The sequence below is a fragment of the Streptopelia decaocto genome (genome assembly GCF_964273445.1).
Source record: "Streptopelia decaocto genome assembly, chromosome: 5".
NCBI lineage: Eukaryota > Metazoa > Chordata > Aves > Columbiformes > Columbidae > Streptopelia > Streptopelia decaocto.
Genome location: NC_138659.1, coordinates 16,426,808 through 16,715,165, shown reverse-complemented (window position 1 = coordinate 16,715,165; position 288,358 = coordinate 16,426,808). Strand labels below are relative to the sequence as shown.

General features: G+C 46.2%; 6 protein-coding genes across 14 annotated transcripts; 1 reads left to right on the top strand and 5 right to left on the bottom strand.

Moving 5' to 3' along the window:
* Positions 1-4,428: 4,428 nt before the first annotated feature.
* On the bottom strand, positions 4,429-71,991 carry TEDC1 (tubulin epsilon and delta complex 1). 2 transcript variants are annotated; one of them, XM_082052315.1, is made up of 8 exons: positions 71,834-71,991; positions 70,950-71,028; positions 65,663-65,865; positions 53,307-53,477; positions 47,487-47,585; positions 27,538-27,624; positions 24,235-24,447; positions 4,429-5,680 (listed from the first exon to the last, which is right to left on the bottom strand). In XM_082052315.1, exons 1-8 carry the CDS (start codon positions 71,972-71,974, stop codon positions 5,321-5,323), a joined length of 1,353 nt encoding a protein of 450 aa, XP_081908441.1. In that variant the 5' UTR covers positions 71,975-71,991; the 3' UTR covers positions 4,429-5,320. The 2 variants fall into 2 exon arrangements, with proteins under 2 accessions (XP_081908441.1, XP_081908442.1); XM_082052316.1 differs by lacking the exon at positions 27,538-27,624.
* Positions 71,992-80,137: 8,146 nt separating this feature from the next.
* Positions 80,138-84,105, bottom strand: CRIP1 (cysteine rich protein 1). Its single transcript, XM_082054155.1, has 5 exons — positions 83,973-84,105; positions 81,176-81,270; positions 81,000-81,057; positions 80,837-80,884; positions 80,138-80,482 (listed from the first exon to the last, which is right to left on the bottom strand). Exons 1-4 carry the CDS (start codon positions 84,010-84,012, stop codon positions 80,844-80,846), a joined length of 234 nt encoding a protein of 77 aa, XP_081910281.1. The 5' UTR covers positions 84,013-84,105; the 3' UTR covers positions 80,138-80,482; positions 80,837-80,843.
* Positions 84,106-93,131: 9,026 nt separating this feature from the next.
* Positions 93,132-108,221, bottom strand: CRIP2 (cysteine rich protein 2). Its single transcript, XM_082054154.1, has 8 exons — positions 108,109-108,221; positions 98,054-98,148; positions 96,114-96,171; positions 95,530-95,670; positions 95,296-95,364; positions 94,751-94,845; positions 94,435-94,492; positions 93,132-94,315 (listed from the first exon to the last, which is right to left on the bottom strand). The coding sequence occupies exons 1-8, from the start codon at positions 108,149-108,151 to the stop codon at positions 94,248-94,250; spliced, it is 627 nt and encodes a 208-aa protein (XP_081910280.1). The 5' UTR covers positions 108,152-108,221; the 3' UTR covers positions 93,132-94,247.
* A 9,622-nt stretch (positions 108,222-117,843) lies between these two features.
* MTA1 (metastasis associated 1) lies at positions 117,844-200,481 on the bottom strand. Of its 3 annotated transcripts, XM_082054092.1 has the most exons (20): positions 200,239-200,481; positions 182,028-182,095; positions 179,527-179,620; positions 171,671-171,797; positions 171,435-171,498; positions 165,605-165,722; positions 163,857-163,959; positions 160,718-160,817; positions 159,218-159,406; positions 158,068-158,142; positions 150,367-150,425; positions 143,524-143,639; positions 142,543-142,694; positions 140,705-140,894; positions 140,238-140,327; positions 138,284-138,436; positions 137,266-137,301; positions 126,335-126,366; positions 123,355-123,506; positions 117,844-119,577 (listed from the first exon to the last, which is right to left on the bottom strand). In XM_082054092.1, exons 1-20 carry the CDS (start codon positions 200,264-200,266, stop codon positions 119,439-119,441), a joined length of 2,085 nt encoding a protein of 694 aa, XP_081910218.1. In that variant the 5' UTR covers positions 200,267-200,481; the 3' UTR covers positions 117,844-119,438. The 3 variants fall into 3 exon arrangements, with proteins under 3 accessions (XP_081910218.1, XP_081910219.1, XP_081910220.1); XM_082054093.1 differs by lacking the exon at positions 126,335-126,366 and having other exon boundaries at positions 119,441-119,577; XM_082054094.1 differs by lacking the exons at positions 117,844-119,577; positions 123,355-123,506; positions 126,335-126,366; ... (1 more) ...; positions 138,284-138,436; positions 140,238-140,327 and having other exon boundaries at positions 140,755-140,894; positions 142,543-142,647.
* A 3,764-nt stretch (positions 200,482-204,245) lies between these two features.
* PACS2 (phosphofurin acidic cluster sorting protein 2) lies at positions 204,246-279,710 on the bottom strand. 6 transcript variants are annotated; one of them, XM_082054846.1, is made up of 24 exons: positions 279,520-279,710; positions 254,464-254,551; positions 251,089-251,178; positions 246,925-247,050; positions 244,736-244,898; positions 243,607-243,680; positions 242,769-242,849; positions 240,499-240,558; positions 239,090-239,247; positions 236,890-236,980; positions 236,305-236,382; positions 235,424-235,545; positions 234,533-234,668; positions 233,719-233,823; positions 232,099-232,205; positions 231,238-231,392; positions 229,068-229,178; positions 226,969-227,077; positions 219,688-219,730; positions 216,014-216,056; positions 215,012-215,147; positions 211,818-212,044; positions 209,828-209,941; positions 204,246-208,912 (listed from the first exon to the last, which is right to left on the bottom strand). In XM_082054846.1, exons 1-24 carry the CDS (start codon positions 279,645-279,647, stop codon positions 208,794-208,796), a joined length of 2,664 nt encoding a protein of 887 aa, XP_081910972.1. In that variant the 5' UTR covers positions 279,648-279,710; the 3' UTR covers positions 204,246-208,793. The 6 variants fall into 6 exon arrangements, with proteins under 6 accessions (XP_081910972.1, XP_081910973.1, XP_081910974.1 ...); XM_082054847.1 differs by having other exon boundaries at positions 234,533-234,665; XM_082054848.1 differs by having other exon boundaries at positions 236,305-236,379.
* A 340-nt stretch (positions 279,711-280,050) lies between these two features.
* SEC22B (SEC22 homolog B, vesicle trafficking protein) lies at positions 280,051-288,057 on the top strand. Its single transcript, XM_082054674.1, has 5 exons — positions 280,051-280,226; positions 280,559-280,668; positions 285,023-285,183; positions 285,521-285,667; positions 286,046-288,057. Exons 1-5 carry the CDS (start codon positions 280,152-280,154, stop codon positions 286,198-286,200), a joined length of 648 nt encoding a protein of 215 aa, XP_081910800.1. The 5' UTR covers positions 280,051-280,151; the 3' UTR covers positions 286,201-288,057.
* The last annotated feature ends 301 nt before the right edge of the window (positions 288,058-288,358 follow it).

Below are 288,358 nucleotides of genomic sequence, written 5' to 3'. Positions count from 1 at the left end.
CCCAGGGAAGCTGCAAACCCCTCGTGAAAAACCAAAAGCAAGCGTGATTAAGCAAATCAGTTCCCTTGCCCTCCAAATGCTGGGGAAGATTTTGCCAGCTGAGCAGTTGGAATAGCAGCAAATACCAGTTTTTAACCTTGGATCTGCATTTGTAACATAAAGGGCATATGGTGGCTCCTGCAAGACGAGCACCAGCTCACCCCCTGCATCCCGCTGCCTCCCAGGGCTCCGGTCGTGCTTCACTGAGCCCTTCGATCCTTCCAGAGGTTTCACAGCTCCGCTCCCTCCGGAGCGGCCGTGGGCTGCTGCGAGGCAAAGGAGGCGTCTTGCAAAACAACCAGGCTGCGTTAATAAGGTCAGATGGGAGGAGAGCGTTAGTGGGGGCTGAGAGCCTGCTTTGACAGCTACCCGAGTGAATTCCTCGTTTGCGTGTCTTTGAGGCAGTCAGCCAGGCTGGAAAGCTAACACTCAAACATTTCTCAGCTGTACTTAGTGTTAAATCAAAGCATGAGCCTCCAAGAGAGCCCGGCTCCCTCCCAGCCCGGCTGTCCCCCCTGGACCAGTCTGGCTGCTGGGGCCATGCATCTCCCCCATCCCTGCTGCCCGTTCCAGCCCCGGGAGCCGCGGGGACTGAGGAGAGGTCAGCCCTCTGCCTCCCGCTTTAATAGGGTGAAACAAACGGGAGCCAAGAGGCAAGGAAAGGTCAGACTCAGGGTAACCTGCCTTACAGGCTTGCAAAGGGCTTGCACTCCCTTTATTCATGTCTAGTGTCTAGATGGACCTGCACGGAGAGTATTTCTTAGTGAGCAAAGGGCTTTCCAGCCCTGCAGAAGAAAGCAAACCAGACGGACAGGATGCAGTCCCTAAGATGCATGCTCAGAAATAAGGGGGCAAAGGGTGAGGGTGAACAACGCGAGGATCTCACTGCAAGTGGCTGAGGAGCAGAGGAGAAGGAGCTGATCATGGGGGACGTGCTAACCCAGCGAGCGAGCACCGCGCTGCCCATGCTGACCCCAGCTGCTGCCAGCTCACCTCCCGCAGGAGCTGCTGGGGGAATCCCGCAGGGAACCCACAACCCTCTGCGCTGGAAATCACTACTCCCAGCAGCTCTTATTTTTAAACAGAGGTTGCAGCCCGTATTTACCAGCAGGCGCGATGTTGTCAGGAGTGGCGGCTGCAGATGCCTCGTTTGCCTTTTGCAAAGTAAACCTCCTGTTTTGACTGCAAGCTAATCGATGCTCAGTTATTTGGGGAGGCAGATTTTCAGCTACACAGTGTGAGCTAGTGTTATCAGCCAAGTAAGTATTTATGGCCAATTCCATTTTCTTAGCAAGATGTTTGGAATACAAGCACCAGTTACATCAGAGAAATGAGTTAAACTGTGCTCTTCTATGAACACATCCATGCTGGCCTACCAGAAACCACACACACGGAACTCCTATGAAAGCTTCTCTTAAGGCTACACTTGGAATCAATCCATTGCCAGAGAACGTGTGTTTTAAATGCCGCAGCAGTAACTCAGCCTGTCTTCAGGGAGTGCCACCAAAGCATGAAGCAAAGGCCATGGGGATTCCTACAGGCAAGCTTTGCTGTCAGCCACCACCAGGTGGACATCTGGGACAGATCTTGCCTGCCTGACCCTTGTCAGGTGCACCCCACCACCATGTGCAGCATCTCTGGAGGGTGCTGAGTTAACCCCCCTTTTCCAGCATGGGCCACCAACTCTAATATGCTCCTGTCTTCCTGAGATCACCTGGAAATGCTGGATCCAAACCCAAACAAAACTAACTCCCTTCAGGATGCACCAACAGGGAGAACTTCTGGTGTAGTTTCTTAAAAAAACAAACAAAACAAGCCTCAAACAAAACAAACAGATGTTTGGGCAGCATCACCACCAGCCTTCCCCCACCACTTGAGTTAAACAACCAGTTGCACACAACTCCCTCCCTCTCTCCCAGCTTCTCTGGCCCATACCCACCCTTCTCTGTTCAACTCCACCAACACTTTTAGAGCAGATTCCTGCTTTCACAAGGAAACGTACAACCATCATGGTGATATGGCAAAGGACAAACTGTTTAACAGCCTGTATCTTTGCTTCGCAGCCTGGAGTGGGTTGTTTACAACACTCTGCAATTTCTGTGAAGTAATACTTAACATTTACCAAGCGTGCTTGAGCCCATGGATGCGATGTGCCGCCTGAGTCATCTCCTGCCTGTCGCAGCAGCTGCCAGACACCAACCATTCATTTGGTTGCTGGTTGCCACACGTCTCCCAGCGCAGCCATTCCCCTCCTGCGGCACCTCCAACGGCTGACGCACAGCCAAGCCTGGGTGACCGAGGTCATTGCAGCCTTTAAAACCAGTGGGCTGTGATGGTGGGTGAGAGAAATTGACCTGAACAAGGAAAGGAAAACACTTCAAATGCCATGGTAATGGTATGAGGTGACAGACACCGATTTGTTCCCAGGTTATATCCCATTAAGTGTGACTGTGGTCACCCCCAGTTCACTTTCCAGCCCTCATTGCAGCTGGTGTTAATCCAGGGCTGATTTTCTTAAGCTTTTCAGTGGTGTTTATCACACAGCATCTCCCAGCAGTACTGGAGAGACAGATGATGCCTCGCCAAGCTCACGAGGACCAGCAAGCAGCTGTATTTCAGATGCATCGCTGTACCTCAAAAGCAATCAAAAGCTGTGACCGGTCACCAAGGCATGACCACAGCTCAGTCCCTTTGTGCCCAGCTCCCAAGGAGGTGCTGTGCTATTTTAAAAGCTTTCTTCACAGGAAAACCACCCTTCAAAACCTGGTGTATGAGAGCACCAAGCCTTCAAAGTACCTCCTGCTTTGTGCTCTCCATGCTGGTGCTGATGGGCAAAGGAAAGAAGAGGCTGCAGGTATCGGTTTTAGAACCAGTGCCAGCTCAAAACACCCTGCTGACCTTCAACAGGGACCACAGAATATCTGCTCTGGTTTAAACTGCTAATTGGTACCTGAAACAAAAGGTAATAGGGAATTGGTGCCAGACAATTAAAGCTGTACTTGCCTGTGCTCCTTGCAGGAGGGGTCTGAAGCGCAGAAGGCCAGTGCAGCATCACAGGGAACGGTGATCTGCTTGGGGGCCACTTTCGGTTGCAGCCCCTTTCCAGGGACACACCGTGACAAGCAGCTCCAGCTCCAGCCCACTGGCTCCCCTGACAGCTTCCCGTACGGCCACCTCGGCACCACGGTTTGTGCAGCAAACACAGCTGCCTGCCATTCACTGACAGCACTTTTATACATCACACACACGCGTATATACAGACATTCTGAGCACCGTCATTTTTACATTCCACCAAAGAGAAAAATAATTCTTCAGGGCCAAGCAGGGGAAAGGTGCTGCCAGTTTGCTCCCATTCTCTGCTGGAATGGGATCCTTGGATGAACACTGAAGCATGTGGTACTACATACTGCACAGTGACAAATATTTGATTCCAGGAAATAAGTCACCCCATGAATGACTGCTGTCAGTTTAAGTGGACAGCAGCATAATACATCATGGTATACAGCATTAAGCCAGCCCTTATAATCCACAGCAAGGCATGAGCTGGACCCACACTTGAATCTGAGTGCTCTTGCCATGCCCAAGAACATTCGTCCACCCTGCTGAAAATCCCAGGAGAACAAAGGATCTTTTGAGGGCAATATTTTAAACCTAAATGCAATGTAGTATGAAAACTGCCTTGTATAAAAGCTGAAGGAGGATATAAAATGCTCAGACAGACAGGCTGGTGCTGCCACTCTTGTTAGCTCTAGGATATACTGTTTCTTTCCCATTCATGATTAATTTTCTGTGATACCTGTGTCTGAATAAATCCTCTCGGGTGTTGAATTTCAGCAACAGAGCCAACACCCTCCCCAAGTTGTACCAGCTTGAAGCAGCACAGTGCTTGGCACCCTATACCTACCTTGGACAAGCCACCAGGTCCACGCAGAGGAAAGGCTGCCTGAAACTTGGTCCACGTTAAACTGAGTTTCTATACTTCTGGCCTATGAGCAACATTGCGTTCAACTGGGTGAAACCAGGGCAATCAGCCCTCTCCGTGGGGCTCTGCACCGATGTCTGCATTGCCATTCTCTTCCGCAAAAAATGCAGGAGAACCAACATGAGTGGTGCAGATGAGCAGGGGCTGGAAGCAACTGAAGTTTTCTTGGTGCAGCAGAAACCAGGAGACCTGAGCCTCATCCACCCACTCCCACATGCACAGGGTGTTCCTGCAGAGCAGCGATGGCTCCGATGCCCAGACAGAGGTCCCAAAATGTTCCCCGCATTTGGTGCCCAGTGAGCGAAGAGCAGCTGGTAACCGGCACCACCACCGAGCTGGGGTAGCAGGCAGAAATCCAGACAGAGGAAAACCCACTGCTCATTGCAATTCACAAACGAAAAGCAAACTGTTTTTTTCAAATTTATTTATTCCTGAAAGTGTACAACTAGAATATAAAAATATTTCTTGGTGAAAGTAAAACAGAAAAGGGTAGGAAATGAATGCCAAGTGAAAAATATTTGCATGTTCCCGGGGAAGAAGTCTCCAGAGACAGAGCTTGGAGACTCCTCAAGATTGGAAGTAAAGGTCATATTTCTATTTTACAGAAATGTCCTATAGCAGATCCATAAGTTATCTCATTGTGACTCATAACTCGGTAGAATGGGTTTCTAGTTTGTTCTCTTTGAGAACCCAATTACTTCAAGTGCATCACACCAGTAAATGAAATCAGTGTGCTGCTTTATTTATTATTAGGCATTTGTTTTTCCTTATAGTGACTGCATTATAGCTGCCACAAATATGCAAACCAGCTGAATTAAAACAGCACACTTTCTTGAACATTTCCAGTCTCTCTAAGCCTCAGTACTTTGCATGTTCTCCAATACCTGGATTTTTCTGACTAATGAACTCTTCCATTTTCTGGCGAATATTGAATGCAATTAGTACTTCAACGTGTGGCCTCAATGTATGCCATGCCTAGCAGCTGAGCATTGTAAAAGAGCCCAGTGCTTGGCAGAACAACTAGAAATCCAGAAGATAAAAGGGAGATGTATGAGCACTGCCACGAAGGCCTGCTGCGGAATTTAATTGGCAGGGTTAGCAGTAAAGGGGCTGCAGAGAGAACCGCTAAGGTTATGGCCCCAGCGCAAGTCGCAAAGCAGTAACAAGTTATGATTCCCAGGCTTAAAAATTAGACATTACATTTGGTTCCTCACCTTGCAGTCCCCCACACTGAGCTGCACAGTGTCTTCCGATCAAGTCAGTCTACCCTTTTGCTCTTGTCAGTCCAGCTTTATCCCTTCAAGGGCTGACGCAAATCACTCCATCCAGCCCTTCTGCAATTTGATGCAGCCTCTGCCTGCACTCCTCCCGCAGCTGCTTCAGCTCTCTCCCCAGGCTGGCCTCTCTCATCTGCAGCTCTCTGATCACCTCGGCAGTGCTGGCAGCAGGAACAGGCTCCTGGGACGCAGACCTACCCCAGCCACTTTTGCTGACGGGATGTTCGCTTCTCAACACCAGCCTGCACGAACCGTGCGCTCTATTTTTTCTTGGAGCACAAAGGTATGTAAGATCTTGCAGTTTGAGTTCAACACTTTCCTGTATCTTTTTAGCAGTAGCAGGGAATCCCTCCTTCTGTAGTTCTTCCTTTCTTGTTTTCACCTATAGAGAGAACATAATAGGGGAAAAAAACGTCACATTTGGACTAGGATGTACCAAACAAACGAGCCCACTGTGAGCGTCGGCTAAGTGCGCGGCGGTGAAAACTGAATTAAGCTAACACGTGCTTTCTCTCAGGTAGCAGCCTCAGTGACCACGAAGCTGCCCGTAGTGGTTGGTTTGCAGATTCAGGGTGTGCCAGCCCCTCCCCTGCTGACAGAGACGCAGGCTCTGCGCGCTCCCCTCTCATGAGGAGCGGCTGCCTTGACTTCAGAGCAAAACAAAGTCTGTGTCACTCAGCGGAGTGACCTTCATCACCATTGTGCTTTAAGCCACCACGTTATCGTAACAGATTAATTGTCTCACAACTAACAGGATTATTTCAGTTTGCAAATGCTTTCTGTGCTTGGCAATGCTAAAAAGTAGAGATGCCAACTGTAAGCTAGAAATTCCTTAATTCTCAGTTCTCATTATGGGGTAACAAATAGAAAAAGGAAAATACTGGAGCGAAGATGAAGAAGTAGAGGCTAAGACCACTTCCACTGAAGTCAGGCCCAATAAAAAAAAAGCTTTTCTTGTGACAGAACCACTGCCTGGATGATAAAAGCAATTGTATATACTGGGATTTCTCCAAAGCATTTGATTTAATGTTCTCTAACCATTTAATCTGAAGAACTTGCAAGATGGTAATTGCCATGGCAATTTTACTAGTGGATTAAATGTGAATTCAGTGACTCATCTCAAAACGTGGCTGCCAGTGGGGACTCTTCCATAGGAAGAGGTGCCCTGCTAAGGCCTTCGGGGAAATGGTTTTTGGTCCAATGGCATTTTCTGTTTCTGCTACGGCAACAAGCTGCCAAATCAGCTCAGCCAAAAAGCAGCAAAGCTTCAGAAAAGTGATGCTGCCTCTGCAACCTGCACAAATCCCAGAGCTCTCCTCGAACTTGTGCACAGTTCTGGAGTTCACATTCCAAAAGAACACAGGGAAACAGAGAGTGGGATTCAAAGACAGGTCATCCAGTGACTCACAGCCCGGAAAACAAACCTTATAGTATGAAACTTCGAGAGCTCAAACTATTTCATTCATGGAGACAGATATGTAATTCATTTTAGATCCTAAAAGAACATGGAAAAGGAAGTGGTGAGAGACCAGACTTTGCTGACAAAGCCATAAGAAGATCAAATGGATGAAAATTTGAGTTAGATATTCAGCTTCAGAGTAAGACATCGTTTCCTACTGTGAGGATAATGAACCATGAAATGCTTCATTGCAGCTCCAGGGATGAATCCTTTGGCCAAAGCTCAGCTCAGGTCAAGCTCAGTGCTAATGATACCCCCTTCCAGCCTTGAAACCGCTCAGCAGCCCCTCCCTTCCCTGGCCACGGGTGAAGCTGAACAACTCCTTGGGGCTTTAAATCTGTGGATCCACATTAAGATACTGGTATCTCACACATTAGGGCTTTGACAAGCTCCCTGTAAAGTCAGGGATATTTCAGCATCTCTCTGAAGCACCAGAGATCAGTCAGAGCTCAAAGCAGCACCAGCTGCGAGGACAAGAGTCCTACCGTCCGTAGCAAAGCTCCCCCCGCCTTTGCCACTGTCGAGCTACAAATGCTCAGGGTCAAACCAGCTGCCAGATCTGCAGGCAAATGATTTTTTCCACAGATCTGTAGGGAGGTTTCCCTACTGAAACAAATTTGGATGCTTATGACATACAAGGGATCAGAATTCGTTACCTTACAGCGCCAAACACTGCAGGCACGGGGGCTGTGGCCGCAGTTACACTTCCCCACTGACACCAACTTCACCAGGGCTTCACTCACTCATCCCAAGGCTTTCATCAGAATATCTTCATGAGTTGTCAGCCAAGTAATTAATCCTCTCCACAGTCTTCTGATATGTCACTCTCCCACTCCCCTACTCAAACGTTTCTAAAAAAAGTCAAATCAGAAAAGAAGTAAATTTCTCCAAATTCTTCCTAACATCTTAAAGGCTTTATCGATGCAGAAGCATCTGTTAAAGGTGACCTGTGTTGATTAAGGCATTTGAATAGAGAGTTGAAGCCAAGAATTCTATCATTGCCCTTGTGCAAGAATCAAGGGTTCATTTTTTATCATAATCCCCAAGGACACCTCTTGCTGTTGGCTAAAATAATATCTAAGGTCTAATTCTCTAACACCACTTTAGAAGAAACAAAACTGAAAAAATAAATTCAATGTTATGTAGTCTCCCCACTGCCAATGAATAAATGGAAAATGATGTTTGTGTAAAGTGGATTTAACACTGGAATCCAGGATGGGAAAAATTTCCTGTTACTTACAAAGAACAAAATCACTCAGCAAACAGAGCCCACAAAATGCTATTCATTTCTTGCATTAAACTCAGGCAGAATACTAGAAATGCTATATAAAAGGGCTCCTAATGAAACACAGGTTTTTGTATATCCACCGGCCAAAACTGGAGAATTTTATTATCCAGTGTGCGAGGCACACGGTGGATGAGCACATTACCCTCAGTACTAAGTGCACTGAGTTCTAACTCACAGCAGCAGCAGGAACAGGAATTACTGTACAGGAGCAGGTGTAAGGACAAGGACAACAGCCTTACAGTGAGGCAGTCAGGGGAGCAAAAGTATAACAAATGCTGACATCCCAGTATCAGAGGGCATTGCACACATTACACTCTGTAAAGAGGACCAATATTTCCTGGGACAGCATTAGATAAATTTACCAGGGGAAATTTTCAAAATAACGAACATGAAATAAGAGAACAAGTTTAGGAAAGCACTATTTATTTTGTATCAGCTCAATCTGGAGTTGGAAAGCTACCTCCAGTTCTTTTTTGCACTGTTCTTCCTTGTAATGTATATGTTTATGTCCACAAATACTCTCGATGCGGTTTGTAGGTTTCAATAGCTAAAAATCTCTGAGGGTTCCCTTCAAGTAATATTATTTACTCTTCACATCCTGAACGCTTGTGAAAATACTCAATATCTCCTCCTGTATGGTTAATTGATGCTCTTTAACAGCTTGCTGTCTCCCATTAGTCAGCACACAATGATTATTCTACACTGCAAAACAATCTCCGCAGACCACTTTGTATTAAACAAACATATTGTAAAAGATTAGAAGCCTCAGCATTTTGTGCCTGCCTGTCTCTTTCCCACAGCTCTGCCTTTCAGCCTCAATCTACCAGCTGGAATTTGAATTCCCAGTTAGGTACACAGTGCTGGCTGACAATCGCTGCACACCCGCTCCAAATAAATACAACATGATAAAAATTGTTTCCATTTCTGCAGAACCAACCTCATCCCAAGGGGACCTGGCGCATTTTGAGGAAAGCATCTTCAAACCGACACAGATCCCGCTCTGGGGTGAGCATGGGCCCCGCAGCTGTTCACAACAGCGCAGTCACTCAGAGCCACCGCTCTTCCAAAAGGTATTAAAAACTAAAAGCTAAAGGGACAACTACAATAATTGTCATGTTCTAAGGAGAAGCCAAGGAGCTAGTGTAGTTGCAGACAGCAGTATTGAATCTCACGTCACAGACTGAAAAGGGACTGAAGTGACAGACATTAAGTCAGCACAGGAATTAAGTCAGGCAGGACATCCATCAAGCATAAAAAGGAATTCCCATCTCCCCAGAGACAGTGCCATGAGTGATGCTGCATTTCCAAAATCCTTCAGGCTGAGGCCCGATTGAGAATGGCCAAGCTAAAACAGAGAAGTGTGTGCCCAGTGCAGAGCTGGAAAGGGGCCTGAGGTGAGGCATGTCCCAAAACCAGGCTGAGCAGTTACCTAGGCTCCGTCCCCACCACAGAGGATTAACTTGTGCACTGGAGAGACCTCAAGCCTGCAAACACAAGTGATTAATTCCGCGGCGCTTCCTCACCCCTACCTTCTCTGAAATTTCTTCTGTCCTAATGTGCCACTGGCTGTCCTTTTCATCCAGACAGTTATCTCAGCTGCTTTCAGTCCCAGGAATTTTCTGGCTTTGACTAAATTTTATAGCAATGAGTTCAGCGGGCAAATCATGGAAGAGGTAATGTGCCGCACAGTTTAAATAAGCTGCCTTCCAGTTTCTCTGCATGTTCCACTGTTTTGAGGCCAGAGCAGTAATACCCAGATTCACCTCCTCTGGACCTGTGCTAATTTGCCATGTGGACAGTCCCAGTCTCTCAGCCGCCCATCCTGTGGAGGTCTGCTTCTACCAGCTGCTTAGATGACCTACACATGTAGCTTGTTTGATGTCTCCTCAAACAGGAGAGCTTCCAGCCCTTCACAATTACCGCTGTGGGTTGCTCAGCTCCCTTTCATTTGCCTGCACCTTGCTGGTAATGAGCTTCCCAGAGCTTTGTGTCTCAGAAACATCCCCAAGAAGCTGATCTGTCTCCTATTTTTAACAGCTCGCTAATGAGAAGTGCAGTAAAAATGATGCACAAAATGGTTCTTTTTCTGCTAGGCAGCAAACTGGATGTGAACTTATTTGGAGAGAATTTTACCAACATGCAAGACATCCCAAAGAGATGCTAAGGGATCTAGATAACCACGTCCCATTATTTAAATAACTTCCAGTAACGACCTAATGAAAGTGACAATCTTCCAAATGCTGGAAGTCAGCACTTCAGCTTGTTAAAACTTCACGTGGCAACCCGAGAGCCTCGGAAAGCAAAGGAACACTCTGCCTCTAAGTTACACACTTGAAGGAAGACACTAACTGGATAGAGATGAGCTTTAAAACGCAGCAGCAATTAAAGCTCCAAACACCTGTTTTGAGGACAGGAGTGGGGAGAGGCACAGGAACATTTCCATTTTGTGATCATGTAGTTGCCAGCTTTGAGGAGGGAGCAGCAAAGCAAATTGTTGGTGCTCCTTTTGAAGTGGATGATAAAGACCAGAATCATGTCACTATTTTTAAATCGCAATCTCTTCAAATTATTCAAGGAGTTTTGCCAAAATGGCTATAATAACAGTGTTGTTCAGAAAAACAAACTGCACAAGCCTAGAAGTTGTACATTTTCTGCCTCTAGTCCTACCTGTCCACTCATTCTCTCTTGTATTTCTCTTATGAATAGGGAGAATGGCCCATATGCATACGGCATGAAATATTAATTATTCTTGCCATTCTGTTCAGGTACTACAAACCGCAATGGAAAACACAGTGCAGCCTGCTCCTTTGTGCTCCGAGTCAAAAGGAGTAAACAGAAAAATCTCAGATCTTGTCTTTTTGCATTGAGGAGTGAAAGGAAATGAGGAAATATGAATGGATGCAATATTCAAGCCACCAAGTCATACCGCCTTTGCTATCGGGGCATAATCACCAAACACTTTTCATAAACTCATCTAGTTTCTCTGAAAACACCAAACACCATTTGACTTGCAGAATTTTTTATTCCTAAAGGAAGCTCACTTCCAAGCTTTGTTTTGAAGCTATCATGTCTAAGACGGTCCCCTGTACCTGGGGAGTTGAAAAGTGAAATATTACATGCTTGGAAATATATGATTAATGATGGGTTAGACTACAGAAACAGAAAAGACGTGCCAGGCCAGCTGGTGCACAGCCCTGCCCGGCCCCAAACAGTCCCAGCACGTCACAATATCCCAAACACGGGCACCGAGAGGCTTCCTCAGGTTGAGGAGCTGCCCAGAGCCCTCAGTTTCCCATCTACACTGAGCAGACCCTCATTCAACAGACAAGCACCAATTACAAAGATCTATAAGTAAAATATGAAAGTGCGATAAGCACAGAGGTACTGGAATTGCTCCAAGACTGCCGGCAAGGATGCCGCACAGAAATCCTGACAGCTGAGCGCTGGAAACCAGGCATTGCAAATTAAGGCTAGTTTAGGAGATTTCAGTTTCCAGACTGGACTCCAGATCAGTCCAAGGACTGAACCTTGCCAACACCTGCCTTTAATTAGCACAAGCCTGAATAACACTTTACAAATTATCAGTATTTATACTTTTTGCTGTCTTACAGCTTATATTTAGTGTTTCTTCTACCACCACCCCCTTCCGCCCCCTGAGAAAAACCTTGCAGAACTGCAATCCCAGCTGACAGTCTATCTGGGATACAGAAAACAGGATAGAGAAGGATTTTCAGACTTCTTTTCAGAAAGCCCTCCTTGTCAGCACTGAAAAAAACCAGCACCCAGTACAAAAGGAAAGAGAGCAAAAGGAAATAATAAGCAAAAGTGTTGATAACATAGAAGAGGGAAGAGCAGAGTCCACTATAAGCATAGTAGAAAGATCTTTAAGTATTAAATAGAAGCGGAATGCAATAAAAATAGTCACAGGGATCCGACAATTACCACCCAAAACCTCTTTGTGTTTCTATACAAGAATCCCCTGGCTGTACAATCCGCTTTCTGCACCTTGCTGCACACAGAGCTGCGCTGAAAAACATGCACCAAGGTCTGCCTGTGAAAGAAGATGCCCAAGCAGTTTGCCTCGAGCATCATTAGGGACAGCAAGAACTGTCCAAAGGCATAAAAATAAAGCCATTTTCATGCATAAGTAGAGTAGGGACTTTACACTGCTTTAACAATAAACCAACAATAATTTGGCTAGGGGGTCAGTTTCCTTTAACAAAAATGTTTGTCCCTTTTTTTTTTGAACAATCACTGTTAAGTGTACAACAAATGCTTTCCTTCCCCAGCTATAAACAATGACCCATTCAGCCTCAGAGAAGCAGAGAAAGGCACCATTTCAAGAGATGCCAAGAATGCGTAAGTGATGGAAAATCAAATCCTGCAGCTCCTGCTTCGGTGAAAAAATACAGAGCAGGGGGGACAGGACCGTGCAATGAAGTTCAAACATTTGCTGAATTTGACTTCCAAGAAAATCAGACCCCCCCAACCTTCAGAGAAACATCTAAAGACATTTTCTGCTTATACAAAAAAACCCAAGTTAAAGCAAAAGCAATATCTGCAATCACCTGTTCTGGAAACACTACAACACTGAGTAAGCAGGTGTTTTACTATTAAAAAAAAACCTTACTCTAATTTCAAATTCATGTCTTACAGTAACTTGCCCAAATATAATTTCAAACCTCTAAGAAACTTACAGAGTTAGTACTGAAGCTTTATAACACTTGTCTCATTGAATCAAGCTTCTTTGCTGTAAGCTTTCAAGGTTTTTAATTTTCTGTAGCAATTTCTACACACTGAAGAGTAACCAGTTAAAAACGCTGGAAACCATCATTTTCTATTTTAATAGCTGAACATTTCCCACACTGTCCTTTGAAAATGAGGTTTCTTTCTTCTTGTGAGATCCTTGACTGTACACAAAGAGACTTGAAGTTCTTCTGAAATAGCCCATTTAATACCAATGCTTATGCACTTACGGATTTAAAGTCATAATAAACTGTTTGATTAGTCTAACCTACTGCAAAGCACAGGGTACAGTACCTCATCTAGTAATTTCTGCAATGTTCTACTACATTTTGGTAAGCTACAGGGTCTCTTCTAGAAACATATATTTTTGGTTTTTGAAACACAGTCTCCAGCATGTCAAGAAACTCCCCTATCACTGTGTTATCTCAGCAGTGAAATGCATTTATGGTTAAATATATGCCCCTTTTTCAGTGAGTTCCACCTCAGCTACCAGGTTGTCTTATACCGTATTTCATCTGAAGTCTTATGCCCTCAAAACTCCACTTCTGTCTAAGGACTAGCAAAACATGATCTAGCTATAACTTTGCCTTGGTTACATTACACTTTTCTCACCTCTTAAAAAGACAGACCAAATAATTTCTTTATTACTCCTCCTGTAATGCTTTCCAGCCTTTCAACCATTTCCCAATTGTGATGGTGGTTATAGGTGGGGCCAACACATTTCATTAAGCTCTGAATTGTGATCTGTATCTTAGTCTTATCTGTCATTTAATGACCAATAGCAGATAGCAAAACTTAGTTGCCAATAACCAAACAACTTTTCCATAACCTAATACCTTGTATTTCATAAGGACATGAAAGGGAAAGGCTTGCACATATCCAAAACCTGATGCTGTAGGCAGATCAAACTCATTTGAGGTCCATGCACGGCTATTTCTTACTAAAAAAATAATTTATTTGGGCTTAACAATAATTTTAACTGATAAAGCAAAATTTCACCTAATTACTAATTTCTAACACTCACCTTTGGTTCAGCACAAGGAAAAAATCTTAGAACTCTGGAACTGGTGGCAAATAAATGAAAGGGGTGATCCCAAAGTAATATTAATGGGGGCATTATGTGTGCCATAAACTATGAAGACATTTTAGAAGGGTGGTAAAGCTGAGCTACAGCAACTGACAGAAGATGTAATTATACAAGCAGCTGCATTCCAAATTTTGCCCAAATTTGCAATTTCCTGCAATTAGAGAGGAATGTATGCATCTCCATCTTATGCATTTTAAGTAAGACATTCGCTATTCAAATGCTAGCTACCAGGCCCACCTATTGTCAGTCCAAAATCAATTCACAGGGAAGCCACACAGAGGACACGTACCTATTTTATCCAGGAATAGAAGGCCATCTTTTAACTGGGGGAGGAGTCCTCTGAGGAGAAACTAAAAATACAGTTATTAATATCAGGAACACGTGCAGCTGCATCCACCCAGAACAACTACCAGGGTCTGGCAGGGCACTGCTGCTTTGTGCTTCCTTTTATTATACATTGAATACTGCAGAGCACTTCATCAGCCTTGAGAAGGGCATCCACACTGCTCTTCAATGGAAAGCTTTAAGATGGTGAGGGAGCACAGTAACAGGAGGTTAAAAGTTAATGAAAGCATTTGAATGAGAGAACTTCATACACAGGAGTGATCTGATCTTGTCTGAATGGGTACCATATTTTTGTTGGTTTGGTTTGCTTTGTTTGAGGGTTTTCTGCTATTTTTTTTAAGGTAATCAAATGGATCTGTATTTAGACTCATGTATCTAAGTACGACATTGATAGGAGTCTGAAAAGTCAGTTTAGCTTAAGATAAAGGATACAGGATTAAGGAAACAGGAGAAGAACAACATTAAGATTTTTCAGGGTCTTTACCAGAAAAATGCAAAATGTACCTCCAAAAACCAATACGAAACACAAAAACAACAACTGATAAGAGCACTGCCTGTTTGCTGAGCCTACAAATACCCATCACACAGGCAAAGCAAAAGAGAAATTAATCCTCTTAGGCCCAAAAGCAACTGAACCCCGCGAGTGCTGCGCAGTGAGCCCGAGGATGGGCGGGCAGAGCTGCCACAAGCAGGGGCTTCAGCCGGGTCCCCTCCTGCCACCCGCTGCGCTGGACCCTGCCCGGCCAGAGATGCACAGGGAGGCAGCTGCTCCGAGGGCAGCCTCGGGTTGGATCGCCAAAGGAGATCTTGCAGCAACTCAGAACCAGCCAGGGAGAAATCTTAGAATAATAAATGGTCTTCAAACAAATCAACAATTTTGCATCACCTCTGTTCAGGTCAAGAGGATGCCAGCACAAGAAAAGCAGAGGTGAAGCATCAGCAGAGACACACAACAAGACAGCCAGAATCACTGTGCTCTGGAGCCAGGAGCTCATCTAAACCTCCTCAGCTACTTCCCGAGAAGATTCGCAAGCCCACCACCTGTTACAGTCCTGCTGCTCTCAGGAAGGTGGGACAGGTCCAGGCAGGAGCATAAAACTGGAAGATTCTTTACAATCCATCACAAGTTCGACGTGTGGAAGTTCCATACGCCACACAATTCTGAATGCACACCATGGGGAATAAGAGATAAACACCTATTTCTTTCTCCAAATTATAAATCTTCATCATTTTACAGTAATAACAAAAACTCAATTCTAACAGCCTGGCCTTTTATAACGCACTTCTTTTAAACTACAGTTTTATCTCTAGACTTTTCAAAATCCTTGATTCAATTAGAAGACACAGAAACTAATGTAGTAATAGGCAAATATATGAAATGAAAACTAAAGTATGTCGCTGTAAGTAATTTAGACACTTGCAAAAAGGCTGCAGTGCTGCTTTGAAAAAGACCCTGACAACTACAAATTACAAAAGAAGGCAACAGACAAGAATTGCTTCGTATAATAAATCGCTCAGTTATTTTTCAATTTGTTCTTCCAAACTTTTATCTTGGGCAGCAGAGACAAACACTGATGACAGAAGATATCTCAGATCTAAGTGACTTGGAGAGGCTTGGAGGGACCCACTTTGTTTTAAGCAGAGCTTTGTCACTGCACAACATGAAAGTGGCCACTTCAGAAACAGAGTGCTGCTTGTGACTTGTACCTCTCTATATTATCCTGCTTTGGGAGAAAAGGATGTGAAACAAAATACAGCAATGTAGTCCCAGTATATGCAGCCAAAGAAAGGAATGTTTATATAAACTACATTCAGGAGTTTCTCACATTAGCTCACAGTTCGGGTGGGGGGTATCAGCTGCAGGTGAACACGAAGCTGCATGAACGGCCACACTGACTTGTGCAGCAAAGGCCGGATCCTACAGCTAACCTGCAAAGGGAAAAACCAAACAGCTCTCTTACGGTTCTGAGAGAGCTGATAAGATGAAGAGTTAAACATTCTGAGCTCAGAAGTGTACCAAAGCTTTATTTAGATGCATTTCTGGCTGGGAAGAAGACATGTGACAATATTAAATGACAGATTCACTTTTATGACAGCTCTTCTACAAGCACACGGGACAAAGACACAGAAATGAGTTAGATACTTTTTTCTCTTATGATCAAGTACCCTTGATTTCAGGATAGACAGGTGAGAGAACAAGGCCAAGGTTTTAAGAAAAAAAAGGAAACTTAAGCTCTGAATGCAGGAATGCAACAGGTTTCTTCCCCAAAGCACCTCTGTAAACTCACCTAAAAACCAAGCAGCGCCGCAAAATACACAACACTTGTAACTCCTGCTGACAGAGGAGGAATGATCCTGACATCTGCCCGGAGCTAAAACGCAAGCCAGATAACCTCCCAGAAGTTACTGTCCCCAAAACCCACTCTGAAAGGTTCAGTAAAACACACTAATAGTGTTTCAGGTAGAGCTGCTCTAATATACAGCCACTGGCTGTGGTGTTTAATACAGCCCTGTCAGCCAGAATTCACAATGTCCCCAGGACACTACCCTTGTGGAGGATGACGTTTGGTGCAGCGGCTCAGCCTCGACTCCAGAAATGCAGCAACCTGGTGGTCACAAGTACCTCAAATCCCCATCAGCCCCAAGCTTTTCACATTCAAAAGACAAAGGCAGTGCTGGGACCTGCGATCTGATACACCTTGCGCATCCGAGCCCTGCAGGCACCCCCAGTCTTCATCTATGTTTTATGGTGTGTTTCAACTCTGAGAACGTAAAGTACTACACTTATTTCTTAAAAATGCACTAAAACATTTACAGTGGCTACAAAACACGTTCATTGGAATGAGTTTTTTTACAGTTTATTGTTAAATAAAGCTCATCTAAAATTTATTGGAATATAATTCTTGAGCTGCATTTACTACATGTTTCATTGCCTTGGTCGGTATCCAACATCTTGGCAAATAATGCAAGTAAAATATTAACAGTGGTTATTGATTATACTTTAACTGATCCTGTCACCTGAGCAAACATTCTGCATTTTGTCAAGGATGGGAAAACAGCATCTTTCGGGAAGCAAGAACAACTTTCACCCATGCTTACTTCAAACCTCAGAGTTCTGCATAAAAAACAGGAGACAGCACTTAAGTTTTTAATGTTTCCCTCTTCCCTAAGGAGCTGGAGTCTTTTGGAATATATAAGCTCCATGAAAAATGTCAGGCTGGGTAATTTATTTTCAGTTACAGTTTTTGTGTGTGTCTGAAATCGGTTTGCTGATTTAGCAACTGGCACATACAGTCTCTCTGTCTCTCTCACAGTTCAGCACTCATTCAGCAATCTGCACAGCAAGTTACATCTGCAAACCAAGAATAAATACTTATCTTTTTCATCTCTTTGTATGCTGCAAGCTTAACATTGACTATTCAAGTCTGACCAACTTGCCTGAGTTCTCAGAAGCCAGCAAGATTCTTTCAAAAATCTCCCAGCCCTGCTTATCCGCAGTAACTTTCCACGTGCATGCCAGCCTTAAACCAGGCTACCAAGGGGCTTCAGGTCTAATGCAAATGTTAGATCGTGCTGTTAAGAGGAGAAACCATGCATGTGGAGACGGCTTCTCTCCTCCTCCAAGAACAGAGAAGACACACTGTGCCGCAGGAACAGTCACCTGGATCTCCACTGCAGCCTCCGCAGGCACATACAGGGAGCAGGCAGCCTCAGATCTGCTGCGAGGAGTATTGATAAATGAGTGACAAATAAACAAGTACAGTAAAACACATGAGCAAAAAGAGAATACAAACATTAGGATGTTACTTCCTATTGTTTACAGCAGATCCCTGCTTTCTAATAACCTAAAACTACCTGCTAATACCACGGCAATTCCATCAGCAGCAAATTTAATACAAAATTTAACCAAATAAGAACTACACATAAAAGCCATTAGCCTTGTCCCTCCTTGCCATCCTCCCATCCATGTCCTCCTTTGCTCCCTTTGATGGATGTTCCTACTGATCTCCCAGGGTTTCCTCCCCCTACCCAGGCATCTGGGCCCAGCCAACCATGCACTACCAAAAGCTGCTCTTGTGGTCTTGCTAGTTCTTCAATTTCTTTTTGCATGAAAAGCTCCACTGACAGCTGCTTGGTACTCCAGATGGAGGTTTGCAAATACTAAGTGGAACACAGAAACGCTCTGGGACTGAGGAAGGGAATGTGCTGACTGAGGAAATCCATCGGCAGTGAACCATTCCCTACCGCTCCTCCCCTTCCTGCGCCCCAGACAGCCCGGATAATTAACTGCTCGCTACGCTAACGTCTCATATTAGCAGAAAGCCCAGAGAAATAGAATAAACAGCAGAAATAGCAAAGATGAAAAAAAAAAAAAAAGAGCTTTGGACAAGCCTTCAGAGAGCTCTCCAGCCAGAGCCCAGCTGTCCCTTTGCCCCAAGTCCCGGGTTTACGGTAGCAGAAACACAAGCTGGTCCTGCGCTGGTGGAGGAATGCGGCACACCGGGAGCCAGCCCAAACCCCTGTGTTGCCCCTCGCATTCGCAAAGTGGAGGAAATAATGAGACTTTGTTTTCCCTCAATCACATACATACACTGCCTTTATTTTCACATGGGTTCATCACATACACAGCAGAGCCACCCAACACTGGTGGGGGCTACCAGAGTACCCACAGCTCCTCATCCCCTCCTCCACTGCATTACAAGGCTTACAGAAAAAGCTTTGGAAGTGCACTTGTTTGAGTAGATAAAATGCAACTCAATCTCAGTAAGAAAAAACAAAAAAAACCCCAAGCAAAACTAGAAGGATGTAGGGCTGTGTTTCAGCATCAGTCTCTGGAGTTGCTTCCCTACTTCAAATGGCAAAGTCTTAAATCCAAGTGCGTCAAAAACTGTTCAGTCTTCTATAGATGTAAGATCCTTGAGAAAAAAAACACAACTCCTTTTATTAGACCCTACAAGGTCTCCCCCAGTGTACTGTGATGAGCTGGCAGTGGCAAAAAGTTTGAGTAAATCACAGGACTCTTGGGATGGAGTGAAAGCCTCTCTGCATTTCAAACCATGCCACCCCCACTTGATGGAGTGTCCCAAGGTCACTGCTGCCACCACCACTGACCAGCCCCGCACCTCTCCCCAGCGAGAGAAAACAAAACATCCCCCTCCCACACAGCCCCTCCCCAATGCACTATGAATCCAAATCCATCTCTTCCAAAAAGGACTCTAATGTGGAGGGAGCATGTTCGAGCTCGGATCAATGGCTCAAAGTCTTGCCAGTTTGCTTTTAAATGCTAGTGAACACATGGATCCTAAGAGACAATATCCCAAATTTCAACAAAAGCTCAGTATGGTGTAAGCATTTATGTGGTTAAAACTGAAATGATCATCGTTTGGAGTCAAAATGCTCTGCATTCCAGCCAAATGTTTAAAACAGGCTGAAATAAAATCCCCTCGCAAACAGAGGAGTAGATAACATGAAATATTCAGAAATGAAAAAGCAAGCAAACAAACAAGTTCTCTTCTGGAATTAGCAGTTTTCATGTTTTACAGTTAAGTTTATTTCCAAGAGGAGAAACATTTTTAAAGCTTAACCATTTCACTCAACTTTTTCATCATTTACAAATCCTCAAAATGTCACCAAAAGTGACTATTATTTGCCCAGCACTGCATGGAAAAGAACAAAGCTAACAGTAAGAAAGCCCCGTATTCAGGTCACACCTCTGCCATATGCATCTTCTCCTCCAAGATACTGAACGCGGTGCTGCCTAGAGATGGATATCAGTTAAAATGTCATATTAATCTGGGTTTCACAAATCACCCAAATCCCATAGCAACATTCAGATGCCTTCTAGTGAATGTCCCTGAAAGGGAAAATGGTTTCAGGGTCATTCCAAGCACATAACCAAAGAAAAAGCTGGGGGCAGGCAGAAACAAACAAAAGAAAAGAAGGAAAATAAGTGATTTAATTTTGAAAGATTTAAGATTGATAAATTTTAACTACCAGGATCACAGTGCACAAATGATCAAACTTGCAACAACTGAGATCACATCCTGAATAATAAGCAGTTGTGTTTAGTGGTACAAACCAGACATCGTGACATGCAATGACTTTAACACACCAGAAATACCTTAACATCATTTTAGATAAATAAACAATCACAGATTTTCACATATAAGTGAAACAGACTTAAACAGGTTTTCAAGCCCAATCCACAACCTTAGAGCAGGTCCAGCTCCCCTGCAGTCATCTCTGGCTGACATTGGTGTTACCTGGCTTGTGCGGGGTCCAAGGATGGAGACTTCACAGCTCACCAGGAAACCTGCTCCACTGTTTCTCTGCCCTGGGCATTAGGAATTTTTTTTCCTTGGTATCTAATTAGAAACTCTGTGTTAATGACTTACACCCATTCTTGTCCCATTCACTGCATACACAGGGAAAAAAATAAAAATCTTTCCTCCACAGAAAACTTCTTAATGTTGAAAGACTCACGTACCCCACCTTAGTCTTCCCGTTTTTAACATAAAGACCTTGCATTCCAAACTTAGGATGATTTTACTTTTCCTCTTCTGGCTCTCCCCAGTTTCCCTCCTGAAATGTAATGCTTAAAACTGGATGTAAAGAAAGAGCAACTGTACCTTATATCAAAGCTCCATCTAACCCAGCACTGTTTCCAATAGTTGTCAACAGCAAATAGATACAAGTTCCTAAACTCCAGCAGTTTGCAGCTGAAGGACTTTCCTGACCAGAGCATATTTTTTGTATTTCTTCCTTCACAATTTTTTTCCTTCATTAATTTGTCCAGTAATTCCCTCTAGGTTTACCCACTGTGACAATGAAGGAGCATCAGAAGAACAGTAAAAAAATGTTTCTTCCTCCTCCAGTGCCCATCTTCATTCTCCCCCCTCCTAGTGCAAGGAGCCCTAACCTAGACAAATTTCCCTTGCAGTGAAACATCTTCACAACTTAAGTCATCATCGCTTCTCCTCCCTATGCTTTCCAGCTCAATCAACTTTTTTTTTTAATTAGGAGTGAGACCAGAACTGCACACAGCATTCCAGGAATATTTTAACTTTTGCTTTCTTCTGCTTTCATAACAATTCTGAAGACTCAGTTTGCTATTTTTGACCACTGACACAGAACTATTGTTATAACCCTAAGAGCTCATTGACGTGACGGAAAAAACACACATAAAATTATGATCCTCCCCTTCAGATGCATTTTGTTAGATCCATCCAGTTTTAGCTGACGTTTTACCACTTCCCCTGATGTTGCCTCAGCTTGGCCTGGGTTATCCCCGTCCCTTCCCAGAGCGGTCCACGCCGGCGGAGCAGCACGGGCCCCGCGGCTCCGTGGGTGATCTCCTCTGCAAACTCATCCCAGCCGCCTCCGCTCCGTGTCCTGCTCCGCTGTGCGCTCAACAGGGAAAGGCAGCCAGGTGGGCAGGTTACTTGTGCTGAGAATCTTCTCAGGGACTCTATCAAATGCCACTTCTAAATGCAATTAAGAGACGCCAATCCAACCTCCCCTGCCCACATGCTCGCTGGTCCCCTTCAAAGAGCTCCCACAGATTTTACATTCACGATTCCCCTCTGCGAAATCTCAGCTCTCTCTTCCCAGTGTATCATGTTTAACCATGTGCCCTCGATTCTGTTCTTCAGAACAGTTTCTGCTCAGTTGCTTGGCACAGACATCAGGCCTACTGCTAACAACAGACATAATTACTCTGTGGATTACCATGTTTTTCACGAAGTACAAGGTAGAGGGCACAAGAGCTACGATAAACTGTACTGTCCCTCAGCTGGGCACGCTTGTGAGAACCAAGATAATTTCCAGATGTCTCAGTATTGCAAGATACAAAGTTAGAGATAATGACCACTTTAGCTACCACTATATCTTCTTCTTTGTTAGACTAAAAAAATAACATAGAAGGGAAGATTTGATAAGCTTATTTCTCCAGGGAAAAAACTGAAGGGGGCAGAACCAAGCAACTGATAGCAGAGTCTGAATTCAGCAAGCAGCCCGGCGGTGGGGGAGAGAGACAGGCTACAGGCAGAAAGCATCACATAAGCAGAGAACAAAGGAAGGGTTGATATAAAGAGGATTGATGGAGAGTCCCCTGACCCCCAGCATTCAAAAAAATGCTGTTGCGTAGCATTACAAAACAATTCTGTTGCAGGGCACATAGAAGAGGAGGCACTTGCAATAAACCATCCTTTTAACAACACTCTTAAGATGCACTCTGTTTGTTACCCACAGTCATAAACTCATACAGCATTCACCGTATCACAGAAACACTGGAACTTGACCGGCCATCATTCAAATCCAATTAGTGCATCTATTTCAAAGTACAAGGAAGAACTCATCATTCAGTCTTTGTGGACTTCATTTCCAAATTCAAGCATAAAAAAATTCAGTGTGATTATTATATAATATTTATAGAGCATATATATTGTTATAGATGAATCAAAGCATATCTTGCTTTGGAAAGCATGCATTGGAAATTTTATTTTTAGAATTCAAGGTCAGAGTTGTTCTGCAAGAGTCATGTCCGTTTTGCCATAAAAGCAATGAAATCTGATGACAGTACAGACCTGCCTAGTCCAGTACCCATCACTGGCAGTGATCGACAGCAAGTGCCTAGAGAAGACTATAAGAAAAAGACAAATACATGGAGACACTTCCTTAGAATATTCCTCCAGCCTGCAATGATTTGTACTCCTGCAACTTCCTAAGTGTGTAATTCATGTCTGTATATTTGATAGTCTTTGATGGATTACATCTTCCAAGAATGTGTCCAACAGATTTCGAATCCATATACACTGCTTATATCCACAGTGCCCTGTGGGAAGAAGTTCTGCTCTCTGTGGGAAGCAGCAGCTCCTGGTGCTTGTCCCTATCCAACTGATCCTAATTAGTTCCTTATCCTTATAGTAGCAGAGAGCGATTAGCCCTCCACAGACTTTTTCCATGCCAGACCCTTTTGAACTCTTGGGCAAATATCTCTTGATCCGACAACCTGACACTTTTCATTTTGTCAGCTGATCTATAATCCTGTCTACCAACTTTTCTATCAAAAAAAAAAAAAAAGAAAAAAGGCAGAAAAACCCTTCTCCTGTATTAACAGACACAAAATAGTGACAGCATTTTTGTTACTGCTCTATCTGCCGCAACTATTTCTTTCACATTTTTTCTATCCACAGGTTCCACAGATTCTCTGTATCCTTCTTTCCTCTTGATGCCTGAACAAAATTACTAGTTTTTACACTTGCATCCTCATCATATCTTCTCCTTGTGCCAGCATGTTAATATTCAGATTTACCTTCTACACCTACATTAACAGCTCTTTTATTTAGGTCCCACCACCCCCTCTGGGTGCTTCCTAGTGTCTCCCCATTCTTATGTCAGGAATACCATGTACGTTTCCCTTCATTCCACCTGCTTTTCTCCGCACCCAGCCTCCCACAGCCAGTCTGTTCTTCCACCCAGTCTTGTGCTTAGTCCCTTCTCTCACTTCACAGGTTTCAAACCTTTCATATTCCTTCCCCCATCAGACATTTCAAAGACTACTAACTCAGTGAAAGATGACAAGCTCTATTCTCTCCCACCCTCCTTTCCCTACAAATACCCATCTTTATTTTTCTAACTAAAATGAGAACAAATCATTACTGATGCTTTCAACCTGCTGCCTCTGTCCCCTCCAGGGGCTGCCATGATTTTCTCCTCTTCTCTTCTGTCCTCTGCAACCCCTACCCTTTGATGCCTTCCCTTCCAAAACAACGCTTATTTTGTTTAAGCATGCTGCCTCTCTGGGACAGATGCCTTCTTTGTGTTTGAAAGAGCACCTGGCATGCTGTGGGCATAAACAGACAAGTAACTGTAGATCTGACATCAAGATTGCAGCAAGGGTGACACAGAGCAGCAACGGGGAAGCCGCCCTAGGATGGAAGGTAGCAAGACAGCTAAAAACATAGGATCTTAAAAGTCGCTAATGATCAAGAATGCCACCCAAAGCCTTACCTTCTCACACCACGCAGCCTTTCGGTGCATCACAAGCTTCTGCAGTTGGTCACGGAGAGTCATGAGATCTCTGGATAACCTGCCAATGTGTTCAGTCAGACTGTCAGCCCAGGGGCAGCATGAGGTCACCTCTGGCAGCCCATTTCTCTCCACATGAGCATCCTGGGACTCGCATGGATTTCCCTCTTCAGCCATATTATCTAACACAGTTTCCTAAAGGAAAACAATAAAAATTACTTTTCAGCAGTACCTAAGTGGTTTTTCACACACACATCTAGCTGGTAATTTGTAACTAGGAATTCATTGCTGCCACCTCAGTACAAAGTTGCTCCACAATTTCAGAGTTATTTTAAGAGATAACCTCCTCAGTTCACAATAACATATTTCTAGGTTAACAGAAAACTTACATTGCTAACCTAGCTTATTTTAGAAAGCATTATATACTGTGAACTACTCTCAACTGCTCTAAAGCATAAAGTAACACTCATGGGACAGCGATCACCAGTACTGCAGAAGCTCTAGATATGCCACTTCCCCTCAAACTCTGAGGCTGGATGCACTTCTATAGCTTTTTGTAACCAAGCGATGACCAGGATGGAGAACATGCTTACATGGTTCAGGAGAGCCCCATCCGCTATGTGTAAGTTGTAACACCCAAGGGACCACTTGTGCCCAGGTAAAACTCCCAGGAACCCCAAGAGATCCCTGCTCTAGACTGGTCAGAAGCTCTGTCAGCTCTGCTTGACTGCAATGACCTCGCTGGTTTTACAACTAATTCTGCAACTGCCTTCTGAGATAGTAACCATTATTTGAAATACTCAAAAAAATACCAAACAATTTCAGAACCCTTGAAATGTATGTACCTATGCACTGGGGTGCATAGATTGTGTAAAAACACACAGTTTTCAAGCCAAGGCAGCAGAGCATAACTAAAGGACCTAGGCCTCCTCACTCAGAGCATTAAGTATTTATTGCCATATTGTTATCAAGAAGACAATAGTTAATAATAGGATTAATTACAGGCAAGGTCATAATCTCTCATAAGGACATAACTTGAATTTAAAATTATCTTTAGAAATTGGAGAAGTGTCAGCAGTTGAACAGCACAGCCTGCACACAGGCAAGGAAAAACCAAATGCATAATTGCTGGTGCAGCAGCAACACTGCGGGAAGAGATGTCAGAAAACCAGAAGTCACCAATGTCATACTATTAAAGTCAACTACCATTTCAGAAAGTACAAACACAAGTCTCTGTGATAGTGTAACACTGATATATGGGTGAGGCACCTGAAGTTAAACAAAGACAAATGAGAAGGAAAATCCCATATGAGAGCAGCAACAACCATTAGAAGTTTGAAGGAATGGCCTACAAGGAGACATTAAGACAACCAATTTTGTTTAGCCTAGAAACAGGGACTGGGAATGCAGTGACATGCTGGCAGCCTTTGCTTGTATGAAACATTGCTATAAAGAGGATAAGAGTATTCTCTCCCCCCGCCTTCTCTGCAGGCAGGTTAAAACTCTGCCTTAATTCACATCAAGAGGTTTTTAGGCTTATACAAGGAAAAACTTCGTAAGATAGCTAAGAATGGCACAAGCACCCTACAAAACCTCCTTTCCCATCAAGCATCAGCATTGCTCACCGGGACAAAGCAACGCTGGGACCAGCAACTCATGCTGACCAAAGGCCCAGCTCATGGCACCTCAGACACCATCTGGGCACCATCAGCCTAACTAAGTGCATGGAAATGAGACAAAGCTGGTTTGGGTTTGTTTTGGTGGGGTTTTTTGTTTGCTTATTTCTGGGGGGTTTTTGGTTTTACTTGGGTTTTTTTGATTTTTGGATTTAGGTTTCTGTTTGTTTTGGTTTGGGGGTTTATTTGTTTTCGGTTTTGTTTGTTTTGGTTTGCACTTCTGGTTTGGGCTTTTGTTTTTGTTTCGGTTTTTGTTTGTTTCAGTTTGGGGGTTTTGACTGTTTTGGTTTGGGTTCTTTGGTTTGGGTGTTTTCCTTGAAATTCACTAAATGACAGAATTTTAAAGTAACACGACTGCAGTCACTCCAGATGCTGTAGTTTTGCCATGGTCTGTCATGAAGACCTGGCAGTAGCTATGCAAGAATCACCCCGTCCATCAGATCAATACAAAACACAGGTTAAGTGGAAAGAGAAAGCTTCTGTATCCCCCGAACATATCTCATTCCCATACATCCTACAGATCTAGGAACAACCACCATCATCAGCAAAACAAAAGAAAAAGGTAAAATTGACATCCAGCCTGTTGAACAATTTAAAAAGATGTGCTGGTCAGGGTTTTTTGCAAGTATTTATTTGGAACTTCAGGAAACACACACACAAACACTCACAATGTTCCCCACGTTGTTGAACACGTCAGAGACATATGTCTGGGTGGATATAACTGGAAGCATTACAGCATTTCAGTGTATTTTGCCTGTTTGAAGCCAGACTTTTGCTAGTGTTGATACTTTTCAAATAACCAGAAGGTAGGCATGCAAAGCAAAGCCCATTATATAGTAATGGCGATGGGAATGGCTCTGCATTAGAAGTACTCTTCAAGACAGGTGAGGTAATTCTACACTTCTGTGCCTTGCTTTTAGTGTAGAACAAGGTATACGGGCAATTAACAGTCAGCTCACCGATTCTCAAAATTTTGTAAACTCATACAGCTGATGTGGTGCTCTAAAGAATTATTTTCAGCAACTGTGAGTGGGCAAAAGTTGTAGAGAGAAGTGAGATGGATGGCACCATTTATGCTCACTTGAGAAGTCATAAGATGCATAGAGAAAGGCTTATTGATTTTCTCATGATCATTCAACACAGTTCAAGGGGAAATTGGCAGTTTCAACATATTATTTGGCTGAGAAAAATGAAGTTGTTTTCAATATTGGCTCCTTGCAAGTGTAGTTGTTCTCAAGTCTGTAATAAAGCTTAGAGGCCCTCTTCTGAAAAACCATTTAATTTTAACAAAATGTATGATTGCTATGCTTAAAAAACATTAAAGAAGTTAAGATCAGACATTTTAATTTGTGTTAACTGTATGAAATTCTGCCACTCTGCCCTGCAATTCCTCAGCTTAGCTAGGCCAGTCTTACTCAAGAAAACAGAGGGATGAAGAAGAACTAAGGAAACAGCCCTTATTTTACCAAAGGCGTTTTCCCTTCTTCTCAAGTGCTGTTGAACAGTTGGTTTGCAGCATTTATTTCTGTGGGAAGGGACCTTTGGAAGTGGTCAGCTATTTGTTAGAGTCAAGAAAACCGCACACTTTGAAATTAGTTTGATTTGTTACCATCCACTGCCAATAAACTGGTTCCCGTTGCTTCCACTCCAAAAAGGCTTCTAGTTGCATGGTCTCAGACTCCAGAAGCTGTAACAGCTAGAATGAAGGAGACAAAAGAAAATCAGGTAACATTGATCACTTGTGCACTAAATGAGATGTGTGTTTGTTCTCAGTTAGAAAGAGAGTGGTGGTGGTACATGGGACAGCGCTGAGAAAATTGTAAAATCAGCTGCAGAAACATGATGTGATTTATTCCTCACCCCAAATGTACAAATACTCCCAGCTTTTACATAAATAAATGTGAGTTTGCATTATGTTTTGAGGGATCAAAGACCAACTATACTGATATATTAAGGCCTAGATGCATGACCATCTTCAAATCTGCTACACTTCTTGACTACCACATTAAGCCATGTTTCTCCAAGAGTTGGTTGTTTTTTTTTTAATCTATCCATCCACTCACATTTATCAAGGCTGTAAGGTCTAAACACCTTCTCCTCCAAGCCATGTACAGTCTTCTCTTAGCTAAAACTTACAGGGCTATCTTTGACTGGGTTTCCTCATGTTCAATAGCAATGACCCCAACTGTGATATACAGGTACCTCCACTAATCCAATGCATCTCCTTCCCATGCTGCTCCCACACCTGGAAAAAGCTCAGAACTCCAGTATCTCTATTCCTCTCTGCTTCCTCCCTCCAAACCTTTCATTCCTTATTCAGATCACTCACACTGAGATGATCTCTGATGCTCTGAAATAGCATGGAAGAAATCCCTTCAAAAATGTTATGTATTTTATAAATTGTCTGATCTGCTGCATGAGGAATCCTCCCTTTACCTGAGCACACTTGAAGGAGAGAGGTTATGTTCTATCTATATGAATTATAAATTTTTTATAAATATATATGTAACACACATTTGTGCACACACATATATGGAGAGACAGTAAAAAAAAAAAGTTCTTGGAAGGAATTATAGATTAACAAATTAGGTATAAATCAGGGCTTACCAGCTTTAACCATTTCAGTACTGGCCATATATTTGAAATGAACGATTTTAACACAAATCTGACACCAAAGGCAACTTTTTAAGATGACACAGAAGCAGTATATGGTCTCAAGGAGAAGGATAAGGACCAGATCAGTACCAGTTAAACCCACCCAATACAGACAACCATCTTCTGCTAGCTTTATTTGATTTAGTTACTTACTACATAACATATAATTTAAGTAACTGCAAAGCATGAGTTGACTTTGCAATTTTATTCTACAGATATAACTTGAAGATAAAGAAATCAAAGAAAGGAAGGCATTTTGTGAGAGTAACTGCTGGAAATTATAAGCAGTTTGCTCTAAACCACTGCCGGATCCAAAATACAATTATTACACATTTATTCGCACAACTGACACTTGGCATTATGCTCAATGACTCCGCTAGTTCCAAGCTCAGCCAGCATATGAAAGGTGGAAGAATGAGTTTGTCTCCTTTCTTCTTTTCTCCTTTTTTTATAGGTATATCTACAGCACAAATGGGCTACATTATGGGATCTGAGGCTGACAACAAAGCCCAGGCAAAAAGTTGATTAAATATCCAGGCAAGAGCTAAGTTACTGTATTTTAAAGTAGCTTTATAATGTGGTCATGAGCTGCATGTGATTGCAGTATGAATATGCCTTGTGACAGCTAAAGAGGGCTGAAGGTTGGAATGCGGAGCTTTTAATTTTAGGCCTTCAAAAAGAATCCTAGTAAAAACACAGTCATAATTTTTACTTTTAGTCTCACTAGAAAAGCTCCGGAATGTCAAAAAAAGCCACGTGTCACTTAATTTCACACCACAACTGAAAGGAAATGGTTCTGAAACATCACCAAACCCGTAAATGATCTATTGGAGTTAACCGACCTTAACATCAAAACTTTCTGAGCAGTCTCTTAAGCTCAAGCCTTGGATTTGGGGTTTTTTGTGTTGCCTTTTTTTTTTTTCTTTTAAACTGCTCCATTAGTGATGCAAAACTTGAACAGCTCATTTGAAAGCATTCATCTGATTTGCCTACTTAGGGCATCCTCACCTTCCACTAAGGTATTATCACCCTTGGAAATATCAGGCCAGCAACCGCACACATGATCACTTCAGCCATAAGTCAGTAATGGGATGACGACACCGCTCATCCTAGGAGGACAGTTTTCAGCCTGGCTGGAACGCACCGTGACAGCATTGGGCAGCCTGTAATACCCAACATTACAGTTTCTGCCCTGGGGGAGTGCTGGTCCTGTTTGCTCCTGGATCCTCTGCCATCCTTTGTATGGGCCTTGCAAGACTCTGATGGTATTGCAGCACAGAGAATAAAGCAGAACACAATAAAAACTAATGTACTACAAATATCCTTGAGATACCTTAGCAAAAACCATAAAAACAAATAAATGTTCAAGGCAGGGATGAGGACAACAGATTTTATGTCTGCATGCCATGAATTTGGTGACAAGGACAGTATCTACATGACCCAGGGCTGACAGGCTTTCAAACATACCTGCACTTGGCAAACGAACAGCTATCTACACCAGTCAGCTTCTTTCACCCAACCTCATCCTTTACTCCAGCTTCCCAGAGAGGTGGTGGATGTCCAATCCCTGGAGACATCCCAGGCCAGGCTGGATGGGGCTCTGAGCAACCTGAGCTGCGTGAAGATGTCCCTGCTCATGGCAGGGGGTTGGAACAGATGACCTTTGATGGTCCCTTCCAACCTAAACTATTCTGTGATTCTCTGATTTAACTAACAACACATTCCGTGACTTTGAGGTCAACAGCATATTTTTTCTTAGGTCACTCACTGCAGTCACACCACAGCTGCTATTTCAGCTCTATTTGCAATTGAGGAAACCAAACCCCAAATTGTACCTCTGCATTCTCCCCAAATACACTACTTTTTCATTTAGTACCACCAACAAAGAGATGTTTTTACATGTGATGAGCAGCTCCACTTCTGCTGCTACATAAACCTCTCAAAATGTAAGACAAATTCACAAGCTACAACTAAAGCTGCCTGCTCATTTTCATTGACCCAGGGACCCAGATGCTGTCATGCCTCCTAATGAAATTTTAAGACTAGTATCTGCAGAATAGCATTAATCTTGTCCCATGAACAAAGCAAAGCAGCAAGTAAAAAATGTGCCTCACATGGACATGTAAGGGATGCTTAGGGATAATGTATGACAACTGGTTTTGCCTCGACACAAAATTAAGACTATGAAATCCATTTCTTTCATTCTTCTGGAGGAAGTTATTGCTCTAAAATACTTACACTGAGAGAAAAAGTAATGACAAATTCAAATTGCTAATCTCTGTGGAGAAGTAATTCCATAATGAATGCTGAGAGCAAACACTTTGCAATAACAGCTTCTCTAAACCATTGCACCAATGATGGTTTCTTTACAAACGACTCGCAAGCAACAGCTTTGCTATAGATGCTAAACTGTGCTTAACAGAGCTGCCTTGGAGCGGGCTGCCAGGAAACCTCGGAACAATGCACAAGAATGCAAACCCCGTAAAGAACAAGCCTCGTGCCCTCTGATGTGTGGCTGTGATCTCCGAAGCCAAACATCCAGCATCCAGCACAGCTCACAGACCTCAGGAAACTTCGGGAACATCAGCTACAGAAGTCCTAAGTGACCGCATCTTCTAGGTGGTTTTGGATACACAACAAGAGGCCAAAGTCGAGTCTTCTCTGGTATCCACAAATCTAACTTGCACCAAAATCATTATTTAGACATATTTGCAATTACCTTTTCTGTTGAGATATTAATCTTTTTCATGTTATTTACCAGCATATTGCTAAAATCATTGATGCCTGTAGACTTACAGAAATCGATATTTAATAATTTGCAGCATAATGCACTCTTTTCATAGGCTCAGTTCCAGAGGGCTCCCTGCAACAAGTATTTAATCTCTGATGCCCACAGACCATAATTCAACTACCATATCACTGGCACAAGTATTTTTCATCAAAAATTGGTCTATCTAAATATTCGGAAAATCATCCTATTGCTAGACAGACCAAAAAAACTCAGTCTTTCAGCAATAAATTATGTTTCTTGGCTCAGAGTCAAAATGCTGCTGATTTATCACCTATTCACGTATGGCTGTAGACAGAAAAATGCACTGGACTCCAGATCGCTGCAAACCTCACTTCAAGCACCAACATCTCTGAAGTACGACTCAAGGCTCGAGGCAGGGTTGGCTTAGCATGAAAGCTTATATGGAGAAAGTATCAAGAAACTATTTAGTACTTTTATTTGTTTAATAGGAAATCGCTTTATTCAACTTGAAGTTTGGTCATCTGAATACCGGTTCTGAATATCTAACAACTGCAGGAGAAAAGGTTAAGTGGAGAAGTTCCTTCCAAAAAATGCAAAGAAAGGGGTAAACACTCATGAAAAAGATACACAATTTACATTACCAGCAGTAAACCATAACTAGGATTAAACCTTTACAGACCTAAACAAGCATCAGCCAAAATAAACAAATGACAATACAGCTTCAGCTCTGCTACCAATACAAAACTCTCTTAGCAAAAAAAACCAAGCAAACCTAGACAAAGGAGAGCCTCAGCAGGCAGGCTGTTAGGTGGATGAAATATGGTTTAAAATGGCACATATTGCCCAGATTGCACTTTAGTGGGGCTAAGTTTTGAGACTCCTTCACAAAAAGAAACTGGCCACAGAGAAAATCTTGATTTCATAAACACCTCAGGCTGAAACAAAAAAAACACTGTAGGTGGACACACTCAGTGCTCCAAGATTGAGTTCCACACTGTGATTCCTTCAGAAGCAAAGCTGGTTTAAGCCATTCCCATATACCCCTTGAAGGCTAAAGCAAAAATAGGCCTGAAAACTAGATAGTCATACTGGAGTAGTGTGAAGTACAAGCAGCTGAAGAGCAAAAACCACCAGAGCCACAAGGCAAATAAAGATCTACTCGAGCCACTTCTCTGCCTGTGAAATACCGCTGAGGGTTGCGAGAGAGCAGTAGAAACACCACAGCTCGACTGTCACAGGGTGGAGAAGCTTTGGGTGGACGACTGCAACTCCAGATGCTTGGAAACATGCGTTAACTCCTACACCTAGAACAAGGAATAGGATTTTTCCACTCGCCAACACCAGTTTTATACCACTGCAACCGGAACTTCAGTTGAGCTGTCTCAGTTTCACATTGCTGAGAGCAGGGAATCAAACCACTAGTTAAAAACTTAAGTGACAAAGATCATCATTATAAAACATAATTGCTATTTGTGGAGGGATTTAGAAAACAGCTGTTTAAAATGAAACTGAAAGAAAATGGAATTTAAAGCAAACAAAATGAGGCATTTGGCACATAAAAATCGTACTACGGCTTTCCCATTGATGAGCAATGAACTGGGATGTAATAGCGATGACATTCACTTGCAGACGAACAGGTCAATGAATGGACCACTTGACATTCTTCTCTGTGGAAATGGCACATATTAAAACAGGAAAAAGAGATCAGGAAAAAGAAGACTGAAGTGCAAATTTTATACTTGAAGAGCCAAGATGAAGATGAATGAGAATAGAAAAGGTACATTTTCTTGCCCAAGGGTACCACTAATTTAGGGTGCCTAACTTGACACACCTCAAGAGCCAAATTTTCAGGCAGCACTAAGTACTTTCACCTGAATATATGCTCAGTTAAAGCACATCCAGTAGGTACCAAAAAATCACAGTTTACTTTAGAGAAATCTCATCCAAATGATTTCAAAGGAAAGCACCGAATTGTACACAGTACTGCCTGACAGCTGTTCATACTGTACTGCCAACCAGAACCCCCATGTAGCTGATGTCAAAAAAAGACCATTATTCATCTGTTTTATTCAGACTGTTTCTGTACACAGAACAAAGCACTATCCATAGTCAGTTTTTTTTCTTACTCCCTACATACTCACTTATTTTTGTATATTTTCAGCAGACTACAAAAATGCATATATAAATCAACAGGAACAAGCAATTTCTAATTTGCTTTTTAAACTCATCTGAATTCAGAACTGATGCCACACTTCTGAACAGTTCCAACATCCTGGTTTCTGTGTTTCCACACTGGACGTTACTACACCATGAAAAAGTGTTAGGCATAGAAGGAGTGTTTCCTTTGCGTGTGTGTGTGTGATGAGTGCTAACTTCAGCAGGGGAACTAACTCTTTAGGCTTTACCCTCCCTCTTTAATTATCACATCCATTCTTGCCACCAGCTTATTATATCCACCTACTGTGTCCTTCCCTGACATCCTTATCCTGCATTTGGCAGTGAACAGACAAAAACAGTATCCTTGTACAAAGCCAAAGAAATGCTTTTTTTTTAAAAAAAAAAAAAAACAGCCTGTATTGCAAACACCTACGAAGTCAAGAGGTTGGCTTTTTTCCTTCCTTTGAGCTTTAATATTTTCTCTTCAAAATACAGGGCTATGTAGCACAGCTGTGCACAAGCGATGTCTTGCCCTCCTGTGGGGGCTTTTCTGTACAGGTTCATCTCTTCTCAGCCGAGCACACCATGGGCTGCCAGCCCCAGAGGCCACAAAAGGCTCCCAACGCCTCCTATTCCCTCCCCATCTGCTCTGTGCGAGAAGAGGGGCTGCGAGGTTCAAGTTCATGACGTTTCTTGTGCAGACCATCCCACAGGTGCCTGCCACCTCCCTGTCACCTGTTTCACCTACCGGGCTGCAGGGACCAGGCTGGATGAGCAGTGACATCCAGTTCTGCTTCAAGGGACAGCTCGTCAGGGACAGAGCTGCGGAGCTTCACCTGCACCCCCAGGGCACCATCAGATGTTCACCATTACTAAGGCTGGCTTGTACAGCATCCACCGCAACAGAAACACAGCCTCTAAGCACTACAAAAAATGTTAAGTGTTAAACAAAATCTAGCTCTCACCCAAAGACATAAAAAGAAACACAAAGAACAGCTTCCACCATTGGAGATCCAGCAGCACATAGAATTATCACAGATGTTAACGTTAAACAATGAATTTAAGAAGTTATTCAATACGCAGATTAGTCAAAGCGTGCCAACTTGATATGAATACAGTTTCTCCCAGCCTAGCTCTTCTTTGACAAGCCATCATAGCCTATCACTGCACACAGGTATTTTCACACATTTAAAAATACACATTATTGACTAGAGAAACTACTAATTTAAAGGCTGCTACAGTCTCCCCTATGTGAATTAATTTCCCCTGCTAGTCTCTTAACACACTCCTTTAAATTAAGCGACAAACATATTTAAAAACCACCACAAATCTGAGACCACTTGCAAAGCATGAGTAACAGCTGATTTTATACATCTATTTTCTTCACTATTAAAACAAAACAAAAATACCTGCCAGTAGAGCTGAGTTAACATTATGGGCCAATTGCACACAGAGTTTAATTTTACAAGGCTATTAAAAAAAAAAAAAAAACAAACCTTTACCAGTCTCCTCCCAATCTGAGCTGCATTCTCACCTTTAAAAGCAGATTTCAGTTCAGCTTTCCAGAAACAGTTCAATTGTGACCAAAGCCATTACAACATATGAATTTAACCAGAGTTTGTTTCCTTAACTAGCATGAGGCTGGAGAATGCAGTGATCCTGTTTTGCTTGACTTTCTGGATGGCTTTAAGTGTCTTTTTGATGCAGCAGTAAATGCGGGACTAAAGAGGTCCCAGTGAGGGATCACAAGAACATAACAGCTCTGGGGCACTTCAGGATCAGCCTTCATCAACAGCCAGATTTTGGCACAAGCCTGAAGCCCCTTTTCTGTTAGAAGCTGATAACTGGTTTCTCTTTTGGATGAAAACAACAGTAATGACTCCACAAGCAAAGATGCTGTGCACTCTCTAGTGGCTACTGTTAGCTTCAAGGCACGATTCCAAAGACAGGTTATGAGTTTTAAAGCTCCGCACCTTCAGATTGTTTCATGAGATACAATTTGTTCCTTCAGGGCCCAACATGCCAATTAAGATCCACCAGGCTGGACCAGTGAGACCCTTTCAGACTCCATCACCAAAGAACGGCAGCAAGTAACAACTCTCACTCTGAAGGTGAAGAGGCAGCATGACCAGAGTATTTTGATATGAACGTGGAGACAAGACATATCTCGCACCACACATGGTGCTGCATATCAGCCTCAGCTGACCCAGCTGATAAATGAAAATGTCATCATTCAGCTTACAGACACCAGATGTGACGCTGGTACAAAGTTTTCTGTAGCAAGAGACAGAGCCTGCCTGACCTCTCTGCACGAGCCCAAAGCACCACCCGAGCTGGGGCCGCCTGCTCCCATCACTGGGTTTGTTACAGCACTTCCACTAAAAAAAATGATCCAGTGCCAAATGATGACAAAGCACCTCAGCTTTCTCTCTCCGGCTTATTAATTCCAGCTGCATCATCTCAGGTGGAATTATATTATAGTATGTCACTGTCATTGTCACTGTCACAGCATTCAAATTATGTTAAGCGCGGCATAAAACAAGCAAAAGCAGCAGTGAAACTCAGTATCAGCCTAGCAGTTTTTCTGTCACTGGCAATCACAACTAAGTGTTCGTATCAGTCAAGCCACATAGCGCAGTTCCCACTTCAGTGCAGTACCTATCTACTGTGTTTCAGAGATACCTTCCTTGCTTGTGGTGTGGGAGATGAAGATATTGCCGCTACACACTCCAACAATTTATGGAGTCTGTGATGAACCACTGCATCGTTTTTCAAGGACCAAGAACTCCACGTGCTTGGTCAATAAAATGTACTAAGTAATAACTCATCCCCAAAAAATGGTGATGGCAACTCCAGAACTGCAGCTCTATTAACTCCTTTTTTTTTTTGTATGGATAAGTTTAGCTGAAAGCAATATTAGTGACAAATTGCAGCCTGGGGAAATTTTCAGATCAAGGTAATAATGCCATGAGGTAGAATGATTTGCTTTAGTGTTGCTATATAATGCTGCCAGTTCTTCCAATGGGACACTAATTGCAGCCAGAGGCCACCTTGCTTAAAAAATATCTAAAGAAATATTTTAGCACTAAAACTGTCTGGAGTAATAAAAAAATAAAGCATCCTTCCCAAGAAGGGGCACTGGTAAAGTGAAATCGGGTACAGTACAGGGTTCAACAACTATATGATTCACGACGAGCTAGTGCTTGTCAGCTGAAGAAGCTGGTCTCATGCCAACACCATGAGCCACCCAGCAGAACCACGTAAGTGGGAAGTGGCCTCCGGAAGTCTCTAGTCCAATCTCCTGCTGAAAGAAAGGTGCTCAGGGCTCTGTCCAGCAAGTCCTGAACATCAACAACTGAGATATCACTCCTCCAGGATCTGGTTCCAGAGTTTGACCACCCTCATGGCAATTTTTTCCCCTTATATCGGGCTAGAATTTCTCATGCTCCATCTCGCATCTGTTGTCTGTTGTCCCAGTGTACCCCTAAGAAGAGCCTGGCCCACGTTCTAGCCGCAGCCACCTCAGTGGCCTTACTGGACGTGCTCCTGTGTGCCACTGTCCTTGTGCTGGGGACCCCAAACCAGACGACACCTACCACTCAGCCTCACAAGCGTGGGGCAGAAGGACAGGATCCCCCTTTGCCCCGCCAGCTGCGTTCCTGCTAACACAGCCCAGGATGCAGTCAGCTTTGCTGCCTGGGCGCACAGCTGGCTCCACCTGGACCCCCAGGCATTGGGTTTGGTTTGTGGGGTTTTTTTGCAAAGCTGCTTATTAAGCAGTCAGCTCCCAGCCTGTTCCATTGCAAGGGGTTACTCCATCCCAGACACAAGTCTTTGCACCAGCCCTCACTGAGCTTCCAGAGGCTCCTCTCAGCTCATTTCTCCAGCCTGGCTCAGTCCCCCTGCATGGCAGCACTGCCCTCCAGCGCCTTCGCTGAGATGCCCAGGTTGGTACTGCCCACACGCTGGCTGGTGCTGTGCTCCATCCCAGCATTCACACCAGGGATAAGACATTAAACAGTACTGGCCAAAAAGCTGAGCCCAGAGCGATGCCACTAACAATCAGACACCAACTTGAGTTCAGTGTTCCAAACCATTTTCCACTCACATTATCACTCACCCACCCTATCTCTAACCAACTCAGCTACAAGGATGTAGGGATTTTCCTTGAGTGATACACAAGCACCGGCACATGCTCTGTCCCTCTGCCTTTCTCAAAGCTCTTTAAGTCCTTGTACCTGTCTCCTTCTGGGAAGGGATATTCCACACCGCTTTGAATGGGAACTACCAGCAGGATCTGAGGGGGCTGTGGGGTGGAAAGTGCCTGTCCCAGAGCAGACAGAACCGAATCAGCTGGTAACAGCAGGCAGCAGATGAGCATAAAACCATCTGATAACGCCAACAGTTGCAGGGAAGGAGAAACAAGAGAAGATTGTTTTGATCATATTCATTCTTTGAGATTTAAAGCAGGTTAGCTCCCGCAGAGGCTTCTTTCTTTCTTCCTACAGCATGAGGAACAGTCACTCCATACATTTCTAGCCTCTCCAACCTCCCCAAATTAACTCTCCCATGTGTACCCATTGATCCCTTCTCCTGTCACCAACCCCAAACTTCCACCCTGACCTCCAGCTGCTTCCTGGCTCTGGATAATCCTTGTCCATCTTCCAGACAGGATCTGGAATCAAGCCCCACTGCTTCTGGAGCGCGGTAAAACCTCCAGAAACAGCACAACAGGGACAACCAGGGAAGTCAGGAGAGGAATTCCTCACCCAAGGTAACTGGTCTGCTGTCTGCCACAACAGGAGACCATACAAAGCATCCAGAGGCAAGTTGTTTATATTTAACTTTTTTTTCCAGAGTCATCCCTTCTAAAATTGACTTGAATCTGCCTTATCAATGTACATTATCTTGCACAAATTGATTGCTCTTGCCTCTACCATGCCCAGCTGGCCAGAGCCTTTCACTTTCTTAAGAAGGATCAGGAACCCAACTACAAGTAGACACTGTCTAAAAGCAGCTTTGAAGTCATTTGACCTCTTTAACTCTTTCTGATTTTACACGGCTGGCAAGGGTTGCAGCTGCTCTGTCTCATTTTTGCAAATGAGTACCTGACCCACCGTTGTCAACAGGTTTTAATAACTACTACAGCAAATCATGTTTTATGTGATAAATGTCAGCAAATGAACTGAAAACCAATTGCCTACAGTATTTTGGAAGGAAAATGGCATGCCAGCCACCCCCTCCTTCTGTAGAGTGAATCATTAAAAAGAGGCAGAAATAAAATTCTTTGTTTCTGCCACGCAGCACAGGGAGGGCAGCACATGCTGTCGCTGACAGTTCCTTTGCTTTCTTAGTGCTTATTCTTTCCTTGCAATGAAACATGAGAAGGAAAAAAGATATCTGAACCACTGCGAGGTTTTTTGATTTCATTTTTAAATTGTTTTCACAGTAGCCACTCTCCTACTCTACACAGAACACATAACAACAACCAAATCACCCCATTTGTAAGAGAGTATTCACTACTGCTGCAGTAATTTTAAGGAGGGGTTCCCATGTACACAGACAGAGGAAACAAAATACAACAGCTTTTTCAGGTTTCAGTAACCTTCAATGTACCCAGCTTCAAACCAACTGAGCCTTCTCCCAGAAAAACAACAATAAGTAGTAAGTATTCAGGATTTTAAAGGTGATCTAGGCAGTCCTACTAAAAGGACCAAAATGCTTTAATGTATTGTGCGAACACCCTCACGCACAAGGAAAATGCGGCTTTCGTGGTACAGCTCATCCTCCCTGCAGGCTCAAACTCTGGCCATCCCAGGGTAGCAAATTTCACTGTGCACGGCCCCGCAGAACACACTCTACTCCTGACACTGCACCACCAAAACACCAAACTAGAGATACCTAGAGAGAAAAAAATAAAGCTTTCAACCAACAAAACCCATGAGGGTTTAACGCCAGCTCTTGCTCCATCGTTCAGCTTACATATATCAGAGGAAAGGTGCGGTCTAGGGCAGGGCTCTCGGCCAGGGTCCCAAACCCAGCTCAGAGCAGGCGCTGCTGTGCTCCTGACCTTGCTCATCGCACATCTGTACAGCACAGAGGCTGCGTTTCCTTTGAGCCCACAGGTGACCTTCAGACCAAATCCATCTGTACGGCTTCCACTCTTTCTTATTTGAACAACCACCGTCAAAAAAAATCAAGTGCTCTGGATCATCCAGCTCCCTCGAGCTTTCTTGCGTGAGCCTCCAGGCCTCCTGCATTTAGGTGCTGGAGGTCCATATATAATTCAGTATGTTATCAGATCTGCTCTCCTTTGCAATATTAATATGTTAGCTCCCATGTTAGTTCTCACCAATCTGACTACCATGCATGTAAAATGTCTAAAGTAACTGTGGCTGAAACAAAAACATGAAACATTAAGTAATTTAACAGGGGAAAAAAAGCACTGGCTTTGACTGGCAGTGTTGTTCAGAGCACATGGCAGTAAGTATGTTTTACACTTTTAGTGCACAATCCAGCAAGATAACTACTAAGGCTGGAAACTGAAGCATTCCAAGTTTTAAAGGGCCAGAATTCGAGCTGCCTAAACAACACCAGATTTGACCATCCCATGTGCATAAGGTCTAGAATTATGTGACAAAAATATTTCTCTTCATAATCTGTCTCACCAAGGGCCCAGAATGGCTGATGCTCACTCCACAAGCTATTCCTTTTATTTTTAAATTGCATATTATTCTGCCTGTTCTTCAGAGGGAAGCCATGGACTTATTTGCCATACATCATTCAAATCCCATTCCGAAGACAGAATTTTTATCTTCCACATAAACAAGTTATCTTTCCTAATGACCCATGTGAGATGAGATGATAGTATTATTGTCATTTTACAAATGGGAAATGAAAGCAAAGAGATGAAAGTAAAACACTTCCATTTTTCATTTTTGATGCCTTAACTGAGACTTCTGAGATGTGATTTTCAGAGAATTTAAAAATTACTTCATGGATCTATCTACTCAGCACAACTCAACAACTTGTAGAGATGCTTTAGGTCAGCTCCAGTGGAAGAAACCAGGTAGGTGATGCAGGTTGCATTAACACACCATTCTAGCAGCTCTGGGACCCAGGCTAACCCTTCAGCAGAGCAGCATGCTGCGAGGACCTGCTGCACCATCGGGGTTACGTCTGACATTCCCAGATGATGCTGCCTGCACCACTGAAACCCTTGAGGGGCTCCAAGCAAATGTCCCGCCAAGTGCAGTAGCAGCCAGGAACACTCAGCAGTTCCACAGATCAGAATCCTGAGCATCACATTGGATGCAGAACTCATCAGCAGCCCAGCATGGAAAGTCTAGTTTAAGTAATTTGCTGCAGGGGACTTAAGAACGCAAAGGCGGAGGAGCATTGTAGCTCTCCAGGATAAAGCTCCAGCTCCTGACTTCACTGAAGAAGAGCCAGAGCACAAAGGCTCCTCGCTGTCCATTCTGCCCCTCTGCTCTGCTCCCGGCCTGCAGCTCCATTCCCTGTGCTCTTCAACCTTGGAATGGTTCAGTAAAAGCATGTTAAAGACAAGAAGAGAGAAAAATCTGAATACTTTAAAAGGGCAAAGCATTTGGTATTTTTATTCAAAGTGCTGTTGCGAGCATAATTATGCAAATTCAAAAAACTTGTCATAATTGACCTTTTCAAAACATGTGTGTCCATGAGTATAACATACAATTAATTCATTGGCAAACTCGGAAATTTATTAAAGGTCAGCAGTTCTAGAACTTCTGACATCATCATTAAAAAACTTTCTTAAGATGCCCTTAGCAGCAATCATCAATGAAAGACAAACTTGCTTCAAAACAGGTAAAATTTTTGACGCATTGAGTTAGAAAAACTTGTACCTTTACAGAAGTTCTGTAAAGGGAAAATAAAACAACTGTTCTTGCCACAGAATCTATCAGCTTACTTGTTGTTCTGAAAATTCAACAATGCCAGAATCCAAAGATTCTGGTCACCTGAAGCCCTGTAACTACATTTAGAAAACCATCAGGAGTCACTACTAATTCAAATCTAAGTTTACTCTGGCACTATGTAGAGTAAGTCTAAAATCTCATTAAGTTTAGATCCTTTGGAGCTTGGACTGTCTCTTCTGTCCTATTGCTCCAAGATCTGTGTGGCAGACCTTCATAATCCTTTGGGGAAGATTGATCTCCACCTTTCCAATCTCATTGACAGCAACACGGTCCCTCCCCACCTGGAAAACTGGTCCACACTACAATCTTCCTACAATAAGGTCACACAAACCTGGTGTAACACCTAGTAAAGTTAATCTCCATGAAGAGTTCTGTGGAGTCAAGGCTGGCCAAGGAGGAATTTCAGACAAAACATGCACAGGAAAACCAAAAAACACCACCAAAACAAAAAATCCCACGTTTTCACAAATACTCACAAGCCCCGATGCAATTAGTCTTTAATTTTACGTTGTATTGGTTTTCATGCAGGGTCCACTTGAGAAATGTGAAGCATTTTTTCCTTTAAATAAACTGAATCATGATGACAAATAGGCAAAGCAGTCCTTAATTAGAATGGTAGTTACCACATGAAATAATGATCCTGTTCCATGATAGAAATGACAGCACCATGGCTTTTACCAAGGGAATGAAGCAACGAGCATAAAAAAAGCTGAGGGCCAGATCAAACAGAATTATTTGCCAGAGCATCACAGAAAATAATGAATCTACAACAATTTATACCAATGAAGGCAGCTTGCCCTTGAAGCTCAAGGTTATTTTTTCAGAAAAGAACGAACCTTTTTTTGTGGAATTTGCATGCAGTACAAGCCTTTGCTTCCTGAATTAATCTTCTCCACAGCAGCATCATGGACTATAGCAGGAATGTGATTTCATTTTCCATTGGTACCTACACTCTGAGGAATGTGCTGGTTCAACTGCTTCTTGTACAACAGATGGAAGGGCATCATAAAATCTCAGATGGTCCCCTAGCAGACTCTTTGAAATTCAAATAAGGCTACATACCCTTCACCCTGCCATACAAGACCATAACAGGGTTGATTACGGAAATACTACATACTGACACAGGTCTGCATCGAATCAGTAAGGTGACACAGTGTCAAGCGTAGCAGCAGAGTTTTAACTGTTTATTTTCATTTAGCGCCTGCCTGCAGTGTCTGTCACCACCCAGAGCGTTATATGAAGTCCCAAACAACCAGCACAAGGACACCAAATATAGCCCAGCACACAGCAGCTGGAACTATCCTGCCATAGTTATTTCATTTTCATCCAAGATGGTCAGCAACTTCAGATCCATTTCTGGAGATAATGCAATACCATGGCAATTATTCAGTAACCAGCTGAGTAAAATGTTAGATAACAGACTCTGGTTTTGCTGCTCTGCCTCCACGTATGTTCCAGGAGGTGGTATGGACCAAAACAGACCAAAAACTCTCACGTGGTCTTTGTGCACTGGATATACGGGTCAATCTTACCATTTAACACGCCTGTGCAGGTAAAATACTTCAGCAGATCAGGACTTTATGCAAGAAGTGCATAAGCCCACATGTGCATGCACACGATACAAACTGAAGACTCAAATTACTAGGTAACTAGTAAATGCATGTTTGTCGTTTTTAAAATTCAAAGCCTATCAGTTCCAAATGCTCCCAATCTGAGTGTACTTGGTCTGAAAATAACACGAGCTCTCTAGTGCTTTGCATGAATTCAAACCTTGGGCTATTACTCACAGAGAATAAACCTGTTGTGTCACCCATCTGTAAGAGCCATCTGGGACAGATGTTTTAAATGGAAAGTGCCACAAGATTTAGGGTCCAAAAAATCAACTTATCTTACAGCTTGATAATTTCCCCTTTAAATGTCCCAATAACAAATTATGAAGTCCCATCTGACTGAAGGAAGCAATACACACACTATACATTGGCTTCTTTCCCCGAGACATGAACAGTCCAGAGAGCAGATCCATGCTATGCCCATACCATCCCACCCAATCCCTGCTGCTCGGAGAGCTAAACCTCCCCCTAAACTTTTATGGGCATGGAACTGCCCATACATTTTTTATGTAATGTCAGATCATTTGCTTGCTCCTGTTTACTTGCTACCAAGGACCTTAGCTCCTTAAACCAAATAAATATTTTTCACTAAATTCTGAAATAAAATTATTAGCTATTCACACCGAAGTTTTATGAATTTCTCTGCATGTCCATCTGGCAGACAGCTGCATTATTTATTTGCTGTCACAGTCAGGAAATCGATCTACTAGCATTTAAAGGTGTCATCTTCACTCATCACAATTTCAATGATCACTCCAGCACTGTCAGAATTGTACCAATAACCCGAGTTCCAACTACAACTTTTAATCTCTGCTAATCACAAAAGCAGCAAGATTAAATTCCATATATAAAGCAGTATACGAAGACACACAAGAAGCTAAAGGATTAGACTGCTTTGCTTCAAAGTTCATTGATCTCTATATGGTAACAATTTGATGAGAATGTTAATTTAATGACTCTGAAGTGCAACATAGATTTTTTCAGGCTCAAGGTAAAACATCAGAACTGTTGACCCTGCAACGTAGAATTAAGGTAAATGGGCTTCACAGACAAGAATAGGATTATATTATGCTCACAACGATGAAAAGCTACCCAATTGTCACAACCACCGTCCTCACAGTCGCAAGAGGAATGTGACTTCATCCTCAGAGATAGACCGTAGTGCCCTGGAAAGTTTGGGGCAGGTGTTGCTTACCCTCAGCCACATCTTTGCATCCTTTTGCAACACTCTGCAAGCCAGGGAGTGCTCAAAAGACATGAGGCAACCTTGGGAAAGGAAGGACATACACGTAGAGGTCAAGAGCTGATATCAGCGCATGTACTTCAGCTGGAAGTGGAACACCAGCTGAAATAACATCCCCTCCCATCACTGACACCCCTGGGCGGCACAGGACCAAACACAGCTGTGACTGCATCTCACAGCCACACACACATAACCACAGCCAAGCCAAACTGCAGGAAAAGCTGGAATTTAAATCATGGCTCACCAGAGAAAAACATAATTAAAACTATTACACTTGGAAAACTTCCAATGCTATGAATCTGACAAAGATATTTATGATGATAAAAAAATAATAATGTCCAGTAAAATCCCTGTACATAAAAGCAGTAAAAGAGTTTTATAGTCAGAAATCCAAGATAAGAACATTTTAAACAAATTAACGTGCAACTTTTCCATTTCATAAACTGAAGTTTAACTTCACAGCTCTCTGTATCCTATCACACTCTTCCTGTCAGACTAAACATCTCTTATATTATTAGAGGTCAGAGCAACTTATCTCATGGGATATTTTTGATGAAAATGAACTCTCAGCTTCAATAAAACCATGTAATTTCTGTGATAGCTAATTTTTTGACACTTCGATCCACCTTGCATTTCCATCCTTTGAAGGGTGCCTAACATGAGGAGAAATTCATAGCAGCATTCACCAACAGGGGTGCATTACAGTAAGACATAATATTGACATGCTTGCTCTTTTTATTGATCCATGCAGCAGGTTGTTATTTGAGGTAATGTTAACAGAAATGTCACATTACTTAAAGAGAAAAAATTATTTCACAGTTTTTGGAAAAAACATTTGGCAGAGTGCTGCCATCTGCACCAATATTTGAAAACCAAGCTATTCAAATATGCATAATTTACTTAAATTTTATCAAGATATTTGAAAATTAGAGGCTTTTTATTGTATTTTGCAAAAAAGCCTCACTTTGCATATTGAATATTATATCCATCTGGAAAACTGACACTGAAACAGCCTTGCCTTTTCAAGCCCATACCACCTTGTTACATTGGGCTCTTCATATATCCTGAGCATATGACTTCTGGAAGCTGCTTTTGGAAAATAAGGGTAAGGGGAGACAAAAGCTATGAAGATTGCTCAAATTATGGCAATCAGAATTTTAAGTTTCTCAAAAATACATATACTGAAGTGTTGTGATGATTTTCTGCATTCTTCCCTGTTTATTTTAGGCATAAGAGAGCAGCTCAGAGGAACTCCTTTTCTTGAATAGGTTTGAGAGCTTCCAGAGATTAAGAATTTCACAGCTGATTAGGCTGACAAACAATTCCAATTTTGGACCAGTCCAAGCAGCAAGTGACAAAAGAAAGTCCAACACACATGCACTGGAGCTTATTTGTGATTGCACCTGTTAAAGCCCAGAAACTGGACATGGAACCTCTGGCCACCCACAGTTTATTTGAAGAAAAGATCTGCCCCCTGCCTCTGTCCCTCCCAGTGATCACCCTTGTTTTGAAGGGGTGTCCCTTGCTATTTGTATTTGCTGTTTAAGCTGGGGAAAGGTGCAATGAAGACCCCACAGATTTTAAGTAAGGAACACAGCTGCCCACTAAGCCTCCTTAACTACAGCACTTGACCCAACCACAGTGTTTAAAACAAAAAGATTCCTTCCATTTTATCCTGAGCCTCCACTGAACAGCACACCTGAAGCAGACATCCAGAAAACGGGATCTCCATGCAAGGAAGAAAGCTCCTGGAATGATTCATTAACAGCACAATCAAAGCCAAATAGGCTTTACTAGAGTATCGTTATGCTTTACTGTAACAGATCAGTGACCTATCCAGGGTAAGGCTTTAGAAAAAGGTAGTTGTAAAGTCCTTCTACACAGCTTGGAAGTTTCTAGTACCAGCCCACGAGACCTTTCTGGACATTTGCTAAGCTCTGGAAGACTACAAAGCGTAGGCTTCAGAGGACTGTGCTGCTGTGTGCTCTGAGCTGCTAAGCAAACCATAGGAGGGGGACTGTGAAGCCAAAATGAAAAAGAAATCTCAAGCTGACTCAGCCCTTTGCTCTAGAAAAACAGTAATTTTCTACGAAAATGTTCAAAACAGCTGAACCTTACCAAGAGGCTGGATGTGAACCATTCATCCAAGGAATGCTCGCTAACAAAAGACTAACTAACGTGGACTTTACTTTAGGGTCTTTGAACATAAGACTATCTCTAATCCTCAAATCTACTTATCTGAATTTCTTTATGTGCGGTATTTACAATGCCCACTTCTGTTTTTAAGGCAGAAGCAGAAATATTTTGAGTAAACAGACATGGGCAGTCTGCAGAAATTTGCCAAATAATGATTTTGTTAGGTCTGAGCTTAGGGAAGTGGAAGTCACCATCCTTGGAGGTGTTTAAAAGACGTGTTGATGAGGTTCTTAGGGACATGGTTTAGTGCCAGAGTTAGGTTATGGTTGGACTCAATCTTGAGGGTCTCTTCCAACCAAAATGATTCTATGATTTCATGATGACACATATGAAAACACTGTTTTACTGTGACGATGACTGAGCATGGAGCAGGTGACCCAGAGAAGCTGTGGAGTCCTGGAGCACAGGAGTGGACTAGGTAACCTCCAGAGGTCCCTTCCAACCTCAGTCACTCTGCGCTTCTAAAATATTTCTCAAAATAAAGCCCCTTACTGCCATCCAAAAAGGGAACCAACTTGTATCATCTCTGGAACTAACGAATGCTAGCATCAGGTTTGCTTTGGCTTTCCTGGAGAGATAAATCGGGTCTCTCCATGTTCTCACTGACAAGCTGCTCAGGCAAGGCCAGAGACAGAAGCTCTGCCTGCCTGCCCCAGGTGTGGTTACTGGTAGCATACAACAACAGTCAGTCAACTGATCAAGCATATTTTATTCTACAAGCCCTTTCTTCAGTGGCACTTTCATTCAAGTCTCTCTCCACTCCCTGTCTACCAGTTTGTACAAAACTTAGCCTAACACCTTTATGTCTATGTTCTATCAAACTGGAAGAAACCATTTGGTGAATACAAGTGAAGAAACTGACAATTCGATATATAAGCCCTTATTTCTGTTGGAAACAAAATTTAAAAAAATGTTAGGAGTATAGTCTTCTGCTGAACAATGTGTGTGTAAAGCCTACTAAGCATTCAAGAATTACAGGAGAAGTATTACCTGTTTGTAGTTCTCCGGTTGTCTAATGAGATCTGTTTCTGTGACAGAAAAATGTCCAAGAGTCTGGTCCATATGAGAGCCACTAGTGAATAAATGGATCTGAAATAGATTAAATTAAAAGGTATTTGTCAGTACAAGGACAAGATCATTAACAACATCATTAGCTACCATCTAATTGCTGCACGGATTAGAATGGTGATGAGAACCAGTGGTTACAAGTGGTTTTTAGTTTCTTCCTTAGTTTCAGGAAAACACTACGTAGTTACAGTAAGTTTCTTTTTTACTGCTATATATTGTTGGCTTTCACTTACTGGGACCTTGTCCCAGCTGCACTGGTGATGGTATCATCAATTACTTAATGAAGAAGCCTTCCAAGTTAGTCAAGGGAACTATAAAAAGCAATTCCTCCTATTCAGAGCTGATCCCTTTGTTACTGTAATAACCGCAGCTGCCAAACAAGATAGCAGTGCACATTTGTCAGACAATCGCTCATATTTCATTAATATTTCTGCCAGAAGACAGAGAATGTTTCCTGCGTTTCTTCCTTTATTCTAATATGAACTTTATCATACACTTGGGTATTGACAGCTATTTTAAAGTTGACAGGCACTAGGTAATTATCAACCCTTCCGTGAAACTTCAGAATATTTTAGCGTTCTTTTCCCAAAACTCACTTCTGGTGACAACCATCTGTCACATGTACGGAGCTATGAGGGTTTAAAAATAAAAGAGCACCTCCCCGCACAATGTTCTTCCTTTCTACTTGCCACTCCTCTCCCTGCTGCATTCTTGCATAACTCTGGCTGCCAAACCTTTGGGCCTCCAGCACCAGGGATGGATTTCAGCCTCTCTTCTGAAGAGTGTTGCTGCAGCAGCATCACTGGCTAAAGCCCAAGATAAATACTCTAAAGGTGTTCACAACAGAGGAATAAGGTGTCCCTCTGAAACCAGACAACATTGGAATAATTCAGTATTTGTAACAGAGAAGTAGACTGTAGACTGAAACAGAGAAGATGAGAAGGAGGCTTATTCATAGCTCACACACACTCGCACAACAGGAAGAACTTCTGCTGCATTAAATAATGAGCTGTTGAGATCTAATGGCAAATTAGCTTTAGGGAAAAAAAAAAGGTTTTCAAACCAAATCTCTCAAGACAAAGATATAATTAACCAATGTAGTAATTTACAGAGTAACGTGGTAGATTCTTCATGCCGAGAAGCAGATGTATCCAACAAGTGCAGTTTAACTCACTTAGAAATTACTGAAAATGAGGTAATCACCAAGCACCGGTCTCTGCCCTCTGTTATTCAGAGATCAAGACTTTTCTTCCTTGTCCTTTTCTTTTTTACTACAACAGATATATAGATATGACCAATCCACTGTAACACATATTATTTTCTACTGTTTATCTTAGAGGAGGCGTAAGAAACCGCTCCATTCATAGGAGATTTTGCAGTGCTGCTTCGCATTCTTACTGACAGAATATAACTCTTGCTCTTACAGATTCCAAGCATATTACTACCATTATAGTAATTTTACCATGATCTGATAATGCCAGTTATGTTGCACTCTTCTTCTATCATCAAGAATACCTGTTAATGTAATTTTATTCCTACTAACCTATACACACAGACCACAATCAGATGTTCACCTTCTTAACTAAATTCATTTCTGAATCCAATCTAACTCTACTCTATTTCAGGTGTAATTTCTGTCCCAGCCTTTTAGTGGATGGAGGACAGCTGAAAACACCCACATGAAATCCATCAGCTTTGCAGAAACTCCCTTGTCCCTCTATTTCTTTTCACATGCTGATTGTGGCAAAGTGCACATAACATACCCAAAAAGCAATGCCAGTTTCAAAATATACAGGTTCCTAACTTCTTTTTCTGAAACTATGCAAGGCTTCTCATTCACATTTTTTAAGGCAAAATGGTAATTCAAAGCCTAACTAAAAACAGCTGCTCTCCCCTATGAATTCAAGAGAGATCAAAACCCAGACAGACAGATATTCCTCTGGCACTTGACAGAAAGAGGAAGAAACAGAACAGAAGAAACCAAGAGGCGTGCCTTAAAACAGTTATTCATCCTTCACACTTCCATACATTTGAAGGTATATCAGGTAAATATGTACCACCAGGAATTCCAAGGGAATTATAATGGTATTACTGTATCACACTTTCAAAGCAGGCCAACCTGTCTATGTTGAGAAGCCATTATAATGTTATTCAACAGCTCGTAGCCTCAGGCTGCAAAATTCCTCTGCAACAGAGAGGTTAAGATTTCCCCGAGGAAGCTTTCCTCCTACAGCAGGACACGTGTGTGACTGTAAGCTTCAACATGCCTTCTGGGAGCTGGAGGCACTGCAAAGCAGCTCTTCAGAAGAACCAGCAAAGAGGAACAGCCACTCAGACCACCTAACAAGCAATTCCCTACACACAAACAGCTCCAGGGAGGTTTCGCTCTCCAGTAACCTGCACTGGTTACTGCAGAACTTCACACCATTGACCTGAAGTGGCTGTGGGCAAGACAGAGTAGATAGGAGCCCCAGCAATCAGTTTCCTTTATAATTTGTGTACTTTAGAGAAAGAACAGCCATTTATTTTTGCGTGTTTCTCCCTCATATTTCCTTCCCACTGCTCCCTTACCCTTTCTTCAGGCAATACAGTAGTATTTTATTAAGACAGGAGTCATTAGTTCTAACCTGAAAGTACATGGCCCTGATCACTCAAGCAATTCAGAATTTGTTCACAAAAATCGTCGAAACAGAAAAGAGCTTTGGAGGTCTTTATTCCTACCTCCTGCTCTAACAAGTACTATCGCCAGCATCAGTTTGTGGTTTTGTCTATGTGAGCCTTGGAAACCTCCAAGGACAGAGACCATTCAGCATCTCTGGTGACCTGCTCCAATGCTGCCCATCATCCCAGAGACACCTTTACTAATACACCTGAACCTGCCAAGCTATAATCAGTGGCCCCTTTCCCTTTGTCTTCTGGCACTGTGGAGAAGACCATGGATACATCTTTGTAACTACCATCCTTGTAACTACCCATTAAATAGCTGAAGGCAGCCACCAGGTGACCTCTCCTTCAGCCTCCTCTCCAGCAGAGCAAACAAGCCCAACTCCTTCAACCTCTTACTGGAGGTCATGCCCACCTTAGCTAGTCCTTGACTATCTTGGGAGCCTCTCACTGGATCCCCTGTGTACAATTCTTACTTCCAGTAGCAATAACCATGCTAAAAAAATACAGAGTAGAAAAGCAGTCATCTCCTGAATAAGAACATATTTTCCAAGTGTGATGTGTTTTTCTCAGAAAGGCCCAAATAGAGAATAGGGTATTTTAGAGCCTGTGCGAGTCACAGAATGAAATCTGTGGAAGTGCCGCCACTACTCGGCAAAAATTATAGCTCATGATTAGCAGTAAATAAGACTGTTCCACGGTTGAGATACATAACCTGTGAAGTTATTAAACAGAGCGAGTAAAAGCCATAATTATCATTTTGTAGAGAAAGTCCTCTGCAAATCTGTCAGCATAATTAAAAAACATAACACTCATTAGCCTTTTGCATACTGTGTTTGTGGTTTATAAGAGAAAAGGAGCAGCTCATATAGAGGTCATATTGGATCAGCTCAGTCTTCTAACACAGACTAGTTTAAGAGTCTTAAAATTAATGCAGTAGCACAGACAATTTCTCTATGAAGAGTCAGGAAATATCAATTATTGTTTATGCAGCTCTTATATTGTATAAGTATGTTATATTTTGTGTTACTATAAGTGTTAACATTCATGTGGCACTGTAATGAAGTCCCTTCCAAAGTCAATTTTACCTTTCAATTTTCTTGCTTTTAATTTGGACTAAAATATAAATCAGAGCACTGCACTTTATTACAGCTTTGAACAGAACTCCCACAGTTGCATGTATGGATTTGAGTATGTGTAATATCAGTGTGTGATCACATACAGAGGAGCTGGGCTCCATTATATCCTCCTATGTATACATCCGTGATGGCAGCCCTCTACATATGCTGCAGAACATAGTCTGATTGTAAGAATCATCACCAGCACCGCTTATTGCTGGTAATTTAGTCCAGTGATGACTGCTGGAGAAGGCAGTAATGGCAGCTTTGGGAAACTGGAGCAGAGAAACATTCTCCCTTCTGATTATTCTTCCAGACTCTGGAAATCATGGTCCAGGGAACTGTAACATAACTAACTTGCCTCTTATAATTGTCTGACTGTAACAGTCCTAACTTTAGCAAACATTTTTCCTCAGAGAGCCACAGAGGAAAAGAAGTCCAAGTTTATTTCAAGGCACAATCCCCACAGGAGGTCATCATCTCTCTGTCAACAAGTTTAGCACATTGTCCAAGCAGCACATCTCTTCATCATTTCAGTGCCTGATCTGGGCCACTGAGAGTATCTGTTTATACTCAGGGCTCCAGGTTCAACCTGCTCTTAATTCTTCCTTGGTCTCATTAACTGCAGATTGAGGTATTGAAGATGCCTAATGATTTGTTACTGCCAAGTACTACATAAATCAGAGCACTGATGATGAGTTATGGAGGTATTTGCCGCACCTACTATAAAAATCAGCATATCTTAAATAGAGGTAGCTTATCAAGGTGGAGAAGATGCCAATCATTTCATTTGAGTTTTACATCAATAAGCCACCTCTCCCAATAGCATCCCTGTCTGTAATTTCGGTGCAAAAGCCGATGACCACACCTGCACGTAAGGTGAATTGCTATGTTCATTTCCAGATCAGTGGGCAACGAGAAGCAAAAGGTTATTTTGGATGCTGCACACACAGCACCTGATCTTTCCCTAGGGCTGTCAATCAAACATCTTTCCTAGCAATCAATTCACGTAAAGAACAAAATGTAACCTCATTATAGTTTTCAGCATTGCTCTGTCAGTCACAGGATTAAAACCAAGAAGGCATCTTCATTCAAAACCCCCTTGTTCTGATTCTGACAATTTTCTGACAAATGTTGTTCTTTGAGAAGAAACGTCTCAAAACTGTTCTTAGTCTCAAAAAGGTTTTCTGTGAAGGTTCTAGGTACAATACCAACTGGCTCCGTATGTTACCTGAAGAGATATGAATGGAGAAAGGGGGCCTAAGGAAAACATTACTGAATAACTTTTAGGACTATCTTTAGAACCACTCTTTTTAAATTTGTCTCTGCAGTCACCACCACTGTCACCTTCAGGACTGCAGGCTGTTTCTATCCTAAGCAGACATAATGCTTCCAGATGTCTGTTATTTTCAGACAGTCATATAAATATCATTCATAAATTGGAATAGAACTGGAATCTCAGCACTGTAGAGACCACCATTGATTCCCGATTTAAAAGCAGGTAGATTTTGTGTTCTGCTCAGATGTTCCCTGGTTCTTCAGAAAGGGAAACTGCATTTTATTTTGCTGCTATTGCTTTCAACATCCAACTGCTCAATATTTTGAATCCACATTTCTGAAGAACTTACAGTTCTGAATCACTACTTCCTGTCTGTGAGACCAGAATGCTCTATCTTGCCCTTAACAGGCATTTTCTGAGAAAAATTGAGACAGCCTATGTTTGCAGAAGTGACTAATGTGCCAGCCTGCAAGAGAGACTTTTATACAACAATTAAAACCTTACAAACACTCACGGTTCTGCCCCACTAGGGAAAGGTGGGGACATTTATATTTAAAGTAACCCAATCTAATCCACAGAAAACGCAGAAGCAGCAAACAAGAATAATTTGTACATTTAGCACTGGCTGACAAGGCTTTTAAATAATAAACAATGCCATAGTGAGTCAGAAGAATCATTTACCTTGTACAAAAGTTTGCATTGCTCTTGGTGCTGAGCATGCAAACTCCGCCACTGGAACCTCAGCCTGCCATTTAACCACTGAAGGTAGCGAACATCTACTCTGTCTTCTGGCCCGTACTCAGGTGCTATTTCAGTCGGACCTTTCTGGCTGTTAGGCAGATCATCTTCACACTAAAAGCAGAAGAGAAGACCAAAATGTTTTATGTTAGCTTCAACCCCTCCAAATCATTCAGTAGTGAAGAAGACACAAGACAAATAAACCAAAGATGCAAAAAATCCCCAAAAAAGGAAGTGAGTTCCAGCTGTAGAGAGAAATTGTAATCTTTTAGGATACAGAACTGGGAACAGCCTAAACAAGTACCAAAGTCTGGAATAAATATCAACTCCTCAGCTATGACGTGATGAGCTGTCTCCTCTCCCATATTTCATTTTCTGTACCCAGGAAGACACAGTGTTCCTGAGACAGCAAGCATGTTACCCAGATGGGAAAAATCACATTTTTACTATATTCTAATAAGTCAAAGAACATAAAAAACAGATTTAGCTCCTCCAGTGTCATCCCCAAAGTGCTGCAGGCTCTATGTGGTGACTCTATTTTGTAAATTAATACCTTATATAGGGACAAAGCTGTGGGCCCCTGCTTATCCAGCTATTTTCTTTTCTCCATCCAGCATCTCCCTTCTTGCAGGACAGAGGAAAAGAAAGAGTCATGCGGCTGACACTGGCCAGGAGTCCACAGAGGCACTCCCAGCTAAAGTTGCATCTCCTGTCTTGCCTTGTTTTGTCTTTCTCAGGGTTAATTTGGAAGGAAGAAGGGAGAAGCAAAGAGTTTCCTTTTGTTCATCTTGTCCCACTTCCCTTCTGCTGCAGGAAAAAAAAAAAAAAACACCACACACACAAAAAAAAAACAAACCCCAAACAAACAAACAAACACACACAACCAAACAAACAAAAAAAACCTCACACTCACCAAAAACCACACAACAATGACCTTCATCTTCTGGATGAAATTTCTGCTTGGCCAGTGGCAAAAAGCAAGCACATTTCTGTCCTATTTCTGCCCCAAGGAACACGAAGGGAATTCTGCTTCCCCCAGCCTCTTGCACAAAGAGATCATTCACATTTACAACCAGATTTCTCTCTCTGTTTTCAGCTAAGACTCCTGCAGATTGCAAATTAAAAGGGGAGGAAGACATGGGTTGTTTTACTTCTGATGCCAGTAACACCACTTAACGTAATGCTGAGCTGCTGACTTCATCCAGTCTATAGAAAGTACATAAAATAAACACAATCCATAGTTCCAAATTTTTTACTACAGCATATTATAAGAAGTAGAAATAACAAAGAACTGTGAAGGCCTGGTTATTTAGAATGGGGGTTCACCAGCTAATAAAGTATCTTCCAGTTGTTGGACTCTCAAGACATATCTTTCAAGTAGGCTTTTTAAATTTCCACTTTAAACATAACTGTTTTCAAGAAAACACTTAAGCAGATATTTGGACCCATAGCCCATGATGGTATTTAAACATATGTGCATCCCTGCTTCACAGACTTCCATGTCCAATAAAACCTTATAAAGATTCAGTTGGCAGGCAAAGCTTGAAAGTAATTTCAATTTGGATCCTGAACTAAAAATGCAGACTGTAAACGAAGAGAGTTTAGTCTTCCCTTAAGCTCAGATTTCAGCAGAAGTATATCTATAACCGTGACCAAACAACCCCCTAATGCTTGTTTTAACCTTAGTATCACCTCAGTTGACAGGGCCTCTAATACAATGAGTGCTCATATTATTTATAAGCACAAAAATACTGTTCTGGTCACATAACAAAATGTATCAAGATTACAGGTTTTTTCCCTTTGCTCTGTGGTTCAGATAAATGCATGCTATAAATCACAGGGGCACAGGGTTGGTAAAGGGCTTTTCCTTTTAAAGGCACAAATTCATCTTTTAAAAAAAAAAAAAAAAGGACGGTCTCTCCTTTGTGCCAATTTCACTGTCACTCTTTTCTCTTTTTCCTCAGATGCCTTCAGCTCCTTGACCCGAAGTCAAAAGGCACTGCATCCCAGGGCACTGCAGTCCTAACCTGCATGGTTCAGATGGTCTTGCCCCTACCAGGAGAGGTTTCTGGACTATGAAACCATACAGATATGATTACCAAGTCATCCCTAAACATGATGAGCCAAGCAATTGGATATTAGCAACTACAGCAGAGAAAACACATGTATAAACAACATTAAAACACTTCAAATAAGCAGCCAGAGAGTCACAAGGCCAAAGAAAGATTTGGGATTCCCAGACTGAAATCTGCATTTTCTATCATTTACAGTGCAACTTCCCTGGTTAGAGGTTTCAGAACGGCACAAATACCGCTCTCCTGGGGATTCATTTCAGGAAGGAATGGCATTAGACTCGACTGCTTTAGCAGTACAGTGACAAACACCACGCAGAGTTAATCTTATTGTAGCAACCTGTCTTATTAATATTAAAATAAGGAAGCCAGCCAGTGCATTTTTAACAGGATCTCTCCATTATTTATTTCACAGACTGCACAAAAAATTTACTTTTGCTACGAAATACTTAGCCTGGCATAAAGTAAACAAGGTAAAAAAAGAGGTCTTGCATATTATACCATGACCTCAATTTCTAGTCCCATCTTTACAGTCTAAGACTATTTACTGCTCTCCGATTGGGAGAAAAAAAAAAAAATCACTAAAATACCAACCCAAGTGAGAGCCTTTGCTTCAAATACCACCGTGAATTTATCTAATCTATGGAGCAGTACAGCTACACACCTACATTCACTTCTGAGATACACAAGTGCATGTTATTTAGTGAAAGTCATAAAGAGAGCAGCCAAGGCAACTACTTGGTGCTCCCAACGTCCTCCCCGCACTTGGAATGCTCCCACCAGCTCTGGAAGAGAACATTTCAGAGCCACTTACCAGAAAAGCTTTTTGCTTGTAAACTGTTTGCTGAAATTAATGTTTCTCTTTGATTTCATTTCAGAGAAGGACTCCAGCTACAGGATGGTGGCACAGGCTTGCAGATCAAAAGCCACATCAACATGTATCAATACCCTCACTGCAGTGACAGCTCCTTTTCCCATTACACAGGCGATACCAGAGCTGGTCTTGTCAAACTGGACTATGTGGACTCGCCAGAGCAGCTGTTCTTAGCGTACCTCAGGCAGAAGCCATAACAGAATGAAGCCCCTCTATTCCACTTCCACTGTCACTCACCCCAAACAAGCTCTTTTGTCCTAAAAGCTCAAGGGACTGCTGTTGGGACATCTCGATATCCATTAATTGGCAAGATCCAGAAAAGCAAGCACAAGCCTGATGAAGGTGACATCTGTATATTTACATAACCTCTCTTCAAGTTAATTCCTGAACTATCACCCTGTCCACTCTTAAAACTTAAACCCAGCTCTCCTGTGGTAAAAACCACAGGCAAATAACCAGTGAAGCCCTATAATAAATACACAACATCATGCATCACTATCCCAACTAAGGTAGCTCAAGCTACAAAACCTACCCCAAGCTCATAAATACATCTCTGCTTAGTCAGAGCTAAACACCGTTTATGTCCTAAGAGCATATATTTAAAATTTTTGCAAGGCTGCCTAGAATTCAGTCTCTAACAAACACCACAGAGTTTTGCCCTAAACATTCAACACCAGGCTATTTCAAGTCCAATTGTTACGAAAAAAAATATGTTAGACCACTCTCAAAATGTGTGAATGGACTTGCAGTTAGACAGTGCAGCAAGTGCAAAAAAGCCAACACAGTGCTCTGAACAAACAACTCAGATTTACTAAACAATGAATTCAAAAAAGCCATCAACTATAAAACTACTTAGAGGAAAAGAATAAGGGGTAGAAGAAACAGAGGGTGTGAAAAAAAGACAGGGTGATGTATCGATTTTAATTCCTATCCCATACATCTGAGCAAACAACTTGCATGCAATGTGCTTAGAGAGAAATTAAAGATTAATAAGTTTCAACTTTTATAGCAGAAATGAAGCTTTTATTTTTGTTTTAAATACAAAGCAATCCCATGTTATTGGAAATTGGAGAGCAGTTCTGCCAACAGTGGATGGAGATAAATTAAACAAGAACTTCATTATATAAATAGTTTGTCAAAGAACAACACAAGCATCAATGTGTTTGTAGACATGTGAGAAGGGAGTGTTTTTCCACTACTTGCTCCATTTGAGGATTTCAGTGACCTAGGATGGGGTCGATTTGCTCTGTTCATATACTTTCAGCTAAACAAACTCCAAAAATTGTTTTAAAACCAAATTCCTTGCAGTTTCAGTGGAGATCTTACAATATACCAGAAGCAGTACTGCAAAGAAAACCCTTTGTTGGGCAACTTCACCACACTTGTACACTTTCTGTACTTTCCCAATTCATATAGCTATCTTAACGCTTATAAATCCACTGTGCCCTGTACACACAGTGGAAATGAAGAAGAGACCCTTGCTGCCTGCACTGCTGTACAAGAAAGGCAATGGCAGGGCTAGTTCCCTGAGAGATACACTTTTGTGACTACGAGCTGCCACCTTTTGGTAAAGGACAGGCCCCGGCCACCACCGGCTCATCCCCAGCAAGCTGGGGCTTTTCCTGGACACCTACCAGACCTCTGCAAGGATCAGCTCTCTGCTTCTGTATCTGGACAGGCAGCAAACAGCCTGTGGATCTGCCCATGGAGAAGCAGCCTCATGGGGACATAGATAACACATTTAACCCATGGATATATGCATTAAGTCAACTCCGCGACATCAATCCTTCAGCAGAGCAAAATAAAGCCGCTGCCGATTGAAACCTCCAGTGCACCCTCCCAGACCACTCCTCACTTTCACTTGAGTTAATCTGGGTCCAGATAAACGATTTTCTCTCAGATACTACTCAAATCTTAAAAACACTAAGCATGAAGCCTGTTTCTACAAAGGTGGGAAGAAGCATCCCTAGATTGCTCACTGCAGGACTCGGGAAAGGTAAAGGCAATCACATGAATCAAGCCAATAAAGTGCTTCTGCAGCTTTTGCTGAGCACCCGTTCTGAACTGCTCATAATTCAGACAACAGTTTTGATGTGACATAACATATGTTAACCTGTGTAATTACAGCTCTTTAAATGGAGCATCATTTTTTTTAAAGTTAAACACCATAGCCAGAAATAATAGTACCAGACATGCTTTCCTAATTAATACAGCCATGCAGGAGGGGAAAATGTGAAAAGGAACACTTCAAACAGATGAATGCAAAAGGGACAGCGCTATTTTCATTAACAACATGATCAATAACACTAATTGGATTTCCTCCTAGACGAGGTACAATCCAGATTAGACATCTGCATGGAAAGATAGGTGGTGCAAGACCCCACACCCACACAATGCACATACCCATTAATTGTCCAGATATTTGCAGAGAATATGCTTTCCACAAATGTAAGTGCTCACAATGTAGAAGTTATGCTCATAGCATATTCAGCAATCAAAAAAAGTAAAATCCTATGTTTCTGCAAGGCCTTTTAGCTTTTCAATTTGAATGCCTTTTGTAGAAATTACTACTCACAACAGCACTCCCCAGAGCTCTGCTAGTATCTGATTGGCAAAGAGTGAAAAAGAGAAGGTGCTGAGGGAAGACAGAAAATGCAAACATAGCTCCTACCCATTCCTGTCTTCTTCAAACAAGCCTGTCTGGCAAAGGCTACAGGCCTGAGGCACTAGAGCAAGTCAGTCCCTCAACCCATCCCTCCTCACTCCTGCAGGAGGTTACTTAAGAGCTCTGCAACAGAGCGAAAGCACTCTGCCTGGAACAGAGCGCAGCAGCAGCATTGCCTGCTCTTTGGAGCTGCGAGGCTGAGGATACCACTTTTAAAATAACACTCAAATCCCAAAGCTCACTGTATCATGTATTCAGACAAAACATGGAAACCAAATATACTACAACAAATGTATGGCAGAGTAGATCTTAACTCACAGAGCACTGCATTTTTCAGAGCAATATAAATGCAATATAAATGCAATATAAATAATGCCTTGATGGCATTTGCTCTGCCTGCAGCCGCCAGCTCTGCTTGCCCACGTTTCTTTTGCTCCACTGTGGCAAGCTGCTGGATGGGGGAATCACTGAAGAGAGAGCAATGCAGCATGCTACATCAGCAGCACATCTGGAGCTAGAGGCCACAAGAGAAGAAACAATAACTGTCTTCCTTTCAGGAGAGGAGAGGCAGAACCCTGCCACATAGAATCACAGAATTGTTTTGGTTGGAAAAGACCTTTAAGATCATCGAATCCAACCATGCCCTCCTTTGCAGGCTCCTTTTATCCTTCTGAGGAAAAAGGGCTTTATTTCAAGAGACCCTCCAATGAGAGTTAAACCCTGATCACTTAAATGGGGACACCAAAAGCAGAGGATGTGCTTATTTAAATCAAAAGGCCACAGAGCAAAGACAACCAGAAGGTACCAAAGGTAGTGGCTGGTCCCTGCCACTGGAGGGCAGGAGAGGCACTAAAACATCTCACATCAGCTGGTTTCCCCAACAGACAAGGAATGAGCTCCCCACATATTTCAGCAAAGCACAAAATAACAGCATGGCCATGCTAAGCCTTACTATGAGCATGACAGTCCTTATCTTCTTCTCCTCACATGAATGCTCAGGTGACTCCAGTGCCTGTTGGCAACACCCCACCCCTAACACATCAGCTGCAACCTCAGGTTCAATAAATTTTGCGTTTGCTTGAAATTCAGACATTACCCAGAGAAAGCAGATTAAATAAATTATAAGCCTTTCTCATCATTTCAGACACCTCTTTCAGAGCATTTTACCTTGATATGCTGTCTAAAAAAAACCACCACCTTCTTAAAACTGTGTCAGACAATAAAAAACGTTTAATACAAAAGAAAAAAGTGCATTTCAAGAGTCCAAACTGAAATATGCTCCAGTTCTTGTATGGCAAAAACATATTCCTAATTTAATCACCTCTGACCACAAAACATGTTTCAGCCTCCAAGCAATATCAGTAACTTAGGAGATAAAAATTAACACTTCGGGTTCAATACTTATCTGTTCAGGAAATGGCTTTAAAAAGTACAAAAGGCAGAAAACCAACATGCAAGCATTTTTCTCCCTTAGTTTCTGGTACAAGCCTTTACAGGGTGGGTAGCAGTGCAAACAGAGGGCTGCAATAGACTTGTGAGCCATGCTGGGGCCCAGCGAGCTGCCAGCGTCCGGCCCTGGAGCTGCCCTGGCAGAGGCGGCGTGGAGGGGGGTGCAGGACACCCCAAACCCAGCAGGCTGCCCCAGCAAAAATGGGGTGAGGCAAATTCTGCAGGAGAAACTTTAGGCATCCTGTGCCCTACGCTTCACGGACAGCTCTTTTAAAAAATGTTCCTTAGCAGCTACTGGATACAGCAACAACAGCAGCCAAAAAAGGGCAAAAAGATAAATGGTGGGAGTTACTAGGAAGACAGGAGGACAAAGAGAACAGGAGTATAAGCAGGAGTGTAAGGGAATAAGGGAGGGAAATCAAAAAATGAAAGCTGACAGATTAATACAGCCCATAAAGATCTGGAAAGTAATTATGCTTCTGAGTCAGTATCGATAGGTTAATAAAATTCCCTTCTGTGGCCCCACTGGAATTGGTAAAGAAGGGAGGAAAAAAAATTATATTTACTGACAGTAGTGCCAAAGGTTTCCTGGTTTTCTGCTGAGGGGAACATTAAGCTTTGCTGCTACGTTGACACTTTCCTCTAATAACATGGTTTATGGAACAGCAGTGGTGGTCAAGATTTCTATAAGAGAAAGGCATTTCAACAAGATTAGACCAAGCATAAGCCTTACACTATATTGGAAATAGCCAGTGAGCCAAACTAGACTGTGACAAACAAAAGATAATCAAATTGCAAACCTAAGAGTCAGAAGGTGTGTTTAATTTCATTTTTCCCCACCAGAAGTAACTGGTTCTGAGTTCACTTTGGCATGCTAGAGAGACATGCATGAATTCCAACTGTAATAGCCATAATAGCTCTATTTGTTGATTACTACAAATTCACAAAAGGGGAAGGGAATCCAATTTCCCTCAGAGGGTGAAAAGCAGTCAAGGGAACTAGTAGAACCGAGAACTAGTGTTTGCATAACACATCCTGGTGATAATGAAGGATATCACATCACTGCCCCCACCTAAAAAACTTAACAGCCTCCACACATAATTAAATTATGGGGAACACATAGATTAATTTCAGCTGTAGAAATAATACCAGTATGGGCAGTATTCCTCCCTGGAAACAGAAGGAATACGTGCTCACAGAGTACTGCTATTATCCGCACAAACCATCGTAGATTTGGAGAAAGCTGTGATGATATCACTAAAATTTAAAAAGCAAGACAAAAAGAAAAAAATTTATCAAATACTGAATGTGATAAAAAGGTGGGTTTATATCAAACAATTATTTGCTTCTCAGAGGGAGAGAAGATGAGAAGTCCCCAGGTCTGCCTTACAGGTTCAGTGAAAGACAGTGTTTCACCTGCCGGTGCTCAGATGTGTTTCGTACTCCAGAATTTTCATGTGTAAGTAGGAATCAATGAACAGCACTTGAGAATAATCTGCCTGTACATGATCACCAAAGCAACAATTCACAGCAGGGCATATTTGAGATAGAAATCCACAAGGGATGTAAAAAGCCTTTGAAGACAATGTCCATCAATTAATCAGCCAGCGCTTTAAGGCAATAACAACAGGCAAGAATTCCCAAGTAGACACTTCCATAAATCGATGTGAACCTTCAACTCAGACTGTACTTAAGTGTTTATAGATCTAATAGAGTTAGTGCTTACTTTTTTTAAAGAGTTGACTAGTACAAGGTTTGAACTTTCATTTACTGCCTCTGGAGTCACCAACCTGCTGACAGATGAGCACAGTAAATTCAGAGAAGGGACTTACACTACAGCAGACGGGTACTAAAGTTTGTCATGCACCATCGATCCCCTCGTGCCTCTCCGGTTTCTCCTGCACAGCAACACACGTTCTAGTCTCTTCTTTTAACCGCCTTCCGCCTCAGTTTATAAACTTCACACACTAGAAGAGAGCCATGGGTGGAAGGCTGAAGAAGGCAGCGGCTCCTGCAGTCCTGCTCGCTGGGACACCCTGCAGCAGACACGCAGCAGCCTGGCTCAGGAGACACACTGCAGCACTGCCCTTCCCCAAAAAAATAAAAAATGAGCTGGAGTCCACACAAGCCAAAGTGCCTTGAAGGATTTTCTTACCTAACACACAAAAGCAGTCAACCCATACAATCATCCTAGGCTACTATAGGCCATATGTGTCCTTACCAACAACTACCTCAAGATTATTTTTTTTAATTACATGAGCCACATTAGACACTACCTCCTACCACCTTAACTTGTTCATCATGCTTCCACCACTCTTTAGTTTATAATTTTAGGAACCGCTTAACTTTTGACTCTGAAGGTGTAGGTGCATGTAAAACTAAGCTTGCAGAAGCCTTCTCTGGCTCAGGACCGTCAGATTATGAATTCCCTGCAGCAGCTCAGCTCCATGTCCATCATGTGTCATGAATACCCTTGTCCCTCTATAAATAACCAGCCTGAAATCCTTTACAGCTGATGGAAGTGTTCAATTTGCAGGGGAAGAAAACTGTGTTGCTAAGGAACTGCAAAGAAACAAAGGCCAGAGAGTGGTAATCTGAAATGAAATGAAAGGAATTAATTTAATTGGCCCTTGATATGTTTGGTATTTGGCATATTATCAGCAATGTAGAAGGCTGTAGGCTTTGTTTCAAACTTAGGCTGAAAGAATAATCAGAACATGATTGCACCCTTAATTTAGGGATTAGCTGCATTCTCTCTTCTTCATCCAAACCCTGTCCACTTTTGTGAATTTCAGATAAAATTTTAAAAGCAAACCACACGCATATCAGTTTGAACTACAGCTATGCCTACAGTTCTTGAGAGCCCAGGTTTTTTTAGATGAAGACAAAGGGTAAGAATTTTCTTCACATTTATTCTCACTAGTAGACCAAGAGATGTGCTTTGCCAGAAAGCGCTGGCTTTCATGCTATGCTGATTTTGGCAGAGATCTCAGCAACGCCCAGAACCAAATACTGTTTCATGGATTTTTGTTTTGCAACACTTTCATTTCAGGAAAATATTTTCAATTGTTTCTATAATTTTTTTTAAAGACTCCATGTGATGGAAGACCTTTCAAGCTCTTTCTCAGCTGAGAATTTCAGTTGTTTTAAAGAGTATTTCCTTTTCTTCTTTTTTTCGCATAGATCTTTCTCTAGTGAAGCTTTTTTCTTCTTCCTTTTTCTTTCAGTTTACTTAAATAGAAGACAGTTACAACTGCAGAGACTAGATATCTCTCATGTTTAGCAAAGACTTTACAATTTGTTACACATCTTCCAACACTCAGCTTAAGTATCACAAATACCTGGTATTTACTATTCCTGGAGTCAAAATTCTAGTACTTCAATTGTTCAAGCTGTATCTTAACTCACAAGATATCAGGTATCAAACTAACAACCTCACCTTCTTTCTTGCTTGCTTGCTTTGATTTTAGGGGCTGTATTGTTGAACGCTGTCTGACTCATGAGTAGACTTTGCCACATTAAAGTATCCCATAAAATAACTATCAAATAACAATAACAAAACTATCATGCTTTCATGCAACAAACAACAGGCTTTCATGAGCGGTTTACAAGGAACTGACTTACTAACCAAAATGAGCTGTGTGTCCCACCTATCTTCTCCTTCTCACCGACCACTACCTCCTTATGCCCTTAACTGCACATTTCTGGATCTTAACTTGGTTAGGTCTTACTAGTTGAATTAATTTGTTTTGTAATGCCTAGCTGATAAAGATAAGACCTCTCTCTCAAAACTCTGTTCGTTTTAACTTTCTTGTGATGTAGAATCACAAACCACACTAGTTATGCTGTAATTACATTTTTCCCACACATGAACATCTATTTTTATTATCATAGAATCATAAAGTAGTTTGGGTTGGAAGAGACTTTCAGAGCTCATCTATAGTCCAACCCCCCTGCAATAAGCAGGGACATCTTCTCCTAGATCGCATTGATGAACAGCATACAAGAAATGTTGCCATTAATACAACGAGCTTTCCCTACACATGCTAACTTCCACTCCCAGCTTATAAAATTTTTGTCTAGCCAATTGAAAAAAAAATTTCCAGACTTGTAAACCTTTCCAAACATTGTTTCAGACAGTTATTGGATAAAAACATTAAATATGTATTCCACACTTTTTGAGAAACACAGGTAGAGCAGGTTAGAATTGCAGTGAAAGGCACAGCAACAAATTTCTCAGTGTGCCTCTGTGTGGACATCGGAGATAACATTGTATTACCATAGTTCTTTAATGTCTTTTTGGAAAATGCAAAACTTAAGACTTTCATAGAAAATAGCATAGGTGCTGCCCTGTTTCCTGAATTCATGTAACTGCTACAATTCCCTCATCACTCTTTTGTAATAGGAATGAAGGACACACACACAAAAAATCTGCTGCCACACAAGAAAAGCAACAAAAAGGTAGGAGAAGTTTAGAGTACAAAGTTGTCCGAAAGTGTGTTTTTCCTGAAGTCTCCAGGCACCCTTCACATCACAGGAGGGCACAACCACTCACACCCAGAGTGCCACACACAGCCTCTTGTGCTCCCTCTCCTGTGCAGCAAACAACTATAGTGTAGCATGAGTGGTCTGTTTCCTTAAAATACTGTTAATAATGTTACAAAGGTGACTCTTCTCTGTGAACTGTTTTCCATTTGTACAAGTGTTTTCCTTTCAAAGGCACTATCATAGCTTTCCAGACTCTCGCTTTCCTGCTCTGCTGTCCCCTGGATTCTAGAGTCTACAGTCTAGAGGAGCACATATGCATGGCCATAAAGACCACATGGTCCTAGACATCATGAGATATCAGCAGGCATGTTTCTGACCTACGATGTCCTCTGCCAAAACATGAGACGATTCTGTGAGCATGTCACTTTGAACCAAACTGACCAGTAATTAATGTCTGACCAGATGAACATCACTTGGAACAAACTTAGAACCATCTAGAGAGGCCTTGGCCACACTAACCCATTACACTGATCAGTTTAAATTCAGCTTATGTTATCTGATGGTTTATTTGCAACAGACAGGATATAAACACAGAAAACACATCATCATCTCTCCTGAGATTGTCACTCCACACTCCAGAGCAATTGTCTATACAGTAACATGTGCATGTGATCTTAAATGCAAGGAATTGATTTGAAAAGCAGTATTACCAATCATGACTAGATTGGAGGGGCTGGGGGGGTTTGCTCACCGTGCACACAGAGGTTTCATCCCCAGTCTTTACTCTGTTCCGAGCCAAAAGCTGCTCCAAGAGGCTGAGTCTGTGCAGCAGCCAGGAAAATGCCAGCAGCAGCTCCCGACTACCTGCTGAGCCATCGGAGGGGAGCCGATAGAGTTCTGGCCTACCATAGCCATGGTACCACAGCGTTGACTTCACAAACCTAATCTGGTTATCTGAAAAGAAGAAAATAATTAGGAATAACGCACTGCACTACTCAATACATTTACCCATTCAGTTCCAGAAACTCCTGCCTCCTCTGAGAGCAAGATTTTTCATCAAGCCTAAGATTAGTGAAAGACAGTGAAGACTAGAGTCCTCATCAATAACCGATAAAAGACAGGAGGAAGGGGTAAAAGCCTTCCTTATGCTGCCCCATTCTGATCTACAGGAACTATTGCCAAGGGAAATTAAGAAATCCAAAACTGAGAGGCCAGTAATGGCCTCTTGGAGATTAACAAAGGCAAAAAAGGTAAATAGACAACCCCACTATAACAGGACTCCAACTCACCAATTCATTTTTTATGAGCCACCAAGCATGCTATGAATTAGTAAACACTCAGAGTCACTTTACTCCTGAATGAAACTGGAATGTAGAGATAGGAGTTTCACAGCCTGCTGCAAATCTCTGGGCGCCAGTGAGCAGGCAGAGATAATTCAGCCCACACTGCACACAGACTGCATGGACTATTTAATTCTCAGGAATGCTCTGATCCTTATTGCTTCACCCCAGCAAATGTTACCTAACAGCTACAAGACCGATACCACAGAACTGTAAAATACTGAGGAAAAGAGTTCTGACCGGTAATCCTCAGCTCTGTGCTAAGTCAAAACTGGCCTATGCTACCAACCCCATAGGAGCAGCACATTGCTACAGCTCTGCTGAGGCTGGAAGGAGCTGGCAGGCATAAAGAGCCATCAAACCCTTTGCACTTTGACAAACCAGAGGATGGTATATTGTTTGCACTGTTCAACCAGCTTTAGGATTTCAGGAAACATGAGTGCATATCCTGAGGGACACACCTACTTTCAGAGTGCTTCTCAGTCCAAATACACGTATAACAAACTGTTATACACATGACTACACATCCTCAGCAGTAGGGAATACATGATTTGCCACGTGAAAGCTACAGATGGATTCCTGACAAAGACATTAACCATGAGTGAAGAGCAAAAAACAATATCAAGAGTGTGATTAAGCCGATGACACAATGGTGCAGAGCTACTAATTTTTTGCAGGACTAGTGTTTTGCGTAGCAGCGCTTCTGCAGACACATATGACAGTTGGACAATTGCTTTTAAGTCTAGCTTGTTTCTGCATTATAGACACAAAAAGAAAACCCAAACACCTAAATCACCTTGGGCATTTTGCAGAACCTGTGAATGTAAAAACAAGCAGCTTCCCTTCATGATGCTAGGGTGGCAGAAATGCCTATGGTTTGCTGAAAATCTTGCTGCAGAGATGCACTCCAATCACTCATGCACAGAGGGAACACTCAGATATTAGAGATTTTATTTTAATCACTCTTGAACATTCTCACATGAGCTAGGTTTTCGTGTTGCCCTTTCATTTTCTTTGTGCATTTGTCAAGAAAGGAACTGCCCTAGCAGGTAAAGGTAGAAACACTCCAAAAGGAACGAAGATCCTTTTTCAAAGCAAACAAGCATCACATGCTGCCATCTGCAGTTCAGCAAGCTCCCCCAAAAAAATCACATATCAAAGAGAAGGAACAGAGAGCAAGCCAGTGGTTTTCTCCTTTATCATCAGTTCCCTGTTCTGTTCTGTCACTGGGGACCAGATCCACCAAGGCAATTCACCACCTGAGTTTCTGTTTTGCTCTGGTCCTTTATCTTATTTCCTCTCTCCCTCTACATCACATTGCCCTCACATGAGAGGGTACGACTGGTTTATCAGGTAGGAATTGTGGGTGAACAGTCAAAATACAGATCTTGAACTGGGGCTCAAAGAGCCTTTCCATGACCTTAGAGATGTCACTTAGTTTTCCTTATCTCTCTATAGAGATGCTAACAAGGAAATAGTGCTCAGACAAATGGCAGTGGAGGTTATGAGTCCCCAAAACCAAGATGGATTCCTCCAAAATGTGCAGCCAAGACAGAGAAAAACCATCACTCCAATAGCAGGTAACACGAGTCACTCAAACACCTTCTCTTTTGACAGCATCTTCTTATGGCATTTCATTAGGCTTAGGCAATTTATAGAGAAAGACCCACACAGTCCTTCCAACTAATCCCCTTTTCTGCATGCACATTATTTTTGAAAGTACATTCAGGAGGTTAGATCAAGCATCACGTGAACCTCGGGGTTCAGCTCTCTTAAAACTATACTCAAGCTGTGCTCTTCTGCTTTATGAATCCTGCAGAATATTTTCAGTGAATTACAGCATGATGTTCAAATAAGGGTTATGCATTAGCCTGGCAGGCTAGGATGGAAAGGAACTAAATCTAATACAAGAACAGACACAGATACATTACTTCATGCACTCAGGCAAGAAACACCTGCATAGGTAGTGGTATTATGGGAAACTACTGCTGCAGAAGAACATTTTCTGCTTCATTTGTCAAACAAACAAAAATATATTGCAGCTCCAGCCCCCTTTCCCATGCAATAAAAAATGAATTGAGGCTCCAGAAAAGAAACATTTCCCCCAGCTCTCTAAATACATATTGCACTGCTATATGGTGGGGCTGTTAGGGTGCTGAATCAAGTCCATCAGCTCTCAGTCTCTGTGAGGGAAGAGCAGCATAAAACCACTGATCATGACTTCATCAGCAAGGTTATGCCCGAAGTACCATTGCACAGCTTGCTTTGCCTCGCACTCCACTGATGAGAGACACGTTGTTCTGACACATCTAAAGGGCTGGAGTGTATTAACAGCTTTGCACCAAAGTTTACAGTAAGTGGTTTTTACTGTGTGAAGAAAAAATTCTTCTGAAATGAGAAACCAAAAGAGCCATTTGCAGAATTTTATAACCACTGACCGGTAGGCTTCAGAGAGGTTTCTGGTTTCTTTTTGCAATAATGCAATAGTTCCTACATTTTCAAACTTCAAACTCTGTGGATTTTTTTTTATATGTGATTTTTCAAATATTTTGTTTTCTGCTAGCTAGGCAATAACAGATATCAACCATTTAAAAACATGATACATAAAGTTTTTCTAAACAAAAATCACATCACAGTCATAACAAGGGAATGACTAGTAGCTGTTCTAGTCAAATTAAAGTTTAATCTCCTCTAAAATTCAATTATATAACAAAAGCAGATAAAAAATTGACTAATGAAAACTAGTAACTTGAAACAGAAATACACACTGAGGTGAAACTTTGAAAGTCACTTGACAAAAGGATTTCCCAGATTAAGGAAAAGTTTTCTGGAAAAATCTGTCCTTTTCCATGGGCAAAATCTGTAAAAGTATTCTGTCCTTGTAACACACTGGTTTCTCCTAAGCACCTCACAACTGCAAATGGTCCAACATCTGGCAGGTCTCACTCTACAGAGTAGTGAGAAGAATCACTGCGACCCCAACAACACAGGCAGACTACAGGCCAAAGCCCAGCATTTCCTTTGGAAAAGCTTTTAGCCTATAAAAAAAGAAAGGTTGCATGGCCATTCGAGTATGACATCTCTTTTCCAGAAAGCTGTTCCTGTACACACAGTAACCCTCAGGAGTCTTCACAGCCTTCCTCTGGGATCTGGCAACTGCTGCTCTCCTTGTTTTAGCTACAATAATTAAGAGGCTGTACAAAAACAGCAAAGAAGGGAAAGCCTGGTCCATGGACTAAAGCACTAGACATGGATTGAAGGAATCCATTTCAATTCCTTGTGGTGCTACAGGATCCTGTACAAACCTGAGAAAGTTATTTAGTCCCTATGCCCAAGGTTTCCACTTAATTTCCATGAAGTAAATAACTGAAAGACCATAAGTGCTCCAGAGCAGGAACAGAAGAGAGGCAGTAAAATATTGACTGTGCTCACAGCAGACAACTCACTGACTTGGCCAAGCAAAGGTAATTAGTGTAATTTGAAAAACTGTAGAGCTATCTGACCAGAGTTTCAGCTTTAATCACTGAGGACAAACAAGTTTCTTGAAAATCAGCTCAGCAGCTCTGGGCAGAACCACACATTCCTACCTCACAATCTACCAGCAGGGGCTGAGCGTGCTCTCTCTAGAGCCACCAACCTGCCACATGCACAGGGAAACCTCCAAACTCTACAAGTAATTAATAAGGGAGCAGCCAGGATTCAATGAGGCTGCACTCGTGCAGGACCACCTCCACAAAGCTGTAGGAGACAGCCAATAAATCAGCTTACCATATACAGCAGATTGTGGATAAGCAAAAACAGCCAAATGAAAAACAGTCCTGTGAGTAACACAGACCCATGCTGATTTCCTGCTGAGCTCCCAGCAAAACTATGCTAGTTGTGTTCCATGTTCCTTGAGAGATACTGTCCACAATGCTTAGCCTTTTTTAACTCCATTTACAGAGCCATTAGATTTCCAGCCCTTCAGAGGATAAAGTGTTTAGGTTTTTTTTGCCTTCAAGGGCAAAAGTGGATTTTAAGTGGTTTTGGTCTGAGGAGACCTCTATCCACTTCCTCTGACACAGAATGGGCTCTAGACAGACATATTTTAAGAGAAAAGTCTGGGGGGTACTACTGTTCTTGAAATAACATATATTTAAGAAGTGACTAGTGCTCTGCCACTGTGAGAAGTCAACATGAATCCAGCTTCTCCCCGGAACAGTGGCTCTGTCTAAAATATTCACACACATTTTACTTTTTATTTTGTCTAGAACTTCAATCCAAAACAATGCCTTTATGGTTCATATGCTAGAATTCACAGCCCTGACATAAGACTTGATAGAAAATTAACCACAAAATCATACATCATAAGTGGAATGGAGAAAGAATCAAGGGAAAAACAAATCTATTTCTGTAACTATCTTTGCAGATGCTGACAATGCACAAGATCATTGTAGAGATTTACCTGCAGTAAAATGTCAAGGGGAAGCAAGAGCCCCTAGCAGACAAAAACATCCCAGTTTCCTGGACAAACCAAGACAAAGAGGAGTAAACCTGCCTGCACATCTGTGATGTAACAGTAAGTCAGTGGCACAGGTACTCAAAATGGAGCATTCCTGACAGGGAGCAAGAAGCCAAATAAAAAGTGCTACAAAACCAGTCCCAGTACTTCCCTGGGACAGACAGAACTTGCGCAGTCAGACAGACTGACTAGGTTACCTATGGCATCAGACTCCGCCCACTTGCCTCCATGGATTTGCTTCAGAAGAGCATAAAGCAACCTCCAGAAATCCAGGCTCTGCAAAAGAAAGGGATAGTGGGAGCTCAGCAAGAAAAATATCTGCCATGTAATTAGTGCTAATTAGCCAATTAGACCCATACCTGAGCATCAGCTGTTACATGCAAGAGCAAACCTGCATCCTGCCAACACCATCAAATCAGGTAGGTTCACATATCAGCTGCCATATGAACGCCACCTACAGCAAGGTGCACTTAGAGAGGGCTAATAATGCTGGCTGTACAGCAAAACCCAGCATTTCTTCTTTGGGGAACACACACACAGGAGCGTGGCTTTCGAAATATCTGCTCTGATACAAGCACATATGGCACAACTTGCCCATAGTCCAACAAGCACTTGAAGTATCAAAAACTCAATAAACAAGAAGAGGCAGCACACAGTGGGTTGGGCCACACTGACAAACTGAAACACTGATTCTTACAGTTGGAATTTTAGTCAGCTTTCATACCATGCTTAAAATAAGTGAGCAAGTGGAGCACCCTGTGCGTGAGCTGGAAGCCTCACCACCCTGTAAAGCCCCAGGCTGGTGTACAGGGCGGTAAACCTCAGGTGACACTACAAAGGTGTTCAATGACTTACGGAGCTTTTAGTTAAAACCACGATAAGACAAATCCCTTCCAAGAGCAGCGAGCGTGCTGAGTCCAGAGCGCGGGGCCCACGCAGAAGCCCCACCCGGCCCCACGCCGCTGCCCCTGTCACAGTGTCCCCCCACGGGGATCCCTGCCGCCCACAGAGACATCCCCCGACCGGCTGTCCCGTCCCTGTGCTCCCGGGGGTGCGGAGGAACAGCGGGGGCCGCGCTCACCGCCTGCGGCCGGTCGAACCTGGCGCGGCGGAGAGTGTCTGGGGCGGGCCGGGCACGGGACGGCAAGGCCCGGCACAGCGCTCCGACGGCGCCCGGCAGCACCCGGCCCGACTGCTGCTGCTCCCGGGGCTGCCTCCGCATCGCTCTCCGCCGCTTCCCGCCTCTGCCGGCGTGCACCGGGCGCATGCGCGGAGCGGCCCCGCGCTTCCGCTGAGCTCGGCCACTGCAGCGCCCCCTGGCCACTGGGAGGAAGCACTGCAGCGGCGGCTCCTGCGCCGCGTGGGGGCGACACGCGTGTGACACCACCCGGAGCTGTGACCACTTCTCGGAGCTGTGACACCGCCCCGAGCCGTGACACCGCCCGGGGGGGTGTCCCCGGGGCTTCCTCTCTGGCTTCTCACAGCCGACTGATCTTCCCCTGATTTATCCTGCCTGCGCTCATGCCTTAAGGCAGGGAACCCACTGCTTGCCTGCCCTGGGCAGTGACCCACAGCCCAGGGGACAACAAGCGTGCAGGTTACCTCTTGCTGCCCACGTGAGGCAAGGCAGGCTCACCCTGAGCCACGGCCACATCTCCTACCCAGCCAAAAACCCCCAGCAAGCCCTACAAGCTTCCCCCACCCTCCCTGCCTGAAAGAGTCATCATAAAACCCATTTTGGCCTTTCTACAAATACAGCTCTGATGCTGTCAGGACAAGAAATCATTTCTCTGGCGATGGGAGAGCACAGGGTTTTGGCAGCAGGGGATCAGCTCCAATCGTGCTTCCTGCCTTCCTCTCTGTTCAGCAGTGTGTGATGGAGGCAGCTCAGGTCTCCAGGCGTATAAGCTCTTAATTGAAGCAATCCCAGGGATTAATCCTCGGGGAGGCAAGCAGGAAGAAACAGTTCTGCCATTTGGGAGACAGCTTGAGTCACTGAGAGAAAAAGTCCACCTCTTGGCTGGGGTTTGCATGGCTGAAACCTGGCCTTGAGACACATTCCCGCTGCAGGCAGCACAGGGGACCACAACCAGTAGATACCAGGGAGACTGGGCCCTTCCATCATCACAGCAGCGACCCTGCTGAACCAGGGATGCCTCTGCCCATGTTCAAAACCTCCACTGATGGCTTATTGGCCAACTAACCAGATCATAACCCATTTAATGTGTTATCTATGGATCTAGCATGATGCTTTTCTCTTTTATTTCCAGCATCTGAACACCATGAAACAACATGTGAAATTCCTTCCAGCTATGGAATGGCCTCGTCCAGCCAAATGGCTGCTCACAATGAGGAGAGAAATAGTGTTGGTCCGATGAGACCTTCAGCAAAGTCCGCTTGCTAGCGTGAACTGTATTTGCCCCCTTCCCCTCTAGTTGCTACCTCTCCTGCCTCCCACCCTCATGCCGAGAAGCGCAGCCCTTCCCAACACCGAACGCTGCGTTAGTGTTCTATGGATCTCGCACAATGCTCTCCCAGTCCCACAGATCCTGGCTGCTGCTCCAGCCAGCCCTGAAAGGACCCCTGGGTGTGAGTTATCCAGGCTTAAGGATTTTTAAAATATCTCCTCGAGCAGCTGTTGTCTCACATCCTCCTTCTTTCCTAATGGCCTGGAAATCATTTTCATCATGCCTTGTCCAGCTCCAACTCAGCAATCTCTATCCACTTCTTTGCTCTCCTTCCTAACAGGTTTGGCACCTCCATACGGTTCCTTGCCTTTGGTTCCCAATGGCCCATAAAGTCCTTTTTCATTGCCCAAAGTCTTATCGGACCTGGATAATCCTCTGCTGTCTTTGGCATCCTTCTCAACGTTCCATACCTTGCTGCTATCAGGCGCTGTCTGGTCCCTCCATGACACATCGCTTGTCTATTTTCCGGTCCATGCTGCAGTCTCCGGGCAGAAGGACCTTCAGCTGGAGCCAATTTCCTGTGTTTTCCTGACCACTCCATAAACTCTGCTCAGAGACACCCCTGTCGCCACACACATTCCTCTGTCTAGGCCTTTTCTCCCCAGGGCAGCTGCCGAGACAAGGGATCTCCTACAGCACCCAGTGCATGCACCAGTAGGTGGTTCTGCCCATCACGCCCCTCTCTGGGCTCCTATCCCCCGGCCAACACACCAGCCCCCAGACAGCAAGCATCATCCCCCAGCACAGGGGCAGCAGCTGGGATGCAAACCATTCCAGCACACCAAGAGCCCCTGTGCCGTGTCTCCATCCCGCCAGCCAGACCAGCCCTACGGCGTCCCAGAGCCGGGCTGGCGGCCCTCCTGGCTGGCGGCCCTGGTCCCCAACCCCCCAGCACACAGCCCATGGGTGCAGCTGACACAAGCCGCCTGGCGCTATGGAGGGCTGGCACCCGGCCACGGGTGAGTCAGACACCAGGCAGCATGTCATGGTGCAACAGGGGCTCTGTCCTGGCACACGACACCCCACTTATCTCCTCTGCTGGCTGTCTGGGTGATTTTCCCAGGGTGGGAGAAGCTGAAGGGAAGGCGATGGTTTCCTGCTGCTGGGCCTTATGCTGTGCACAGACAAAGGAGCTGACAGTGTGACAGACCTGGCATGCTGTCCCAGCAGGGATGGCAGAGCCCCTGCCCTGCTGCATCCCCACCACTCTCACCTTCCTCATTCCAAACCCCAGGCCGTGGACACTGACAGATGCAAACAAGCGATGACTGTCTGACATCAGCACACCATTCTGATGTCACTGTGTGTATGTGTGAAGTCCCAGGAGACGAGTGGAAGCCTCCAAAAACTCAGCTTGTCCTGCCCGGCTGTTCCTCTAGGCCCCAGCTCTGTCCCAGCACCCAGGCATTTTTGAGAGGAGCTGAGCTGTGGATTGATTCCGCAATGGTAGCAGCCATGGGGACCACCATGGGAAGGGAAAGTCCAGGTGGGCTCTGAGAGGCCAGTGATGCTCCTGGGGACAGGTCACCAGGCTTCACCCTGTCTTGGTTCCCCGGGTTCACATGACACTGTGCAGCCGGCCATTTTTCGGAGGATGTGTCAGCTGGGGTGATTTCCTCCCCGGGTGACTCAGCCGGGGCCAAGGGCGCCTGTTTGCACCCGCTCCATGGCAACCCACGGCCACAGACAGCCCCACTGTTTGCAGCCGTTGCCAGCAATGACAACCGCGTCCCATTGCCTCATACAGATTGTATGTGATAACGGCCATCTCTGCTCGCCCCAGCAGCAGCACGGCTTCCTGATGTCACCTCGGCCCAGCCCTGCCAAGGGGAAGACGTGAGCTCTCCTCCTGGGAAAACAACCCCTTTGGTCTTTTATTTTTATTTTTTTTTTTAATGCTTTTATCCCCATGAAGGCGCAGGCAGGAGCCAGCCTGTCTCCTAGCCAGGCCCCCAGGCTGTGCATCGGTGCTTCCCACGCTCCACCAGGCAGCCGGAGCTCCTCTCCTCTCTCCTCACAGCAGCAGCAGCTGAGCAGCCATCGGAGCAGAGACCAGCTGCTCTCCTTGCCCATGCAAGAGAGGCTTTGGGTGGCCATAGCATTTCACACCCCAAGCAGATCAGTCAGGCTGCATGGTTTCTCATTGCAAAGGTTTCCAGCTCCTTCCCAACACCCTCCTAGCTCGGTTATACATGCACTCTCTCCCCTCGCCATGACACCAGGTTAAATGAAGCGGGAAAAGTCACACTCTTGCAACAGGGCAAACATCATGATGGCAGGAAGGAGCGTCGCCTTGCCAGAGAGCAATGAGCTGCCTCCTGACACCATCCTCACCAGTGGGTGCCAGGGGGGCTGACATTGCTGGGATGGCCAGCACACATTTAATATGCCAGGTCGCATCACACAACGCTTACAGATCATGGGATCCCTGAGAGGGACCATAATGGTTACACAAATACTCTAGTGCAGGTTTTCCTCAACACAGTAAATTAATTAGTCTGCAGCAGGCCCGTGTGTGGGCTGTAGCTCCAAAGTTCAAGGTCAGCTCCCAGCAGTTGAATGCTTACTGTGGGCGTTGGCGTTTCAGGTCCTGTGATACACGGTCTGCACTTTCAGCACAATAACTGACTTGGGAAGGATTAGAAAAAAAGACCTGAGATATCGCAATTCTCTGTTCTCTGGAGTTTCACCCCTTCCTTTTCACTTACACAGCCAAGCTGACGTTCCTCTGCACTGAGGGAAACTCCCTCTGCCCTCTTCCTCCATGAGCCTTTAACCCAAGGCTCACAGAAGACAGACACTTCAGTGGGAAGATCTTGTACCTTCCCCCTTGGAAACTCTCCCAGTTTCCTGGAAAATAACACAGGAGAAGTAAAAGTAAAATGCAGCTCTAGCACTGGATGCCAACTTTTCTTCTCAGTCTCCTTGCTGGGGAAAGCCAACCAGGATCTGGCAAATGTCCCCAATTCTCTTCACACCCCACTCCACTCCAACACTGGATCGTCAGCACTGGGAACAAGGTGATGGTGGAACAGCCCATCCCCTCCTCTTCTTGCTCACTGATTAGACCTCAGTCTCCAGTACCATGATTCCTGGTCTCAGCTGCTTCTCGTTACACTCCTGGTCATCTCCCTTACCCAGAGCTCCTCTGCCTTCAGTATCTTCAGCTGCTGCAGTATTTGCTGGGGATAATGTTCCCCACCAGGAATGAGGTTTGACCTCCTCTTGGCCACCTCTGCAAAGCTGTTTCCGCTGGTGGGACAGGGGTTTCCCAACCCGCAGCGGTTGCAGAGCTGGGCTGGGAAGTCCCAGCTTGATGCATGATCTTGCAGGGCTCCTGCTGCCCAACAACAGCTGCACAGTCCCTCTTGCCATTGTCCAGATAAAAAGACAGGTTTCTGAGGTGTTTGGAGATGTGCAAACATTTTCTTGACCTAAAAGATACCTGAGCTCTTTGAGCTTAACACAAATCAGCCTTAAAAATACCAAAGCAGTGTTGAGACACAAAATCACCACACTGGAGGTGTCACGTCAGTGTCCCTATCAGAGCTGGCTGGGGAGTGTCAGTGGCCCTGCCGGCATGTCAGCGAAGCAGCGTTGAACCTGTCCCCCCTCCAGCTCCAGATGTGAGCTGCAACTGGCAGCCACGGCCATGCTGGCAGGACATGGCCCTGTCCCCACGTTGTGGCTGCTGCTTTCACTAAGGATGGCCCTGGGGAGCGATGGTGAGGGCAGAACTCTGCTGTGAGGCTTCCAGCCTAAGCCCTCCCCCTTGCCAGCTGTGAGCTCAGGGACACATCTGTCCCCTGCTTCGGATTAATGTCTGTCCCATCTGTGCTGGGAGGACGATGCAGGGCCAGGCAACCCATACCTGCCCCTCCTGCCTGCATTTTGCCTCCACTGGGGGTTCAAGTAACACCCCCACCTCTTATAGATCAGCTGAAGGACCCCTTTTTGTGTCCCCCTCTCCTTTGTTCCTCTGTACAGAAAGCCGCAGAGACAGGGTGGGGAACAGTAACAGTTTAGTTTCTGAATCTATCCTGTTTCCTGTCCTTTGCCAAAGCCTCTTCTGCTTCGCTACCCAGGGCGTTGGGCCTCACCCGCACCCAGCCCTCAGAGGAACGGGTGATGTTTGTTTTTTTTGTCACAGTGATTAAGTGTTTATAGCAACCAAGGCTCAGCAAGCCACAAACTTCAGTGATCTCAGACCAAGCTTCCGGAATAATGGCAGAGGAAGCACAGCCTCTCCCTCCGGGGTCAGCAACGATGGTTTCAGTTCACCAAAGCAGGGCACCTTCAGGCTGGGCATCAGCAGTCTGGAGATCACCCAACATGTTTTGCTGTCCCAGATGGGCACCTGGGGGCTGGGCTGTGCCCTGACCCCACGTGTGATGGCAGCGACATGCCTGTGACTGCTGACTGGTGACCAGGTGGGACATGGGGGCTGCCAGCCACCTCCCCAGGGTCTGTGCTCTGCCTCGAGCGGTGGGAGCAGTAGGGCACACCAAGCCAGCATCCCTTGGCTGCTCCCCTCACAAAGCCGGGATTTGCCCTGAGCATCCTGCTTTCACTGTCAACCCTGTTGTAGGAGCAGCACAGCCAGGACATCACCACACTGCGAGGGAAGGGATGGTCCCTGCCTGTCCCCAGCTCCCACCGGGGCTCAGAGCCGAGAGCATTGCAGATGAGTGGCACTGGAAGCCATGCTGCTGCCTGTCTGCATGGCTTATGCTCCAGGCCACAGAGATTTACTGTTGAATGGAGAAAAGATGATGTCTGCTGACAGCCCACCTCCCTGCTGCCGAGCCACGCTGCGCATCGGAGAAGAGTGCTGGGCTGAGGCGCAGATTTCCTATCTAAATGCAATACAGCTGTTTCTGCTTCCTCTCCAAAGACTGAAGCAAGTTCTAAAAAATCAGTTTATCATGTATTTTCTTTGACCAAGGCTCCTTATGGATGTGACCCACTCCTGAACTGCCCAACCTCATAGCATCACGGCTGGAGCAGGCAGGGAGCATGACTTGTACAAGCATAGAGCTCAGAGGGGAGGATCCTGACAGCAAGTCCTGGGGCTCAACGCTCTCTCCGTGAGAGTGCATGTTGCAGGGCAGCCAGAGAAACAGAACAGCCTGAAGGAGCTTTTTGCACGGAATTGCACAGACCTTGCACAGTTCCTACATCCCTCCATGCACCCAGGGCAGGCACAGCCATCTGCAACCACCAATGTACACTGCAAATCTGTGACAGGGATGGAAGCAAACGGCAGACACGAGCAGCACACTGCTAACAGCAACACACTGCCTCCTGCCCCAGCTGTGGCCACCACCCACAAAAAGGACCAGAGGATGCCCAGAGGATGACAAGGCTTGTGTTTGCTATTATTTTAATGCTGAGGGCAAATGCTATCTCACTGGCATGCTCAAGGCTGCTGAGATTTTATCACTAGTTTGCTTTGAAGCCAGGTTTGCAGAGGAAAGCCATGTCCCAGTGCCCCCAGGGGCCGGCTGGGTGCCAGTAGCAGTGCAGAGCAGGACCAAGGCACGGGTACTGGCACCCCTGGGAGGGTGCTGGCAAGGGCAGTGTGGGGAGCGGGAGGACAAGAGATCCTACAAGACCTGGCTTGCTGTGAAGTGTGGTGGTGGCCAAATGGCAATAGCCTTTGACACAAACACCACATTTGTTGTATTAACCAGGTGGGAGGTGAGGCAGCACTGCCTGGTCAAGTTTGTCCCACTGAAGCGTGCTTAGTGGGTGCAGAGCCTTTTGGCATCAAGCATGTGGGAAGTTTTAAGATGCTTATCAGGTCAAGCTGCTTTTGGCACCAAAGATTTTTACATTAGTCATGTACCTGACCCCTGAGGGTTTTGGCCAAGCCCCAAGAAGGCTGGTGTGACAGTAAGATGTGGAGAAGTCTCTAAGGAAATGCATGCAGAAACCACAGACAAAAATATCTGAGAGCGTTGTAAAGTATATCTGAATATGTAAATGGGGTGCTTCAGGTTAGGGAAAGATATGATTAGGAAACCATTTTAGAAACATCCTACAAGTCAACATCTTCTACATCTGTCAGTGCTGTTCTTCCAGTGGGACAAAGAGGCTGAAACACAAAAGAGCAAAGCTCTTGTGAGCCAGCTCTTGCTTTGTAATACATTTGCTTTCCCTACCGCGGGAGGCTGGCTCTGCCTCACCCATAACCTCCACCTTATTTGGCCTTTTCATACAGCTGCTCAGAGCGAAAGTTACAAACACCAGGTTTTCCTGATGTGACAGTCAGCTGTCTCCCAGCAAGAGACCTCCCTGTCCCAACTGAGGGCTGCAAAACGCCATCTCAGATCCAGGAGCAAAGACCTCAGTGCTGCCCATGGTCATGGCTTTCCAGCAGGCACTGCCAGGGGCTGAGACACAGCCAGGAGGCTGTTTGGTGCTGGGGAGGCTGTGGGTCAGCAGTCTCAGACCCATGTCCAGCAGCACTGCATGCCTCTGCTTTAACCCCATTACAGCTGCAGACAACAAGAGGAGGCTCGTGGTGAGAGCCACCGTGCTCTCGGCTTCTGCAAACGCCATGACACAGACCCAGTGAGCCTGTGGGTGGGGTAGGGCCCTCCCCCTGAGCCCAGGAAGACCACGTCCCCAGGTAGGCACCAGCACGACACCCACCACCCCTTTCCCAGGGGGATCCCCCAGCCCTGGTGCCTGCAGTGCCTGGGGGCTGCTCCTGCCCCACATGGCTCAGGCAGCCTCTGGGCTGGGCAGCCACGGGCCGGACCTGTGCACACCAAGAGCAGAAACACATGGAGCCATCAGACAGTGTGTGGCTCAATCCTGAGGCCATCTGGGGTTCTTAAGCAAGTGGACAGCACTTCATGAACAAGTCCCACAGCACCCCTCTTACAGAGCACACAGCCACGACATGGGCAAAGCTTCTCTCAGTCTGGGTTTATTAAAGACTGAGAATACAACTGTGGGCCCAGCCACAAGAACCGGGTGCCAAAAGCAGGGCTGGGTTTTGGCTGGAAGGGTGCGGTCTTTTCTCCAGGCGGTCTCCAGCGATACTGGCCAAATTTCCTATCCGGCAGGGCGTCTCAGCGCCCCCACCCCGGCAGCGCTCCATCTGGAGCAGAGCCCCTCTCCGCACCAGCCCCAGCCTTGGTTACTTATTGCTTTGAATGTGCTAGTCTAGTACACAGTGAATTAAAAACAAAAATGCATGTCTGTTGCCGTGCGTTGGTGCTGTCTTCAGGCTGTGCTGGGAACCGCCAGACCTGGAGAGGGATGGAAGAGAGGAATGGATGAAATGAGGCTGGTCTGGGAGCAGAGATATCCCAGGGACAACGGTGCTCCAGGACAGACCCTGTCTTTGCTGACAGGCCACAAAGCAAAAGGCTTCGGCGTCTGTTGCTGGAGCTAAGCGGGTGCTGACGGTCACTGAGGGCTGGTGGAGAGGAGGAGCTGGCACCCAGCAGGTCGCTCCCGAGCGCTGGCGTGAGGGCTGGGTGTCACAGCCAGCCTGGGGAGATGCCGCGGCTTGTCTGCCTTCCCCACTTGCTGGGGGGGTACAGTCCCAGCCAGCCTGGCCAAATGGAGGAAGGAGGGGAACACCGAGGGAAGGCACCAACCTGAGGTTTATTTGAACGTGTGGCTCTCAGCTCCTCCCCGGCCAAACCCTGGAAGAGAGACAGAGCACGGTCAGCATTGTTGCAGGACGGTGGACGCACCAAGAAATGGGAGCTCTGAGCCGCTTTCTCCTCCCTCCCACAGCCCCGGCCACAGTGACCCTACCTTTGGGCCCGAACAAGGCAGCATAGCAGGGGTGGTTGCAGTATGGTTTGCCGTCATGCTGCAGGGAAAGAGAAAGCATCAGCCTTGGCTGCCCTTCAGCCCCATCCCTGTCCATCCCACCCCTCCTGCAGTCCCTGGCTGAAGGGGACAGGGACCTCCTGGGCAGAAAACCTCACCTCTGCATGGCCACCAGACGTCAGGGTCTTGTTACACTTCTCGCATCTCAAGCAGGGCCGGTGCCAGTCCTTCCCCAGAGAAGTCACCTTCTCGGCTGCCATGGAAAGGAGACAGGTTAGTTCAGGCACTGAACAGGCACAACAAGTAAGTTTTGGTAGGTTGATCTCCTTACCATCAACCCTAGGGAGGATGTTTTGGGGCATTCTCTCAAGTCTATTTGTCCAGGACAGAGGGCAACATGTTTCAAAACCAAGTGCTCGCTGTGCACACACTTGGCTGAGCACATCCAGACACCGAGATCTGAAACAGCAGTGTCGTGCCCAGGGTGAACATCGCTGCATCCTTGCAGACGAACTGACTTCTATCTGTCTTCCAAAGATCTTGGGACCTTCCTCCTTCCAACATCAGCCTGCAAAGGGATTAATTTCTCCCCAGCCAGCTGGAGCCCAAGCAATCACTAGAGTTGGCAGGAGCAAATGGGGGATGCTGGCTAGGACTGGGGAGGCAAAGCCATCACCGTGCCCTACCAGCACAAACCAGTCTCCTCCAGCCACCAGCACTCTGGCCACCACTCTGATTCTGCATGCACCATGGCAAACCAGAGTGGGGCTGGAGCTTGGCTGGGGTTCAGGCAGCGGCAGGGGGGACAACGTGCTGTTTGCCGTAGCCAGGATGTGTTTACGGAGAGAGGAGGGAACACAGGGTGGCTTTTAATTGCAGCACGGCAGGGGAGGAGGGTATTTTCTGCAGATATAAAGCAGAGTTTTCCACAGGAACTCCATCAGAGCGAGGCCCAAGCATTCTCCCCATGCCTGCAAAAGGAGGTCCAGCAATGGGACCGAGCTGTTGCTGGCAGCCTGTGCCCCAGGGGGCCCTCAGCAGTCCAAAGCACCTCTTCTTCGGAGTCCAAATATGCTCACAACAGCTTACACAAGGAGCCAAGCCGGCGGCTGCAGAGGTGGGAGTGTGGGCAGTGCCCAAATGTCACGAGGCAGCCCTGCTGCCGTCCCCCGGTGGCACAAAGAGCCTGCTGTGCCTGCAGCCTGGCAGGAGCCAGTGTCCTCCCCGTTAGGAGTCCCAGGAGCCCATGCCTGGCCCACGGCGTGGTCCTCCCATCATCAGGCTCTGGAAGGAGCTCAGCCTCCCCACCTCTTGCACAAGCGTTTGCACTAACACTCGGGCAGGAGCTCTGCCAAGGCTCACTGCAGCAGGGCCCCCCGGCTCTTGGCCATGCAGCTGAGATTGCCCTGGAAATCTGGTGGTGGCCCTGCAGACCCCATCCCCAGTCTCTTGGCATCATCTCCTCCTCATCCCTGCTCTCTACAGACATGATTTGGCCAATAGCAGCCCAAGGCACACCTGAGCAGGACTGCTAAGCTTTGAGAACCCTGGGGTGTGTTGGATCTGGGCTTGCTCTGCCTCCATAGCCAGTACTCCTTATCTCCAGGGACACAAATCACAAAGCAAGCTTGGTCCTCCAGCAGCTTTTGAACCTTCCTCAGCATCAACAGAGACGGTTTTGTAAGAGCAGCCTGATAAGCTCAGGGCCAAACAACACTATTCCACTCCCTTCACAGCTGCACCTGCAGGCACAGCAAACCCAGCTCACCCTGACTGCGATCGAAGCAGATCCACAGGGAAAGACAATCACTGACACCAGCACCTTGGTAGCTTCTTCTATCAAGACATGGGTAAAAGAGGTACCCCAGAACCCTCAGTCACAGGAGGGAGCCCCAAACTGTATTGTGCCAAAATGCCACCTCAAAGCCTGGCTGCAAGTGTCGAGTTCAAGTTTAGGCAAAGTGATGTTCCCCAAGCGCAGGAGCCATGTCCACAACACCCCTCCGGGCAGCCCCCACGCCAGCTCCAGCACATCTCCCCAGGGTGGGCATCACTAACGGGCATGGTTGTTTCACAGGGAGACCAGCCCCCGTGTTTGAGCTTCCCAGTTCTCTGGCAAAGCACAGGTAGAAGTTGGGGCACACACACAAGCAGAGCAGAAGACAGAGAGAGCAGAAGTCAGTGTTGGCACTCAGGTCCCAGATCCCTCAGCTCTAGCAAATTAAAAAGTAAGGAGTGAGTATAAGCTACTACAGCAAACCCCCTCACGTTCAGCTAAACCAGGAAAGTGGGGACGTCTGACAGCCACTACCAGCAGGGTAAAAGTCTCAAACACCCCCAAATATCTATGGGCAGGACAGCGGGACCACAGCACCAGAAGGGGCAAGAACCTGGAACACCAGTGTCCCAGTTTGGGGTAAGGACACCTACCTGAAGCCCAGCAGCAGACAGGAGCCAGACAAGGCTTGCAGCTAGTCTGCAACAGTGGCTTAAAAATAACACCCAAGGGCTGCCATCTCACTTTGCTAAACCACACAGGACATGTGGGCAACACACTCGCCTAGGAACATGAGTGTGGGTGCAGCAGGCTGCACCAGCCAGGCCTTTGGGCTCCAAACTGGCACAGGGCTGAGCTCCCTTGCTGTGCCGTGGTCCTGGCTGTAGGGTGGGGGTACCCACTGCAGCCCACACCCTGCAGCGAGACACCTCCTTGGGTGCATTTACAGGGTCACCCACCCAGGCAGCCCTGGGGACCCACAGCACAGGAGTGCACAACTTTGAGGCACCCCAAGAATTTGCATTGCTGGGGTGCACAGGGACCTGTAAACACTGGTCCCAGGAACCCAAACCCCAGCGGGGTGCAGCATCGGGGCACCCCAGCATGAGCAGCCCGACAGCCCTGCAGTCCCCGCAGAGTGGGGGCGTCTGGCGGGGGGGGAAGCAGGAAGTCCTTACCGAAGTAGACCTCCTTCTGGCAGCGGGGGCACTTGGGCATGGTCCCGGCTCGGCTCGGGCGCCGCTCGCACCGGCTCTGGGATGCTCCGCGCCGGCCCCGCCGGAGTCACTGCCCGGCCGCCCCGCCCCGCCCCGCCCAGATGTGCGGCCCCGCCCGCAGCTGGAGTCACCCACTCGGGGCACAGCCCGGCTGGGGCTCTGCACCCCTTGGCCCTTGCAACCCCTCCACCTGCTCTTCCTCACTCTCGGCACCCCTTTCACCCTTTGCGCCCCTGTGCCCTTTGCATCCTGCAACCCTACACCACTTGCCCCCCTGCACCTTTTACACCCCTATACCCTACACCCTTTACACCCCTATACCCCTTGCACCCCACACCCCCTGCACATCCCACGATCTGCAGCCCACCCCACTCTGCACCCCGAGTCGACGCACCCTGGGTTCCTGCCTACACTTGTGCTGTGCGGGTGGCTGAGAACCCCCTTCTGAATGGGCTGGAGGCATGATTGGCATTTGTCAATTAACCACATTCCCAGATAAAGATTCATGGGGCACTGACCATCAGGGCTCGCCACCTCCTAGTACAAATCTGTTTCTCCCAAGGAGTGTAAAAGTTGACCCTCAGACAGCATCTCCTGCCCATGGGGAGGTTTGGGGTACGAGATGAAGCAGGAGGAAGCTATAGGGCAGTAACCCCCCCTGTCTTGCAGGGCCTCGGGAATGCCGTGGGTGTGGGATGTAGCTCCAGTCACTGTGGAGAGACAGCCCAGCTGCATCACTGACTGTTGTCATTTTATTAGGAGGGAGGACTTGCTGTTCCTTTGTGCTTGGCTTTGAAGGAAATGAAAACCCTGTCCAAAGATCTGTTTTGTATGAAACAATCCTCCCCAGGGCATGTTGCTGTGCTGCAAAGGTCATGAGGGCTTGTGAAACCCAGCGCCAGGACGCCTAGTGTCTCCCTCGTGAAATGCAGGGCACCCCTTGCCTGCACAAACAGGGCCCTGTTGACACTGGAGCCCACCCATGGGTGCAGGAGGAGAGGCGGCAAGCTGTGCCTGGAGGCAAAGTTCATGGTTCAGCTGGAATTATTTTATAACGCAGCCTGGCTCCAGCCTCCCTTCCCAGCAGGAGCCCTCATCTCATGGTCCCAGGCTCACCCCACTTGCCAGCAGCCCCGCTGTAGGCTGGGGAGCCCCTCTGGCATGCTGCTGCCAGGACACGGCCGGGCTCAGCAGCCCGTGCTCACAGGGACATCACTGGGAAGCCTGCACCCAGCTAAGGTGTGAGTCATGCTGAGACAGTGCCTTACAGCATGAGTGGAAAGAGGTGTCCTGCAAAAGCTGCTGCCTCCACTCTGCATCCTCCCCATCCTTCCCACCCCAAATCACCACAAATATATGAGCACCATATTTCAGCCATGACATGTCCTGCACTGAACCGCAGCAGTTGCATTGCCCTGGCCAGAACCTCCTCCTTATGCCATGCTGGGTGCAGCTGGCACCCTGATGAAATACAGAGGACAGGGCATGCCGTATGCCCTCTCTGGTAGCCCTGCTTCCCCTCACACATGGTGCTAGGCTGCTTTGAGGCCGCTGCCCAGCTTAGGACAGCCATCTCCAGCTGTGCTCCCTTTTAAGGCAGATTTTGTGCCAGCAGGCAGCTGAAAACTGGTTCCTCACAGGTCTCCTCTGACTGGTCTAGCCCCAGCGGCTGGTCCCCATGGACCACTTCGCCTGGCTCCTACTGCAGCAGGAACACTCCTGTCCCAGCCAGCGCAGCCCATGCCCCTGCATGGCACTGCACGCTGGCTGACCCGGAGCCCAGCCACCCCGGCCCCTTGGTTTCCCCCCATGCACTTACTGGAAACTGTTCACACAACAGAGTGGGCACAAAACTGGCGGCAGCTCTCACAAAGCAGGCGCCGCTGAGCCGCACACTGCTCTCTGCCAGCCCTGCCCACACGGGGCTTTATGCCTGACAGCCGCCCCCCCCAGCCCCTGGTTTGGCCCAGCCAGCCCTGCTGTGGGCATGCACCCACCTCAGGCCACCCCAGCCTGCTTCGTGAAGGGGTGAGCTCAAGCATGGTGTCCTCACATGGTGCAATTGTACAGGAACTACAGTGAGCCAGTATCAGGGATAAGGACACTGAGAGTCAGCACCCCCAGTTTCTACACCTCGCCAAGGCTGTGCACGCATCCTGCTCATTGCCGCAACGCTGCACTCATCCCTTCAATCAGTGGGCACACACCGCAGCAGGGCAGTAGAGCAAAGCTGTGTATCAGAGGGACCCTGGCAGGGAGGAAGAAGGGCTGCAGGTGTTCCCGAAGCACAGCAGCGCCTTGGGAGCCTGCGGGATGTGACCTCTTACTTGCTTTACAGTGAGAGAGACCATAAACACTCCTAATACTGGTGTGTGAAACCCATCAGCACGCTGCAGCAGGGCAACAAACTGAGCCTCCACCAACCTGCACTCAGGGAAGGTGGTCTGGGAACACTGCGGCAGCACGACATTTGCGGTCACCACTCCTTCTGCTATTCAGGGTCCCCCCAGAAGCCAAAGCCGTGCCGCAATCATTGTGAGCCATTTCAGAGCAGCAGTGAGCAGCAGCCAGCTTGTCCCTCTTCAGTGGGATGCTACCCATGGTGCCGTGCCTGGGGACACGGGCAAGGGCAGGTAGCGGGCAAGCTCTGGTGGTGGGCAGAGATGCCTCCAAGGAGCAGCAGAAGAGGAGCAGGGGTGGTGCCTTCAGCAAAGCCATGTCCCAATCTGAGCACTGCTTCGAAGCCAGGTTCATAGCCTGCCAGGGAAACCACCCAGCCAACACCAACAGAGAACAGCCTCCTCAGCAAACCCACAGCGTTATCTTATCTAGAGACCTTGTTCCAGCTAATTTAACGATCAGAGCAGAGCATGGCTCAGCTGTCTGTGCCCTCTGATAGGAATCTGTGGGTGAGGCTCCATCTCAGAGCATCTGGCGCCAGCCCTCCCCGATGGCATAGCAACAACCCTCAGAAAAACCTGGGCTGTCCTGTTTGTTTGTTTGGGTGGCGTTGTTGTGGTCAGGATCCCCTTGCCAGTCCCTGAGCAAGAGTCAGCAGCAGCTCCCCAGGTCCATCTGCGCGATATTTTGTGCAAAGCCCTTGCAGCCCCCACGGGTTTTCTGTGAGTTTCCTGAGCTCTTTGGGCAGGGTTGTATGGCAAGAGCTCCCAGGCATGCTGGAGCTGTGGGCACATGCTGCCTGCCCAAATACCTCCTCGAGCAACTTGGTCCCCGGTAATTACCACAGTAATGACTGGAAAAGTCATGGGCATTTTAGCAGGCGGGGCGGGTAACATAAGCTGATTTGGGTTTGTTTTGCTAACACAGCAAGAAAAAACAGTTATTTCCGCATAGCAAACCAGCACATCTGCCAGGGTGGCAGCTCCCACCTCGCCTCCTGCCCCCCTTGCTGGAGCAGGCAAGGGCTCCCACGCTTCCCACTTCATGGCTCCCCAAGTGCTCTTGCACAGAGAGGAGCTGAGGCATTGCTGAAGGGACAACCCAGGGGCTGGTGTCACCCTGTTTCAAGGGTCAGGACACATCATGGAATTGTTTCTCCAGCCTCAGATCCTCCCGAGCTGGGTTCTTGCTGAAAACGCGACTGAGCAAAGCCCCGGGGCGGCAGCAGGATGCTGGGCTGGGGGTGCATGGGGCAGCGGGGGGCTGGGGGCACAGCCGGTGTTTCCCCAGTGCTCGCACAATGGCAAGTCCTACAAAATCTCCTTCCCTGGTCATATTTCAGCCCACACTTGTGCAAGTCAAGAGCCCACTCAGCCAAAATGATTTGTTGCAAAATACACCCTACCCCTGCTCAGCACGGGATTCTAATTTGACAAGAAAATTATAGGGTGGCTTAAAAAAAAGCCCAGCAGAGGCTGGGGGGAGCTACCAGACACATGATCTCATCAAAAGGCCCGCGAGATGCCGGCACTGTGGCTCTGCCAACCAGCACAAGGTACCCCATGGCGGGGGGCCGGCGTCCCCCCACACCCACTCGCCTTCCATCACCTCCGGATTTGCACATGGCTAATCCCATTACCGGCCGACCGGGAAAACAACAACACGAAGGCAGCTGTCAGGACAAATTACACCCTAAGGAAAAACTCTGGGGTACGTCTTCATAAAGTTGACAGGCAGCCAACAGCCGGGAGTAATTGGGAACAGGACGGCAGCGGCAAAGGCAGTGCAGGAGCAGGGGCTTGGTGAAGGGGCTCAGGAAGGGCCCCCTGGGAGGGTGCTGGCAGGTGATCCCAGCACCCCCACCAGCACACTGCCACTGGTGCTGTAAAGCCCCTAGCGGTTTGATCCCGCAAAACACACTCGCTGCCGTGCCCAGATCTGCACTTGCTGCCCTCCCGGACACGGTGCAGAGTCCGTCCTGCCATGGGCACGGACAATCACACGGCTGTTTCTAACAGAAACGGTAAAAACATTTCCAGCCGGGGCAAGGCTGCCCGCAGCAGTCACTCCTCAGGTCAGCTCTCAGCCTCAAGAGCCAGGGCGTGAACGATTATCATGTGGTTAATATTACGCTGTGTGAGCAATAACAAACACAGTAGCCCCAGGGCAGCTCCCGGCTGGTGAGGCACTGCCGCACGGCACAGGGACATGGTGGGGACAGGGTGAACCCTGCTGCTGGGAGGGGATTGGGCTGCTTGTGCATGGCCACGCTGGGGATGTGTCTGGGATTTCCATCCATGGGACAGAAGGGTGCGGTTGCCCTCACCCACCTCTCCAAGTCCCAGCTACATGGAAAATCTCCTCTGATTTCATCCAGGCACTGTTCCCTCAGTCTCCCCGCATACGGTCTGGCCAAAGCCTCCACTGCCATCTGCTCTTTTCTGCAAGCTTTCCATGAGTGGCAGCCCAAGGAAACCTCCTGGCTAAATCCTGGCGGGGGAGGGTTTGGTGCATTTTCCTGGCACGGCCCCAGATGTTTCTGTTGTGGCTATCGAATCCAGCCAGGATTGTCGAGGAAGCAACGCCCGCTGCTTTGGGAAGCCACCCAGCACCCATGAGGCATCTCCTCTGCCTGCCAGGGAGATGCACATCCCTGCCAGGGGCTGGTGGGGACTGTGGGCAGCACTCAAGGGATGCTGGCAGGGGACCAGTGCCAGGGGCCACCTTCCCAGCCCTGCCCTGGTGTGGGACACTTGCCTGGTGGCACCGTTTGCCCTGGGCTGGGTACAGGCTGTTGGCACAACACCTTTTATTCCTGGTTAAAAATTCACTGGGGGCGAGGCAAAGGGGTGCAGGGGTATTTGCTTTCTCTGCCAGCACACTGCTCAGTGTGGTCATGCCGTGGTGGTGATGCAGGGCAGGGAGCTGCTCCGCTTCACCTTGCCCAAACAAGACAGAGGGTCAGGAAAGATCGAGAGGAGAAGCCACAGGTTTGCATGCCCATTAGCAGCGCACACCTCTGTCCCACCAGCACAGGTATTCACCGACCAGCAAGCAGTGCAGGGGCACTCCAGGTGCCCCCAGTTTGGTTCTCTGGCTCCTCACCCCACCTGGAAACCAGCTGGTGATATAAAATCTGCTGCAGAGCCCAGCCTGCATCCGGTGGGGGAAATTCCTCACAGACACCCCTAGACAGCAACAAGCTGGGGAGGTGCTGAGGGGTGGAGCCAACACCTTCCTGGCCAGTGCCATGGCCAGAGCCTGCACCAGCAGCTCTCCTTCCACCACACCCTAGACATTGCACTGGCAGGGGGATTCACAGCCCAAATCCTCCTCTGCTTGGTTTCATGCCTTTCCTTCTCTTTCATCCCTGCCTGCTCTACACCCACTCCAGGATTTACATCCTGTACTTCAACCTGCCTCTGGGGTCCAGCCAAATCCTGGCCAAGCCCGGGAGAGCCACACCACTGACTTCAGGGAGTATCAGAGACGGTTCTTGACCCTCATAGAAGCAAGTTGTGCTTACTGGGTCGCTTTTAATATCCCATCTTAAATCACATCTTCTAGCACTTCATCCCTTTTGGCTCCTATTTATTGACTTCCCAGAAAATGCTTTAAATTCATCTTGCTTGGCTGCCCAGCTGTGCTGCTCCATCCCCCAGCGCATCAGAGCTGTGTTGTCAGCCACAGCCCTGCTCCCTGCATTTCAGGAGCCCCTCCACACCATGGTGGTTGAACCTCCCTTCCCTACATGGACTACCTCAGATTTTATAGCACAGGGCTGCCCTCGTTGCTCTTATCCCACCAAAGCCCCTCCCTGGGGTTTTCCATGTGTACAGCCTGGTGTGCCCCCCTGGGATCAGTCTGTACACTCACCTGTCCCTATTCTGGGTCACTCATGACAGCGTGAGCGATGCAGCCCTATTTCTGGTGTCACGGGCGCCCTCAGCCTTCCATTGAGAAATACCACAGGGTGACAATCCTGCTCTTCCCGCAGCTCAGGGATACCCAGGCTGGCACCCATCACCCAGACTGCCCTCAGAACAGGTTGACCACCGGTGCATTGTGGCAGCTGGTGGGGTCCCTGCCCTGTGCCCAGTGAGGAGCTGCAAGGCACAGCTCCCTGCTGAGCTACACTGGCTCCCAGGAAAGCTGGGAGCTGCCAAGGGTAATTGCCTGGGACAAGTTCACAAGGCTTGGGGGATTTCCAAGCAAAGCTGCATCCACTTTGTTCTCCATTTTTCTCCATACCCTAGAGAGCATGTCTGTAATCATAATCACTAGAGCCCTCCAACTTTTTTATCCCACTAGCAAGTCCAAGCTAAAAAAAAATAAAATACTTGACATCCCTGAGGGAAAGGATGTTTTCCAAGTAAAGGGGCATTTTCGGCTCATGTAGGTCTCCAAAAAATAAATACAAAAGTTCACCAAGAATTGGAGGCCAGAGCTACCTTCCTGAGCAAAGTGCTGCTCTGCTGCAGCAGTGCCTGTGGTGGCCCGGTCCCCACACCAACCCAAGGGTGCCAGGACAGCCCCAGCCTCTCAGCACACACACGGATAACCCCACATGGGATCCCGATGCTCTGCTCCATCCTCTAGCTTCCTGCCCTTAACACCCACCTGCTGTACCTGGGGGTCACCTTCTGCCATGACAGGTACCCAGCTCACCCCTGCACTGGGGAGTGGGGACAGTGAAGAGACGTCACTCACCTGGAGCCCAAGCAGCTGGGTGGTTGCCTTTGGGTTAGCAGGGAGCTGTGATGAATGCAGGCTTCCTGGCACTGCCTCACACAGCAGAGAGAATTTTGTCTATTTTTAATTTCATTGCATTCCCCCAGTAAATCTCCCATGGGGAAAAGAAAATGTAAGCAAAAGAGAAAGGAGGAAAAAAAAAAAAAGCCAGCCCCAAACTAAAATAAAATCCTCTGTTTGATGGCTGCCTTTTGGGAGCAGGCAGCAACCAAGATGCTGTACCTGCCCTGGCCTATATCACTTCACAGCCAGAACTACCCCAGGTACCAGCCATCCAGACATCCCCTCCCATCCCTTCCACCCCAAACTGCCTCCCTCCTCATCTCAAGACCCCTGGCTTAACTATCCCCAGCAGTCCTGCATCAGTGCTTCCCAGCCCACCCTGGCCATGCTCTGGGTCTCAGCTGAGGCCCTGGGTGCACCCAGGTCCCCCCTGCAGCAAGCATCCCTCCGGGGGGGCCAGGGCCAGTGCCCATGGTGAGGATGCTGTCAGGGCTGCAGGGCCAGGTGGGCGCTGGGGAGGGTGAACCCCTCCTTCAGCTGCAGGCAGGGCGGTGGGGAGGAAAATCAGCCATGCAGTCCATCAGGGAAACTCCCTGCTGTAGGGATTGCTGCAGGCTAGCAAAAAGGTTGGCATATTAAGCTTGTTAATTAATTACAGTAAATAAATGTCGCAATGATAGCTGGATTCATGCCAAGGCCCTCACCAGCAGCTGCGCCAGGCCCTGAACAGGTGATGGGGACACCCCATTCAGTACTATTCCTGCAGCATGGGGGAAACTTGGCAAAATTTGGCTCTGACGGCTTGGCTCTGCTGCAGGTCAGAGAAGAAGTCAGCAGAGCGACACTGCTCTGATTTATGTAGCAGCCTTGGCCCCTAAAGCATCAGAAGGGTCAAGTCTCTATAGAAACCCCACCAAAACACGAACACATACACAGAGCCTGTTCTCCAGCCCAGGAACCATGCTGCCTTAGAAAAGTCTGCGTGTCGCAAGGATCACTGCTGGGAGAGGGAAAACCAGCAGGTCCCACACCTGCTGCCTGAGCCCAGGGGATGCCATTGTGGCTGGACACTCCCCACAGGCAGAACCAGTGCTCCTGTTCTGCAGTGCCTGCTGCATGGTGGTGGAGCAGCTCCAGGTCCCAGGCTGCTATAAGGATGCAAGACATTACAGGGGCATCAAGTCCCTGTTTTCGCCAGCAGGGTGCCCATGTCCCCAGAAGGGCACACCCAGCACACAGGTCAACAGGGCTCTTGCAAGAACCTGCTGGAGGGGACAAGCCAGAGCAGTGCTTCCCAGAGCCGGTGTTTGCCTTGGCAGCCCCAGGCTCCATGCCTTGTTTTCCAGACACTGAGCTCCTAGGGGGAACAGCTGAATGTCTAAAACCAGGCCTGGCAGCGGGGCTGGTATCTGGCCAGGGACATGGTAGTTCCCAGGGGCTCGGGGGGATGGTCTGTCTCCCTGCACTGCATTCCTGTCTCACTGCTTGGACTGGGCTTTCCCACCAGCAGCCCTGCTCAGGCGCTGCAGCTGCTGAGCAAGCCCAGGCTGGGGGGAACAGTGTCACCTGCTACGTAACATCCCTCTGTTAGTTTACCAGGCTGCAAAGCCAGGGAGCATCCCGTCCTGCCCCATCCCATCCCATCCCATCCCATCCCATCCCATCCCATCCCATCCCATCCCATCCCATCCCATCCCATCCCATCCCATCCATAGAGCCAGCACAGCCTCCTACAAGCTTGTCCTGTTCACAGCCCAGGGAGCAGCCATGGCTTGTGCTGCACGAAGAGCAGCTCTGGCTTGGGCATCTTGGGCTTGGCTGGGGTTGAGGCTGCACTGTCTTGCCTGAGGAGGAGCCAGCTGGAGCAGGACCATCATGTCAGGGTCCCCATGCTGTCCTGGGACCATAGGGATGCTGTGCAGTGCACACAGCTTCTCCTACCTCCACCCAGAGCTGAGCTGCACATCACATTTCTGAAAACCTTTATTGTCAGCAAATAACAAAAGTCAGTCCTGCAGTGGCGCAGGGAGCCCGGAGAGAGTGGGGGTGCTGGCACCCCAGGGCTCACTGCCCTGGCAGGTCCCCTGCACCAACCCCTCCCCAGCCTTCTGGGTAGCAGTGGGGCTGGGTGTGCACAGGGGGGATGGGTGAAACTGGGGGCACGTGTCATTCTCCAAAGCAAGGGGCACATTTACAACTGCTTATAAATAAACAACAACAATGAGAAACCTCCAGCTCTGGGAAGCGGGCAGGCATCCCGCTGCAGAGCCACCAGCCCAATGTGCTCTGCCCTCCACAGGTGGGAAGCAGCCCACTCCCCCGGGGCTGCAGATGCTGGGTGCCCCCCAGCACAGACTCTGCCGCCATGGGGGACCAGGCTGTTGGGGACCACCAACCCAAACCAGCCAGCAGAGCAGGTTGGGCACCTGCCCGGGTGCATGTAGAGGAATGTCCTGGGGATGCAAGGATGGGGATGCGGAGAGGTGCCAGAGCCTGCAACCCCAGCATCAGCTGGGATCAACCATGAGCCCTGGGGAGAGTGAGAGCCAGGACATGGAGCCTGGGAAGGGCCAGGAGAAGGGCAGCACTGTCAGATGTGCCAGAGCCCTCAGGGGACCCACACGTCCCCAGTGGGTGGTAAGGAACAGGGCTGGGTGCCCGTTGGGCTCAGCAGCCTGTGCCCTCCGTGTGAGGGGCAGCAGAGAGCACCCTCCCACAGTGGGATTCCTGCCACCACCTTCCCCCTGCTCTCAGCCCCTCGGGTGCCACCCGCTGTCCCCTGCACACAGTGACATCCCCAGACTCGCCCCTTTGCCTCCTGTGCTTGAGGGGGTTGGTGAGAGGGCTGTTGAGGGCAGAGCACATTGGGAACCACCAGAGACACCTTTTACCTTTGCCTTTAAACACTGAAGCTTATAGTAGAGACTATGATATATAACCCGGGGGGCAGGGCTGTCCTGCCGCGAGTAGGGACAGCAGAGAGAGCACAGCTCCGTGGCCAGCCTGGCGAGGGTCTGCTCCGGCTGTGAGCAGGAGGTTAGTACGGGGGCACAGAGCAGGCGCTGGGCAGGGGGTCACCGTCTAGGGCTGATTCTTCGCCTCAGGGTCTTTGTCATAGATGTAGCTTCCCACAGCTCCGGTGTTGACGCCTGCACACGGGGAGATGAAGGAGGGTGAGCACCCAGGTGGGAAGGTGGCACGGTCCAGGGAGAGGTCCCCTCTGGGCAGTGGCATCAGCACGGATGGGGCTTGTGTCCCGGGCACTCACCTTTTGGCCCGAAGAGGATCCCATAGCAGGGCTTGTGACAGTACGGCTGTCCATCGTGCTGCGTGGGAGAGGGAGAGAAGCATGTCACCAGGGAGGGCTGGGGAAAGGCCAGTACCCAGGACACATCCCTCCAGCTGGGCACCTCTCCCACCCTTCTCAGCCCCTGCAGACACCCCTGAGCTGTGGGAGCTGCTCCTGACAGCCCTGTCCTGCTCCCTTGCAAACCACTGCGGCGTGACACAGCTCAGCCAGGAGACGCCACGCCAGCATCCCCGACGCGTGCTGCCCATGGCTCTCGGGTCTGGGACATCCTTACCTCGGCATGGCCCCCCGGGGTCAGCGTCTTGCTGCAGCGCTCGCAGCGTAGGCAGGGACGGTGCCAGTCCTTCCCCAGAGAAGTCACCTTCTCAGCTGGAGTGGGGACAAGGAAAGAAGATCACACTGGCCTCTCTGCCCACATATCAAAGGGAGCAAGCCCCTGGCTGAAGGAGGAAGCCTGCAGGCCACCAAAACAGCTGGAGCACCCCCTGGGGACATCACCTCAGCCCCTGTGCACCCACCCACCCCTCTGCTGCCTCACAGAAGTTGGCCAAGGACAGCTATTAAGCCAACACCACCCCCTCAGGAGGTGACAGTAGGGGACACAACACAGATGAAGCCTGAGGCTGCCCAGCCCCAACCCAGGAGCTCCTCCAGGAGGACCCATCCCTGCAGGCTGCTCGAGCACATTCCCCTGTGCCTCTAGTCCCACCTTCAAGCTGAACATCCCCTCAGCCTGCCCCAGGGGTCCTGCACAGAGGCCAAATGCCACGGGGACGTGCCACCCTGGGACATGCACCCACTGCCCACTTGCCACCTTACCAAAGTAGACTCTCTTGCCACAGCGTGGGCACATGTTGGGCTCCCCGGTGAAGGTGGTGACACTGGAGGCTGGAAGAAGAGAGGGCAGAGGAAGCAGAGGGACATCTCAGCCAGGACACACAGATGCAGAGGAACCCCCGCACACGCCCTGCACCCCACACCATCACCAAATGCTCTGGACCAGCTGAACAGCACGGCCGAGGTCCAGGCTGCCCATCCCACCCTGTCCCGCACCTTTGCTGGGTCCCTTGGGAGGCGCAGCGTTCGCCTTCCTCTCCTCCACCTTCACTGGGTGCTCGATGGGTCCCGGAGCGGTTTGCCCCTCGATCTGCGGCTGCTCATAGATGTAGGATCCAGCGCCACCAATGTTCACCCCTGCAGTGGGGCATAGAGAGGATGTGGTGGCCTGGGAGCGCTCAGGGTCTCCATCCTCCCCCAGCCCCGCTGAGCCATGGGTCACTGCAGACACCGCTGCACCTCAGCCCTTGTTTGCTTTCTCCTGACCCAGGCTCTCTCCAGCCACATCTGGGATAGGAGAGTGACTCCACCTTCTGTCTGAATGTGAATTTGTTTTTTAAATATTAAAAAAAAAAAAAGACAACTGTCAGGACAGATCCCTCCCTCCAGCAGCTCTCCTCTCCCTTGGCACAAGTCGGGTGGGAGGGCTGGGACTGCAAAGCGCTGGCTTTGGTGTTCGGCACACACTAACCTGGCTCCTGGGCTGCTTTTGGGGCCATAGCTCCCCACCAGCAGGGATGGGGGGACCTGGCCCCTCCTGCAGCCCTGGGCATGGCTGCACAGGCGGAGCACGGACGTACCTTTGGGGCCGAAGAGCGTGGCATAGCAGGGCTTGTGGCAGAAGGGCTTCCCATCGTGCTGGGGAGAGAGGGGAGTGTTAGGATGCTGAGCAGCGACCATGGTTCCCTGGTGATCGCTTCCATCTCACAGGTGTTCAGAGACCACCATGGCAATGCCTACACCCCAAAATGCACCAGCTTGTGGGTCCAGCGGCAGCAGCCCAATCCAACCTCAGCACTCGAGGATTTCATCTGCATCAAATGCTCCAGCTGTTGTGCCCATGCCACACCATGGGGCTGGAGACCCAGCACCCTGTGGCACTCCAGCTGAGAGGCATCTCCAAGCCCCAGCTCAGCAATGTGCCACTGGGACCCCGTGCACCACCTCTTTGCCCATTAAACATCCTGCGCACAGTCAGGCTGTTATTAGGCACACAGAGCACCATATCTTCCACCCAGCTTCACCTCCCCCTCGTCTTGGCCCAAGATCAGAGGCCCCACACAGGCACTGGTCCCAGCCCAGCTGCTATCGGCCTGGGGCAATTATCGCAGGAAGGCATAAAGCAGGTGATAAGCCCCCGAGCTCCCCACAGCCATTTCTCATGGGCCAGTGGAACCAAGTCCAAGAGGAAAGAAAGAGCATCTGTGGCTGGGGCGGGACGCCAGCGGGTCTGCCATGCATGCCGTCCAGCATGGAAAACCCACTGGGACCGTGTCCTCAGGCATGATCCCACCCCATTGTTCAGCACTTCAGCCTCACTTTTGGCCCGTGCTACTGCCCTCTGCTGTGAGGCGAGGATGTCTTGCCCAAGGCGAGCAGGGCGGTAGCTGAGCAGGAGCAATGTCCCCTCTCTCGCCCCCCGAGCCATGCCGAAGGTGAGGGCTGGGGGAGCAAGCAGGCAGCGGGCTGGCAGCAGCCAGCTGCAAAATATCGCTGGGCATAAATATCAGTGTGCTCGCAGCATTACCATGCCAGAGGGGAGGGTAAACATTTAGCTGGTCTCCCCGCGACACCTTTCCAACCCAACCGGACACGTTGGCTTGAAAGGAGAGAGAAAAAGCAGGGAAGGGCCAAATCCTGCTGTTGGTGCAATCCGTGGGGGCTTGGCTGCCACCCTCCATGAGGGCAGAATCTGGCCTTATATGGAGAAGCAGCAAATCCCCAGGACTTAACCCGGCCCAAAGCACGGAACAACCCGCACAGCCCCATCCTCGTCGGCAGGACCAGCCCCACTCCCCCACGGGCTGGTGGCAGCCGGTATGGCTGTCCCTGCCACCGCCACCCTCTCCCCAGCTGTGCCGCCTGCTAAGACTGTGTTAAAGAGCTGGTGACACTCTGGCATGACAGGCGCTGCGCAAAGCCCAGGGCACCAGGTGGGACATCACACAAGAAAAACACAGTTGCTCCCAGGCCCCAGCACCGCGGCAGAGCCTGAGTGCCGAGCAGCTGCAGTGGCATGGCACTCCCAGGCACCAAAAGCACCAGTGCCAAGCTAGCATCGCCATAGCAACCCACGCATCCCAAATTTTTAGTGTTTTTAACCACACTCTGGTGCATGTTCTTGGCACACACACATCTTCAAAGCCAGCGTGATGCCCAAGCAAGCCTGCCTGGTGCACAGAGCTGCTTCAAGTGCTTGCCGGGGCTTGCCCCAGGCTGCCCAGGGACCCACGCTGAGGTGGCACAGCAACAACATCGCACGTGGTGCCAGCACCACCCTGTGTCTGCCCGGGACTGTGCATGAGAGCTCTTGGGCACCACGGGTCACAGCAGCAGCATTTGAAGCCACAGTGTGCGCTCCTGGGCTTGTATGCTGCAGGGACAGCCCATCGGCACAGCACCAGGTACCCCCCCAGCCCAGTTTCTGTGACTGCCCATCCCTGGTGTGCCAGATAGACCAACAGGCCACCCCTGCATGGCAGCACAGCTCCCCCACCCCATCTGCCTCCACGGCTCTCACCTCGGCGTGTCCGCCCGGGGTCAGGGTCTTGTTGCAGCGCTCACACTTCAGGCAGAACTTGTGCCAGTCCTTGCCCAGGGAGGAGACCTTCTCAGCTGCAGGGAACAGAGAGAGAGGTGAGCAACTGCCCAGCACCTCCTGAAGCTCCTGGGGAAGCCAAACTCTGGGCACCGTGGGGGGTTGCACTTGAGGGTGACTGCTTATCGACACACTGTGCAAACCAGTCATGCTGCAGGGACCACACTGCAGCCACAGGGTACCCAGGGCTGGTGGCAGCCGGTATGGCTGTCCCTGCCACCGCCACCCTCTCCCCAGCTGTGCCGCCTGCTAAGACTGTGTTAAAGAGCTGGTGACACTCTGGCATGACAGGCGCTGCGCAAAGCCCAGGGCACCAGGTGGGACATCACACAAGAAAAACGCAGTTGCTCCCAGGCCCCAGCACCGCGGCAGAGCCTGAGTGCCGAGCAGCTGCAGTGGCATGGCACTCCCAGGCACCAAAAGCACCAGTGCCAAGCTAGCATCGCCATAGCAACCCACGCATCTGAAGCTCCTGGGGAAGCCAAACTCTGGGCACCGTGGGGGGTTGCACTTGAGGGTGACTGCTTATCGACACACTGTGCAAACCAGTCATGCTGCAGGGACCACACTGCAGCCACAGGGTACCCAGGGCTGTTCAGGCCACAGTCATGGGCGGTCACAGACATGGGCCCCCCAGCCTCTGACAACCCCCAGCACCAGCTCTGCCAATGCACAGGCGCCCTTTCCCACGCACCAGTCCAGCAATGGCAACATTTTCTTTTCTACTCCTTACATCTATTTTTACCCGCCATGTTACCTGGAATGACCCTGCTCCCATTCAAATATTTGGTGTTACCATGCCCACCCCACCCGTTCCGTCATGCCTCCCCCGCGCACACCCAGCCTCTGGGCTCCCTGGGGAGCCTCAGCTGCAACTCCAGCCCCTGCGCTGCCCCTGGGACACCCGCCTGCCTGCAGCTGGGAGGACGGGACAGTAGACAGCCTCCAGGGTTGCCAAGGGCGGATGTTTGGCCCTGGAAAACATTCATCTCTTGGGTGTGTGATTGCCCCCCTCTCCCCCGAGCTGGGGGCGGGTGTGACGGGTAGGTGTAGGCAGGCACCATCCCTGCATTGCCCCGGGGTGCCACCAACCTGTGGAGCAACTCGCTGCTGGCACTGAAAACAGTTTCAAAGCATCAGTGGGTGAACTCAGGTAAGGAAAATGCTTTGAGATGGGTTACACGAATGCACCTCTTCTGGCTGGCCCTGAGCTGTACATCTCCAGGAGCATCCCAGGAGGTAGCACAGGCTGCCGGTCCTCGTCCTGCACCACCGGTATCGTGCTGTTCCCACTACCCTCCAGGTCCTGGGGGGCCGGGTGCTGCCCTGTGCCCCCTGCCAATTCCCGTTCACCCTCCCTCTTCCTTGCACATGTGCGGAGACAGCTGGAAAACAGCATGATCCTGTTAAAGCCACCGTAAAACCAAATCACAAGAGCCAAATAAAATATTTAACAAGCAAATAAAAGTGCAACTGGAGCCTAGCCCTGCTCTACAAGAAGACCTCCTCTGCAACAGTGGGTTTCCCAGGCCTTTTTCCCCCCAAGGACCTCAGCAAATGTCACCTGTTTGCATCAGGACAAGATGAGGGTCAAGAGCTCCCTAAGGGCAGGTCCTGGCTCCTAGAGCCACGCTCCTCCCAAGGCAAACAGCTGTGTCCGGGGCAGGCTGCAGGGCCGAGATTAGCTGAAACAACTGCCACCACCACCCAAAAACTCAGCCTCAGTGCAAAGCTGGGTGGTCAGTGGCAGAGGAGGGCAGTGCAGCGGGGGAGAGCTAGAGCCATTGCACCAGGGTGCAAGGGAGATCCCCAATAGCATCTCTGAATAAGCACATGGAGGATGTGCTTGGAGGACCAGCACCAGCTGGAAGCAGCTCCACACTCACCTCCTGATTATGTCACTCTGTTGGACCAAACCCCTGGGGCACACAGCCCCCAGCCCTGCAAGTGCTCCCCAAAAGTGAGGACACAGAGGTCCCACTGACCTGGGGCTGTTGCAGAAGCCCTGCATCCCCCCGCCCCACCTGCAGGAACGGGTGCCTCCCCGGCGCGACTGGGGAGGGAAACGGAGCGTGACAAGCTGCAAGTGGAGCCAGGGGCTCGGGGCCAAAGAGCCGCTCGGCTTTGTCACAGTGGATGCACAGCCAGGCCAGGCTGCACTTCGGCTGCGTCAACCCCGGCTCCCCCCACCACGCCGGCCCAGCGCCATTGCGGCCCCAGGTACAAAGCCAGGAGGAAGCTCCCAGCGGATGTTTTCCAGAGGCCGTTGCAATTACAGCCGGCCACAGCCCACACCAGCTCCTTCCTGTCCCCGTGACATGAGATGCCCCCCCAATTTCCCCCCCTCCATAAGATTTCAAGAAGCTGTAAATCCCTGCTGCTCCCTAATGAATGCACCCCCCCACCAAGGCCACACAGAGCAAGAGAGACCTCACCAGCACCTGCAGTGCCTGGCAGGGGACAGGGCAGGAGGGAGGAAGTGGCCCGGTGCACTGTCCCGCTCTCAGGGCATGGGGACAGCCCGGGAACCACAGGGGATGCCCCTTGCCTGCAGGCTGAAATGCCATGCAGAGGTTGGTCAGGCATCCTTTGGCTGTAAACAAGGGCTCCCAGGGGGGCCACGGCTGGGGCCAGCACAGCCAGGATGACTCTCCAGGCTGCATTGTTCCTGCCGCGCAGAGGAAGCAGCTTGGAGCCACCCCAGCCCATGTCCAGGGCAGCAGGTCCCGCCCATGGCTGTGCTGCCCATAAATCACTGCAAGGGAAAACACCAGCACCCAGATTTCATGTCACCCAGCCACCTCTGCTCCACTGCTGCATCAGCTCCAGGGGACATGTCTCTGGCCACGTCCTCCCGACGCAGCAGACACCCCACAGGCAGCTGCTGCGGGGAGCCCTGCTCCACACCCCCCTGACTTGGGGGGGACACTCCACCATCAGCACTGCAAGGGCAGTCAGGAGTGAAGCAGCACTGGGGCTTTGAGCAGCTCTGTCTGGGGAGTATGGGATGGCACAGAGCCTTGGAGCAGATTTTGCTCATCCAGACGTCACCCCACACCCAGCCACTGCCACCAAATGCCATGCCCTGCCACACCAGGAAGGGATGGGCTAGCGCCTGCATCCTCTCAGCATCACACCGAGCACATGCACGTCCTGCCCTGCTTGCTGAATCCCAGTTTCACATGCTCAGCCTGTGGCCAGATGCCCCCCTCAAGCCCTCAAAAGTTAAACTGGCTGTGCAGCACACGCTGGGACGGGCAGAGTTAAGGGTACTTGGCTGCAGCAATTTGGCCTCTGCCAAATGTGCATGACTCAGGGTTTGTCAGCCCAGGGTTACTTGGTACCTCAATAGCAAACCTCTCACAAGGGTGAAATGCCCCCAAGGAGGAGAGGCGGAGGCATGGCCAGGTACCTGGCCAGCTGCTGGACGTAGCTGTGGGGTGGATTTGCACTGTGCAGTGGGGGCAACCCATGCTGACGAGCATCACCACTATAGCCAGAGAAAATCAGAGGCCGGGAACAGGAAAGCACCCGAGGGGGCTGCTGAGGCAGTTTGCTCCCCGCAGTCTGCTCCCCAAGGCTCTGTGGCAGCCCCACCCCAGAGAAAACACGGCTCATCCCTTAATTATCCACCATGCCCAAGCAAGGCAGCTGGCATGGGCCAGGGATGGGTGCACCTTTTAGGGGTGGGAAGGGAGCATCCCTCCTCCCAGCCCCAGCGCTAGGGGCGTGCAGAGCTGGCTCCAAACCCTCACACAGGTATTTCCATGGCCTGACGTCAGCGCTGCTTCCAGACGGAGGCTTATTCAGCAAAAGCAACCATAGCTGCAGCCACGTCCCTGCAAAGGGCTGGGCTGTGCCCCATTCATCCCACCACAGCCTGGGAGGACACGGGGAAGGGCTGACAAAGCCCAGTCTGGTGATAAAGATGCCAAATCCCCCAGGGACCCAGTGACAGACAACACTGAAGGAGAGGGATGCTGCCAGACCAACTGCAGATGTGCTTCAAAGCAGTCACAGGCACAAAGGAATAAATAAGAGAGACGAGTGCAGGGAAAGAAGCCTGGTAAATGGCTGGAAACAAAGCCAAGAGTCCAGGCAGCTGGCAGGTTTGTCTGGTCCCCAGCCCCTTGCAGCATGGCTGGGAGATGGAAAAGGCAGAGGGGCAGCCTGAGGATGTCCCACCAGCTATGCATGGCTCTGCCACCAGCCATGGTGCCCCGCCAGCCTCTTGGAATGGTCTGCGCTGCCTCCCCATGTCCCCCACACCATCCTCTCCTGCCCTTCTCGGGCATGGCCAGGCAGCTCCTTTCCCCTGTTACACAGCCAGGGCCGACGGTTACACCACGCTGTGATTTTGTGGCCAAGATGTATATATTTAGCTTTGCCGCAGCAAGGCGAGCCCTCCGGCCCTGAGCCGCTCGCTCACTGGGCTCTCTCCAAGTGCACAACAAAGCCAGCTCAGTACCGCCTCGCCAGGGAGTGGAGCCATCCCCTCCCGGGGGAAAAGAAGGAATACCGCAGGAGGGGGGTCCCGCTTGCCAGGGCTTCACTTCCAGCCCAGCAGAGAGGCAAAGTCTTCCCCAGACCCAAGTCCCCACACAGCCAAGCCCCTTGGGCATGAGCGAGCCCTGTTTGATTTCCAGCCACAGCCCTAATGCACAGCATGGCTCCCAGCCACCCCGCCGCTCCCCGCCGACAAAACCTCACCTACTGCAGGCACTTTCCTGGCCCTGAGCCTCAAACCTCCCGCTCTGGTTCACAGGGCCAGGGCAGACTCCAGCAAATCCCTCTCTATTTTCCACGGGGCTGCTGTACTTCATCAAGCACCATCCGCACGGGATGCGCCCCTCCAGCTCCGAGGCCAGGCAGCTCCACCGTGGCTGTGCTGGGAGAGGATGAGCAGCGTTTCTTGCTGGGCACTGGGTTCAGCCAGGGCTGAGTCCAAGAAATCAGCTGCTTTCTTGCTGGGGTGCAGACACCTATGCAAGGTGTTGAAGGCCAGTGGGGAACCAGGACATGAACAAGCACACGAGAAAAATGGGTACTTGCTGGTCCAGAGCACGGTGTTCCTACTGCCTGCCAAGATAACATCTCCAGCAGGCAGTGCAGGGAGGATGAGACAGTGTTCTGACTGGTGTCAGCGAGAGCAGGACTCAGAGAGCTGCTGGAGCAGTCAAACCTGTCTAAGTGTCCCTCGAGCCCCACAGCTCCTCACCTCCCCAGCCCGTGAAGGCACAACCAGTGGGAAACGCAGTGTGAACAGAGCTGGCAGCAGGAGAGGATGCTTGGGACCTCGCTGGGGACCAGAGCACCAGCGTTCCCCACCAGCAAGTGCACAGCAGGCTGGTGGGAGAGCTCTTCCACCGTCATGCCAGGACCTGTCTCCACCATCCCCTCCCTGCTTGCTCCAGCGTCTCCTGGCCCCCTGGCAGGAGCAATGGGCACAGCCACCCAACCACAACCAAAAGTGGCACCACAGCACATGCTCCAGGATCCATATGTGATTGCAACATTGCAGCGACTGATTTTCCATTACCTCTCCCTTGGGTGTTCCTGCTCCGCCTTTCCTTGCTTTTGCTTTCCAGTCCCATCACCTCACCCCTCCCCATCCTTGTACTCCTACCAGGGACAGGGAAGGAGGATGAGAGCACAAGGAGCTCTGCCCAAGACCTGCCTGGGACCTGAGACGTGGGTGCAGAGGTCCACAAACCAGACACCAAATGAAGTCACTCAGGACCAGCCAGGCTCACAGAGAGCTGCCTTCCAGCCCCAAGCCACCAGCACCACAGCCCCAGGAGCAGCGCCGATACTGCAGGCTGGTGGCGACAGGGAGAGCTGGACATCAGGCCCATCAGCATAAACACCTGGCACAAGCCCTGCAGATCCCTGTGTCCCACAGCAGCTGAGCCCCAGCTCTCTGTAGGGCAGGGAACTGCCCACGAACACGCACACGAGATGCCAGCACCACACTGTGCAGAAGCCCCAGCAGCTCCAGCAAAGCATGTACCTCGCAGCGCACAAGAGCAAAGGGACTGAGACCTCACAGCATCTTGTCCCACCCTCCCACAGGTAATTTTCTATAGCTCGTGCTATTTTCCTGAGGGAAAAGCTAATGCTAATCAGGCCATCCTTCAGCTTCCCATGGAAGCATCCCCCCTGGCAAGGCCCTACTCAAGGAGCAGGGAATTGGTGCATCCTTAGTTACTGTTCTGCAAGGTCCACGCACACTCTGAGAGCAGCACCGAGACACCAGAGCAGGCATTACCCACAGAGCCCAGCCAGCCTTCATGCTGGCAAGCCTGGGGCCGTGCCGACGTTGACATGCCGACTGCTATGATGGCCGCACTTGAAGAGCCGCTTCCTTTGTTAGGGATGACTATAGTTGAAATAAAGCCCTCCTGCCCCTCTGCCTGGCCGCTGGCAGGTCACCATCTCCCAACAGCCAGTGCCCAGAGCCAAGGACAGCGGTTACTTATTAATTGCAGAGTGGCTTCTGCAGCTTGAATTTCTGCAGGGTTAACCTGTTGGCACAGTGCTCTGCAGGGCCAGCACCCCACACCTTGCTGCACCCCTCTCCTCCAGCACACTTAGGATGTCAGCCTGACAGCAGCATCTGGCGTTCGATGCGGGACCCTCCTTGCTTCCCAGCTGGATTTGTCTGTGTCCTTAGTCCCCCTCTGGCACTGCACCAGCAAACCATCCCCAGAGCGCAGCTTTTCTGCTCCAGCTGTAGACACAGCCAGGACAAGCCCCAGGGCTATCAGGAGGCTCCCATATGCTTTTAGGATGCCCCTTCCCAAACAAACAGCACAGCAGCCTCCCAACAGCCCTCAGACAGCCCAGCACATGCAGACAGCTCCCCGCCGAAGGACCCCGCTGCACGTGTGCCTGCCACATCCCTGGGGCTTTTGCATGGACCGCACTTGGGATGGGAAAACAGGAAACCCCCCACCGCTGCACTCCCCCACTGTGCTCTGGGAAGAGAGGAGAGGAGGTGGAAAGGCTTGGCCAGGGCTCCCGGCGACCCTGCAAAACTCATTTAAGGCTAGTGATGTAAAAGGGAGCTGGGGAAATGCGTGGCTGTTTGGCTTCAGGCAACTCTGGTCCCTTCCAGCGCTTCCTGTCAGAAGAGATAACCCAACCCCAACCCGCTGCCACCTGCCCGCACGGGACGGGAACCGGCCCCTGCAGCCGCCGGCAGCGCTGCTCCGCCGGTTAAACATTCACGCCTTCCCTCCGGCCTCCCCGAGGCGGGAAAGTTAGCCCCGGCTGCTCCTGGAAACAATGTCACAGACCTCGGCCTGCGTGGGGAAAAAAAAAAAAGCCAGAAAACTATTTTTATATTTCCTTGTGCTTTTTAAAGGAAAAAAGCTCATTCTGTAGCTCAGGAAACACCCACATCCTCCTGACTGCACAGGGAGGAGCCCGCTGGATTTTTCCAGGGAGCATGAAGCAACAGGCAGGTTGGAAATGAGTTTTCCATGGGCACCCACGACTGCTGGTGTTGGTCAGCCGCTCCAGCACCACGCAGGGCCGGGAACAGGACACAGTGGCATTTCTCACACATGACCCACGACTGCAATCCCAAGCATTCGAGAAGTTATAGTTGCCAGCGTTCATTCAGTGCAGGCGAGGAGTGCTCCTGAACAAGCGGGGCTTTATGAATCACCTCCCCGTTCAGCTTTGGGCCGGCTGAGGAATTCACAAGCGTTACCCAGCCCTGGGTGCAGCGCTCCCATCACCTTCCCACCAAACCACGCGGTCTGTCGGGAGGAAACCCAGGAGCCACGTCCCGGAAAGGCGGCACAGAGATTGCATCCAGTTTCTATGCGTTAAATAAACGGACCCGGGTTTATTCTGCCAGCGCCTGGGCGGTTCCTCAAGGAAAAGCTGAAGGCATCAGCAAGGACACGCTCCAGCCTATCTTAACTCCTAGCAGAGAAGTTTTGGGCTCGCCCCTGTTTTGACTCAGCCCCTGATCTCTCATAGGGGCAGTGGTGGCTGCGGGGTCCCTGCTGCCAGGTACCTACCTCCTCCCTGTGCGCAGGGCAAGGCGTCCCCTGAGGGGGCAGAAATAGGGAAGCCAAGGAGCAGCAGAGACCTTGACATGGACCCCTACACCTACAGAAACCCACCTGGGTGCTGAGAGAGCCAACAAGCAGCTGGGGACATGGGGTACAGCACCCTGCCCCACCAGCCCATGACCCTAAGAGGCCCACAAGTCCCCCAGCACATGGGGAGAGAGAAAGAGCATGGGCACAGCTGGGGCTTCACCTCCTGGCACAGCCCGGCCCCCTCAGGCAGCAAGGCACGGGTCCCCAAGCCCAGTCCTGGCCCCCCCGCGCAGGGCAGGCTCATCCCCAGGGTGAGAGAAGGAACTCTGACCCGGGGCCAGTGCCCAGCTGGCCGGACAGACACACTATTTTCTGCTTAAAAAGGAAAAGATTCACACAAGGAAAGATATCCAAGGGGCCGAGCCCTTCCCACCCCCACACAAATAGGTTTATTTAAAGGAGGAAGACAGCAAATTCCTATTTCTCTGTGTTTACTTGGAGATGGCCGGAAAGGAATGAAAGCACTGATGCCTCAAACGCTCAGGCACCATCACGACCCTTTGGTATTTCTCCACCAAACAAACATGCTGAGGCAGCAGGGGCTGGACGCTGGAGCATCAGAGGGAGACAGGCAGGGAGGGGTGCAGGCAGCAGCATTGGGACAGCTGGATCCCATCACCAGCAGGTTCCAGGAGGCAGCTCAGGATGGAGTGCCTGATCTATCCCCAGAGCCCTCCGAGCCTGCAGCGCGGCCCTGAGGATGCCCACCCCGAGGCTAGGGGTCAGGTCGCTCCCCAGGGTCTCCTGGCTGGGCACCACCATGTAGGGGAGAAGCGGGTTGGGGCAAGCTCCACAGCAAGCGGTGGTGAAGCACCAGGGCTGGGGATCAGCCCTTGCTTTCACCTCCGCCCCTGGCATTTTATGCAACCTGGGTGGCGGCGCTTACCCCAGGGTGCCTGACGGGAGACACCTTAGCCCTGGTTCCCAGAGATCCTGACCAGCCACAACCCCAAGCAGGGATCTCAGAGACCTGCAGGGACTCGCTGGTGCCCAAAGCTGGCCCAGGCATGCTGAGATGGACCTCTAAGCCCAGACACTGGCTTTGAAAAAGTCGCATAGAAACCCCAAACCATTCATTAGCTCACCCACTCAGGAACAGCCCGCAGAAGGCTGGGTGAGAGACAAGATGGGGAGGGATGAAAACCACACCTGGAGCAAGGTTTGCAGGGAATGGGAACAAATTAGCTGAGAGGAGGTTTTGTTTGCACCTGCAACCACCTGCTCCTCCACACCAAGAGACCCCCCCACCACCACCAGCTCCTGGGAGCCCCCTGCCCGCCCTGGGACTGCACATCCCAGCCCAGCACCCATCCACATTAGACAGGCCAGGCTCCCCTATGACCCGGGCCAGTAGGCACAGGGGCACACGGGTATCCCCTCAGCACCAAAACAAGCTGTGGGCACAGACCCCAACCACAGCTCCCCACCCTTTGCTTCACCTCCTCAGCCCAGCAAAAAGAGGAAGGTGCCTGGAACCCCCCTGCCACCCACACCGCTTTTGTCCCCCACCCCAAGGCCAGCCGGCAGCATCCTCCAGCACAACCCAGGGATGGGCGTCGCGGGGGGATAGAGCCACTGCGAGAGGGAACCCCGGGGGAGAGGCAGCTGCTGCCGGGCCGGGCTCTGGGTGATGGGTGCACCCCGCTGGAGGTGCGCCGGGCTCGGGGACGGCGCAGCTGGGGACACACCCAGGCACCGGGGAGGAGGAGGGGACCGGGGGACACACCGAGGCTTGGGGAAGGGAGAGCCAGGGATAAGTGTCGTCTCCGGGATGGGCGACCGAGGACAGAGCCGGGGAGCCGGGGATGAGCCCCGGCTCCGGGAGGGGGATGCGGGGCCGGGTCGCGGGGATGCGCTCACCGAAGTACACGGTCTTGTCGCACTTGGGGCACTTGGATGCCATGGCGGGAGAGGAGAGCGGAGCTGAGCCGCGCCGAGCCGTGCCGAGCCGCGCCGTGCGCCCCGCTCCGCCCGGCCCCCGCCCACTGGCCCCGCCGCCCGGGGGGAGCGGGGCGGGGCTGCCCGCCGAGCGTCTGCCCGGCTCGGTACGAGCGGCACGGATCGGCTCGGCACGGCCCCCAGAGCGGCAGGTGCACGGCAGAGCCCCCGTCCTGCATAAACCTTCCCTGCTCTGTTCCCCATCTCCGAAAGCCCAAAGGATGCGAGTGCTCAGGATTCCACTTTCCTGGGGAAAAAAAATTAGAAGGTTGCAGTTAAACAACAAGACTTGTGTTGTTTTTACCAGCTGTGTGCTCAGTCCCCTCCGGTGCCCAGCCAGGCAGCAGTGCCACCATGCCTCAACCTGGGTGAGCTGGCACCGACCCACAGGACCAGCAGATCCCATTGCCATGACTCCCAGCCCCAGAATCCATGTAAGAAATGGAGCAAGCACAGGAGCCATCTTGCCCCCTCTTTTAGGGACAGGGGAGAACCTAGGGGGATGCTTTTCAAACTCTGCATGCACGTAGAATCATAGAATAGTTTGGGTTGGAAGGGGCCTTCAAAGCTCATTTATTGCAACCCCTGCCATCTTCACCCAGCTCAGGTTGCTCAGAGCCCGGTCCAGCCTGGCCTGGGATGTCTCCAGGGATGGGGCATCCACCACCTCCCTGGGCAACCTGGGCCATGGTTTCACCACTCTCATTGTAAAAAATTTCTTCTTCATGTCTAGTCTGGATCTCCCTTTCTTTAGCTTAAAACCTTTACCCCTTGCACGCCTGCAACTGGCCCTGCTAAGAAGTCTGTCCCCATCTTTCTTGTAGGCCTGTTTTAAGTACTAAAAGGCTGCAATAAGGTGTTCCCAGAGCCTCCTCTTCTAAAGGCTGAGCTACCCCAAATCTCTGAGCCTGTCCTCACAGCAGGGCTGTTCCAGCCCTCTGATCATTTTTGTGGCCTCCTCTGGCCCCTCTCCGACAGGTCCATGTCTTTCCTGTACTGAGGGCTCCAGAGCTGGACACAGGACTCCAGGTGGAGTCTCACCAGAGCGGAGTAGACGGGCAGAATCACCTCCCTCAACCTGCTTGCCATTCTCCTTTTGATGCAGCCCAAGATACAACTGGTCTTCTGGGCTGCAAGTGCACATAGCCGGCTCGTGTCCAATCTTTCATCCACCAGTACCCCCAAGTCCTTCTCCGCAGGGCTGCTCTCAATCCCTTCATCCCCAGCCTGTATTGATACCAGGGGTTGTCCTGACTCAGGTGCAGGACCTTGCACTTGGCCTTGTTGAACCCCATGAGGTTTGCATGGCCTCACTTCTCGAGCTTGTCCAGGTCCCTCTGGGTGCCATCCCGTCTCTCAGCACTGCAGTTAGGCTGGTGGAAGAGACAGGCAGTGCAGCCACAGAGGGTTGTACAGCTGGTTGCCATGGTCCTTCGGGGCCACAGACTGATGTTTGAGGAAGCCCAGTACCAAATGCTGTTTTGGTGGGATGGTGCCCAGGTGGGGTGGAGGTCACAGGGGCGGGGATGCACACAGACGGGCCAGGCAGCAGCCTCCCACCCCGGGAAGTGCCGTGCCTGTGCTGGGTATTCATAGACACATTTTTTCCAGATGGGGTAACCGAGAAACCCAGATTAAGTAGCCAGGACGACAGGCCTGATATGGGAGACCTTGGCAGGGGGACGAGGGCGAGAGGCCCTGGGGGAGCAGAGATAGTGATGACGGCAGGCAGGCAAGGGGAGGGAGGAAGGCACATCTCCCAGACACCTTGCTAGCATGGCATGGCACACATGGCACAGCACAGCACAGTGTCACAGAGCAGTGCCGCCCATCACAGGCACACCATGGCCCCCGGGGCACAGGTGTAGGATGCTGGTCCAGGGGCCAGCCCTAGCAGAGGGGCTTGGACACCTCCCATCCTGCTGTGGGGGGAGCAGCCCCAGCACCCGCAGCCCTTCCCTGCCATCACCCGCTCCAGCTGCACAGAGCCCAGCAGCCCCTGGCTTCCAGCGCCATTTTGCTCCGTTGCCATGGAAACGCTCATGTCAAAAATCCCTCTGGCTGCTGCTGCCGCAGTGAAGGGATGCTCAGGGAGCCATGAAGCAATGCTCAGGCAGGAATGCCGGCGTCACCCCCTCTCACACATGCCCTGCGGTGGGGTGCAGACCCCCTGCCCCAGGGGAAGACCCTCTGTTCCCCGACGGCCAAATCCTGCACCACAGGGTGGCCGCGGGCAGCAGGTGCACTGAAGGGGGAATTGAGAGGAAGTGAGGGGGGCAGCAGCACCCTTGGCTGGGGTGCTCAGGGGGCTGCACCCCTGCCCTGCCAGCTCGGGCCAGGTGCTGGTAAACAGGAATTCTGCTGCTCTGGAGAGCGAAGCCGCTGCATTATTCATCAGCCGGCAGCCTGGCTCTCCTCCGCCGCCATTGTCAGCTCATTCCTCCTGTCTCTGCTGGCAGCTGGTGCAGCTGCCAAGCGCCTGCCTGGCCCCAGGCGCAGAGACAGCCCTGGGGAGGGAACCCAGGGCTCCAGCATGGGATGGGGTGACCCCAGACCATAAGTGCATGGGGCCGGACAGGACAGGGATGCTTGACAGCAGGTTCCTCCATCAGCCATGCACCCCGCTGGGTCGGAAGGACCCAGGCGTCCCCGTCACTCTGCGCCCAGCTGCTGTCACAACAATGTGGGGCTTTGTGGCCTGCAGGGTCCCTGTGTGGGGGCAGGTGGTGGTGGTGCCACCAGGTCCCCCAGGATAGAGCCACCACACCCAAACCCCAGCCGACAGCCACCCCCAGCATCAGCAGCCGCCAGAGCAGGCAGAAACTGGGGATCTGTGGAGCTATTGATTTCTGGGAGGCCAGCTGCCCCTGCCCATACAGCCCCACAGGTGCTCATGTGGATGCTGCTGCAGTAGCCGGTGTGGCTGCTGCCCCAGAGCACGCCACGGCCACAGGCAGGTGCCAGCACAGCACCAGCAGCATCATCCCCTCATCCACAGCAGTTCCTCTCCTGCACTGCAAGGGACATCCCTAAACAGGTCTGCTGCCTAAATCCTCTGGATCTGTAAGAAATCTCAGCAGGTGTCTCAGCCCTGGGGCCTGGGGAGGCAGGGGGAGGAGGAGGAGGAGGAAGGCTGCACCCACCGGCCAGCATGTGTGGGGCAGCCACGGGTGAAACCCCAGGCACAGCCATGCTGCAGAACCAGCACCCAGCCAAGCTCTCACCCGTCAAGGGCTTTTCACACCTAGAGACTGAGAGGAATTAAGACAAATCACCTAAAGGTGTGAATCCCTGCCTGCAAATGCGCTAAATCCCAAGCGGATATGCTTGTTCAGGAGCAAAGTGGCTTTAACTGGTCATGTCTTAATCTGCCCTGGCTTAGGCTTGGCATGCTCCCGCACAGAGGGCAGGGCTGCCCAGGGCAATGGGGACAGCGTGATGGGTGACTTGGGTGGCACTGGCTGCACAAGCGGGGATGGCACAGCTTCTCTGGGGGGCATGCAGGATGAACGCAGTGGCACAGTGACAGTGAGGGTATTCTCCCTGACCCTGCTGTGCTGTGTCCCCAAACAGCCATATTAATGCCCAGGCTGGGGACACATCTGCCACCACACTGAAGCCAGGAGGAGCAGGCTGGGACTGGCACTGCCAGACTTTCCTCCACAGAGTGTCTGGCAGCCCAGCATCCCCATCCTGATAAAGTGAGGACCATGCGATCAGGACTTGGTAACTCAGCCCCTTCCCACAGGGGTGCCGCACAGAGCAGAGCGGGAGCCGTGTCCCCGCAGCATCCCCCTTCCCAGGTGGGACTGAGACCAAAGCAAGATAACAAGGGAGATGTTTTGCTGATTGTGCTGGGCCAGCCCTGGCCATGGAGCAGGGATCATCTCCATCAGGAACTTTCGAAAGGCATGAGGCTGTTTGGGATCTCATTCTACGGCAGGTCAAGCAGAGAGCTTTCCAGGGAGATTAAGGGCAAGTAAGGAATAAGTAAAGAATAACTTTCCCCAAGCTGCTTCTCCTTTGGCTCACCTCTCCCCCTTCCCATCCTGACTCCCCTCGGCTCTTTCTTCTTCCTTCTGACGCAAATACCATGAAAACTCACGCGCCCAAATGGAGCCGCTGAGATGGGAAGCTGTGGCTGGAAAGCCTTCTCTCTGCTTGCCTCTGCTTCTACATCTCACATTTTCTGGCGTCTGGGATCAGCTGGATTTGTTACAGGGCAAGAAGAGGGGAAAATATCCAACACAAAAGGTTAAGGAAAAAATCTCACTGCTGGCTGGGAACACCCAGAGGACAGTCGTCTGTGTGTGGCCCACAGACCCTTAGCTGGTGCATCGTGTCTGCCCATGCACCCAGACCCCTCCATCCCCTGTGTCAGGGTCTATCCAGGGTGACACCCTGTTTTTTCCTGTCAGTCCTACCCTAAAGCTCTCATGTCCCCTGACACAGCCTGTGGCCAGGTGCTCACAGTGACAAATGGCAGCACAGCCAGCTGCTGCCATGGGCTGTGGCGATCAATGGCTGCTGACCACCATCTGCCCCAGCTGTGCCCATGCTTTCCCTTGGTCCTCACTGGTTGACAGGAGCTTCATGGCAAAATTCGTTGGGCTCTCATCTGTGGCCTGGGAGCAATTCCCAGCTGGTGCTCAGGGGTGTGACAGAGAAGCTTTTCATGAAACCAGGCAAAACTTGTTTGCTTGTTATTTTCTGCAAGGCCCTCCTGGATGCCTGGTACCTGCCAGCCCAGACCCACCCTCCCATGTCCCTGCAGCCCCACAAGACCAGGCTCTGCAGGAAGGTGAACAGGGCAGCACCCTGCCTGCATCAGGGGAACCTGCTCCCCAACACAAGGAGCCCCGGGCTCCACACGGAGGGGACACAGCCCACACATGCCGAGCACCCAGCTTCACTGCCAAAGGTGACCACAGGATAAGCACACAGCTCAGAAAGGGGAGCCTAGGGGCTTAGGAAGGATTAGCAAGAGATGGGAAGATGGAGGACCGGAGCACTGGCGTGCCGAGGGGCTGGCAGGAGCTGGGTCTCGTCAGGCAGCACATGCCACCGGCCAGGGCTCTGCACGTCACCGCCTGGCCCTGGCGCCCACTATCTGGAGTTCCAACTATCCACTTGTCGCTTCTCTCCTTTAAAAGGCATCTGAGCACTCGCTGTTATCAGGCAGGGCAGATAGCACTGTCACGCCTGCGATAAACAGGTTTACGGACATCCCACTTGTCCTTGCAAGCAGCAATGGATTGTCCCCATCGTCCCTGTGACCTCTTCCCAAGGGCCTGCGGCTGCCAGTCCGCCCAGGGCCAGTGAGCATCCCAGCAGGCTGTGCACGGACCTGAGGATGCAGATACTTGGTGTGGAGCACGTGAACCTCCACCAAGCAGGCGTGCTGCCTCCATGAGGTGCCTGAAAAGCAGTGGTCTAACAAAAAAAATGGCAGCAAACCAGCTGGACAGACACGAGCACCCTCTCAAACCCACGGTGACGGGGCTGCAGCCAGGTGCAGAGGTGGTTGGTGCTGGCAGCTCTCTCCCTGCTTTTCTGGGATAAAGAAAGGGTGGCCCGAAGGATGGGCTGCGCCCAGAGCCGGGCTTTGGTGGCAAAGTTCAGCTCCTGGCTGTTTGAGGCACCACAGGCAGGTTTGTCACTGAGCTCTCCACATCCCATGGTCCCTCTCAGACACCCTGTGGCCATACAGAAGTCCAGCTGGCCATGGTGCAACACAGTTTTGGGTGCTGGCATCGTGGCAAGACAAGCGCACACAGCAGCTGCCTGGTTTTCACTGTCTGTGCTCCATGTGCACACCACCTCCAGGACTCAGCTCTCGGTGAGCTTCCGGGGCAGGGACGGGGCTGGACACACAAAACCCAGCGCCTTGTGGATGCTGTGACATTCCCACAGCACCACCTGCTCCTTCAGCAGCAGAAGGGGAAAGACCCACCTGTTAGACCCCGGCCCTCACTGGACATTATGGGTATCTTCCTGAGATGCAGGGAAACAAGTGTGCGAAGACGCAAAGCCTGGCTCCATGTCCCCACGCTCCCCTCTTGTGTGTCCTGTTCCGGGGCAGCCAAACCGAGGCAGTGGGAACTGCTCAGATGGAAAATCTCCAAACAAGCATGACCCGGCTGAAACCCTCCAGCGAGGACCTGTAAATCTGCTCGCTGTGACGCTGCCAGCATCCCGCGGAGCACGGGATCCAGGTGGAGAGTCCCCGTGCAGGCGGGAGGGGAGGAAGCTGTCCGCAGAAAGACGCGGAATTTATGTTACTCGCGCTCGCTCCAGGAATGCAGTGAATGAACTCGTAAAGCCCAAGGCAGGAATCAAGTGTGCTCTGGCCCTGACCTTGCCTGACTTTCTTCCAGACTGGAGAGGAGATGGGAACAAGCCCCTGGCCCCACAGCCCATCTGAATTTACCGTGTGCCTTTTCTTGCAATGGCTTTCCCCTCCTGGGAGCCTACACAGATGAAATATTGTCATCTGAGGCCAAGTCTTTCACCAGGTTTCAAAGCTGCGCAAGCAGGGCACAACCCTTCTGTTCAGCCCCCAGGCAAGGGGAGAGCAGTGGGGACACAGGGGACACGGGGGACCACCGGCCTCCTCCCTCGGGGAGGGCACTGAAGACCACACGTGCTCAAGACATGTTCATATCTTGAAGATGGGGATCACAGCAGATCCCATCACCATTGGCTCTTGTAGGCTCCTCTAGAAACGTAGTGAGTAAAAGGCACATTTACAGGGCGAAAAAAAACCCAAAACCAAACAAACAACACAAACCCAAACCAAAATGAAATAATAAAAAACCCCAAACAAACAAACCCAACAAATAAATGGAGCTGCAGCAAGCCGGCTAGAGTGGACTGTCATGCCTTGGCTTGCCTTCCTGCAGCCATCTCTCATTCCTCCCCCTTAACACTGCTGCCAATGCTTATTTCAAGCTAAAGGTGCTTTTAAGCCTGTGCTGCCGTGATGGATCAAGAAAACCAGAAGAGATGGAGGGTCCAGTTTCTATAACTGTATCAAAATTCTTCCTCCTCCTGCCAGTCAAAATCTGCCAGAAGATTTTATTCTTGATCTTCTCTTGAATCCCCCAGGCTTGCACACCTCCCATGGCACTGCTCAGCGCAGTGGTGCCTGTGCCATCATTTGAGCAGGTTATCTGCCCCCTCCCCTCCTCCGCTGTACCTCCTACCCCGGTGGTGGAAATCGGCTCCGCCACGACGCAAACTGACCATCTGAAAAAGACTCACAGGCTTCCCAAGGTCTGGCTTGTGTAACGCTCGCACGGAGAGCCAGAGCCCGCAGCAGAGCTGGCACGGGCTCCAAATTTCCATTTCAAAGGAAATTTCAGCGTGTATTTTGCTTCACAGCTCTACAGTAGCATCCTAGTTACAGCCCACCTCCCACAGCAGAAATGCAAGTTTTGCAATTATTGGGTTTGGTCATGCTTTGCTTTTTTCCACATTATTTCAACAGTCCTGCTGCAGACAGTGTGCTGCCATCATGTTACAGCACCAGAGATCACAGGGAGCTGCTACTGACAGTAAAAAGCAAAATGCAAAGGAAAGAAACAAAACAAAACAACAACAAATTTCCAAGTTAATTAAAAAAAAACAAAACTGTAACAAAAATATGTTGCCTAAAGTATTGTAGGAATGTTTTGATTTTTGTTTTATTTTTAGAAGACTTTCCTGACCAGCTCCCTGCTACTTTTGAGCCAGTAAAAGTAGAAGCACCATATCGCGTCTGGCGGCCAGCACGCCCCATCCACGTGAGCTCACAGCTCAGCCTCCTCCCGCGTCTGCTCCCACGGCTGCGAAGAAAAGCAAGTGAAGGAGGGGGATGCCAGGGGCACACGGCTAAGGGAAAAATACCCAAATGCATGTGGCAAAACTTACTCCGGACTGGAGATGGGTGAGGTAGCAATCCCTGCTCGGCGCAGGCGGGCGCTTCCAAACACCAGGCTCTGCGCTGCAGAGCTAACACGCCCCAGCAGCAGCCCAGCGTCTCTCACTGCGACTCCCATCAGAATTTGTCCCCTACAATCTCCAGGGCTCTTTAGGAGGTGAAAGGGACATTGAAAACAGGACACTGCCCCAGCTATATGAACCTTTTTTTTTTTTTTAATTTTTACAAGGCTCTAGAGCCAGAGAGTGAATAATCAAAGGCAATTCCTGCAGCAACAGCACATCAGCATATGAACACAGTTATGGAAGGCAGGTTGGTACAGGAGAGGCTTAGTAACAGCAGCTGACTTAAGAGTGACAGCTCAGGTAGGTCAGTGGTGGGACCTACCATTCACTCTGCACTTCCCAAGAGGCTGCATTTTCCTTTGGTTGCTAAAGGTTTCTTCCAACCTCTCCTCCCAAGCTGGTATGAACATAAACCAGTGAACCACAAAGGAGTGAGTCTGCTACCGCACACCGAAAGACAGCATCCGTGTGAAAGGACACGCGAGGGATCCTTCAAAGTCAGGGCAGCACAGGATTTTCCCTCTCCTTGCCTGGACGCACTCCCAGAGCAATCTTTGGAGCTGCTCCAAGAAAGCTTTTAAGTGGCTGGAAACTGCGGGGCTGGCACCCCCAGGTGGTTACTGAGCTCCTGGTGCAGCCTGAACAGTTTCTGAGTCTCAGCAAGAGCTGGATGGAGCGCATCGTCCTCAGTGTGCAGGGACTTCAGAGCTGCTCCAGAGCCCAGGCAGAGCTCATGCCTCTGCTACAGCTGAGGCAGCAGCTCCAAATCCCGCTGCAGAGGGGCTGAGGCCAATTTGGACACAATTTTTTTTCCACGTGATCTCTTCAGATTTCATTTTGCAACAGGAAGGAATCCCTAGGAGACCTTCCCTGTGTTACAAAACCTTCCTGCAGTCAGCAATATTTCTTATGCACATGGGGGCTAGTCCCACAGGTTGATGGAGGAGCAGTAAAACTGCCAGTGGTGTTTGGTGCAGTCCTGCACCGCTGCATGCAGCCTGGAGGGTTTCTGTGTAGTGAACCTGGTGCCCTTCCTATGCAGCATGTCCTTCAGGAATGGCTGTCCCCCCCGGCCTTTAAGTTATGGGTAAGGAAAGGTGACCAGCAGTGTAGGATACACTTACAACACCTGCTAAATTGCACAGCTACTCACAGCACAGAGTAAATCTTACCACTTCCGAGCAGCAAACAAGACCAAACATTGAGCCTGCTTTGCTTATCCCAGTAAGGAGTGAACACACAAGTGCAGAAGTACTGAAATGTCAGAAGGTTCGGCCACTCACCCCCAGGGATTTCATTCTGCCACATGCCAGAGTCATGTCCCTGTGCAGCAAGACGCAGGAGCCACCACGGACAAAAGGCTCATTCAGAGCTCTGGTGCTGCATCTGCTGCTGCGGTTAAAAGGAGGAGGAGGAGGAGGAGGAGGGAGGGAGTCACAGCCTGAAGTGCTGGAAGTGTCCAAACCGTGTATGAGGGGAATCAAACTGTGAATGACTCTTGCCCTGCACAACGTAACGGCACAGGCAGCAGAGGGACGTGCCGCAGTTACGCAAACACTTGGTAGCAGAACACGCTCAGGGGTGCGAGGGCAGGAGCGCTGTGGGGTACATGCCAGCTTGATGGCTCCCCCGGCACGGTGCAGCTATTGCAGAAGAGACAAAAAGCAGATGTTTCACAAAAGCTCACTTTCCAGGTTTATTAAGTAAAGTTAACTGAATTGTTTTCATTTTGTGGGGATTCCTTTCTGTCTAACCCAGGTGGGGGTTAGCAGAGTTGCACAGAATCACGGTTGGACTGTGATAACCCAAATACAACTTTGGCTCATCTCACCGCTGACACATATGGAATGACTTGGGGGTTATTACATGCTGTGTCTGCTTGAGGCAGGTACATGTACAGATCAGCACAAGTTGCAAATGATAGTTTACATCCTTTCAAAACAGAGCAGGGCATTCAGCAAATGCACTGCAATGAGAAGACATATGAAAAAGAAATTATACAGACTTGCAAATACATAAGAAGTTCAAGAGATGCAAGAAACCTCAAACACAAGAAATGTCAAGGGGGGAAAAAACCACTTAAATTCAGACACAATGTGTTTGAATGAAAACCCAGCTGTAATTTAAATTCCCTTCAAAATGGGAAACATACAGTAACGCAATTAAAGAGAAACCAGGTCTCGTCCTGGGAGAGGTGTGTCCAAAAACACTGATGCTCAAACAGGTTCAGAGTTCTAAGCAAAATGTCCCTGGGCATTGGTGTACTTGACTCTTGGAGCCAGAGCAAAGCAATTCATTACACTTGCTGGACTGCTGGGCCTACTGCTGGGTCTCGGTAGCACAACAGCATGTAGGATTCCAGATGTCAGAGAGAAGGCAGCACGGACACTGCTGGTTACTGGGAGAAACGCCACGGGCCAGATCTCCCCGGTATTGACTAGAGTAAGGACACCTAATCCTGGCAGCCTGGCCTCCACTGCACACAACGTTAGTGTAATGTTCTGCAAGGTTCTTCAGTTCTTAGCTCACTCCTTTCTCAGCCTGAGTTGTTTCTGTCTTGTGCATGAGCACAACCGGCCATGTGAAATGATCCAAAAATCATAAGGGACAGGACCAAAGAAAACTGGCTGAACCTGGGGCTGGCTTTCAGCTCCTGTTTCCAAATATCAGTTAAACGTTGGAAATTTATCTACAAAAGGAATAATATAAATGAAATAAAAAATGGCACCGTCCACAAAATTAAAAAAAAAAAAAAGAAAAATCTTACAACACAGCCTTGTAAAAACGGCTTTGCAACAAGAGCTTAGTCACAAAATGAAGGGTTCTAGCTCTTCATACACTGGAAGAGGAAACAAAGCTAAAAAGTACTAGTCCACATTCTCTTAATAAGTTAAACTTACTTTCCCTCCCCCTGTCTACAAAAGGGGTAGAAGCAAAGGGGAAAAGAGGCTACCAAAAATTAAAAAAAAGAAAAAAAAAAAAGGAAAAAAAAACAGAAAGAAAAAAAAGAAAAAAAAAGAAAAAAAAAGAAAAGAAAGGAGAGAGAAGGAGAGAGAGCACACGCAAGAGAGAGAGCAGTCTGTGGTCAGAGGCTCAGAGCAGGGCTGAGTTCCTTTTAAGGGTCTAAAAGATGCAAAACGGTTCCTCAAAAGTTCCCTCTCTTCAACAGTTAGTTCAATGCTGTAGCCATAGAAACTCAAGTATATATTGGAGGAGAGATTCTTTCAGACAGATCCACCGTCACCCAGAGAGCTGCTCGGCGTGTGTTAATCCTCGATGATTATGGGTTCATCGTTCATGGGCTGGCGGAGCTGCACTGCCTGGATGGGCCGGAGGATAATAGGCTTGTAAGGGCGTCTGGCGGCTCGCTTGGCTTCAGAGGAGGAAAGCAGCTTGCGGATTTTCCTGCAGACAGGGGGGAAGAAAGGAGCCGGTTACAGAGCCCAGACGCTCAAGCATTGGAGGTTTCTCCGTTTCCCCACGTGAAAGCAGGCCTGCACACACAGAGGCTGCTCACTAATGGGATGGGCTGACACTGTTTATTTTGGCAATGTCTTCCCCGAGGAACTTTTTGTTTTCTGATTTACAAACCTAACAATGAAGAGGAAATTGCATTTTCTGTTCCAGAATCCTTCCCCTGCAGAGCAGAAGGCATTCTGGCCCAGTCTTGTAGGACCTGGGTTTACTGCTGTAAATGTAACACATAAAACAGTTTTGACAGCCAGTTTCCACATCGCTAATTTATTTTGATGCACGTGGACACATCGGTTGGACATGCTACAGGCAGTTTTGTGGGAGTTTACAAAGCCAAGTTACAACCAAACCTCTTCTGGCAGCGTTGGCCACTTCCCCGCCTGCTAATCCATCTCTGTCAGAGCTCCCCGCTGTTCCCAGCCCCGCGCAGGGGCACGCAGCTGCTTCTCCAAAAGAAACCCCTCAGAGCGGCGTTTGGTCTCCCATGGAGCTGCCTCAAGGCAGAGCTGCCGCCGGGGAGCTCCACGATGGCCACTAACCAGTGAATCAGTCCTGGAGCTTCCCCCCACCACTGGGAACGCTAACGGGGTGCCTCCCCCTCTTAATTCTCCCACACTGCGTGTGCCCAAACCCAAAAATGGGTAATATTCACATCTTGCATTTGTTAGGAGTCCTGCCTTAACCATTTCTCTTACTGCGAGAGACATGACACTGTGCTAGAGGAAGGGCAGCCAAATGGCTGTACAGTCCACAACTCAACAGGCTGACTCTAAAAGATAATTTTTACATTTTTGGTTAGTCAACATTGTTGGGGCCCAATTTTTCATTTTAAAAAGTAAAGGGGGGAAAAAAAAGAAGCAGGAAGAGACAAGAGACATTAATAGAAGAAACTGTTCAAAGTATGCCCTCCTCCCCCCTAAAATTTACCTTCCCACCACCAGCACTGACAAAGACCAATCAACAACTTCAGCTGAAGATTTTGAATCAGCTCTGGTGAGATTGGGTCATTCCCCACTGAGCACAACAAGCCTGCTACATAGAGCTCACAGAGACACGTCTTTTGTTCTCTTAGTGTCCCCATTTCTACAGTCTTCTAAAGCTGAAGGGGCTCAGTGGGCAGAGGAGAGACCATGGTAGAAAAGTGGTGGTGGGGAGAAAAATAAAATCTCGATGTGATGACTTTTCCAAGGCTCACTTAGCTGAAGATGAGCTTCTTACACTATCCACGCGTGCTCCATTAGACACGCTGCCAGCAGAAATGAGCCTTGAAGCAGTTCTAGATTCTGATCAGGTCACCCACTGCCTGCGCTTGCATAAATTATAAATGCCAAGTTCCTTACTGTGAGGCTTGAATTCAAAAACTTACTCCTTTCAATTGACAAACTTTTCAAGCTGTTCCCTCCAAGCTATCCAGTTTTCGAGGACCATTCTCAAGAGTGCCACACAAAAAGGGGGAGGAGGGGGAGTGTAAAACTTCAGGCAAACCTACTTTCTGTGACTGAAAACACAGCCTGACCCTCAGCTGGAGGATGATATGCAGATACTGCCGCTAGATTGATTGCCATGGAGCCAACACAAAGCTCAAATTGTTTCAGAGCTCACAAACAAGCCTTACATTCTTGACACTGGAACGCAGCAGATGGTTCAGGGAAAAGTTAGAGGTGAAATGCCCGACAGAAAACCCGTGCCGCTTACAATGCTACATCGCTCAGGCTTCCCCGCTTGTCAGCAGGCTGCCAAACTTCGCCTTTCAGCACTCATCAGCCAGCTAAGCAGCAAGGCTGGCAGACAAAGAAGCCCGTTCTTTTTTTTTTTTTTTTTTAATGGAAGAGATAAGGTCTTACCAAGCTGATGTCTATCTCTGTGCTATGATTTCTGTGTTAGAGCTGTGCTGGTTGCTGTGGGACTGATCTTGCCTGCCTGGGTCAGTGGTTCCGTACGAGCAGACGATTCTGTGCCCTTACAGTAAGCTGTTCTCACGACCAACGTGGCACTTGATGAATATTCTCACTGTTCCACACAGATCAGAGGGCAGGATCTTGTCGCAGCACTGAGACATGACTACCACGGACCTGCAGTATTTCTTGTGGGTTGGATGATAAAGATGCCAAGAAGTGTTTTGCAGATGCAGGGTTATGAAGAAAGCCTGAGTATCTAAGGACTGAATTAGTGACTGTATATATATACCCTGCATGCACAATGGCACATGAATTTGCCAGAGCTGCACATCTGTAACAGGATCGAGTACATCTTTACCAGAGCAAGATGACAACAGGAATAAGGAAACTGCTTCCCCTGAAAATTAAATTCTTCTCTCACTTTAGTTTCAATTATAAAAGGGATGCTACTGCTTACTTTCACAGCAACTCCCAGGAACAGAAAAGGAGAAGGGAAAGATGAGGTAAAGATGTGAGCTGGTGTGAAATGCACAGTTGCATTAAACGTGTCCATAGGAATAAGTCTGACAAGGAAATTAATTTCACGTCTCTTCTATGTTCTAACGGGGGCCTTTCCTGCACTGAAATCTGATGATCCAATAGATCAACAGTAAGTAATTCAAACATCACCAGTCTCAATTTGTCTGTGCAGTTCTTGATGAGCAAATGACTACTCAAGAGTGGCACCAAATTTAGTAGTACCAGAAGGGACAAAGTACTCAAAACTCCTGGCCTCCTTTGGTCACTCAAGGGCTCCCATGTCCATCTCGACTGGGTACTGGGGGGAAAGGCAAGTACTTCTCTGCTTGCTGGCACCGCCCGAAGCCAGGGAGCACCTCTGCTCGCTCAGAGGGCTGAAGAGCAGGGCTGCGGCTCTGCCCTGACCTTCCTCGAGGTTACCCAGGAGAGAGGCATCAAGCTGCTGGAGGAAACCACACAAGCAGATGTCTCTACCTTCCTGACTGCACCTAGGAGCCATCCCCTCTAGGAGTAACACAGTACTGGGAACACCAAACAAAAGCTTTGCTTTAGGGATCAGGCCACACAGCTCCCATTGCTCTGTCTGCAGCCTGTAAACAGAGCTTCAAGTGAAACTCATGCAAGGAAAGTTTCTTTCACTACTTTTGTCCTGTGGGCAGACTAACAAGAAGGACTAGCAGAAGCAGTACCACTGAAGGAGGAAGATGGACACTGCAGGGCTAAATCTCACCGCTACTGGTGGCAAATATAAACAGTAAAGAAATGAGGCAACTCAGCCTCTGGAAACCCTGTGTGTCCCTTACAGGTTTCAGTACCCAGACACAGGAGGAAACGTTCTGAAAGGTAACACAAGAGACTTGAGGGCAGGAGGGCAGGCAGAGGTCTACGTACAGGACGTCTGTTGCTCAGCATCAGCCCTGCACCAAGAGGCCTCCACCCTGTCCCTGAGACTCTGCAGTGGGACCTCCAAAGGCACTTATGGGTCTGAACCAGGGGGACTCCCCACCTCAGCCTTCCTCCCCTTATTGCCCATTTCTGCCAGGAACTGCTCTGGAAGAAGAGTCTGCTTTCTCTGGAATGCAAGTACATGATCAAGCACATCAGACATGATTAGGTATGTCATAGCTTTTACCCACTTTCTCGCCAGCAGTGGTACCTGTATACAGTCTGTAGCAACAGATCTGCTGAAGAGATCCTTGTCTAACCACAAAATCAGCACTGCAGCACCCAACAAGGAACACAAACCAAAAAACTCTCCCCTTAAATCCTCTGAAAAGACCAAGATTCCTACCTGGTTTCTTCAGTGGCCATGTAAAAAACATCGTCTGGTGCATCAATCCAGTTCATCCTCCTCCTTTTCACTGGAGGCATGGATCCACCACGAATTAATCGGACTTTTGTTGGGTATGATTTCCCATTGAGCAGCAAGTTTCGGCTTGGTCCCTAACGTGATATATAAAAAATACAATTATGGACTGCAACAAACCTGTGGTAGCATGTGATAAGCACTCAAAGGAAAAGAGAATTGAAGTTTTCATATCAGTTGTTCAGTTTCTGGTAAATATATCCCCTCTTGCTCATGACTGAACACAGAATTCACATAGAAGCAATTGTCCACAAGCAGTAGAAGTCAGGCACCTTTCAAAATGCAATAGGACAGCAATACTCCAGCGACAGAACAGATAACAAATGGAAGGCATTAACAATAATCTGGTGCTTGCGTCTGAAAGATGACATCAAGTTTGAAAGACTGAGCAGAAGACTTAGATTTCAGTTACTACCATAAATCTAGAGCAACTCTATTGATTTCAGGGAAGGAAATGTAGCTACACAGCAAATCACATATAAAAATCAGAATTTACAGTTATTCTGTGGTACCAAACTTAACCATATTCTTTTTCTTCTAAGAAGGTTAATATTTAATGATATATTAAATACGTTCTTGACAACAAAAGTAGAACTACAAAGCTTAGCAGCTTTCATCATAAAATCCTTTTAGCATTTAACACCACAGATTTCCCATATACGACACATTTGCTTTGCAAATCAACACAGGTCTAATTTTCCAGACCCACGGTAGCCCCCTTCCACTCAGCTGCAAGAACATGAGCTGTTATTATTAAGAGAGGTGCAGATGCAAGGGAGCAAAGGATTAAGCTTCTCAAATGCAGCTGTCCTTGATCATTTGGAGTCCAGTTCTGCTGCCCCTCTTCCTGCTGATCAGCACACTGAGAAATCCCACTGGAATCAGTAACACTGGACAAGTCAGGAAAGATGCACAATAAGGGCCCAGAAAATTTAATATGAATAAATTAAAGCTGGTCAGAAAACACCCAGTAGAAATTTAATTCTGGTATTTCAGAGGCCATCCTCCGAGGTCAGACCGTTTCCCCGCACGCACCCGGGGTTCCCCGCCTGCCCACGAAATGGGAAACTGAGTGGGTACGTGAGGGACGTCTGTCCTAGGAGATCTGCCTCTAAAGGTAAGGTACATGAGGTACTCAAGTCCTTTAGGTGTCAGGTTACGGCAACAGCTCAACCAAATTTTAACACTTTGACTTAGAAACGGAAGACTTCAGTCCATCAACCAAGAAAAAAGCCCAACAAAACCCTGCATCTATCTCATTTTTACCTGAGGAGAAAACCAAAAATGATCGATGACTTCTTTTTATTTTTTTGACCAGCCTTAATCAACTGTGCCAGCAAGACCTGCTCTTGTAGAAAATTAGCTTTAGAACTAAGCAAACAAAATCCCACCTTTTAAAATCCTCATCTATTTAAAGCTGTTATATACAAGTTCAAAAACGATTTAATTTCTTAGTTTCCCAGCTCCATGTTACACAAGACAACTTCAGCACCACAGCAGAACACTGAAATACTTCAAGAATTGCGTTTATATTTGAGGTTTATTAAGGAAAAGGTTTCAAATAAAAGGCTTTTCTGTTGTGTTAATTTTTTTTTACCCCCTCCAGATTTCTCCAAGAAAATCCTTTCATTAGTTTTGTGAAGGGTATTTTCTCCACACACACAGGAGAACGACTCTGGAGAAAGTTCTTGGAAATACCTAGAAGGGGCACCCCTGTGCTTCCAGGTTGCCTTTATCTACGTGCACAGAACAACCTGTTTCAAACGGTACATCCTGGAATGTGGACCTCAGATTTTCAGTTCAGTAGCACACTTCATCAAGCAACCAGAAATCAAGGCAGTTCAGGTGTTTTACCCTAAAACACCTGAAAAAGTGTTAGGTCATGACAGATTTCTCCCAGTGCACTGAGCTGGTTTATTCAGCAGACACAAACAAGTAGCCAGTCTCCTCAGTGACAAGAAATGAACTGAATTAACAGAGGAATACAATTTACCACTTCACATCAGATGCTCAGGTAACAAACAGACTAGCATGCTGAAGTTATAGCCTACCCTCATGACACTGCACACTATCCAAGAACATTATTAGATTTAAAAATGGTGGTGATCACCATTCAGTGACCATCAGTCATACCTGCTGCTGATTCCCGCATTTCAGAGCGATTCTACTGACACTAATACTTCGTGGCAGTTCCCCAAGTGAGGCGAGCTCCACTTTATCAACACCAAAAGATCATTCTGGGGAAAATATGCTTGAAGTTCTCTCCCATAAGCCATGCATAAGGGGGAAAGTGATGCACAGCCTTTGCGCTGGCCCCTCCACACTTAAGTGAATTTCATGACAAAGCATTTTGCCAGAGACACATCAATCAGACTGGCTATTTGCTTCTGTCCTTTGATAAAACTCAGCATAATGGATGAAAGGCTAGGAATCATCTGTACTCAAATAAACAAACCATAAACAGGCATTCTCAGCAGACAACTTGCACACCAACTTCCTAAAAAAATTGTTAAAATAAATGTTTCCAAACAAAGCCTTCCATAAGTTAAGCCTTTCTCCTCCAGTGAAACACATTCCACCTAGAAACACATCCCAGAACTTTGCTATAAACAGCCACTCAGTTTCTGTATGAGCAGAAACAAAATGTTCCATTCAAAACAGAATTCATTTTTATATATGCATGTATAGATAGATACATTTGAGGTTTAAATTGTATTTATCCACTTCAAGGTTTCACATGCCCCAAAATAATAATTTTTTTTAAACTTTTCAATTAATTGGGAAGCATGACCAGCTGCAAACAGCAAAGACGGAAGTGAACCGCTCGGGTTTAATGGGGTGTTCTATCTAGCACGGGTTAATAATTCTTCTTTTCCCTGTTTTGGTTAAATGAACATTCTCTTACCATTTGTCTGGTTTGTCCGTGGTTAGGCAGACCTAACAAACAGGAAAGAGAATAGAGCTGGTAAGACCATTGCTTTTCCAAGACAGAAAAAAAAAGTACAAAATCAAAACACACGCAGCTATGATTGCAACTGTGTTGTTTTGCTAAAATAAGAGTTGTCTACCAACCTAAATTCTCCCCTCCTTCACATGTAACCGAGGAAAGAGCTTCCTTAACAACACGGTTTGAAGAGCAGAGCCCCCAAGTTAAAAACATGTTCCACTTGCTCAGTCTTTTCTCAGATTACACACACATCTTTCTTCAAACTACCTCTAAAGGACATTTCCTCTTTCAGACATGAGGTTTTCCTCAAGTCTTGGGAAAAATCTGGCGTTCTGTTAGAGTTTTGGAGGAATTACTGACATCAAGAAGGAGAAAGTGGAAGGTATTATACACTGTCAACACAGCAACAAATGAAGTCTTTCCTATCATACTTGGGTCCCCAGGGAACTCTTCAGCTCAGACGTTAGCTAGAAGCTGTTAGCAAGCAGCTTGTATCTGCTGAACCTACCACAAGTAAATACTTGCACAGGCGCAGCTCCATTCATCACAGAGCACAGCGACTCCAGCTATCACACAAAGCCCTTCCCCAGAAACATAAACAGCATCGTAAAGCACCGAGCACAATGGCTTGATTTCACTCGCTATACTACCATGCTGCCACAGCATATGTACTGAACTGTACGTATATGAGAGCCTGCGGGACACACAAAGGTCTTGGGATAGAAGAGAATGATGCGTTGCTATAAGGCAGCAGGGTATGGCACGGAATGGACTGAGACACCTAATAAACCTTTCTGTTACCATCTTTTAGTTTTCTAAGACGCATGCTCCCAGGAAATACCATTTCGTTAGCATCAGTGCACCAACCCGTCTTTCTTGGCCCCTTCTGGCTGAGAACTAAAATGTCAGAACACCAAATCCAGCAGGTACGACAGCACAGGCATCAGGAAACGCTGTCGCTGGCTGCAGAGGTTATCAGTCTGAATTCTGCTTTCACATTCCTAGCAAGCTTCCCAGCTTGACTTTTGAAACTTCCCGTTGCTACCGAGTTAGGCTGTGACGAAACAGGGAAGTTCTTTAGCCAGAAAAAATGAATTTTGACAGCTCAGGGTCTGCACCCAACAAGATTCCTTGAGATTCTCCTTGGTAAAACCAAACACAGTGTACTCCCAGCAAGCGTGCCAGGGAACACATGGCACAGCAACACATCGGGAGGGAGGAAGGCGGAACGGGGGACATTTTCTGAGCGTTAGGTATCATGACACCACATTCAAATCAACAGTTTGTATCAAGTATATTTTCCATTCTGGGTAGATGTATGCTGTTGGCTACTTCAAACATGAAGACACACTTTCAATTTTTGCAGGATTTTTGTGCCTAAGTATCCACAGAGACGAAGAAATAGTTGCCAGAGAGATTCCCACCAAATCTGTAGAACAGATGTACCAGGCACCAAGCAAGAAGACCAGTAACAGCCTTTGGATGTTGACAAAGGCGATGCAGGCGCCAGATAATCACTCCTTCTCACATGGGAGCAGCAACCGCCTCCAAAACACAGCTGTGAGCAGCCGCTGGAGCTGGACGGACAAAGAGCTCCACGGATGCTGGGAAACAGCACAGCCAGCAGGATGCAACCTGGGTCTGTTGGCTTCAGAGCTGAGCTCTAACACTTGTTGTTTTCTTCCCTGTTCCATGGCAGAAAGATAACATTTTCTCCATTCACAGGAGCTCCGAGAGATGTAAAACAACTGATGTTGGTCCCTGGATTGAAGTCATACATTTCCTTTTAACCACACTCCAGATCAGCTCTTTTCGTGTAAAAAGAACATACACGACGACAGAAAAGACCAGCCTACAGGAGCAGCTGATATGCGGCTGCTGCGATGGCTATTGCTGGATGTACAGCCAGTAAACAGAGCTGTTCCCAAGCACCAGAATCAACCCAGAACATTCCACGGTGACGTGTTGAGACTGACACAAACTGAGCGAGGGCTGAGCAGAACTGGTACTTATTGTGAGTCCCAAGGTTTCAGAGCCCTCAAACAGCAAAGCAGCAGCACTAACAGGGACCCACCTCACCCCTCAGCTGAAGCTTCTATGACAAAGCTGCCCAAGACAACTTTTTGCTCCAGTAAAATAAGACACAAAACAGAGTTTCAATACAATTTATACTCTTGCTATCACAGTAATAAGGTATCCAATAGCACACAAATCTTAGCTACCTCTGAATTTTACCTTCAGTCACACTCTGATAACTGGAATTCGAAAGAATAAATATAAAAATAGACACTAAAAGGACTAGCTTCAGCTTGTAATAAGTCACACCAAAAACATGCACAGCTGAAGCGCTGCTATTAAAGGAGCATCTTTTACCCGCAATGGTCACCACAGGGATGCAGAGAGACAGTGTAACATCTGTGACCCATTGCAGAACAGCTGTCAAGTCAACAGGATGCATTTGTACCGAAAACAATGGATTCTCACCCAAAAGTTTTTGCTGGCTTCTGTACTAGAGATGAGGTCTGCGAGACAGGAACCTCTAAGCACTAAACCCGTCCTTGGTCTCTGGGTGAGGAGTGGTATAGACAGGTGACTCCCCACATGAAACTCAGTCCTCCCCAAGGTGCTTGCTCCATTTTGACAGATCAAGGTTTGAGAGATACTTCTCACACACAAGCATCCACAAGCAGGTTAAAAAAGGAGGGCAGAATATTAATATAAACCAGAAGCAAAATCCAACAGGGTTCTGGCAGCTCCTCTACAGGAGAAAAAACCCCTGTCTTTAATATATTCTGAAAACTCAAGATTCAATGTTGCCTTTTTTTTTTCCACAGCACTGAAAAATTCCAAAGCCCTACAAAGTCTCCTCCCATTCAACTCCTCCTGCCAAAGTCACCTCTATACACCGAAATAAAGAGGAGGTCCCAGAGGATAACATGTAGACAAGGTAAACTGAAGGTCTATCCGCAGATAAGCGCGGATGTCCTGTGCCACAGACGATTCTGCATTGTTATTGAAATGGCAATAAAACACCTAATCACAGCACAGTCTGACACCCTCAAACATGCCCACAGCTTCGTGACAAAGACCTCAGAGCCGTTCCTCAAGCATAAGCACAATTACTGAGATTTTTGGCTCAAAACCAGACACAGCAGGTTACTGTGCCCTAATGATCCTTTCATTCTTCAAGTATCAAAGTTGCAGATGAATATATTTTCACCCTCTAAAAAAAGGCAGGTGGGGCATGACTATCACGAACAGCGAATTTAAGTCTGTTACTACTGTTATTTTGCAGTTTTGTCCTTTGAGGATGGGAGAACCATCTCTCAGTCATCTAACCTGCTTCTTTTCCAACAATCTCGTATCATTTGAATCTAATGCTTTTGGATTTGTTACATTTAAATTGAGAGGATACACAAACCTCACTTCCCGATGGGAAGGAAAGCTGCAGGTCTGGTGCCAGGGCAGCCCCAGAGCAGACACACCAGCTCTTTGCCGATCCAGCCCTGTTCCCTGCGAGAGGTCCTCAGCACCTGAACGGCAGCACCCAGAAATCACTCCCGCTGCACAAATTCCGCCTGCTTTTTTACCCAACACCACACAACTGCCATTTCAAGAAGCAGGAGAGCCCAAACCCTCAGCAAGCGCACCCAGCTCCAATGGGAGTGCAGGGGTATTTCCATTAAGGTTCTACAGCAAGCACCAAGGAGCTGCAGAACGAGCACCAAGCATGGCCACTTTTCTACTTGGTAGAAATCTTCCAGTGCATTTCCGTTCCTGAACATACACACCATTGCCTGTATATTTACAGAGCATTTCATAGTTGGCAAAACAAGTTTGTACAGAGCTGACCCTAGTGCCAAGGAGGAAAAGCAGCCCAGCTTCCAGCCACTGGCTATAACTTGTTTTTAAACTTATATTTTCTCAAATTTACTAATGTACATTTTCAGGATATTCACCAAACACAAAAATAAGGGTCCTTCATCTCATGTTAACATAATTAATCTTTTCTTTCTTTCTTTTTCTTTTTTATTAAGCAATTAGTCACAGATGGTGGTTTGTTTTTAACTTCTGTTTACCAAAGAGAAGTATGATGCAGAACATGCAGTAACATTCATAAACATGTCTTCAGTCACAATGAACATAAAGAACTTAGCACACACTTTCACAGCCAGCAAGTTTACTATACTAAAATACATTGCTTTCAAAAAACCACACTCTTCATACGTATTTTCCTTTTCCAAAAGTAATCCTACTCCTGGAATTCCATCCTTCCCAGCAGCAACAAAAACATCAACAGTACCACATTTGTGAGCAAGCTAGAAAAAAAATATAAAAATTCATGCATGAATGAGGCTTGATGAATAAAGATTTCACTTCCAAGTTACTGGTTCACTTGAAGTAGTCTCTGTGTGTTGACATATACACATATACAGTTTTTGCAAGTTTATAAGAACGCTGTAGCACTCCCCTTCAACTGACAAGAGCGTGTTACCACTATGAGTAGACTGAGTGTCCACCTACTAATGATCAAAGGCTATACAGAAACTTTCAGGAATGCAAGTGCAGCAAGCAGAACAGAGCATAAATTGTACCAAACACCACCTAGACTAACATTTTCTTAAAATTGTGTTGTACATAAAAACAAGTTTTAAATTGCAATTTACTTACCTAAGTAAGTTCCTACCAAGATTGGCAAAGGAAAAGGAGAAAAAAAGATTTAAGGTTAAAAAAAGGAAAGATTCACACAGTTCAGAAAACAGCAGCCCAGCCCCATGCAACAAATACAGAAACACAGGCTGGTTTGGTTGTAATGAAACACAGAAGTGATCACAGTTCTCTGTGGGACAGAGAAACCCAAGACAACATTAAACAAACAGTAACTGCAAATGAGAGCTTTAATTCTGCACGAGTAAGTAGTGGCTTGTTACCCACCTCCTTCCACTAAACACTGTAAATTAACCTCATTGGATTTGGACAGTACTTCTCAAAATGCTCAGTCTAACAGTTCACATTATTTTGCTCCACAGTACCTCACAGATAATGTATTTGTTCATGCAAAGCTGCATCTTCTGCTAAAAGTACTTTGAGGACACTAATAATACTTTCTGGGCAGTAACATCCAACTATAATGAGTCGGTAGTGACCCCTGGACAGAACGGTGAGAATGGAGAGCTGCTGTCTATCTTGGTGTTGAGTCACTGAACACAATCCGCTCGCATTCCTAAAACAGCATCCTGGTGTATTCTGGTCTGGCTGTAACACACTAAGTAGTTAAAAAATAGAGGTAACAAAACAATGCACCTCACTGCTTTAGGATTTGCTGATCCAAGCTATGTAAACTAGAAACCACCAAATTATTCACTCTTCTTAGAACTGGGAGTATTACACATCATATAAATATATATACATGTGTGTGTGTATAGATATACATACACATTACATGTATCATACATGTAGATTCTACTTAATTACACATTCAGGCTTTGTACTATCAGGCGTATTTGCAATTCTACCCTTGCATTGGTGTGCATTAATTTCCTCTCATTTTAATTGCACCCGCTCCCTACCACTGCCTTGGGACACGCACTCTCCTCTCAATCAATATTTGCATCTTACTCCACACCATCCCTCATAAATGAAACGGTTTTCACTAGTCAATCCACAGAGCATGATGCACATCCACTGATTCCATTTCCAGATCTTTCTCTGCAACACCAAAAGAAACTAATCACAGTATCACAGCTAAGCTGGAGGCAAGTGAAAAAGGTTTCACTTAACATCTGAATACAAAATCCTAAGTACGATTCTCAAAAAATAATCTGTACTTTGGGCATATAATCTAAAGCAAGGAAGTTGCACAGGCACATGGTTCTTGGGGTCTCCAGGAAGCATTTCAAGCAACTTGTCATTCTTCCCAGCTGTGCTGCTGCTGGCAAGAAGTGCCTCCTCTTAGAGGCACTGAATGTTTTCTCTCGACACTAGTCAGCATGACACTGGTCCGGATACGAACAGCTAGAGCCAGGACTCTTCCCCAGCACCCCGTGTATCACACTATTAATTAAAGGACCAATACTGCCTGTTTACAGTCATTCCTAGATGGGCAGGTTTCCTTTGGTTGGTTATCCTTGATTTCAGAAGGGGAGCCAGGGCCACTGCTGACAAAGGCAGAATTTTGATGAAAATTATGCATACAGGTAAGATGAAATTTTCTGCAAAGTCCAAGTCAGCCAGACAAAACCTTTGAGATAAGTCTGGTCACCTACATGGCTGATGCTAGAGAACTTCCTTATATTTCTGGTTTTGTTTAAGAACAGTATTTCCACTTCCATGCTCCTCTCTTGATAATTAAACTAATGCCACGCTAGTCTGATGAATGCTTCCACTTCTCAGAGTTCATTCACGTTTCCCCAAAAGGAGGTGAGAAACAATGAACCAGAACACATTACATTAGACTGACATTCCATTTTGTCTTAGGAATTCCCAGCAGCACAAGCAAGGTATTCCAAAACTTAATTAACCTCCCTCAAAAATTTGCAGCTTGTTTCCAGCCAAAGGTTTTCTACTGTACCTTCTGGCTACTGCAGCTCATTATTTCATTCCCAGCTACACTAAAAAGCCCTCTATTATTACACTTCTGCTGCTCCTGTCAGCAGAGACAAACATCTACAACTTCCACTTTGATAAAAGCATTTTCCATTATACAGCGTGTTTTCCAGTCCCTTCACCATTTTCACGGCTCTTCTATTTACCCTCTCCAATTTTCAGCATTTGAATCGCTACCATTTTATCAATGCAAGTTTGTCACTGGGAAAAGCCTTCCCTTTATTTCAGCTACTCATTTGTGTCCTCTCTCTGCCAATTTTAGAGTGCATGTGATGATCCTGAAAAACAAATTTGATTAGATGGTGTAAAAGAGAGAGGGAACAAAAAAACAACAAAAAAACTAACAATGCTCCCTCACTTCGTCCAGTAGGAATTTGCATAGACAAGTATCACGTAGACCCTGTACTGGGTAGCTGTAAGGAAAAAAGGAAGCAGGGTCCAAAACATAAAACATCCTCTCTACCTCTCTAGAGGAAGTTTCATGGCAAATATTGGCACTCAACGCCCAGAACATTAATGAAAAAGCAATAAACTAATGCTTTTTTAACATCTCACTGTATTTGACAACTTATGAGACTCCATGTACTTTTCATGCTCCAAAAATAGGATTCTGCAGCAATCTGTCCCTGCTAATCTAATGTTGAAGGAGAGTTGTGAAGGGCACTGTATGCTAGTGATGCTTCCAGTCTGACTTAGAGAAGAGGAAAACAAAACAGATGAAAGGACTACACCCTTTTTATAAAACATAGTGGAGGGTAGTGAGGAGAGATGAGATTAAGAATAGTTTCCTCTTCTTGGAATTCAAGCACCAGTGGAAACTATAGATGCCTGGCCAGACAATTCATATTCAAAGTCTGAAAAAGTTCAGCTCTCTAGAGTTAAGCAGGGATGAGTCAGAAAAAGAACAGGTAAAAATAGTTGGAGTTACAGTAGCAAGAGAAAAACAAAATTCTAAAATCTTAAGCACTCTTTTAAGTGCAGCAATTTCCAGCATTTCCATAATTAGTTTTAATTAGCTCTGGCTGCAGCCCACTAACAAGCCTCCTTTTCCTCCTTGATCTCTCACCACCAAGGCCCCCTTTTCCCAGCCTTTCCTCAATTCCCATTACTACCTCTCTTCACAGAGCTCAGCCTGACCAGCCCACACCCACCCATAGACCAGGTGGTCCTTCCATCTCCAATCCCTCCGCCCTCAGACATCGTTTGGCCACATTTAGGAATGATGTTTCCATTTGTGCAGGAACATTCGTCAAGGCACTTCACCGATTAACTTTTCTAAGAGCTGAATTCTAACTACTGACCACCAAAATACCAAAGGGTGGCAGAGCCTCATATGAAAATCTTCCAGCAGTGCTGCCTGAAGAAATACCCAAAAAATTATATGAACAACTCAATTTTCAGCAACGTTAAACAGCCTAATTCTAAATGAAGGAAGCAGGTGTCATAGGAATTTAAATGCCTTAGAAACCTGTCCACCAATATATACCTATAAACATGGATCTTAATGCTTTACACTAAGAAAACTCATCACATGCAACCAGAACAGCAACCAGGCATAATTTACAGTATTGATACTTCTCCCATGAGTTGGGAAGTAATAACCCAGCACCAAAAGGCTTTTATCACCAGCGAAGAGGCAAAGCCAACCGTAATAGCTGTTCACTGTTTTATGTCAGGGTCTGCGACACAGTGACCTCTCCAAACCATAAGAATCTTCCAGGTGCCATCAACACAGAACATCAGCAGGAACTACAAAACCCCCTCGATAATTCCTATAACATTGCAGTATGTTAAACATCTCCTTGAAAACTATTTCAACATAGGCGGACAAGGTGTCTTCCTGCACCCAAATTTGTGCAAAGGATATTTTCAGCCCCTCTGCACAGTCGTATCAACACCAGCTTTTCTTTGCAGCACACTCCTACAATGACCTAAGTCAGCCAGTGTGCCACCATGTATCACCAAGGGCATAGGAAAAACATCAAAACAACAAAAAACCTCCCATATTTTCCCATAGTATCTACAGGAACTATGTAAATGAAGAATCTGACTGGTTATAACAATTCAGTTTTACTCTCATTAATCTTTTTCTTCTAGCTTAGGTCAGTGATAATTTAAAAAAATCAGTCACTGTGGATAGATGGGTTTATTTCAGTCCTTTTACACTAACTCACTGCCTCCTAAATTCTGGTCACAAGGTTTCATTGCTCTTGCTGCCATTCACCCCTTCTTCACAACAGGTCCGCTTGTGCCCTTCCTCTCCAACCTCCTTCTCTCCCAGGCCAGTGATCCTGTGTGACTCCATCCAGAGGCAAGGAGAAGTCTCAGCACCATGTCCCCAGTTCAGGTACAGCACAGGAGACTGGCATTACCCATGCTCAGAGCCAGCAAAGCTTACCAGCTCACATGCAAAGCAACTGGGGACCAGTGCTAAGTGGCACCGGCACATAAACTGGCTCCAGGCCAGAAACAGATCCACCAACATTCCACCATCTGTTTCCCTGTGCTCAGCAGATCTTGACCCAGGTTCTTTAAACCTTGTTTCCTTGCAGGTGGTTCCCTTCCTTCTCTGTCTCAGCAAAGCTTCCAGCAACCCAGGGTCAGAAATTATTCCAGATGTTAAACTTGAAGCGTGACAAGCATTTTCCATTCACAAATAAATCTCAACCAACAAGTTTAAGCTGAAATGCTCATAAGTATATCCAGTTACACTCACTGTCCCAGCAGGGAAACAGATTCTGGGACTGATTTGTACTCTGTTCCCCAGCAGTTACAGGAACAAATATTACTCCAAGTGTTTCAGTGGCTGGCTGAGAACAGACCAAGAAGATGAAGCAGCAGGGGCTCGGTGACAGCCGGTCCCTGCACAACTATGCACACACATGTCAGAGAAACGTGTGTTCTGAGGAGGTACTTCACCAAAATCTTCCTTCTGCAAACTGCTCCAGCAACAGTTATGACTGAAATCTACCTAATCAAATACGTACATCAGCAGACAGACGCTTTAAAACACTAAACCAAGAATCCTCCATTTCCAGTAAGTAAATGTTCTCAGGTTATCAAATCCAGCGCTCTACACAGAGAGAGCCTGAGGGAAGGGTCAGTTCTTCTGCCACCTCCCTCCTTTGCGCTACAACATCTCAGAGCATCAGCCCAGTGTCACCTGCTGAGTGACTGAGCAGTCCCCAGGCTGACGAGGACATTCAGCAGGGAGCAGTGGGCATGCCCACAAGCAAGTGGTCACTAGGAGACGTGGAAATTCAGCAAGCTACTCCCCAGCTGCATCCCTCATTACTAGACAAAGCTTCCGAGGAAGGCAAACTGACCAGGGCAGCACGGTTCTGCTGTTCTTCCCAAAACACAGAAGTTAAAAAGCACATTGAAAACTCAACAACAAAACATCAAGGTATAAATTCCCAAAGACAGCAAGACAATCACTCTCCTCATTCTCATTGTTTTCTCCACATGCACTTATATATGCGTGCATGCAAATATTGATAACAGCCATCCACTGCCTCAGCCATCAAACAAAAAGCTTAACATCAGGGCATGCAGTGTTGGCCATTTTGTGGTAACACATACCTTAAGATTTTTGTTTGCCTGCCTCATGATGACATTTGTATATCCTAACTACTCAAAATTGGTCTGTTTTATACAATTTGTTTAAGAGGTATCACGTGCATGTTTCCTGCACTAACACAAACTGAAGCTTCTGAGGTCTATTCGGTAGTCAGAACAGATTACTTTTTAACCTGTTCAAATTTTGCAAACCATTTCTACAGCAAGTAGAGAACATACAATCTCTCCCTGGTAAGACTGTCCACTCACAGTGGAAAATATAGAGGCTTGAACATGGGACTCAATGTGAATACTGTCTCCTATTTCTTTTGGTCGATGTGAATTTAAAACAGTTCAGGATGCATCAAACTTGGATTTCTTAAAAGTCAAATAATGACACAACACCTAATTTCAAACCAACCATCACAGCTTTCAGCAGTTTCACAAAACTGCTAGAAAACTCTTCTGTCAACTTGAAAAATGAGTAACCAATTCAGAAAATAGCACTTCATGTCTTCAGTAGGGTTGTACAACTTGTCATCTGCATGTCAAAAGCCTGGAAGGTGAGCAGCATAACCACAGGTGGAAACAGTTATCCAAGGAACACTTAGACATCAACACAGAAGGTGCACACAGACTCATAAGCCACAAAGCACAGACAAGCCAGCAGATGAAACTAAAACCCACTCTCCTAGCATAAGCTGAGCGCAGCTTCAAGGTCTTACCCCTGCTAGGCATCAACAGGCGCTTCTTCATGTTGCCTGATAGAGCACAAGTGGACAGAAAAGAGAAAAACATCACATCAGCAACCTGAAGGCAGCAGTTTAAAAAGTTCTTAATGTTAAAACACAAACAATAAGACATCAAATGTCTGCAATTGAATTTTAGGTAAGCCACATATAAAGTTAAAATTAAAGGTAAAAAATTAGAAAGATTCTCTGTATCTTCCTCCCTGCTCAGGGCCATAATTAAACAAGTTTCTCTCCCCTGTTATGAAGAGCTACCCTCCATGTTCTCACTCCCATTAAGACCATTTGAACATGACCTTTTATCCTCATCTGAGAAAAGACGGCACTTCCTCTTTCCCGATGCTCTCAGGCAAGAGCGACTCTTCCGAACAGAGCCCTGGAGTCTGTGCCAAGAACACCCTGTGTCTATCTCCCACTTTAAACACCTTCCCCTTGCCTTTTCGTCAGGAGGAGATGAAGCCCAAACTCCACTGCACAGAGGTGCTCAGTGACAGGGCCAAGAAAAGCGAATGCGCTGGTTCTGCGCAAGGCAGGGGCAGGTTGATGCCCCACCACATCTGGCACATCTGCCTCCCTGAGTTGGGCAGCCGCCTGCCTCTCACAACGACACACAGCTTAAAAAAAGCTGTAAACCTCAAAAGAAAAATAAAACATCACTGGGAAAAGCTATTGAAGTTTTCTTCATACTGCTCATTTAAAAACTGAAGGGCATTTTCTCCCTCACTGTCCCATTTGCAAGGTTGGTCAAGCCAGGCCGAGTTCCACTTGCACAGCAGCTTTATGTGCATGTGCCACCCAGGCAGGACACAGCACACATCACACCCAGAAGGAGAAATGGGACAAATAACTTTCACAAAAAGAAAAAACTAACACCCTCCCCCTGCCAAGAATAAGAAACTTCCAATTTATATAAAGGGCTATAATTTTAAACAACCTCCTTGTATACTGAAAGGACAGAAGAAAAAGCCTATACATTTTGCAGAAAAATATTTACCATCCATTCCATTGTGTTGCTCGTAACTTCTTTTGCCCAGGATAGTTGGGGACCCATTATTAATGACAGGCGTAAACTTAGCAGGAGTCAGGTTGTTGAGAGAACTGGACAAGCTCTTTGCAGGATCTGGTTTCGGAGGACATGGATGAGACTCTGTTGTAAAAACAGCAAGTTTTTTTTTTTGTTAGTGAAGATACTGAAATTATAAATATGAAAGCAACCTGCAAACTTCCAAGGTGACCAAGTATACCTCCCCTTATATACCATCTCGGTCAATAATTTTGACTGGAGATTGCTATTTATATAAAGCATTTTAAGTATATTTAGGGATTCACTTCTACTGAAGATATTAAAATCAATGACAAAATATTATCCTAAAATAAGAGCTGATAACAGAAGCACTTCAGATCTATTTACAAAACACTATTCTCTGAAAATTTGGAATCGTCTTAGGGGTGCTCCATATTAAAAGCTGTCTTTGAGCAGTCATGCAACACCCCTAAACTCTGGGGAAATTAGAACTTTTCCGGTTTTTCAAGATATGTAAAAAATACAATTTCTAAACCGGCCAAACAAGTGAAGATTCAAAGCATACCATACACAGAGAGTCTGAATTCAAACTTTCGGCCAAGGTAGAGATCAAGCACACACTATTTAAGTGAAAAGACTTTCTCAAAGTTTTGGGTTTTTTTTCTCAAAGTTACAAGCAACAGCAAACAGGAGCTTCAAACAAGTTTTTCTCTTGCAGCCCCAACAGCCAAGTAACATAAAGCACGCTGAGCACAACGGCTCCAAAAATACATTCTCATCAGCCTCCCTATTTCATTCACCCCCTTCTACCAGCTCAATAGTCAAATGGAGACTCTGACACAGCACAACTGAAATGTCAAAATCTACTGCTACCTCTGTACAACTATTAAAAGCAGGATTTCATCCAACAGCAAAACTTCTTTCTTTCCTGGCTTTATTTGGTTGCACTATATATATCCAAAGGTTTCTCAATTTGTATTTCTCATTAGTATACAGTAGAAGTAAAACACTCAGAGAAGCAGTAAATACTTAATAAACCCTGAGCCTTGCAATATTTAATCAACAAAATTTTTCAAAGAAACATAAAATCAACTCCAGTGTAAAAAGTCAATCAATTTCCTTGTTAACGTGGAAGCCTTCAAGGCACCACTGTCCAAGCCAGCCTTCTGTGTTTAGACCTGCATTAGACTGCTGCTAAAAACCCGAGATGTGTCTTCACAGCATCTCTAGCAACCAGCAACATTAGGGAAAATGATTTTGCATTCATTTGAAGGCAGAGCTGGCATGTCATGTAGCTGGTGCCTTCCAGCACCTCAAACTTGCACCGAAGTCCTGGACAAAGCTACTCAGTACTCCCCAGAGTTCAGCTGATGAGCCCCAAGCCCTCAAGAAAATTGTACAAATAAAACACCCCTCCCCCCAAAAAATAGAAGAAAGTAAATAATAGAAATATATTCCCCTTGTCTAGCTCCAGCACAGAACAGCCAGCAACTGACCGACAAGCTGTGGGACAGCTGCAGTGCTGTCCTAAACACAAGAGGCTTCTTGGAGGACCCAACAGTAAGAACTGCCTCCAGACAGCCCAAAAATTGGAACAGTGGACTGATCAATTGTTCCCAAAACACTGCTACTCCAGTAGCAGACAGTAACTTGTCCCCATATGCATCAGAGGCCACAGCAAACACATCCCTGCCTTCACCTGAAAAAGTGTCTGATACAGCTCTGTGAGCCACTAGGTCTGTCAAATTAAGTAGGAGAAAGGACAAGTTCATGGGAAGGTTTTTATGTTTTGTTTTTTAATACAGAATCAGCATCTAAATCCAGAACGAAATGGAAAAAGAAACACCAGAATGAACTAGTAGGGTTTTTTGTTTGTTTGTGGGTTTTTGTGTTTGATGTTGTCTGCTTTTTTTTTTTTTAATACCTAAATACCGGAGTACTGCTTCTAAAGGCTTTCGAACCACTTGCTTTAATAGCAATGGGTTTTCTGATGCCTCAGGTAAACGTGCTGTGCCTGTAAAATAAAGAAAAATAATTAGAGGCTAAAGACATTTAGGTATTATAGCAAAACTAAATAAATAACTCAAGTGTCCTGAAGGAGCTTTCCAATCAAAAGGAATTCTACAGGTTGCAAGCACGTCTTGGCAACACGACACATGCAGAATGCTAAATGTAATAGCAAACATGAATATTTTAAAACAAACAACTCATGAATTTTCAGTTATTTGTCTAGCCCACAATCAGTTGGAACTCTGTGCAAATACAGGTAGATTTTGTGAAACCACTGGCTACAAGCAAGAGGGCATCGCAAGAAGTTGCAACTCAAACTTTATAGGAAAGGAATCTCCAAGAGCTCCTTTACAAGTCTGTCCCAGCTGCATCACCACTCACATTCTGCTTTGATTGCTGCGCTGTTAATAGGCAGATAGGGATGTCTCGCAGCATGCCACGGGCGCAAGATATCTCGACACAAACGTCTGGCAATTCTTGTCAGTTTTGTTGTATGGAGATAGAAAGCCTGTCGTGTTTTCATAGCAAACTTGGGACTCCCACTGTTTCGTACTGGCACTCCATGAGGACTCTAGAAAGAAAGAAAAATAATTATGTTTTCTAAAAAATAGTTGTTGGAAAGTATGGGTTTAAAGAAGAGAAAGAATAACGTTTAAAATAACTTTCAACTACTGATTCACAGACATAAGAACAGAAACTGTATTACAGATGAAAATCTTTTTAGCTCAGCTATTACACATTTCCAAAGTCATACCCATCAAGATCTGGAATTTTCTTCCAAAATATCTCAAAGGATAACACGAAGGTAAACGTTTCTCTTCACAAGGAAGTATTTATTTATTTATTTCTGTTTTAAAGTAGGGATCCGAAAGTCAGACCTAAAGAAATTACCTGTTGCTATCACATGATTTAGGGCTTACAGAGCCAAAAGAAAGACCCTCCAACTTTGCGTGCTTAGAGTTGCTCTGTACTATGCAAACTCCTCACAACAAAGCATTTGTAAGAAGGAGAGCAGAATCAGAAAAAAAGTTTTATGGCTAAAATATGCATCAGAAACTCACTTCCCAAAGCAAAATAACATCGGTTTTGTCTCAAAGTTGTAAGAAGTTCTGGTTTAATTCTTACTCTGAACTCACTGAATGTATTTACAGAGCTGTCAAATATTCTCTGCATGTAATAAAGGATAATACTGAAAGAAATTATCTGCTACAGAGAGTGAAAGCAGTATGTTCTTCATGAAAAGCGACTAAGTCAACTAAGTAGAATTAAAGTAGAATCTTGTGATCTCAAACCTGCCCACTCTTGGAGAGTAGGAAGAAATTTCAGTTCGGGGAGGACAAGGCTTTCCCCTCTCTGAATATTTACATACTTTTTAATTAACAAACAAGAGCAATAAGGCTGATAACACCTAGCAGTTATCTCAGCAATTAGGCAGCTTCAGAGGGCAAACAGAAAGCCTGGAAAGGACAGAGGTTAAACAAAAGAAACAGAACAGAAACAGAATGATAGCAAAAACTAGGAGGGGGAAAGAAATTAAACGAAGACCAAAGTTCAGCGTGCATTATCCTTTTGTTCATGTGAGGCAGCTACTTTTTCCAATCAGCTCAATGTATGATGCTTCCAGACTGAACTGCACCAAATTCAAAAACATTCTCAGAAATTTGGTTTTTGAAAAAAAAAAAAAAAGGAGAAAAAGTAAACAGAAGCAGCTCATGCAGTGCTTACTCAAACATAGCTAAAATGAAGGAGGATTAATTAAAAAAGATAGGATAAAGTAGAAAAACAAGATAAGGGATCTCTAAAAAGCCACTAGCTATTTGCGGCATCTAATTTTGAATGTGCCTTGGGAAAAGGAACAGGTTTCAGGAAATAATTAATTCCTTTATGGAAAAATTTCCTCTTCCCCCTACAGCAAAAATTATGGAAACCAAATACCAGAAACACATCATTAAGTTATTCCATGTATTTGACGGCTAGTTTGCTAAACAAATTATGTGTTGTTCATTTCTCAGGGCAGCACTTGGCAACAAAGTAAGTATAGCTCAAGTTAACACACCAACTTTTGCAAGACATGAAATACCAAACCCAAGGACAACAATGGAGGCTGAAGGCACTCTCTTTGTAGTTAAATATTTAAGAAGAGGGAACAATTAGTTAGCTATCATGGCACCTAGCTTTCCAGGCAAGAGCACGCAGCAGGCTGCTTTGCAGATACCTACCAAATTATTGCGGTTTGGTCCTGGCCTCTCCCCATCTAACCGTGTTGGCATTTTCAAGCCACCGTATTTCTTCCAGTACGTCCAACAGGATGCACAGAGGCGACACTGCATGTTAGGGGGACCCCAAGAATACCACTGGTAAGACTGTGTGGCTAGAGATAACAAAGGTGGAAATTATATATATATATCCTTAAACAGGATCACTTTTCAGAGCTTATTCTCTTTAGAACCATTACAAAATAAAAGCACCACAAAAGTAAACCCACACAAAGACAGTGCGAAGCTCAAACAGACCTTAAAAACCTAATGATGGCTTCACTGTTATCCACACTCTTAAAGGTACTTGTGATTTCAGCAGAACTAATAACACATATGAACCCCTTTAAAAACATGAACAGAAAAAAAACTACTAGTAGGATGGGCAATTCTCCTGCCAATGAAACTGAAAGAACAACAATTTCTGCAGAGCGCAGGAGAGAGGGAAGATAGTCTTTAGGAACTCCCCATACATTAATTTTATGACTAAAGAACTTATGAAATCTGTTCCTTGACTCCTCGTACACTCCTAAATTCCAGCATCTCTAAAGGCTCCCCACAAAGGAGCACAATCGTTAGAACTCAGTATATCAATATCAGGCACCAGACCAAATAGAATGATATCGCATAGTTTGAAATCTACTGAAAAATTCTGAAAAAAATGTCAACTTCCCGCCTTGGTGATTTAAATCTTTGCTCAGTAGCTACCTGCAATTACGTAGGACATTTACTAACTCCTCTTTTAGTGCTTCATCATTTTATTTACAAGTGGAGCACCAGTAACTCAAAAAAACACTTTGCTTAAATGCAGCTATGTCAAATTCTGTCCCCTCAGCCTTTCAAAGACGCTTCTCCCACCCCTCGCCACCACACAGCTTTGATTTGTCTGTTTGTGACACAGCACCCACACTCTCTGTACATCTCCCACCCCAGCACGTCACTTACTGTAACAGCTCTCACAGGCCCGTCCTGCTGTCGTGTTCTGTGCCTGTACTCCAGTACCATTTACCACTCCTGGTTTGACATTATTTACATTGATCTGGTTGGGGTTTGGCTTGTTACTTAAAACACAAAGCAAAAAGGAGGACAATGGTTAATTGAGGCATGCAATTATTTATGTGACTTAAAAGATATATGGACCAAAACATTTGAAGATTTAAATTTCATCCATCGTGTGGTTTATGGAACAAGCTGTACTCACCAGCAATTTGACTTCCATGATTACACTGTCTCTGATAATATTTAAATAACATCAATAATAAAAAATAAACATAATATTAGTGAAATGTCATTTTCAAGAATCCAGACCCATTTAAAACAATAAATCGGTGAGGCCAGGCAGGTATCTTTCTTACTATCCCAGACATTCTAATCTAGATGACAAAAAGATATTATCTACGGATCTCTCAGTCCTCAAGACAAGGGATATTTTACTTAAATCTCCAAAAACAAGGCTGGGGAAAGGAACAGGAGAAGTAAGCAGAGAAAACATAGAACAAAATCTCTGCATGTGGCATATACACAAAGATTGTAACAAATACGAACCTTCTAACAAGTCTTACACTATCGTTAGCACTTCTACTATAAAGCATTTAGGTTTCTACTCAATTGAAAAAGTCTAAAAGCTTAACATTTGCAGAGCAAGAAATCCATTGATGGCTGTCACTAATGTATTCTAACATAACATCTGAATCACCTCAGCTCATCCTTATACTCTCTTAAAAACACTGACTCAGGGGGAAAAAAGAAACTATTGGCATGAGCTGAGAATGGAAGGGCAAACAAAACCTTGGCAGAGAGCAGGGTGGAATAGTACAAAATTTCTGTAGAGGAAGAGATGTCCAAGGGGGAAAAGGAGGCATTCAAAAAATCCCTGGCATGGGAGGGTACAATAAGGACAGAGAATCGATATTGCAGTGAGAGGACATCTGAGGAACAGAGGAAGATGGGAGAAGTCATACAAGAAGTTTCAAAGAAGAAAAATGTACCAGGAGCTTATGAAACAGACCAAGATTCCAAGGTGCTGTTAGGAGCTCAGCTCACAGAGGCAAAAAAAGCAGGCAGCCTTTGGTACCGACTTGTGCAAATTGTGTTTCACCCATATTCTCTTACCTGACAACTGAAGAGAGCGGGCATATTCCTTTTATTTCTAACTAATAAACCCATTATTTGGAATCCACTCATTCAAGCAGAAAGATCTTAACATGGGCTTTATAAAATAGCTTTCTGCAAATGCATTTTCTTATATATCAGCTGCACACTGACACAGGAGTCACACTGATTTCAACGACCCAGAATATTTATTACTTATCACTCTGGCTAGCGTTGCAAAAACAGCATTGTGGGAATGTGGCCAAATTAATTTCTTTCTAATGGGGCATCAATATTAGGTTTCACGTTCTCAGCAATGACCCCTGAAAGCGACGGAGATCCAAGTGACTGAATTCTGAACACAGCTGGCCTTTACAGCTCCAGAACAAACCCAAACGCTACTGAGGAGCTCACACTGTCCTGGAAGCCAGGTCATCCTTCTCCTCATTTGAACACGTCTCATCAGGCACCAAGACACAGAGCTTGGTTAAAGTGCCATTTCCGGAGACAGAACAGATTCTGCTGTGGATGACCTACAAGGACCACACACGCGTTGCATAAGGAGGTAAGAGAGTATTTGCCCAGTCCAAGAAAAAAAACTTTGAAGCGCATTCTGATGGTGCTCCTCACTGTGAAGTTCAGGGTTTCTGCAGAAAAGAAAGCTTAGGAGGCAAAGCGCCACAGAAATACTGAAAATAGGTTGTTCCTTCAGTACGCTGAGCAGCCAAAGCACAACCCAAAAGAAACAGAGAAGAAAAATAAAGGAATTTAAATTAACAAGCCCGATTAGGTTTCTTGTCCTTTTGCTTATTAATTTGCCTGGACCTTACAAGGATTAAAGTGTTCTGGGGTGCTTATCAAAATGGCACAAAGTTCTGACACCACAGATGGCAGGAGATCTGCAGAAACATTTAACAAAGGCAAAGCTGAAAGAGGAGGCATTCATGCTACCCAGCACTTTGCTCTGGGACGTCACTATAGTAACCTACTCCAAAAGAACTCCTGCCAACGATTCACTAGCAAACCCCATGTGCAAACATTACCAAGATGCTGTAAAACAAACAGTCCTCACAGATGCAGAGTTACAAGCACCACTGCCCAATAAGGAAAAAAAAACCTGAAGAAAACTAAGCCTCCACTCCAGGTCTTGCTGCTTCCCTTTGATACATGGATTTCAAACACAAGCAAAAGGGATGCTGAGAGCTGATCACAAAATTATCACACTGTAGTTATGGCAATAACTTCAGGAGTTTGAACAGCACAATTAATGTAGCTGCAGGAAGCAGCAAAAAGTGTGCTGCTCCAAAGCCAAGGTCAAGTTTCACAGGGGCAGTAACACTAAAATTTAGGCAGCTGATGTCTTTATCATATGAGAAGCAAAAAGCTCTTAATTGTTGATGATATGTTAATTAAACTTGTTTGATATCACCAAAGCCTGCTACAGCTTTTAACAAGAGAATTAGATGCGTAACTGGATGAATCATTAGGCAATTAATGAAGCTGAAGTGAAAGACGCAAATAAGGTAGTGAGAATACTGATGGTGTGGTAAACTATCATTTCCAGTCCTTACGTTAGGAATGGAAGTCTTTTAAATGGGTTTGAGTTGCACTGGAGCAGTAGGTTACAGCAGAGCAGGGATCAGGACATGCAGATTTCTGGGCTGTACTCTGCAGCAGGTCAGCCTCAGCTCAGGCGAGTTTAAAGCACACGCAGAAAGAAGGTGCTGGAAAACAGCCAGCACGGGCTGAAGCCCTGCCCGAAAAACCAACCTGAACATAACCCTGAGCCATGCAGAGCACTGAAATCCCCTCATTACATGTCTGACTGGCATTTCACCCACAGCACAGTGACAACATTTTAGCAATTAACTATAAACTGAACAGTGAATGTTTTCCTGTTATTCAGGAAACCATAGTAGTGCTAGATGCAGCAGAACAATTAAGAAATAAAGCCTCAGGAGTAAGAACATTTTTTAATCCTTTGTAAGGAACTTTATGCCATCATCTGCCTCTAGGCACCTAATTCAGGTGTCTGGATTCCTTATCCAGACACAGACAGGTGGGCTCTCATCATAACTCTCCAGGCTACTGTAAATACTCACTTCTGAGAGCAGGTCTAATGCCTGCTAAACAATGCTTTCTGAAGATGAGAAGCTTTCTCCAACAAAATGATGAAGATTGCTATTTTAACTAACACAGCTACAAAAAAACAACCAAACCACAAAAACAACAACAACCAACAAAACCAAACAAACCAACCAAGCCAAACAGCATTACACCTTTAAGTTTTCCATGCTGCAACAGACCTCTGCACAATTAATCAGAGAAGGAAAAAAGCCTTGCTCCTCATGCAGAGGGCAATCGAGAAACCGATAAAGGAATTATTTTCAGCATGTTAAGCAGTTTGCCCTTGCAGTCATCCAAAGCTTCAACTTATTCTTCCAGTTTCCCTTTTAGCTTAAAGAAAGAGGCAGGGTGGGGAGAACAGTATTTCCCTACTTTACAAGTTTGCGAAGCAGCATTTGCAGCTTGAAAAGTGCTTTGAGATTGTCAGATAAAATACTGTACATAAAATGTATTAATTTACATTTACAGATGTAAATCTAAAATTTACATTTTACAGCAATACATTTTAGAGATCAGGGACTGTATGGAGTACATCATTCTTCCCTTTATTTTCTTACGCCTTCTGAGATCACTTGGATCAAAGCAAAAGAGGAAAGAGCCACACGTTATGTCTCAGCCTTCATGATTTGCAGATGTCTTCATCCCAAAAAGCACCAGCTACACCACCAGACTGTTGCCAAAAAGAAGTGAGTAACTAGTACATATGCCTGTAAGATTAGAAAAACCAGAATATGCCTTCCACAACAGCCTGAAGTGTATGTTTGGGTACAGACTAGGAGAAAGAGACCACGACTACATCTGCAGCAAGAAGAGTCTCCCAGCCCCACGTTCACGTGGCAGGTGGCAGGATGAAGCGTGTAAGAACACGGAACGTCTTTGTGCATTCAGGCTTCTGCGGCTTTATTTAACGCCACTTCCAGTGACAGAGAAATTGCTACAGACATCAACTAAAAGGGTTTTTTTTCAGTATTTCCTGAATGAAGAATTCAACTGATGTTATACTTTTTGCTTTCACCGGGAAAGCACATTAGTGCTTTTGAACCTAAGGGATGAACTACAAACCCATGTGTACAAGCACTGGGTTCAGTCACACCAACTACAGATGTCAGTCCCAAATGCAGGGTTCTTCTTGGAAGGAGCACAGAAATGTTTGTCCAATATCTAGGACATATATGTTTTTCCAATATTTATGAGGTTGGTTTAAGACTTGATAACTTCACATCAATTACCTCTCCATGCTTCAGTTACCTACATTATAAAATTGGGGCGCAATCTCAAGTTAAAAAATACCAACTCTAAAGCTTCACATAGAGCTTTTATTTCTCCCTGTATAATGTGTATATGACATGAGAAACAGCCTTTGAAGACTGCTTCTGTTGTTTTTCATATTATTTTCCTCCCCTTTCCCCAGATTTTCCTAATAACATCACAGGAACAAAGGAGGTAGACAGCCAGAAACAACAACAAAAAAATTGGTTTGAGTCTGATATGCTCCTGGATCGCTTTTGCAAACAATTTTACACCAGTTTTTGTTAGAATAGGTTTCACTAAATCAGCTGATGTGTTTCTGCATAGGTCTTGTGACAGCCTACATCAAGTAATTTATTTTTGAGGTGACAAGTGGATCATTATGGTTCAAGTCTCAAAACAGGAATGGGCTCAGTAACATGATAAGGACAAATCAATAACATTGATATTCAGATCCCTACATCATGTATTGCTATTACAAGCCAAGAATATAATCTTCTTCTAGGTCACAAGATAATGTAGGTGCAATGCATTCCCTACGTGCCAGACCTTGTACTGAAACTTGAGTAGAAATAATAAAAAAAAAAATTAGAAATATTTAACTGTTGCCACATTTGGAGGTATTAATAGTGAAAAAAGCAGCAGAAGTGTTCATGTGGTATTACGTAAGTCAAGTACGGAATTGCTGCTTTTCCTGATACACATGAAAAGATAGGAGGAGGGAAAAATTGACACCCATTTTATCAATTAAACGACATGTAAGTTAAACACTCACAAACCTCAATCATGACTGGAAATCAAAGCCAGAGACAAAAATAGCAACCACAGGTAGAGACAGAAGTCTTTTCCTGAAGCAGAGAGGCAAGTTGCAGATTTGATTATATTATCCAGATAGCAACAAGAATTATCTTGCTGAGATGCAGTGTTGAGGGATAAGATACCACTCCAGACAGCCATTATCAAATGAGCACTATAAAACCTCTCCAATACAAAGCCCTACCTACACACATAATCCAAGAGCAACAAGACAACCAGGCTTTCTCATCTGCAATATCCCTTTACATCCGCAGTCTAAACTACATTGGCTTTTGCTTTAAATTGTGAATTCATGTTTAATTTGATGTCGTGTCCCCCTGCAGAGTAACACCATCCACAAAAAGCAATACTGTTGAAAAACTGCATGACAAGAAATCTATTTGGTTTCACTCTAAATATTGCACTTAATTTTTATTAAATTCACCTGAGATATGCTGACATATTTAAAAGCAAAAAATAAATCCAAGATCCTCTATTTTCACAAAAAATAAGGGACAGTCTTGCAATTTAAATATGTACAACTTAGTTTTGCCTGAAGTAACAGAACAAACGGTAGAGGTTAATAAATATTTGAAAGGAGACAGCATGGAAGAGTGAAGGAGTTATCTGGGATAATACATATGGGAACATATCTAGGAGTGAAAGCTGAAAAGAGAAAGGGACAGGGAAGATTTCAAGTTCCACACTATAGCAACCGTTGACTGGGTTATGCAGAGGAAATGCAAGAGAAACACATTTTAATAATAATTTATGTATAAAATATTTATACATATTACATATCCATATATATTAATTTTAATATAGTTCTATATATAATGTTTATATATTTATAAATTATATTAGGAAACAACCACACATTGGTGATCCACCGAGGACAAAAATTAATAAAAGCATATATTATTGAGTAGTTAATTAGCTACCCTGCTGTTCGTGACCATTCTGACCTGCTACCAAGTCCCCAACTCCCAGTCTGTATAAAAATAAAAATCAGAAGTAAAAGTCCCTTTGGGATGGGGACATTACATAGGATGAAGGAAATGAGCAACAAGACGGCAGAGCATCCTGACCAGGAAAGCCCCAAAGGAAAAGTCCTCGGCTGCCCATGGAGGAAATACCCTGTGGTCCAGAAGCAGAATGCCGGCGTGTGGAACCAGCTTTTCTTTTACACACTCCTAAGCGGCAGCACAGCGTACTGAGAAGGGCTGCTTTGCTCTACCAGCTTTGAACTGTTTTCGTGTTTTCTTCCACAGGGCTCCCAGTTGTTTATTAGCATCAGGGTGTTAGGAATAACTCAGCTAAAATTAAAAGGAATTCAAGCCTATTCAAGCATCAGCAGAAGGTTCCTTATATTTGGAACCTAATTTAATAGTTCTCTGACATGTTTGTTAAACTGTGTCTCTCATTATGTAATTAAAGCAAATACATAATACTGGCAGGCCATGGAGACTGCTACACCAGAATCTCTACAATGAATCAGAAAACAAAACAATGCAAAAGGATACTTACTAGTTGGGTATATACACTTGTTTGAGCTTGCTTTCCGCTTCTGCTGCTTTCAATCGTTTCTTAAAAAAAAAAAAAAAAAAGTTAGAATACAAAAAAATTAAGGACTATTTTACCTAGGAGTCAAGTACCTGTAAAAACTTCAGCACTTATTAACAAACAATGAAGTTTTCCTTTCACTGAGCAGCTACCACAAAATCCTTTTCCAACAGGAAAATATCTACTGGAAATAACTGTGGGCATCAAATGCTATGTACACATCTTTTCAAAAGTCAGAGAGGTGATAATCTAGTATTTACAAGGACAAACTTTTCATTCCCATTCATCACAATACAAATACATGCCTTGTTACTCCAGAACTCGTGGGGTTTTTTTTGTTGTTGGTTTGTTTGTTTTTCCCTGCAGAGGAAGATCTGACATACCAGTGTGTGTTTGTTCTCCATGATAAATAATATTCACCAACTGGACAATAACAGCTGTAGCAATGCACCTTCCCCATCACATCTCCTCAACAGCTGAACCAATCCAAATAGTTTGAAGGAAGACTTTTTTGTTGTCCTCACTTTTGAAGACTAAGTAACACAGGAGATTTTCTTTTAAAAAAAGGTCAAGAGCTCAACTCAAGATTGATGCAGAATTAGACAAAAGTGTGGGTTTTTTTTTTATTATTATGGTATGTTATCACTTCTGAGTAAACATCAGGCATGGTCAACCTGTACATTCACATTTTCCAAAGGTGAGCAGCTCTAGGTGCACGAGCATCCCCCTTTGAGACAAAAAAGAAACCAACCCCAGGCACATGTGTAAGTCTCATGGAACAGGTAGCAAAGAAAATCAAGGAGGTAGAAAAGGAAGAAGCTAACTAGACCAAACAACCAGCCCCTGATTAAAAACACCATTGCCAGGAGATGATAAGGAACATCAGAGAGACATTTAAGGGAAAACACATGCAAGAAGGAGACAGGTGTAGAAGTACACGCAATTTGTCTCTTTACACGGCCCTAGTCCAGTAAAACCATCCATTAACTTCTGCCCGCATTTCTGCAGTAAACGGATTACAGGATCCTTTCAACGGGATGTATGGAGTAAATTTCCCCAGAAGACACTGCTGCTTGCTTCTGTTCAGCCACAGCTGTGAGCTCGCTGACAGACCACAAGAACATGGCAGAGGTAAAAAATTAGCATCAACTTTGCTAACTGGCCAAGAAGTCCTTTTCTAACTCAAACCTTCACACCATTTAAAAAGCAAAAGGGACATTCTGAAGTTCAAGTTTTCTCTTTATCGCAAACTAAATTAATTTAGGGCGAACCTCTGGAGGCCTCTAGTCCAACCTCATGGCTCAAACCTGGGCCCATGCTCTTCAACATCCATGAAAATAACAGTGGTCTGCATAAAGCCACAATGTTTTCCAGACAAACCAGCAGCAAGGTGATATTCTAGACAAACAGATTATCTTAACGTTCTCTAGGCAGCAGCCTCGAGGCACAGTCTAGGAAAATAATTCTAAAGCTGAATTCAGTATCTTCATAGAAACAGGAAGCAGCACCAGAAGATGTAATAAAATTGAAGAGTGTGTCACTGAGCAACTGGACAAACGTTAAAATCTTTTTTACAGGGACACAACAGACACACAGAAACAATGAAGTAAAAGTTTCTCGTAAGCATAAAGCTTGCTTTGATCAGAGGGATGGTCTTAAGCAACAGTTTTCCATTTGGCAGCCTGACAGCTCCTTGCTACAGCTCTATAGATTCCTAAAGAATTTCCCTCTTCCTTTCTCCTGCAAATAAGAGTCAACATATCTTAGAAATCAAAGAATTAAGTTGTCACACCAGAGAAGAGGGACCAAGAAAACAAATAGAACTTGTAAAAGTTATCCAGAGACCACAAGTACATTTTCAGAGAGCTGTATCCAAAAGCTGACTTCTTTCTGCTGGTGTAGGCAAGTTTCCTGGATTTCTTCTGTTAAATCTGCTCCAGGACAATGACAGCTACCTGAAAAATGTCCTCAAGAAAACCCAAATGAAGACTTCATGGAGATGGTCCTTAATACACAGACTTGAAAGAATCAATAATACACATTGTACTGGCAGTCCATGATGGAATTAAAGAGGTTCTCCCTCTGAATACAAAGAACAAATTCGAAGATGCACATTTTCAAACCACCCTGCCGAAGCCTTTTTACATAGAAAACCAAAACATCCAATGATGGGCCTCAAAAAGTGCTGTGGCAATGGTTCTCCAACAGCATCAAAACCCATCCTCTATCTTGGCAACCCCAAAAAATCATCCTTCAACAGAATTCACACTCTCAAGAGCATTTCTGGTCATGAACTGGAAGCTGTTCCACCCACAGCCTGGACAGAACAACAGGTGTTCCCTCCCCAGGCACAGACAGCCACGGGCAGTTGTGTGAGCAGAGCAACAGCCCCAGAGCTCATCCTCTCCTCACAAGTGATGAGAAAGTCTAACATCAGATATTGATAAACAGCTTAAATTACTGCTTGAGGAACCATGTACAAGAATCCTATTTCCTTGAGACCTAAGCAAGAAACTCGGACAACTTCCACTGGTAGAGAATTGTTGTTGGTTTTTTGTTTGGGGTTTTGTTTGTTTGGGATTGTGTTTGTTTGGGGGTTTTTTGTTGGTTGGTTTGTTTTGCTTGTGTTTGTTTTTATTTTCCACTAGATTTCTAGATTGTTGGGGGAAAAGTCTGCAGCTTTCTTGACAAAAACTGCCAAGGGGACTATCTAGAGTCATCATGTTAGGACAGTTTTGGAAATCTATGAATGGAAAAAGCTTCATGCAAGCACAAAGCATTACCAGCAGCTGAAATATCCTACTATGCACAGTGTAAAGCCATTTGCCTTGTGAGACAGTTAATTTAGGGTATTAAGCAACATTTCAGTAAACTGGTGATGAATGTTAACCTCTCACCACAGATTTTCTCTGTGATGGATGACCACAGTGTGAGCTCCAAGGAAAGGTACCCTATGTCACCTGCACCCAGCAACACCTTTCTGGGGATCAGCACAGAGCATGACACACAGCATACGCGTTTAATACCAAATCAAAGGTTTTCAGAAGGTACCAAAATGTACTGAATAAGAAGAGGTTGGGTTTTGCACTAAGTATTTGCAGCTGTGGACAACCAATAGACCACATATGATGGGTTTCCTATTTTTTGACAGTGACTGATACCAGAAGGTACAAAAGAAAGGTGCCTGAAATGTTATCATGAACAATTTCAGAATAATCCCTTCACAGAGGTCCTTTGCCAATTATTAATTGATTTGTGCCTGAAGCGTATTTTCGCTAGAAATTCTTAATGTTGTCTGATGTAGTTATAAATATCCTTATCCACCAAAAACAACCCCGGACATTTGTAACTTTTTCTAGTAGTTTGGCCTAAATGCAATCTTTTGGTTCTGAGTTATTTATATATGCACATCTTAAGTATATCCTCTTATTTACTTCATCATATTTTCCCCATCTATAAAAGGGAGATATTACCGACTTGTCTATTCCAGAGGGACCGAGGGATTAAATTACTAAGCACTGTACATTCAAGTTGGTGCAAACATCTGTCCTTTATATCCTCTCCCTAGACTTAACATCTTTCCTTCTACCCACTGAGCTTGAAAGAGTTTTATAATACATGACGTATCAGAACAAATGTTGGTGGTCATTTTCTAAAGGATGAGCATTTATAAGGAGGAAATAACAGAAGAAATCCAGGAATGCAGGGCATATTTCAAGGTCCACAACACAAAGAACGTGGTTGATAGACAGGACAGGGATGCCTCAAACATCCTTACTTATTAAACCTTTATTAGTTGATGATGGAAAAGATAGTCTCTAAATCACATGCTGGGAGGCAGGGGAGCTGGAACAGAAAAGGTCCATGGTGCATTTGGGACACGTGTTTCCAGCTGCTTGTGCTCCAGCAACAATCTCAGCACTGATGTGTGGTACCTACGGTCTCTGTCACTTGCCAGATTTGCCATGGTTCCATGTCACTATAGGCTTACCAGGAGGTGTTTGTGGATAAAAAAATCCCACGTATGCAGAAAAAACATTTATTTGATGTTATTTCTACTTTGCTAGCACACGGTACTTTATGAAGGCTGGTACATTAAGATGTCACTCTCAGCTCTTAGCTAGGTACAAAGGTTTGCTTCCCTTAAGAAAGATGTTTTCTATCCACACCAAGATTCAAGCTCCCTACCTCATGTAGTCAAATACAACAGCATTTCCACTTTCCCCAGTATCTTCTCAACACTATGCATACGTTAAAACTTATTTTCTCTTATTATTCCTTCTACATTTTTCTAATGGCACTTCCACATAAAAACCACATAAGAATTCACAACTACGTAAGAACTCAACCTTTACTTTGAATGAAAATGTAGGCATACCCAACATCACATCAACTCTTGAAGACTGGGGAAAGCCACCAAATACCAGTTACTCAATAAATGCCATTTCAAACCTTTCTGAATCAGAAATATATGCTCATGTGAATTGACACAGGAAATCTGTCTCAAGAAAAGGATGCATTCAAAGGAGACACAGAATACTTAATTTGGAATGAGTCTCTCTCTTTTTCTTCCAGACAACTTTGAAAGAGCGTCTTTGAAAGGAAAACTCTTGGGATCACTTTGGACAGACATTCAGGAGTCTACATCAGACCGCAAATGCCTTGTTGCCATTGCAGTAGAATTACTCCTTCTGGCAGTTCTGTTCTTATAGGATCAGTCTTTCTCTTGAAATGATTGAACTCCTAACTATGCTGGTAACCTTCAAAAGCATGGTATAGCTGAAGCCAAATACAATTAAAGTGCTTGAAAATTAGTAAATTTGTGCGTATCTCAACCACAGGATCCTACTCACAAGACATGGAAGTGCTGTATTAATTAAGCCTTTTGAGCTTAGGTATACCGAGCACAAGTATACCTTATTGTTCCATTCTGAGGAAGGGTCTTCTGTTGAAGACTCAAAATTTAGCTTCCTCAATGGCAAGGAACAGATGGATTCTGCTTCAGGATTAAAACAGTGCTTTCTAGCTCCAAGAAAATCTCAAAGGAAATACAGAATTATGCAAATGGTTCCCAAATAAGTGCTTTTCTTCAAACCAGGCAATTGGCTGATGACAACAAACTTTATTACTATGTTGTGTAACTCACAGAAATAGACAATTTAAATAGACAATTTTATGTTCATTCAGCCAAAGGTTCTGCAAGAATAAGCAAGTTATGAATTTTTTTTAAGAAAGTAACATACAGCCATGAAATATAATTTAATCATCATCTTAGAAGGAGGGCAAGTGAAAGCGATTCAACCCAGGATACACATTTTTCATATCCTTACTTAGCACATCTTCGATACCTCATGTACAACAATGCAGTGAGCCCCAGAACCACTTTGTGGTATGAGACTGAGAAAACAGTCTACACAGACAAAACACTATGAAGAAACAGATGGAAAAACTGGTGAGGGACATGCTCCAAAGACTTTGTACACTTCAAGTAAAATATAAATGTAATACACCGTTATTTCAGCTACAACTTCCTTTGCTTTCTTTGTGGCTATATATAGATGGCTCTCCCAGGCTTTTTATAAATGTTTAATAGTATTATTTGCTTGCACAAGCTGGGAATTTGAGATGAGGTCTTCAGTTCAGTTTAGATTTAACTGATGCGATATCGCTGCAGTGCGATTTCTACCTGGTTGGGTTATACTCAATAGCGTCTCTTAAGTGCAGAGCCTCTAATTGGAAGTTTTCCCTAAATCCCACTCCCTGGTACACTGCTGGACAGCACATGTGAGCTACAGTATAACCATGATAGAAAACCCACTGCATAGAAATAGGGCAAAACAGTATGAGAAACTGTGGATTTGCTGTGGTTTTTAATTGCTGCAAGAACAAAATCTGTCATGCAACTATCCCTTCTGCAATTTTGTCTATGTAGTAAGAAAGCTCGAGAAAATGGAAAAAGCAAAATAATTTAACAGTTTCCTTCCACATTTTTTCAATTGTTTTGACCTCCCAGAACACAAGCCTGGAAGCAAACACTGGGAACACCATTCCCATCTGTCTCCTACAGTGTCCAAGAGCGAACACCAAAGAAACTGCTCCCCATCCTTTATTCCCACCACCACCATTGTTACATACCTCAAGATGGGCAGAAACAGAATGTCATGGCTGCAAATGTATTGTGGACTTCCTGAGCAGAATACAGATACTTTTTGGTTTAACCTTTCCCAAGAATTCCTACTATTGTTTACTGTTCTGACTGCACAGCGATGACATCTTCATGGAACAGCCCAAGATTCTGATAAAATAACTTCTCTCACCTTTTCTGATACATATCATATTGCTAGATGGATTTTTATCACTAAAACAAGTGACGTGAGATAAAACATGCAGGGATGAAGATAAACGGATTCCTCTCAGTGCAAATACTGAGCATAGTACAGGCTGAGTACGCTCAGCTATCGTCTCCTAAAAAGTGGTAATCAGACAGGACAGCAGTACTCACTGTATCGATGGCACCCACAGCCCAACAGGGAAGGAAAGACCATCACCTCATTTCTCCAGCACTTTTTTTCCCCACCATCTCACTTTTCTCCCACCCATTTCCTTACCAGAAGGAAAAGTTTCAATCAAAGAATGAACTTGAAGAAATATTAGAATGAGGATGCAGTTAATATTTTTAAAGAAAGTAATACAGAATTTATGCAAAAAAAGAGTTCTCATTTGTCCTGAGGATCCCTCTGTAATTTAAACAGCACTCCAATCAGAAGGAAAATGGTAAAAATCACATTACAGACCAAGGTACACATGCCAAATATTGGTCAGTGCCTCAGGCATCCAGTCTTATCCCAGGCTGAATTTCCAATGAAGCAAGTTACAACAGGACATTTTTATAACTCCCCTTTTTCTAAAGCTTCAAATAGATACCTAAATGTAATACTGATGATTATAATGAAAAATCCATTATATATTTCTCCCTTCTTTTAATTAATTTTCCCATTAAATATTACAAGTAGTTTTCAGCAACCGATACTCCGCAACATTTTGCATGCTGCTTGCGTTGTGCTTGCTCTATTTTCGGGACCAAGCAGCCTTCATATTTAAACAAGTAGAGATAAAAATGATTGTAAACACTAGTCAAAGTTGATTCTCAAGCGTAACGAGCCTGAGAATTTGAGCCATCAGTGCTTCCCAAGCAAACACTTTACTCGTGGTGCTTACACAGGGGAGGCTCCATGCATCTTCAGTCAGAGCCACGGGCAGGCAGAGGTGGAGAATTAGCACAGGTGTCTGTTGTACACCAACTGCCCACCCCCCAAAAAAGCTGAAATTGAACTTCATGCTGACCTCGAACTCTGTCTACAGGCAGAAATTAACCATATTCCCTTCCTTAAACTGCTGAGTTCCAAAATAGACATTTGAAAGCCCCAAACAAATAAAATAGCAGCAAACATTAAAAGAAAGCGCACATGCCAATGCTACGTGTTTGTATCTATGGAATGGCTGATGAGTTTAGTGACGAAAGATTTTTTTGGTGCTTCAGATCATTAGAGAACCCACCTATTGGAAAGACTGAACCCCAAGAGGGAGAATAAAACAACAATGTTTAGTTTTAAAGGCAAGAAAAATCCTTTGTTAGAATGAAAGAGGTGATTCTGACTCTCTCACCTGCTGAACGTATCTGTCTGTAGTTTTCCACATGTAGTAATATTCTATTATGCTTGTTAAGGACTTCCATGGGAGCTGGGGACAGAAAGGAAAAGCAGCAGTCATCATAGCCTCACTGAGATTCACAGGATTCCTTTGACAGTTTATAGCTTGCTACTACTAAAAGACAGTGTTTGAATCTCCTAAGGGCATTAGATGCACACGGGACCCACGTTAAATTAAATGCCCTTTCTAAAAATAGTGCTTTCAGTGTAGAAGCGGAGCAGGTTACAGGTAAATCTTCATGCCGCATTGGCTCTGCAGTAAACCACTGAAGAGAGGCACAACGTGGAAGGGAGCCCACTGGCTCCAACCCTCTCTGCTCAGGCAGCAAAGACTAGAGCAAGAGCCACAATTACTGTATCACAGCTCTGATTTGCTTGGCTTCTATGGAACTGGTCAATTAAATAAAAAAAGTAGTAATTCCTAATAGAATTGCACCCTGCCAAGTCCAGTCTCTGCATAACAGGCAAAGGGATTTCAAGCAGGACCACAGAGAGTGTTGTGCTTTTTCCAAGTCCCTCTGTCTAACAGATTAGAGCATGGGACAAGCAACACTGAATCTACTTGTTTTGCTCCTGAAGACTCAAACAGAAACACAGTGAATTCTGTCTCTCTCTACAGTGCTCCAGTCAATCTGCAGGCTGAGCACCTAGGGTGGAGCTTTGGCCAAAATACAGGACACCTCCCTTGGATGCCCAAGATTCCTTTTAAAAACTTTCAAAAGGTCCTTTTTGAACTCACATTATAAGTGACTAAATTTTCATGTTTCAGAAGGCCCAGTACTTATTCTCCTTCAAACAAATTAATCTACAGCAGCTAGGCTGTCACAACAATTTCCTAAATCCTCCCTCAGCAACAGCGGAGCAGATGATTTTAAATTAACGTCTCTAAAGGAAAAGCTATCATCTGTGATTTGAAATTCTGCCTGTACAACAGGCTGTCATCAGTATGAGGTCTGCCTTTCCCCAATTTACAGCAAGACACATGCTCCAGTTCAAAGCCCTCTTCTTTGACATGAAGAAAAACAGCACAGTTTAGACAAGCTGTAAACCAGCTCTGTCAGTGATAAGAGCTGGTCACCATGTGGACCCTCATTTTAGGTACTTACAAAATCTTGCTGAATGTCAGTGAAATCTTTTCCATATTTTTCTAGTGCTTCCTCAAAGAGGTTTGCCTCTGAAGCAGACCACTCCTCCATCTCATCTCTGCACAGGACTGGCCCACCTTGTGGCACAAGCGCAGAGATCGCCTTGGAAATGTCATAGACATTTTTGTGCAAAGTGTCCATTGCATGGAACTACACGGTTGTAAAAGAGAAAGACAAATGTAAGGACAAGCATCTAGGGGGAGAAAAACTCTAAACAGTGAAACAGCAATAACAAAAACGCTGCACTGAGATTTGAGGGTGCAGTATCCTATACCTAACACAAAGTCAGTAAAACTAGCTTCAACCTCAGACTCACTGTAGTTGTCAGTGTACAAGTCTAAGGTTCACTACCACCACCAGAATTTGTGGAACACGAACCCGTGCAGTAGGTACTGTAGGTTCGAGGGCATATTTTTGTTACAAACTTAGCCAGGCACTTTCTTTGTCAAATAATCCACAAAAAATACATAAAAGAAAAATATTTAAGAAGAGCAACAGACACAGTCTCCTAAGAAAGATTCAAGCCAAGTCATACATCATAGCTGAGTAGGGAAAAATAATTACTCCCAGGTGCAATTAGTCCTCAGAAAGCTGAGCTACGATTGTCTGCAATGTGTGATTTAAAAGGGCTGACAACACTTTGCAAGGGAGGAATTGGTCTTAATAAATGAAAGTTTGGCTTTATTTCCCAATTTCTGTAGTTTTAATTGGGATGTTATTTGCCTTTCATCATACTAGTTTTGTGCATGTGCATAATTAATCTACAGTGTTCTATCCCAGAACTTGTTCTATATATGATTACACATTATTCTAGTTATGAGGTGAGGCCTTGATAACAGTTCTCTGGAGACTTCATAAATTTTATTCAAATTTTCATTAAACTTCCTCTGGCATAGAAGCCCAAGTTTTCCTTTTCCTCTGTCTACTCAGAATTGTTTATTATTATAAAATATTAACGATGTCACCACTCCTCAGGTACTCTAAAATAGAACTTGTCAAAGAGAAGAACTGGATCAACAGAAATTTCTTATCTGACCACAAGTTTTTGCCCCAGACAATCTTGCCCAAGGACACCAGAGATAGTCTGGTGTTGGGGAAGTGATGAGGAGTGTCATTTTGGCATTAGAACATTGCAGACAGGCAGATAATCATTTGTATTCTTCTCAGGACAGCTACTAAGCCCATGCAAGAGATGGGCTAGTGAAGCACGTCATCAAAACATTTTAATAAAGAAGTTTTAAAAAATTATCTCCTAGAATTATCCCTGATGGATTATAGGAGGAACAAGACCAAAAAAAGTTACTTCATATGTAAATCAAGGGTTCCTTTATAAAGACATGATCTGCTTCACAGCAGGCCACAATTACAATCCATCTGCCCCTCTCTCTTTGCCAACTATTATTGCTAAGGTGATTATTTTGCATCTCTCCAAAAGTTAAGGTCCTCTTAAAAAAATCTTACCAGCGTGATGTCCCGAGAGGCTGCTGCAGCGCTCATGTGCAAACTCGGCTGTCTGACTGAACTACTGCAATCGAGTGCTCGGGCAAACGTACCAACAGACCTGAATGAAATTACACAGAGTGTTAACTTTGCATGCAAAGCAAGTGTAAATATAAACACCCAACCAACACTTTTTGAGATCTGCAGACTCCATTTCTCAGTAACAAGATTACATGGTTTGGCACTAGTTCTGCACCAGAGACTGTTCTCTTTAGATGTGGTCTGTTATTATGAACGCTTTACTCAGTTCACATGACCAAAGAGGCTTCGGTGGAGGAGGGTAAACAGTGAAAGGCTCAAGGATCACAACCAGGGAGTTCTCAACTCCTCTTTTATCCCTTATCTCTCAGACTTCATCTTTAACAGAAACTGAGGGCAAGTGAGCTTTATGAATGGCACAAGTCTCTTCCACAAGGGCAAGAGCAGCACGGCATTGTCCAAAGGTTCAGAGACAGATGCCAAGCCCAGGCAGAAAAAAAACCATGCAGTGATGCAAACATTTTTCTAAAACTTTCAGTAAAATTAAAAACCATCTTTATTTTACAACTTAATATTGTATAATACATATAGATTACATAGCCTGCATAAGACTACAGCAATTCTCAAATACTTCCTAATGCCAGCAATTCCTGCATCTGAGGCCACAATCCCTATGATCCTCACTTCATCCCTAAAGTAATTAGTCAGAGAAACCTTTAACAGGAACCTCAGTTGCAGCAATTCCTACTCCCCTCGCTGCTTGCTACAGCACATGGGTGAAACTTCTGTGCTCCTGCACAGTGAACTGGGGCTGAGCTTCCCTGAGTAACTACAACAACAACAAAAAAGGTGGTTTTTTCTTTTCCTCCACTCCCATCACTTCCACAAACTAGTTGAGTGCACAGAGAAACAAACACACTAGTGCCAAGCAGTGCGGGAGTAGGAAAGGTAAATGCTTGAGCAGTAGTTGTCAAATATCTGATTTTGGCCAAAATCCAAACCAGCCTCCCTCACCTGAGTTTCTGTGGCGATTCACACTTCGCCCTCTCCCCAGCCTCCCAGTCTTATCTCCATCCCTGCTCCTCAACTCCCCCATCCCCAGCTTTACCTGAACTGATACTTGTGTGTGTGTCGTCTAATTATAAACTGGATCACTTTGCTGATTCCCCACAGAAGCAGTTTTTATACTGATCTTTTCAATGATTGCTCTTACAGCACACACTTTCAGGCAGCTGTATCAGCAAATCCAGTGAACAGCGGTGAAGAGCCAGAAAGAATTACTATTAATAAACACAGCTTTCCCACCAAAAGCCTACGCAAGGTGGAGAGCCCCACCACAAACCAGCTCTACGGCCACTCTAAACCAACCCACACGCAAACCCTCATCTGCCCGGGCACTGCCATCTTCTCGCTTCCCGTGGGGGGTCTTCCTGACACCACAGCGCTCTGTGCCTGAGTGGCAATTTGAATCCATCCTGATGAAAACTAACTCAGAAAACAAAGCTCTTAGTTTTTCCATGGTGTCCTGTACTTCATTTGGTTAGAGCCAACTGTGAAACCACAGCCTTGTCAAGAAAGGGCCCTTAAGAAGCAGGAATCCCCTTTGCTGGAGATATCCCAGCTCTCCCCATCACTCCTTCCTCTGTTTATTCCGCATCGCCGGTGGAGATTATCCTTTCCTCACTGTCATCTACTTCTCTATGTCAGTCTGATCGAGTAGAATGAATCTGTTGCACATATATCACTTAGTTCAGCCAGTTCGACTTTACTCTTGGCACAGGTCAAAGGAAACAGCAATATATTGTGTAAGCAGCACAGCAAAACTTCCAGGACCTTAAATTTTATGGTGATTCTTTAGTGTAGCCAGAACACTATGAAATTTATGAACCTTAAAAAGGGCTATACTACAAAAAGCACGTGTTTTACCACAGGCAAAAATGTATTAATGGATTCTCAGCTGTGAGATTTTTCTTCAATCTGGCCGGCAGTTAAGATTTTTGATTTAAACCAAACTAATTTCACTCTTGTCTCCCTGTTAACAGAGTCTTTCACACAAGCTCTAGTATTGCCTTTCTGGGGAGCATCCCAAGAACTCACCCCACAATGGGCACAGCAGTGCACACTCAGGGAAGCTCAGGAGGAAATTCAAAGCATGATAACTCAAGAGGGAGAAAAAACAAGAACCAGAAGGCTGACAGAACCAGGGCTAATTCAGGCAGCCCTGTGAGTCAAGATCCACGTCTGTCAGACTGTGGCCAATAAGCAGAACTCTCAAGACTAGCAAACTAGATACTACTAGCAGCTTGTAACTTTACACGCTCTGTCCTAACCATATCCAATGGTAACTTGCTCCACTGACTAAAAACATCAGAAGGTCCACCTATCCATCTACTCATACCACTTTCTCCCACACAGTCCTACAAACTTACCGAAAATACAGAGAATTTGGAGAGTGTTACCTTTTTTCTTTTTCTTCCAAATTGTTCAGTCACCCATTGCTATGAGAGCCTAAAATTTAGTATAGGCTTCTGTTCCTATAAATGCATCCCAATTCAAATGTTATTGAACATTTTCAAAAGCAAAAGTTGATCAACGAAGATTGCTTTGGGCTTAAATAAAAGCACGCATTTCACCATCTGTATAGATTTGCAGGGTTTTACTTTATGATGCCTACTTCTTGGAATCTAGGCACAAGAAAGCATCTATACTCCATCAAAAACACTTTGCCAGACTTCTTACCAAGCTATTAATGAATGCTAAAATGTCAGCGGATTTGAAAATGGGAAAAAAATGGACAGAGTAATAAACTGTCAAGAATTTAGTTCACTAAGCCTTCCACATGCTAGCCAAAGAATTTGAAAAGCCTCACCAATTACAGGATAGTTTTTACATGCCATTGGCTTTTCTTTTATAAAAGTGATTAACTGAAAGTTGCAAATCTCAGTAGCTGTTCCTAATGCCATGCAGTTCCCAGGAAGGCATGTAAAATGTTCATCATTTCAAAATGGAGCAGAAGAATAAAGCAACCAAATACTAGTAAAGCAAAAAGAACACAAAAAGTACTCAGAAAAGAAGAGTTATAAAAATTTACTTGTCCAAGGAAGAGGTAAAGTGCTCTTACCGTGCTACCACCAAGAACTGGTCTATCTGCTTGTCTACTAGCGGGTTAAAGGCCTCCCAAACTTTTGTTTCAAGTTTTGACTGATCTCTTCCATCATCCTCACCTGATTGAAAAACAAATTAGAAATGTCTGGTATAACCATTCTAAAAGAAATAAACATTCTAGATTCTTTTATCTCACAATAACTTAACTGCTAACCCATCTCAGTTACTCTAACAGGCCACCGCAAAAATTTCATTCAGTCATTTGTCTGTAACAATTTCAGCTCAACAGACACAGCAGCACAGCTCGTCTGAATTGAGCAATCAGATTGTGAAGAACTGGTTTCAAAGGACATGCCATAGGAAACAGAGGAGATTCTTCTCCCACCTCAACAAGTCTCTCTTTAGTCCCTCTCCCCAGTTTCTCTTTTTCTCCTTTATCTTGCAGCAGTTCCAGGAAAACAGGCACAGTCCCAGCTGCTCTGAGCAGGCCAAGAGTAGCTGGTTCGACTTGTGTCAGCTGCTTTCTAAGGGTGAAATCACTGCAGACTCCTGCAGTTTTCCTGACTACACAAACCAAAATACCCTGGAAAAATACAGGAGCTACTGAAACTTTTTCTTCTTTTTTTCTGCTGCCTTTGAAACATCTGGAGATTATCCTTCTTTGAAGCCCTGTGTTGGCCCACTGAGGGAAGCGAATGCCTTTCAAATTAGTTCATCCTCTCTTGGGAGACTTGCCCAGCTCCTGAATAAATACCAGTTTCATAGACAAATTAAACAAGAGCCCTGACCAATTTGTTTGCCCATTTTAACATGAGGCTAACAGCATCAGCAAAGCTCCTAAGCAAATCCAGAAGCATCTTATTGCTTTCATATCTCTGCCCATATGGTCTGGAGAAGGTTCTCCCAACATGGGTCAGAACTCCTGCTCTCTTAGGAGAAGCCTACAGACTGACCTCTCACTGTGTGTTACCTGAGTAAGGAGCAATTAGATGCCAATAATCCCCATCCCTCTCCGTTTTTCCACCCACTTTTGGATCTGTAGGCTAGTGCAAAGACAAATCTAAAGTTAATTAGTACTTGGTAAATGGCATCAGTCACTGTTACTGCTCCTTTTCCCTTGGGCTGGGGTCCTCATGGACTTACCGCTCCATGACAAAGCACAGGCAGGCTGAGGTCTGGTAGCACATTTGGGCACAGAATCCTCCTGCCTGTTGCGCAGGTGAGAAGTCCACCAACGCTTGGAATGGGGAGAGAGCTCCGAGGAGAGCTCTCTTGAGAGCTCTTGAGAATTCCAAGCCAACGCTTGGAAAGGGGAGAGAGCTCCGAGGAAAAGGCACCCAGCAATAATGGGTAAATTGACGAGGGGAGACAGCATTTAACTGGCAGTAATTTGGGAGGTTTTTATAGGGGAGTGAAGCTTGATTGAAAACACAAAAGGCTTCACAGACAGGATGGGAATTTGTGTTTCCCGTGGAAATTCTGAAATCTCTCAATAAAAAGAGCACAAGCCCTGAGAGAGCCAATTAATTCAATTTGTTTCAACATGTTTTATGATTTGGACAAATGCCCACTTAAAGACTGGTTTGAGACATAACTAACTGCATTCAATGCGCAACAGCTTCAGTCACCAGCAAACCAGGACAGAGCTGTACGCATGGCCTGGCAGTGGAAACCTCCACCTCCCTCACCTATGCATGCTGCACACATAACAGTGGCCACATTTGCCATGGCCTCTTGACAAATTAAATAAGTTATGGAAATTACCCTCTTTTAGTAAGTCTGTTATATCTGCCTGGTATCTGTTTCCAACTCGAATCTCTCCTTTATCAGCGAGTAGGGTCTTTTGTTGAGGATCATATACTAGCGAATAAAAGAAGAAATCCTAAAAATAAAGTGAGACAAAAAATAAAAGAGTATTATTAACTTTTACATTCAGCTTTGCACGCATACTAGCAAGCTTTTACATTTTACATTTGGTTTTATGACCTATATATATTTTAAAGCTGAGTGAACAAACAATAAATGAACCACCCATTTTAAAACCCTATGTTAAATGGGGCCACTTTCATCTGTATAATAAGTGTAACAGCTCTCCTGAAAAGCAGCTGTTCCCTTAATACACGGTCTTTGAATTTGAAGCGAACAAAGCTCCTCTTGCACAAACAAGGCTCAAAATGGCCAGGACATAATTTTTAGTAATATCAGCTATTTCAGAACACAAAATCGCACTTTTCCATGTACCGAAACAGCAGTACTAGATGTTAGTGACATATCCACACAAAAACATTGATAGAAACTAAAGTGTAACTTCAGTGTTAGAGCTCTATCGATGAAACACCCCACAGAGACATACATGAAGGCCCTGACAACCTCTGGGGCCTCTGCTGGATTTCATCCAGTACAACCATGTCTTTCTCATGCTGGGAGGCCCAAAGCTGGACACAGCACTCCAGAAGTGGTCCCACAAGTGATGAGCTGGGGAGATGAATCCTTTCCTCCTGCTCACTACACCCCTGCTAATATAGACCAGGCTGGGTTTGGTTTTCCTGGTCACAGGGATGCGCTGATGACCAGCTTCTTGTCCACTACCATCTAAGCTTAAATTGCCACATTTCTTTCTACTCATTGGGAGAGGGGCAGCAGATTTGGCCGCAGCAGCGGTAAATTAGCTGCAGGTGGTAATACATTAGTTTGTTGCTTTTGTTCAAGTAGATGTGAAAAAGGCTAAAATAGTCTCCTGGCTTCTGTTACCTGGGTGTGTAAAATTAAAGCAAGAAGTCATACTAGAATGCAAATGTCCTGCCAGGGTGGAGAAAGAAAACAGCCAAAATTTTAACTACTTAAAACTGCACTGTATAACTAAACTTTTCTGCATTGATAAGTACTTAGCTATAGCTACTGAGTGACACATCAGAGACCAGGTGTGCTCGAAAGTACAGTGTGGGGTTTGGGGCAGGAAGAGAGCTCTGGCAGGACATGAAATAACAGACTTTCTGTAACCTCCATCCACAGCAACACCGTCACCAGGAAAGAGAAGTGCTTCTGAACAGAAACACAGAATGTGCAATGCACCTTTTCACATCTTGGGCTTCTGGCTTATTTTCCCCATATTTCTGTGTCAACAGCAGGCACTCTGTTTAAATACATCTAATTTCATGCTCATCTCATTTTCACTTTCCCTATATTTGTAAGTGCAACAGCATGCAACAAAAATTAGGAAAAAAATAGCATCAGTTTCAAGCCCTGTACATCTTCATGAAGAGGTGGCAAGGGAAAAAGAGTCTCCCAATCTGTCATACAAAGCTCAAAAAAGGAAGAATCACTGTGAGTTTCCCCAGTAACATGGCAAAAATTCTGTGGGCTGAGGCTTCAAAGGTATATACTAGTTCTGTTCCCCCGCACTGCACATTACACATATTAATCTAAGACTGATGCCATGGAGGTAAGGTCTCCTGTGTTTTCTTTACATGCCTAATGCATCCAGCATCCAATTACAGCATTTAAGAGAGTTAAACATGGTAACTTCTGCTCCAATTTTAACAAAACCCAGCATTTTTCTGGGAGGAGGTCAATGTCTATGGAAGAGAAGAAAAAAAGCCAGGAAAGAGCCAAGCAAGCCAACCAAACCTGCTTTACTACCTGAGAAAAACTGCTGCACAGAATATATCACCTACAGAGCATAAGAGGCAAGAAAGGAACTCACACTGATCTCCTCCAGCAGAAAACCTCCTGTTTTCCCACTGCAAAAGCATGAACTCAAAGGGCAGGAATGATCTCGTGTTATGCCACCACAACAGGTTAAAGTCATAGCTAACACGTGGCTAAACACTGTCCCAACACCCAGCCAAGTCAGTTGGAAAAGTTGTCTGTGCTTGGGTTTGGGGTAATGTTATTTGGCTGCATCCTAAACGAATGACATTTTTGACAGAATTGATTCCTACCCCCACAGGCACCAGGGTTGATCTACACCAACCTACCACTGCAAGGGAGCTTCAGAGTATATGAAAACTCATTCGTATTATGGCTGTGTAAAGAAATTTGCATCTCTTGCTCCCTGACACAGACAAAGTTCAAGAGATTACAGTATTTTGAGAATGCATTGTTGCATAAATAAAACATAGGAAAAGCTTTTGTCTCAAAAGATTCCACGTTACAAATATAGTGAGTGTTTTATTTGTTCCAGCTCCAGAATACCGAACTGTAGGACAAAGTATATGCAGCGCAACACTAATGCTTTTCAGGCACCTTGCCCAGCAAATATGCAAACCAAACACTGTAGCATAATAACACTGTGGGCCCCAAGGAAGGCCAGTCCTACAGGTGATTTCTTAACACAGTCTTTCTTGACCAGTGAAAATCGTTCATCATGGAAGCATTTTTTCCATTGTATTTAACTGTTAGATGACGTAGTGCTTCTCTTTTGTAGATTATCATGATGCATTTTCTCCACAAAATAGACCCCATCCTTCTCTAACACTCTCAGGCCATCTTTTTATACCCTGTCTCATATTAAGCAGGTTCAATGAAATAATTAAAAGCCTCTGGTCTCTTCTCTCCAACAGAGAAAAATATGGAAGCTTAGGGGCTCAAGTGTGAATAAAGCTAGACTGTAATCCCCAGAGGCAATGCAATACCTCTGCCATCTTTATACACAGAAACATGAAAATCAGCTAATGCAAACTGAGTGAGATTTCTGAAAACATAAATAAATGTCAATTTAGTGCCAATGCAAACTACAGTCTAAGGAACACAGCAGATCCTTGTATACTCTGAAGCTCACTTTAATTCTTGATTATCACTATTATTTTTCAGAAGTGATATTCACAATGAAATGACATGGCTCTGCAAAATCCCCCTCATTTTATCTGTCAAAACTCTTAGTGTTAAGGTTGCATCAGAGAAGAAAAAATAAAGGTTTTCTCTTAATTTCAGATCCCACAAAACACCCAACATGTTTGGAAAAACTATAATGACCTGCCAGGAGTTAAAATTAAACCATGACTCTCTACTTCTCCAAAGCGTTATACAGACACATACGCCCAGAGCTTCCCTACCCAAGCCGCTAAGCTGCCTGTAGCTGCAGCCAAGAACCAAAGACCCCAAGAAACTGCAGAAGGACTGGAAAAAGAAAATGAACTCAAAGTGGAAGCACAGGACAGAAAGAATTGTTAGTTCACTACGGCTTGCAAACTTACTGATGTCAGCTCGGGTGAAGAGGGGCAGTATATTTTAACCATATAGCATTTTCTTTTCAGGGAGGGTACCAAAAGTACCAAAATGCCAGACATCTACCCAGCACGCAAAATTCACACAAGCCTCTGGATATATCCTAGCAGACCAGTAAAATATATGGTACATACAGAACAGTTTACTGCAGAAGAGGGAAATCTAACACTTTTGCCGTAACTGGCTATGCCCTTCTCTTGATCTCCCTGGGAATTGAGTATCTACAAGAAATTCGGGGTTTCCAATAGCTTTTTAAACTTTTCCTCCTACTCCTCACTCCTGCTACAACCCCAGTTTTGCAGGCACAGTAAAATAGTCACTGCTGGTCCCACTTCAGCTCCTGCTCTGAACATAATACAGCAATCTTCCTGAGGAAGATGATGGAGGGAGGGAGGAAGGAGGAGAACAGAGATAACACTGACGTAATTTTGCTGTGCTTACTATCTCCCTAAAAACTCCTATCTGCACGTTTAACCTCCTTCGAGGCACACAGCCTTAGGCTGAAAAACTACTTTTAGTACTCATAATATACAAGAAATCAAATTACAGAATCCCTAGAACTGCTTAAGACTGTTGAAAGAAGCCATGGTAAAGAAAAAAAAATTGAAAGCAAATAACAGATTAAGAAAAAAAAAAAAAAAAGAAGAAGAAACAATTCAAAAGAATACCATCCAGTGCTATGAATTCACCAGGCAGTAACTATCTCATTTTCTTAATCTCTCTACGCTCCACCCAAGCACATTTGTGTTCCTGAGCTTTTGGTTTCATTACCATCTGTCCAAGTTTGTTTCCACCACAGCAAAATACAGTGCTAAGTGACAGGACACATTCAGGGAACTCTCTCATTCTGTGAAATCTCTGTGTGCCTGCTCAGTTTCAAAAATAACCCGCATCACTCATCTTGCATTTTGAGTGTTCAAAAGGATAAAAAAGAGAAATCTCTTTCTATTCTTACATCTGCAACCAAGCTGTTACATGATCAGAAAAAGTCAGTTCCCTTCTCTGTCTCAATGTACCTGTAATTTTAATGATTACAAAAACGTGTTGGGAGCAATTGAGAATGAATACTATTATACTTAAAATCTGGGTACTAGAAAATCTAAAATAATTACAGATTGATTAACTTCTGCTTTCAAATTGGCATATCCCAGGCTGCAAGCTGGTAACACGCATTTCTGAATACAACAGCCCTTGTTTGATGCGCTGCCATTTGGCAGCCCTGAGCAGATTCGACATGTTTTTGGTTTCACATTCCAAAGAGAAACCTGACTATTTAACCCCTGTGCTTTGTTTAAAATTCTCTCGAACTAGAGTATCAGATTAAAATTAATCTTACGCTTAAATAAATACTAAAGAAAACTAAAAAAGCATTTAAAAGGAAAGCCTGTGAGACAGACTACAGCATGCTCCTTGCAAAAAATGACCTGTCTTCTCCTTGTTTCTTAAGTGCCAGTAATGACCATTACCTTATTTTTTAATTACAATATTTCCTTTCTTGTATAACATTCTAATGTTTTCAAATGCATACGTAACACTTGCAGATGTATTCAAATAATAATATCCTGAAATTGTTTGCTAATCTCCTAATTACTTCCCAGATTGTCAAATTCCAAGACTGTCTAATCCATCTGGCAGCCAGAGGTCTAGCCACAGTTAAAGGTATATAAATATATTTAAAATACTTACAATCGTAATTTTTAAAATCCCAAAATATCTGAAAAAGTAAACTCCAAGATTTATATTCTGAATACTGATTGGCAGTGCAACAAAATTCCATTTCAGGTGTTGGGTTTGAGGTACATTTAAACAGTTTGTAAAAATTTCTGCAGGACTTGGAAGTTAACTGACAAGTAGTTTATTGAAGGCTAAGTGCCTGTGGCGGCATATGAAGACTACAGGTAGACAGCAGTGAACTCAAAAAACAGGGAACTAAGCTCCTCAGAAATCTGAGGTGAGATCAAGCTTAAACCATATTAACATAAATCTGTAGGATTTCAGGATAAAGCAAATATATAGAAATATAGCTTGCTGGCTTGGTCCCTCTTCACATTTACTCCATCTCCCACCCTGTGTCATCTGGGGTATGAGCCTCCAGTTTTGAACTTTCAGACTGCCAGGCTGATGAGCAAGTGAGGCTCTTTATGCAAGGAGAGGCAGCTCTGTCACAAGGATATAAACAACAGGTCTGGCCTCTAGATCCACAGTGTCTTGTATCAGAATGAAAATTGTATAGAGCCTAAAGCTGTCACTGCCCATAAATGTAGAAAGGAAAGAACCACCTTATTTCTAGGACTTGTGAAAAGACACCAATCCTAAATTGTGCCAGAATAAACTGGGCAAGCTTGACAATTCACAAAATGGTTCATACCTCCCGTTCCAGATATGATTTAAGCGATTCCGTCTCATTTAACAGAGTAACGCTGCATTTGCCTCTAAAAAAAGAGAAACACATTTCATGAGAAGACATCTTAAACGCTCATGTGATTCACAAGATGGTATTACTGAAGTTGTACACAGAATTTAATCTTACATTGAAGAATACTTGAATAATATTGATGCCATTAGGTTTTAGAATAAAAAGCAGTGGAAGAAAATAGTCATTACCTAATGTGTGTGGCTGGCAGAGATTCCAGCTGTCGTGAGAGAAACAACTCACGATGTCTTAGCTGATGCTTCTGTTTCTCTGGTAAATCAACCATTTCTGGATTTTCCATCTCTTCTTCCATTTCTCCTAGTTATAAAGAGACAAAACTGATGATCAAGAGCAGTACGAGTATTGATTCTGAGAGAGTCAGGATGAGCTGCTCCAAAACCTTTGCTAAATAATACACGTTATTTAGATGAAGTCACCTTCATCTGAATCCTCACATTTCAGCCAACTGAACAATCAGATAACTAGTTATGCCTGTGAAGACTTGTATTTATTCGCCGCTCGGATCAGAGCATTCCAGGTACACACAGGTCACACTGGCGCACTAACCTGAAGTCACACAGATCTGGTCCCAATAGCCAAACTCTGAAGGGAGCTGCTCTTGGACCGTAAAATCACCGCACCGTAAAATCCATCAGTAAGGACCTGACACATGATGGGTGAGGCAGTAAAGGCAAAGTCTTTCCACTTTGCCATGCATCAGCTATCTTACACTCTGCTCCTCTTTCAGGATATCAGGCTGTCCTGTCCCAACCTCAACAGCTTTTGCAGGAAATGTCCACTGAAAAGGTTATTCATTTAGTGCTAAATTTGATTCTCTTCACCCCAACCACAGCCAATTGATCACAGTCACAAGATTAACTGGCATGTAACCAAGTGCCTTAGGCTGGTCTTGCAGCCCACCCTGCCCTACCACACCAGATGGGTTCGACTGCAATACTCCCGCATTTCAAAAACTTGCTTTATTCTGCCGTCAGGATCCACCACTTCTGGCTTTGAGCTATCCAGTCTCCATTCAACCAGTTTTTAAATGAATGCCAAAGTAAATATATGAAACCACATACACACGGATACATAACTGATCGAAAACATCTCTAGGCATTTTCCTTGTAAGAAGCAAATTATTAGTATGCTTTGTGATTATTAGCAAGCATCCTGTCAATTATGCAAGATTAAGCTCTAGAAGGCAAAATACTCCAAGACAGCTGCAAAGGCTCTCTAAGATGAAGGACTGTGAAAGGAAACATCAGACTTTTTTTCCTGCCCTAAGAAATTAAGGCAGTTACTGTCTTTTCCAAAACCACAGCAGAAGTTTCCCAGACTGTAGCAGAATGAGCTGTAAAGTCTCATACATGAATAGTAAAACTGTAATTTTACAGCAGCAGTACTCTAAAAGGGCAGACTTATGCCTGCAGCTTAATTCAATAGTTGTTGCCAAGAAACACTTCTAGTCAGAAATACATACAGGCACAGTTATGATTTATATACCCTTAAGATTAGTTAACTGTAATCCTTACAGTTATCCCCAAACAAAGCAAACAAAAAGCAGAGATCTCAATTTTATAAAACACTAACACTGCATTTAGTTTTAAATAGGCCACCATTGTGCCAAAGGGGGTGACAAAAAATTATATCTCCTTCAGGTTCCCCACAATTTATCACTGTTTTATTGTCCTGGAAAAGACCTGTGGTTTCCACGTCCCTCAGATAAGCTGCTCCAGCAAGGAAGGAAAAAAACAGCAGCATAATTAAACCAGACTGCAACATGCACTAGCTCTTATACCCCAGGAGCTGTTAAGGATACAGCAGCACACGTATTTTCAGATTTTCCTAGGAACTAGAGCACCCAATTTACATTTGTGCCACAGTTTCATAGTTCTGTAATCTATTTACTGAAGTGGATTCTGTTTTAGTTGAAAACTAATATTGTGGCTGCTGACCTACACTATAAATATACCAGCAGCAATCCACAAACAAGTCAGCAAGTTCCAAGCTGGCTTGCCTAAAAACTGAAGGATGTGCAAATGGAGAGACGTTCATGGCTACACTTAAAACAGTTTTTGGAGAATAAGAGTAGTGCACTGTGTAACATGGGAAAAATGCTATAAGGAGCATGCTAAAATACTCAATATCTTCAGTGTATTTAATAGCCAAGAGCTTTTACAAATTACATTTATTAAAAAATATATTAACCACCATGTGGCAATCAAATCTACAAACAAAATGAAGCCACCCAGCACAACCAAGCTAATGTCAGGAACCCATCCCTTCAGCTAGGCTTATCTTCCAGGCAGCGTTTTATTTATGTGTCTAGCTTTTGTAATACAATAAAGAAGGTGGGAAGCACATATTTTCTTCTTATGCCAGCTCCGCTATGCACAGCCTTTCAAAACAAAAAGGCGTAGGTTTTTTTTTTTTAAAGACAGACATTTCTACAGGTAACAAACAGCTCCCCCGCACCAAGACATAAAGTTGTCATAGTTCCTGCAGACAGAGGCGGGAATATTCCAAGAAATAACAAACAAAAAATTCTACACAAACAGGCATTTTCTCTCCCTCTCACCGCCATGATTTAGTACTGAAAAGACTGAACCTGGCTCATGCATTTGGAACCATGAGAAGGAGGAGAGAATACAGGGCTGGATCCAGTACGGGACCCTTTCTGTCTCCTGGAAGTCATGCAAAAGTGTCTTTGACAAAACCCGTAACTAACACCCACTCTGTGCAGCCAGTGAAGGCTTAAGACAGACCCCAAACAGCAGCAGGGGCTGGCCCAGCTTCGGGTTCCAGGACAGGCCCGTATGACACATCTGCATTCCACTGGCATGCATGTGAAGCACTCAAAGCTCTGAGTGAAGCAGACTTCATCCTCAAGAATGGTAGCCCCTGAGAAATAAGGACCATGGTCTTAAAAACATATAAATGTATGTATTAAAAATACGTAAGAAATATTTTCAGAAAGACATGCTCGCATTTTTGACAGTACTGCAGAATAAGTGATGTGGGAATACAGTAGATACAGTATATTGGGACTTCAGTTCTCTCATAAAGCTTTAATTCAAAATTAATCTCTCTGCTTGATAGATGTGCTCATGCAGATTTAAAACTAAACATTTAGTCTTAATACAAACAGTAATATATCAGCTATGCAGAAGTAGCCAGTGGAATCCTGCAAGAAGTGTATTAGATTAAGTATTATTTTATATTTGATGACAGAATCATTAACAGCGCATTAACAAAGCCTGAAGATGACTTATATTGGAAACAAGAGACGGGCAGGTTGGACACAAACAGCAAGACTCATGTGAAAGCTAACATATATGGGGAAAAATAATTAGAAAGAGTAAACTTTGAGTTGGCAGGAGAAACCCAAGAGGCAGTAATTGTAATTTAAAATGACTGTGTGTGTGAGATGCGAAATTAAACATCAATATTTGCTAGACACAAGAAAGAACAGCAATTTGATATAAATCAGCTGGGCTCTACAACATCAGAGGTAGAAAGGACCAGCCCTTTCTCTGCATTCTGTGTGTCGTACAAGTAGCTACACAGCAGAATTCAGAAATGCACACAGACAAACAAGAGCCAGAAATTAGGGTTAGAGAGCACACCACAGTGTCCAGCTTGGGAGACAGTCTGTAGTAACAGAAGAATTAGTTAGTGTGGCATTACTAACAACAAAATGTAACTAAAAAAGGAAAAAAATGTGGTCAAAACAATAGAAATGCATTAGATACAGTGCTATTGACCTGTGCAACAGTTCCTTTCAGGAGTGAAGAAAGTTTAAACTCTGGGTGCTTTAACAGCCCATCTAAGCAGCTCATAAGGACATTATAAAAGTGTTGCATTTGAAGAAATGAACAACAGACGACCACATATTTTCTCCAGGTCCAGTTTCAAATGGTCTATGTTAAGCCTCATCCTCATTAATTTTCTCTCTACCAAAAAACATATATTGATTCATAGCTATAGAAAATATGGTGAAAGTTTTAACAAATAGAAATCCTTACAACTTGACACTTCAGAAGGAGTTTGCCCTGTTATCAAGACATCCCACTACGATCCCTTCCAAAAACAACTTGTGATCATCTTTTGGAGCCATGGCCACTATTACAAGTCCCACACAGCACAAGCAAACACTAGTTTGGACACTCAGCTTATCTTTCCTCTCTGTACCACCCCCAGAAGAGAAAAATCAGTTTCCTCCTCTCAGTAACAACAGAGTCAAAAGTGTATTTAGTGGATTAATGAATTTGACTCCTCTTAAATCTGCATGTGTGGTGTTGGGAGAAAATGGAGGAGAAGGGGAATAGAATGGGAAAAATATGAATATAAAGAACTCATTTGTGAAGCTCTTGTCAAACTGCATTTAGACTCTAAAATTAAAACAAACAAACAAACAACAAACAAACTTAATAGACCCCCTACTCGTTGAGGCACCCAGGTCTCATGCAACTCATGGGCTGATTGAGTAATGAAACCTCACCACTGCAAGACATTTATTTTTAGAAGCTTTGGTACTTAAAAAACCACGCTGCCATGTGTGCCTGGCACCCAAACATGGGCTGCTGACAGCTCACCATAAACCTGCCAAATCGGCCAGCACCAACTCCTCAGCTCCCCAACCACTACTACAGGATGTTTTTAATGAAGCAAAAACTGTGGTCATAAGACAGATGTCAAGTAACTAGAGGTGGCCTGGGGTGACTGGTTTGAAGGGGAGGCAGGAGGTTGTATTCCTGCTGTTGGAAATATTTACTTAATTATTTTAAAAAACTACTCAAGACATTATACAGAAACTATAGAGGGAGAAAATACAGCAATAGCTTGAAGAGTAAATTAACTTTCACACTTCTCTTCCATCAAGTTCTGCCTGCAATCTTGTTTGCATACAATATTCTATCTTAAACCACTACAAAGTCTCTGGGCAAGAACACTAAATAGTCTCCCATTGGCAACGCAGGTTCATTTCAGAAACAGGTGGTGAAATTCCCCAGAATAATTTGTGAGGTGATTAAAGAGGCTTATGAATAAAAAGTGCTACCAATGTATGGAAGCCATTATAAGGCTGAAAGATTTATAGGACAGCCTAGACAGGCTTTATATCATATGATAAAAACAGTAACATCACAGATCGAATCCAAGAATCAGGTTGCATACATCAGGTACTAATATACAGTCACCAACTACAGAATAAGTTGTTTCCAACTCATTTCTCTTTACAAAGAGTTATGAGAAAAGACAACGTCTCAGACTAGTTTGTTTCAGATATATGATGAATTATACAAGTCAAAGGTGTAACCGCTTTTAAATTTCTTTTTTAAACTTTGCAACATTCATTTCACAATCATATTTTTTCCTTCCTTTATTGGAAAAGAAAAAAAATTAAAAATATACATATACTTTTCTGTTCCTGTTCTGGCTCTATCTTCCCATTATTTGGTTCTCTCACTGCACTGATCTCAACGGTAGGTCTAAAATAAAGGCATCTTAAAGAGAAGACTGTGTGAATCCAGAAATGTCTGCAGTCAGAAAGCTCCATTAATCAGCTGAACAAAGGCAGTTAAAAGATCAGCGATGCAGATACGTACATCTACTGCAAATGCATCAGAATGAGGCAACAGGAGACTTTATGGAAATGAACTCAAAGTCAGTGACAGTGTTGAGTATCTGTACTAGAATCTTAACATCCACAAAATTTAATTTCATTGTATCATGCAGATATTATTTTTTTCAGAATAAAGAACTAGCAGCTGTCCAAAAGCTTAAATTCACTCTCTTCTCCTTCCTTAAGGAGCACAGAAGCCACACAACAGCACATCTATCTAAATAAATGGAAGTCATTTAGTAGCAATTTTATTCTGCACCAGAAAGAAACATACTGGAAAAAATGTTAGTTACTAATGAAATTTACACTAAGGGACAGCCTCAGTTGTCTCTGGTGGCTCTATTAATAGCATTGTGCTACAGAAGGATTTTCCTGTTTTTCAAACACATATTCATATGAACAATGAATTATTTGTTTGCAGTAGAAAGAAATCTTAAATTTCTTATCACAAAAAGAAATCAGCCTTTGCAGGTTCAAAGAGCATTTAAATGGGTTCAAATATTTTTCATTTTCAGCCTCAGACATGCGTTTCTTTGAATCATTCCTACCTGCTTCCTTTACTAAATCTAGTAAAGTAAGACACAGATGAAGGAATCAATAGTCACGTTGTTTACAGTGAAGCTTCTATTAAGCTTCTGTATTCTCAGATAAAATGAGTACTGCTGCACTGAAGAGATATCGAAAAGCATTGCCTGCTACCACAATTCTGCAACACAGCCAAATCTCAATGCCACACAACTTCTTTTCCGAGGTATGGTTGCAATGGAGGGACTTACTTGGACTTGAATCTACGACAGAAAATACTCAAATTTATCAATAACAAGGGGCTGGTTTTGCTGCATGTTTTCCCCAAGGGCAGTACAGCCCTGAGAACACAGCAAGACATTACATTCATTGTTAAAACTGAATATCTGATTTAATCAATCCCCATAGAGTGCAACTATGTATATCCGTACGACATACACATCACAGTATATTCATACATACACCAAGAAGTACATTAAAAGACAATGATGCCTGGCAGCTAAATCATAATTTTGACAGGCCTAGATCTGATGCTTCTTTTTCATTTATGTATATGGGCCTACAGGGAAGCCTTGACTTACACAGATTGATATGGCTGTCCATGCTTCTTGATAAATTTTAAGCAAATTTCACCAGTAACTAGAATGGAGTCAAAGAGGCTGGAATCACGGCAGACAAAGTGGCAACGATGTGTCATATGTTGCACTATTTCTCCCCCAGAGGTGGATTCTACTGTGAGAACCAGCGAATGCACCACACTCACCCCCTTCTGAGTTTGGAATGCACAGACCCACAGCAGCTTCTCAGCTTGTTTGTGTGTTTTTTTTTTCTTGAAACTATCTAATTTTTTTTGGCAGTATTTTGCCTTACAGATTTATATAGGCAAACATCTCATCCACTGACATCTAACTGGGTTTTGTATACACTTTTTAGAATTTGAAAACTATTTCTACAATTGAAAGATAACTGTAACACTGAATCTTGTTTTTCAGAAGGAGGCTTCCATCTCTACTCAGCCAGGTACATCACATGCCTCTAACCTCAGTGGCAGAGAAGCACATGCCAACTTCAGTTAACACAACATTCTATAAAATAACAAAAATAAAGAAATGAATTATTCTACACATACATGCAAAGGAAGACAAAATAAAATTTAAGGGGTTGTTCACACTACTTTATGATAGTTTAGCTTCATGTTTACTTTTTAAAAATCAGAAGGTACAGTACTCAAAAAAAGAAAAGTTATGGTTTTCAAGTCTCCTCTCAGCCTAGATGCTATTTTTTTTTCCTAACAAACGGACTTGGAAGTATTCAAAACAATGATAGGATGTCCTAAAATTCAGTGCTTTTAAGATGTATTTACTAAGCATGTTCAGACAAAATCTATGTCACTACAAAAAATGTTACTAACATTGAAATATAAAGACAATTCCTGCTAGCCAAGTTTCAAGTTGGCCATGTTTCAAGTCTGTTTCCTATTATCAGACTATCTGACTTACTCATAAAGGCAGTTTGAGGGTTTTTTAATCTTCTAACCAAACCAAATAATTCATAAGAAGTAATATGAGACAGGGAGAATACTTTCTCTCAGGACAAAAATTAAGAAATTCCCTTTTTTGAAGCAAATAAGATGCCTTTATTTAGCCCTAACTGAAAACTACTGTCCTCTCCTTACCATGATAACCAAACCATACACCAAATGAGGTTTTAAAAGGTTTAAGGGGTGAGAGAGAGAGAAAGATAATTCAGCTAAACAAGTAAGGCAATTTCCTGAAGATGCGTACATGAATAGGACATTTAAAAATAATAATATTGCTGTTGCAGTTACAAGCATCAAAGTTCTGCCCCAAGTTTGGCAACTTTGCGTAGAAGCAATTTGGACACAAACAAGCTTACTTGCATGTTTGTCTGCCAATACAATAAGTGTACTCGATATGTCTCTTCTCCTGTAGAAACAAACCACCTTTGCTTCCACATTTCCATTGGCAGTCTGAAATAGGAAAAAAGAAAAAAATTGAGCACAAATCAAGAACTGAACTCTATACGCCAAACAAGAAACTACATAAAAATTTGCAGTTTTGCACAAGAGCTACATGGCATCACTTTTTCGCACCCTCCAGCTGCACATCTTATCTAACACATGAACTCCAGTGTGATCCATTCCAGGGTAGGGAAACAGAGTTCAGCCCTTCCATCCTAATTGCTTCTGCACAATAACCATCTTTAGCAGTTATAGATGTTTCAAGGGGTGAGAAAAAAACATATCCTTGCAGTTAAAACATACTAAAAAGCCACCGTGCTACTTTTCAGGTGATGCCTACATTTAGTAGAATTCAAAAGTATCTTTAAAATCCTTATAAAAATAACTGAAATAAACAACAGAATTCAGGTTTAGGCTGTTCTGCAAACTCTGTAGAACAGTAGAAAAGCAAGAAAAGAACCCAGCCATTATTACTTTCACCAAAGAAATCACACAGGGTTTTCTCTCCTCACAGCAGTGGTGAGCTAAACAAAGACTAAAAAAATCATTCTGAAAGGAGAACCAAGGAAGTTGCACCAGGCAATGAACTCCACACCAGTGACAACATACCAAAAAAAGTCTGAATTTCTGAAAGGTTTGGGATTTTTTTTCTTAAAACCCTCAAAATTAGGTAGGAGATTAATCTCTTGAAATGGTATCTGCCTAATTGAGAAACTGGCTTTATACAAACTTCACCGGAAATACACCTACTGGTTTGTAACAGTCCAAGACAATCTACTGTCTCAAAAATAATCAACAAGTAATGAAAATGTAACTTGAAAGAGTTTTACCCTACTACTGAAGAGTCCTTGGAAACCATAATGATGGCATCCAGTTTAAGAAACCAGAAGACTAAGATAAAATTCCCCTCTTTATGTGTCCAGAAAAGGTAGTGGACCAGCAATTTGTCCACAAGGAAACAAAATAAAAATTGATATACATGCTTATTGCTAAGATGTGAATGGAGGAAAAGTTTCATCTTTTATTAGTTTTTCTAACACAAAGCAAATCAGACAATATATACACATGCAAATACTTCCTCTTGCAGCCTACCAGTTTTTGGTACAGAGCCTGCAGAATTTCTATACTTTTCTATTAAATAATTCAGGACTTTTAAGTGTTGAGGAACTAACTACAATACAAATGCAGAAGCCGCCTTGTTAAAACGCAGACAGCTACAACATAGAATTATCTATTTCATTTAATTGCTCAGGCTTCATTTACACTCAGTGAACAAAAGGCAAGGTAAGATATATGATTAATTTCAACCTCAAAGATCAATTTCAAAGAGTAGGTCAGAGAAATTACAGCTCCAGCAAGAGTTGCACTAAGATGAAAGATTCAGGCTGAAAGCTATTTTTTCAAAGGGGGTGTGGTGGATCAGTGAAGAATGAAAAGAGACAAGAAGAGGGTGGAAAAAAACACTTTCAAAACCCACTTTCCCAGGAAGTTATCAACAAGTCTGCACCCTGTAGCTGATGCAGTACAGCTGTCGATACCTCAGGGCTGTGGATCCATAGGGAACATTTCAAGAACTCTGTCTCTCTTCTATTAAGGAAGCAAGAGAGTATTTCTGAAAAAAACTCCACTACAAAGAAGGGGTCACAAGGATGTCCTAGTCTTCAGATTCTTTATTTGTCATTAGATCGATAAATTTTCTCTTCCAAGTAACTGTTTCAGAAATATGTGTTTTTCCATCATTGTTGGCTAAAGAACTGGTTTTAGTTAGTTAACTTAAATTCAAATCCAAACTGGCCATGTCACAATCCTTTTATATGGGCTGCAATGGACACAGGGGTATTAAACCCAAGAAAGTGGCACATTTAGGACACAGCTAAAGGCTTCAGAACAGTCTTCCCTCCTCAACTAGGTAAAATTCCAGCATGGAGGAAGACTTCAGCTGGCCTCCCACATCCAAGCTATCATGCTTCCCTTCTAGATCCAATGAAAGGGGAATCTGACAGATGCCCCAAAGGACACTCAGCAAAGACCAAGTCCGAGGAAGCGGGTAACTGCTCTAAACCTTCCTGTTGAGCAAGAGTCTCCCCCAACAAAGACCAAATTAAAAAGCTCTCCATCCTCTAAGTAAGCTGTTGTATTTTCTTCGTATTCAATGATCCTGGCACAGAACTGCAAAAATCTGCCCTACAGGTGGGCGTAATCACCTTGGGAATGACCTATGGTTGACACTCTGTTCTCCTTTGGTATGAAATGACAATCTGGCAAGTCTCAAAGCATTCCAGAAAATTATCAGAACAAAAGCATTTTTAAGCTTCTAATTACCAGAGAACTACTAAAGAATTGTTTTGATTTTAATCAAATCAAACAGATCGTAAATTCAATCAACTTCCAAGACTTGATGGAAAAAATTGTTTACCTTATTAAGCTCTTCTATTCTTCGTATCAAATACGGGTTACTTGAAGAATTTTCGAAGTAGACATAATCTGACAAAAAGAAAAAAAAGACTCTTTAAAATATGAACTAAAAAAACCAAATCAAAACCTCAAATGTATACCTGTTAGACCATACTAATATACCAGACCATACTATATGTTACACCATACCAAAGTAACTTCTTGGCACAAGCAGTATTTCAAATGTTCCTACTAAATCCATGATTTTAAGTAAGGAAATACAAAATCCATGTCAGTATAAGCAACATATACTAGTACAACCTGAAGACTCACTTTCAGGGAAAATAAAAAAAATCATGGAGCTCTGCTGTCAACCTGGAAAGCAAAGCATATGATCTTCCTTTCCTTCTCTCTCTGATCAGATTATTTCCACTTTGATCACATTGTTTTCTTTACTTGCTTCCTCTTCTTTCCCATCAAAATCCAGCCATTTCTCACTGGCAATATGCAATCATTCCTCTCCCCCTGCAGCTCAGCTTCAAGGTAATGCCCATTTTCTTAGAATACAGAAAGTTCCATTGTTTCTTTCTCTCTTACATTTTCCTCTACTTCCAGGTCTTTTACACCTATATTATCCTAGAATACACTCAAGAAAACTCCTTATAGTAAGCCAAGCATGTCAGTAACGTTCATATTTCCAAGCAGGATAAACATCCTAAGTTACAGGAAGAAAATTAGTTCTTTTACCCAAAGCAGTGCCTTCAAAAAAAAGAAAAAAAAGAAAGAGAAGCACCAAAGACTGCCATATACATAATTTTGTATTACTGAGCTTCAAGCTTAAACAGTCCTTTTTACAGATAAGGAAACAGAAGCTCAGGAGTCCTGAATGGACTTGGCCTTTATCTCCCAACACTCCTGAAGCCAAATCCTAAGCCTTAAGTGAGGCAAGAAGAGGCGGGAATTCACCTCCCACCCACCCCTGGCTGCTGACCTTGCATGCAGATCTAACAACGATTCCTTCCAAGATCATCCACTAGATTTAAGAAGATTTCCTTCCAGATTTCCCAGCCCATTTGTGTTTGGAGCAAAACACCCATAGCCCCCAGGGCAATCTGCAATGAACACATCAGCATGAGGCTCCACCACTGAATGGGTGATTAGCAGTGCTCACTTCGGATAAATAAAGACAACAACTGAAGCTGTTAGCCTCAATCTCCCTGAAATGTTTGTTAAAAGGACAGTAGGTAGAGAGTCACCTCCTCCCCAGACCAGAGGAAGTCACCCCGAAGGGCCTCTGCTCCTGAAAAGCTGCAATGTGAGGGCTAAGGATTGTCCCCTTATCTCCAGGGTGGCCATGGAGAGAGCAGAGCATTCCCCTCCTACAGCAGCCCTTCCAAAACCCCAGGACCGGCAGCCCTCACTGACTGCAGACAACTCAAGTGCGCTTGTGTCCCTTCCACAGGGATGAGCTGCCTTCGAACAGCGGTCGCGTCACCAGCCAAGAATCCCAGGGGTTACCACCCAAGAGCGGGAGTTTCCCAAGGTCTTGTCTTTCCATTAAAAAAAAAAAAAAAGTGTCATATGCCATAAGTTGCAAAGACACCTTGACAATCAAGTCTCAACATGGTCTTGGTTGAAGTGATGATTGATGCAGTGGCAATGCCAACATTGAAACAGTGTGCATCTTGGGGTACCTAACCATACATAGTGTCACTAGAACTAATAAAGCATAGAAATACTACACCAAGTTTTTTAGATTTTTGTGCATTCTGTGCTCCAGACCTCTCAGACTGATCATCAGCTGTCTTCACACACACTAACACACATCTGAGTAACTCCAAAACTTTCTTCCTGACTGCAAGAGCCGGTTCCTCCTAAATGTCGCTTCCCTGCAGGCTTTAGACTGAAGAATTATCTCATTCAAGGAATTCAGACTGGACACCTACTTTGTAGAAAACGAAAATGGCTTGTAGAAAACCAAATGGTCAAGACACCCAATTAACTAGATTCTAAATTTCCACTCCCAAGCACCACTGTGCAGCACACCAAATGGGAAACAACAGGTTCAACATCACAATAACCAACTCTACCAGAAGCCACAAAACCAAGCACATATTGGGCAGCTTCAGCAATAACAACTGCTGACCAAAAAGAACAAAGGCATTAAGCAATTTACAGATCAGTAGAGTGAAATCTTTTCTCTCCCAGTAGAACACCGATGCCCTATGAGGGACCTGCAGTGGAGGACGTGGAAGCTTCGAGGTGCCTCCAAGCTCACCAGCATGCATGAGGAGCTAAACTGGTCACCTCTCACCTCAGGCAAAAATCTTACATTTGTGAGCACTGTGACTGAAAATTGAAAATTAAAACTAAAGGAAAAATTAATGTCTGTCTTGAAATTATGACCTTGTCTTTAATTCCAGTTTCAGGTGACCATTACAAATCTTTGTAATTCTCATAATTTTTATAACAACTTTTTTGCGTGCACATATGTACACTTATTCTCGCAGACACGTTTTCTACCCCAAGTGGACATTAACTCAATTTTTCATGTAACTACAGTTTATTGATTGTAAAATGTGGCATGGCTTTAAAGAAAGTTTATCACAGATGAATGGTTTACCAAAGAACAGCTCACAACAGTATCCAACAGTTTTGAATAATAAAACCCCAAAAATGTTGTTTTATTCAGCAGCAGGATCATCTGCAAACCCCACACTCTGCGATCAGTAACTGCAAACAACCCTCGCACAAAGCAGCCAACGTGGGCTGCTGCCAGGAAGGCAGAAGCCAGGCCGTCCCATGGGATGCTCCAGGAGCTGGAACACACAGCGTAGAGGTGCAGGCTCAGACCAGTGCTTGATGCCTTCATCGTGCCACCAGTGCACTGCCCAGTACATCTCATCCATGTTTTAGACTAATCCCACAACTATGCTAAGCATCTCACCAGTAGCTATGCAACTAATGGAGGCCTATTTCCCATTACTCAAATTACCTAGAAAAGGGTTTATTCCTCTCTGCAAGTAATGCAAAGCACACACTGCAAATCACATAAAACAGAATGTGAGAAGATCAGAGGGGAGTTATTTGCATTTTTCATAAAGATTTTAAATACTTTAACTAAAATTAAAATGCTATCCTGCACAGAGAAATGCTTGAGTTACTGTTCCACACGTACAAGGTAAATTTTCAGTTCAGCCAACTGCTCTCCAAACTGATGCTTTAGCAGGTGTGAGCACTCCTCTTACACTGTTCCATAAGCAGTAAAAACAGTGACAGCTGGTTTCCTACACACTGGGTGTAAAGGAGGTACAGCCCCATGCTCCACTGACCCCTACACTCCAAAACACTTCCTCGCCCTTCAGCAGCACTTCCCCTTCATCTCCAGCTTCCTCCCATGCCATGGACCGCATCCTTCTCATCCTGCCTACCCAATGAATACTATTCCCAGTTTGCTTTCAGGACAGTAGCTACAACTGTACACACACAGAAACCCTCTCCAGGCTCCCAAGAACCCAGCTGTCAATGGGACACTGTGTGAGCACAGCTGCCAGAGTCTCTGTGCGCTGGGCCGAAAGAGAGGATGGGAAAGAAACAAAATTAACAAACCTCTCAACAACAGGAAGATACACATCTCAGCTCCTACCGCAGAACAGGAAGGAAAAAGTACACTAAAACAAAAAATAAGGTCTAGGAAGAGAAAAGCAGAGCCTGAGAGCAAGCAAATAAGTTGGACCCTTCAAACAAAACAGACTGTCCATCCTCATTAATCTATCAGCTTTGCTACTTACACGATGCAAGAGCAGGCTATCTGCTCTGCACCCCACAAGCACAGCACATCTTGCCAACAGCAACCACCACAAACACACCAAGCTCACCCCTCAACACCCAACCGCCTGAACAAACGTTGGAGACTCAATCCCACAACTTGACAACAGCTTGCAGCTTAAACTCACAATCCCTGGATTAATCAGCCATGCATCCAAAGCACAATCTTAATTAACAGCATCACTCATGCACATTGCAAAATTCTCTGTGATGAGGCCAATGTGGTGTGGCAACACCACAAAGCATAAGGACCATCACACATATCACCCCTTCTGACACAAACTCAATATTTATTTCTTCCTCTTGCCTATAATGCTTTAGAGCAGGAATACCTGCATATGTAAATCTACCCAAAAAGCCTTTCTATCCTATAACTTTTTTTTTCAGAAGTTGAGAATATACACAACTTATTAGAAAGCAATGCCATATTACAGAGGTACTGAACTGCTAGAACACACAGAGACAAACATACCTGCAACAGTACAGCAGCTAAAATGACAGCCTACAGACCACAGAACATGGAAATTTTCCACAAAGGCAGTGAAAGAATTGTTCTCAATCAGCAATAAACATAACAGACTTTCTTTTTGCTGTCGTATGCTTTTGAGACATTATTGAACAATTGTTTCTCCCTCTTCATGTCAGCTGTTTACTAAGTCTACATAGGTCCACAGAAAAGACAATCAGAATGAGATACTGCAAAAGAAAGCACACACAGTGTCTAGAGGTCATATATTTATAAGATTAGACATGTCTGAGCTACCTAATAACCTTATGAGCTTTTAGGTGATCAAGTTGCAAAAATGCCCAAAAGTATTTTTATCCTTCCCAACTTCCATTTGCCTTTCAAGCCACAAGCACTTTCTGAGGACTGACCCTGCTGAATGCTCCCTGCTTTACCTCCAGAAATTCCCACACCCTGCATCCCACATGAGCCTGCAGATGTGCTCGGGACAGGAGGGAGGCTGCAGACCTTCCTCTTTGCACGCTCACTGCCACTGCTGGGTACAACATGCATTTCCACATATGTGATAAAAAATTAAATTCACACTTGCAAATTTTCCCCATGCCCAATCTACAAAGTTGCTGCCCTGAATTAAAGATGAGCATCAAGAGATGCATAAACTTATGATGGCCTGCTTGCTTTATGACTTATCTTTCAGGAATTATATGCCTCCTCAACTCTGAATTTGCAACTCAATTTTTGGCCAGTTTCTTTCAGTAAGCTCCAGTTTTTTTAACTATTCAGAAGCTTGGTCTTGAAACTGTCAATCATTTTACATTTTGGATAATATAATCCCTCCTGATTTACGTTCTTGTGAAAGAGGAGGCTGGAGAGGCCAACACTGCTTTCAGCCTACAACTCAAGCAATCTCAGTGTGGAGGAGCCCAGGTCCTATTGCCTTCTGGCTGCTCAAAAAACAGCACTCACAGGAGCTGTCACCTGATGAAATGTTTACTTACAGAACAGATAAGAGTTTCAACAGAGAAAGCCTTACCAGCACAATATTTTCATTACCAGAAATGAACAACTAAAACAGTTGTTTCTGTTGGTAACAGGATTATGAGGTCCAATACACCTAGAAGTATACTTGAACCAGGTATTTACAATTTGTATCTTTTACAGACCAACAAAGGTTTTAAAGGTACACTGTCAGTACTAGCTCAATTCATGGCTACCACACACTTGCTGCACTATGGGCAACACTACTATTACTGCTCAGCTCCTTTAAAAAGGAGTGGGAATGTAGCAACAACCCAAGCACACAAGCGTCTCAAACACCTATAACTAATAAGTGAGGGAACTGGCAAGAGCAAGCACCACATCCTGCAGAAATCTCCACTCCACACAGTTAACTGCAAACCATCACTAAATTTAGTAAGGATAGGTTGAGGTACCCCAGTTAAATCAAACTAAGTTTGCTCTTCTGAGCAAAGTGACCAAGTCAAAAGGCTTATGAGGATAGAGATCAAAACAAATAACCCTTGACTGAAGTCTTTAACCAAGATACATGTCTCAAAAGGGACCATGCATGTGAGAAGTATCCACTGCTAACACAACATGCCCCCAGGATTAGCTGCCTGGTCTCAATAAAAAGGCTTAGCCACAACAAAACAGGGAAAAATTACATAAGGAACAAGTTTTCACTGCTAAAGCAGAAAGCCTGGTTTTCACCAACGGATCAAGATTAACACACTACTGCACCACTTCCTTAAGCCCAAAGCCTGCAGTAAACTTCCTAGATATAAATTAGCAACGACAGCTCAACTCGGTGCATGCACGTCCACCCAGAACAGTGACTGCCCTGTCTCTAAACACGCGGCGGAAACAGTCCCAAGTCGGGTAAAACCAGACAAGGCTTCCTTCAGCAAGGAAGGCTGCCACCCTCCAGGGCTACCGGTCACAGGACCCAATAGGCTCTGGCAGTCGGTCAAATGTTTTAGGTCACCATCAGGTCTACAGACATCGCAAACTCTGTTCAACGAGGGTGGGATGGCTCCATGCAGAAGCAAAGCGATGCACAGCCAAATTCTCCTGATGTGCTTGCAGCTTCTCAGACTGCAGCCAGAAAACACTGTTAAAGGAACTGTTGCAGCCCTACCCTTCCCTTTACGGTTTCCTACTTGAGGCTGGCAGTTCCAGCAGGACTCCTCTGCTGGTTCCCATGGCTTCCCAGGTTCAGGAGATGCTGAGAGTGTTACATGCCTGCACAGAGTGTTACATTAGCACACTCCCTCCAAAGTAACAGTTATGTCTAGTTAATTAAGTGCTGAAATTATATGTATAGAAAATCTTGATTTACAGTGCTGCTTTGTAATTATGCCACATGTTTGTTTCTCCTACGAGACCAATGGGAAGTTGCCTTTACCCTCCTGGAGGTTGTGCAGTGTACCAGGGTGTCTGTACAACCCTGAGCCTATGGGGATGTACTGGGAAGACATCATCCTAGATAATGAAAAGCAAATACATCGTTGTAACACCCATGTGCCAAGCACTTTAGTGGTGAGCAAGCATATAGCCCCTCCAGATTCTATCAGCTCATATAACACACTGTAAAACATCTAAAAGAATGAATTTACATATGTGTGTATACCAGGATATACAGTACATTCAGCTCAACTTCCCCTTTCCACTCCTTCTCCAAGAAAAACAACATTGCCTGAAAGAACCCTGGAGCTGTAAAGTGAAGTTCATTTACGTGCCAGGAAAGGACAATTCAGTTCCATTCAATAAACTAAAGTCTCTATAATGACAATCAAATTCCAAGCGTGCATCTACACACATATGCATGTAGAAGCACTGCTCAAGATTGCTTTGTACTAAAGGAAGTTCAGCCTCACGTATTCAAAACGCATGGCAGAAGTCCATGTGCTCAGATTCATACCAGCTTCTACTCTTATTTTCAATGATAAAACACAGAACAAGATGCCGTTCCAGCCCCCCAGCAGTGAGATGGAAAAATAAAAATGTGGCGAATTCATAAATACGCAAGTGAGAAAACCGTGTACTTTTTGTCAAGTCTCCATGAAACAGACACCTGCTTGGAAATGGATAGAAGCTTATTTTATCATGCTTCAATATCACACTGTCACACTTAAATTCAGAGTCAGTACGCTTGTAATAAAAATTACTTGACTTTCTGGAGTTTGTTAATTCATCTCTTTTTCTAGTGGCTAAACTCTTATTTCTGAAGATGGGTTGCCCTGAAGAATGTGATCAAAGCCATGAACGTAAAGCAGTACAGGAACACCTCCCCACCTTACAAAATCCCAAACTGTAAAATGCATAAGAAACAAGGATTATCTAAACTTTCACATGGTAAACAAAATGTTCACATTACATTTTCTTCCAAATGTGCAGAATTTGTACCTAGAAAGGGATAGCCAAAATAACTTGTCTGTTTTGAGATGAAACCTACATATCAGTTTTTCTGACTTGCCTCCAAAAATTCAGGTTCAATATTCTCCAAACTGTAAACCTAAATTAGAAGCAATTCATGGCAAGGCCTGTATAATAGGACTACAGATTATGCACAGACCTATAAGAGAAAGCTGATACAAACTTATCAGTGCAACCTCTTCTCATGTAGGAAGAGATACTACAAAACACCCCCTCAAACACATAAACAGAACACCTCTGAAGGACCTGTAATGGTTACAAACAAAAACTCAAATATCTACCGCACAGAACTCTACTCAAGCTAAGACATATTCTCAACCTTTTTGGAGGAAGAAAAAAAAAAAAATCTAAGTTAATGATATGCAACTTGCTTGGACAAACTGACAGTTGCTTGATCCAGTTTAAACTCTGAAACATTAAGGGACTTGGAACTTCCCAAAGGCCTTCTGTTCTTTGTTTTCTATCATGTCAAAGTGAGGAAGAAAAATTCCTGTTCAGCTACCTCATATATTTTTTTTGCCTAATTCTTAGTGAAACAAGATTTATGCAACTCCATTATCTATGCATTAGTTCTTCCCTATTAACTCCTGAACCCTTCGATTTAAAACATTTCACAGAGGGACAGAAGTCTCAAAGATAATTAAGTTCTGATCATTGTTCCCCATCTTAAAAACATAGATACTAAAACTACAAGTGAAAGTGAGAAAGGTAAGATATGCGATATGAAGCAAAATGAAATGGTTCCCATTTCAGAAACAATTAATAGACTTGGTTTTAAAGCAAATCACTGGAGATTCCACAGCAACAATCCAGAGACCCAAGATCTGAGCTCTGGATGAGGCACAGTTCATACATATACTACCTTTCCCTGTAAAAGTGCAAAATTACAAAGGAGTGGGAGAAAAAGAAGGGGAAGAACCACCTCCCAGAAGAAAGAACATAAATTGTAGACAAAGTCAAGGTCCTTATTTCTGTTCCTTACAGCACTGTTTGCTGTTTTCAGTTGCAGAAAACCCATGGAAAAAAACAAAGGACAGCAATCTGCTGGTACTTGTGAGAAAGAGGTTATGGGTGTCAGCTGTACTTCATGGGTCACCCTTCTTAGATAAGAGCTATGCCATGGGGAGGTAACTGCTACAAGGGATATCACCTTAAAGGTAAGGCAAGGAGACTGTGTACAAACAAGACTTGAAAAGCGAATTTGTGAAAATCCTGGAAATAAAACTAAGCTTCCAAAGTACTACCCTGAGGATACAGAAGCAATTCTGCTGCTAGAAATCAATTATATGGCAGTACAAGGAAACCTATTTCAATTAATCCACTCCCAATATCCCAGCTATAACTGAGGCACGTTTGCATGTGGCACTGACCCTTTTAGGCTCACTAAGTCAACTCCCTCCAGCTTCCTGCAGGACAAGCAGACACTGAATATTTCTGGAGAGGCACATTTTTATTCTTTGCTTTACATGGCATATCTAAGCATGATTTGAAGTCCTCTGGACACAAAGTCAGCTCTGTATTACTTCTTCTGCCACTTCAGATCCCAGGGATGTAGCTATACAAATATTTTCTGCAGTAGCAAAGCTGTGATCCTACGTCATTTCAGCTGCGCCAGTACAACTCTTTTCTTTGTGAGGCAATACCATGAACCAGCTCATGGAAATAGTCCAGGCTTCAAAATAAGAAAAACCTTTCCCAAAAGTGGGTTGTAGGGGAAGACGAGGATGACCTAATTTACAGTAGAGCCAGCAAAACACTTAAGCAGATGGAGAAACTAGTGAGAATACCTTAAATCATGGAGGGAGGCACTGGAGTATCCTCAAACTGCACCCTAAATCTTGTGCTCTAGCAGCCAAGAGAACACCCTATTCCATTGCAATTCTCATTGCTAAGGACAGATAAGAAAAACATAATTTTCCAAAAGATACGTAGTCAACACAGAAGATGACAAGAAATTAGCTTCGTGTTCAAGTATCTCAAGAGCTGCAAAATAAAAACCTCTGAAGTACTCAGACACCACAGTTGGTATCACCCTCAAGAAAGAAACAAAACAACAACAAAGTTGTGGGTTTTTGTTTGGGTTGGTTTGTGTGTTTAAGAGCGATGTTTGACTTCGGTTAGTCAACATGATTTAACTGCTTAGGCCATGGTATGACAGTATATTAAGTCCAGGAGTAGGGGTTTCAGTGCCAGATCAAAAACATCATGGCTTCACAATGTAAAACACGGATGAAGTATAAACTCCTGCCATAGTTCTGCAGATGTTTCTTCAAACAAGAGTGCCAGTGAGCTGATTCATCCCCCGCCCCCTCATACCACCCCCTCAAGTTGTTACAGCTTCTCCTTGGGTGGGAGGAGGCAGGCACGCACATGGTAAACCTGATTAGGAACTCACCCGGGTTAAAAACCATCTCCCAACCAAACCAATTCCCTGATCTGCTTCAATGCCCAGCCAAGGAACCAAACTGAGGGCAGTGACAAGTGTCTGCGAGCAGGCGCTGCTTAAATCGACAACCGCTACCAACGGAAACATCCACAGAAACAGTCGCACTTGGTTGATTCAAATTTGCTCAGATGTTGACAATTTAACTCTGTAAGGACAAGCTCTGTGCTAAATCGGGAATCATCTGCTCACACCACACTAACTTTGTGCTCAGTCAAGTATCGTCTGTCCTCCTACATCTTGCATAAAAGCACAGAGCCCACAAATTAAGCGGAGCATATCGTGCAGTTTAACAGAAACATTACCATGGGCCACATCTGACACAGATCACAATTGGTGATCTGGAAACGCACAGACCCAGAGCTGTGAAATCCCAGGCGCCAGAAAGATTAAGCAGCTTGTGAGCAACACACGTGGAAAAGACTAGAGTAGCCTAATTTTTTTTCTTTCCCTTACAAACTCATTTTAAAGCTACCAACTAACTTCTTTGCTTTACTTCATTGATCAATGTCAAGTGAAAATTATCTCAGGAACACGCTTCCTTCCTAAAGAGGATCCCGTCAGAGAGCTGGAAAGGAGAACCTGTACATGCTTCCTTCTAGACTGGGCTCCACAGCCTGAAAGCTTCCTGGGTACTTCATGGGTTTGTCCCCTGGAGGTGATTCCATCTGCATCCTCACTTCCTTCAGCAAGCAGAAACTGAGCTTTAGTTAGGAGTGATACACCACAAACAAACAGATGTTTAATTCCGCACAAGAACATGAAGAAAACCTCATTCTTCCAGACTTAAGCTTTCCCTTACAGCTTAAGGGGATAAGAAGTTGAAGAAGTCTTCATGTTTCTCATGCTCACATCCTACAGGCAAGGGAGATATACCAGGGAACAAGTCCCCTCACTGGCAGTAAACAGATCACCCGAGATATGGATCAGAAGCTTTGCTTGAGGGGTTTCTTCTGTTTAGTCAGGCCTCGGTCATCCAACCACCAGAGAGCTTATAAGTAAACACAAACATTTATCATGGAGGCCAAGCTGAAATATCAAGGGTTTTTTTGTGAAGTAAATGAGTAAATCAGAAGAAGTACACAGGCCATTCTCTTTACAGTCTGAATTCTTTGCAAACAGTGGTTTCAATGTGTCTTGAGGCATCAAATCATGTTCAGTCCACTAAGAATCTCCCCAAAAGAAATGCAAGAGCAGCAGGAGGGAGAAGACGTGGCATTCTCCCAAACTTCCAAAAAGAAAACTTTCTTCCTTAAATTCATCTTAGGCTTTACTGTATATTTAAAGTAAATTGGTGAAATGCATGAAAAGATAAAGATTGTCAGAAATACTTAAAGCATAAATTATGTTATGTTTGAACATCGAGCACCAACTCTGAGAACTTCACAACATATTAACCTCCAGAAACAACTGTATCACATATCCTCCTGGACAACATGAGAAACTTGCCATCTGCAATGGCGAATAAATTAAATTATTCATCTAAACACAAGGGTTCAACCCCCTTTGAACTGTGCATAACAAAGTTCCTTTTAAGACAAGGTTGTGTCTTTTTTAATGTGAAAAATTCCTTGACATCTTTCCCTACTGAAATACTTTCTTACGCATTAAATAATTACAGCAGAAACTCATTAGTTCTTGTTAACAACAGACAGCCCAACAGACCAAATTTGGTTTTACAAGTAAAGAGGAGAGAAGGAATCATACCAGACTTTAAAAAACACTTTGAAGCAGGGCCTCTTTGTATATTAGATCTGCGGCAGTGAGCTCTGAGATACTAAAGACCTAGAGCTGTAATATCTTACAAGAGCAGCCTTCCCAACAGTTCCAGTCATCTAAACCTCAGGGGAAACTCAGGCAAAGCAAGCAGCCAAAGCGCTTGGTCAGTTACCTGTTTGGGGATTTAAAAACCAATCATCTTGCAAAGCAATAAGAGACAGTGTAAAAACTCGTTACTTAGTGGCAGAAATAACACTGACTTAACAGATTACTTGTTGCCAGAAGATGTGCAGAACTACAAGGAGGTTCGAGGTCCTTTCCAGTTCCTAACATTCTGTGATTCTGTGTGTGACCTCCGACAGTTCATAACCCCACTTTCAAGTGACCACAAACTGCTCAGGAGTTTATAAACCGAAGTAAAAACAATAAGAGCAACCACCATATTCTCATCTTGTCCTATTGTGGAGAGATTAAGTACTCTTTATTTATTTAAAGTTCGGATGTTTAAACTACAAAAGTTGCTTGAAAAACAACAACTAGATGCAAGTGAAAGGAAAATATGTTACGTTCACCCCAAACCTCACTAGTTAAACAGAGGGAAATGTTTAAAGAGTGTAGAAGTCCCTTTTCCACAATTTCTTATCAAGTGCTGTGATCCACCATTGCACTGACCTGGCCAAAGAGGCAGCAGGTGAGCACCACTCTGCCAGGGACAAGGACGGGGGGGAAAGCCAAATTTCCCCCTTTGGCCGAGGCAAGCTTAGCACTTCTGCTCCATTTTGTGAGCTGCAGATGGCTTTAGAGCTATTACAAACCCACCGAGGGTGCATCAGCACAATTGTTCCATGTCCAGCCCCCAAACACACCCGAGCTGGCCCAAAACACACTCCCCACCTCACAATGTTTCTCAGTTAAAGGCTAATGACTGCTGAAGAAGCCTGATACAGGGAAGAGAAGAAGGAAAGGAAGACTGTAAAACACAAGAAGATAAACTCTTGCATAACTAGGAACAACGAAAAGAGGAAGAAACCCACCGCCTGGCTGTTGCTGAAAGGTGATAAGCTAGAAGCTGTCCTACATTTATTAGGTCCAATGACTGCAGAAACTTATTAGTAAGTTGCAAGAATAAACTCTTATATTTGTTATCTTTACTGGTTATTTAATACTTCTCTCCACTAAACACACTCCCAGCTCAAGTTACGTTCAAGTGCTCCACCTCAGCTAAAAGGAAAAACAAACCAACAAGCAAACAACCCAAACAAACTACAGTAACTCCTCCTGCAACCCAAAATACATACACACTGATAACAAAAGAAGGGGACAGAAAAATGTTGTCTGTAGCTAAATTATCTGAATTACATGCTCCAGATGCAGACTCAACATGTTTCTGTGCAAGCTTCCTTCACAGCTCTGTACCTTGGTTCTGTACCAGGAGAAGCACAAAGGATGATTATTGACATCACTGTGATGTCAAGAGGACCCAGGCACCCATCTGGTCGCGGCTCACAGGCAACAGTGCAGATGTCAGGAGCTGTACAATGCCAGGAGAGTTGGGATGCCAAAGTGGGGTATGTAACGGGATGGGGCGCAGGTCAAACCACAGTCCCCAGGCATGCATTAATAACACCCTTTAATAACAGAGATGATGTCATGCTGCCATTCTTAAAAACTTTGGGGATGGCTATGCTGAAATGAGAAGTATGACTGCAGCACAGACAGGCACACCAATACCAGCTCTGATCTAGAGAGCACCACCAAGTAAACACCACCAAGTAAATTGTGGATCTTCAGTATCCAGCACACTGGCATAAAGCCACTGAGAATCTTGGGTGTCTGTGCCAGGCACTGTGGGCTCACAATTCCACTTACTTTTAATGTGTTAGATGCAGCTAGAACATATGTCCCTGACTGACCCATGATTGTATCTCCCAATGCGATTTAAGCACACCTTAAATGTACCACAAACTCAAAAGCAGTGATAATTTTGTAGCTGAGTATGCTTCCAAACAAGAGGGTAAGTCTTAAAAGTTGAGAACGTATAAAAGGCTTTTCGTCTAAAGCATAAACTGACATTTGTCTCAGTAAAAGTGTTGGCTTGGGTAGTTCTTTCCCCATCCTTCCTCTCTTTTCTTTCCCCATCCCCTTGTTCCCAGCCCTCCTACTGATCCCATTCAGCTGTTCACACAGGCCCACAGTGAACCAGATCGGGTAGCTGATGTAGATTAAAAATAATCCAGGAAAAAAACAATGAGTGAGGAGGTAGAAAATGAGTGAGAGAAGGTAGAAAAATTTAAGTTCCTCAAATCAGTGCCAGATGGAAATGCAAAAATCATTGTTTCACTGCATCAAGAGAATGCCACGGGGGCATAAACCTGCAGTGGGGCTCAATTACCGCCACTAAAGAAATACTTGTACTACGGTTGAACTCTCATGGAGAAGGTGGAGACAGAATAGCTTTTGGAAAGTCTCTCGATACCGAGATGACCTGTTCTCTTCCTGGCAGCTGACACAGCACTCTCCTGAAAGTGGAGCCTGGCACCAGCTAGAACAATGAACATCTCTCTCCCACATGCATTTTTTCATCAGAGGCCCCAAATTCCAGCTCAGAGGTCCCAAGCTTCTCAGATCTGGTGTTTGTCCAACATTCCCATACGGTCTGCAATCGTGCAGACTACCAGTCGGCTCCATGAAGCGGGAGGCCAGCCCACCACGCCGCCTTTCAAGCAAAAGCAGCCCACTCTCATGCTGCCATTTCTTTCATGCGTCTATGGCAGCTGTTAAGAAAATCCTCACTTCTGCTACACTGGAAGCAGGCGATTGCAGGATTTCTGTCTGGACAACAAGCAAGATCCCATATTTCATTTTGGAATTTGATACTCTAGCATCTTCTCCACGCACCTAAAAAGTTTCACATCCCCTGTGAACCGTGCTAGCTTATGAGAGTTCCATTTGCGTTGGCAACCAACCACCCTCCACCAGAAATGTACCAGTAGAAACTTGGCAGGAACTAGGAGAACCAGTTGGTTTCTCTAAGTCATCATCTTACTGAGTCTTACAACCATCACGTGCAGCTCCTAGCCCCCTCAGTAAGCTCATTCTGCCACACAACACTGGGCCACTTTTGGCCCCCACAGCGCAGGCTGCACAGCTCCTCTATTGTATGTCAGCGTGAAAAGAGAAGAAGATACTTGGTGTCCTCTGGAAGAGCTGTCAACCACATGTTTAAAATCAGCCTTTATCAGCAAAATGCAATCTACCATCCTTTCTGTGTCAACATATACTTCTAGAAGCGTTATTGATCAGTAGCGAACAAGCTGCTTTTGGTAGCTGTTAGGTCTGGAGCTCATACAACACAATTTAGTAACCACAAGAATAATAACAGATTATCTGCTGAAATGTTTGTCTTCTAGTGGGAAGTGTACTAAACAACTATGCACAAATCCCATTCAGGATTTAATCCTGCCCTGGAGTTCACACTCAGCTTCAGTGCACAAAACCATTAATGGGAGCTACCAGCACCAGAGATCAGAAACGATTCAATGAGACAAACTCCTCTGGCTCAGACTGAACAGAGCGCTCATACAGAAACAGCTGCACCCATCCATATGTTGATCTTGGTAATACGTCAAATCAAGACTTCATCCATATGTACCATAATGGAGCACTGTAACCTTGGCTATCAGCCAACTGCCTCATCCTCTGCCCAGAAAGGTTACAGAGCAAATCCTGGACACCATTTCCAAGCACAGGGAGGACAAGGACACGACTGAGACCCGCCAAAATGGATATACCAAAGGCAAATCACACTTGACTAACCTGACTCCCCTCTGGGATGAAAGGACTGGCTCTGTGGCTGAGGGGAAAGAAGGGCTGTTGTACACCTTGACTTCATGTCAAAGGCCATTCTAGCCTCCCACCATATGCTTCGAAGTGCTGAGGTGTGGCCTGGTTACCCGGACAATAAAGAGGGAGGAACCTGGTTGGAACATCAGGCTCAAAGGACAGTGACCAGCAGCAACAATCTTCAGCTGGCTGCTGGATACTAATGGCATCTCTCAAGGACCAACATTAGGGCCAGCCCTGCTTAAGAAGTTTTTTAATGATCTGGATAGGGACCAGAGTACACTCTCTAAAAGTTTGGGGATTTGGTAAAAGCATGCCATGCTGGAGGGCAAGGCTGCTTTGCAGAGGGGCTTCAACAAGCTAGAAAATGGGTTGACAAGAACCTCAGGGAATCCAACTACAGCTAGAGCAAAGCCCCACACCTGGGGCTGGATAACTCCACGCAGTGGTACAGGCAGTTGGAAAACCATCTCTGTCAGAAAGCAGCTGGTAAAACAACAAATTGCCCCAGAGTCAGCAGCGCACCCTTGCAGCAAGGGCAGCCAGCATCGCTGTGCTAGCAGAGCCTGCTCCTCTGCTAAGGACTTGTGAGAGCCAGAGGGGTGGTGACATACAGGAGCAAGCCCAGCACAGGCCACTGAGCTGGTCAAGTGCTGGAGCATCAGACATGCAAAGAAAGGCAGAGAGATCAGGTCAGGTCAGCCCAGGAACATGTTACTGCTGTCTACAACTACTGAATGGGACATGCCAAACAGACAGGGCCAGGCTCTTCTCTAAGATGCCCAAGGATAAGACAAGGGACACCAGCTGGAACATGAGGAAATCAAGCAGGAACACAAAGAAATAAATATTTGCCATCAGCATGGTCAAACACTGAACAGGGCCCAAAGTAAGGGTGGCATCGCCATCCTTGGGAGACACTCAGAACATGACTGGACACAGTCCTGAGCACCCTGCTCTAGCGGGACAGCTTCTAGCCGCAGGTCTCCTAGAGATCTCCACAGGTCCCTTCCCACCACCTGTGGGGGTGCACGATACAGATTTTGTCATACAAAATACTAGAGATTACATTCCACGCAAGACTGGCGTCTACAACATTAAATGCCAAACAATTTCCAAGAAACAATTCCCTTCACAAGTCACACAGGGAACAGAGTTGTAAATATCCACAACTCATCTTAAACTCCATCTTTCTACTCTCAGCATCTCCAAACAGATGCAACGCTACACATGCACCATCAGTTTGTAGCAACCCAAGAAACGAAGCTGGGACAGCCAAGAAGCACACCTCATTCCTCTAAAAACAAAGTGCAACCAGAAAAGAAACATCAATGTGACAAAAGAAGTGATATTTTTCATGGCACAAAGTAAGGGTAGGCCAGAAAACTGGAAAGAACAAAAAGTAGTTGTTGATGGAGAGCAGCCAGACAGGATGGCTTGGCCACCTTTGCTGTATTTTTTCCCTTGTTTACTTTACTCCAGTTTTACAGAACTCCACAAGCAATGAGGTATTCTGAGAAGGAGAAGACACCACAAAAACATTTTTCCACACATCCTACAGTCTTAGAGAGAAGGAAGCTCCGCAGAACAGCTTTTATTAAGGAAAATGGCCGAGCACAAATTCATGCCAGATCACCCTTGGTTTATACTCCATAAAACACAATCCCAAACCCTGTTGCCTCTCCTTTCTCTTCACGTGAGTCAAAACAAAGGACAATCAGACAAGAGTGCAACCCTCAACAGAAGACTAATGGGAAAGCACACAACAAAACAGCAAGAGTGGAAGGGGAGGCCAAGATCTGCGGGATGTGCCTCAGATGAGCTTTCCCCCCCCCCCCCCCAGACTACCAGCAGCCTCTGCCCATCTTTGTGCTCCTTATCTCAGCAACTCCTCCCTGTTTCCCACCCCTACAACCTCGCATGACCCCCATCTGAGCAGCCACCCGCCATTCACTCCCCCCAGGCCCCACGCCGGGGCCCATCCCGGTGCTGCTTCCCCGCGGCCCCTGGGCTTTGCCGTGCCCCGGCCCCGCTCACCCACCACCCCCTGCCCGGATCTGCCCCGTCACCCGCACCCTCCAGCCCCACATACCCCCATAAGCCTCTTCTCCCCCTCGTACCCAAGCCGGGCTGCACCCCCGCCCGGCCCGGCCCCACAGCCCTCACAAGAGCTCCCGCCACAGCCCTTCACCCCGTTTAACCCCACGCCCAGCCGCCCGTCGCCCCACAGCTCCCCAGGCCCCCGCCCCGCTCCGGCCACCCCTCCAGAGCCCCCCGGACCCCGCACCCCTCCAGCCTCCCTCCCTCCCGGGCTGCCCCTCGGCCCTCAACCCGCCTCAGGCGCGGCCTGAACCCCGGCCCCGCCGTCCCGCTGGGCCGCCGCCCCGCCCCGGGCCTGCCCCGCCGCCCCGGCCCGCCGGGGCCCCGAGGCGCCGCTCGCACGCGGGAGGGAGCGAGGGGAGGGCGGCGCGGCGGGGCCGGGGCCCCGGGGGCCCTTACCTCCGACCCGGTACATGTTGGCGGCCATGCCCGGGACGGGGCCGGGTGCGGGCCGCTCCCGCCGCCGCCTCCAGGTGCCGGATCCGCTGGAAAATGGAGGCTAGAGCGGCCGGGCGGGGGAGGGGAGCGGGGGAATTAAAGGGGCCGCGCCGGCTGCCGCCCGGCCGACTGGGAGGGAGGGAGCGAGCGAGGCGGAGGGCGGGGCGGCAGCGGGCCGGGGGCGGTGGCGGGCCCGGGCGGAGAGGGGCCCGGCGGCGGCGGGAGGGAGGGGAAGGAGCCGGCCCCGCCGCCCAGCCCGCAGCGTGGGGGCGGCGCTCGGCGGCCTGTGCCCGGCGGCCTGTGCCCGGCGGGAGGGAGCGGGCCCGGCGGCAGCAGCGGCGCTGCTCGCAGACAGCGCCTGTCCCCGCACGGCTCGGCCGGCGCCACACGGGCTCAGCGCTCCCACACCCGCCGGTCCTGGCGTGGGCAGCGCTCCGCAGACACACACATCTGCCCGGCACACGGGCTGGGGCAGCACCTGCGCTTTACTCGTCTTCCCGGGCACACCGCTGTCCTCACACACACATCTGCCTGGGCACACCACTCTGCTCACACACATTTGCCTGTGTACACCACTGTCCTCACACACACATCTGCCTGGACTTGGGCACAGCCTTCCTCATACACACAGCCGTGCACATGCACTCCTCTGCCTATACTCACAGCACTTTTCTAACACACACCTGCCTGTGCACTAGTCCTGCTTACATACACCCACCAATACACACAGCCCCGCACGCAGACACACCTGTACTCACACACAGCACGTGTATTCACAGCCCTTGTTTCACACACATCTGCCTGTACAGCAGCTCTCACACACACACCGCCCATATTCATAGAATAGAATCATTGAATCGTTTCGGTTGGAAGAAACCCTCAGGATCATCGAGTCCAACCATACCCAGCTCTAGCACTAAACTATGTCCCTAAGAACCTCATCTGAACACCTTTTAAACGCCTTCAGGGTTGGTGACCACCACTTCCCCAGGCAGCCTGTTCCAATGCCTGACAACCCTTTCTGGGAGGAATCTTTTCCCTAACATCCAACCTCCCCTGGCACAACTTGAAGCCATTTCCTCGTCCTATCACTTGCTACTCCACGCTACAACCTCCTTTCAGGTAGCTGTAGACAGCAATAAGGTCTCCCCTCAGCCTCCTTTTCTCCAGGCTGAACAGCCCCAGCTCCCAGTTCACACACAGCCTCTGTATACAGACAGCGCCTGTCCTCACGCACACCTGCAGCCCACTCATACCATGCAACATTCCTGCTCACGCTTGTACCTATCTCTGGACACTGCCTGGTCTCCCTGACACCTCTCCATCCCTTCACACACAGCTGCTCACACACCCCTGCCTCTCCTACAGAGTCTCTCTGGGGTCCCTGCAATGGCGAGGGGCTGCCTGGCCTGGCCCCTCCATCTGTGTTCCCTGCTTCCCCGGAAAGACACGGCCAGGTATCTCCTCAGGTATCAGCCCTAAAGGTAAAGTGCAGATGACCGCTTTACCTTTCCTTGACCTGCTAACCTGGGGGGGTGTCACCATCCCTTCTTCGCCCATGCACAGCTCCTCTCCAGACATCTACTTCTGCAGCAGTTACAGTGTTGTTGAACAGTTGCCAGCTCCAGGTTGCTCTGCAAACCTTGCACATTGCCATTTCCTCTCCTGTGGGGAGTGACAGGCTGACACCAAAAAGTACCCCAAGAAACCATTAGTCTTTGGCACATAACACCTTCACAGCAGGTCCCACAGCAAGGGCTGATGAAGTACAGCAGAGCAGGTGACCAGCCATCCCCCCCAGGACTGCTTTGCATGTGCATGGCCAAGGCCGGATGGTGAACCCCTAAGAGCTACACCTCCAGGTACAGTCAGACGTGGGGTTCCACTGGCCTCTTGGGCACAGCAAGACATCCACACTCACTTCTTGACTCCAGCACAGAGCTGGAGCATCACCTGCTGTTATCTGAGCTGGGTGTCAACCCAGGAACCCTCCTGACAGTCAGACAGGTCACAACAGCCAAAAAATATCTGTCATTAAACTCTGCTGGAGTAAGTGGTTGACAACACAAATGATCATACCCCTTAGCAGGGCTGGGCACTGCCTGTGCTCTCAACCCTGGTTGTTAATCAGGTCCTGAAACAGCTACGCAAGACTGCCCAAAACCTTGACATCTGCCAAAATACAGCTACTGGAAAAAGAACAGGGCTTTTGTTAAAATTCAGTTTCCACGTTAGAAAAAAACCTGAATCTCGGACAGCCCTTGGATCCCAGTAGGGCACAGGCCTCTGCTTTCGTGTTTCTATGTATGCAAGGAACACAGCTGAGCGAGGAAAGCACTTCTGGGGTGAAAAATCAGTCAGCCAGAAAAGTTCAGTGTGCCTGGGCTGGGGGACAGCACCGCGGTATTTCCTCCTTTTGGAGCCGTTTGGGACACCACAGGACAAAAGGGCTGGCTCTCCCCAGGCTGCTTCTGCAACCATTCTGCAGGCCAGAAAGTAATTCGGTAGGATGCAGAAAAATTACCCAGAACAAATATTTACAAATCACATCATGGGGCAGTCAGTAGATACACATGAAGCGGGCAGTCACATGGCATTGACTACTCTTCCAGACACTAAATTGTGTTTTAAATGATAGCAACAAAACCATGTCGGAACATCCCTGTTGTTCCTTTTCCTGGTTAAGCAACAAGCTGTGGTCACTGCCGGGGCACCGGGAGGGAGATAGCAAGGGCTGCTGCAGCCTAAGGAGGAGTGGGCTCTTACAACACCCCATCTCCTACCACCAAACCCCACTCCCATGGGTGCCACCAACCTTCCAGAAGGCTTTTGGTGCATCACAACAAGGCTTGTATTTGGTGCCTCTGACATGGCAGCAAGGCTGCACCTCTGCTGAGAAAGGCCAAGACCTACAGAAGGAGGACATCAGTGCTTTGAGAGTCCAGTCTGAGGTTGCCTTGCAGAAATTGGCTTGTCCCAGCATGCATGGGCAAGGGAAGCTCTCTGGGCCCATTGCATGTGACCTGGCACACCCCAGCCCATCCTTGCTCCACCCAGCTCTGTTTTCCTTCTCCTCCCTTCCAGAACACAGATGAGCATGCCCATGGCCCTACCGTGGCTTTTGTCTTAGCATGGAGAGCTCATACATGCTCCTCAGCAATGTGGGGGGCACCTGCTCCCCCTGCCAGCTCCCAAAGCCTTCCCCGCTACCCCAGGCCCCTCTGCTTCCACCCTCCTTCCCGTGTTAAGAACAGCTGCTCTGCAGGCTCTGAAAGGTGAAGCTCAGGCTGTTCCTCTTCTATGCAGCTGTGCTTTCGGTGCAGATTTAGATCTGGACCTGTGCAAAAAAACACCCAGCCAAAACACAGCCCTGACCCACATGTCTCCTCTATCCAGTGCTGTCTCTGCACTTGAGTCCCAAATTTGCCCAGTCCTGAGCTACGTACCTTCCTCCTGCCTGGAGTTATCCAAGCCCTGCTCAGTGCCACCTGGGAGGGAGTTGTGTCCTCTCCTCCAGCAAAGGGCTCAGGTCACAAATGCCTGTGAGCCTGGCCAGGCCATGCGGAGGAGCTCGGACATCCATCAAGACGCACGTGCTTGGGGAGCAGCCTAGTCCGCTGTGGGGCGCTCCCTGCACCCCCAGCTCCCTCAGCAGCCAACCCCTTGTGCCCCCACCCTCACCCAGGGGAGCAGGCTGCTGCTGGTCCCTGCTTGCTGCAAAGGGATGAGGACCGGGTGCGAGAGAGGGCTGTTGGATCCAGGACAGCTGCTGGAGGCGAGCAGGACCCTCTGGGAGAGGAGACATGGGCAGCAGCATTGTGACTTCCATAGGAGAGCTCAGTGCTAGAGAGGAGATGCAGATCCCCCCATGCCAGAAAGCCATGATACTTGCTGTCTCTTATTGGAGACAACTGCCTTGGTCATGGCAGAGCAGCCCTTGCTGAGAGACAACTCAAGGGACGGGTGTGTGCTTTCATGTCCAGTTTTATTAGTGTTGCATTAGTACCATAAAATAGTTGACGAGGTCGAGCACGTTGCAGTTTGTTCCAAAAAAAGGCTATTTACATTTAATCTGTCTTCATAAAAAATGAAAACAACCACCCTAGAACCCAAATACAACAATGAAACAGATGGACAAGCTGGGAATCTACACAGTGGTAACGTCCCCTTGTGTGCCACGGTCTGGACCGGGCTGGTGGCACACAGCCCTGGTACTCACGCTCACAAGGTGCTTCCCGGTCGCCACAGCACGTACACAACCAAGGAGGCAATGCTCTGACAACCCTCTGGCCAAGGTGCAAAGCAGCAGCTGACTGGATGTGGCCCCATACTGATGCTCGTCCTTAAGGAAACCTGCTGCTCTCCAAGTTGGCATGTCCTCTTCTCCCCCAGTCTGTGCCAAAGCAGCCAAGAGACCCTGCAGGAGCCAGCCCTGTCAGGAGCATCTCCCATGAGAACCACCCTGAAGAGGCTCCAGGAAGCCTCTGGGAGATGCGGCTGCTTGTTCATGGCCTTCTCCCTGCCAGATAAACTGAGAGGGATTGTTGCACTAAATGCCACGACACAGCTATCTGCCAAGACTGGGACCCCACCAATGAAGCTGACAGAGGCACTGCATCCCACCGACCCCAGCCCTTTACCACTGCACAGCGGGACTGCCCTAATCCCAGCCTTCCCAATCCCTCGGCACACAGGACAACAGGAAAATGTCACCAGCTCTGCTGCCTCTCATCAGGATTTTATTCTTCAACTGGGAGATGCAATGCCCTTGCCCTCCGCCGCAGCACTCCAGTGCCCCACGCTGCTGGGGAGAAACATGATGGGGCCATTTGCTGCAATCACAGGTTAAGCACAAGGCGTTGTGGTTCTTGGCCAAGTTTGATGATGGAAAACAAATTGGCCCATCTTCTCCAGCCCCAGAAACCTCCCAGCCACCTACCCCTGCCCTCTCTGCAGGATAAAGCCACAAGCGTGTGCTAATTAAAGCAGCAAAACACAGCCAAGGAGTCAGTAGCTCTCCCCAAACCCATGTGTAATTAAGAAGGACTCCACAGTTACTGCCGAGATGTAACCGGTAACAATCAAACTGATGGAAACAGCCACCCAAGAGCCCACAAAGTCCCCAGCACCACAGGAGAGACAACAGCTGATCAAACAAAGGCAGTGCCAAGGCCAAGCCTTTGTCTCGGGGAAACTCAACCCAGAGGACCAGGAATCACTCAAGGTGCAACACGATGCCACAAAAACCTTCCATCTTTCATGCGCTTGCCGGCATTGTTAAACTAGGTCAGCGCTGCAGAGCCCAGCACAGCAACAAACCCTTCCCTGAGTGAGGCGGGGGCCCTTTGCCCAAGAGCAGCTGGAAAAGAAACCAGCTGCTTTGAGAAGCCACAGCCAGGGGAGCAGGAGAGATGGGCTCTGTGGAGAGCAAGAGGCAAGCTCTGGGACACAAAGGGACAGGGAGTCTGGGGTTTACGCAGAGATAGAAACCTGCTTCTCCTCCCATCAGGGACAGAAACAGCTGCACAAAGTGGCTCCATGTGACACAACAGAAACAGAGGCGCAACAAACACCCCAACTGGAGCATCACCACCACACCCACATGCCAGCCCTTGCCTTCAACGCTGGGGAACACCACATTTTCCACCCTGGGCGCAGAGCTGCCCATGGGCAGGCACTGCCTGCCGCTACTGGGCTCCAGAAGGACACAGCTGAGAAGCCAGGATGTTTCCTTGCACAGGAGAGCCATTTCAGAGCAAAGGCAGCTTTCCACAGGAGAGAAACCCTGCAGAAACACAAGCCCTCAGGCATACAGAGAGTTTCCCAGTGAATTTGCTTGTATAAATGTAGAACAAAACACAAACCAACATGATATGCAACGAGCAGAACTGCTTCTCTCTCTCACGTACACACACATACATAAACACAGTAGAGCAGGGCAACACACATTTGACAGGCAGGACCTTGGAAATCCTGTCCTAGCTACCATTTGTTTCTTTACAGTAGGTTGAAATACAAAGAGGAGCACAGTGATGGTTCCCCCTTCACCTCCTCAGTAAACGAAGTTATTGCAGTTGGTCAGTACACCCCACCAAGAGCTGCCCAGGCTGTGTGCGGCTCCTGACGCTGGAACCCAGCCCAACCACCCTTGTCACACCAGCATGAGACTTGAGAAAGAAATCACACAAATCACACACTGACTAATTTCCTTTAAAAAGCCTTTTTTTTTTTTTTTTTTTTTTTTTTGATGCAACAGCCTGAATAAAGAAAAAGAAGTGATGTGCTTATACACCATCTCCCACACTACCGCTGCTAGGCAACGCTATACAGTCCCAGAGCATCAGCTCAGGTCAACCAAAAATGCAGGAACTGATGGACACGACAACATTCAAACCAGAGCCGAGCTTCTGCCAAAGCCAAGACCTGGCAGACGGGCCTGCGGGAAGGAGCACAGCATTGCAACCAGGCAATATGGCCTGCCCAGCAGTGTGCCACTGGGCACGGGACCACGTCCTCCCCGCCACGTGGTGCAAAGGGAATACCCAGCCCCTGGCCAAGTAGGTTGCACTTGTGCTGGGAAAGGGTTTCATGAAACCATTTGGTGAAGCAGCCCGTGCTGTGAGCTGTGACAGGCACTGGATCCAGCAGAGACCACGCTCTCGCCTAATAACCCCTCATTCCACATCAGCAGGAGAAGGTCTAACAGAGCACACCTTCACTGCCCTGTCCAAAACAAACCAGGCGGTCCCGGCACAGAGCAAGACCCACCAGCCAAGGGAAAGCAGGTTCCCCAGTCCTTTAAAAAACCAAGAGTAAGGGATCAGGAAAAAAAAAAAGAGTTTCAAAAGCATCATCACTGCCCTCAGAAAGTGCCTTCTGGAATGCTCACAGAGCCTGGCCTGCCCACAAGGGTGGGACCCAGAAGGACACCATCAGAACTTCAGTTCACCCTGAAATGCCAGGGATGTCTGTTCTTCCACACAATGAGCACACTCAGCCCCCCAAGCCCCATCCCCTGCCTGCTCCCCGTCCCGTCTCAGGAAGCCTGCAGAGCAAGAGGCCACATCTGCAGCACCCAGAGCCACCCAGACCTGCAGCTTGTCATGCTGCCTCCTTGCAAGAGCAGCCCCTTGTCCTGGCACCCCAAGCACCCCTGGCAGCACTAAGGTGTACAAAGCAAGCACAACTGCAGCCGGAGCCAAGCCAACAGTGCAATATGCCCAAAAAATCACTCCTCAGAAAGCAGAAGGTAAGGACTCCCATGGGAGGCTGCCTAGCCCCAGCACCCTTCAGTTTTGTTCCAGTCTCAGCCTCTACAAGGAGAGGTCCTGGGTGTTCAAGGGCATGGTGACAACCTGCTCTTGCAGGCTGGGGAGGTGAAGGAGGGAGGTGGCAGCAGGCTCGGGGAGCACAGTGCGGTCAGGGCAGGACAAAGGCAGCAGATAAAGCAGCCCACGCTCCCTCACGAGTGAGGTTTGACAGATGGACAGGAAGGCAGCTGGACACGCAGAGCGCCTGGCTGGCTCCCAGTTCAGCCACTACAGTGATGTATCACTTCACAGACAACGGCTCATCTTCCTGGGTTTGTTTTTTTGGCAACTTATTTTTTTTTTCCTCTTATTTTTTTATTTTTTTTTTTTTAGAAAGCATTAAAAAAAATCTGCAGCTATTAAAAAAATCCTTTCCCTTTAGAGGCTGGATGAGGTTTTATTGACAAGTAAATAATTGGTGTGAGTACGTAAATAGCAGCGACCCCACTGACACGGTGTCCCTCAGCAGCGCAGCCAGCTGCAGGGACATTGTGACTGGCTCGGTTTGGTCATTGTCACAGACCTGGGACACTGGAGTTTCCTTACACCTGGAGTTTCCCCAATTCCTGTTCCTGCCAACCCTCCTCAGGCATCGCTTCAGCACAAACACCTGCCCATGGCTCCAAAGAGGGATCTCCTCTCCAGATCACCCTACCTATACAAGCTGTTTGTTTTTCAAACCAGAGAGTTGAACTCCCTCCACACTCGCTCATCTCTTGTCCTTTGGCAGCAGAAAGAACAACTGGCCATCTTTTTTTCATAGATATACAGACGGAGGGGGACAAACACACCGTAACACACGTGATCTTCCACAAAATCTCTTCAAGCTGATCCATGGTTCCCCCAGCCCACTCACACCAATGAGGTCTCAGGTTAATAAGCAGTGCAGTTATTCAGCTATCTGCTTGTAGGTGGTAGGTGTTCTTGGGCAGGTTGCCTGCTCCTGCCAACTCCCCCACGACTTCATGTTGTCAGGACATCTATATTTAAGACTGGGGTTTTTTTTGCCTTTGTTTAAAGGGGTTTTCTTCCCTTGTAGTAAACTTAAGAGTTAATAGAAAAAAAGTAATTCAAAAGTAATCCAAGCACATCTGTAATTAATTCTGCAGGAGAGGGCAGAACGATGCGAGTCAGAGTTGGCACGCAGTTCCTGGCTCCTGGTGTGCAGTCCCCGGGATGGACAGAAGGTCCCTCCGCTGAGCATGGCTAGAAGTTAGATTTGGAGTGTCCAAATATGCAGATGGGAAAGTGCTTGACATGAGAGGACCACTGTGCTGCCAGCTGAAAGAACTTGACGTCGTTCCACTCCACCCCATCGATCAGGACTGCAGAGGAGGGTAAAAAGAGAGAAGAGTTAGAAAATACTGAGTGGAAGAGGCGAACTTGGAACAGCTTTGCCAGAAGCCTCCCAGCAGTCAGCAGAGGGAGGCCTGGCCACGCTCTGCGCTCAGCGTTTGCGATGCTCTGCCTCCCCTCCTCACCGCTGTACAGAGCTGCACACATGGGGAGAAAGGCTCCAGAGCAAACCAGGATTAGGGAGAACAGCACAAGCTGTTGCTCTGGCATCACTCACTGACACTGGAGCGCCCCAGACTGCTGATTTCAGCATCACCTGATCTGATTTCTCAAATTTCCTAAACACATCCATTTTCTTTTTTGGGCAAATGCACTCTTTCAGAGATGGACATCAGCCTCTCCTCACTGGCACCCACGTCTCCTGAAGAGGTGATACACTTCTGTGGCTACCCCTTGGATTGAGGAGGTGACCTAAGCGGATCCCTCTGCTGTTCACAGCGGTGGGGCTTATCAGCTGAAGAGGTTACAAGGATATTTTTGATACTGGACACACAGCTCCACTGATACCCGCTGTAGGTCTGTCTACATGATGCATGTATGTGTCTGTGCCAGAGCCTTACCTAGAGCAACAGCCACGCTCTCACTGCTCCCCACCATCACTCACATCAGATGTGCAGGAGAAACAGAGAATGACAGGGATGGGAGTGGAGCCTGGCCCAGCCCTTGTCCTCATCCAGGGCACTGATTCAGAGGAGCTCCCAGCTAAGGGAGGATCTTCCCACATCTATTACAACATTCCCCAGTGCTGGACATGTCCTCAGAAACACCCCCATTATGTTGACTCCAGGGCATGGGGCAGGACACCAGCTCGGCCCTTTGCCTAGAGGGCAACATCAGCAGCTTAACCTCACCCCAGAGGCCGGGGATGCAAGTACTGCACTTACCCCGCAGCATGTTCTGCTGATGTTTCGCTGTGCAAATCAACCTGCTGATTCCTTCAATACACTGGCTCTTTGACTCAACCTCCTTGTCTTTTGTTTTCTTGGGCAAAAACATCACTGGAAGAAAATCAAAGCAGCACACAGTGAAACTCTGCCACTCACAGGAGTCGCAGAAAGACTTGTTTGGGTTTCTGCATTTAAACATTCATGCCTGAAAACTCTAATTTTAACTCCTAGTCATCCCTGTTTGGCAGGAGTTTGACCGTGTAAGTGCTCAGCACCATCACCTGTACACGTGGGACAGCTTAGCTGTAAAGTTTCACTACATGAAACATTCCTAGCTCATAACCCAGAGCCCAAAGGGCACCATCAGGGTAAATCCTGCTGCTCTGTCGGGACACCAGGGAAAACAGCTACACTTGCAGTGATCCCCAGCCTGCACCCTGTGTGGCTGCACCACCCAGGGGAGTCCCACACACTGCACAAGGCTGTTGGGCAGCACCGCACTGCTCCAGCCTCCTACACTGCACCACCAGCAGCCCAACATGAGCTGGGCTGCACAAGCACCTGGTGAGCAGGAGTGACAACAAACCATGAGCAGCTGGTTGAGAGGAAAGACATCAGGAGAGCTAAAAAGAGACCTGTTCCCCCAGAATTGTCCAAATGCATGAGTTAACATGCGCAACCTGGCCCCACAAAAGCTGGTGGTGTTGAACATCCCTGCTGCTGGCTCCAGTGAAGAACATGTGGAATGGCTCAGGATTGCTTCTCCCATAGGCATGCCACTTAAAAAAGGCTGTGGTCAGGGGTGGGAGCTCCGGTACCAGCAGTGCCACAGCTACAATGGCCCGGCAGTGACCTGGCTGCAGGGTTATGCACCCATGTCCTGCAGCCACTGGTTTGTCAGCTGTCCCTCAGAGTCCCCAAAAACCTGCTTCCACCAGGAATGCCTCCCAGGCCCACAGGCAGGAAGATGTTGTGAAGGACAGCTACTGGCAGTTGAATGTAAGTTCAGAACTGCCTTGCTGCTTCCTTGAAAATACTTTGCTGCAGAGCTGTTCTCAGTTTCTAAACTTTCACATTACCAAAGTCAGGAGCAAATACAGAATTACTGACAACATTTAAAATGGCTTTTTGTTTTGAGAAAATAAACAAGAAGCCATGAATTTAAGAGAAGATTAAAAAGGAAGAAAAGTTAATATTGACCTTTGCACTGACAGCATTTCTCTTTTAGCTCCTTTTGTCCCACAAAGGACCCTGTGCAAGAACATAAGAGCTCCTGTAGCAGAGCTGACACGGCTGCAGCCCTGCTCCGCATGACAACACCTCTGGTATGTTCAAGCACATCTAGCAATGGCTTGGCAGGTCTGACTGGTGCATTTGTCCAGCTGTTACAGTGGTATTTTAACATGAGGGTACCGTGTCAAATCCAGCAAAATGTTTCTGCGGAGGCTGCTGCCACCACATACTGCAACACGATGGGATACACACATGTCCTGCCTCTGTCTGCACATCTGTGTGTGGCAGAGGAGAGGCCAGAGCACAGAGCTGTACAGGCTGCAGGGTCTGTCCTGACTCTGGTCATTGGGGCACAAGCTGCCTCTTACCGAATCTGACACCCCAAAGCAGCACCAGCAGGCTCACTGGGAAGACAGGGAAGCTGCCCAGAGCAGTGTACCCCAGCTTCCTGCACAGCCACCCACAAACATCCTTGCTTTGGCCCCACCTTTGCTCTGTCGTACTATACCACCTCAGCTGTTCAGCTGTAAGAGTGGACATATCCCCTTTCTACAGCACAAAGAGGAAACACCCTTTCAAACTATCACCTTATGCAGTCGCTTCTCATCTATAGACAGACTAGTATTTTGGGGATAAAAACATGACTAAGATACTGTAATGCAGGACTGACAAGTCAGGCAGCACTGGAGTGGCAGAACAGGAATAACAGCATTGCATTCTTGGCCTTTGGCAACAGTAAATGCATCCACCTTACCTTTCTTGTTCTTCTCTTTTGTCACGACAGTCATGGACATCGTTGGAGTGGTGGCAATCTCACCGCTCGCAGGTAATCTGCTGACCTGAAGGGACCGGAAAGTGCATTTCAGTGTGTTTTTGGTAGTGGAAGGGTCCTTCTTCTCCGGGTCTCTCTTTCTGTCCATGGGTGGAGCTGCAATCCAGTAATCCACCTGCAGGCCCATCAACTCAGCACCGAGGTTCTGGCTGGAAAACAAGAAGAGAAGGTAATTTCTGCACAGCACTCAGCAGAAATTCACCCCATCTGTGTTTTTTCAGAGTGGCTGATGTTCCTGACCAGATGGTCAGAGGACAAGCGCCTGGCTCTTCAGGAAAACAGGCAGCAACATTTTGTAGTGAGACCAAATAATCACAAAAGCACAAGAAGTCATTGCCAAGTGACACAGCCTGGGTCATGTTACATGGTGGCACCAGTCTGCCAGCACAGAACTGTAATGAGCTTCGACCCTGTAATGCAGCAGGCACTGGGTGATCCACCGCATGGCCCTGCTGCATGTGGGGGAATTCCCCTGCTGGGAAAATGCTCTGCCAGTCCTGTGATGTTTGCTAGACAACAGCAGATTTCAGGACTTGATCTGCTGTTGAAAACTCCTGTGCATCACGTGGTAACAGACATGCATCACCTAAACATGCTGCCAGCCTTTCTTGAGCCAGAAAAGGGAAGATGAGCAGCCTGGGAAGTTCTACCCCTTGCCTGCTCCCACCTCTCGCCAGTCAGCCCCGAGCAGAGCAGGGGTTTATCATTCAGCAGACCTGTGGCTGACAGCCTCTCCTTTCGGCACAATGACAGAGTGCTGAATAGTTTACAACTACAGGGGAAAAAAGTAACTTATCTACCAGTCTGTGTGCCCTGTTTGAGAAATGGCCATTGTTAAGGAAGATGAATCTGTGATCTTGAATGAAATACACATCCCTCTACACCACCTGTCTAATAAGAAACTGCCAAGGTAAAACAAGGACACCCTATTGTTAAGGTCCTCTCTGCAAACAATTTCCTTTTCTTTACCATTTATTCAGCTGAAAGCCAGACCGCAAAGCAGAGTTCATCTTTGATCACCAAAACCAGGTTTTGAGTTCTCAGGGCTATTTCACAAGTGAGATTCTTTAAGCATGATGTTTTGGAGATTTAGCTTTGGATTTTAAGGCTCCTTTGCATAAAATTTCTCATATCAGTTATAAAGACAAAGCATTATAATGTTCACTATGCCCAGGCAGGATTTTCTGCTCCATCCCTGGTTAAACATGTGGCTTAATCTTTCAGTCTGCGTCACCCTCCACGCCCTGTGCTGTCACATACGGATCAGTGGAGATGGAACAATGTTGAACCTAAACTTCATCATTTCTTGATGATTTTACCACACAGCATAAAAACAAAAGTACTGGACTCCTAGAGCTGGGGTGTCAGCTTCAGATATATCACATCCATGGCTCACTTTAATAGCCTGCGCTCCTGCAGGTGCCCAAACCACTTCCACCTTTGGAAAGCTCACACAAGAGAAGTCAGCTCTGCTCTGCAGAGCCTGCACAGCCCCCAGCTCCCTGCACTGCCAGCAGCTGCTGCTGGGACCAGCAGGACTCTCCTGCCACCAAACCACAGGGGTCACCAGGAGAGACTTGGGGGCCTGGGCCTCCTGGCACAGGCCAATAGCCACTAACATCTTCCAGTTGCCAGGCACCTGCTAAACTGGGACTTCCACATTTCCATTTCCTCTGTTAAAAGCGAATTCTCAAGCCAGTTTAAGAAGTCAGAGGTTAAAGGTCCCCATAGGGTGCTCTGGGGTGGGCAAGAATGTCCCCATTCTGGCTCCAACAGGGACAGAAAGAGATGCTGCTTAGGGAGGGCATGTGAGCTCTAACTGCAGAGCACTCCCTTGGACTTCCCCAGCCTGACAATCACAGGATTAGGGATGTTAGAGGGGACATCCCTGAGTCACCCTTCAGTATCCATTAATGGATCTGCTGTCCACAAGTCTGCCTAACCCCACTTTGACCTGCTGATTCTGCTGGCACAGAAGCAGCAGAGGCAGGGACTGTCCTGATATGCCTTTCCTGCTGTGTGCTAAAGTCCCTTCCTTTCTTCCTTTTAACTGACCTCTTGCCAGTGTCACTGCATGTCTGGGTCTTGTATCTCAGGTTCAGTGAACAACAGTTCAATATTCAACAAACCCACTGCCACTGTGATTCTACAAAACTTGAGTGGCTTACCTCTTCACTCTCCTCCCTCAAACTGCAGAGCCCAGGTGCTTCAAGTCTCCCCTCACAAGGCTGCTGCTCTGTCCCCTTGGTCACCTTGCATTGTCTGCACTCCACTGAACCTTTAACTCTAACTGTGGACTGCTTGTAACCACTGTCTGCTTCTGGGTACCAGAACCGCACACAGAACATTAGACAGCTACACCAATGTTTTGTGCCACAGCAAAATGAGAGTCCTGGCCAGGGCAATTCTGTACTGTAGATCTTAAAGGGACTTCCTCCCTTCACCCCTAAAAATTTCAGCTAGGCCAGAGCAACGTGTTGACTACAGGTGCTGTCTCCTTGCTGTTCTGACATGTTTTCACGCACAAGCATGAATGTGAATTGCAATTCCACTACATCACCTTACAACTATCAGCTCTCCCCTCACAGAGAAGCAGCCTGCCGCTTCCATAGGGTCACTCTGACCTTACACTCCCTTGGTCCTTAAAAACATAAGGATCATCAGGGATTAGGCCAGCACCCACATGTATTAGGGTTGGTATTTTATTTGGCTACAGATCTCCCCAAGAGAATTCAGTCTCAAAGAGAAAGTACCAGCAGATGGAGAACAGAACCCTTCCCAAACAGCCTGCTGCAACAGCTTATTGGAACCAGGGTTTCTGACAGGCTAACAGAAACAACGCTGCCCCTCCTAGTTCCAATGTGTCTGCCCTTGAGAAGTGCAGCCTTCCCATGGGGGTGCAAGATCCTCTCTAGCCCATCCAGCTCCTTGTCAGCCAGCAAGGACCCAGTCACTCCAGAGGTGACAGAAGTGAAGCAGAAAGTTGACAACTTCAAGTGTTTGCTAGGGAGGGAGAAAGCAGAGCTATTGTTTTTCCTGTAGAAGTGTTTTCCTCTCTCAAGCATACATCAGATAAAACAGCCAAGGGAGGTGTAAGGAGAAAAAACATACTTTACCTTGAGGATGAGAAGCTGCCTGTGACAGATGGTGAGGAAGGTGGTGTGGGGGAGGCTTCTTTCACAGCAGGAGACGCAGAAGGTGGGGTGGAAGAAAGGACACTGGAGCTGGAGGGAGCTGCATCATCAGAGTCACCTTACAGAAAAGAAGTCAAACTGTTTGTCTGGGTTCATCTTGTAGCCCAGCACATGCACAATGGAGTAGCTCAAGGCATCACTCCCTTCAGGCTGACCCTTTAGAAGGGTGGGAGACTCTTGCCATCAAGGAGTGAACCACAGAAGGGCTGCCTCCACACACAAACCTGTGTGTAACACAGGGCCCTGGAATTTGGGTTTAATAGTGAAGCAATATAAGAAACAAACCCAACAGATGAGGGGAAAAAAAAAATATTCCTGACTAGTAGTGTGTATGAAGGAGGAAAAATCAAGTTCACATTGATAAAATAGCACTACCCCATGTCCATGTGTGTAGACAGGCAGTATCGTGTAAACCAGCTTTGCACACCCCCATTAAAAAAAAAGTCTCAATTTGTTGTCAGATTGACAAACTGGTTGCCTATCCTGGTGTTCCCAGCGTTAGGCACACGTTTGAGATTGATTTTATTAGGCAATTGAGCTCAGTCTAGGGAGACAGGCATGAACTTCCAATTAATTGCCTCCCCAGTCTGGAGGAGGAACCTGAAATAACCACAGCGGTGAATCCACCCTGCTGAAAATACACATACAAAAAAACAGTGTTTGCACACAAGTGGAGCTTCTCTGGATGAAGGTGAGGGAATTTTAGCTGGCCTGAAGCTCCTTGTTAAGTAAGAAGAAGAAAAGTATTCTCTTTGAGAGAGGCCTCTTGCTCTGGGAGTCAAAGCAGTGGAAATGGGAGCTAATAAAATCCAATTCCACCTTACAAAACTCTAAGGCATCAGCAAGGGACAAGTTTGTTCAGCCTGTGAGGTCAGGCTCCCACCAACTGTACGACACAGAAAGCACACACAAGACGCTTGTTACCTGACGTTGCAGAAGATTGTTCCACTATTCCAACCTTCACCACCTAGAGGGCGCAAAACAGAAGAGCTCGATGAAACAGGAGTCCCCTGAACTTTGGGAACCCCTAAACTAAGCTCATCCCTACAGCTCTCTCGGCACTGTCCCTGCAGTCAGAGTAGTATTAAAGTATGTTAAGAAGTGGAGTTCCCAAGAGCCAGGCAGGGTTCAGTGGTGTATGAGCTCACAAAAGCCAGCACAGACCCTATGGAGCTGTTACAGACCTGCACGACTCAGAATAGCCCATCACCAGCCCCACACTATGGCAACTACCCTGTCTGTGGAAAGAGGGCAGGGATGAAAAAGGAGCATAAATATCCCTTTAGTATTGCTTCGATACACCTGCTAATTACAGACATACTGCGTTAACTGCACAAGTGCAGCATAGTTGGGGTTTGTTAGGAAACCACAAAAGCAACAAAGTAGAGTTTCTGACCAAAGTTTCCTGGTCTCCAAGCAAGGGAAGTGTCCAGCAAAGAATATAAAGCTCCTAGCAAAGCCTCTGGGCACAGACACACCACCACATGGACAGGCCAGAATGATCCGTATCACACTATAAAAAGGATACAAACACATTCCAATATGGCTAGTACATTCAGGTTAATGAAAAAAGCCACTGGCTGTAATTTGTGGAACACAGCATACTACGAACACAAGCTCCAAAGAACACGCTATGCCTACAAAGATAAAATGACCCTTGTGACACAAAAGCAGGGACCTTCTGCAGCAATCATCTGCTAGAGTGCACAGGGATCATTAGTCTCGACACTGCAGAGGAGAGACCCTTCTTAAGGTCCTTAAGAAACTTGCATCCAGGGCTAATGTCTACCCTATATAAATGTTGACAAATGGGAAAGAGCTGCAAAGGGATCTCAAGTCAGTAACACTTGCTTTAGGATGAGAAATTATGTCACATAGTCTATTCGGTTTGAAAACAGATCATTAAGTTCAGACATGACCATGTCTAGACCACATCTCTAAGGAGCATTATTTCTGTGCTATGGGATCAAGAAAAAAGACCTAATTGTTAGAAGCACAAAACTTTGCACAGTTCGGAGTGGGAGAGGTGTATGCTCAACAGCAGATCTTAGAGTTGTCAGGTGCTGGTGGATTCCCTGCTAGCTCCAGTCTTGGAAAAGCCATCATGAGCTTGGCCATGTGTGCAGAAGCTTCCTGAGGGGCACTGGCTTGGGAGAGCGTGGCTGCAGCTCCATTTGGCCAGTCTCTATCCAAAGGGTAACAAATCAGGCTCTGGCATTCAGCAGCCATACATGCTGTACGCGTTAAACACCAAGAGGATGTTTCACAGACCATAACTAGCTGTGAGCAAGAGGATGAGAGGCAGAGGAGCTTGGGGAAGAACAAGCACTACAGAAACCTGCCTACAGCCACCTTGATCTGCAAGCCAGACAGGACGTCTCCTCTGGCCTTTTTGCCCCTTGCTCGTTGACTGAAGAGGCTCGAGTTCAGATACATGGGAGGCAGACAAGGTTAAACGCTTTCCCTTCTCTCTGCTCAGGGAGGCACTGAGACTGCTGCAGTCCCAACAAGGCCTCTGCGCAGGAACACTGTGGCAGCCAGACTCCTTTTCCTTCAGGAAGGAGGTGCATCTTATTAACAACCCTGGCACGTGGCTGCCAGCACAAGGCAGGCACACCACCACGCAGCCCCGCCACCCGACCAGCTCTTCGTGGGGCCGAGGCTCCCTTCACTTCAGAGCCCAGCTGAGCAGCACAGCACTGCCCTGCTAGCTTCTGGGTCAAAGACTGCGCAACCCAGCTGCAGAACATCAGGTTTTGCACCCTAAAAGCCAATCGAGTCCAGTCAACATCAGGAATCGCAAATCCAAATGTTGCTGGCTCCCTCTCTTCCTTGGCCAACAGCTCCAAGCAGGCTGCAGCTGAGGAAAGGGGCTTTGGTGCTTGTGTTCAGCCTCAGAATTTACAAGACACCTGCAACTAGCCTTTCAGAGGCTCTTCAGATGTGTCTCATGGGGAACCACTGTGCCTGGAACACTTCAGAAGCAAGAATGAGCAGCACTGATTTGATCTTCACCACCAGCTGACATGAAGTCAGCCTTTTCTTTCAAGGCAAGTATTTTTGTGTTTTGGCAGCATTAAGTACTCAGAGATGTTCACTCTTCCCACTTTCAGACAATCAAATCCAGACTGGAATTGCTAATGTCAGGGCAACAATCTTTTTAGAGCAACTGGACAAACACTCTGAGCCTCACTTGCTTGCACACAGCACTGAATTAAACCAGACCCAAAGAAAAGCTTTGCAGCACTCAACAGCTGCAATGACAGAAGTCTAGGAGCTTCCAAGTCCTTCTGGGCTTTTCATGCTATTGGGAAAGGTGAAACAGCTGCTTCTTAACAGTTCTTCACCAGCAATTGCAGTTCATGGGAGGGACAAGATCACAGAAAAGCTCATCAGCAGGGAACAAAAGATGTGTGTGTCTGCTTTTGCAGAGGACATCTTTCCTTCAACAAACAAAAGCAGATTGTCTTCCCAGGAACACTGCAGAGAGAGACTCTGACTTCGAAGAGACAGCGGAGTGAAAGCAGGGTCAGCCTGAGGGCAAGAGAGACTTAAGTTTTTAAACACCTTGGGATTTCAGATTAGCTCTGGCACACTGACAGCGATACAAATGGGAACACACACCAGTCAGGTTAACACAGAAGGCAGAACCAGACAGCCAGCACATAAGAAACAGAAGCTACAGGAGAGCAGGCAAAAACTGTGAAGAGAACATCCCATAGCTGAAGAGCAGGCAGGGGATGATCTCCTTTTGGCCACAGGTCAACAACTTTATACCTAAAGCTTGATGAATTGAAGAGTGTGATCAAATAAGGGGAAGGAAACTAGAAAAGGTACACAGTGCACAAGCTACACTGACAGAAGCACAAACACACCTCTGCCTAGATACTCTAGGCTTGGCCACCTGAGCTGGGAACATTTCAAGATAAGGACAGGAAGAAAATCCAGGGACTACTATCCAAATACATACTCACATAATAAAAATGTATTCAATAACTACTGCCCCAGACTCAAACTTAAAAGTGGTATAAAATGATCTCCCTGGTGGGATGTACTCTCCACTTCCCTGGAGTGGACAGGATATTAAGAGGACTGAAGACCATTCATGACAAGCACACAGAAGACTGACACTGGAATAGCAAATTTGGCCAAATCAATCACCTAGGGCAATGCTGGGCATAGCAACCCTGAGATCAGGTTTCTAGGAACACACCACCTTCCTTCGCATGTGGTCCAGCAACAATTCCTCACCAACTAGGTGCTTTGGTCCGCAGCAAAGACAGGTTGTGGATCAGAGTACTTCAGCATCACAGTTTCCTCTCTGTATGGAATGAACAAGGCAACAGCAAGGCTATGGTTCTTGCTTCAGTGCTGGCAGGAATGCAGCACAGCGCTGCCCGGAAAGTGAAACACACCCTGTAGCTTGTTGAGGCATCTTAGAGGTTTGCTTCTGTACCAGGCTGTTGCATCCAACCATTAAATGCTCATGCTGACACTCTACCTTAGAGCACCCAATGCTCCTCTTCTACCCCAGAAACCACATAAGCTTGAGTTAACACTTGTGGACATATTCTAGCTGTAACTGCGATAACACTCACCCCAACAAAGGGAATGAACTTCTGCGAAGATTCTTCATCAGGGCTAAAGGCAAAGAGAAGAGAGTTGTTAGCAGCTTACTTCCACACCGGACACAATACTCACTCTCTATGTTGCATTCAAGCATGCAGCAGGGACGGACAGTATGCAAGCGCCAGTCCAATGTCTCCTCAAGGCCCCCTGCCAGCACGCTAAGAATCTGCAGGGGTGGGGAAGAGCACGCAGCTGCCAGCACACCTCTTGGGGGAAGGGGCTCTTCCTCCCTCCCTCACGCTTGACAGAGAAACATGCTTTAATGGCATGGCAGTCATTACAGACACACAAACCTCCTACTACGAGGAAATGTGCCACCACAACACGGAGAACTGTGCGTTACTTACTAGTACCTGAAGCGCTCTGCACGCATGGCCTCCGCGCGTCCCACCTTTGGAGTCATGTGCTATACCTTTGCACATTCCAGCACCGCTAAAGCAGTTCGCCTGCCGCGGGGTTACAAGCCGTGACACGTGGTTATTTGTGGAGCACTAGCAAGTACGTACACACACACGGACACGCACACAGATACGTGTTCCCTGCACGGGGAGCTTGCAGTCCTTTGGACAGGCACACTGGAGAGGTGGTCACCAGAGCACAGCAGGTAGGATCAGGACGCCAACTCGAGAATGGCAAACAGCTAAACCAAACCAAATGCACACCATGTCCCAGAAACAGCTGAAGACAACACCATACACATTTTGAAAGCAGGAAGGCATCAGCCCCTCCTGCTCTGGCCCTGCCCAGGATTCAGAAGCCAGAGGCTGGACAAGGGCCAGGAACCAAGGCCAGAAGCAAACCCAGCAGGAATTCGGGAGAGACGCAACAAAGACAAGAGGCAGAAGAGCTGAGTGAGGAGGAAGGCAGGCTGGGAGGGCCTGCAGAGCCCCTGCTCCCTTCAAGGGCAACAGAGATAAAGATGGACCCACAGCACAAGGAGAGGACTGTAGGAACGTGACCACACGTTCGGAGGAATTACAGCTCAACAGTGGAAGTGACCGCAGGGGCAAGACACACCACGTTCCTCAGTGGCCAAGCACAAGAAACAGGCAGGAAACAGACAAACACCAAGATTTCTCATGTTTCTCTTTTTGTGCATCCTTCAGAGCATTGCAACCTTTAGAGAAAAACCATCCAGCATTGCCTTCATCCAGAAATGCTGGGTGCAGCAAAATACTTCAGGAAAGCAGTTATTTCTGTGCCATTTCCAGCACAGATGCACAAAGGTTGCCAACCACTGTGATTAGCATGGGCTGGACAGGTTCCTCTAAGCCCTATGGAAAGAATGACACAGAACTGCAGCTACCACAACTCAGCCAGAGCTCCCTCTTGATTCAAAGCAGAGTGCACTTTTGCAAATAGCCACTCGTTTTGGCTCAGCCTTATTTATTCATCTCTAAGGCAAAGCCAGGGGCTTTGCTCCCTTCCTACCTCACAACTCCAGGCACTGCACCTTCATTCTTCCCTCAAAGCAAACAGCAACAAGTCCCTGATTTCTGTGTTAGAAGCCAGAGAGGTCACATCCAAACACAGCTGCAGGCGCCCAGCAAATAAGTCTCCTATTAACATGACATTTCCAGCCCCAGTTTTGCAAAGGGAAATGAGAAACCCACAGAGCTGTTGGGAGAAACATAGAACAGAGGCTCAGCTTTCTTCTCATTTCTTCAGCTCCATGGGCTGAGAACCAGGCAGAAGCAAGTCCTGCTGACCAAGTGAGGGAAGCACAATAGTCACCTTGTTGTCTTTCAGCTACTGGATGGCTTTTCTCCAAGCTCTCCAAAAACAAACCATGCCCAATTTCAGCAGGAAAGTCATTCTTATTCCCCTTGGGAGCTCAGATTCCCACTGAGAAGAGCTCACGGGCAGTTCTGAAATAAATCATTTCCTTCAGTCACCATTTATCACAGCTCACAATGATGCACAGACTGTTCCTGAAGCAATCCAGCTGGATGTCAGCTCGGCTAGTCCTGTCCTGTCACATGTCCTCTTGGGAACCCTGGTCTTGCACATGTGCCTCTGAAAATGCAGCTTATCAGAACAGTTGCTCTTCATGTGGATGAAAGGGAAGATGAGATGATCGTGCTTTTTCTCCACTTCCTCTTTCATGCTCTTTCCCGATTCTTGTCCTTTAGGATCCCAAAATATTAATCCAGAAAGAACGCTTTCACCTTGGTTATGGTCTCTTCTATTCCTCCTACCACAGCCCTGTAATGAAAATATCCCCATCCTGGAAAGGCAGCTGCCCCATATTACCCGGGCTGCACAGATTCCTAGGCTGCAGAGGTTTTACCCCCATAGCAATGTCCTAGGTGTTGGTTGTATCCATAGGATTTCTGAAGGTCCTGGTATTCTCAGCTATAATTTAAAGCCAGACCTGACCCTGGTTTGTGGTTTTTACGAGTGTTACTGACACTTCACTCCCGTAATCCTGGGGGAGGAGTGGAGGGGTGAGGGGAATCTGAGGGAAAACAAAAAACAGACCTATGTAGAAAGGCTAGAAAGAAAATCTTTACCTGGAATGGAGAGTTGTCCAATTACTATTTTTGCTTGGGCAAAATCCATCTACCTGCAATCAGTCCTTCAAAGGTAAACTGACCAGAAATGGACTTGCAGGCTCCCTCCCTTCTCCACTAAATTAATTTTGATTGAACAAAGACATACAGACAGATTTACATGGTTTTAGACTCTGAGAAAGTAGAAGAAGCCACATCACCAGGAGTCACCCACCTGGCAAAGGGAAGGAATAATGTCTGGGGCAAAGCACTCAGGTGTTTCAAGGCCAGTTTGAACAGGGCTTTGAGCAACCTGGTCTAGTGGCAGGTGTCCCTGTCCATGGCAGGGGGGTTTGAATTAGATGATCTTTAAGGTCTCTTCCAACCTAAACCATTCTGTGATTACAGTAAGAGGGACTGAATAAACTCTTAGAGCAGTTATGCCAGTTATTAGCCTTTTAGTAAGATTTCATTTAAAACTTAAGCAAACCAAACCGGATTCAAATGAAGCTAAACAGCTGTGATTTCCTAGCAGGAGGGTCTCAGATACTACTTTTATTCCAGGCAAGTCCCACAGGGGAAAAACAGGAAAAAGGAGATTTTTATCACTGAAGGACTAGCAGGTCTCTAAGCCATCTCAGGCCAGGTACCAACAACAGCTCTCCATGGTTCATCTTTGTTATGAAGCATCTGTCCTTCCCACTGGGCAACTGCAGCTGTCTGCTGGCTAATGCTGTCCTTGTTCCACTAAGTGTCCAGTGGTCAAAACAAACAAAGGGACAAAGCAACTCCAAGTCCCCAAGACACATCAGAAGAGTTGCCTCTCTGCTCTCCCCGAAACTCCCCTCCAGCACCCTCCATGGGCACACTCCACAGGACATCCAGCATTTCTCGAGCCTCGACTCCTCTCTGCTGTGCTGCTCTGCCAGGCAAGGGGCACAAGTCAACTCCTGTCATGTTCCCAGCAGCTGCCCGAGGAGGTTCATGCAGCAACCAGCCAGATGACGTGGGCACTGCTGAGCCAGAAGATGCACCAGGTCCATCTTCACCAGCTGTATTTGTGTTCAGCATCCACTGCAGGCTGTGTTTTAAAAGCAGCACTCAGGGAAATGACCTGGACTCTGCCCAGACACCACCCTCCGGAGCCTCAGAGACAGGCAGCAGGCAGAAAACAGCGCTGACCCTGCTTCCTATTGCCTAGGAACCCTTCAACCCAAGGCACTCATACTCCAGGGAGCAAGAGATGGGCAAGCGCTCTACAACACAAGAGTGAAGAGCCTTTGGTAAATGTGTAACATGGCAGAAAACGACCCAGTTCTCACCCTGACACACAAGTGATGCTTTTATTTCCAAGAGCCAAGCTGCTCCCCAGACCCATGCAAGGGCTACCCAGAAGCCACAAGGCAAGAGCTGTGCTGCACACTGAATTACAGTGGGTGACAGCAGCCCAGGTTCACAGAACTGATCAGCAATCCAGCTACACTGGGAATGGGTGTCTGCCAAGTCTCAGATCTCATATACTGCAAGGCTTCATTCAAGAAAGCAACGCAGAGATACCACTATCGATGATACACCCCTCCTGGCGAAAGGCCCACCTCTGCCACCACGGTCTCAGCTCCCCAGGTGTTGCCTGGACTGCAGTGTTTTTTGACAATTCACTAACCACTAATTCTCCCAGTGCTCACTAAGTCAGTCACCCAGTGTAACGGGGAGGAGCTGAAATGTCAATTCATTTCCTTCCTGAACCCCCTCCTCACCGCCAACCCCTTTGATTTCAGGTTAAGTCAGCAGATGCTCCAACATGGGACAAAGCTTTCGCACCATTGCAACCCATCACAGGCAGTACATGCGCCAACCTTGCGGCATGACAAACAGAACAAGGGGACAGGAAGGAGAGCGGAGGTAAGTCAAAACAGGGATGGCTGGCAATGAAGTTATAAAGCAGCTCATCACATACAGCTACATCCTAGAGACTGGCTTGGCTTTCCTTGGACCACTGGGGCTTGTTTAACAGAGCAAATGCAAAGGTGCTGGGAGACTTGTCTCACAACGAATTTGTAGGTAGCGCTGCTCTTTATACATGGACCGCTGCCTTGAAAGCTGGTCTTGGAGAACGCATTCACCTCTGGCCTTGAGGGAGAGGGTGCTGCAGTAACTTTGTGAACTGATGACAAAATAATGATGTCCAATAATCATACCATTTGAAGCAGGGAACCCTGCAGAGCAGGGGGGCCTTGGAGGCAGCTCATGGAGCACAACTCCACTGCTAGCATACATGTCTTTTCTTAAGCTCAGAAAAGTCTCGTACGTTTGGGATAGCCTGCTGGTAAGAGGCTAGTCCTCAATTTTGTGATTACAGGGAGAAGATTTGCTGGTCTGCACTTGGGCACTGCAGAGCTGAACACGACCCCAAGCCACTGAGTGCCACCTACGGCACTCCAGCTCCAGCAGATGGGAACTGAAGAGCCTTTGCTCAGCTCTGATCCTTTTGGAGCTACACTATATCCTAAAATGGCCAGGAAGGGAAGATAAAAAAAACAACAACAAGAAGACTCTTCTCTGTGTTTTACTGCTCAGAGCTACTCTCTCACTAACCCCTTAATTCCCTGGGAACCCATATGTGTGGTGCAAAGGCAGAGCCTCACTGTCAACAATGCGTTCTGCCAGCAGATGCCATCATTTCAAAGCAGCGAGCAGAATTTAACCTAAAGTATAAACTGTGCACCCCAGACCTGCAGGAACTGTTAAACAAGGCACAAAAGACCAGTTCATGGGGAAAGAGAGATAGGAGATGGGAGAGGGAACCTAAAAGGAATGGATACCTTAAGGTAAAGTCAAAATGAAAGCTCTTTTTCCTTTTAGAAAGCAACCAAAGAAAAAGATAAATACGTTATCATACTTACAAAGTGACGCATTCATTTAGGTAGCAGTAATGGAAACACAATTTCTGTGTTGTTTTTCACAATACCCTCCCTAAGTTGCTGCCAACAACAGAGAGCTGCATTTCTAGAAAAAGCCACATGGGGACATAACTGCCTGTTACTCCATGGGAGAGCTTGTTCCTCTAACTCACTCTCCGTTTTGCCGATGGGGTGCTCAGCTGAAAGTAGAAGTTATTTTAAAGTGGACACAACAGAGATACTAAGAGTCTACAGGCTATGCCACGAGTCTGAATAAAAGTCTCAGCAATCTCTCTTCCAAGTGACCTTCTGCAGGGTTTCAGTCTGATGGAAACCCATCAACAGCTTGAGGTATGACACTGCCAAGTCCAGAGGGTCTCCAATCCAAATGGATCAGACCTTGGTAAGTGGTCACGCACACTGCCGGGGGGGCAAGGGCATGTTGCTGAAGTACATTTAAGATGTTTTTCAACAAAACACCAAATTGATCTTTCTGGGCACATTAGAAACTCAACATGATTAAATATGTGTTAATGACAAAAATGAACTGTAACAAAATGGAGAAGGCAACAGAAACCAGCACAGAAGGCAGCAACTGAAGGGTGTGCAGGAAGGGCGAGGCAGCCGGGTTCACGCTGCACTAGGGGAGTCCGAACTCCAAAAACAAAATAAAAGATTGAAGCTAAGAGCTTCGTGTACCCTGTCGCTCTCCAAACTTCACCTTGATCGGGTTAACATTACAGGAGTTCATAAACACATGAAGAGGGTGCACTCTTTTTAGTGGACTAGTCAGTCTGGAAATACTTTCCCTATGAGAGCATGAAGAATGGGTTAAATTCTACTGAATCACTTCTGCAAGATAATGTAGAGCAGGCACCAGAATGAAAAAACAACATACAATGAGCATTTCCAAAAAGAGAAAAAAAAAAAGGTCTTTTCCAATCAAAATGATTCAGTGATCCTATGAAAAAAAGTGATTCTACCTACACCTTTAATCCATCTCAGTTCTTACGCAAAGGAGGCACCAATAAGGGATGTTAATGGACCAAAAATGAAAGATCAGATGTAACATGGGATGGTAGTAATTAAAAACTAGCATCATCCATGCCTTATAGGGGATTGCTAGTCCCTAACAGAGAAAAATCACACAAGCTGAGTGTTTGTCCTGCTCTCAGAAATTATTGGGATTTGAGTTGGATTCTACTGAAGTCTATTATTCTCCTCTGTGCTTCAGAAACAACAGATCTCTACCGTTCAGTGACAGTTACTCTTCTTCCTGGACCACAGCCACATGAGGCTGTACCTCCTTCTGAATCTTGTTTTCAGATCCCAGTTCTCCCTCCTACAGGCTGCTTATCCCTTAAGAGAAGCTGAAATAAAACCTGGTGAATGTCAGACCTCCCCAGTATGAGTCCTGGGGAGTCCTGCAACTGCCAATCAACAAGGATTTTGTCTCTCCTGTGAGAAGCTCTGCTATTTACACTCCAAAAGAAAAGGGCTTCAGTTCTCTCAATACCCATGTAAAAGAAGCCAGGTGTCACGGAAGTTACTCTGGGGGAAAATGCTGCAGACCTAAGGTCTCTATGGTAAGAGATCTCCATAACCTAAGCAGATACAAGCTGTCCATCCCCAATCCTGCATAGTTGCCACTTGCCCAAGCCTTTCAGACCCTCAAAGAAATCACTGCACTTAAAGGAACCACACTGCTGCAGATTCGGCACACACATCACTGGGTGCAGGCTACCATAAGGCTCTCAAGGTGTTCATAATTTGAGTGATTTTAAGACTGATGAGAAAAGCACTTTGCTTTCAACCTGATGCTCACTCAGAAAAGTCAGTGTTACGTCAGTGACATTACCTTTTCTGCTTGTATGTCAGCATCGCTTCAGCAATGGGCAACTGGTGTGCACAGTTTGCCCCTGCTATATATTGCGTTATCCGGGACACAACATCAGGTGTTTCTGAAACTGCAACAAAAGAGAGAAAATATTTTAAGTGACACCTCAGACCATCACCAGCACTGTCCCCCATGTGCTTAGCCAAGCAGCTGGTGGTTCCCAGCCAGCTGCTTTTGAACTGCATCTGCCAAAGGCAGCTCTGCAGCCCACCCCAGAGCACGGTAAAGCCATCTGACCAAAACCAAACACCCTACAGGAGCACCGAGGTGAACACATTTGGAAGGCACACTAGATAGACATCTGTACACAGCATGACTGACTGAAGTGTTATGGTTCTTTTCTATTTGTTAAAATGCTTTTATTTGAAAATGTGTGCCTACCCAGAGTCAACTTGAGGCTTTTTTGCACGTTTCCTGTAGGTATCTGCAGAAGCAAGCGCCCAGCCACCTTTCCCAGGGCCTTGGCCGGCAACTCTACTCACACCAGCATTTGAGTTACCTGATCCCTTAGTGAACTCACAGCCTTCCTGAGTTAACTGGAAAACCCGAGAGCCACACAAGGGTTGGATAAGCACAAAGTCACGCTTGTAGCAGCAAGAACGCTTCAGATTTGTGAGACTGTGTTTGATTCAAGTTGACAAGACAACATTTCCTAAATGCCTTCCATATTTCTGTGGTTTCAAGCAAGGAGCCTCAACTGTGAGAATCTTCACCAGGCACTTCCATACCTTAATGGGCATTTTAACCCAGATTCTTTGTATTTGAACAGCGAACTGTGAAAAACTATGATTCTTTGCCAGATCTTATGCCTTCACAGGAGAATCTACACAGTCTGGACTGCACAAAAACAGGCTGCATTTTCCTCATAGCATGCAGACAAATAAGAGCTACAGCATACAACCAACTAAAGGACAAGGCTCTCAAGCTGGATTTCTATAGCTAACAAAGTATTCCTAACCCAGATGAAAAAAATAAAGTCTGTATTGACATTTGTCTATATTTTCAAGTGCAGCAAGGAATTAAAAGAAATCAGTTCCAGACATCTGTTTTTCCACAAGCTTACAGTCAAGGAAAAGTGGAGTCCAACCTCCTGCTCCAAGCAGGATGAACTTCACCTTCAAACAGGCTGCCCAGGGTCTTGTCCATCCCAGTTCCCATCTGCTGGAAAAGGCTCTGAACAGTCACCTGTGAAGAAGCCTCTCTCTTCTCCTCTCACAGCTAGAGGACTACCAGGAGCATCCTGGCAGCCTCAGACACTCTGCAATTCCAACACTAAAACCACAACCTCCCCAGCCTCATGGTGCTCTAAAAACTCCAAAGCTTTTTCCTTCTAGTGAAATTTCTCTATGGGATATGCTGCCATGATAGCATCACTCCTCAGTCAAGCCTCAAGCCTTCATATAGCCCTTAACGTCAGATGCAAATCCTCCTCTTTCCCGTTTCTTTCCATTCTTGAAGGAATGGATGAAAAAACTGTAATCGTTAATTTTTTAAGCAAATCAGTACTTTAATACACTTTATCCTGGGCTTTATCCTGGCCCAGAACAGACTCTGATCAGAAGAGGAACTTGTTGATCTGACCTAGGTCAGCTCCTACTTTATAACACTGGTGAAGAACAAAATTATTTTTTAATGAAAAAGATCCTGCCAGTAGATTTCAGAAATGTCAAGGTCATTCTCATACATAACTAACAGAAGTTAATCCTCCCACAGCTTCCAGTTTTCCAAATCTTTTAGGCTGGACAGTTTTCTGAAGGGCCAAACAAAGCAATGTACTGAACTTGGTAGCGAGACCTCCACATCAAAGAACAAAGCTGAGAGCCAGGTAAAACCAGCGTGACTCAGAGGCTGCGAGTGCCTCTGGGAGCCAACAACTGTTTGCAAACCACCATGTGGAGGACATACAAAGGTCAGCATCTGAAAAGGGAACGTGCTGGAGCGAGGAGAAAAGAGGAACATAAACATTTGTCTGCTTCTTCTTGTATTTGCTTGACCTTTGCTAAAATTGCTCATTCAAGCCTTTTATCCCATACAGGCCAGACACAGACACATGGTCTTACCAGTGGTCTGTGCTTCAAGTTTGTTGAACAGATCTCTCCAGGCTAGATCTTGGAAGAAGTTGTTGTATCTATAGTCTACAGACCCCAGATACTTGGCCACTGGATGAGAGCCTAAGAAAGAAAGGAACACATGACAGTTGTTCTTCCCAGCACTGAACGCAAGTATGTTTTTATCTCTAAGGAATCAAATTCCAAAATCAAAACTATACTAGACATCCCAGAAATAAATTTCTTCAATTATAACCAAGTAATTTAGTCCAGCTTATCTCTACAAGAGCATGCAAATAGACTTTCTAGAAGGGAGGCTGCTTCAATACCATTAGTATCTTTCAGTGACACCTCTGTCTTCCCCTCTGCACCAAATTAAATTCTAAAAGGCCAAAGAAAACAGGACTGGGAAACTGCTGAGGAAATAAATGATTTGAAAGACACAGAGGCCCCAGGGTTCTCCATCTCAGTCTCAGCTTTGCAAGCAGCTTTCCCAGTAGCTCTCCCTGCCTGCAGGTCACCCCTGTCCAGAGGAGACAGACCCCTTCCTCCAAACACCATTCACACACCACGGCTGTTCTGTGATACTGAGAAGAGGCAATTGTCCCCATCCAGGAAAAAACACCCAGGGAGGCTTGTTTAATCAATGGAGAAGGGCTATAAGTTCAACTGATAGGCTGTAATTAAAGACAGAAGGCAGAGTCCAAGGATTACAGGGCATATGCATCAGGTCCCTGCTTGTGCTAGATAAGCCTGATGGCTCCTCTATGGGCATGGAAAGACCTCCTTGCAGAACGTTTGTGTGTCCAGCCTCCAGCCCTAGATGGAGATCTGACTTTATACTTTTATTGAGCAGGAGGGAGATGGCATTTCTGTCTCCTGGCCTCAGAAGAAGAGTTTTCTGTCCTACAGTCTTTAATGATTTGAAAATATTCTCTCTTTTAAAGTGAAACACAAGATTCAGCATGTTTTTAGGTTGTTTTTTAATCTTATAACTTACTTCGATAATTAAAAACATACCACAGAACAAAGGACTTTGATAATGGAACTGCTTCAGAACTGTGAGGACCGAAGTCCTTGGTCACACCGACTCTCATTCAGAGCACATTAAACCTTGCATAATTTTTTTGTTTGTTGTTTTTGTTTTACTCCCTAAAGGGCTCCCTCTCCTCTTCCTGACAGCCACTTTGGAAACTAAACACCTTCCTGACAGAAGAATCCAGCTCTCTTCCTCTACCTTTTTCATTTGACTTCTACAAATCCTGCCACTGTTCATGGTGCCAGGATGCAGCTTTTGACTTCCACAGCAACTGCCATCAGCTGCTCCCAAACCTAGAAGACTGGAATACACTGAGAAAAAGTACCTTTCAAGTTTTCTGTTGCCTACATCACCTAAGAGCCCTGTTCCCACAAGTCTCAGACTAGACAAGCTTCTGGCACCACCACTGGCATTGCCTAGATGCTCCTGCCCACAAGAACCACTGATCACTTGGCTTCCCAGGCCTCATCGCTGTGACATTCCTCACATTTCTGACTACAAGATGACCCCTGATGTTATTATCAGTCCACTCAACTTCCCCCAGCACAGTGATCCAAGCTGGGTACTTTCCCAGCCAGGCAGGCTTGTTGAGCTGCTGGAAGGGCAGAGATAAAATGCTGGAAAACTGAGTGAAAAACCCAAGGAGAATAGCATGTAAAGGAAAGGTCAAAAGATACATGTGATTTAAATGAAGTCTCAGCAGTTTCAGAGTCTTTAAATTTTCACACACACCCTCATCCCCATTAATATTTTCTGTGTTGGCCTCAGGGAGGCCAGAATGGTTATCACTTTGGGAAACATGGTGCCCAATGAATTTAATATTTCAGCCAGGGAAAGGGCTTGCAGAACATTATTCTATGCATTCATTGTACCATGATAAAAAGATACATAAGAGTTTCCCTGTATGTGAATGAAGTACTCAACCCCTTGCTTCAAAGAAATGTTTACCAGCAGACTTTGCCATCAAGCACCTAAAGATGAAGTTCACTCACACGAGAGCAGCACCACAAGCATGACACAATGACATGTGCCTCATTTCACAGCCATATACCTAGGCAAAGCTTCCAGGAGGGCTTCTCCCAAGGGAACACATCACATTTAACCTGTTCATCTTTCTGTGAAGAAAAATTGCTCCTTATTTACCTAGAGGGATGATCAAAAATCTCATGTAGCCAAGCCAGTCTGGGGTTTTGTGAGACAGCTGCTCTACAAAGAGCCTCAATACAGCACTGAGGTAATTCTGGGCTCCGGCCACAGCAATTTTAATTGGATTTGGAGGCTGTGAATTGCAGTTACAGCTAGACGGAAAAAGATGAAACATATTCACAATTGTGCTTCCAACCAGTTATTGCAGAACAAGTAAAAAAACCCAGTGTTTAATAACAGCCACAGCACAAGAGAGCTCATTCAATACACAAGACAATGATTACCAGCAGCTTAAAACATTATTAATAAAAATGTTAACATTGTTCAGTAACTTTCTTAATTGGTCTCCTTGCTCCTCCTTTCACACATTTTGATTATCTAAAGAGCTAGACTCAGCTATCTAGGTTAGGCTGTACCTATTGCAACTAACTGCTGTGTCAGAGAACATACTCAAGGTATCCGCAGCCTGCAGTAGGTATCTAGGGAATGCTTTGAGGAACTAATCTAGGAATTATGTGGGAGGGGGAAGCATGAACTATTGAAAAAAACTACCTATTAGATTTGCATGTTTTACTGCTTATTAGATCTGACCTACGAGGCAGCCTCCAAAGCACAAGCTTTTAAAACCACCAGTGTTGACTGAAGGAGACTTGTATCCTCACACACGCAGCAGAACAGCAATAACTTTGCAGAGCTGGCGAGTGCTGAAGAGCCACACAACTCTGACTTCAGGAGAGTAGATTGGGGAGAATCATTGGAAGGGAGAAGCATTTCTCAGCTACTGGATGGAAAACTCCCTGGACACTGCAGCACAGGAGCTGAGACTCGACAAGCAACACAAGCATGATGAGAACTTACTATCTCTGTATCCTGGAGACAATAGTGCTGAAAGCTGCCTGAATATCAGCTGAGGAGCATGTGCAGACCACTGGCAAGGTATGCTTTTGCAAGACATCTGATAGGTACTGAGGAGAGGAGAGAACAGAACATTTTATAGTCCTTTTTTTGCTACAGTTTGTTAAAGAAGAAAATCTGCCTCCCCCAGCCTCCTACGTATTCTCACATCCAAGCGTGGGCATTCTCCCCAAGCCCAATTTTTAAGAGATACAGCTATTCCCCAAATACCTCATCCTTGTGTATCACCCAAAGGAGAGCTCTTCCTCTAGGAAAATGGAAACATTGCACCTTCTTGGCAAACACCAACACTATATCCAAAGCGTGGCAACAACAGCTCTAGAACAGCGGGGGCTTTATGGCCATAGAGAGCAGGGCAGCAGCAGAAGGCCACTGGGTAAGAGCAGATGCTGTCTACTCATCTGCTTCTGGAACTGCAGTTACATCTTGTATTTCAAAAGGACTTCAACAAACCCAACGTTCCACCCACCCTCAAGCACTAAAAAAGGGAAGGGTGCTACCAGCACACATATTCTTCATGAGGGACTTTTTCCCCTTCATGCAGCTAATGGGAAACAAGTGAACACACATCTTAGGTATGCATGGACATAATATTTGTGAGACTCAGCAACTATCTCACACTTTCAGGTTCTGCACCACTACTCTGTACACCCCAGTCAACATTATCTTCATGTCCTCTGATACTGCAGGCACAAGGTGCTAAAACTACTGGAAGACAACCTACAATGCTTTCTGTCTATCTCTAGAAGGCACTTCTTTGTCTTCCAAGTATAGAGAAACTGGAACCACTAGCTCAGTTGGTATTTTTCCTCTCTCAGACAATGAGACCCTGGTTCTTCCAGAAGCAGAAAGCCAAAACAGACAACATAGCTCCACAAGCCCGGCATAAGTTCTACTGGTGACAACCACCAAGCATGTTTACTGGTTATCTTACATATGTATTTTATTGCTTTCTCAGACTACGGTTCTGAAAGGAACAACAGTTGTTCCAAACTCATAACAAACTCCCCCATGTTGCCAGCATAAGCAGGCACTGCTCAGGGTTCTCCTTAACACAACTATCGCTCAACTCAGAAAAGATAAGGTGACGTACCTGTGGACAGGAATCACAAGTGTGCATGCAAGGCAACAGAGCTGACCTGAAATATTTTCTCCTGTGTTGACCACCTGTGCCTAGAAATCTGAGTCTAAACCACAGGTCAGTCCTCCCTGCTTCCTTTGCCCCAGTCTACCACAGCTGAGAGGCGGGCTCTTGAGTGCAAGTGTCTAGCCATTCCCAGAGTGCTGCTAACCAGACGGAATGGCATTTCCTAGAAGAAAAAAAACCTCTGCAGAAAGACTCAGGTGGCAAAGACTGACAAGATCCACAGCATCGCCTGGTCAAATGAAATCCAATCTGTAGGCACTGAACACTCAGTATGCTGCCAGCCCCCACGCACCACCACTGCTCTTCCAACCAAGCAGCAGAACCTACTTGGTTAGTGGTAGAGCTCAAGGCCTGTCCATTCCTGAGGAGGAACAGTGAAGGAGAACTGTGCTTCAGGTAACGTCTCCTGCCTTTACCTGGCCTTGCCAGTCAGAAGTATTGACAAGAATAATGTTTTCTGGCAGCTGATCATCGGAAACCAGGATGTGATTTAGTTGGTCATACACTGTTTTCCTGGGGATCTGGAAATAAAGACACAGAGAACAGTAGGAGATGTCAGCTCTAATCATTAAGCCATCAGCTCCGCCTCTTGCAGTTCATGAGAGGTGGTTGTGCGTGGCTGGCCAGTGCTCAGTCACCCTGTCACCAAAGGCATACAGGCAGCCCTGCCAGCTGCTGGGACTGACACCCATCGGCTTCTTCAATACTGCACTATTCTGCAGGCTCCTCCATTAGCCAGCTTCGTTTTGTTGGCCATTACTCCTTCTGCCATGCACTTTTACTTATATCACTTCATATCAGCTAACAGTAGCCCAAGGAATTTTGGATTCATAAAAGCCAGGAACAGTCTCCAACAAGGGAATTAAGTGAGCCCTGCAGCTAACAAAAGCATGGCATACATGCTCTGCACGTCAGCCCCCTTTTGCAATCCCTAGCAATTTGACTTATTTCAAAGGAGTAATTTCCTCAACAGACCCGTGTTCATTTCTAATAATGACAATCTGTTCCAGTGTTTTCAGTTTATGGCAGGCTGACAAAGCTGGCGAAACCCAGCAGACTGGATGGAAGATAAACTATCAGCCAAGACAAATTCCCTCCTTCCTGAAGCTGCAGGGCCCAGTTTCTTTCCAGCAGGGACAACAATTGGACCACAAGGAAAGGGACCACAGGAGGCAGTTGGAGAAGAGGAAAAACTACAAGTGGCTGCAGAGACAGGAATCTTTATCACACCTGTAAGTGATGCCGGGTGTCTGGAGAGCGTTCATTGTCCAGACTGTTCGCTCTCTCGTTCTGTGGCCTCACTGGCTGCCTCTCCTTCAGAGACGTGCTCCTTCCCCGACGTCCCGTCTGCTTCCCTTCAGACCTGCTGGAGAGATGTGCCTGCATTCCAGAGCTGGCTCATATCTGAGTGATGTACACCTCCCAAATCCCAGATCACCCAGTCTGACAACAATGTGAGTGGAGGCATTGGGGAATTGTGTACATAGATCTGAGCTAGAGACCTACTAATTCTGCTTCTGATAGTGGAGGGCACACAGTTCAGCTACAGAACATGTTCCCAGGAGTCCCAGGCATATTTCCACAGCCCATGCTGAGACACACAACATCACCCTGTTACTGCTACACCAGCATAATAGGATCCAGCCATGCAAACTGCAGTCACACACGCAAAAGCAGCACAGCAACACCACTTTGAAAGAACATCTATTTGCCTGCAAATGACCGGAGAACTATATGGTGGGGTTGCTGAAGCCCACATTCACTACCCTATTTGGGAAGGTTTAACAGGACATAGGTTAGACTTGACAACCACATTTAAGGCCAAAATCTGCATCAGACTTTGACTTTACAACAGTATCTTCAAGCAAGCATCTCCAGGGTTTTATAAAAACTTCCTTGGACATGGAATGGTTACAACACAGGAGACACAAGAAATCTTAGAGCAGTGCTGCCCTTCAGGATTCTGAGCATTCATTTATCAAGTACTCAGTTCAGTGCCTGAACACAAGGAGGGTCTCCTTGCAGTCTGTGGCTTAAGGCCACCCTGAACAAATGCTAGCAAGCTGTCTGTGACTTCCCAAGCAGCCTTGCAACAGGGGCAGGGCTGCATCACCACTCTACCTGGTGGACGGGATAATGAGGGACTCTGTCTTAGTGATCTTCCCACTGGGTGGGAGCTTCTCGACAAACACATCTGGCATGGGAAGTTCAGTTTCCTGGGCCTCGGCTTGCTGGTTAGATTCCTGCAAAAACACAGGGAACAGAGTCATCAGGAACAAACCCTCCCTTCTGTCTCACCACAAGGGCTGGCAGGAGGGACCACGTTCATCTCTGTCTGGAGCACACTCTTCTAGACATGCCGCTCACTGCCATAAAGGAGAAACCATAAGGGCTCTCCGGAGCTACCAGTTCCCAGCTCTGCCTCACAAGCGAGCTGGGGGTAGGAAAGGTGCTCAGGTACACCACAGCAAACAGGCATCTCCCCAGCTCAAAGCCAGGAACATGCCTCCTCATGCAACACAGATTAATTCAGCTCACCCAGATGAACTAAGCAGAGGGAGAAAGACATGGGAAAAATGTTACAAACTGCATGTCCCTGGAAGAGCAACCTGAGCTTTGAGATTTTTTTACCCCAGGACCAGCTTGATTTCTGCCAATTCAGCTTGAAGAAATACTCCCTATGAAATGGAACAGCCCTGAAAAACACTTTTCAGGACGATACACGTGCTCAGTAGTGCACTTTGGGCCAGCCTTCCTCAAAACAAGAGAAATGCTGTTTAAACAGGTCTCATTTCAGTTTCAAAAGGTTAAAACACAAGAACCTCCAACAACTAAGGTCAGAAGGAGAACTCAGCATTATTTTCATCACTGCAGCTAACGTTACCTACGGAAGTTATGTTGCTTGTGCAATTGTATGAATGCACAGACATGCCACAGACTGCAGTCCACAGCTGACACCCAAAGTGACAGGAGGAACATTAACAAGTGCATTTTCAACTTACATAACAGACAGTGTCAGAAATACTGTCCCCTGCATGCTTGGTTCCAAGACTTTTTGTCTTTTCAGGCACTTCTACCTGCTTGAGAAGAGAAAAATCATTAGGAGATACGGCACCAGCATGGTTTTCAGCCACACTCTCTGAAATCAGGTGTTTCAAAAGACACACTTCTCTGCTTAAACATTGCACAGCCCTAGAGAATGACCAGAAGTGCTTCTTGGTCACACCAGGACCGAACACAGTGTGGGCTGTGGCAAAGCAATAGCTGATGCACAACCAACAGCACAGGCAAGGAAGTGCCCTGGAATAGGACTGATATTCTATGTGCCTGATTTGCTATTCATACCATTAGCAAGTATTCAGTACGTAACATGAAGATGTCCCCTTGAGTTAATACTTGGTTTAAAATAAAAAAACCCCACCACCCCCCAAAACAACAACATGTCGTCTTAGCAAAATATTCATATCTCCGCATCAAAGTCTTTGGAGGAGATCAGAGAAGGTACTTTAATTGATGCATGCAAACAGAGACAGTGCAGGTCTGCTATATTACCTGCAGATAGACAAGCTTCTAGAAACATGACTTACAGGACTTGATGGCTCCTTCTGGCTCCTGATACTGTGGATACTACCAATTTCTGTCTGAGAGCTGGAGTGTGACAGTCCTTCAAAATAAGGTCTGAATAAGGAAAGCAAAACCAGTTGCATATTATTAAAAACACCAAGAGAGAAAGCCCACCACATTCACAGCAAAGCAACATAACTGTTCTCAGGGTGTCTTACTGCTCCCCAATGGTTCCAGTAAAATTTATAGGCTACTTTTGAAACCATGGGGAGGTGTCCAGGACAGCAAGAAAACCCAGAAAGTCCAGGGAGCCCTGTCTAGCCCCCATATTAACCAATCAACATCCATCTAATGGATCCAACAGGTCACCCATCACACAACAGACCATATTATAAAGCTCTTACTCAGAACACCTGCACATTCTGACACTACACACCAAACAGCAACTTTAGTTTCCATAAAATCCAGGACAAGTGGGTCCAGCATTTTCCCACAGCAGAAGAGAACCCACATTGACCCCACACAAGCAGTGGTATCCTCACTATCCCAAGCACCAGGTGCAAAGCTTCACATTGCAATTCTTGTTTCAGCTTTGCAAATGCTGATTGAACTACAGGCCACTCCAGAGAGGTTCTAGCTCAACTGAAATACAGTAAGTAGAGCTACTGCCCCTACAGACATTCTGCTCCTGTGGGTAAGCGATTCTTGGTGCGAATACGCATCTTATTTCCAGCTTGCCATCTGGATTTGGCTGCCAGCCCTAGGATCCAATTACAGATTTGCTCAGTAAGATAAGGTAGCGCATACAATCAGATTGCGCTTCCACAAGAAAAGGCAGCTCATCACACCAGGCTACAAGGCTTAATTACCATTTAAGGAACTGATTTCTTTTTTTTGTTGAAGGGAAAACCTGCCTACAAGCATCAGCATTTATCGCATCCCTTTCAAGATACAAAGACAAGAACTGAACACAGCAAACCACAAAGTGTCTCCCCAGGACCAGACACAGCAAGTTCTTATTCCAGCAATATTCCAGCAACCACACATCCCAGAACAGTTACCTACTCAGCTCCAGGGAACAAGATATGAGCTCTCAGTGTGTATAGTACAACATTTTGGATTGTTTCAAAGCAGCTGCTTACCACAACACATTTACTTTCAAATTCCTTCAAGGTAGGGCCTACCAACTGGCAATATATTGGGTGAAGTTCCAAATGTCTTTATAAGCCACCAGCCCCATCACTCACCACTGCTGCAGTCACCACTGCACTCACCACCAGTCTATCCTTAACACCTTCTGGCTCACTGACAGGAAATAAGTCACTCCAAACTCAAAATCTTAGCCCAACTAGGTTATTCTACATTAATTAGGATATTATGACACTGGTAATTAGCTGGCATTTAGCAGACACTGTACTGACCAGCTGCAGGGGTAGGCTCTGCTTGTTATACAGCCATACAGGCCAGAGCATACAACCACATGTCAGTCAGAAGCATGAGCATGGCTCAGTCTCACGTTTTTGGTCTTTATTTGGCAGGGACATGACACAGCTCTGTTAGCTCGGGGTTCTGCATCTGCCTGAGACCCTGAGCCAGCGATCCCCAGCCCAGCTCCATAGTCCTGTGGTTGCTCACACATCAGTGCCCACAACAGCTGCTTCTGAACAGGCTTGTGTGTATCTACGTGTGCTGCAGTCAGTCTCCTTGGCCCTGATGAGCTCCTCTGTTTCCCACAGTTCCGCTTCCTTAATCCTTGCAAAGACTCCACACAGGGTCTTCTCAGCTTTTCCAGAAAGACAGAGTCTGCCTTGTCCATCCCTGCCTCTAATCCTGAAGTTTCCAACTGCATCTTCTGCCTCAGCACAGATTTTCTGGTTGTTTCTAACACATCTTCAAAATACCTATGCAGAGTTTAACTCTACTGCCTGTTAGCAATTCCTACCCCTGCGCTCAGGTGGTGGGGCAGGCAGAACATCTGCAAAGGGAACAAGAATGGAATGAGACTGAAGGGAAGTCACACCCCCCACCAACACCCCCAGCTCACAAGCAGTCATTCACATTGTAACAGCACACACTTGGGCTACCAGGGCAGGTCAAGAAGAGGAAAAAAAACAAGATGGAGAGGTGGGGAAAGAAAAAAAAAAAAAAAAAAAAAAAAATCTAATCTGCACTGACGCTGTGCATGGTCTCTCTCTGCCCCAGAATCAGCCACCCCACACTTACTTTAACTTTGGCTTTGGAGTGCTCAAGACACTGTCATCATCCTCCATTTCTGGCCCGCTGTCACTAGGGTTCTCTATATCCAGTGTGTCATACAAAAGGTCCAAGTCCTCCTCCACCTCTGGAACGTGCTCTGCCGGGTCCTGCTCTGAATCCAGGACCTGCATGCAGGACAAAAGCAGTGATCACTGATTCTGCCAGGAGCCAGACCGAGCCCACATCTCCTGAGGTCCACCAAGGATGGCAGCACACCAGTCTGGTGAGTAAGATTCTGTTCCTAGTGCAAGGATACTACATCCAACAGAAACTTTAAGAGAAGTGCTTGGGGCTTGGGTCAAGCTTGTCAGTGTCTGGTTAACAAGCTATTAGCCAGAGATGTCCATTATTCAACCCTATTCTATAAACAAAGCTTTAAAAAGGTCCCTAATGCAGCTCCAGTTTTCTTAGAAAAAACATAGAAATGCAGTACTCCCAGTGTAACCCGTCTTGGGTTTTACTGAAAAAGTTGCCATGACACCTCCTGATTTGATACCAAAGCAGTTAGAAATGACAAAACTGTCCACAAGAGGCACCTGAAACTCCAACAAGGATCAGATGCCAGCCACACACAAAGCCGAAGAGAACAGGTATCTCACACAAAACTTGCACAGGTTGCTTTGCAGATACACCAGAGTAAACAGGCAGCTGTGCACAGTTCAGGGCTTGCTTTTTGAATGGCAGTTCCAGAAAAAAAGTGGCAGCTCAGCTGGCTGAGACCTCAGCTATGGGTGCTGACTCTGCTGAGCTAACTTGGGAAGAACAGCAAAGCTAACAGGACTGTTTGGAAGGGTAAGAAAGCATGAGGAGTTACTCTTTCCCACAAGCCACAAAATGAGCCCAAAGCCATAAAGCCAATTGAGATTTAACTGGTTTTATATTAACATTACACAGGTTTCTTGGGTCCTGGATCTCTTTCCTTTTCAGCTCTGACCAGACAGCTGACTCTCCTGTGGACCTGTGTTCCCTATCCAAGTTTTTAATGTCTTGCCTGGCTGTTCTAGTAACATGATCAAATAGGCTGGGATTTAACTTCACAAGCAATATACACCATAGACGACTTGCCTTTGAAAGGGTCAAAGCAGCCTGCAAAGGGTTCAAAGCAGTCTGCAAAACTAATGAGTGTACACATGGTTGCCAAAATCTGCTCTTGGTAAAACATGATGTAGAAAATGTCTTACGACATTTTAAAGTTGGCCCTCAAGCCTCTGTGCAAGGCCAGGGCATAAGGAGAGGTCACATCCACTGCAGACTTGAAAACAAAAGGAAGGGAACTGGAGGAAGGAAACAGGAAAATGTTCCTGAAGACTAAAGCAAGATGCACCAAGCAGAGGGCAACACACAAGACAAGAAGGCTTACAGAATTAATTACTTACCTCATCAGACACTTTAAACCTCTTCAGCAGTGCCACAACCTTCTGCTTGAAGTTTTGTTGCTGCAAGTCAAAGACACTTTTACATGAGTAAAGTGTTAAGTGAACTGTTTTCTCCCAGTCTGCAAGAAGCTCAAACATATCTGACACTAGTGCTCTAGTTGTGGCCTCAATCAAACAGCTCCTGGCACCACAAACTAAGCCTCTGCTGTTCTTATGCCAAAATCAGCTTTTCCCCATGTATGATACTTTCATTCCTGCATTACAATAACCTAGGTCCCACTCCACCAAGCGTTATTAATCTTCTGGACCTGACGGACGGCACACCACTCTTGGTTGGACACACAATGGATAATGAAGTATTTTACCTGCCAGATCGCCTCCTGTATCTATTTGATATATTTCTGGCAAACATTTGACAGTCAGCTTTTCTGATTCTTAACAAGGGTGAGCCAACACAAGCATCTACCCACTGACCCAAAGTACAAATGTGTTTTCTAACAAATAAAGCACTGATTTTTCCAGGAGCTTGCAGTTTATCCTGGCAGGCTCATTTATTTGACTAGCAGCACCGTTGAAAAGTTGTGGGGCTTGTTCTCAACACTTGCCTATCAGAAAAATGCTGAGTCTGATACCCCCAGATCCTGGACACAGCAGGCACCAAGTCCAAAACAACACAAGCCAAAACGCTGCACTGCCTTTGTGTTTCCTTGCCCCCAAGGGCTCCCTCTCTCTTGCAGGACCAAAAAGCTGAGATTTGCCATGAGCTGCCCAGCCCTTCTCCATCCATCACTGTGCAACCTAGTATGTATTTAGGTTATACATTCTGAAGAAAAGAAAGATAAGAATAGGCCAGGTGTGAGTGCTGGCACAGAGCATTTGAGGTGGCATCCCTGCATCAGGAGGAAAGGGAGGAGAAAATGGTTGGCACCAAGCCACTCTTACGTGAAGGAAGTTGCTCTTTTCTGGCTCTCCTGTATCTCACATGAGCTGCTCTTGGAAGTCCAACTGCCTGCTCCCACTCTGGCCTCAGACACTTCACACTGCCGCATGCCTCCAAACCTAACCCTTTACCTCTGAACTTGGATCCTGCGAGCTGCAACCACCTTCTAGACTGCCGAAATTTAGGTGAAATAAATCCACCAGGCCTCAGACGAGACTCTCCAAAGACTGCCCTGTTTCTGTCCCCAATGCACTTGTGAGGTTGAGCTGTCCTCTGGCTCAGGATGCCAAGCAGAACCATCCATCACACAGTAGCTCAGGTGACATGGCAAGAGCTGTTTGCTGGCATTAATGGTTTGACAGCTGGCAGACAGGAGGCCTGTTTTGGAGCTGGGTTGATGCTAACTGGCAGCATCAAACCCAGTTTTGCAAAAACCCCACATGTTGCAGGTTCAGTATCAGTTCAGAGGTTGGGGCTAGAAAGATGTTATTATGAGGAAGTTATTTGCTTAATAACCAAGTGGTGTATTTTGTCCTGCCTGGTCCCTGCCTCTTGAAAATAATACTAAGGACACCAAGGACATGAATTAGCATGTTCCTGGTCTCACAGGGTCTTTTTTGTGCCAGATTCATGTCAAAGTAGGGTTTATTTCAGACCTTATCAAAACATGGATTTCAGAAACAGCCTCACAGGAGGTACGATGATCTCCAAACTTACTCCTAATTCCAAAAACAACCTTAGCCTGTCCTGGTGATTCTGAGTTATTGTCATCACAGGCATGCATAAACACTTGCATATGCAGAAAGCTGCATTATGGCACGGGCAAACACAAGTCACTGCTCCACACTGAAGTGCAGCCTTGCAGGCATAGACATGCTTGCTGGGAGACGGTGGATAGCTGCATGCAACTTACCGAAGCTTTCAATATCCAGCTATTTCTTTTGCCTCAGCACCACATGCATCTGTCAAGCTCCAGCCCCTCTCTGAGCTACTTCATTTTAAAACCGTCCCACTGGCCTCTCCCACACAGAGCACAAACAGAAGAGCTTTCCTTCCCTTAAAGCTACTTCCAGGATTTATGTGAGCATGGATCCTGCAATGGCTTCTTCACAGGGGTGGAATTTCATACACTTAGATGACAGCACATGCACACACCTTGGACAGTCCCACTCCCTGAACTGGCTGCTTTTGCTAACTCTCCACATGCTGCAATCGTACTCCCAAGCCCTCTGCTGGGCCAGCACGTCTGGTGCTGCTGCTCCCATAAGCCACATGCACTGCGCGTCCTCGCCAAACCCCATCTGTGTTAGTAAAACTAATTTCCACCGACCCTGGTTATGGACGTCGTTCTTACTATCGATCTCCGCTGCTTCTTGGGCTTCCCCAGCTCGTACTCATCATCATCCAAATCCTGAACAGAAAGAGGATTCCTGTGTTACCTTTGTGACTTGGGGACACATGAGCATTTAAGTGCTAAAACCATTCCCTCTATGAAGATGAACCTGCTGCTCTGTCTTTCAGGCTTTCAGCATTTGTCTTAATTGCAATTATGATGTTTGATGGCAGAGGGAAAAGGAAGTGAACCAGGTCTGCAGAGAGCCAGGAGTAACAACTTGGAGAGGTGAAACACCCTAGTTCTACACTCAAGGAACAAGGATAGCCACAGACCCGCATTTTGGTGGGTTCCTCTCTCAGCACCCTCCAAGAGATGCAAGGCCAATACGAACCAAACTCAAAAGCATCTCACATCTACCCAGGGCATTCTCTACAAGGACCTATTTTGCAGATGGTATTAAAGAGTAAAGATTGACTCAGACCCCACTGGCCCTTTAATTACAGCTGGGGATCTAGCTGGGCTCTTTGAATCCAATCAGCATTACAGAAGCAATCAACTGATGCTTTGACCATTAAGCAGAGAAACACACAAAGATGCTAATGTTTCAGTGTTTAAAGGAATCTCAAGTCTAAACACATGAAGAGAAATTACAGCATGGTGGAATAAATGGGTTACTAGCTGCAGTGGCAGAAGGCCCTGCACAAACACTTGGTGACAGTCTCGCACTGTCATGGTTTAGCTAAAGAAATAGGCTTTTAGTTTCAATCATGAGCTGAGAGTGTATATGCTCTACTGAAGCTCTCACACGGAGAAGCCATGCCCTAAACAGTACCTGGCCCTGTACGGCATCATCACTGGCCTCCTGCTCAGAAGAGAAGCTCTCGTACTCTTCCTCGGAATAGTTGTCTGAAAGGGAAGGAAAGAGGGGAGAGATCCTGTGAAATTCCTTTAAGGTGAGGGGACAGTCATCTCAGGAGCAGAAACTGCCATCTAACAGCCACAAAGCAAGAAAGGAGGCACACGAGGAGATGCCTGCCAGTTTATCTTCTATCTGCGCTAGAACCACTGAGATGAGAAATGCCTGGAGGTACGGAACAAGGAGAAATCTCGTGATAGGAAGGAAGGACCAGAAAACAGATACGGCTCCTTGAAACACCACCCTTTTTGCCATGGCAAGAACCACTTGGTAGACAGCAGCAAGTAAAGAGGTTTCTGCACATGGGAAATTACTTTTCCCCCTAACATGGGCATAACTGGCTTAAAGAATCAAAGTAAGACAGGCCAGGAGAGCCTAAATCCTTTATTGAAACGACACTTGGGTAAGCTGCCCAGCCTTGGGCAACACCACACAAGCAACTGTATGCACTACCTTCAACAGCCACTCTTCTAGCAGTGAGCAGAAGGCTGGTACCACACAAAAAGATTGTCACGAGTAGAAAACAAATTACTTCCCTATATATTGCATAAAACCATGGATTTATACTCATTAAACTAGGCCACAGTCCATAGCAAAACAGGTTGCGGGCTTGCGGGTCTCATCTAAGTTAATGAGATTTATTGTAGAATATTCAAAGGAAAACTAATTCGGAAAAATAGCTTAAATGTGAACCTCCTGAATACAACACTGTTAGCCAGGTGAGAAGCTCCAGGTTCTCAACATACCCACCAGTAATGGTGGAAGAGCATTGCCAAGAACACAGCTAACCCTTGCTGGATGGCTCAGGACTGGTGTGAGACACAGGAGCAGCTTCGACAATTCAATCCCTTACTCCTGTCACACTCCCTGCTTACACAGCAACAGGTTTGCAAAGTCGGTTTTCTTTGCATTAATCAGTTATAGACACAGCAACTTGTGTAAACCAGTTTTCATTTGTCCCAGGAAGCACCTAAGCCCAGGTGGCATTTAATTCCAGCTAGGTCAGGAAGACACTGGTCCTCAGAGCAGGTGGTTCTACTCTTACCTGTAGACTTGATTTTCTGGCTGGGCTGCATAGTGCTGTCGTCATGGTCAATTGGCTGACTTGACAAGGAGAAGATCCAGATTTCTGCTACCTTCACTGCAGCCTCTTTGATGTTGCTGAAAAGGCTCAGAACCTGCCCACCTTCTGTTGGGTGCTGCATGACCTGAGACGGAAATTAAGCAGTACAAATCTGCATATAAATGTATTTAAACTTGCATCATTTGCATACTACAAGAGTTATTTATGTTAATAGAGTTACTCTACATTTCCAAGTACAAAAGCAAGCCAACACACTGCAACTGCAGGAGCCACTTGCAGGCAACACACTATGCTGGTAGAGATTTTATTTGACTACTAGTAGGAGTGATGAAGGGAAAGAAAAAGCCTCTGAGCTTGACATTAGCTTATCTTTGAAGCACAATACTCAGCTACCTCATTACTGTGTATTTGTTTACACAGCACAGTCCTGATTTCCATTATCCAGTTACCAACCCTATGAACGTCTAATTAAGGAACTTAATTTTGTGTTAAAGTCCAGCAGACAAGTCAGTAAAGGCAAAAATTCTTGGTGAGATACAGATGCAAAGCGCTTCCTAAAGCAAAAATCGCTGGTCCAGAGAGCTGGCACCTGAATCTCAGAGGAGGCAGCCAGCCCAGGATAATGAAGCAGTGGGTCATGAAAAACAAGACAATGGTGGAGACAGAGGGACATCTCAGTGTGGGTTTCTCCATTCTCACTCACAGGGCTCTGCCCAGAACCTCAGACTTACCTTCTCCTGCCCCGCAGGAGTTAGAAAGCGCTTCCCCATGCCTGCACCTCAGTTTTCTAACACACACCAGGCTGCTCTGTCAGCTCCTCACAAGGCTTTATGAAGACCTGAGTTGATGGGGAACATATGGCCTCCCTGCTCTGAAATGGCTCAGACTCACAATTCCAACTCATTGCTTTGCTTCAGCAGCTAAGAGAATTTTTTTAATTTTATGGAATGTGTCAGTGCTGTTTAGGGGTCATTATACTACAAACTGCAAAAGGTGAGGGGGGCTTGTAAAATTTGTTTTCCTGAAGTCTTCGATTTCAGAAATATTCCAGATGAGCTGGAGAGCAGCTATTTCCTAGCACAGCGAATCTTTGAAAATGTTTGACTTTCTGACCTCAGTCAGCTGACACTACAAAAAGACAAAAGACAAACCACATGCAGCAGCAAATGCCCAACACTTAAAAGTTCACTGATTGGTCTAATTAAGGGCCCCACATGTTTTCAGCCTTTCAGCAGTATTTAATTTCTAGTTCTTAAACAAATCAAACACACTACAGGAAAAATGTTAGCTACACCATCACAAACCAGAATTTGGCCAGTTGAAATGTGGAGTTACCATTTACTGCATGTCTAAGGGAAGCTGAACTTTGCATACAAGAAGTGGTCTTTATAAGGAGTTATTTAACACAGTAATGACTCGCAACAGCATAATACTAGCTTATTTTAGCTGGAAGTGATTTGTTGACAGAATGCAGTCTGATGAAAAATACTGGCATTAAGCTGAACTTGCTACTGCTAAGCCCATCTCTAAATTCTCAGAAACAGAAACCGCAGAGATTAAACAGGGCATGAAATAATGAAGCATGGAGCTAAGCCATTCAGAAAGCCTTAGTGAATAATTTAGCCATACTTGATTCTGGCATTAATTTTCAGATGTAAATCTGAAAATTTTATCATTTACCTCTCATGAATAGAATTCCACATAAATTACCAACAGCCATGAAATAAGAATTGCAAAGCATGTTTCATGCAAAATGAGAGAAACTATTTGATCCTGAACTATTATACAGTGGCACAGAGAAGCACAGTAAACCTTGATTTAACTTTAATATTTCATAGGGTTGGAAGGCTTGCACGAGTGACCCTGTCTTGTTCTACACTCTAAAAAAAACACAAAAAACAAAACCCTCACAAGTTAATAAGCTAGCCTTGTGAAAGCTTTAGCTCTCAAGATGCTACCCAGAAAATGTCAAATATTTTTACTCCGTAGTAAAATCTGTTTAAAATATTGCCCGGTGAATACTGATTACAGTTAAGATAGCTATATAAAATTCCACCAGGTACTTCTCAATGAGGAAAGTGACAATACTGGGTTTAAAGAGGACATAGAATGCCCACCTTTGCAAACAGATCATGTCAAATGCTGCTCACCTCAGCCATGTTGATGGACCCCACAGCCAGAGTCTTGTAGCCTAAAATGGTTCGGTTTTTGTACCGCTTCCGCCGCTGCAGCATGATCTGAAGCTTGTTGCCTTCTCTCTTCAAGAAGTGAGGGTACTGCAGTTGGAAACACAATGGAAAAGTTTGTGTCTCTTGACATTAGTTACCCGCGTCACAAATAAACTCAGTTCCTAGGGATTAACCCCGTGGCTTTTAGAAGAGCCTACAGCCAACGCAGTGGACAACACTTCATTATCCCAAGAAACCCATCATCAACAGCTCAGCTCTGGGCTTTTGTTTCCCCACACTGAAAACACAAGCCAGAGGCACAGAGGAGCTGTTCAGTTTAGGAAAGGCTGAGCCCAAGCCCAGTTCCAGAGGGATGAGCAGTCTCCAGGAGATGCTTGCCCCACCAGCCCAGAACTGCAGCCCCCGAGGTGCTGCCTGGGAGCACAAACAGCAAGCGGGGACAGCCATGGACCCCTGTGCTCTCAGCAGGACACTGCCGTCCCACCAGCACAAGGACACTTCTCAGTGTTTGACCCTCTACCGCACACGTTTCAGAGCCTACTGGACCCTAAAAGGCAAGTGAAGAAAGGCACAGCTAAGAAGAGGCCAAGGGTTTGCTGATGCCTCTTTTGCTGAAGCACAGAGACCTACGTGCTACACAATGATTCTCTCCAGGACAACTGTCTCCTTCAGGTACACAGCTCTTGCAAGTGTCAAAACCACTTTGAGTAACAGAAATTTGAGTAATTGACTCAAGAAAAACCCTGTCCTACTGCCAGGCTATGTTGCAAAGACAAACCCTTCCAAGACATATTCCATACAAGCAAATAACGTATGTTTATGTATCTTCCAAACAACTCCCCAACAGAGAAGCTGTGAAATCAAGCAGAGACTATTACAGAAAGAGCAGGGCTAACCCTGCTGTCTCAGCTTGTCCTGCTCATGTGCACAGTGCTCTAGTGCAGGCAGGTCCTGCTTTCTGCCACTACACCGCCCAGAGCACTGACAGTGCCCAGGGCCCAGCTCACTGGCTGTGGAAGGAAGCAGCCATGTAATGGAAGAGCAATCTTCAAGAAAAGATACAGCAGTCTCATCCTGAGAAGAGAAGTGAATGGGACACATGCTCCAAATACACAAAATACAGAGCAGACAGGAGAACCTAATCACAGGGATCTCAAACAGGACATTCCCAAGTGAAGGATGCTTCTCTCACAGGCAAGACCTACATTTTTTTTCCTCCCCCTTGGGACATTATGAAAATAACTTCCTGACGATCAAAACACTTGATGAATACAAATGCTGAGTGCCACCAGAAACCCCAAGATATTAATTTGCAGTCCAGAGCAAGCCTGACTGCTACACAGAGAGCTGGGAGCACTGGCCACACAAACAAGCAGAATACTAATTAACTGACTGCTCTGCAAGGGCAGGATTTACTGTGCAATGCACAAGGAAGCAGCCCTGAAAAAGAGAGGAACAACAGTCCCTGTTATTAAAAGACAACCTCAAAACACACCTGCATCCAGACGCAAATGGACCCCGTGACGTTACAGACATGCAACATCCCTAAACAAGGACAGAAGAAAGTTGTTAGCGGAAAGAGGTAAGAGGGGCTTAAAAAGCCACAGGCACCTTTTGCCTTCAAATCTACCATCTCCCTGCCCCTGGCGTCATAGCACATGTCAGAAGGGCAGCCTGTTTGAAAACAAGATTTTAGAGGAAGCACCCAGCACCCCAAGGCACCTCTAAGCGGTGAGAAGAGGGGTCATCACACACACTAAAACAGCAAGAGTCAGGGCAAGACATTCTTTCTGAAGCCCCAGTTGTGTAATCCCCTCCATCTGAAAAGGTTTATTAGACTAAACGCAGGAATTAAGTGCTCCGGAGAGCTGTGATGTTGTGCTTGGAATATCTGGGGAATTTCACTTGATCTTGTGAAATCCAGGGAGAGTCAGGAGAATCAGGCACTCCAGCAGTATGAGCAATGGTAGCTCATCTACCAGAAAGGCTATCGCTCGTCTAAGCCTAGCTGGTAAGACAAAACAGGATCAGACACACCACTAACTCCAGTCTTACCCCACAGAGCAGCAAGAAACTCCTCCGTTCTGTCTGAGCAGAGGCCTGCCAGGCATGACAGCTGCCCGCTGTTATGCCAGCCTGCCCTGTCACCTTCCTAGCTTCACTCTGGAAAAGAAACACCCTGTGCAAAGGACAAGAATTTCACCCAGGAGAAGCAGCTGAGAAGGCTGTGACCACAAAGACACAAGGGGCTGCAAATCCGGACAGCTAGCACAAAGCAAGGCATGCAGTTTGAAGAGCTGACAGGGTGACATGGAGATACTGGCTGCTACAAGACACTGAGACCTTCTTGTGCTGTGACATCCACATGCTTTTACTTTGCGGCCTATCACCACTCTCAAATATATCCCAGGCACTAAATTCAGACTATATCTGGTTTTGCTGCATTTGTTAGCTAGATGTAGCTTCCAGTTATTGTCCAATTAAGAAACAATAAAAGTTGTCATAAAAACCCTGCTGTGCCATTTTGGGAAGGCTTCCCAGGTCCTACTGCATCTGAGACCACCAATCCTTCCTGCAGTCAGAGACCAGCAGCACATCTCTGCATTAATCTTGATCACCTCTTCCAAAGGCTCAGTGTCACATACATTTTTCTGCCCTATTCTGGCTCAGTTCCCAGACCCTTCAGGGAAAACAGAGTTCAAGGCAATGCTCTGTGCCCTGCTGCAGCATTGCTCCAAGTCTCAGGAAATAAAAAAATCCCAGTTAATTTCAAAAAGCCTTGCAGAAATACTTGTTCCTTGCTGACACAGGACTGGCAGAGGGAGACCTGGCTCATCTTACAGCTCTGCTCCCAAGCACGGGAAAGCTACAGCCCCAGGACCCAAGCATATGTATTCCTGGCACGTGGCTTTGTTATTTCTGTTCACAAAAGAGATGCAATGCTGCAGTTAACCCAGTCTGTGGGCTGCATCAGGACAAAATCAGAGGCATCAGCCATCTGTGTAGCTGACTGGGCAGCTGCAGGGTTATCATCTGTCTGCAATGAAATCTTACCTGCTTCAAGTCTGCACAGGTCTCAGAGTAACAACCAGTCTGTTTCACATCATCACTTTAGCCTTTCTCCTTACCTGATCAAGCTCTTGACTTCAAGATCTAACCAACAGTTCCCAAAACACAGATATACCAGATATGAATGCTTCTGAGTGTCCATCTGGCTCTGCTCTATGCATGCAGGATCCTCCCTCCTGCTTGCAGGAGGTCAGCCTTTATTTACATTATTTCCCTGCTCAGGAGGCAGCAGCAGGGCAGCATGCTTTGAGGAAAAGCGGAACAAATAAAACACATTTTCTCCAATTCCCAGCTAATTCCTATGGCTCTAGAGCCAGGAATAACTGTCTGCATACTGCTCCAGCTTCCCCAAATGGTGCATCTCTCAGTAACTCCAAATCAGAGATTCACCTGTTCCACTCCTTTCATCAGCCTAATAATCCATGCCATCCCCCATGGCTGCCTCCCTCTGGTGCCCATTGATAAGAAAGGCAACAAAAGGCAAACAGGATCCATCCTGCTCTGCTCTGGTTCCTTTCACAGCCATAATATGAACAGGACAGACTGCAAAATCCTCATATTCCCGGGCTCCAAGGACAGGATGAAGGAGGAAGGTCCCACAACACTGCAAATCAGCACCCTGCTCCAGGCCCTCAATGCTCAAATGTCAATCAGATAAATTTGTGTTGTTGCACTGAGGACATGCAAATTGCGGCAAGTGTCTAACTTGCCTGTTCCTCCCAGAAAAGTCAGAATTACAGATCTGCCTTCCATGATGCAGGGTTGGCCCCAGTAATAATTCTAAGGGTTTATATGGCAGCTTTCCTAGTGGGCTTCCACATCCTGAGATCCTGAAAGCATCTGGGCCATTTTTGCTCAAATTCTCTACAGCTAACTGCCCAGAGACAAGCAAAAGAACTCATATAACTCTTCAGAAAGGGCTGGAACTGCCTTAAGAACAAGCATCTCTAGCAGCACTAGAAGGATCTTCACCTCAGACCCACAACACACTTCTGCTCACTTCAAAGCAGCGAGTCCAGAAAGCACACACATCTGAAGGCCACATTCCCACCTTACCTGCAGTGAGAAGGTCAGCGCAAGCTCCGTCTCCACATGTCCACTCGGGGGCAACACAATCTCATGGGAGCGCAGGATGCGCTTGGAGCCCTGCACAGAAACAAAGCCCATGGGGTGAGTTTCCCAGAAGCCAGCCCTGGCATCCCACCTCAGGCCTATCTGCTGGAAATCAGGAAACATCATCAAGGACTACCATAGAGAAAGTGAACGGATGGGTCTGACCTTGCACTTCTGTGAAATATTAATGAGATGAAAGTGAGACATTTGGCCAATAAAGATTTGGGCATATTTACTGTCACTAACTGCAACAAAGCAGCTTTTGTTCTGTCAAACACCAGCATCAAAAGCTCTGAGTCAACCCCCACCCCTCAAGTTCAAGTCTTGTATTTTCACTTCAGCCAATAGGTACAAGGCTCATCATCTTCTGGGTTCAGAGGGTGCAGCGTCATGTTTATATCTCCAGTGTCAGCCATGATGGACTGGCCTTTTTGTGCACATACCCCTCCCTGGGGAAAGTGGAGATTTCAACTTGTTTAAGCAATTGCATGTAGTTGGGGTTATAAAAGAAAAAATACACTACGCATCGCAGTGGAGTCTGCAGACCTGACAGTGCTACAGGGCAACTCCCAATCAACACTGTGTTTGGGCTGCTGTTCACTAACGGAGTTACTGGGCTATTTACTCTGTGAGTATTTAATTTCAGGGGATGCTTCAGGGAAAACTAGTAGGAAAGAACAAACTGCTGCCTAGCAAATCTCCCTGCACTGTTCAAACACAGTAGCAAGTTTCAGAGATCCCTGGCTCAATGTTCTGCTGAGGCTGCAGATCTGGCTTTGTCCAGACGGGCTGATCTCCCAGAAGCACAGAACTGTAGCTCTCAAAAAGGCAGCATCTGGGAAATCAGAGACAGACTGGGGGGGGCGGGGATTGGGATAAACACCTCCCAGCTACATCCAAAGGAAGATCCGGTCTGCTCATATCAGCCTCAAAATAGCATCCCGAGATGAGAAAGAAGCAGAGGCTTGTTTACATCCCCAAACACATTGCTCCAGCAGCCAGAGCGAACGCTGTCATTTGCAGAGGTGCCTCAGCTCTTCTGTGGAACCGTCAAGGTGTCTGAGCTCCAGCGCATCAGCAGACAGACAGCAGAACAGGGTGAGAAACCCAAGGGCTTCCCCCAGGAACAGCAGCACGTGCACGCACAGCACAGCTCGCCTCGCTGCTGGCAACAGCGGCATCTGTTCCATTGGTGCAAAGCTCCTAACAGCAGCAATCTTGATTTACTTGTTACGCAACTCAAAATCTAATGACAGACCAAAAATAGCTGCTTTTAAAAGACCGCAGCAGGTAAACAGAGCAACAACTTGGGAAATAAAGTTGACAACTCTTTGAACATCACTGTTGAGGAGGCTGCAAGGAGTGATGGGAAATGCAGGAAAGATGCTCTCATTAGGTCTTGAATTCAGTCATCCCCTCTGGAAGGGCTCCAGGGCCTGACACCTCTCTCTTGCGATTCCCCACATAAAGGCACTGAGTCATTTGACAGGGATCATACATTTGGTGATCCAGTATCACCAGCTTCAAACAATAGCCACGTCAGGAACCTAAGTGCTGGCAAATAAAGTGTCCCTGAAAGGGCTTGTCAGCATCATTATCATAACCTGCAAGCTGTAAAGGGACTTTTAGTAACAGGGCTTCAAACCTGCCTGTATCTGAGACAGCTATAGTGCTACTGACCCACCATTACATAGCACATTGCAAAGAAATATGGGTGCTGATCAAACATGAGGGACACTCGAAGAGAAGCACTCTTTGGGACAGTGGTAATTCCAGCAACTGTCACCTCTAGGTCACCTGTACAGACAGATCAAGGGCAACATAAGGATGGCCTGAGGATGCAAGCTGCAGCTTGTGGTGTGGCAGACAAGGATCCCCAACAGGGCAAGTCCTTCTGCCTTCCAGCTCTTCAGGGATCTGCCCTGGCGTAGAGAGGACTGCAGAGAACTGCTCAGGTTCCAACATCTGAATTGCTGTAGCAAGGCAGATCACAACATGTACCCAAAATAGATGAAGTCCCACGTCTTAAAGCTCCCTTTGGGCTTGCAGGTCTGAAGCAAGCTTTCACCTACAAAAAGTGTCAGCGGTCAGTAGTAACCTGGACACAAAAATAAGGGTTTGGTCTAATAAAGGCAAGTGAATTCTCCAACCCAAGTTTGACATGCTCTGGGCGTAGATCATTCACTGACAAGCCTCAGGCCCTTACAGTGCTGCATCCACCATCTAGGAACACAGATACATGAAAAGCTTTCAGGCCTGATAAGCAATATCTGACCGCCTGGGAACCTACAGCTGTGTTTCTTCTGAGATTCCTATAAATCCAGGTGTGTGAAATGATTCTCTGCCTTTCTGTTCCCTGCTGTGGGTGCATGAACCCCCTCCAACATAGAACAACACATTTTAACCCCAGCTGGACTGCTCATGGAGATGAGAGATGCCAGTTAAATCTTCAGCTGTAAGTTTTTGCACCATAGAGCCTTCATGATTTCACCTCCCAAGCCAGATTTTGTGTGCCTTGACACAACCAGCTCTCTGCAGGGGTTTGCCTCATTCTTTATTTGAAAAGCTGCTTTTCAGCATGGTTAATGGTATTTTTCTACTTATAGGTCTGCCAGGTTTCTACTCATTAAGTACTTCAGCATTTGCGGCAGTGGGATCATGTGAGCTGAATTGATGCTGTGACGCGCTGTGGAACTGAGTCCCCTTCTATCCTCGCCTGCCTCCAGGCAGTGTGACCTACATGTAGGCACCTAATTAAATGGCACAACCTACGCTATAAAGTGGGTTATTTACCTAGGATGGCAGCTGTATTTTATGGAAATACATTAAAAACATACAGGCACCCTACAAATCCACTGACAAGCACCCGACTATGAAATGACTTGGACTCAATAGCAGAGCTGCTCATCAGCAGAGGGAAGCCCAGACTTCAGACCCCTCAAACCAGGACCAAGTTACCAAGATGTTCTGCCCCAAAGTGAGCTGAAAGCATGTTAGATGGAGAACAAGGCTCGGATTTAGTGACAACTCAGGGAGAAGAAGTGACAGCATATGATCTGTAAAGAGGATTTTTACATGCAGCTAAGCTCATGCTGAGCCCTCCACAAAAAAGATTCTTTGCTTACAACAGTGAAATGCAGTAGGAACATGGGGGAAGGATCAGAAGAGACTCTCCACACATCCAGAATGCCCTGATTTGCTTGAGAAGAAGCCTGTGGCTGCCACAGACCCTCACATGAAGGCAAAGCTCAGTTTAGGCATCTGTCAGTATTTTCAGCCAAACACCACATTTCATTCTTAAAACTGAGCAGCAATTACCTGCATTTTGACCGCAATGACCCCAGAAATAAGCTCCTTATCCAATTCTTTTAAGACTACCAGTTTCTTTAAGGTCAAGCTGCACAACCTGCAAACAGGAACAGAAGAGAAACAGTTACAATCATGTCTGAAAAAAGAAAAGCTCTGAACAGCAGCACAATCTCAGTCTGAGGGTGAACAGGCTCCAGACACAAGCCACACACTGATACAGACACAAAGACAGCAGAAATGCATGAGGTTTCCCTGGCTTTTCAGACTGAATTTCTCCAACCTCTCACAAATAGAAGGAGGTGGACAGGAGGGACACTTTGTTTGATACAGACCCATGGCCAGATTAGAGCATCTCACAGCACAGAATTCCACTGGCCACAGCCTGGGAACTCTTGCTCTGAGTCAGACCAAAAAGCTTTAGGGTCAGAGGAATTAAATTCCAGCAATATAAAAGCACTGGGTCAGTCTAATTTTAAACTCGTTTATGAAGCTTTCCTAGATTGTTGGCTTTTTCAGTTTCAAACTCTTGGCTTGCAAAGATCTCACTCCCACCTCCTCTGGTCAACCCACACATTCTCCTCCTCACCCCCAAACAAAAGTGCCAGCAAGTGGCTCAGGCGTCTCTAAAGGGAAAGGGGAAAAAAAAAACAAGAGGACTGAAGCTGTGCCCTCTGGCCCTGGCGTTCACATGCCACACATACACAAGTAAATCACATTCTTTACCCAGGCAATGCTACATTGTTCTGGTTAAAGCTGTTTACACTTCTGTCTTCCAGCTCGGGGAGCTTGGGAGGGGGTGAAGTTTGGACTAGGTGCAGTTAAGGCTCTGAGGTAATGGGACCACAGTATTGGCGTTGTCACAATTCCACAGAAGTTACCACCAGCTGGTGTAATTAAGAAGGCAGGCCTAGAAACAAGCTTCAGGGAAAGATAAACCTGAAGCAAAGACAGCTCAGCTTGAGGAAAGCAAAAGCCAGAGGAAGCAGCAGACAGGAAGGGAAGAGGAGCTGACACTGGATTTTGGTGCATGCCCAGGCAGCAGCAGCCCAAGTGCCACTGACTGGGGCCTGCACTTGACCTATAGGACTCCACGCTGGTGCCAGGAACAAGTCTCCACTGCAATAGTGACTTGCACTTCCACCATGTTCTCCACCACATTGGGAAGCTGAAACATTGCTTTGCTGCAATGCCTGAAGGTGGACACGATCAGCCTGGGTGCAAAACTGCAGTAGAGATGTGCGTAAAGGCTCTTCCCAACAGGAGCAGTGGCAGACGTTGAAGCAACTGCTGCCTTATCTCAAAATGCTTCTGGTTCTGCCTGAGCTCTGCCCTCTCACACAGGGCTAGGACCAGTCTTAAGTCTTACAGTCTTCATTCACAGCAGTTCTCCAAACCTGCCCTCACCAGCCCCTTCTCCACCCCAGCACATGTTCTCTGCTCTCCCTGCTCATTTGCCAAGCACTGGTTCCTGCCATCGGCCCCCTGAAAAACAAGGGAAAGAGAGAACCAAAGACTCTTTCCTTTGCCATTTGTTTTCTTTGTAATGCTGTAGCTGGAGGACAATTGTGCTGGGCTTGCCAAAACCCATAGATCTCAGGCCGGTCAGGTGCTGAGAACAGAGGTAGGACAACACACTGGCATTGTGTCGGCTGACATGCAGGGAACAAAGGGCTTTTCTCTCCGGCCCCAGCTCGAGGATGAAAAAGGTATGGGATGAAACAATGGTGTTCTCAGCGCACACAGCCAAGCACAAGGAGGGCGTTCTGTTCTCAGCCAGGCATTCCTTCAATTCATCATTTATGAGCTTTGATCAAGCCCTGTGGAGCACTTGCTGCTAGGAAAAAAAAAATAAAAAAAAATTAAAAACCTCCCTTACAGTGATCAGAAAAACAAAACCAGTTAAAAAAGACGCAGGACACATCTGCTTTCTTTATCCGCCATTGCTGGGCTGCTGGTACTAAAAGGCACTTCACACAAAAAACACTGAAATGTTTATAATCTCCATCAGAGGGGGGAAATAAAAATCAGAGTTTAAATCCCACCAAATCACTCTTACCCTCAACATGCTTATTGTTCCAGGTCTTCAGCCTAAGTTTGCAGCTTACAAATCAAAGCTACCTTCAGAATATGTGGCAGAAAGAGGCCATACCTTACTCAAATAATCATGAAAAGGCATATTCCAACTGTGTCACTGCATCCAGAGCCAGCGTGTCGCCTCTGCCACCAGCACAAGGACCCTGAACCACTCACAGCCGCAGGTACTGCAAGGATTTTTCTGCCATAACCACCTCTGATAACAGTGGCACCTCCTTCCATGCACTTATCTTCTGCCAACATTTTGCTGTACTCTGTTAAGTCTCAGGGATCAGGAAGGGGACTGGTCTCACAAAACATTTCTATCAATGAGCTTGTGAAGATTAAACATTGGTAAGAAAAACAGGACAGACACAGGTGGACCTGGAAAGATCTGAAAAAAGAACAATACAACATTTGGAAGTTTCTAATATGTACATACACAGTCTCTGAGAACACTGGGAAAATAACCTAGCACACACATACAAGGGGAACTGAGGAAGCCCCAAGTCTGGAACCAAGTCTGAAGTATTTTGAGTGGTTTATAAAAAGCTTGGGACTGCAACACAAGAGGTGCAGACAAACCCTTTCTTTACAAGTTTGTTTCAGCAGTGGCCTATGGTTGCACATGGGAAGTTAAGTTAGCACAAGCACTAAGCTAAAACAGTGTTAAATAAGGACAATGGAAATCTGAGAGGCAAGATTTCCACCTTTTTTTGAAGGTTCACAGTGGATCTCCCTGCTAGGAGCCCAGCTGGGTCCCGCACAGCAGTGGGCAGTGCCTGCTGAGGAGCTGTGTCCCCTGCAGTCACAAACGTCCCCCCACGGCGAGGAGGCACAAGGTACTTGCCTGACCCCATTCTCAGGTTAAATCATGAAACAGCTTAATGCATTCCACAAGGAAACAACTCTTCATCTTTTTACGTCGCTGCTGCAAGAACACAGTTTTAAAGAGGAAACCTGGACCTGACCCAATGGTTTTGACTCACCCTGCTAGTGCAAGTTGTGCTGAATAACTTCATCATGAGCTCTGTGCTCAGGGAGGCAGCTATCTGCAAAGAACATAACATCTTGGTAAACCAAGATCCAGCAAACGTGCCCAGGACAATCAAATAGAGTGTCGCATTCTTTACTCACTAGATGTTTTGCTATTGCAACCCTCTGAGCAGGAAGATCAGGAAAATAAACCCCCTCCAAGAAAGAGCCTGCCTCACTGAATTAAATGTCTGTTTCTCCACAGGGAGCACAGTAATTGCACTGAGGCCTCGCTCACACAGAGACGGTCGAATCAACAGGAAGGAAAAATTAAAAATTAAAGACCTGTATTTTAATTAAGCCCCATAGAAGTCAAGAATAATAACAGATGCATCCACAGCTATAGGGGACTTTGAGTGCAAGACAGGAGCTGGGGCAGGAAGGCTCTAGCTCACTACACAGACACCCCTTGTCCAGGTTAAAACCTGTGAAGATGTTCCTAGAGAAAACGTTTCATGTCAGGAGAGCTCTCCTTGGAGATTGTAAATCTCAACCGGTCAATGGCTATAATGAAGGAATTGGTTTCCATTTGGTCACTGGATGGTTTCACCTGCCCCAAGTTATTTTGGCGTTTTAGGACAGCAAGCAGCCTCCTACCCCGATGCTTTCAACCTCAAGTGTTTTTGCTCCGAGCTGACGCTTTACACCCAAGTCAGTCCCAAAATAAACTGCGAGCCACTTGAAGGAGAAGTGGAGGGAGACACCCGCCTACACCCACACTTGCCCAGACAACCAGAACGGTTTTGCACATAACTAGAGGGACAGCTGTGTAGGAGCGACCAGAGCCAGGAGCCCTGCACAGCGTTTCAGAGACAGCTGCTGGAGTAAGGCATGAACACACGCAGCGCACAACCAGCCAACTGCACAAGCGGTTCCTTACGCCTGCTTTGCACATGCCCAGGGAGAAAGGGACAACACATGGGCCTCCAGGCAAGGGCAGCGGTGGTGGAAGCCCCAGGATGAGTGCTTCCTCATTTTCCAAAGCTTATGAGCTATTTCCCTCAAAATTATGTGTTCTCAGTCCCATTCTCAGGTAAACTCCAAGGCACAAAGAAATTAAATGAGGCAGCAGAGGTCAAGCACCCCAATTTCTGTCTATGACAAAAACATAACCTGAGTAACTTGAAAAGAAACATAATAGTCCTGTATTGGCCTCTGCTGGCTTCTCCTTTATTCACACCACCAAGCGAAACAGCAACCTTCAGCCAGCTGTTCTGGCTACAGACCCATTCAAGTAAGCTTTAAGAAGCCAGGAAACAATTGCAGATAAAGTATTTTCATTGTTCTTGTTCTCAAGGATCTTGAAATTCTCTTCCCGCATTAATACAGAGAAATTAAGCTGTTAAGATTCTAGAGGTTAAGATCCAAAGAAATGCTGTAGCAAGCAGGTCCTGTTCACACAGGTAAGAGGATGGCAGCTTATTTTATGCAACAGGCTTTACCCAGGACCTCACAAGGACACACATGCACAGCCAGGCACTACCCTCTTACAGTTGAAATACTGGTCTGCTCACTTAAAATATATTACAAATACACCTGCTCCAAACTAAGCATGCAAAAGGGGTGAGAGATGTCTGAATTTTGCAGACTCGCATAATTTTTAAAAGATGCTAGAATTCTGCATGGGCAGATTTGTTATTTGAGGAGCAGCATGAAATCATTATGACCCAAGGATTAAAGTACATCTGAGTTTAGATACTCCAGTCCAATATATCAGCTGGAAAATGCTGAGAGATGCCCTCCTTCGGTGGGACAAGACACTGTTGGTTGGCTCTAGGGGACTCACCCAAGGCAGAAAGGGATCAGGATCCCTGCAAGCCAAACAGCTCTGGCTCACAAAACAGAGTTTACATATTCCATTGACACTTCTCATTTCTTAGTGCCTCAGTAGTCTGGAAAGAAAAGTGCACTACTGAGACACAGCGATGCTAGTGAAACCCACAGGGTTAAAGCTGAATCTCCACAGCTGCACATACTCTACAGGTAGCCAAGCAGAGCTTCTTGTGCAAGCTGGCAGTTGTGTCACACCATGTTCTGGATACCTGGCCAAGACCTGGTGTATTCCAGGTCACACCGCAGGAAATCGGCCTGTCAGTCACCAGCTGCTCGACCCCAGGTACACAGTCTGAACTGCACTACCCAGAAACAGCAGGTTGCTCTCCAAGATGTCATTTCGGCAAGAGCAGAAGCAGCTCTCTACACATCTGTTGATCTCAGTTGAAATCCCAGTTCTTGCAACACTGCTATGCATTTGGCTTCTGACTCTTCATTTTGATGGTTTCAAAGCCCATTACAGACAAACTTGAAGGGGAAAAAACACAGAGCAGAGATTAGGTTTGTTTCTCAGGCAGGCAATGGAGCGCAAAGGAGTTAGACAAACTGAGCTATGTGTTCACACCATGCTGCTGGAAAAGCCAAGTACGGGCAGCACAAGTCCAGTTAAATACACCTCTACTGGCTTGCCTCTTTCAAACCCAGCATCCAGAATGCCAGGACTGCACAGTGTCCTAACACCAGTGAGCAACAATGAAAAAGCAAATTACACTTGTGAATTAGGTCTAACCAATGTTTTTAAAGTTTTGAGGCAATAGGAATATGCTTTATTAGCTTTAAAGACTAAAGTCAGAAAATAACGAAAAGCTGATTTATGGTTAAGGCAATGGAGAGACCATCAGGATTACATTTTCTATATTACAGATGACACAAACACATCTGATATTTGTTGTATTAATTTAGTAGTAATTAATTTAGTGAAGTAGCACATGCCAGGGAGGGGGATGAGGGAGCAGCAGGTCTTCACCACCATTTGTACCAGCATCCCGCTGCCAGGCTGACTGCTGCAGCTGGCTGCAGGAACAAAGCCAGCACCCAGCCTTCCAGCACACACAGCCACAGCACCGAGCTCTGCTACGGGCACCACTGTTACAGGCTGCATCAGCTTGGGAGCTGCAACGTCTCCACAGCCACGTCACAGTTCGCCGCAACCATGCAAAAAATGAGACCCGCTTCCCCAAGAGCCCGCTTGTTCCTCCTCACTCCCCTCCAGAGCAGCCTGATGGCAAATCCTCCTTTGCTCCTGTGGCAAGAACCCATTCTCCAAACAGCCCATTCCCCAGTAGCTCCCCTGCCCCTTCTCAAGCCCGTATGCAGTCAGTGGTGAGGAGCTGGCACATGTCTGAGCAGGGCAGATTCAGAGGAAGGTCCTGTACCAGCCAGGCAGGCTGTTTCAGTATTCAGGGTTTTCTTTCTGCTAGTAAAAAGCACAGGTGTCCAAGCACTCTTGCACTCAACTGCTTTCAAAAACCTGGGTGCTATTCTGCTTTTCGTTCCTGCTGCCTAACAGCCCACAGCGAGTGCTTGCTGCCATGCCAGCCACAGCACACACAGTCCCTAAGGCCTGCAAATCACCAGAGGCCACAGCTCAGCCTGAAATATCAACTTGATCTTCTCCCTTTGTCTGTAAATCAGCCATTAAAGGCCCCCCATCAAGAGGAAAAAAAATATACCTTGACTTTAGGCCCATGTCAGAAGAGACTGTAATGAAGCGCTCAGTTCTGCTTGGGTTACCCACCACTGTGATCTCTTCATCATGAGAAATCAGGTCTAGGAAGCTTCCAGCTATGAAAGCAAGCAAGGGAAAACAGATGGCTTCTTGGCGTACCCAAATCCAAGCTTGCTCTCAGGGCATGAACAATTTGCTGTCTCTCTACCTTATTTCTCTCCACTATGAATAGCTCCCATGACACCTTCTGACGCAGAGGCGAGCTGGACAGCCTGTCACTCCTGAGACCAGACAGGCTCACACCATGAGGCACATCAAATTACTTTTCGCTCAGCCATCCCCAAATGCTGCCCCGTTCATGAGCAACAGTTGGACACATAGCACTCCCAGTCAAAGCCAAGATCCCGATGGCATGTAATTCTTAAGACTTGGTGCTTTGCTGAAAGATAACCACCTTACACCACTCTGAATAAACAGACTTAATGAAAACTGTTGTAGGAGGTTTGTTTGTGTTTTTTTAAAACAGTTTTGGTTTGGGGGATGGGTTTTTAAAATTTATTTTATAAGCTTGCTTTTCCATTGCTGAGCCATCTGGACCCAAAGCAGCAAAGCCAGGGTAGGTGACCCATTCCAAACAGAGTGTTGATTCTGTAACCTTGATCCAAACCAGTTGCATCAAGTGTCAGATGAACATGGTTTTGTTTGCAAAGTTTGCAACATGGCCTGAAACAAACAAGACGGGAGAACAACATAGGTATAATTTAGAGCCCAAATGGCCGTTTGCTTTTTTACTGAGAACTCAAAATGTCCTATAAGGGTAGAGGCAGAGCAGGCAGCAGCGAAAAACATTTGTGAACTTGGATGGTACGTTTGGTATCAGCCAGCACAGCAATCAAATATGCAAAGCATCTCACTGACAGGCTTGCTTTCAGACTAGAAAAACACTTTACAGATCCCAATACTGTTCTCGTTGCAGCAAGTCTGTTGAAGCTGGCCAATCCAGCCTTCTTCCAGTTCAGCATGAGCAGCCAGACACCCCAATACCTCGCAGAGCAAATAATCTACGCTCTTCCTTTACTTGCCCCATGTTTAATGCCAGCTTCTTCCTTCCCTGACTCCAAAGATGAATAGGATGATGGCCAAAGAAATACCAGAATTCACTACCTGAATTAGAAACTTTTTTTTTTTGCATGATTCTCTTAATGCCTCAAACAGGAGAACCATTTAGCACTCCAAAGTACAATTTCTTACAGCATGCAGAGCTCCCAAAAATACAGTACTAGCAACCTGAACTACGAGGAAGGAGCCGCAACGGGAAAGCTGTAGCTCCAAACCCAATGTCTTCAACAGCAGGTTGGAGGGAAGGTTGGGAGAACCACCAGCTCCACAAACAGCAGTTTGTGCAGCCGTACCAAACATCCCACCTCACACCGGCAGCACCTCAGACGTTTGCTTTGGCAGCATTGGGGCACACAAGCACCGAGCCCCTCTGAGCCCCACAGCACCAGCACATCTGCACACCAGTGCTTCGAACAGGGGGCTGCAACACTGATTTGCCCCCTGGCCACAGCTCAAAGGATGTTTCCAAGTCAAAACACATTAAAATATTTACGAAAGGAAGATTATTCTTTCCCAGCAGCATTTTGTTTAGATTTGAATGGTGCCATTTTTAACCAGGCAACAATACACAGCTGACAATGCAGCCTCCATCAGCGCTAAATATAATTCACAAAGAACTCTGGATCCTGCCACTAAAGCTGGAGAACACTATTCAGCATTAAATACATTGGAAACGCTGGTTAACATCCCTCAAGCTGCAACAAAACATCAAGGGTAAAGCAGCTGAAATGTACTATCCCTTGCAAATTTGTCTCCCCAGAAAGGTAGGGGCAAACAGAGGAGTTTTGCAATATAAACAGTGGTCAAAAAAGGTCTGAAAATGCAAAAGCTTTCAGCACTCCTTGCAAGGAAAGAAATGTGTCTTGATGTCCTTGGTTGAAGCTGCATTGAGCTCCAGCACCTATCCCTTGCATTTCTTCTATCAAATATTCTGGGCAGTGCCTGATCATTTGCACAGTGTCTGCTGGAGCATTCAGAAGGAAGGAAATCACCAAAAAGCAGAACTAAGGGATCTGGTGAGGCTGTACAAACCAAACAGTTAGCCATATTACCTAGGTTTATGGAAGAACAAGACCAGCTCAAGCAAAACTACGGCCTGGGGGACAGCCAGGAGGGAGGACATGCATTTCCAGGCCTTGCAGGGGCATTGCAAACAGCTCAGGTTTGCAGGGCTTCTGATCCCCTCCCAACGAGGGCAGCTTCCTCTAGCGAAACTCCTAGTCTCCAAGTGATCTCAAAATGTCTCTCAACAACACTCAAAAAATGTCTTTCCCCCACCACAATCTTTCCTTTCACATCTAAATATACTCTGTGTGCTCTACTTTAAAGAGCTGCTGCTGAAGAAGAAAGCACTTGTTTGGAAATTACTCATTGCAAGGTTTTCTATTTGTTTTCTTTTCTGTAAAAAACCCCTTGTGACTGAGATTTCACTGTACTTCTCATGGAAAAGGGAGAAAACCTGGCAACTCAGACTTTGCTTACCCTCTTTTCTGAAAGCTTGCATCACATTTATCAGGGAAAAAAGGAACTAAAATTTTTACTAAAGGAGTTCAGAAGAACCACCAGTGCCAAACACTTGCAGGGGCAGGCAGAACACAGGGATTTACTCCAGAGAAACACTTGCATTTGCCTAGGATCCTAGACCTCTTCAGCAGCTGTCTTAAATTGGCAAGCAGAGATTGAATATTATTTAGATAATGCATTTCTTCAGCATCATTGCTGGTGATACTTCATTCCTGAAAGCAATAAGAGAGCAGCAAAGCAAATCTGAACTTGTTAGTTCAATTCGTTGAGAATATTTATTTAAATATAAGAGTGACCTGAGTCAACAAGCAAAGGGTAAGCTGTTATAGAACAAGGTGCTCTGAGATGCTGGGATTCACTACTCAGAACTTGTTCCAGACCCCCGTAAGATTTTTAATGCTGAATAAAAGCAATAAAACAGTAAGTAATTGATAACAATCGTAACTCATTCAGTCCCCACAACCTTTCATCAGGCCTACAAGTTCCCACTAACCCAGATTTATCAAGATAAACTGTAGATGCTCTACAGAAAAAGCAGATGGAGGTAAACGAGGCATGAACAAGTGGAGGCTGGATGCAGGGTGTTAAGGTTCACTGCTGGAAGGGATCACCGAGGAGCCTGTCCAGCATTCAAACAGCATTACTCCACTTGTGAACAGGACCACATCATGAGATCACTCATGGAGAACCAACTCTACACCTAGGTTAAATGTTCCACATCTGGCAGACTGAGCTGAGATTTAAAAGGATGATACAAGAAATTCTCTGTTGGGGTACCCATAAAACACTAAACCTGCTTCTCTGTGCCCATCTGTTACAGGGCAATACAAATCCACCATCCCTCATGCTCTCTTCCTTCGCAGCCTGGGTACTTACACTGAAGCCATGATGAGAGGGGCCATCCCTACCTTTTCACATCTTACAAACAGTAGAAGCATGCCTCCCATTTTAAGATTTTGCATGCAATTTGCAAAAAGTCTCCCAAGCCATGGTGTGGCATGATAGGCAGCACCAAGGCAGCCAAATCCACATCTCTGAAGAAATTGTATTTCCCTACAGAGACAGAGAACAAGAAAAGCGTTTTGGGCGCTTCCACGATTCTGGTGAGCATGAGCTCTCCAGAGACCCAGCGTAGATTTGCCACTACTCCCCAGTTGTTTATTTTGAGCCTTCATTTCCACCCCTGTGAAGCAAAGGTCAGCTCACAGCAAGCACCTCAAAAACTGCTGAGGAAACAGAGAGGCCAAGGAGAGCACACACTACAACTGTTGCACTAGAAGACTTTCGTATGTTAAGTATATAAGAATTCTGACCACACATAAATTACTAAGTCATTTCTCCGTTTTCACACCTGAATCAGCAAGAACACTGCAGAGACAGATGGGCCCCCATGAGTGATGCTCAGTAGGGTCCTCTGCTTGCAGGTACTATCTCAAACACAGGCTTAGAGTGGATCTTCTTGGAGGGCTGGTGAAGAGTGTGAATTCACGCACAGGAGAAAAGCCCAAAGTTAATAATGCGATAGCTTGGAAAATCTGGTGATAATTTTGGAACCAAGATAACCCAGGAGACTGTCAGCAGGAGGAGCAGCAGCAGTCTGCTGGCAGAAAACAGAAAACAGAGACACAAAAGCTAGAGAAAGAGCCTGAATTCCCTGTTCAAGAGACAGAAACTGTGGGAGACAAGATGAACTGTTGAATTTCCAGAGATCCGAGAATTGTTCATGCTAAGCTACACCAAATTTTGCCTTTAAACCAGTACAAGCCTTCTGTAACGCCCTGGATGTCAATAAATCTATTTCAACTTACCTATAAAGAGATGTTGTCTCTTGGTACGGCTGTGATTCAGTCAGCCTCACACCAAACCCAGGCAGCCCTGGGCCACTGTGACTGCGACAGAACATGGAATGTCTGCAGCTTCCAGCTGCTGGGCTTTGTTGTGCACCACAAAAAGCACAACATCACAAAAGAATCAAGCCTGATGGATCCAAAAGGGAAAGAGTTGCAAAATTTCTCCACGTAGAGGAGAGAACTGATGCTTCAAACGTCAAAAGAACTTTTGTTTAATGTGTCCTTTATTGTACACCAGCTGTCATATGATTTCTGCAATACAATGCAAGGAGAGCAAAAGAAAACTCAACTACGTACCCTTTTCTCAGGGACACATCTAACACATTCCCCTGCCATAGATCTACCCTGCTCCAGACACTTTCTATCTGCACATAAAAGTAGCAAGTGGTCAAAACATTCTCAGAGCTTGACAGAAATCAGAGTTCAAGTGTTTTCAACAAAATCCTCTTTGTTACCACGTTCTGATCACTTGGCTACTAGAACTGCAAACCTGTTCCGAGAGACGCCTTAACAATGAAGTATCATTAAAAAATGCATTTGCAGCTGTGCATATTTCACTTCAGTCGCACGATTGTGAATTATACGTCAGCATGTCCTTGTAGAAAAGAGGTGGGTTGTCAGGGGGATGGGAAGGGGGAGAGAAAAGAAAGGAATTCCTACCAAACAAAAGAGCTCCAAGAAACTGATACAACTTTGCTGGAAGCTATTCCCAGCCCACTCAACATTTTTGATTGAATACTGACATACCAGAATCCCAACAAGGGGCATTTTCCCCAGCTAAAATATGAACCATCAGCAAATCTCACCACCACCAGAGAGAAATACAACAACCTAGTAGAAGCAAAGCAGAGTGAAAGTATCTTACAGTTGTCCTGAACTGAGAGCTGCTGGTGGTGGCAGCCTGACACAAACACATGCCCAGCATCCAGCACTCTGCCAGTCAGAGCTAAGCATAAAGGTCAGCCTAAACCTACTCACAACCCAGCTGTGGACCAGAGCCTGTTCTCAAGCACCTGGCTGCCACAGTTTGTTGGTTTTAATCCAGATAGCCTCTTGAATTCCAGCATTGTACAAAGGTGGAAACACCAGGAACCCGGCTACTTGGACCCAAAGAAGAGCAATGCTGCAGAGCAAATGTACGCATCCGAACCCAGACAAGGCAGATGCCTCTTCAAAACACAGTCCCGTCAGCATCTGCGCAGGGCATTGAGAGGAGCTGGGCACTCTGCACAGCAAGGGACCAGCACTGGGAAACTGGGCTGAGCGCAGCTGCAGCAGGAACAGACCGAGCCGCTCAGCACTGCCAGGCTGTGGGTACCTTTAGGTCATGATCCTGGAACAAGGAAACAATTGTATGAACAGCAAAACCTTATTATAAACTTTTTTTTAAGGACACCCAGCAGGACATGCACGCTGACCAAAGGCTGAACTGAGAAAAATCCACCTCTGAAATCCCTTCTCCCTGGAAAAAACTCTACCCACTGTGTTGAACTAAGCACTGGCCAGGCTTCTGATCCTGAAGCACATCCCCATGGGCCAAGGGTAAAGAATCACCAGAGTTTTGTCTCAGTGAGCAGCTTCACATTTGAGCTACTGAATGATACATGTTGGGAGGAAAAAATCCTCTGATCTGCTTTGGTATCTGCAAGCAGCTGCCTCAGATCCTCTCTGGGACTGAGCATGAGAAGGCAAAGCTTATCCAAGCACCTGGAGACACTCAGAGTCTATTTGTGAAGCAAGGGCAAACCCTACACTAATGGTCTTCAACTCTATTAAGCAAAATAAAGCTGAATCCTGGCAGAAAGAAGATACAGATCCCGCCAGCCTGAAAGAGAAATTGGAGCACCTTAAATTTTGGCACGCTCTCAGGTGCAGCATAGGGAATAGGTAGAAGAGCAAATAAAAGGGAGTTCAGCCCCTAGCAAGCCACTAGCAACATGAAATATATATGATTCAGTTCCTGCAGTTCTCAGCTTTCCTTGCAAATCCTTCATTTTAAGGCAGTGGGTGCAACTTGATCGGGAAAGCAGCATATCATCTTTCTACCCGTTAGAAAGCACACAGGTATATTTTCATGAAAGGGGACATTTTGGAATGAACCTTTTGACACTGAAAACTGCCTGTCCACAAGTATGAGACCACAGAGAAAGACTGCAGGACAGCCCCCAGAAACTCAGAGCAGCCCCTGCAAACTGTAAATCAGCAGCTGGCTGGAAGGAGAGCAGCATTAGAAGTCCTGAAGATTTATGATCAGTTATGCTCTATCAATAGCTTTCTTTTAAGAAAGAAGCTCTTCCTGCTGTAGCTAGTTTATTTAGTCTGAATAGAAATTTATACACTGGGGAAGGATTGCATATAGGACAGGCAACTCCTCAGTCAACTAAAATCGACTGTTTAAAAATCCCTACAAAACATACCCAGTAACATGGACCATGTCAGAGAGGGAACAGTCACTCTCCCAAGCAGCTGTCAAGGTTGTTCAGTGGAGCTGCTCCAGCCTTCACATGTGCTACAAGATGACCTAGGAAGGTATTTTTCAGCCACATTTTCTTATTTTCATAATCTCTCCCCACCCCAAGAGGTCATGCGGATGAAAACACTGATTTAACTATTGCCAGATGAGACAAGTTAAGCCATATGAATTACCTTCATCTCTTGTAGAAACATGGAAATGCTTACAGTCACTGGCTGAATATTTTGTACATAAACAAACATTTAAGGTTGTTTATATTTTAAAGAAATTAAGCCCACATGGTTTTGACCAACTAATCCATTACCACATGGCACACTTATGAAAATAATAAGCCTAATTTTGAAACTATGCCAGAAGGTTGCAGACACCAATCTCACCCCCAGCAGCCCTAAATAATACTTAGCAAATGTGCTCATCAACCCACAGTCACAGATTTACTTAAGATTATTTGCACTCAGTGTTAAATACACAAAACTATTTTCTGCAGAACTCTAGGTCATTTAATTTACCTTCCATGAGCCCCAGCACATCAGCAAAGAAAACAGCACTGAAACATCCAAGCTCGTTTTGCTACTGAACCAGATCAGTATGGCAGTGGACAGTTTCAGCACCAAACCGTGTGCCAGAACTTCCACAGGACACTTACGCAAGATCTACAGGGAAACTTCATGTGTACAGGTCTGAACAGCACTGTGAAACTTACAGATGTAGCTCTGCAAGTCACACTCTTACTATAAAGCCATTAGCAATCAAAGAACCAGAGCACAGATGCCAAGTTCTGAATGGAGCCAGTTGTATTTGTAGGTGTCCCATTAGAAACCAGGAGCACATGTTTGAATTTGCATAAGAATCGGTGTGAAAGATTCGGTTACGTCCCCAACAATCTCCAGCAGCTCTGGTTACACTGTCAATTATTGAAGTTAGTGCCTGTCTGACAATCTCCTTGCAAAGAGCCCAGCTCCCAAAACTTTCTTCCCACCAGAGATCTCCCCGTGGAACCCCAAAGAAGGAACGACCACCCCAACCATCCCTTTCCCTTGACCCACTCAGTAGCTCTGACAACAGAAACCCTGAGCTGGAGAACACACACAAGGCTTTGGACCACCCAGGGTTTCTAAAACACAAGCTGCTAAACAAGAGGCTGGAATTCTCCTCCCACAGTTCTCAGAAGTCATTTCCCCAGCCTAAAGAGAAGCTCTGCTAAATTAGAAATGTGGTACATACACTGGGAGCAACGCAGAACCACTTGTTGCCTCCACTTGCTGACTTTCCAGCAGCAGCACCAGATTAAACAGGTTACCTGCTCTGTCCCCATCCCCCACGCTCTGCCTGCGCAGCCATTTGGACCATCACACAGCAGAGCAGAGAATGGATCCAACTGAAACACAACCCACCTCTACTCCCCAAATTCTGACCTGCTCCTCTTTACCAGGTGAACTCTCAAACACTTACACTGGCACAAGGCAGGAGGTGGTGGCAAGCTGCAGCCCAAGCAGGCAGGTCACAGAGAGCCACCAGACACATAAGCCTCTGAGGAGCTGGTCAAACCTCACTACAACATCACCTGCGGAGTGTCAGGGCAGCACGCACAGCTCCACAAGTCTCTGAGAAAGGGCTCTTCCGCGAGAGAGCTACTAGTGCTTTGCGGTAACAGGCAAAGGACTGGTAAATGCGTACCCCCACAGCTACCCACTGCACAGATGGAATGGCAAAAAGGTTGGGACCCCAATGCCGGCTCCCCACAATTGAGAAATGAGTATTACAATTGCTCTGGTGAGAATGGTGATGCCCCTGTCCCCATTACAAACCACCAAGTTCACAGAGTTTAGGCAGCTGTGAAATCAGGACACAAACGATGAGATGAAATAAATATTCTGCAGGCGTATCTGATGAGCTGGAAAGTTTGCACGATTGTCTTGAGATTAGACCGCACATTACAGACACTCATTTTCAGAACAGCCCCTCCAGAGGCAGCCAGATCTAGCTCGGGCACAGCCTCCAGCTGAAGTGTGCTCTCCCTGAAGAAACTCAAGACGGACTGACCTCAAACGATCCTGCTATATTTGTAAAAATGTGTGTGAGGAGATGTCCTCCAACAGCCCCATGACTTTCATGGGCTTATGAAAGGCAGAGTATGTCTTGTCAAGCTTCCAGCCTGAACAGGGTTAAGAATTACACTGACAGACCTTAAAAGACATGAGAAAGGAATCAGCCTCTTCAGTGTAGAAAACACGACTGCTCTTTTTAAAAGACATAAATCCACAATCCGAGAGCCAAATGCATCCAAAGAGCAGCCATAACTCCAAGCAGGTCCAACATAACCTCACGAGATATTCACAGATCAACACTTCAAGGTGGTACAAAGCTCTCCAGACCCTCAGCTTCAGGATGCTCTGCAAAATGCCAGGTGGGCAGCAAACTCTCTGCAGTAGAAAGAAGGTTGTGCTCCTTCACTGCTGGCCTTCAGCAGCTGCCAGGACAGCTATGGAACCCAGTGGTGGACTAGCTGGAAGAAGTTCTGTACTACACAAAGAGGACGGCTGGCTGGGAACAGCCTCAGACATCCTAATTGTGAAACTGCACCCCCATACAAATTAATAGAAGACCACACTGCTGTGTGAAAAGGCAGCCTTGTCCACCTCACTATGTGTTCCTGCTTCTGATCTAAGCCACTTGCTGCGTTTTTTCCTGCATTAGGATGAAGCAGGTGGGCTGAGCGCTGCAAATTGTTTGTCATTCCAGGAGAAGGAGCAGTTTCGTGCAAATTCCTCTCATGGTACACCCTGGCAGGCAACCAGAAAGGCAATTTCACTGGCATAAAGGCCCTACAAGAGCTGTTTCATGACAATTCACTCCAAAGCTGTGATCTCACCGCTTTAATGAGAGCGCCCAACACACCAACGTGATCCAAAGGCGCAGGCAGCATCAGCTCCACGTGAAGGACGTGCCCCAGCCTCAGCAGCTGGTCCCTCCAGCCAGCAGCTGCTGTGTGCTCCTGCAGAGTATGAGCCTCGCTGGGCACAGGAGTGTGTCACCAGCTTGTCACAGCAGCACAGACACAGCACGGTGCAGCTGGGGCCCTCAGCAGAGATCTCCCCACTACAACATGCTGCAGTGGGAGCCAGGACACATCAGGGATCACTCACAATGGATGCAGCAATGTGATACTTGTGGGCCTTCGCCTGGTTCTGGGTGTATCTGCATTAACCACGTTCCCCAGGCAGAGATCGTCCTCTCAGCAGAAAGGGGATACAGACTTATATAGACTATATATAGATAAGGCTTCCTAAGAATCTCTTGATGGGGTTTATTCTCTGTTCTATATCTAGATCTGGCCTAGTGCCTGTTGGGAAACACATACCAGAGAAGCGTATGCGCACACTACAGCTCATTTTGGCCATTAATGAGAGCCCTGCACTAGAAACCCTTGAAACACAGGCCAGAACTACATTATGAGCTCCACGGTCTTCCCATGTCTCCATTTGTAGCCCTCCATGTGTTTCACTGCAGAGGTGAAGATTCCTTTAGAAATCTCTTTCCTGCACATGACATTTACTTACCAGCGGCAAGGAGTATTTCCAAGCCTTCACACTGCAGTGGCTTTGTAGAAAAATAAAGAGTAGGGAAGGATTTTTGAAGTCAAGCTTAACAGATCAAAGGGATCTGATGGAAGGAGACAGTGTCTTTCTTCAGAAGATTTTTAATAGCAAAATAAAGTACTTTGCTGAGTGGTAAAATCATGTTTCCCTTCACCCTGCACACAGGCACACACTTGATCAGTCTTTACAGCCTCACATCTTCAAACCTCCATCTCTCCCCAGCCCTGGCAACACATACTGGATCACCAGGGGGTTTTGTTTGTTTGTTTCTTTTTAGAACAAAATAAACCACTTCCCCAAGGCCCAAGACAACCTGTAAGCTTGTGCAGGTTTTGTTTAAACAACCATGTTCTCTCTTCCCTACTCCCTTCCACTGACTTCTTACAAGCTCCAGAGCACACAACTGCCCAAAAAGATGAACGACCAGTAGAGGAGAGTTGTTTTGTTTTTAGACCAAAATAGAGCTGCAGGGGGCAGAAATCCCACACATCTTGGAGCACAAGGGAAAAGATGGCTAAACTACTATTTCCTAGCAAAAGCAAAGTGATTACATTTCTTTATTTCACTTTAATACAGTTTGGACCAACTGCTGCAGGAAACAGGGTGAGTTGATCGAAACCTCGCAGTGTCCCAGTGCTGTTCCCAGCCCAAATGGCACACGCCATCCTTGGGGACATTTCCCAGCACGTTCAAACATCTACAAGACAAACAGTTAACTCTCCAAACCAGCTATGGATGGGGAGCACAATGCACACAACATCAAAGTTAATATTTTATGCTAGTCTGCCTGCTTACAGGAGAACAAATCCTATTTTTCTTGACAACTCTTCTGAAATAAGATCTGAGCAACCATGAAGATTTCAAACTCTTTTGAAATAATCTGTAAACCAAACACTCTTACTTTCAATGCAAAAACTCCCAAGAACAGCCACCCTGCATTTCAGGCAGGGATTCCCACGAAGCCCACAGTCTCCAGGAGCTGCACCCAAAACACAAGTGCTGCAAAGGTGCAGCAAACACCGTGCAGCACGCTGAGCCAGGCAAGCAGCAGCGCACGGCCTGCCCTGCAGACCGCAGCTCCAGTTCATATGCACAAGAGCCTCCACCAAGCAAACTTTACAGCACACAGGCTGCTCCGATTTTTATTTTTGCTGCATCCTTCAAAAATTAGATTGCTTTCCCACTGTAGCTGGGGAGGTTCAACATCAGCATTTGAGCTCCTGAACAAAACCAGTCATTGCCCTGCAATAAACTGCACTTGAAGCCAGACTGCCTTGCAGACTCACAGCTGTTGGATGAGAAGGAACAAGCAAGGCCACCTCAGAAGCGAGACACAGCTTGTGACAAGTGACATGGTCACGCAAAGTGCTGCAGGAAAGGCTGAAGTGGTTCTAGAGGAGGAAACCGCTTCCAGGCACCAGCACAAGAGAGCCCACAAATCTACTTTTCCAAACATAGGGAGCACGTCTCCTCCTCCTTTCCCCAGACTTGGGCTCATCAGGCAGATCTGCAGACCCTCTAATGCAGTTGCACCGACACACAGAGAGGGTCCACCTGTGCGGTTTTTGAGGAAGCCCTTCTCCAGGGCTGCTGCCTGCTCCATGCCCAGAGCTCTCCAGGCAATTAATTGTTTTAAACAAATGAGCGATTAACAAGGATCCACTCTCTCCTTGTGAAGCTGGCTGCATGCCCTGCAAGCCTCTACAGCACTGTACAGTACTATAATCCAATTAAACCTCATCATGAGAGAAGCTTCACACTATCACATTCAATTAGGTGGTTAAGCCTCTTATCATCTGCACATTAAGGATCCATTCGGACTAAAACTCTCTTTTTGAGAGGTGGCATTCTTTGACCAAGAAAGGACACACGGATGTCATGTCTGGAGCCACGGGGACTATACAGCTTAAGAAATGTGTATTGCCAGCTCACAGAGACATAGAAACACAGGAAAAACAAAATACAGTGACCAGTTCCTGCTCACCCACAGTTTCATGCTCTCCGAGGCCCCCCAGTCCCCAGTTTCCCAGGAAATGGGATATTTCTGAAGGAGCACAAGGGGCCCAGAAGAATTTCACCCTCTTTAGTAAGTCAACGGAAAAGAGAAGGCTAATGGAGGACCTGGCAATAGAGATTTGTTTGGCAGCCGGCCACCAATTCCATAGGAAATACCCTCCCTAGAAGGTCACCATAATGGTGGCAAAATTTGGCGCAAAAGAATTAAAAAAAGCTGCCAAGATGTGACGCAAATCAAGGTGGTGAGCAGGCCAGCTTCCTGTGCGAGCCCAAAACATGAAGTGCTCTTGGAAAAAGAAAGATTAAGGGTTGCAAGGAACATAATGGCCTCTTGTAACAGCTGAGTAGTTGTTTTTCTTTTCTTGGCAGAAAAGAGGGATGTTTTGTTGCTGGTTGATTAATCTATTATGCAAATCATTTCATAGCTAATTTGATACACCCACAAGCTTGCCACAGAAATCATCTGCAGGCTCAGAGCTGATGAAAAGTGGGAGTATTGACACTCGACAGAGCTTTTATTTCCTGGAGAAGCAGCTGCAGGATCACCTCCTGCCACACAGGGCTGCAGGAGCAGGGGCCAGACCTGCTGGGAAACACATGGAAAAGATCCCTGGAGCACCTTCATTTGGTGGAAGGCAAGAAAAGACGCCCTTTGAAAGAGCAGCCCTTTCCTTCCACTCCCAGTACCCTTCCGCAGTGGGTATGTGCAAGGCATCCAGACAAAAGCCATGCACAGCCCCATCCAGAGACCTTTTTCTAGCAGCCTTGAGATTTTAAGACTTTTTCAGAACTGTTCTCAACGTGCACAAGCTTCACCTGACATCAGCCGAGATGACTAAGAATAAGTTTAACTGGAAGTTTGACTTCAACAAACCACTCAGCGTCTGGACAGAATTTTTCTTCCACTGAACACAAGAGTCCAAATTACATTTAGTAGTGTCATACAGTGACAAACTTGGTAACTGCTGTGATAGTATTTACAATGGAAGCACTAAGGGATCACTTGATCTTGCCTGAAGTAATGTTATTTTGGTCTTGTTATCTTCCATGAAGATTTGGGAGGAGAAATCAGATCTCCTGGCTCTAAGAATAAAGGGGTTGGTTCTGCCCAGTACACTTTAGCCCAAGCATTTCTTCTCCATTACTCAGCTGTGGATGCTTTTCCTCATGCATCTCAAATATTCAACATTGCTTTGGCCATTTTTTTTAAAGCCTATCCTGTGCGCTCATTTGTATTCAGTTTCCTTCAGTGGTAAAATGTTAGGCATTCTGTGCTATTCAAACAAAGTCAAAACAAAGCCTCCAAATAAGCGCTTCTGAAGCATACCTAGTCATCTGAGTAATTAGACATTTTCCTAGTTCCAAATGTACCAAAAATCTACCATCAGCTCCCAACGCATGTGCCAGCAGTTATCTGAACTAACAAGAGTTCTCTCCTAAACACCAGCATACCAACAGATTATGAGGTTAAGACACATTTAACTTAACATTTCTCCCTACCTGAATTAATCAGCATTTCTATTTATGTAGGATCACCTGATCATAATCATTACTCTAGCAAGTTGTCCACCTTTCTCTGCCAATACAACACGCAGTTGCCATTGTTCAAGCCAGGCCAGAGCACACCTTCACTAGGCAAGTGGAGCTCCCGTTCTCAGTGTGGGTATGCATTGTCGTATCAAGAGGGAAAGCCTCTCCCCTCCTTTCTGAGTGGAATTAACACTATGCAGGGATGCAAACATGCGGCTTGCTGGAGTGGCTTCATGCCTCAGCAGTCCTCACTGCGTCCCTCATGGTCACATATCCATGCCATCATCTTTGCATGCTCACAGACTCCTCTGCAAACCACTGCAACTCATTAACCTACTGAAAACCAACAGAGAAAGATCAGAAGCTGGGAGCTGGCACAGGGCAAGGAGCAGGCTGCCTGGAGCATGAGCATGTTAGGATCCACTCAGCTGCTGTGAATCCACAGCCTCACCCCAATCAGTTTCCATTGCCCCTGGGGATGTCCGCACCAGGGCTGGTGTGGAAGTCCATGTGTTGTGAGGACATCCCACAGCTCACTGAGCAGTAACATCCCTGCATCGGCAACCTCCTGTTCCAGTCCAGGGTATGTGCGTGGATTCCCTTCATGTTTCCTCAGCCAGCAGACAAGCTACAGAGGCAAGCTGGCATGTGAAATGCTAAGGCAGCTTTAGAACTGCAGCACTATCTTTTCTCAGGTCTGCTCCACAGCTTTCTTTGTATCTCTAAGGGACACCAGGTCACATCTGCTTCATGTGCAGTTTGGTCTCAATACACTACACAGTTCAAAACATTTTCAAGTATGTGACAATTAAGGCAGCAGCCTAAAACAAAACCCATTCTGAACAGAACCACCAACCATCACCTTCTCTTGCTCCAGCACACCCCCTTCCAGCAAAGCCTTCCCCCCAGGACCACTCTTTCTCTAGACAGCCTCCCCATGCTGTTGTCTCCTCATGGGGCTTCTTCAGGACAGGATGGCATTGCATCCTGCCATTCACACCCACAGCTTCATCAAAAGACTGGAAAGAAAAAAAAAGAACAAAACCCAACCTTCCCCAAGTAATTCTTACTTTTCAGTGCAAGGAAACAGAAGGAAAAGTTTTGAGTCTATCACAGTCAAGTGGCAAGAAGACTACTCTCAGTTTTTACAGGTAGTAGGTAGAACTTTACATAATGTAACCTCCCACAAAGGAAAATATTTCAATGAACAGAAGAAAGAAACAGCAGAAAAAGGTAGGCATATCTCCTTTCTGGTATGTAGCAGTTACACCCAGATAGTGAAACAGTTTGAGTCACTTTTCTGGGATGACTAAAAGAAAGTACTTGCATTTCAGAAGCACTACGATAGGTCAAAACCCCCAGGAGCTGCATGTGCTGAAGAAAGAAGTAAGAAAATAATTTATTTGAATGGCAGAAGAGAAATGGAGATGACTGCAAGTGCAAAACTTCACCTACCCTTGTGTTTCACTCAAGCCACACAAATGCAGAACAACACTATGACTCTTCACTATTATTCTTCCTTGCGTTTTGAGACAGCCTTTTCACACAAGGGACCTCCATGGACACACTGAGGCAGCCTTCCAGATTTTACTAACACCCCCCCGAAGCTGAATGGGTTTTCAGTAAATCACCTGCCAAAGAAGAGTTTGTTGAAGAGCAGCATTTAGTCCCAGGGCCCAGCTCCCAAGCACCATCTGGGAAGCACACACCACATCCCCAATTCCACAGTGCCTGACCACACACCAAGGCCCACTCTCCTCCACATCCTCCTCTCATGTCCCCACAGATATCTTCTCAAACAACAATCTCATTTTAAATATTGTTTCCCCTGCAGAACAGTTTTCATCCCAGGGTCTCTTGCTTTAAAACAAAGAATCTTAGATACTGTTGCACCACAAGAAAAATCATTACAGTATGAACCCAAAATACAGAGGCAACAGTAGAACTTAAAGGTTTTCAAACTCCTGCCTTCTCTGATAGAGGTTTGCTGCAAAGCCTGTAATGAAATGCAAAGCATGGACCCGCTGTAGCATCACAAGACACGATGTAAAATGATTAGAAACAGCAGAATCGAGTGTCCAGGCTCTGCAGCCCAGCTGCTGCTCCAGAATTCCCCGCGTGCCCGGCGCCGGCAGCGCAGCACACACCTCACCGCGCGGTCACACCAAAAGCGCTGCAGCAGCTGCCACCGCGGCTGCTCGACTCGCTTCTGATTAGCAAATCACACTTTGGCACCCACAGCTACAACCGCAGACCTGCCACACATTGCACCCGGTACGCAGCCCCTGCACGCCTGCCCACCCACGTGGGGCCGCAGAAAGACCTGGGCAGCAGGTGCAGCAGCTGGATGTCCGCATACCCCCTCGGGCTTGAGAAAAAAAGGGCACCCAGGAACAGCAAGCAGAGGTGATGGCAACAACAGTGCTGAAAACAGAAGGACCCACTGTTACCCACAAACTCCCTCACACAAAACCTGTGTTCCTATAGGGGGTCCCAATTTCCCCAGTCCTCTCATGGCTGCCTCAGAACACACAATCTGAGCACTTCCACCAGCCCATGCTTCACAGCTTGACTCCGAAATTTCTCCCTCAAGCCCCAACTTGGCCCTACCTGCCCAGATACCCACAGGCCCTTTGCATCACCCAGATTCCCCCAGGCACCTGGACCAGCTGCCTGCAATCTGCTGCCCAACACAGTTAAAGCACCCAGGACCCACCCTAAATGTCAAGTCTTGTGCAGATGCATTGCCACGCTCTATCACATCAAGGCAGGGCCAGTGTCCTTGCACCACATTTTCTGGTCATCTACAGATTTGCAAACAAGCAGCTATGTTGTGAGGTTGTTTTCAAATCTGCAAGTATCAGCATAAATGATAACGCAGAACTAAAAGTCCTTGACAGCGACAGACATTTGTTTTTTTATTTAACAGGCACTGTTATGAGGTTGGATGAAATGGAAATCCAACTGCCTTCCTGTAGTCAAGGGTGCGATGGAGAGAACAGCTTTCGAAACAGCATTACAAGAGGGCCTCCAGGGTCAACGCAAACAGCACTGGAATCCAGCACAAAAATCAAAAGTGCACCAACTGCTCCTCCAGCTCCTCCCAACTCCTTCTGTAGCAAAGGAACTTCTTGAAGAGGGGCACATTCCCCTGGGTGCTATTCCCCTTCTAAGGCCTCTTGCTGCAGAGAAGAAAGGCTAAGCAAGATACAAGTGGAGAAAGCTGCTGCCCAGCAGACACTCCAAGATGCTGCCAGCAGAGATAAGCTGTAATAAACCAAGATCATCTGCAATTGCAGGACCTAGGTTTTCTACCCCATACTATCTTCTGGCCCACCATGTTAGAGCACTTTGACTGTGGGTAATGTTTAAGCTAAGATAGTTACTACCCCCATGAGCAAGCTGCTAGCCTTGCAAGACAGGGGCATACCCATCGAGTCCAACCTGCTATCTGGATGGTGCAGAAGACAGAGGGATTTGGGGGGTTTGTAAAGCTTGCAAAGCTGTACATTCCTGCGAGGTCAGGCCGATGACTCTGTTCCCTTTTTACTCCCTTGCTGTGTCCTCATTAAAAAAATAAAAAGAGAAAGAGGATCTCTTCAAAGATTCATCTTCCGTGTTTTTAAATCCTCAAAGGTGTTCTGTTAAAGCCAAACTTGAAAAGCACACATTTTATAAGAACAAAAAGGGATCCCTCCAATGCAGCCTAAAAGAAGCAGAGGCAGGGATGCTACTGTGTGCTTATGTGCACACACCAGTGGCCGGGAAAGGCTCGGGACTGGGAGGGGGTGAAAAAACAGAGAGAAACTGACCAGCAGAAACTGACGCCCACCTCAAAGCAAGTGATGTGGGGCACTGAGCAGGCAAAGCCCCGCCAGCAGGACACCCCGCACCAGATGGTGGGGAACGGGGAGCGCAACCCGCTGTAAGAAGAAGCAGGACACCCTAAATCCTGACACCAACACAGACCCCATGCCAAGCTTTTGGGGGGCACCCTCAAAGACTTGGTGCAGAGGGCAGCACCCACTCCCTTTTTAGGGTTGGAGGGCGCCTTCGCACGGTCCTTGCACCCCCCCATCCAGGCCAACATCCTCTGCAGGGTACTGGGAGCCCTGCCCATCACTGCGGAAAGAATGATGGGGGGACACCCCAAAATGGGGGAAAGGGACCCTAAAATTGAAGGAAAGACCGCAAAGCTAAGAGGAAAGTAGGGTGAAGAAGCAGCCCCTGGGACCTGGCGGCCGGGGTCAGGCCTTCCAACCCTGGGACCCGCGGGGACCCAAGCCCAACCGCCAGGCCCCGGGGTCTGCCCCCGCCGGAGGGGACGGGGCCACCCGCCGTTACCTGGGCACGCAGCTCGGGCTGGAACCGTCGATCTCCCAGGTCGCGAAGAGGTTCATGGGCACGGGGCGCCCCAGGGCCCCGGCACCGCCCGGGAAGCTCAGGCGGCTCCGCTCCGCCGCCGCCGCCATAGCTGCCGGCCTGGCGCGCGCCCACCGGGCCGCCGCCGCCGCCGCCTGCACCGCCGCCCCGCCCCGGCGGGGGGGATCACGTGTGGCGGGGGACTGAGGGGGCGCGGCGGGGCGGGGCTACATCAGCGTGCAGGGCGGAGCCAGGGGATTGGGCGGGGCTAAAGTTTGAGGGGTGCGGTTTTATCGTGGGCGGTACTACAGTGCGGGAGGCGTGGTCATGTCGAGGGGGTGTGGTCATGTCGAGGGGGTGTGGTCATGTCGAGGGGGTGTGGCCAGGAAGGGGACGCAGCAGCGCCTGTTTCTGCTGCTCCTTCCCCGCCGCTCCGGCCCCTCAGTGATGGGTCGTGTTGCCGCCCGGGCGGTTTATTGCTTCGCGGCCGGAAGCGCCCGTACTGCTGGAGGCTGTTGGGCCGGATGTTCCGGCGGCAGCTTCCGGCCAGCTCCGTGGCAGGGGCGGGCGGCTGACGGGGCCAGGCGGCTGACGGGCCGCAGCGGAGCGCGGAGATGGTGCTGCTCACCATGATCGCCCGTGTGGCGGACGGGCTGCCGCTCGCCGCCTCCATGCAGGAGGACGAGCAGGTGGGGCCGCGCGCGCTCAGGGGGCGCGCAGGCGGGGGGGGGGCCCGGCCCAGTGTGTCCGTGGGCGGCGGCCCAGCCGGACCCTCGCACCCCTTCCTCACAAACCCTCTCCACACAGACTCCCTCCTCACAGGCCAGGCGGCTCCTACATAAGCTTTGCCCGCCCGGTGGTGGCGGGTGTGGAGACGGCTCTACGCAGCTCCTCCTCGACTTGAGCCCCGGCCTCCCCGGAACCCCCCTGCCTGCCCGGCCCCCCCCGAGCCCCGCTACCTGCCCGCAGGGAGTGTTTCTCCGGCAGCAGCCGCGCACAACAGCCTGTCCTCCCTTCTCAGTCAGGCCGCGATCTGCAGCAGTACCAGAGCCAAGCGAAGCAGCTGTTCCGCAAGCTGAACGAGCAGTCCCCCACCAGGTGTACGCTGGAGGCAGGAGCCATGGCTTTCCAGTGAGTACCTGGAGGGGTGATGTGGGAACGGGCCGTGGAAATAAGCGAAGGTGCTTTTGGGTTGGGGTGAGGATTAGTTAGAAATTGGGCTGCCTGAGAGAGGGTGAGTTATTCAGCTGTCAGCCCTGCTGCGGACGTGTAACAGCTGCTCGAAGGGGAGAGCATGTGCGTTGTTACTTCTTGGCACTGGTGCCTGGCACTTCTTTTGCAGTGAGGTTCATAGTTCTGCTTTTGCTGAAGATAGTGCAGGTTCTTTTCCCTGTAAGGTTTTCCCATTTGTTTGCGCCCTCTAAGATACCGTTAGTGCTTCCTGAGTTTTGTGTTTTTTAAAAAGAGATGTCCTTAGTAAAAACGCCCTGGCACTACCACTGTGAGCTCCTGTGGCACAAGAGTTTCCTCTCTCTGTATCCCATGAGCATGTACTTTTTCGTGCACTAGCTTTGTGTATTATAAGCACATGGAACATCTCTCATTTTCTTTTTATTTTATTATTTCCTCAGTACCTGACAAACTGTTTTCTCTCATCTTGTAGATTCAGTCTTATTGTTGCCAAATATGTTGGGTGTGTTTAACTCGCTTCCTAAACTATTTGGAAACTCTCAACTTAAAAGCACTTTTAGCTTTTTCCAGTAGCATGCTAACAAAGGAACTTGTATATAAAATAATGAAAACTCACAAAGGGTGCAGGTCAGACACCCTAACTCCCTAACCAATAGCAAGGGAACTGGAAAGGCAAGTCAAGGGAGGAAGAACTGACAGTCAGTGAAAGGCAGGAGCGTAAGCTTATGTTTGAGAAAAGGAAATGCTTCTTTACATGACATGTGATTTCCTAGCAGAGTAATGCCTGAGAATTTAATCAAGCCTAAGATCTTGTCAAGAGTCAGGATTATGCTATTGGCAGAAATAACTGTGTTAGAGGTTTCTGGGTTCAGCTGCTATGTGAGATCACCAAGGCAGAGTTGTGCAGTTTTGCCAGTGATGTACCAAGTTTTCCCAGGCTTGGCCCTGGTGCTGCGCTGCCAGCAGTGGGGTCCCTCCTGATTCCCCAGCCCTGGTGACCAGGCGTGTGTTTCTGGCTGTGTGAGTGGGAGATGGCCTTGGATGCAGGGCAAGGATTGCTTAAGGTCTCTCCTTCTAAAACAAGAGCCCTTTAGCAAATCTCCTGCCCAGCCCTTTTCTTCAGAGATTCAGTGAAAAGCAAAGACAGGAACAGGGTTTTTTTGGAAGGGCTGTGTTTGGCAAAAACCGTGATGTTTTGAGGGCAACTTTTCTTGTGGTTGGCTTATGTATCGTAACAGTGATGAGTCGTTTTAATCTTTTTTTTTTTTTTTTTTTTTTTTTTCCTCTTGGCTTCTGGTTGCTTTTGATAGGGAGTTATAGTGGTCAGAGGATGACTCTGATTAAAGTGGTCTGGCCATCCCTATCTTCTGTTTGGGTGTTGGTGCTAGAGTTAACTGCAAAGTGGTGCTTCTGCATCATCATCTTTCTGGAAGTTAAAACTTTATAGAATTTTAAATCTCTGCTTTTTAAAGTTTGTGTAGCACTACAGTGAGGTAACTGTACTGGCAGTGAAGCTTTGGATTAGGGTCCGTGTAGATCCTTGTAAATCCCTTCTTGTGTTGCTTTCACAGCACAAGCACAGCAATGTCTGGGGCAGCTGTGCCACTTACAGGGCCCGGGAGATTGAAGCCTCTTAATGGTGGCTGTAATGTCACTGGTTCTGACAAGGTGGGAGGACTCGGGCAGGCTCATGTTTTGACAGCTGTCTTGGAGAAACAGGCAGGTTACCTGATGGACAGATAGGCGGGGGAAGGAGTGTTTCTCCTTCTGTGTTGAGTTAGTCCCTAGACAAGTTCCACAGGAATTGACAGCTGCTCCTGCACAGCACTCAAGTGCTACCTCTGCCTCTTTTAAGGTGGGACATGAAGGCAGGACCTATATAAAAAGAACACTTTCAGATTAGAAAAGTCCTGTGATAACAGTACAGGAAGAGGAGGCAATGGGAGAGTTTGAGATTTAGTCTAAAATAATGCTGACTGATGGCCGTGCTGTTTGTTAACTCAGCACATCTGTTTTTTCTGCCACATCGGAGCTCTGACTGCTGAGGGGCAGCATAAACCAGGACGGAGCGTTTTGTGGTGTGAGAGTTACAAGCATGGCTAAGGATATTGCTGAACTTGCTGAGTGGTGTTGAATGCTTTTAGCTTGATCAATTCAGAGATGAGTCTAGTCTTGCTGAAGTGTGAAGCTTAAACTGCAACCGCTGAAGTGATTTTTGTCAAACGTGATGTTTAGACTTAAAGTTGTGCCACCCTTTCAGTGGCAGCACTCGGTGCACGTGGCTGTTCAGGTACAGAAGCACTGATGGAGCCTGCGTTGCTCACAGTGAGTGACTGACCTTTGGCTGGTGAATGGCTGAATTGGCTGTTACCTGTCATGTTGAAAACAACCTTTGGCCTTTGCCACTCTTAATAGGATAAAGCTCTGCTCTCTCAAAATGATGCAAGATACTTATAAGAAACCTGCTGGCTACACTCAGTGTGTGGAAATCTGGAGTGCAGAAGTTAGCAGTGACAAACGGCAACGTCTGGTCTGCCCCTCGTGTGCTGCCAAGCAGTCAGTGTGGAGTGTAAAACTGAGAAGCCCCACTGTGCAGGAACTCTGCGCTGCTGTTGAACTGAGGCTGACAAAATCGTCTCTATCTGGGACAGAATGAGGTGTGCTTGCTCTCATTGATGCTGACAGATCAGCTTTAAATCCAACATGTCTAATGTCACATCAGGAGAAAAACAGGTGGGAAATACAGCTGGAGAGCTCCAAGCAGGACCAGCTGGCCCGAGCAGAGACGACAGAGCTGTACTGATGGGGATGTTCCTTGGGCTGCTCTCATCTTGAGTGTGCTGCTCTGGCTCTTGGGGAATACTGCCAGAATTCCTGTCTGACATGAGTTTTATTTATTTCAAAAGACTTTTTCAAATATTGCTGATCATGGCAGTCACTAAATTAAGCTATGGGTAGAAGCTCCAAGTTGTCAAGCAGGTCTCCAAGGGTAAGGGAAGAACAGAGGCATGATGTACTGCTGTAGGATTAATCTTACACACTGGTGCAGTCCAAACTGAGGGACATACAAAAGAATAAAAGCATGAGCTTCTGGGGGTGCACTCATGGAATGGATTATAGTAACTGGAGTTTCTTCCTTCTGGTTGGGGTGGATTAGTTGTTATTTGAAGGCTGGTGGGATTTGCACGCAGGCCATATAGAGGCAGGAGAAGTGGATACTCCAGAGCCCAGAAAATAAGTTGAGGCTGGTTAATTCAAAGGACTTAGACCTGTTGAGGTATCTGGAAAAACAGTGTGAAGGGAAAGTCATTTTGTAAGCCTGATGTGGCTATTAACAAAATGTTAAGCTACCTATTTAACTACAGTGCCCTTGAGACTGGGTCAGTTCTTTAATGCACTGTTAATCTTTATGCTAACTAGACTGCTACATAATGGCATTATGCAGAAAGTCAAAGGGAAGCAACATAAAAGCAGCATTTAAATTCCGCCCTAAATAATATAGATAAACATTCAAAAATGTATGCAGGGCTATCTACCGTCTCCACTCCCTTGGTTTTGGTGGAAATATTATTGCCTTTGTTTTCCTATTGGCCAAATGAGGAGGAAAATGTAGTTCGGAAAGTGCAGCAGGAGGCAGTTGAAGTGAAGCCTAAATAAGCTCAAGATTGGTTCTGTCTTATTCCTTATTTCAGTAGGCTTTTTAGCTGAGTTATAATGAAAGGCACCTGTTCTCAGTGCTGACAGGGGCACTGGAGCTCACACTAGAACAAGGTCAGCACTAAGCCTCTGTGAGGAAACGTACATTAGATACAATGTGGATGGGGTGGTGGGAGAACAGGGACCTCTCTGCGCCTTCAGCTGCAGAACAAACCAAACAGCATTGCAAAGCAAGAGCGGTTCCTGTTTCAACATACGTTTTGGAACTCCTGCCATGGCAGCTGAAGAGCTGGTAGTGCAATCATACTTACCCATGGCAAATTCCAAAATTACAACTCTTCTGTTACTGGTATTTTGTTAAACTAATGATATTCACAGGCCAACCTTTGTTCCAGTTAAATCAAAGTTCAGGGCTGTTGGCACAGGTATAGGGTCCGAGGCTACAAGAACATTTATTTTAGGTAAAGAAAACTAAGCCATTACTTTGTAGCAGGGTTTGTACCTCAGTCAGACATGGCAGACTGGAATTCCCTGTACCCAGCTCTCATTGCCTCCTAGGAATAAAGGTATGCAGGGTGATGTGTGATAAGATGGGTGCAAAATTGATTAATCAATGCTCTGTCTACTGTTCTTCTAGCTACATCATTGAGAAAGGAGTGTGTTATCTGGTCCTCTGTGAAGCTACATTCCCCAAGAAACTGGCCTTTGCATATCTGGAAGACTTACATTCAGAGTTTGATGAGCAGCATGGCAAGAAGGTGCCAACAGTCTCCAGGCCCTATTCCTTCATTGAATTTGGTGAGGTCCTTCTCCTTGTGCCTAGTTAGGAAACTTCTTGCTGGGGAGGGAGCAGCAACCACAGGATCCTCTCTAGCTTTGCCTATGGAGTTGACAGTTCAGCCTCTTCTTGGCACTAGAGAAATGGGTGTTTTGAGCAGGAGAGTAGAACAAGAGAAGTGGTAAGGAAGTGGTAAATGTCCTTTGATTCGTATTTCCTGCTTTAAGTCTCTTGGCCTTGCTCCAGCAAATATTTACGTGCAGCCTGCTGGCTGTCTCAGCAGTGCTCCTACTCCTTCGTCAGCCTGGCTGCTCTGTGTGAGATGAGGTTCCCTCTGATTGCCCCCTCTCGTTCCAGATACCTACATCCAGAAAACCAAGAAGCTCTACATTGATAGTCGGGCGAGGAGGAACCTGGGCTCCATCAACACAGAGCTGCAAGATGTGCAGAGGATTATGGTGGCCAACATTGAGGAAGTCTTACAGCGAGGAGAAGCACTTTCAGGTACAGGGAACGGCTGATATTTGGCATATGGTTCCTTGTGCCCTCTGTCAGTTGGGTGGGTAGAACACACTGGAGGGAATCCCTGAGCCTCCTGAGAAAAACAATGGACTTGGTGGGTGTTTCAGTTGGATCGGTTGCCTCCTGAAGCACCTGGCAGTTAGTGGTGCTTTTAGGCGAGACCAGCATCTCGCCAGCTTGGGCGGCTCTCACCCCAGCAAGACAAGCACTAGGGCACTGCAGATAGGCACAGGGCGTGCTGGCCTGTGAAACTGCTGCGCTTCCAGCTGCTCCGGAAAGACTTGCACAGTTAATGTAACATTTGGAGAACGTCTGGCTGGGTTAACCTTGATTAACTTCTCTCCCCTTTCCCTTTAACAGCTCTTGATTCCAAGGCCAACAACTTGTCCAGTTTGTCCAAGAAATACCGTCAGGACGCAAAATACCTGAACATGCGTTCTACTTACGCCAAACTTGCGGCTGTAGCTGTGTTTTTTATCATGTTGATCGTCTATGTGAGATTCTGGTGGCTGTGAGCCAGCTGCCATCGTGCAAGAGGGAAAGCCGGTAGCCTGGCAGGTGTATGTGTGCAGGACACCGTTCACGGGGGATGTGCATTAGAATCCACACAGGACCATCACCTTCACAGGAGTGTCCTGAATTTGTTAGGTGGCACCTGACTACTACACCTCTCAGTGAAGCCTAACAATAGGTGTAAAGGCTTGTTGACTACAGGCTTTTCCTCTGAGGCAGTTTGCACTAGGGAACCGCACAGTTTGGCCTCCCACGGTTCTGCCCCCCTCCCGGGGCACGCTCTGGAACAGTCAATCAGGGCGGTTTAGCATAATCACGTTGTATGTCCTCCTGTTGAGTAGCTCTAGTGGGAACTGGACTCTAATGAACATTCCTTGTCTTGGCAACATTTGCTTTTTTAGAATCTGGGTCTGCAGTTATTTTTCTTTTTTTTTTTTTTTAAAGACAAGACACCCCTGTTTGAAGGCAGATACTGCACTGTACATATAATAGCTTTCACCTCTGTCAGAATAGCTATTGTTGAGTTTTCTGTGTCTGACATCTTGGCTCATTACACTTTCAATTGCTTTAGGAAGAAATGGTTGTTAAATTATGCCTTAAAATACATTGTCTAATACTAGGAGGGGTAATGAAAGGCTTCTGTGTTACTGATTCCTACAAAATTAAACTACAGGTTTCTAAGTGTCCACTTTCCTGACAGTTGTGTATGACAGTATGTTTCCATGTGAAGAGGATGTGTAATTCAAGTGCTGTGGGAGCGGGCACAGTGCAAACTGTGTCAGCACTCCCTATTTTTCCCTTCTATCTGCAGATTCGCTACATTATTCCCTTCCCTTTTGTAACTATGCTTTCCTTCCAAAAGTACCAAAACTGCCAGCATTTTATCTCTGGGAGGCTTGTTTTCTTTCTCCCTCTTTCCCTCACTGAGAACAACCAAAAAAACCAAAACTCTGAATGTTGTTGTGAAGAAAAGGCAGTGTTTCCTTAAAGAACACTTTACATGAAGGATTCAAAAGGATTACTTTACAACGGTGGAATCCTTTGGAAACACCACCTTTTTTTCCCCGTGGTCACCCTCTCCCTACCTCACTTGGGAAGTTGAAACTGTAGGTGAAGAAAAACTCATTATGGGGCAATAGTATCCAGCTTCTTATTTCTCATGGGCCAATCTTCATATTTCCAGCGTAATGTGATGATTTTTTTTTTAATTTTTTTTTTTTTGGTCCACCTGTGCTAAGAATAACATTTTACCAGTCAGCTTTTGTTTTTATTAAAAAAAAAGAGAAAAAAGAAACCCCACAGCTCAGGCACTCTTCTGCACTCAGTGTCTGCCACTCGGGAGGAAGCAGGCAGTGTCAAAGAAGGAAGTTTCAGGACTCTCCAGCACCTTTTACAAGCAAATAATCTTGTGCAGTTCTGGAAGTATAAACTGTGACCTGGAAGTGTTTCCTACCACTGGGTAGGGAACGAGGAGCTGTTGTCCTGCCGGGAACGCTCTCCAGCTCCATACCGCGTTGGACTGGCAGGGAAGCCATTCGCACTGGTCCACCAACAAACGTAGTAAATCTGATCTGCCACATTGTCTGAAATCGTCTGTTTCTGCATGATGCCTCCAAGTGTTATTTTGTAGATTGCTTTATTATTATAATTATTTTTAATCCTTTAAAGTGGTGTCCCTAACAGGTGAATGTCCCGGTGACGTAGGTCTGTGTGATGTAGGTGCTGAAAAGGGAGCAGACACCGACCATACGTGGATTGTGACTGAGGGGAGTGTCATTTCTGCAGTGAAGTGCAGCTCAGTGAGCAGTTGCCTCCTGCAGCCCCAGCATCAGCAGTGAAATAAATGCTTCTGAAAAATCTCTTCAGTGTGGAGTTTTTTGTCTTGTTTCTGTGATTGCGGAGGATGCTTGCTTTCCTTCCAGGAACGCAAAAGGGTAAAGGCCCCGTAGCTGAAGCCACCTGGGATAAGGGCTCCTTTCTGGAGGAAGAATGAGTTGAAAAACATGATCTTAGCCATTTTCTGGCAGAGAGACTGTACCTTGGTTACAGCAGGGGTGTCCTTCCCTGCTGGCGTGTGTCTGCTGGCTGGATATGGGCAGGCATCCCTTCAGCATGGGCAGAGCCACCTGGGCAGATTTTTATAGGGACAGTTTTGTGGTG

Excerpts from the sequence above, each read along its gene's own strand:
- CRIP1 (XM_082054155.1), bottom strand. The coding sequence starts at position 84,012 with ATGCCCAAGTGCCCCCGCTGCCAGAAGGAGGTCTACTTCG. Across the intron at positions 81,271-83,972 it reads CCAGAAGGAGGTCTACTTCG|CCGAGAAGGTGACTTCTCTG; the intron begins GTAAGGACTTCC and ends TTTCCATGGCAG. Across the intron at positions 81,058-81,175 it reads CGTCTGGTGGCCATGCAGAG|CATGACGGCAAACCATACTG; the intron begins GTGAGGTTTTCT and ends CTTTCCCTGCAG.
- SEC22B (XM_082054674.1), top strand. The coding sequence starts at position 280,152 with ATGGTGCTGCTCACCATGATCGCCCGTGTGGCGGACGGGCTGCCGCTC. Across the intron at positions 280,227-280,558 it reads CCATGCAGGAGGACGAGCAG|TCAGGCCGCGATCTGCAGCA; the intron begins GTGGGGCCGCGC and ends CTCCCTTCTCAG. Across the intron at positions 280,669-285,022 it reads GCAGGAGCCATGGCTTTCCA|CTACATCATTGAGAAAGGAG; the intron begins GTGAGTACCTGG and ends CTGTTCTTCTAG.
- TEDC1 (XM_082052315.1), bottom strand. The coding sequence starts at position 71,974 with ATGCGGAGGCAGCCCCGGGAGCAGCAGCAGTCGGGCCGGGTGCTGCCG. Across the intron at positions 65,866-70,949 it reads GGCGGAGTCTGATGCCATAG|ATAACCAGATTAGGTTTGTG; the intron begins GTAACCTAGTCA and ends TCTTCTTTTCAG. Across the intron at positions 27,625-47,486 it reads AACCGGAGAACTACAAACAG|CTGTTACAGCTTCTGGAGTC; the intron begins GTAATACTTCTC and ends CCTTCATTCTAG.
- PACS2 (XM_082054846.1), bottom strand. The coding sequence starts at position 279,647 with ATGGCGGCGGCGGCGGAGCGGAGCCGCCTGAGCTTCCCGGGCGGTGCC. Across the intron at positions 236,981-239,089 it reads ACTCCAAAGCCAAAGTTAAA|ACCTTATTTTGAAGGACTGT; the intron begins GTAAGTGTGGGG and ends TTCCTTATTCAG. Across the intron at positions 215,148-216,013 it reads ACAATCTTCTGCAACGTCAG|GTGACTCTGATGATGCAGCT; the intron begins GTAACAAGCGTC and ends CTTTTCTGTAAG.
- MTA1 (XM_082054092.1), bottom strand. The coding sequence starts at position 200,266 with ATGGCCGCCAACATGTACCGGGTCGGAG. Across the intron at positions 179,621-182,027 it reads GAATAGAAGAGCTTAATAAG|ACTGCCAATGGAAATGTGGA; the intron begins GTAAACAATTTT and ends TTCCTATTTCAG. Across the intron at positions 123,507-126,334 it reads ACGGACAAACCAGACAAATG|GGACCAAGCCGAAACTTGCT; the intron begins GTAAGAGAATGT and ends ATATCACGTTAG.
- CRIP2 (XM_082054154.1), bottom strand. The coding sequence starts at position 108,151 with ATGGCATCCAAGTGCCCCAAGTGCGACAAGACCGTGTACTTCG. Across the intron at positions 96,172-98,053 it reads CCCCGGGCGGACACGCCGAG|CACGATGGGAAGCCCTTCTG; the intron begins GTGAGAGCCGTG and ends CTCTCTCCCCAG. Across the intron at positions 95,365-95,529 it reads TCCCAAGGGACCCAGCAAAG|CCTCCAGTGTCACCACCTTC; the intron begins GTGCGGGACAGG and ends CTCTTCTTCCAG.